Below are 244,659 nucleotides of genomic sequence, written 5' to 3' on the forward strand. Positions count from 1 at the left end.
AATTGGTTAATCTCAAGTGCATTCAAGTAACTTAGTTTGCATTGCTCCAGGTTTGCACTGTGACTATTTAAAGTAAAATCTGGCCCTTTGCTGGTGTTTAAAAAAGTCTAGAAGGTAAAACTGATAACCCAGCACAGAATGAGACTTTGGAAGTTTGCAGCAGACTGGAGCTATTTGAGAAAAAAAAAATTGTTTGCTGAGATACCCATATTCATCAGCATATTCTTCAGTGCTTCACATTGATTCAGCTAACTTAACCAAAAAGGAAAGAGCAGTAAGCGATCTGCCAATGTCTTCCAATTTTGGACTGCCCCATGCTGGAGTTCAGTGCTGTCACTGTTCAAAACAGGATTATTGCATTGGGCAGGGGCTTCCTATGGTGATGGGTAGCCACAAACCACCAACATGGATAGAAAGACTTGAATGTGATGTGAAATGATTAAACGTAGGCCAACTTTCTTAACTATGAAAACAAAGTTTTAAGATTACTGTTTGAATAGTGTGTTTTGCAAGGTATATTCAAAAAAATATTAATGCAAGGAATTATTATTTTAAAAGCAACAAAGTGCCAATGGACTGCCCGATTCTCTTTCCTGGAAAATATGATCTCGGATCTAAGTGTTTTTATACCAAAAGAAAATCTATGTGGAAATGTGGTCAGGTCTAGTATGGAAGTTAGTAAGTCTGGCACCACAGTGCATGTTTTCCCAAAAGCCATAAAATTTGCTGGAACCCATTTGTGTATACCCTCAGATATGAGAAATGAACCTTGCGTATGGCTCTGTTTGATGGATGCTGTTGGGGTACAGCTTGCATAATGCAAACAGGGATCCGGTGTAACAGGGTCTTTCCCTAAGATAAGCACCTCGTACTAGTTGAAGAGCAAAGAAGGGATACTCAAGTATTAAATCAATTCATGTTCACATCTCACCAAAAATAATTGTTTCAGCCTTTCCAAGTTAAATCCAGGCAAAGGCAGCATAAAAACTCAAAGCCATATCAGCTTAAGGAAATTGTATTGTAAATGAATGTCTCATGAGAGAGAGAATGTATGATTTAGTTTATCTGTGGTTAAATCACTATAGGAACAGATACAGGTGTAAGGTAAAACTTGGCTACTGCAGTTGATTCACTGGTGAAAGGTTGTAAACCATTGCAAATTTAAAAAAAAAAAAAAGTTTTTCAGGATTCATTTTAATGAATTTCATTGAAATATAATTAATTTAAATTATTTAATATTTAGAAATGAATAAAAAATAATGTTTCACACTTCAGTCCCATAAATAGTGGTAAATTAAGCACAATAAGGACAATGGGTATTCTGCCATACTCTTCAGTGAAGACTGAAGCTAGACTTTAATCTAAGAAATATTTATTTATGTATTTATCTATTTTGTCATCACATAGCATTTTTGAATGTGACTAAGAAAGACTTTTGGCTAACACATTTTCCTAGAATTTTCCATTCTTGTATTCTCACATGTTTCTCTGTATTGAGATGCAGTAAAACAAAATAAAAGGTAATTAATCCTTTCCATAAATCTAATTTAATCTATTAATAACATTTTAGCATCCAACCATTTTCTATTTTTTACTTGCTGGAGTTCATGTATTTACTTGAATTACTTAAATTATCATTTATTTTTCTAGTTGAGACACCCTTAGCATTTTTTCAATGTCTCTGACTTCTACTTATTATTGATGTTATGTTTGCCTACAATGGGATATCTGTTGAGAAGTTGCTCCCCTGTGTCTAAAGTGCATCTCTGTTGCCTTTTGCAGGGAGGAGTTTTTACTGCAGTCTCCCAGAGCAAGCATTGCATCACTAGCGTCACTCAACAGTCCATGAGATGATTGGCTGACAAATATAGTAACTTTTATAGCATATGATTTGTTGGTCACCTTTATTTGGGCTTCTTCAACCAAGCCAAGAGATCCAAAAGCAGTATTACGTGCACACCTTACAAATATGCAATCTTAATTCTTTGTACAGAATGTACATAGTAAATGGCTGGGGCTAACATGCTCCTTGTCGTGATGGGCTCACCAGCCTGTGAGCAGGCAGCTGACTCTCTGCTGGTCAGACTGTTGGAAGAGAGCAGGAAAGAGCCAGCTCTCATGTCGTTCATTGCCATGGGCTGAGCATTTCTGGTCTGCCACCTTGCTCTTGTTTTTGTATCTTCCCAGATCATGTTTTTCCTTCTTGAGTCTATGATGATTTTATACAGTCTGTTTGATATTAGCTCTGACTTGAACCACTCTCAGCTCTTTATTCCTGTGGACATTTCATCTCTACTTTTCTATCCTGCCTGGGCCAACAAACCATGTTACCTGCCTCTCAAGGGCTGATAGCAACTGGTGAAGTTCAGCATGACCTTCCCTTGGTAAAAACTGGGGCAACAGCATGTATAGGTCCTCTTTTCATGTGTACCCTCATTTTCAGCCCTTAGGAGCCCATTGATCTGATATCATTTGGAGACAGAGGCCAAGTGGTCTTTCACAGAATATCTGATATTACCATTGCTCTGCAGGTGGGCTTTAAAAATGCATGGAAAAATGGGAGACCCCCAAGTACCAGCAGTCCTGTTGGTGAGAAACACGGCTGCAAAACAGGTTTGGAAGGGAACTGTGGGGAAAGATGGTTGCAACCAGCCCCCTGTAGTCTGCCCCATGCTGGGTCCAAGGGCAGTGCAGGAAGGGTGCCAGGGAGGGCATAGAGAGCAGAGTGCACCTTCCCTCTCCTTACCTCTGCTTTCTCCCCTTTCTCCATCCCTCTTTTCAGCATGCCTTTCTTTTCTTTCAGCTTTCTTTTCTTTCTCTTCCCCTTTGGTTCCACACGATCCTGTTCCTTCCCATCTCCCCCTCATTCCCTTTTGTTTTCTCACCCCAGTTTTACTTCCTGACCCTGTTTCCCTGCCATGGCACGACAATCACTCTCCCTTGAGTCATCCTTACTTACCCACAACGTCCCCTAGCACTCTGACGTCTTTCCCCCTTCCTCCCCCCAGCTCTGACGGACACGGTCCTCTCACCCCACTCAACCCTCCTCCTTTATAAAGACATTTTCCTCTTTTTAATCCACGAGCCCCCCGCCGCAGCCTCAGCTCTCGGTGCACCGCCGGCACCTCCGGGGGCGGGGTGGGGAGGGAAGGGAAGGAAAGAGACGCTCCCACCTTTACTCCTTCGCCCCCCCGCGGCTAAAACCCGGGCCGGGGGCACAGCCACCCGAGCCTCACCCCCTCCGCCACCTCGCGGGGATGGGCGGCTGTGCCCGAGGGGCTGCGGGGCAGCGCGGAGCCAGAGCTCAGGTGGGGCGGGCGGCCGGGGGGCTCCGCTCCCCGACGGCGCGGTGGGAAGGGGCGGACGGGCGGGGGGTGCGCGGCCGAGCAGGGCGATGCGGAGCCCCGCGGAGCCCCCCGGCAGGTAGGGCTGGCTCCGCACGGAGCCGTCGGGGTGCGGGAGGGTCTCGGAGGCGCCGCGGGGTGGCAGCGGGAGAGGAGCGGAGAGGGGAAGGGGGCTCCGGGAAAGGGCTCTCCGGGGAGAGGGGAGCCCCGGGGTTCGCCCCCGCCGCGGTTCGCCCTCCTCGCCTTTTTCTGCTGTTCGACAGCTTGCACGCTTTCCACTTGAAAGTGCGAGCGCGAATTGATTAATACTTTTTCCCCGCTGGAAAATCACCAAAGAGAAAGCGGAGATTTTTAAACGTGGGAGATGTCAGGAGGAGGAAAAGACTCGGCATCCCAACACATAGACTCCAAAGACGTCTTTTGCTGTTGTGTTTATTACTTCTCTACAGTTCTTATATCACTCGAAACAGCTCAGTGGCTTGTCTTCTAACTGGAGGCTTCTGTAATAGCCCTCATGGCCACGATCTTCTATCCTATTCCATGTACCATTTATTGACTGAAGAGTTCCCTGGCACTGGGAACTTGGTGACTAAAAGAATTCTGAGTTCTCTAACTGATTTCTAAGACCAGCGTAGCTTTTAGCCACATCATTCATTTTCCATCGTAATCACTGGTTACAATTGTTGGTTGTTGCTCCACAGGCGTTTTAATTGGTACGTAAACTTAATTTCAATTACATCTGAAAGACCCATTTCATAAATTCACCAGAACAGCCTCTTTAATAACCAACTGAGTTTTCTTTGTGTATTGATTCTAAAAAGCATCTTAGCAGATTTGTTAAATGCAGATGTATTATTCCATTTTCTCCAGAGGTCTTAATGAAATAGCGATCAAGGAAACAGTCAGGACTTCAACATGCCTTTCCATGTGGAAGGGCTGGTGGCCATAGTTGTATTTTACCTGGCTATCCTGGCAGTTGGGATATGGGCTGCTTGGAAAACCAAGAACACCGGCAGCGAAGGAGATCGCAGCGAAGCTATTATAGTCGGTGGAAGAGATATTGGCTTGCTAGTTGGCGGATTTACAATGACTGGTATGTAAAAATTATTTTTCTCTTTTTTTCCAACCAGTGTGTAGCTTGTCAGTTTTCCATCTGAGTGAAAGAGAACTATAATTTGTATGTTAAATCATACAAAATGTAGAAAATATCTATACTTTCTTTTCCAGTTGCTGCTGATATTGTTTAGTGAACAGCCAAGTAATATCTAGATAAAAACAACAAATTGTTTAAAATAGTACAGGAAGAATATGTTATATTTCATATTCATTGTTTTTATATTCATCTGTAGAACAGATATGTTTGTGACAGAAATACAGGAGTTCTATGGATTAATAAGAAATCCAGTTTTAAGATCATTGTTATTGTTGTTGAAGCCATCCAAATTCATGAGTTATTTTTGCTTAATCTGAGTAAGGCAAAGTTTATATGGAAAAAGGTTGGAGGGAGGGGGTGTCAGCATCAATTTAGAATAAGATTCTAAAAGGAAATTGGCATAAATCTAAATTCATATGTCCACTGACTCACAAGCAAACTTACTTTGTGAATTCTTTTAGATTTTTTTTTTAACAGTTTGACAAAATAAGACATCGTTGTGAATAGTAGTATCAGTAGGAAAAGCCTTGGTGAAGAATGAGTTCACTAATTTTGTAAGCAGTGCAGTCTGACTCCCAGAGCCAATTGAACCAGATAACGTATGTGGGTAAACAAGTGTTTCACAATGTGATCCAAAATCTCAAGTTTTGCAGCTAACAGGTGGTATCAGAACAAAACTACATTATAAGAAGAATGAATTGGCCCACCCTTTCTATTTAAGCAATTTAATTTTATTTAAGCATGCTTCATTGTTTTGATATTCTAAATTCTATTCTGGCAAAGCCCTTTCAATCCTCAAATTTGATTTATTAGGTTATGGGAGTTTTCATTCTGCCCTGTAGTGGTTTCACATTTACTTAATAAGGAAGAGTTGCATAAAAACTTGAACCAAACTTCTGTGTTTTTTAATCAGGAGTAATCCCCATCTTCTCATAGAGCCATTTTCCTCACTGAAAGATTAAATATTTGGATAAAGAGTAAAGGATGTTTGTAAAAGTTGTTAAAGTTTGAAGCCAGGCAGTTGTTCTACTGTTATCACTTCGTTATAATGCCCTGGAGTACATCTGATGCTTCAGTAGTCATATATCCATCAGCTACTGAGGCATTAGATATGACAAGGTTCTACTTACAGCAAAAGCTGGTTTGACTGTTTTCTGCCACATTAAATGTTTTCAAGAGCACCAAAACCAGAATATTTTGTAGAGATATTGCTTGCCACAAAACCATAATCATTAAATTGGCAGAGTAGAGATGAAACAAGACATTCCCTGCAGAGGTGGCTGTAACTAAGAGCCTTGCCAGTGGAAGAAAACACAAATTCTGGTCTCCTTAATCCAACCTTACAGGAATAGTTTTTGTAACAGCTGAAGCAGAGATGAGACTTGATATTAGTCTTGCTGTATAAGAGGCAACTTTTATAACTACCACAATTCACACGCACACATGCTCATTCTATTTCATGCAACCTCCTGAGATGATGTAGTATATCATCTCTGCGGTAGAATATCAGAGTATCCTAAAGTCCTTGCTCAGGTAAAACACTCTGGTTTAAACATCAGGGTTTACATACTTTCTCACCTCCATCTTCCATAAACATGGCAATTAAAGCTTGAGATGCCAACTAAATTCCACTTTCACTTTTGGGGAACCACAACTTGCACGTAGAGCCAGGTGTGGACACAAGCCTATGGAATCAGAGGCTAGTTAAAGTTTTGTCTCAGTGAGAGTGATTGGGATATATACTTCGTAAAGCTATAACAAAATCACTGTGATATTTTACAGCTTTAGTTGTCTAAGAATTAAAAAGCAATGCCTACCTATAAAAGAAAAACTAGATTTTTTTTAAAAGAGAAGAAGGATAGAAAGGATATTATTTATATATGTGTGAAACACTTCAGATTACGATTAATTCCGTCTTTCTTGCTGGAGACAAACTCTACCATGTTCTATACTTAGAAGGGAGGATGACAGGACTTAGTCTATACATTTAAAACATTCAGAGCATAAGGAACATGACTTCATAGGATGGACTAGAGACTCCTGAGTATTTAGTTCATTTTCTAAATGGCATTTAAAAGCCTTAAAGCAAGTGTACTCCCTATGAATAATGGCTATGGACATACATGGATTCAGACTATGATCCTGAAGAATCAGCTATACCAGCTACCCACTAAGATGCTTGAACATGGAGGTTGATTGGCACTCGACTGAAAGTGGAGTGTATCTGCAGCTATCAAAACAGGAGGGAAAATCTTGAATTCTGGATGGATCACAACAGCTCATATTAAAATGATCTAACATAGTTTTGCAATAGGCATGATTTTAATTTGTGTATCATTTTTACATGAGGATAATTTTACATAAATATAATTAAAAGGTTGGACTAAATATTAGCATTCCTTAATTTGTATGGGTGAATTTCTTTAAAGATGCCTGTAGCAAATCTGAGTCTATCCTGATTTTGGTGATTGAGATTAAACCCCAAAGGAAATATTTGAAATGACATAATTAAAATCCTTACAAGTGCCACTAAAAATGTCATAATCTATTAATGTAATTATCATTTTACTTGGATGGAGCTTTGTATTCTTCCACAAGAATAAAAGAAATAATATTAATATTATCAATATTCTGGGGCTTTTTAATCACTTGATCAGGAATTTCATCTTATAGAACTTGACAATTGATTCAATAATTTGAACGGTTAGACAAGCAATCATTTACAAAGAAGTGCCAGAAAATCTGACCTGCTAATATATATCAATATATTTAAAGAACTCTGAGATTCTTTTCTTTGTTCTTCAAATGAACTAAGTGCAGAATTACACTGCATATCCTCAGTATTTGCCTGATTGTTTTTGAGGGTGTTTATTTTAAATGGTATTTGCAGTGGTTTGGGGTCCTTCAGATGTCAGGCAAAGAGAGGATTAAAATGGATTACCACATGAGTGTTTCTATAGATTATTAAATTTTATATTCCTTTTGTCTGATTTAGAAAAATAAAAAATAAAAGAAAATGAAAAAAAAAAAAAAAAAGAATTTCACCAAAAAAGGTATTAAACTAACTTTAAAATGTGGCTTAGCAAACTGAGGATCAGAACATTAATATCTTGGGATGAAATCCCCTCCTATCATATCCCATTATTTTCTTTCTAATATATTTACTGATAAAAGTATACCCTTTAACCCCCTGACAAAAAGCTGTGTAACACCTTTCTGAAGCTCTGAGGTCCTTGGCAAGTGTTCCAGAGGAGCAAAGTGCACACAAAAATTGATCAGCAGCTAATTTTTAAACTCCCAATCAAGAAATGAAGTCAATCAATTAGCTAAATCAATGAAAGCTAAATCCTCTGTGCCAGCCTACCTACCTACCCGTCCATAGGGTGGCATTCCTGTCCCCAGGCATGGAAGGGCAATGACCCCTGCAAAATCCTACAGAACTGAAATGTCTTCGTCCCCTCCAGGCCAAAGCTAGGAAGCTGGGTACAGCATTCCAAGATCTCCTTGGAGAGCAAACACCCTTTCAGTGGCAGCCCCAGGCAAATCAATGCTGGATGCTGAAGACTTCTTGCACCACAGCTGCAGATCTGCTAAACATTTTTCCTTGGCTATGGAGTACCTTTTCCTATCTGGAAGTGGGTATCATTCATGTAGTATTCATGCTCATACTTTTTCCAGGGAGGGAGACAAATACAAATATTTTTCTAATTATTTATTCAGTAAGTTGCTACAGCATGCAGGTGCTTAAAACATATTCTCAAAGTATATTCTGCTTGAGACTCAATAGGCAACACACATCCCAGGTGTATATTGACTTCAGTAACCCATATTCCCACCTACTTCAGTAGATTCGCATTTTTAAGAGGCACAAAATCCCAAATGCCTCATGATTTTCTATATAGATTCTGTACCCCTGTATCTTCCTGTCAAGGATCAGTGGTCACCCATCTTCTCCATGCGATTCCACATGGGCATCACTCACTTGTCTCTGTAAGGTGCAGCAGGTCTCAATACTGAAACATCTACCAATGCATGGGGTCACTCCTTTTGTTACAGATTTTCTCTGCATACACATTTTTTGTACAAGTCCCTTACAGTTCCAACAACATTCCAACAACAGTTCTGTCTATTCCTATGTTTCAAAATGCAGGAGGGGAGACAGTTGCAATGCTGCAGCTTCCAGAGATCTTTGATTCTAAAGCCATGGTGCAATTTAGCATCAAGTAGTAATAGAGAGGTACAACAGTTAAGTGGAAAAGAGTGGTCAGCTAGATTGCCATTAAAGCTCTTTAGGAATTCTAATTAATTCTTCATCATTTGTGTTCAACTCCATTTCTTTATCTGAGACACAAAATTCTGAAAATTACTTCACTACAGAATTAATTATGAATGATTTTTGCAAGTACAATCATGATAAATTTCTGTGTTTGAGAATTTCTTACAGACCAGAAATTCAGCCAGAATTTTGTAGATCCAAAATTCTCAAATGTAGAAACTTGTCTTGAAGGCAGAGGATCAATTCATTAAGGGTCTGAGGTCAGTATTCTAAAATAATGTTGTTTCTTAGACAAATGTTCACAAATACTACAGATAGTACAATTCACTTCTGGAATATATCTTCAGGGAACACAAAAATAAATGAGAAAACTTTCAGAACTTAAATAGCAGTACAAAACCATCACAGCCCTATATAAGGATTTCTCTACTCAGGGAAATCAGAATTTAATAAATATGCTTCATGTAGCCACAACTTAAAATTCAGTAAGATTTTAAAGGCACTTTTTTCATAAAAGCCCTGTTAAAAGATGGATGAATTAAACTCTTGTCTAGTTTAAATGCTCTGAGTTTTCTCAACTGGGGTGACTTTGTCATTTTTTTGTTTATTGTTTTTCCTCTGCTCTCCCTCCTTCATTTGGACTAACACAAAGAAAATGGTAATGATTAATGAGTTGATATGCTTCATTCATTGTAAAAAAAGTAGTGAGGGACTCGGGCCTCACATTTTCACTGACTGTGCAGGGTCCATCTGGTTTCTCTTTCATATGTTTTAAGTTGTAAAATTTTGGATTAGGACTACATTCTATAGAAGGTTGTCGTGTCTGGGACTTGTACAGTACACACAATAAAAAATCGCAATATTATAAGTGATGATGATTTCATTCTACAACATGGGAGGTTTTCCTTCTTTGTGGGCATTAAATATTTTTTCTTCTTTTTCAGCCACATGGGTTGGAGGAGGTTACATCAACGGGACAGCAGAAGCTGTATATGTCCCAGGCTATGGTCTAGCTTGGGCTCAGGCACCTATTGGTTATTCCCTTAGTCTGGTTTTAGGTAAGCAAGCAACTGAAGCTAACAGCCTCTGGTTTTAAACAGTTCTGATGACAAGACCATCATCTGAAATGACACCACTAGGGTCTGATAAAAGGACACTGAAGTAAACTAGATCCCTTTTGCTGATAGGCTTAGGCTATTAAAAGGAAAAGTGGGAAATCACTTTGAGTAGTTTGATATCTCCAGTACCCTGAATGTCTCATCAAGACCTAGATGGTTATGACCACCATAGTGATCTATGGGGTTCAAAATAAGAAAGGGATTTTGTTTGTTGTTTGTTTGTTTGGGCGTGTGCTAATTATATGTGCTTGGTTTTATATATTCATGTTTTCTTTAAGAATCTATATGATCTGGAACATAATATCAGATTACTGATTTTCAGACTATCAGATAATATTCTAAATCTTGGACTTCAAGAGTGGCAAATATACTTGCATATTACAGAACTACTTACGTCTTTAAATCTTCAGTGAGTATAAATAACTTACTTAATTTTAGGCAGGTAGCCTGGAGCACAACCAGCTTGTTGCCTTAAAATTTGTTAAATGTCCTTTTAACTATAGTAAAAAACTCCAAATCATGTGCCAAAATGTAAATACTGAATCCTGTAGTGTGTACGGTTGGTGTATAAGATACAAGCAGCATTGTAATTTTAATGCTGTGTTCTGTAACTCCCCAAATTTAGTCTTAGACCTTCCTTACTTTCCTTAATATCAATAAAAAATCTCTAATCATGTCTCAACTGCATGGAGCAGCTCACAACAGAAATGTTGCCTTGTAAGCCATGATGAATGCTCCACAAAGCTGTCAAGTGTATCCTCTGTTTGTGAACAGATCATGTCCCTAATGGAAGTGCTGGTGCAACAGCTTCGAAAGAATATGTTTGCCAAAATGATCCTTCGTTTTTCATCTTTTATTAATACTACTGGTATATTAGACTTTTAACAATACTTAGCCTCTCAGTCTAGTTCAAGCCTTTTCTCATGGTCCTCCCAGCTAGTCTGTCCCTGTGTTCCCTTTGGTTGTTTTTCCAGCTCTTCTTGCCCCTATCATTTCTTCCTGTACAACTCATTTTCCCCTTGGAAGTGCTTTCCTATGGCCTGTCTTGGTTCTCCTCTCTTCCCATGCAGAAACCTTCCACATGATGCATGTTCCTCCCTGGTGTATGCAGGCCAGCTCTAGTTCCAACAGTAGTTCCCATCCCTGGCAGCAGCGTTATTTCCTGTAAGGCAAACAGTAATGGTAGATGTCTGCTTGAAGAACAGTTGATGTCACTTTGAGGTCATGAGGGTCATGATCGATCTGTGTCATTAAGTGATCATTAAGATCATAGCCATGAGCATTTTCCAGGCTCATAACCTCTGTAGAATTGGCAAAATTAATAATAGGGGGTGAGTTAGACGCTCCCTTTTTGCATTTCCAGCTGTTTTTTGTTGTTATTTTTTTAATGAAATCCATATTTTTTTCCCTGAACTGATAAGTGTAGGCCACTGCAGAGAAAAAAAATAAATGTCTGCATCATGTGACCACACATCCCTTCGCAGAGCACAGCAAAGAAAGCATATCTGTAGGTATGATCTGTACGTGAAGATTTAGGGGCAGGAGGAAGAGTTGTTTACACTTTAAAAAATGATAAATACAAGAATAGAACCATAGAAGAAATATTGTTTCAGACTGAAGGATTTAAGATTAAATCAATCTCCCTGGTAATTCAATGCTCTGCTGTATACTATTTTTTCTAATTTTTCAACCAATTCAATTCTAAAGGTTAACATATCTCCTATTACCTTTGACAGATGTTTGAATGGCCTAATAGATTATATTACCAGTGATTTTTTTTCCTGTTTTAGCTGTATTTTGTAGTGATGACATAACAAGTAGAATAGGAATGGGATTCATGAACAATGCAAAAATAGTAGAAAAAAAGAAAAAAACAACTGGAGATTTTCTGCCTGCAAATTACCTGTCTAAAAAGAGTGTAACACAAGGGGTATAAATATATTATGATTGGTAAGCAAGTACCTTCAGTTCAGGGAACTTAATGAAATGAAGAAATATCAATGGTATAAGGTATGACAGAGAAATTCAGAAAATCTTCTGGACAATACAATGGATAGATCACATATATTGTGATGAAGAACGTAATTAAAGGTCTCCAAATACTGGACAGTTGATCTTTTTAGGATCTCCCTCATCTTATAGTTTTTTAAATGTAGTTTATATATCGTATTTCAGCAGTTTTACTGTGAGAGAAGTCTACTTAGCTGTAGACGTGCAAGTATTAACAAGACAGGTTAATGGCTGTTTCAGCTTTTCAGAGATGTATCCTTTTTTTTTCTTTTTTTTTTTTTTCCTCCCAACCAGAAGGAATTTGTAGATTGTATATTAGAAACATGTTAGAAATATGAGGACTTTATACATTTATGTACATATACAGCACATATGCAAGCCAGGCAGAGAAGAACTGTGATATATCAACATTTCTGAGCATGCACAGAAATAAGTGAATGATGAATGTTCAGGGAGCCTGACACCTGCAGAGCCCAGAAGGCATTTGACCTACCCTCCAGGTGGAGTAGGGTTGATTTAAGCATACATTATAAATCTGAATTGTCCTGGAAGAATCACACTTGCTGTGTGCATACTATACCATGTGTGAACTCATATTTCTGATCCAGGAATCCCAGACAGTTTTATTTTTAGAGTAGCCTCATGTAAAGAAATCAGACCCATAGTCATGCTGGGTTCAGCTCTGAGTATGAACAGAATTAGGTAGAAAAAAACATTTTCTTAGGCTGATAAAAAATTACACAAAACCCTGACAGTATCCATAGTGGAAGATGGAGTAAACTGAACTAGGCAAATTAAAACACTAATTGTTCATTATCACACTATAGACATGAATAGTGTGAGTTTGTTTATGTAACTCTGTAGATAGATGTAAAGTTAGAGTTCCCAGCAGATATTTTAATTGTACCTATTTCTTAAATACATATATGTGTGTATATATATATTTGTACCTTTAATTCAAATTCTATGTTTTACCCTTTAATAGCAACACATTTCTCCACTGCAGCCTTCTGCTACTTTTCTTTTGTAGGTGGTCTGTTTTTTGCAAAACCCATGCGATCCAAAGGTTATGTGACAATGCTAGACCCTTTTCAACAGATTTATGGAAAAAGGATGGGAGGTCTCCTGTTTATTCCAGCTTTAATGGGAGAAATGTTCTGGGCTGCTGCCATCTTCTCAGCCTTAGGTAAGGAATTAGCATTATAAAAAATAACTTATAATGGTTGTAAATGATTAAGAAAAACAGAAATATATAAAAAGCCTGGTTTCAAATACTAACTATCCTAACTAAATGATGAAGAGTGTGGAAGTTGTCTTGGTCCTATGGTAATCAGTAGTCAAAACTAATAACGGCACTCCATCGATTATTTTGGTAATGGAAAGATATGCAAGATATCTATTCATTTTCAGGTATCCTTAAGAGGTCCCTTCTCAAAGCAGCATGGAAAAATTTAGACACAAATTTCCCTTAGCAGTGAGGGTGACATGAGTCATTGCAAGTATGCCTTTTATGTCAAAGCTGATTGAGCTTCTCTTTTATACCATTGAGACCACAAGAGAAAGCTAAAATTTCCCTGAAAAATGTGGAACACCATTGACAATGCATCTAAACAAAATAATCTTTTACATTAAAAAAAAAAAAAAAAAAGACAACTTTCCATACCACAAATAATAGAAGTAAATCAAGATGCAGGTAAATAAATTTAAATATTATTCTATCTGCTGACATGGCTTTCTACTAGACAAAATGAAGAAAATATTTATGATTCAAGAAAGTATACAGAGAATTAGTGGAACTATGACTCAATAGAAAATCATGTAACTTCTCATCCAGTCCTGAAAAATAAATCAGTTTCCAGGGTTTTTAATTATATTTCAGGTTTGAATTTAGCAATCCCTTCAAGAAGTGAGAAAGCCCTTGAGCTGAAGCACCAGCAGTTGACTTTTACCAGCTAATCATACTCATAGTGCACATGCATGTGGCAATGCTTTCTAGCACAAGCTATTTTAAACAGAAAATAAATTTTGAAGGTACTCTCCAACTGTGCTCTGATGAACTGCAAAGCAATGGGGAGCTTGTTTACCACAATTTCATCACAAAACCCTTAAAGGACTAAGAACAAACTACATGCTGAGGTGATAGGAGTTGAATAGCTTGAAGAACTCTCTGAGTATTTGGAATATACTTTCTTTTTGATTGAGGACAAGCTAATCTGTGATATTTCAAAGCAAGTGATGTGAATACCTTTCTAGTTGTTTTATATTAACGGCTGACAGCTAAAGACTATCAGTGACAATAAAGGTCTTTGAAAATTGTAACTATCTGTGAATAGACGTATTTATATTATATCTCCTGATTTGCACATCTGTCCTCACTGATGAATGTTTAATCCCAGTACTCTTCACTTGTTGATTCTCATGATTCCTTGCTTGGCAGGGTTATAGAAGGGAAAGACAGGACTTTCAGATTGTGAAAGAAGTTCAAGTCTGTAATTCTACAACACATGAATCTTGAAGACTCAACGTAGAACAAAAAGCCTGTTGGCTCTCTGCAACTCTCATATACCATACATCATGCTGTGTTGTACTGCCAGAACTTTTACACCTATGTGGTCAAGAATATTCACCTGCCGTATCTGCAAGAATTTAAAGTTATTGCTAAGCATTTAATATAAAGTACCCTAATTAGAAAGAGAGGGAATTTTAAACATAGTGTTAAAAGACTTCAATCACTTGAAATAGCTAATACATCTAAGGCAAGTGTATAAACACCTTGATAGCAGCTAGAAGGATGCTGCTGGAGGGCACAAAAAAAATCAGGAGCTTTCTGGAATACACTGACAATTTCCTGGAAAAAATAACCACGGAATTGATGAATGGCATTGCTCTGCTGAACCTGATATTTGCAAACAAGGAAGAAATAGTTGGGGATGTGAAGGCTGCAGGTAGTCTTACCTGCAGTATTCAGGAGATGGTGGAGTTCAGGGTCCTGAGAGGAAGGAACAAAGCAAAAAGCAGGATTACAGCAACAGATTTCAGGAAAGTAGATTTTGGTATCTTCAGGGTTCTTCTTGGAGAAATCCCATGGGAGATGACACCTGGGAGAACAGGGGTTCAGGAGAACCAGTTGATATTCATGGATCACCTCCTCCATGCACGGTCCACCCTGATGATCAGTAAAACACGCAAAGGTGTCTGGAGACCTGCATGGATGAAAAAGGAGCTCCTGGCTAGAATCAGACATAAAAAGGAAGTATTCAAATGCAGAAGCAAGGAGAGGTTACCTGGAAGGAATACTGAAATGTTACCTGAGCATGTTAGGTTTAGAAACGCCAGTCCATACACATTTGAATCTGACAATAGAGGGCAATAAGAATGGTTCCTAAATGTACATAAACTAGGTAACATGTAGGCCTGCTGTTGAATGGGACAGAAGACCTGAGGTCAAAGGATATGGGAAGGCTGAGGTACTTAGTGCCTCGTTCTTTGCTGTTCAGACCAACCTTCAGGAACATCCAGACCCTGAAAACCCTAGGAAAGTTCAGGGCTAGGAAGACTTGCTGGAAAAGGATCAGGTTAGGAAACATTTAAATAGACTGAACAGACACAAGTTTGTGGGACTTCACAAAATGCATTGCTGAGTGAGCTGGTTGATGGCATTGCCAGGACACAATCAGTAATATTCTAAAGATTGTGGTGATCAGGAATGTTCTTGAAGATTGGAAGAAATACAAATAAAAAATGCCACTCCCACCGCCAAGAAGGTCAAGATGGAGGGCACAGAGAACCAAAGGCTGGTCAGCCTTATCTTGATCCCTGAGAAGGTGATGAAGCAAATAAACTTGGAAAATGCTTCCAAACAAATGAGGGGTAACAGGAGGATTGGGAGGAGTCAGCATGGATTTATGAAGGGGAAAAATGCCTAACTTGATTCCTTCCCTGATGAGCTGACTGGCCTGATCCAAAAAGGGAGAGCAGTGCATCTTGAAGATTCCAGCAAGACCTTTTGACACTGTCTCCCATAATATAAATAAACTGATGAAGTACATAGTAAGGAAGTGGACAGTGAGGAGGACTGAAAAGTAGCTGAGCTACCAGTCTCAGAAGTCTGTGACTTCTGAGAATCCAGCTGAGATGGCCACTCACCCAGTGGAGTTCCTCCAGGCTTAATAGTGAGTCCTGTGCTCTGTAATAATTGCATTAATGATCTGGATGATTGGCCCTAGTGCATCCTCAGTTAGTTTGAAGAAAATAAAACTCTGAGGAGTTGCTGACAGATCAGAGGATCGTGCTGCCATGTAGAGGGACCTCAACAGACTGCAGAAATGGCCAAGAAGCTCATGAAGGTTAGCAAAGGGAAATGCCAAGTCCTGGAAAAGAACAACCTGATGCCCCAGTACAGGCTGGGCACTGACCAGCTGGAAAGCAACTTTTAAGAGAAGGACCAGAAAGTCCTAGAGGGCAATGAAGTTGATTCTACAAGCTGTTTTGTGAAGACTGACTGGCAAGCTCAACATTGTGGTCTGTTTTCTACAACTGAAATCTTGTTTGATGGTGCTTGCAGGAAAGCTTGTTTTCCAGGTCAACAACGGTTGTTGTATTCTCCAGTTTGCAAAGAAACCCAACTTTCTCCCATGTAAATAGTTCAAAGACACTTTAGAAAAGTCAATGAATGATTCTTCCCTGGTCAAAAGGGGACAGCTCAGAGCACAAGAGAGATACAAAACAGTATCTTTACTGCATTTATACACTTGTTCCTATGCAACTGTAACTCATCCAGGGAGGCTTCCAGTGTCTATATGTGGTTTTTCCACATGCAGAAAATTGTAGTCTTTGCAGAACTTGAGCAGTTCTGTAAGGAAAAGCTGTTGGGATCCTTCTCCATTTGGTAAGAACCTGCAAAGTGATAGATCTTAAATTTAGACCAACAGGAGTCTTCCTTTTCTCACTCCTATCAAAGGTGCAGAGGGATGTTCAGAAGATAGAGGGGGTTATGTCTTCATGTTTTTTGCAGTGTCAGACTGGATAGCAGACCAGTACGTGTATACACAACCTGACAGAGGTGAACCTTCTCATCATTCTGTGACATACACTAATGCAGTGTTTTGTTTTGTTTTGTTTTGTTTTCCCCACAGGTGCCACCATAAGTGTGATCATTGACATTAATATCAATATTTCAGTCATTGTTTCTGCCCTGATTGCAACTATGTACACTCTTGTGGGTGGGCTTTATTCTGTGGCCTACACCGATGTTGTTCAGCTATTCTGCATCTTCCTGGGGCTGGTAAGCTTGGCTTTTTTTCCCCTTTGTTGAAGATTTTTCCTTGAGAATTATGACAAATACTGAGACCTGTTGCCCAGCAGAGATTTTGGAACTGTGTCTTCACTGAGAGTGCAGAGAAAAAATATCTCCACTCACAGAGCATGACTTTAGAATCTGTATTTACACCAAAGTACAGCCCATACTCTGACAATACTGTTGGCAAGAGGTAATTTTCCTGCTGAGCATCTAACTCAGAGTAGTAATGGTTCTGATTCCTTCCCTATCTGCCTATAAGACCATATCTCCTTCCAGTGCCTGTGATATGGTCTTGCTGTTCAAATATGATGGTATGATTTGTCCATCAGTTATCAATGATATGTTTTTGGGCAGCCTTTTCCTGTTTTACTACTGTTCTTTGACTCTACTCTGAAAAATAGCAACGCAACCAGGGGTCAGACCATAAGGCTGCAATCAAAGAAACTGCTGTCTTTGCTTGCCAGTGCCAGTAATAGATTGTCACAGTTGTGTAGAGAACTGTGACAGGCTGAAATAAAAGGGTGGCTCAAGGTGAAGGAGCTGAATTTTGCCTTGGGGGACCCAGGGTTGTTTCTCTGCTTTCACTGGAGTTCCTGGGCAGCCCTAGGGAAATTGCTTCAGCCACTGCTTGCACAGGTGGCCACTAGCCAACCCTGTGTGAGTCCTCACTCTGTGGTGTCTTATCATGAGGCCTGTGGCCTTATTTGCAGAAGTGCTAAGCACTCCCAGTTGTAACTGATTGCATGGGAATGGTGCTAAATACTCTGAAAAAGCAAATCCAAGTTCCAGCTGGCCACCTCTGATGAGAAGTTATTCCAGAGCTTCTTCGCTCACACTTCTTTTCTTCACCTGTACAGTGGGGAAAATACTGACTCCTTCCCTAACATGCATGTTAATATCTGCAAACCATTCAGGTTCCACAGATGGTGTACATTACATAAATTCCCATACATTACATAAATTCCCAAAATAAAGTAAATCACTCATGCACTAATAAAGACCCTCATCCTGTGGGAATAACATGAGATCCTGTAATTAAAGGCAGCATGAACCTTACAGGGAAGGGAAGACAAACAAAGGCTGTGTAGCAGCCTTCTATATGGTTGGTTCTGTAGCTTTAATAGTGCTCTTTTAATCCAGGTTGGGCACTATATGTAATTTCCCATTTAAAATATGAAATAATAACATCATGTAGAAGAAATCACATGCATTACCGTAGGAGTCATGAGAAGCTGGAAGCTTCAGATAGCACCTAAATGGTCATGCTGTAGGTTTTAGATGAGATGGGACACTTTCACAGCAAGTGTCACAGTAGATATTACAGGCTCAATGTCCCAGGTTCCTCTACAGACTCTGGAGCAGTTTGTATTCCCGCTGGCATAGAGCTTTACTGTTTATTCCTCTAATGTCTGTTCCTTAACAGAGAGGCGATGCTTGTTATTAATCACTTCTGTTAGCTACACTGTCTCCTCATTTCAGGCACAGCCTCTTCCTTATGCCGCTGTAAACAGTGGCCCATCCCAGGCACCCCATGTACTTCCCTGGTTTTCTCCATACAACCCCATGTATTTTCTCTCCTTCCCTTCACACTCTCCTGTACCCACAACTGCAATTCTCTGCTCCAGTCAGTGTCTTTACCTTGTCTAGTCAGTCATTCCCTGATTCTGTGCTGTACCCACATTATTTACTGCCTCTTCATCTCACCTATATTATTAATTCTCCATTCTAAACTCCTAGCTGTCATGTAGAAGTCCATTTTTTCCTGTGTTTTCAGTCCCACAAGTTCCAAGTCCTTAGCTACCTTCTACCCCTGAGCTCCTAGTCACAACATAAAGTCCCAATTTCTACTTCACTTCCACAAGCTGTTGTTTTATTTCTGCTCCATTCAAAAAAGTGATTTTCCTACTCTCATTAGAAAGAGCTCAAAGAATAAATTGGGCAAGAGAAGAGAATTTAGGATTATGTCTGTGTTAGCAAGCTAAACAGTGCCTAGGTAAAAATACAAGGTCATCTATACTATTTAATTGTTGACTGTTCTGGTACTGTTTTGACCCATGCCAACTAGTGCTTCCCCAGACAATTCCCAGGAGCAGTTCAGGGCTGTCTTTTTCAGCAGGGAAAGGAAACCTAGATGTACAGATGTGAGCTGCGACATGACAGTGAACTGCAGGGCCAGATAAAGTGTCTTGACTTGTTCTATTTTCTAATATAGAAGTAGTCCTTGAGATCACCAAGAGCTAGGTTGCTGTCAGGATCCAGAATGGATTACAAAAGCTCATAATGTGTTTGCAATACAGTCCCTATTAAATCCTAGGCTGTGGCATGGAGGCTGCATATGGACCTTCAGAAATTTACCTCATGAAAATCTCATCTGAGTATGTGCAAACTACATCTCTTCAGAAGATCATCACTTTGACATGTATGAGACTTAAGATTCAAAAAGAACAATAAATCCATTTGACATCCTTATTTGCTGTAAATTTCTAAAAAAAAAAAAAAAAAAAAAAAAAAAAAAAAAAGCATAAAGCATCCTTTCATTTTGGCAGTATATTTATTTTATATTTATTTTTTCCTCCAAATATCTTGGTTGAAACATTTTGGTGATATTTCCCAGAAAAGCCTAAGCAGACATTGAGAAAGGATGGATTTTGAATTTTCCAACTGGCAAAGTTTAATATGTAACTGAGAAACTGTACTTGATAAACATCCCAATTAATAGGCAGAGCTGCAAAACATAGCAATAATTCATGCCTTCATCACAAGTGGTTGCAATTAGTGAGCAACAAAGAGGAGGATGTTTGATTTCCCATCTCCTTGCACCTCCATACACTTAAATCTAATCATTAGGACTGCGGTAATCTGCTTGTATTTGGGTACCTTTGAAGGCTTAAGGATGCTGTGCTTGCAATGGTCTGCTCCAGAGAGCATAAAGACTGGTTTTCATTTCAGTTAAGAACTACCATGTTCTTAACGCAAGTTACTGAGATACCACTGAAAAATGAGTTGGAAAAGGTTGAGTTGCACAAAAAGTCTGTTGGTGAAGGAAACCTGTCTTCTGGCAGGAACTGTTTCTGGGAAGAGTTTCACAACTGATTTTTTAGTTCAGATCAAAAACAGAGAAACTGAAAATAGTGAATAACCCAGAGTGAAATTGTTCTTGAGGTACAAAAGTGCTGTAACACATCTTGCACTGAGTATTATATGTTATATGTGTATGTGTTTTATATGTGTGTGTGTGTGTATTTATACCAACTGATATCATCTACCTGGACTTCGGTAAGGATTTTGATACAGTCTCATATGACACCCCCAATCTCCAAACTTGATTTGAAGGGTGCATAAGGAATTGGCTTGAAGGCCGTACCCAGAGAGTGGTAGTGAATGATTCTATGTACAAGTGGAGGCCGGTGATAAGTGGTGTCCCTCAGGGATCTATCTTGAGACCCTTGCTGTTTAATATCTTTATCAATGACATAGACAATGAGATCAAGTGCACCCTCAGCAAGTTTGCAGATGACACCAAGCTGAGTGGTACAGTTATACCAAAGAAGGAAGAGACGCCATCCAAAGGGACCTGGACAAGCTATCAAAATGGGGTCCATGTGAACTTACTGAGGTTCAACAAGTCCAAGTGGAAGGTACTGCACCTGGGTCAGAGCAATCCTGGACATGAGTACAGACAGGGAGAAGAACTCATTACGACCAGCTCTGCAGAGAAGCACTTGGGAGTTCTGATAGACAAAAAGGTCGACACGCAGTGCAAGCTTGCAACACAGAATGTCAACTGTATCAACAGAAGAGTGGCCAGCATGTCAAGGGAGGTCATTGTCCCCCTCCACTCTATCACTTGGAGTGTTATATCCAGGTCTGGGGCTCCCAACATAAAAAGGATGTTGATCTGTTAGAGAGGGTCCAGAGGAGGACCATGAAGATGATCAGAGGGCTGGAGGATCTCTCTTATGAAGAAAGGCTGGAAGAGCTGGGGATGTTCAGCCCGAAGAAGAGAAGGCTTTGAAGAGACCTCATTGCAGCTTTTTAGTACTTATTGGGGGTTGTAAAAAAGATAGAGAGAAACTTTTTGCTCAGACAGATAATGACAAGATGAGGGAGAATGGTTTTAAACTTAAAGAGGGAAGATTTAGATTAGGTGTTAGGAGGAAATTCTTCACTCAATGGGTGGTGAGGCACTGGAACAGGCTGCCCAGAGAAGTTGTGGATGCCCCATTCCTGAAGGTATTCACAGCCAGGCTGGACAAGGCTCTGGGCAACCTGATCTGGTGGGTGGCAACCTGCCCATGGCAGGGGGGTTGAAACTAGATGATTTTGAGGTCCCTTCCAACCCAAGCAGGAGATCTGGGGATTCACCAAAAGCACCCCTCTCTTGTTATGATACAGCTTTTGTTGAATTAGAAACAAATTTCCAATTCTTCAGTTGTGTTTGTGATGTCTTGTCCCCCTATACTGAGAAATCCTGATGCTTTTGTATGCTTTTATATGTAGATATTGCTCTATAGTGTGGTCCAGGAAAGGGTGTGAAGACTATATGCGGAGTTTAGGGAAAACATAATGAACATATATAAATGTGTCTTTCCTGCTGGTGGTATGATTTACACTGATTAATCCTCTACTTACACTCATACTGTCCAGGACAAAGGTAAGCCATCTCTTATCAAACTCTACACATTTTGGAGATTTTCCTCTGGCACATAGTCTGACTGTTCTGCAAGTCAACTTGTAACTTGATTAGCAGCATGCAAGAAGAAGAGAAACAAACCAAAGTTAATATAATTTCATAGGTTTATCTTGCCTACATTAGAATTGAACAAAGTATTTCTCTTTGGTTACAGTGGATCAGTGTACCCTTTGCGATGTCCCATCCTGCAGTAACAGACATTGGGTTCACAGCTGTGCACCAGGTGCACCAAGCACCTTGGCTAGGATCTATCAACTCACTTGACATTTACACATGGCTGGACAATTTTCTTTTACTGGTAAGTGATGGCTTGTGTGAAGGAATGAGCCATCTAAGTGCTCACATTGTGTTACTGTTACAGCTGAAAAAAAAAAAAAAAAAAATTATCTGTTTCCAGAAACCTGAAAACTCTTAACCTCTTGACTCCTGTTAAATATTTCTGCACATTTGAATGAGTTCAGTGAAATATCAGTACAATATTGTAGCATGGCTGTCAAAGTCAGCAGTGCCAGGAATGCAATTTAAATATCATCAGGCTGCAAGACTTGACTTATACTAAAATTAATTAAAAGTGTGTGGCTAATACTTAACTGATGTCATTCTTGGCAAAAGAATTTATATATTGCAGAAGGCAATAAATACATTACACAAATGATTAAATATTCCTTAAGGTGTAGGTGATGTAGAAGAAGGTTTACAGAGATGGATGGATGAATTCATACACACACATGCCAGAATGAACTGAGGGTTTTCATTATTTAACACCCCTATATTACACATGGGATTGGTGGTTATTAAGTGCTTTCCATTAGAAAACATTTTCCATTCTCAGTGTCCCTGAGCAACTCTACAGCAAGTTATCATACTCTAGTTTGCGATTTCTTTGTTTGTATTTTTTTAAACAATCTCAGCCAAAAATCTTCAGAGTTTTCTAACAATAGAGTTTGTAAAATGCATCATTTTATCCAGTTTAGTTTTTTTTTAGACATTCTCAGAGAGCAGGTGTATGACATTAGCACAAATAGCTGAATTCTGTGTTGAAAGTTTGAAGGTTTTATCTCTGCTGATGAACAAAGGAAAGCTCTGATGTTGCAAGATTGTGACACATTTCCTTTTCATCTTGTTTGTTTTATTAGAGCTCAGGAAATTTACACATACTTTGAAAGCTTTGTTAGGGGAATGTTATTAATACAGCAAAGGAAAGCACTCAAAAATAGTATGTCAAAATCTGAGTTGCCTGTGAAACATTCATTTGATGGCTGTGTGTGCATGAAGCATATATGAAACACCTGGATACACACTATTAGATCCAAATGCCTCCTGCCTCATTCAGTGTGTAGAACTGGACTGTTCATGTTTAGTGAGCAATTTGCTTTATTTTCTTTCCATACCGTTTAGTCATAGGCACTTATTTACTTAGTGGACGCTATTCAAATGTTGTTCTGAGGACAGAATTATAGCACTCACTTTTCAGCCTTTGATAAGACTCCTTTATATCATATTTTGCAGGCATAACTTTTCCTTTATATCATATTTTGCAGGTATAACTTTAAGTCTAAATAGGATTTTCATTTATATATACCCAAAACAAGAGAAGTTACCACCATAAAATAAAATATTCTTTTACTGTTTTGCCCATAATTTATAGTGGTATCATATTTGATCAAGACAGTGGAAAAATTATTTTCAGATTCTCAGGCTGAATGTACACATATCTTGTTGCCTTGTTTAGATGGTCACGTATTCATAGTGGAAGATAAAATTTTGCTTTCAAATCCTATCAGCAACTAATCTAATTTTGAGGAGAGAAGGGTGTTGGAAGCCAAGTTCTCCAAATATGAGATATACCAATACTATTTTATAATTTTTTGTAAGGCTTTATCAAATATTTATGCAGCTCACAGTACCTTGAAATTGCAGAACTACACAAATGTGAAGTCTTGTTGCTAATTGTACAAAGGAAAACTTGCCTAAAAGAGTGGGATTTTAGTAGTCTTACAAAGGTTTAACATTACTTGCAAGAATGCAAGTTACGGCTATTACTAACTGACTGGTATTCAATAAATAAATGAAAGAGCATCGTCATAGCTTTCAGTATTCAAGAGATGTTTCTCTTTGCTCTCTATGTGATGATAGCAAAGAAATCCAGTGTCAGCCCTCAATAACAGGATGTTGTTCATTGTTTTTGCAGACATTAGGAGGAATCCCATGGCAAGCATATTTCCAGCGGGTTCTTTCTTCATCATCTGCCACATATGCTCAAGTTTTGTCATTTCTGGCTGCTTTTGGCTGTCTTGTGATGGCTCTTCCTGCAGTACTCATTGGTGCAATTGGAGCATCCACAGGTAAAGAATTAAAAATGTGTAGTATAATAAATGTGTGAAAACCCCACTACATTTTTAAGTTTTTCCCATTTTTTTTTCCATTAAGGAAAAAAAAATCTCATGGTTGGAGATAAGGACAGGGAGGTCACTCAACAGTTACCATCATGGGCAGAACAGACTCAGGACAGGGAGTTTAATATAATTTGTTGCCCATCACTAGCAGACTAGCAGTGAGAAACCAAAAGCAAACTAAAAATACCTTCCCCCCATCCATCCTCTTCTACATCTTCCCCCAGGAAGTACTACAGTAGGGGCTCTCCATGGGCTGCAGTCTCCTCCTGGCCACATCCACCTGCTCCACCGGGAGCTCCTCCATGGGCTGCAGCGTGGAGATCTACTCCATGTGGGACCCATGGACTGCAGGGGGACAGCCTGCTCCACCAGGGGCCTTTCCACAGGCTGCAGGGGAACTGCTGCTGCCTGCCTGGAGCACCTCCTGCCCTCCTGCTGCACTGACCTTGGGATCTGCAGGGCTGCTTCTCTCACATTTTCTTGAGATTCTAGTATTTTTATTTCATCATAAAAGTAATAAGTGTAAAGTGACTGTGGTTTTATTCTAGTTGTTTTAGGGAAGTCATTTATCAGGAATTTATTGTCTTGATCAAAACACCCTTGTCACTTTTGTTGTCTTAGTGAGAGTTGTCCCTATTGCGGTGACCATGTAGCTCAGCTGTTAGAAATGCTCTATTAAAAATGTTTAATATCAGGCTTTGATCTTTGAGCCAGTAATAATTCAAGAGAGAAGTTAAACACATCACAAATGAACTTGGATCTCAGGTTGGTTTTACTGAGGAAAACAGTGTTTATGAGTCATGTAGATTTAATATTACACATTCTAAAGCATTACCACAGGATGTGGTCAAACTTAGCTTAGAGGTAAGGAAAAATGCTGAGCAGAAGAATTAAATCTGCCTAACAGAAATCAGTGAGACTGTGCCTCTCTTGAATGCTTAGGTCCAGCCCTAGCAAATTCAGTCACTGAATACGAATGAAAATGTGGCAGTATGAATATTTCACTGTATATGAAGTTGAGCTGTACTGTAGCTGATGACTACTAGCATTACTCACAACACACTGTTCTCCATGTTGCAGCCTGGAATCAGACTGAGTATGGTGTCCCTGACCCCATGACTAAAAAAGAAGCGGATATGATTTTACCTATTGTGCTCCAGTACCTTTGTCCAGTCTATATCTCGTTCTTTGGCCTTGGTGCGGTATCTGCTGCTGTCATGTCATCGGCTGACTCTTCGATATTATCAGCAAGTTCTATGTTTGCTCGGAACATTTACCAGCTCTCATTTCGGCAAAACGTGAGATTACATTTCCATTTTTTAATTTTAGAGAAAAATCTGGGTCAGACTTTTACTAGGTGAAGCACAGAGTGTCATTTCTTAATGAAACACCTCCTCCACATTCCTACCTATGACTAGAAAAAGTATAACATTTTTTTCCTAACAGTATATTGAGTGCACTGAAAGTCACGAAATATTTGTGGTTGTAACTGATGAGACAGTTGAAAAAGATCAGGGTAGGCAGCTTTCAAGTGTTTTCATGGCATAGGAGTTTATTCTAAACAGCTCTTAATTAGTGTTGTAACCATAAGTTTTACCTAAATACTTAATGAAATGAGACATCTTTCTGAATTACTGATTTCTTAGGAAATCCTTTGACACAGAGGAAAGGCACAAAATGGGCTAGACAGTCAGAGGTTTTCTTAGGAAATGGAGAATATATTCTTACATGGAGTTGTTTGTTGGTGTTTTTTTTTCTTGTTGATCCATATTGTGGTTATTTTTAAAAGTTATTCTACAGCTCAGTTGTTAATTTTTCTTTGACACAATATCAAATTTGCCAAATTTTTCCAAACACACAAGGATTAATAGCTTGACAACCACACCCCTTTTTTTGTTGTTGTTGTTGTTGTTTTCTGTGCTTAAGACATACAGAGAGAAATGGAAATAAATGAAAGCATATGTATATTACCATAAAAAAACACCTAACACTGCAATTTCTTTGCAGGCCTCAGACAGGGAAATCGTGTGGGTCATGAGAATCACTGTTTTTCTGTTTGGAGCATCAGCAACAGCGATGGCACTGCTGGCTTCGTCTGTTTACGGCCTGTGGTACCTCAGCTCTGACCTTGTTTATATCATCATATTCCCTCAGCTCCTTTGTGTGCTATTTATTAAAGGAACCAACACCTATGGTGCCATTGCAGGATATTTATTTGGCCTTGTTCTCAGAATAACTGGAGGAGAACCGTACCTTTACCTTCAGCCCTTGATCTACTATCCTGGCTGCTATCCAGATGAAAACAATATCTATATCCAGCGATTCCCATTTAAAACACTTGCAATGCTTACCTCCTTCTTTACTAACATTATAGTCTCCTACATAGCCAAATACTTATTTGAGAGTGGGACTTTACCACCAAAGCTGGACTTCCTTGATGCTGTGGTTGCGAGGTACAGCAGAGAACACATGGACAAAGCAACTCTTGTAAAAAGTGACAATATTGTATTAAACGAACTTGCACCTGTAAATCCACGACACAGTCTGACTTTGACTTCAACATTCACAAACAAGGAAGCCTTTAATTATGTTGATTCAAGTCCAGAGCTGTCCAACACAGAAGATAATTAAAAAGTCCTATACCCACAGACAAAGCAATTCAAAGCAGGGTATTCTACAAAGAATAGTCAGAGGCATTTTATCAGAAGAAAACCAAAACTTTGGAATAAAATACCACTGCACAATTCTTTAAGTTGGTTCTATGAGCCATGGGAGGAACTCTTATCTGGTGTTATCTGACATGTTGGATAAGATCATAGTCTGTTTACTGAAAGATACACTCAGATCCCTTTGTTTCCACACAGAACTATACACTATGTAATTAAAAAAAATATTTACAATTGAAAATATAAGTAGCAGAAAAGTGCAACAGTTATTTAGCTAAGACATCATATAAAGAAATTATAATACAGTCACTTTGAAATACTATCAGTCAACATTTTATTGAAATTGTATGAAAAGATATTGTCACAGCTATAAGTGATTTATTACTAAAGAGCTAGTTGCCTGAGTAGACAGATAAGTAAATTCCCTGGGTTTTTGGTCTGGTATTCTTTTCCTCATAAAATGTTTCAAAGAATACAAATATAATATTTTATTATTTGTATAAGACAGCAAAATGTGCAAATATTAATAAATTCCTTATGGGAGTGCTAAACATTATATATTCATTTAAAAAAAAAAATCAAATTAAATCAAAAGTTTAAAGTGATGTTATACCTAATGCAAGATGACCTTAATCAAAGTATGTAATTATAGGTGTTCTTTTTCCTGTGTTTAGTGGCTGTCACCAATGGAGGATAACAACCATTTTAAAGCAATAATTGGAGTTGAAACTCAACTTGTGAAAAATGACAGAATTTTTATAAACTGAATAGAACTTTGCAATGTTGTAGAAAGAAGCCTTATCTTGATTTATCGTCAAAATGAACACTAAGCAAATCAGTCTGACACCAAGCAACCACAACAATGGAGCAAATATTGAAAAGTAAAGAGAATAAGGAGGTTGCTTGAAAAAAAAATAAGATTAAAGGGCTTTCCATGGGGAAAATGCCCGTTCTTCACTTACTAAAAGAGAAAATATATATATATATATATATATTCTCAAATACAACAAAAAGTCTTTTAGGTTTGACTTGCTGGGATTACTCTGAAAAGAGGAAATTTTCCATGGAAAATCACCTTTTCTCCAAAAAAAAATGATTTCCTATGGGAAAAGAAGCTTGGTGGAGAGCTTTCCATATCTGTAAGTGTCCACCTCTAGAAGCAGCAGCAGCTTGGAGGTGATCTGAAAGGAAAGCTGAACCCACAAGCACAGCAAAACACACAGCATTGTCTTTATAGACTGGACTTCTTTATAACAGCTATCCTCCTGGGCCAGCTTGGTGCCTCTGTGGAGCACCAGCAGTGGTCAGGCACAGGTGAGACTTCGCTCATAAATTGTAAAGCTGGCTAGGAACATCAAAGTAGGGAGATTAAGCCTCTTCTGACTTTGGTCTGGCCAGCAGGGAACGTGCAATTTTGTTTCCGTTTGCCCATAGCTGAGATGATTGTGTCTGTCCTCATTGGTACCGTGCCTTTCACAGTGGGAGATCTCATAGCTAGTACAATTAAGAGTTATGTTCCAGTAATTCTTCTTAATATCTACGCATGATACTAAACATTCAAGTGAAATCCAGATATCCTCCTCTTGCTAGTCACTGGTGAAAATTTCTTAACATCTACAGCAGGAGGAAATATGCTGGAGGATAGAAAGTGTAAGAATAGGTTTTGCTGCTAAAGGAAGAAGCCATCAACTTGTATATTCAGTGTTGACATCAACTTTCTCAAGGTTGAATCCTTAGATATGTTTTTGCTCCTTTTGTGGAGTTTTAATGGCATATATATATTTTATATGTAGATAAAATTAATTTTAGAGATATTTTTTCCTGCACACACTGCATTAGGAATACTACTACATTTGAGTTCTGGGTATGCATTGTGAACTGCAGTATTACTGTGTTAACAAGTTTAGGGTGTGTTCTGGGTGGAGGAAAACAAAATCAAGATCTACACCAAACCCTAGAAGAGTCAAAATAGCAAAGAAAAGAGAAGTTCCTGTGGGGTGAGTGAACAAGGTACTGATGAACTTCAGGGTGCTGCAGATCTCACAAATCAGACACGAGCCCAGACTGTTCATTGCCTATTGAACAATGGAAAAGAGAAGCAGAAAGGAATCTAATGGAAGAATAGGAGGGAAGAACAGAGCCACTGCTGAATTATTATCCATTTCTGTCCCAAATCCACTAGCCTGAATCCCTCTTTATGAGGAAATACCAAGTGAGTTTTACCTGTTTCCATAACTAATGTTTTACGTTGGGGTTTCAAATTAAGTTAGGGGATCCTGATTTACAGCTACTTATACATTTTCCTGAAATTTTTATCTTACATTTCTTTTGTCTAGGAATTGGTAAAATTTCACTATGAGAAGCTGCATATTGGTCAGCAGCATTTCTGTATTATGTATTTCAAAATTCTCAAGAGTGGGAGGAGAGGGAAATGGGCAAGGGGATTTAGCTGGACTCTTTTAAGGTATTTTAATTCTCTTGTATTCCCTCATAGCTATAAAAACATAAAGGCTTTTAAAATACTTACTATGAAATGTCAAATGAAAAATTAAAATGTGTTGGTCCAAAAATTTCAACCCAGATGCTTTCAACATTATCAGAATATTTTATTCTGTTTATCCTATTGAATATTCTTGTGAGATCACTGTGATTTTGCAAAGTTTTCTTGTTTAGATGGAACTACACTTTCTGGGAGAAAATGGTTCTGACAAGGTTTTCCAGTCCTCTCTGAGGAAACTGAAAGGTTATTGCACTGTTACAAGCCATGGAAGGTTTATCATGCAAAAGGTAGAAGCAACACAGAAGTCTATTCATAGTTTGACCTCAGCTCTACTTTCTACATGACAAGTCTTCGTGGGTGTCTTTGCATGAGTCCAACAATGGCTGCAGTGGCTGCACTGGTGGGCTGCACTGTGGACTGGATGATTTCACAATCCAAACTAAAACAACCCATGCAAAGTCTGTTTACAAGTTTTCTTGCCTTAGTTCAGCTATCCTACTATTAGATTTATACAAAGCTGATCATATAACCAAAGGCCATATCTATGATAGCTGCAGGAAAAAAAAAAAAAAAAAAAAGGGAAAAAAAAAAAAAAAGAGAGAGAGAGAGAGAGAACAGAATACAACCAAGTTGTTTCTACAAGCAAAATGCCAATAGGATGTGATTCTTCAAGTAGACTTTATTTTCATATGAATCATCATATGTTCCTTCTCCACTTTTGCTATTTGTAGACAGTAGTAGTGTGTGCAGTAAATTGGATCTACAATTAGTGAAGTAAACAGCTTGTTTTCAGACACAGAGGTTATTGTTTCTGAGCCTAAGATTTCTAGATAAAATATTCATATCAAGATCATACATTTCACTTTGAGATTCTTATCATCTGTGAATAACAATTATTTGACAGGTTTTTTTACCTCTTTTGCATGAAATGTGTTCATAAAATCAAAGTTAATACGTAGCTGAGATGTCAAAAAAAAAGTTATAATTTCATCTATATTTGTCCATATGGGATAGTATATGTATTATAAATAAAACATGCTTTTGTGAACCTGAACTGAATGTAAACATTAAGTGATCAAATAAAGTAAAAGTCAGACTTAGTCTTTTATTTTCTTATAGTGCAATAATTTAGGATTTCAAATATGTCTCGTAGGAAAAAAAAATGTTACTAATTTTTCCTTCTGCCCTTCAAGCATATTTGATCAAGTACCATGTGCAGTTAAACAGTAAGTTATTGTAAGTCTGCTATTAATCAGGGCAGTATTTGTGGCTGTTGTTAAAAATAAAAAAGTATATTTTTGTCTGTGTCAGAGATGTTATATAAAGACTATAACTAACAAAACAGATAAGAAGCATAATATAGATATATATGTTTTAACATCATTTGTATTGTATTCAATAGTGCCCATGAAATTCAGGAAAATAATGTCTAGTTTGGGGTCTGTTTTGTCCATCTATTAAAAATAAAGGCATTTATTTTATTATCACTCAGTGTCACCAGAGGTTTTATGTCATGGGTGCAACCCAGTAGAAGTGAGATGAACTTGGCCAAGAGGAATCTGGCCCTGGCCTGGGGGTTCAGTGGGGCTGCAGTTGAGCCTCCCTACAGCCCTGTTCCAAAACCTGTTTCAGTCATCTCCTCCTCTGTCACAACCACGAAGAGCAGAGACCCCTGAGCCCCATGAAATACAGAAATGGGGCTGAAGCCCAACAGGACTCCCTCCAACAGACACACTGGGAGGGATCTTTCTCTTGGAAGTGTTGTACTAGACTACATGAGGATTGACAGGATTAGCAGGGTTGACAAGGAGCACAAATGTGCTATGGGAGCAGGAATACACATGCCTAGAAGTTGCAGGTTTAGTTCCACCTTTCATGAGAGTGGACTGGAGAAAGGGTTTGACAATTCTTCACATAGAGGAAGAGCCCTTTGTAGAGGGGCATAAAGTCATCATAGGCATTGAATGTGTTATGAATGCAATTATGTAGAAATCAAAATTTTAGCTGACTAAAAATGAAAGCTCTGCTTTTATCCTCCTACTAAAATCTTGATTTAATGTCCAAAGACACAAATATCTACTGTACACAAAGACACAATAGCTATTGTAATGTTACTTTAATGATATGCCAAATATATGGTGTATTTTATCTCCCAGCTGCTTTACAAAAATATGTGGGCAATACCATCCACCCATGGATGGAAGAAATAAGGAGCACTGGCATGCTTTCAAGGGCAGAGGCACCCACTCATGGAGCAAAGCAGAGCCTATAAATTTCAAACAGTGTAGCACAGCTCAGATATTTCTTTGATGCTGCAGGGCTCTGGTCTCCCTCGCAGTTCTGGAGCTGAATTCCCACGGGTACCTTTGAAAAAATAAAGCACATGTTAAGGCAAAAGCCCTGATATCTTGTAACTTACATCTCAGAATGAAAGCAATTCCATAATTCTGCTGGGTCAAAAACACAAGAAAAAAAAATAAGATGTAGTGACGATTGCTTTGGAAGCATTAATGAACTACTTCGGCACATGACATTGCAGGTAAAATGTCATATGCAGACCAGCTGTGGCCAGAACCACAGCGAAAATTATTACATATTTTCCTATCAAATTCACAAAAGGGAGAGTCGGCATAAAAACAAACAGTGGAGAAGTAAATGGGTAGAGAAAGAAATTAAGCTCTTTAATATAAGCATTTTTATCAAGGAATATTGAACCATTCACTTTCCACCACAGCCACGCAACGACTGATGACAATTGAATATCGAGCAATTATATGAAATGTACCCTCTCTTTAGAGTATATTTAGCTACCAAGCAGTTTAATATCCACAAAAGGAACTGAAAAGACCACAAATACTGAGTAGTTTTCCACTTGCAAAGAGTGAATCTGGGTACATCAAAACACCATTAATTCTTCCTGGCTGGGACAGTATTTCCCACTGGAAAGGTTGAAGAAGAATTACATTAGACTTGGGACAGAGTTATAAGAGGTTTAAAGAAGACATTGTTACAATGTGAAATGATATCCAGAATTGTTGCCGGGCCATTAAGGTTTGTCTCCAGACTCAAGTCAAAATGTCTCAAGTCAAACATCTCTCTCCCATACAGCCCCCAGGCATGACTAAGGGACTAAACTGCTCCAAGGGCTCAAAAGAGCCTTTCCCAATGGACTCTTCACAAGCAGTCATCCTTCTGCAAGAGCTTGTTGGCATAGCCTCAAGCCAGTTGTGTTCAGTGTCCAGGAACATGCCTGAACACCTTCAGTTTTGTGGTGTAGATACAGCCTCAGGGAGAAACAACGCAATTCTCTTCTCCTGATCTGGGCCTCCTTTGGGGTCAAAGGAGAGAAGCTGACACATAAAACATGACTAATCTCACCTAAATACACACATTGCCATGAAATGGATCACAACCTACAAATACCCATACAGATGTCTAAACAATGGTGATGTGGCCCACTCCTTGCTCCTTGAGGAAGAAGTTGAAGCCATGAATATGATCACACCAAACAGATGTCTCAGGAATTGGTGTGAGGGAGAGGACTTTGAGATGTCAGGACTTTGAGATGTCTTTAGGAACCACTCAGAGAAAGAGCATAGTTGTCAGGGCAGTTTACACTTGACTGCCTGGAGCACTGGCTTTCTGCAACAAAGATTACAAAAATAGTTGAAGGAAAGCATTCATCTAGGAGGCAAGAGTTTTGTTATGGCTGGGAGAGATTTATGCTGTCTCCACTGTCGGTGTTAAAAAACAACAGGTGAAAAACAATGTAAACAACAAGGTTGTGGTCTGGAATATACTAAAGAATATACTAAAGAATAAGATAAAGAACAGCAGGGAAGAACAAAAGAATGAAAGAATGAATGAAAGAAGGAACAAAAGAAGGAATGAAAGAACAAACAAAAGAAATTGAATGAACAAACTTCTGTGGGTGAGAGAATTGATCAGGTCGGCTATTGAACTGAAAGCTGAAATAGATTGAATCATCTTTATATACAAAGAGCAATAAAAGAAGATATTTAAGCTGAAAAAATTATGCATTAATTCTAATACAAATGAATATACAGTAGTAAAGAATAAATCTTGAATGGGAATTAGGAACAAATTCCTCACCAAATGATTGAACTTCTGAAATAGTCTTCTAGTTGGAATATTGTAGATAAAAAACTGAAGTAGTGCCATTGGTAGCCATCCTTCATACGTTCATCCTACATACCTTCATCCTACATAGCCATATAAAATGTCAGAAGTCAATCAATTCTTAGCCACTTGTTAGTTCTTTCAAGTATGAGTTTTCTGTGGTTATGACTTGAAACACTAAAATTCGCTTACTTATTTGGAAATGGATGAGGCATATTTTGCCAAAATACCAATAAATTTTACTGCAAGCAAAAGAATTGAATATATCCTGCCAATTTACTAATGGAAGGTAATTATTATCTGCACATTAATAACTGAGATTAGAGTGCTGCACTGCACTTTGTATTACTCTATTACTCAGCAGTTCACATCCATCAAAATGTTGGACACAATTTTCAGGAGGACTTAAAGGAAAAGATGCCCTCAAAAATGTTAAGGCTTCTTTTTTCTTTTTTTTCTTTTTTTTTTTCTCTCCTATATACTAGCACTTTTGAAAGTTACCAGAGTGTCTTAATTTGCCTTCTTTCACAATAAAGTTTTCATTCCAGTACTGATCAACCACTACTGTTTTCATCCCATGAAGGGCAAGCCTAGTTGCTCAGCATATGAGATGAATGCAAGTATAAGCAATGAGAAAGATTTCTAGACTATAGTTTGCATTCTTACACACAAAGCTAATGTGACAGAAATATGACAGATACGTAAACTGATTACCAGCAGTAATATAATTGGCCTGTGCTGGTATACCAGAGAGCTATGTAAAGTTTAGTATTCTGTGTGACTGTAAAAAAAATGTTACAGCAAATAAAGAAACTAATAAGTTCTTCTGCTTCATTCCTGTATCCTGTCTATGAGGAAACCAATATTTGAAGAGATGATGTCCTTTTATACCTGTTGTCTGTTGTGCAGGATATTGGTTAATGTAAAATTATACTTTCAAAACAAAATAGTAACTGCAGATCATTGATAAACTTCAGTAACTAGATGCAAGACACAACCTCAACAGGACAACTGCCATTTCATAAGTTTTAAGTACATTATTAAAATGAATTATTCAATGTGTATCACAGAACCATTACGGTTGGAAAAGACCTCCAAGATCATCTGGTCCAGCTATCCCCCTACCGCCAATATCACCCACTAAACCATGTCTCTAAGCACAATGCATAAAGCTGAACAGAACAGTAGGTTCTGGCTTATTACTCCATGATAAAAGGAAAAAAATATATATATGAATCCTAGTCTAATGGGAGATTATTTTACTCCAAACTTTGTCAAGACAACTGCCAATAAAAGTGTAAATGTCTGGAAAGTCATCTCATGGTGCCTCCAGATTGTAGGCACAAGATCAGGAATTCTTTCTAGCATCACACAAACATGAAACATGCTGTCCAGCAGGGTTAGCTGCACATGTGGAGGCAGAATTTTTAGAAACACTTACTGTGGGAGAAAATGAAAGTAAGATTCAGACCAAAAATTAAAACTCTAGTCATCCAGTGATCCAGACATCCAGTCATGTTTACTGCCAAGGGTTGATTGGTATTCCTCTACTGCATAAATTAGTATGATATTTGCACACTGCCTGACATTTGTTCATACACTCACTATAGCAGCTATCCATGTAATGACTCCATGTTGAAGGGAAAACAGTCATCCAATTTCAGATTTGAAAAACAACTTTATATTTTCCATCAGCCTAATTTCTGTTTTTCTACTTCTAGTGAAGTATCCTCAAGGATTTCACTTATCAAAATTGCTTATAACATCATGGAAATTTAGCAGTATAACATAACATTTGAATAAGAAAATAAATAAGACAGCTTTTCATAAGAAGCTTATTTTGATGCTAAAAGGGAAAGATGGAAACTTCATTCCTGAGCAGGACCTCTGACAGGATTTCAGTGCTGATATTTTAAGGGTTCATTTTCAGAAAGCTCATTTTACAGAAAATGTTGAATGTTAGCTCCTGGAATATTAAATCTGTTTACGCTACTTCAAAGTAGATATACAAACTTAAAATCTGGAGCTTTTCAAACAGTTCAGTCTTATGCCCAGTGAACTGAGTACAATGTATGCTTAACTCATCTTGCATGAATGCTTGCATTAAAACCTGGGATACTTGGCAATGCCTTTTTAAAACTAATTTTCATTCATAAGAAGTTTCTATTCAGATACACTATGAGAAAAGTATATGCAACATTGGCAAGGCACAAACAAAAATGAGATAAGTCTTGTAGCCTATATGTTCGAAAAGAAAGGCTTTGTTTGAGGGATTTCTCATGTCATTCACTTTCACCTAATCTAGTAAAGCATTTTAAGTTGCACCCCTCACCCGTTTTCCTCTCAACGTTAACTTATGTAGATTTATGTTGCACTACGACAACCTAAGGAATACTGAAAAGGTTTTCAATGGGAGTAGAGAAACTATCAGTAGACAGATATATTTCACAATATTGTCATTTAAAAATGAACACACCAAAAAATGCGGAAGTCTCATAGCAATTACAGTATCCACAGTTGTGAGCAGAAATGTCAGGGAAAATAGGCATTTGGCAGTATGACACTGAATGGCATTATCAGGATAATGAGTGTTTCCATTATTCAGTTTTGTAATGAAAGCTAATGGTCCTGCCTCTGCTGTCACTGTATGCCAGAGTAGTCTTAAAAACAAATAGTGGGTATTCAATTAAAGGGGTACAAACTGCAATTGAATATTCAAAAATAAAAGTCACATTAGTGAGATTCTTCTTAATCACACAATGATCCATTGTGAGAAATATTAACAGTGTAGAGCATCTGATTTTCCACCCCATTTGAAATGCATAGGCTGGAATTTTAATTAATCATGCAGAACACTAAGGGTAATAATTTGCTGTACCAAGACCACTATTAAAAAAAAAAATGTTGTGCCTTGTTTGCAGTATATGTCTGCTGACCTTAAGCAAAGTGGGAATAATAAGTGGGAATAATGATAGGCACTATCAGTGAATAACCTTGATTCCTAAATCGCGGCATTTCCAAAAACAGAAGAGGGACTGGATACATTAGATGTGTTTTTCCTGCACCCCTCTATGGCATGGCTATGTCATAGCCAGTAGTTACCTGTGGCTGCCCAGGGAGGTGGTGGAGTCACGATCACTGGAAGTCTTCAAAAGACGTTTAGATGTAGAGCTTAGGGATATGGTTTAGTAGGGACTGTTAGCGTTAGGTCAGAGGTTGGACTCGATGATCTTGAGGTCTCTTCCAACCTAGAAATTCTGTGATTCTGTATATAAATATTTTGCATGAATAGACTCAACTTCTGGATAGGTAATAGAGTCTTGCAACAGTCATTAAGACATCAAGTGCACTAAGGACAGAAGATAACAGAAAGGTCGGATCACATATTTATTCTAACAAATATGTGAATAATGAATAATTTATGAAAATAATGAATATTTGCATCAAACTATTGTACTAGTGTCTTTGTCTAATTTCTATAGCTTATACAATTTCTTCCTCTTGACTTTTACAATTATTGTAAACATCAAATATCTGCTGCTTCACTGGTATGAAGAACAATATGAAATGTAGGGAAAATTATTCACATACACCTAAGGAAAAGTATATATGCAAAAATATGAAGGATAACATGACAGGACAAGGGCAAGCTAGCTAAGCACAAAACTTCTGAGCTTCAGCTTATATTTTTGCTTATAAAAATAAAATAATAATAAAGTCCAGTTTAGGCTATGTGCTTCTCAAGCATCCTGTCTTATATACCTAACAGAAGCCTTGGAACCAGAAGGGTAATGGCATTGTCAGAAGTACAAGAGACTGATGGATAGCAGATCCATCCAGAACTGTCTTCCTGGGTATCTTGGTCATTGGCACTTTTGCAAAGCAGGTCTTTGATGCCACTGTTCTAGATCAGACCAGCTGGGCAGCTAGAATGTCTGGCCTAAACTGTTCTTGGGGAAGGGCAAGAGGAATGGACCCAACCCATCTACCTGTCACTCACTTGTTGCCTGGCCAGAAGGAAGTCTGTACATATCTTCTTTTTTTCCTCTGCTTTTTCTTGTCTCACCTATCTTGTTTTGATTTAAGCTCTCAAAGGCAACATCCCTTTCTATCTGTCTGTAGTGTGCCTAAGGAGGCCTAAATTTGTCTGGAATACCTGCATACTCTTGTAATATAAATAATAATGGGAGCAATACATACATCCCTAGACCTCTGCTTTGACAGACATTTCCCCTGTACAATATTATTAGCAATACCAACTTGAAAGCTGTGTGTTCTTTGGCTCTCATTTGTTCTGAGTAATGTCTGGCAGCTTTTATATAACCTTGTGAATGCAACGTAGTGTTAACAATTAGACATGCAGAAGAATTTCCTGTAGTAGAGATTTTATAAAGCTGTCACATTGCCATGCAAAGATACCCCCTTCCAGTCAAATACTGTATCTGGCACTCAATTAGCATTTGCTAATTTGGTATGATAATGTTTTTGTTCAAAGAAGCATTTCATTTCACATAAACTGCCTATCCTTTTCCAAAATTCATGTATTTGATAGGGAAATTAGGAACATCTTAGAGGCTTATAAGCTCAGTGTTCTGCGTCTATGCCTGAAATGATCCTCCCTCAAAAGAAATGTGAATCCTGTAGGATTACAGGTAATAAACTTTGTAGTTGTTCATTTCTCCAACCTGTTTTTAAGGTCTGGGTTATTTCTTTTATAATTTATCTGTGCTTTCATTATCTACAACTCAAGGTTTTACTGTCTCATAGATATTTGAGTTCCATTGCTGGCTCTTTCAGAACTGTTCTTTTTTTTTTTTCAAATAATAAAATGTATTACGAAGCCAATTACTAAAGAAACCCTAAAGTAACAGCATGTCTTTGACAGCCTGTCAAACATATGCTGCCAATATCATACATTAATACTAATCCTGTGTTAAAAAACAACCATTCTCTGTATTTGACAGTGCATAACTTTAATGTTAATTGGATTTTTCATATGCATGTAAGTAATTTTCTGAAGGGCTTTAAGTTGCAAACTCTTTAAGCCAGGATTTATGTTTATACTTGTCTCCTGTTCTGGGCCAAGTATTATTACAAAAAAATAATTGAACACAATAGCATTTTTCACATGGTTCCCAGATTAGTTACCCAATTGGTTAAAATTTAATGTTCTTGTAAACCTTAAGTTTTGTGCATAACTGACAATGTAATCTCAAGAATTTTAATAGTATTGCAAATAGAGCAGTAAATTAATTGTATGCATACATATAACCTTGTAAACACATAAACTGAGAGAACTTTATTAGAACTCATACATTTTAAGTCATTTTAGGACGAGTTGAAATGTATAATCTTTGAAATATGTTGACTTATAATAAGAGAACAAAAATGTTTCATTCATAGCCTCAATCTATAGTTCAGTGTCTTCAGCTAGTAGATTTTTTCGATTATCTAAACAACAATATGTATAAGTGAAAAGTCAAAGGCATTTTCAAAATAACTGTCAGGAATTCCACAGTAAATATACTGTGAGTAAAAATATACACAATTAAAACATATTATTTTATAGTTGCAGTATCCTATTCTTCCAAAACGATACACAGATATTCTTCTTGGAACAAAATCTCCATGATTATTCATCTTCACTCTTCTAGACCCAACTGAAGAAGAACTACTTTGCAAGTCAATCATTTTGAGTGGACATCAAAGTGAAATCAAGAGCGAGAGTGAAATATAAATCACCACCATCAATTCTGATCCTGTTGCAGTTAAAATCTCAAATGCAAGGTCAGTGCAGGTGGAAATGAGAAGATTCAGATGCTGAAGGCCTTGCTTTCAATAAATAAAATTCTTGGATGCATGTTGGTCTCTTCCCACTATACCTTGAACAGACTGGCATATTACATTGCTGCCATCAACAGTTCATGAAAGGTTTTGGGGATGGTTAGTTTAATTTTGAAAGTGATTTTTTCGGACCTACTAACATTAATGAGCTCTGCCAAACCCTAACACCTCAGGCAGGCCTAAGATAAGCTTCTTTCTACAAAACAATTACAAAATAATCCTAAGCAAATCAGTGTCACTTGAAATAGACCAGAATGAAATTAAAACACTTCAGCAATCTTATGTTTAATGAAGATATGAATGTCTACTTGATTAAAGCACTGAATAAAAGTAAACCTATGTTACTGCTCTGTAGCTGCCCTGCAGTGAACAGGCAAAGAGGCTTGAAAACTTTTAGCAGCACTAACCTATTCCCTTACAGGTCTGTATGCTAAAGACTACTCTACTGTCAGTATTTATATAGGACAGCAAGACATATAAGTGCATATCACGTTCAAATAACAAAGTAGAGAAATGAGGGAAAGTGGAGTCATGAGGGAAAAAAAAAAAAAAAAAAATAGCTGCCACAGCCACTTGAGCTCTTCCCAGCCTAAATCTTCAAATTCTTTGCATTAGATCATGAGAAAAATCATTCAGTAGTGCTGTGGGTTTGTTTGTTTGCCTGTTTGCTTTTTTTGTTGTTTTTTTTTTTTCTTTCCAATTTCCAGGCTGGTTAATCCAAGATAGTCTAAACTATGAGAACTTCTCAGCAGACACCTGATTGTTAGCTGAAATTGGAATGATATTTAACATTTGATTTCTTTAAGGAACCAAGAAGACCCTCAGAGTTGCTTAGACAATGCCCAGATACCAGTATAAGTATATGCCACTAATCTCACACTGAGATACATCACTGATCAAAACAAACAAACAAAAAAACTTCAGAAAGAGTCACTAAAATTAGAGAGCAATATGAGAAAGCCCTGTTTCAAAGACTTACTAGTTAAGCAAAATAAGAAGGACTGAATCCATCAGCTCACCATAGACAGAGAGGCAAAAGCAAGTTGTTACAATTCAAAGAGATGTTTGGATGCACATCTGAAAAACTACAGAACACAGTATTCAGAATGCTTGGTGTTGGGCACTCATTTCTAAGATGTGTGTTACATCTTAGTAAGTTACATGTTAGTAAGTGTTAAAGGACACTTACTAGTGTCCAGTGTTTGCCTGTTTCAGTTCACTGAGACAGTCTCAGAAATTTGGAAGTACTTATAGTTCAACCTTTGCCTGTTTAAGAGCCCTGCCAAGGACTTATACTATCATGAGTATTCTTCACCAAAGGGTGAAGACACAGCGCTTACCAGGAAGGCATCCTTGTCTTGGTGGAGGAGAAGAGGACACAGGCTCTCCTTAGATTCCAATTTCTTCTTTCCCCACCAAGCTCTTCTTTTCCTCTCCCTCTAACTTCATCTTCTTCCCTTTTTTTCTCCTTCTTCTTCTCTTATCTATTTACACCAACTCCTAACACTCTTTTACATCCAAACCTTATCTATTCCCTCCCTGGGGTGATGTTTAGCATGATTTGGGTGAGGAGTTGAATACTATATACATGTATGTAGTCAAATACGTTTAGTATGTACTTCTTTAAGCTCCTTATCATATTCAAGAGTTTGAACTTTAATATTCATTTGACACATAATGAAGAAAAAAGTTTCACTCAGGCACTGTGGTGCTCAAGATTCTCTTCTGCCATCAAAACAGGGCTGTCCCACCAACCTCAGCCTTCCTCCTTCAGCAACCTCTCATACCAAGCTTGGAGACAATATTTGTATAAAAGATAAATGAGAACAAGCCATTCAATTTTCAGTTCTTCTTTGCCCAAGGCTGGTGCTTATCAGAACAAGTCTGACTGTTCTCCACAGTTTCTTTGTTGGATTAAAAAAATAAATAAATAAATAAATAAATAAATAAATAAATAAATAAATAATATTGTTTGTGGTACATGCATGAGGTCTTTGTTTTCTGCGCTGACAACTCCTGCAGCTTACATTTCCTCATCAACAGACGTCATGAGAGTTACCTTCCTACAGGCCAGTCCTGTAAACACAGCACAGGCAAGCAGTCTAAAACTTTGAGACAGACATTTTAAAGCTAGCTAAAAGTTTCATTCACATCAAGGGAAAACTTGTATTCTCATAACCTTTTTTATTACAGGTCCTGTGTCTGCCTCTACTGGCACTCTACAGGACTGTGCTTATTGTTCATTTTAAACAGCTGTCTTGTTCTAAGACTGCAGTGTGATGCTATATACAGTAGGGTTTACCAGTTTCTAAAGTGCTTTCAAATTCTTTAACATAAAAATTCCTGGACACATGCTATATTATTAATAATAGGAAGACAGAATGTTCCTTGCATAAATTGTTTTTGTTATCTTCTTGTTGTTGTTTTTAAATTAGCTTTCTCTTTATGTTTCTTAGGAAAATTAATATTCTTCAGCTGGATTATCATCTAGTATGGGAGACTGCACTAATCAGGCAGTTTAAATATCAAAATGTAATATGGTGAGACAGATATAATAGGCATTTGTACATCTTGTGCACTAGTTTAAACTGATTGCAGAATTATGTCCAGAATTCCTATTGTAGCCAAATGCAATTTGGTTTTCTCCTAAAAATAGATTCTTGCTGAAGACTTGTGTTGCAGATATTTTCCAACATGGTTTCTGCTTTCAGTTATTGTATTCTTGGGGTTGGAACTAGATGATCTTCAAGGTCCCTTCCAACCCAAGCCAGTCTATGATTCTCATGGGCTCATTTTTCTAAGCCTCTCCCCACCACTCATTACACCTGCAATTGGTGGGTGATCCACTATTTCAAACAGCGGACTCAGCACACCCTTAGTTTGCAAGGAAACTTCCCAAACACACAATTAAAAGAGTAATTTTGTTAAAGCAGAAAGTGTTTATGTGTCATGAATAAAAGATTCCTCATGATTATTTCTGTTTGATTTCCAAAGCTGATTCATTAACCATCCATAGGAAGATGTGTGTTTTTGGAATCTTAGCTACTGATTCTACACGGATAGCTGAATGGAGACGTTGCAACAATTTCTGGAGTAGGAGACTTTAAATACAGAATGACAAACAGACAAATGTGTCCCTGAGGTGCTTTTAAGAAGCAGAAATCTCAATGAGCTCATCACTTATAAAACCTGAATATCTGCCTCAGGACAAACAATGTGAATGGTAGAGGAGTCACATGGTTATGTATCTCTTTAGGCTTAACATCCAGCAAAACTTATCTGGTGATTGCTGCTACACAGTACATCACACACCAAAGCAAGACTAGGCAAGACAAAGGTTACATTAACTCAGAGTGACATTTTCTTTCCTAGTCATTCCTGTAAAGGATGAGAATGCAAACTCTTCAAAGAAAGTAGGTTTTACAGATTATTATTCTGTTCAATCTTTAAACACAAACACGGCTTTCAGAAATCTTCAATGTTTCTGCAGGACCTAAGCAAGTGCACAGTGTTTTGTCTGTAAAATGTAATCATTCCCAGACAGAAATACAACCACTAAACCACTGACTTCTATCAGCTCTCAAACCTTATAAACGCATTATATTACCATTCTGGAGTTTGTGTCTGACATGACTTCTCCAGTAGGAAGAACCAGATGTTTTTTTCTTATTGTTTTCTAGCCTTATTTATAAACCCTTAAACAAACAAAGCTAAAAATATGCATGTGAGTCTCTTTTAAACAACTCACCAACAAGCTGTGACAATGACTGTTTTCGGAGCTGCACTCAATGATAGAAGTTGGACTCAATGATCTTTGCAGGTCCCTTCTGACTCAGGATAGTCTATCATTCTGTGATTCTTTGCTTTAATCTGGAACATTCCAAGTGTCCTCAAGTTTTCCTTGCAAATTGGGTTATCTTCATAAATGGGCTGTATTTTAAAGGCTCGTTTTGTAAGCATCCTTCTGAACATCTTTCAAAGACCTGGAGAGAGCTTCCTCCAAGGGCCAGTTTAGCCTCAATGACGTAAATTGGTTTTGTTTTCTTTTCTTTTTAATTTCTGCTCAGCAGCACAGGGATTCTATGAGTCACTTACTCCATGAGATGTGCAGGATAGTGCAGGAAGCCTCAGTAATTGTTAAATTGAGATATGGAGGAAGGAATCTTTTTTCTTAATAACTGGACTTTAGGAAGAGAAGATTGTTTTCTACAGAAAGCAGGCAGTGGTCTTGGTCTTCAACACATAACCCCAGTTGCACATAGCCTGTAGGCAAGAGTAAAGAAGGAAGTTTTCACTTGCCCAACCTGCTATGCATTAAGGAAATAAATGTGATTGCGCAGAACATATCTTTGACAACTCCTTTTCTGGTGATTGGCATGGTAAAATTTCAGCCTAACTGTACAACTGGCTTTTTGCCCTCTGCAACATCACTTATCTGTGGATAACATAGCAAAGCTCAGGATTCAGAGATCAGAAACCTTTCTCCCTCCTTTTTGTGTGTATAAGTGTGCTATACATTCTTCAGAAACCTACTAGCCTCCTGTGACAGTAAAGGTCCAGTTAGTCATCTTTCCACTGCTCAGCCTCACTGTGTGATACCTACCTTCCTTGGGGCTGACATCAGCCAAAAAAAGGAGGTGTCTTATTACCTTGATAAATTACCATACAGGCAGCATCCCTTATGCACTGCATATTCCTAGAAGCAAGCAGCCGGTCATCAGCTCCCCAGGGATCAGATCAGCCTGCATTCATGCTAGGTAATATGGGAGCTCTGTATAGATACATACACGTATAGGCTATAGGCTGTAGTTCTGATTAAGAGCCCTGAAAACAGCTAAAACATACTGTGTTTTTCACAATATTGCTGTATCTCGCATGGTATTATTTCAAACTAGGCTCTGTCTACAAGGAGAATCAAGTCAGATTATTAAGGAAAAAAAAAAAAAAACAGGAAAGGGAACAATCTACATCAAGTTGGCACATGAATACAATTGCATATACATGCATTTCAGGGAAAAAAAAAATATATATATATTTACTTTTTTTATCATAGTGTTTTTGTCTTTTTTCCACAAGCTGATTTCTTTATAACGGCTTGGATTTCCAGCAAGGTTGCACGTAGGTGCATATATTTTTTTTAAAACCCACCTTTACTACTCTCTTATTTTCCCTACATTTCAACTATATACTCCAGCTGGAGGCCTGAGCTATCAGTGCCTAACAACTGCAGGAGCTGATTTTACATAAACTAGGCAAAAGTCCAGCAAGCAACTCAGAAACAGTTGTCTGGCCAGATTTCATGATCTGGAGGTGCTCACTGTGGCTCTGCTACTTGTATCTCTAGCTCTTGCAGGGCTGAAGGCTAGACTGTAGTACAGGACAGATCAGCTGCAGCTTGTCTCCCTTCATCCTACTTATAGCTAAATGGAATAAACCAGCACAGCAGGAGTAAATGAGCCTTAGCAAAATTGATCTTAACCTCCACCCCCCTAATCTGGCAGCCAGGCACTAGGGCAGGAGACAAGATAATTCCCATCAGCTTCAGTGGGTTTTGTAATGCAATTTGACAAATCAAATAGATAGCTCTTATTAACGTAACTAAATGAATTATTGCAAATGGGAGAGGTGGACATCGATCTGTCTTCATGTATGCATTCTTTGGAGGAGGGGAGACTGGCTTTAAATTCAAGCTACTGCTGCCTGAGGTAGGAAATCACTGTAATGAATCAGTTCCACAGTTCTGATACCCCCAAACTGCCCATTTAACACCAATATCAATAAAGATAAAAGAGAAATATGGAAGAGCACTATGGATACAGAGCTACCGATATTCATACCTGGACATTCAAGCAACTGTTCAGGGCCAGACTTTCATAAATATGAATGCCTGCTTTGTTTTTTGCTGTTGATGGAATGAGACTTACAAAAACACATACATGTCATTTATTTTGTTGAATACTAATAAAAGACAAGAATATCCTGACAACATTCATCAGGAATAGCACTTCCTATGTAAAATGCTTAAATAATTCTTCACAGTACATACGGTGCAAATAAGTAGACAGCTTCAACAATGAAAGCTTGTAAGTCCAGCTATCTAAAAACAGGTATATAAATTCAGAGCCAAAAGATATATGAGTATTTATATCATGCTATCACGGCTGTGACACTAGAACATCCAGGTGTCAAACTTGGATACGTGGTTTGAAAACATATTTTCTTATGTCTTCGTATTCTCACTAGTTAAGTCTGAGAAAGCCAAAGGGTAACTTCTGTTCTCCATCTCGTTATTTGTCTGTATTCAAAGATAAAAGTTCTCTCTGTGCAGGTACTAAGCATACCTATGTTGGCTGAAACATAACGCAGAAGACACTCCAATAATGGAAACATTAAACAAAATAGTATAAGCAAAATAAAGACTGATTTAGCTAGCATGCTGGAGGGGAGAGAAAAAAAAAAAAAAAAAAAAAGCCTTCTTGGAACCTTGTAAAGTGGTGGACTTCTGGGAAGAGAGATTTAACAACTCTTGGTTTCATATACCTATCACTTTCAAGATAAGACTAACAACATATCTTGCCAAGTCATTATGCAGAACACCTGAGATTCTCTCTCAAGTGGATCAGCTAGAATGGCTCAGCTTTCTTCATTCTGCAAATTGATTACGTATTGTCTTCAGTCTCCACCCAATAAAATATTTTCCCTGTTCAAATGTGCAAAAAGGTTTAGATTTTTTATTGTTATTCTTGCCAGAACAGAGAGATTTAGTTTTGCATTTGTAAGTGTTTCTTTTGATTTGGTTAATTTGGTACCTGGGTACTTCTGGCAATATTTATAGAATTTATTCAGGATTTTTAAATTATAGTTTTAACATCACAGTGGAATAGTGTTGGTACAGACTTAAAGTATGCTGTGTACAAATGAAATACTAACCTCATAACTATTAGGGAAAAAGTATTTCTGGGAATACAGTATTAGCTTAGATTTCTTCTACTAAAAGTATTTGACTTGTACATCTCATGCATCAATTCCCCATTGTAAGGAAGGCTGTCCTTCCACTAGAACAGAAACCAATGTTCTCATCAGTTTTGATAATTCTCAACAATTAGAGTGCAACTGAAGATATTCCCCAGCTTTTTACCAAAGTGCCCCCTTAAAGGCAGAAGTACCAGCTGCAGGGACAGGGCACATTACAGCTGTCATGAAAGCATGGCCTCTGTGCAAAGAGCCCTCCATTGCTTCTGGCAGACCCCATCAGTCTGCAGTTTCAGGTATTTTCAGCAGGAATTTGTGTGAAGCATAAGCATCAAATAACTCTGAGAAGAAAACATTTCCCTCTCTCTTCTTGTGCCTTTCTGTATAAGGATATTACAATGACTATTAAATAAAAAACATTGCATCACAATAGGGGGAGAGAAATACCAGCTTCTCAAAGTGGGCCCACGAAATGACCTAATTCCTTCCTATTTTGCATTTCTGTTACAGGAGTAACAGTTTTGTTAACTAGAGAAAGGTATACAACCTTCTCTTTTTTTTTTTTTTTAACAGAAAAACGTGACAGTTACTTTTGAAACCCCAGCCATCATTTCCAGAATGAGTGATTGATATCTGTTTGTTGATCCAATATATCATGTTATAATGCACTGGGGACTTGAGATTAGTTCTGATTTCATCCCTGCTTTATGTTCTTTAAAAATGCTCATTCCCTCAACAACTAGTATTAACAGACCTTCCTAAAATATTGCTGGACAAATTACATGGCCTCCTGAATTTAATTAACTGTTCAAGTCAACATATCTAAAATTAGTTTCTAAAATGGACCTGGGGCAAATACTGAAGCAGATGAATGACAGTTTTTTAATGCTGTAAGTTATTGGTGTGCATAGCTAAAATAATCCTTGCTCAGGCTGATGCTTAGGTAGAAGTTCACTAATCCCAGAAGGTAATGGAGAGAAAATAAGGAAATAAAAGAAGCCTGAATGTAGCCTCTGTTTCAGAAAGTGTACATAGGCAACATCAGGAGAAGGTTCAATATGCAACACCTCTTCTGTCTCAATATGGATCATAGTCTGCTGCTCAACACTGTCAGAAACAGATCTGCCTTTTAAGTGCTCTGCATGTGTGTCTGCATGTCTATGCATGTACGTATATGTATCGGTATGTATTTTAGTCTGGAAGAAAAGAGCTTAGTGGGTCACATTCAGGTGAAGAAATACTGTTGATAGAACAAATCTATAATGCAAGGAGCCATAGGGAGCTTTGAATGAGACCTGAAGGCGAAATTCTCCTTCTTCTTAGGGAGATCAAATAAATTGGTAGAGCAGTCCTCACACTGGCACTGGAGGAGGTTAAAATAACAATGATTCTCTCTTCTCATAAAGTAAATCCCAATATACCAGATAGGCTCAAGTCTCTTGATCCACATAGTTTCCTTGTGTGTTCTTCCTTTCCTTGGGCTACAGGTAAAGTTAGCTTTTCCAAGCATTCCATCTTTCAGATTTAATTAAATAGAAATATATATTTCCTACCTTTTTCTCAACTTCTTGTAATCCCACAATTTCATATCACCTGGGAGACTGAGATCCTGTCATGATAACTGTAAAACAGTAAGAAGACAGACACATACAAGCCCTTCTCTTTCTACCCATTGGTTTCTGTTCCTCCCTGAGCAATATGTTATGATGTAGAAGTCACACACGGTAGACTTTCACTTCAGGCAAGATTAGACAACTAAACATAGTGCCCCTGCCTTCTTGGCAGCATCTCAGGATGACATAGTAGGATATCTCCTGGGACTGGCATGTTGGAATGGAGGGATGCAGGCTCCTTAGGAAGGAAAGTCAGGGGTGATGAAGACAGACCATCACCCTCTATGTCAATAAATAGCTGGAGTGCATGGATCTCCACCTGGGGATAGGTAAGGATCCAACCAAGACAGATCACCATTAAAGGGAGGGCAGGGACAGGAGACTTTATGAGGGTCTGCTGAAGACTACCTGATCAGGAAGACCAAAAGGATGAGGCCCCCTAGACAAGCAGGAGCAGCCTCATGTTGATAAGCCCTGGTCCTCATGGGGGACTTCAGCCATCCCTATATCTGTTAGAGGGAAAACACAGCAGGGCATAAGCAATCCAGGAGGTTCCTGGAATGCACTGATGATAACTTCCTTCTCCAAGTGATAAAGGACCCAACAAGGAGAGGTGCTATGCTGGACCTCATTCTCACCAACAAATAGAGGCTGGTGAGGAATGTGAAGCTCAAGGGCAGCTTTGGCTGCAGTGACCATGAAATGGTGTAGTTCAGGATTCTGAGGACAGCAAGGAGGAAGAAGCAAGCCTAGACCTGAGGAGAACAGATTTTGAACTGTTCAGGGATCTACTTGGTAAATTACCATGGAACAAAGCCCTGAAGGGAAGAGGGGCCCAAGAAAGCTGGTTAATATTCAAGGATTGTCTCATCCAAGCTCAGGAGCAATGTATCCCAGCAAAGAAGAAGTCAGGCAAAAACACCATGAGGCATGCGTGAATGAAAAAAACAGCTTCTGGCCAAACTCAGGCAGAAAGAGAAGGCCTACAGAAGGTGTAAGCAAGGACAGATAGACCGGGAGGAATACAGAGAAATTGTCCAAGCAGCCAGGGATGAGGTTAGGAAAGCTAAAGCCCTGATAGAGTGAAATCTGGATGGGGATATCAATGGCAAAAAGAAACACTCTTATAGGTCTGTCAGTAGTAAAAAGGAGTCTAGGGAAATTGTGGGCCCTCTCCAGAAGGAAACAGAAAACCTGATGACCCAAGATTCAGAGAAGGCTGAGGTACTCGAATAGACCTTTTTTTGTCCTGGTCTTCACTGCAAGTACTCTGGCCACACCACCCAAGTTACAGAAGGCGAAGGCAGGGGTTGGAAGAATGAATAACCATCTCTGTAGGAGAAGATCAGGTTCAAGATCATCTAAGGAACCTGAAATTGCACATGTCCATGAGACCTGATGAGATGAATGCACAGGTCTGCATCTTCATCTGAAGAAACTGGCAGATGAAGTTGCTAAGCCAGTGCCCATCATATATGAGAGGCTGTGGCAGTCTGGTGAAGTTCCCACTGACTGGAAGAGGGGAAACAAAGCCTTCATTTTTAAAAAGGGAAAAACGAAGACCTAAGAAACTACTACAGTCTCACCTCTGTGCCCGTCAAGATCATGAAGCAGATCCTCCTGGAAACTGTATTAAGGCACATGGAAGATAAGGAGGTGATTGACAACAGCCAACATGGCTTCAGTAAGTTCAGATTGTACCTGACAAATCTGGTGGCCTTCTGCAATGGGGTTACAGCATTGATGGATATGGGGAAGAGCAACTGACATCATCTACGTGGACTTGTGCAAACTGTTTGACACTGTACTGCATGAAATACTTATCTCTAAAATGGAGATACATGGATTTGATTGATCACAGAATCACAGAATCATCTAGCTTGGAAGAGACCTCCAAGATCACCGAGTCCAACCAACCTCTGATGTAACACTAACCAGTCCTCCACTAAACCATATCCCAAAGCTCTAAATCTAAAAGTCTTTTAAAGACCTCCAGGGATGGTGACTCAATGACTTTCCTGGGCAGCCTATTCCAATGCCTAATAACCCCTTCAGTCAATAAGTTTTTCCTAATATCCAACCTTAACCTCCCCTGGTGCAACTTTAGCCCGTTCCCCCTCGTCCTGTCACAAGGCACAGGGGAGAACAGACCAATCCTCACCTCACTACAGCCTCCTTTAAGGTACCTATAGAGAGTGATAAGGTCACCCCTGAGCTTCCTCTTCTCCAGACTGAACAACCCCAGCTCCCTCAGCTGCTCCTCGTAGGACTTGTTCTCCAGACCCCTCACCAGCTTTGTTGCCCTTCTCTGGACTCTCTCAACCACCTCTATGTCCTTCTTGTAGCCAGGGGCCCAAAACTGAACACAGTACTCGAGGTGCAGCCTCACCAGAGTCGAGTACAGGGGGACAATCTCTTCCCTAGCCCTGCTGGTCACACTGTTTCTTATGCAAGCCAGGATGCTGTTGGCATTCTTGGCCACTTGAGCACACTGCTGGCTCATATTCAGCTGACTATCAAGCAATACTCCCAGGTCCTTCTCTGCCAGGCAGCTTTCCAGACAATCCTCTCCCAGCCTGTAGCTGGTTGTTGTGCCCCAGGTGCAGGACCCAGGACTTGGCATTGTTGAACTTCATGCGGTTGGTCTCAGCCTATCAGTCCAGCCTATCCAGATCCTCCTGCAGAGCCTTCCTACTCTCAAGCAGATCAACACATGCACCTAACTTGGTGTCGTCTGCAAACTTACTGAGGGTGCACTCGATCCCCTCATCCAGATCATCGATAAAGGTATTAAAGAGAACTGGCCCTACTACTGAGCCCTGGGGGAGTCCACTAGTGATCGGCCTCCAACTGGATTTAACTACATTCACCATGACTCTTTGGGCCTGGCTACCCAGCCAGTTTCTAACCCAACAAAGCATACGGACCACTCTTCATCTCTTTTCTGAAGTTGTAAACCAAGACAATTAAGGTAGGGTATGAGTAGTTTTCAATGATTGGTTAGTCCTAAATGTCTTGGTCTCCTATTCACTCTACTATATTCTTCAGCTGGAATCCACTCTCGCTTTGACCGTCCATTGTTTCCTTTTGCTACATGGAATCACATGTGATAGAGTTGGCCAGAGCTGGCTTTGAGTCAGGACACAAATAGTATAGAGATGATTCACTGTTCTTCAGTACTGGAAGATCAAGCAAAAAGTCTGTGTCTGAAGTGATGATCATGTCCAGCTACGAAGAATTAGATGCCTTCAAGCTTTGGCTAATACCAGAGTATGAAAGAGGGAAGGCAGAGATAAACTGAATCTGCAAGACTTCATATACCTCTCTGACAGCAGAAAAAGAATGTACCATTCTATCTGTGGAGACAGAAGATCACTTCCTGACACTGTTACAGTGTTTTCTTGCAGTGAATCTCTTGAGTTCTTCACCATTTTACTGAACTAAGTAAAGGAGCTTTGATATAATGCTGCATGGTCTGATTTTGTTTTTTCCCCTGACAGCAAAAATATTATTTCAGCAGTAAATTGTATGGGAAGACAGTAGTTTTGATGACTTGTTTACTGGGAATAAAAATGAAAAAGCCATCACCCAAAATGTTACTGCCTTTCAATGCCAAGATCAGAGTGGAAGAGACATAGGAACAATACTGGCTTTATTAGCAATCCTTATTGCTCTAAGCACTAAAAATTAGTGCTTAGAAGCAATAATCTGTATTTCCATTGGTTTGGAGGACCCTGTGGGATGAAAATGTGCATGTGCATTTTGAATAAAAATCCAACAACGAGCTCACTGCTGTGCTGAGGGAGACAGGATCTGGATAGTGTTATTGCATTGTGTTCATATTTTTTACTTTTTTTTTCTGTAAATAGTATTCACCATAAAAAGTTGTATCTTTCATTTGTCTGTTCATTTTATGTTTTGCTATGTATAACTAATAGTTTAATAAGCCATTAAAGCATATTATTGTTATTATCTAAGTTTCTGGTTCCATTGGCTATCTCTCAGCCAATGTGCTTGGGAATGCTTCCAAGCATCTGTGCTCTGCTATCTATGCCATTATTGAGTACTGCCTAACTGTAAGAGCAAGATTCAGGCACGCAGCCTTCTTCCCCTCCAGCATGCATAGGTTTCCACAGGGAGAAAAGCAAGTTGCTTGTGGTAGGCAGAAACCGTGGTGTGCTCTTTTCAGAGTCCCATTCCAGTCAGCTGACCCTATGCCCTGGGATGTACTTCAATGTATAGCCATCACTCAGCCACAGGAGAAAAGGGATGTACCAGTTGATTTTGGTCCAAATAATACATCCTCAAACACCGTGTCCTTTAAAGGCTGGAGGAATTGCTTTTACAGTCACACAATTTTTTTGGAGAGCCAGCTTGTGATCTGCCAGTCCTTCCACCTTCTTTAAATCATTTTATCTTAGTGAAGCTGAAAATGCCAAGTATCTCCAGTAACACTTAGTCTCTTAGGTTTTAGCAAAACCTCTCTCGGCAAACTAGAGGATAAATGAACATTACATATGTTTATCTTGTTCTTCTGCCAGGCATGGTTCCTTAACTACCTTAGCCATGAGCTTTGCTGCATACCAGAACTATCCCTTAGCTTTCCAACTCTCCAGGCAGTGTTGTGAGCAGCCAAGCATGGCACATTGCTGTATAAACTATTCAGTGGGATACAGCTGCCCAGCAGCTGGTATCCAAATTTAACCTTACAAAGTCTTATTTCTATACACACACACGTCTAATACAGCCCATTGCATGTTCGCTAATTAGTTACACAGTTTATCTGTTTATTTCACATGGAAATGTATGAAAGCTCATGGTATACACAAATGCTTTTCCTGATATATGGAACTGTGTCCATTTGCAAGCATTTTCCTGGAAATTCTCAGATGTGGTTTGGACCTGGTTATGCTGTAGGGTTTCTGTTAGGCATGTTAAGCCTGACAGGGCCAGTGTTTTACCACACTACAGGACCTGTCAGCAGATGCTGACAATTTCTCTGCCAGTTTCCATGTACAATTTTTGTGATTAAATAAGCACAAGGTTGTTTTAGAAGTATAGAGAGCTCTTCAAAGGACATGGGTCTGTTGTCCACATTGCCAATCCCACTGAAGAGAGAAGATAGCTAAGGAGAAACCAGTGGTTGGTGGTTTGGATGTCTGTGGTACAGAGCCCCATATATGTTCTATATACATGAAAAGCACAGCTTAGAAAAAGCTGTTATTTTCCATTGTGAAGGGGAAACTTAAAGAAGCAAGCCAGAGGCTTTTTCAGTGTGAGAGAAGCCAGCACAGCTTCTGTATCACTACGATCCAAATGCTGCCCTGGGAGTGTAAGGGTGAGCATGAGATCATGCAGAAGCAGAAGTAGAGCCAGCAGACAAGCATCCCAATAATTCATCCAAGACAAGCAGAAAAGGTGATGGATGCTATCCTGACCACAAAAAGTTCCTGAAGAACAATAGCATTTTTATAGCAGGTACATGTTTTGCCTCAGCTCCCAAGGAATAACACAATCAGTTCTGAGGAAAGCAGGAACCCCTCGGTGCAAATGCATTAGTTGAGACATCTGAGAATAATGAAGCACAGAAGTGTTGCTCTCTTTTACTTGCATTTCTATGACTGGATTTATGCCTGTCAGGTATTTACAAGCTAAGAAAACCCTAAAACTTTTTTATTTCTCTCTCAAATAAGCAAACAGAATTATGTTGTCAGGCAAAATTTTTCCATTCATCTACCTTCCAAACTGCTGGCATCACTCCCAAGGGGAAGTCTAAGCAATAGCTCATTGTTCATATGGTATTGTTGGGAACATGAGATCATCTTCATACATTCAGAGCTCTAAGACAGCTTCACCAACAACTATTGCTTTGAATAAGCTTACTTTGGACAATACAATGTTATGTAGAGATACTTCAGATAGCCTAAACAAATGGGTGTGGTAACAAAAACAACTTAGATATACATGGAGAGCACACTGCCAAACCTAATGTAGCCTGTTGCTAGCATAAGGTTGTTTTCAGCAGCCATTTTACCTGTTAAATTAATTCTCCCTCTGTTAAACCCATAGCTAAAGCAAGGTCTGATAACCAAAAATACAAATCTGTGGCTAGGTAGGGGGGCAAAGACCCATGGAAGAAAGAGTGAGATGGAGCCAGAGACCTTGCACATGTCCAGATAGCAAAACTTATCACATGGGACTCCAAGTGTCTCTCTGACATATTGGGGTATAAGATGTAGGCATAGTAGCCAGATACCTCAGGTCTCTTTCACATCCAGTTGAGGTAGAGTTTGTTTCTATAAGGTAAGGGTTAACTTGAACTCAGAAAAACTCACTTCTCCAAAGGCTGGAACTCTGAGTGTTTCACATAATGTTATTCTCTCTCTGATTCATTCTGTTGGACACAATATATTACTCATTACATAGACATAGCGCAACCTTCTCTGGATCATCAGTTGAAAGAAAAGCCCCTAGAGGATGGAAAAGTTAAAGTGAAAAAAAAAAAAAAGAAAAAAAAAAAAAGTCAGAAAAAAAACAGTCCCCAACAGTCCTTACAAAGAGAAGATTATGGTAAAACTTAGTGTTTAAAGTATAGCAAACATATTTCAGAAAACAGAAAGGTACAACTATAACCAATCAGTCTGTGAGAATACTTATATTGGATGAAGTGCACTTATACTGGTTCAAAAAACTAAGGCCACTACCACTCTTACATGTGGTATTTGCAGTTCATCGGACTAAATTTATTTACAGACCCAACAGACAATGCCACTGCTGTAGACACACACCACTGACTGAAAAGAAAATAGGTCTGAGAGGGTCCAAGGAGTGTTTTAAGCAGATACTGTTCTTCAACACATTAAATAGGGCTTTGGAAGAGTCAGAGTAATCTTTGATTTGTTGCTTCTTGGACTGATTTCCTTTTGCTGAGGCCGCTCTTATATGTGTATGAAAAGATGAAGGAGAGGAAAGGGAGTTAGTTTATAAACACCGCTTGTTAGCAATTCTTTTCCTAAATACAATGAGGTGGAAACTGCCAGGCTTTTACATTATCTTGTTACCCACAAGTCTTAAATTCAGGTAAAGCTCCTGAAGCATTAAGTAGTCTGCTTTTACCATTCACTTCAAAACAAGGGCATATTTCTCAACTCCTTTTGGCATGTATGCTTCTCAGAATACTAGTATTAACTTCACTGTCAACTTTCAGAAGTCAAAAGCCCATCATATGAGATACCTTTACTGAAAGGGGGTTTATATGCATCCTGTAGCTCTGCTAGATAGAGCAGAAGATATTGGATACACTGATTAGATAGTATACATCCAGACAATATAATAATGTCATTTATCATGGTGTAATAGAAAGCTCCCCAAATACTTCAGAATAGTTACATCTTGTAAGTAAAAAATGCATTAGTCTTTTCCCTTTATCTTGTGAAATTTGGTTTCCATCTGCTTTATACTATGGTTTATGCCCTCTTTTCTAGAGAACCATGTACAACATGCCTTTGTAATGAATAGTCTAATCCAGCACAAAACATCAACATAAAACATGACCATAATGTGGAAAATCAAACATTTCTCAAGTTTGTCATGGTAAAATTCAGGTTGCTATGCAGTCATAATGGTGGAATTATCTCATCAGCAACTGCATGTATCCCAAATATGTGTTTTTTCCTATTCATTAATATCAAACACATCGATAAGATCCAGCTCAGAGGTCTCCTTGAAAATACAGACGTCTAAGATTTTTTGCATTCACCTTACAGGGGTATGCTTCATATCCAGACATGTCGTACTAACTGTTTGTCTCTCACGTAAGCTTATCTGAAGGCCAAAAAATAAAAATTAAACTAATCTTTCATCCTGATGATATTTAAATATTTGTAGACAATTATCATATTTCTCCAGGTCCCAGTTTAGTTTTCAAGCTACAGACATTTAACTCTCTACTTTTCCCTCAAACTCAGTACTTCTTGCTCCCAATGAGAAACCTAATTTCCTTCAAAATATTACTGTATGCATTCCACTTCAAAAAGTCACAACAGAGGTTAATATTATCACTACTTATAGAGATAAAGAATTTCTTCATATACCATTCACACACACACACACACACACACACACACAAAAGAGATTTATATTATATTATATTCTTATTTGTCATGAAATGGTGGAGCCTCACCATTTCATACCCAACAAGGACTCATATTGTTGTCTGATTCTCCTACTAAAAGAGATGTAGAAATCTTTCCATATTCTAGATTGGAAAAGTACAGTCCAGTTCTGTTTTCTGTGCCTAGTACTATTAACATGAATGAATCTGATCAGATGAGTCAGACCTTCTGTAGAAAGTAAATAATTAGAGTTCATTTCTTACCAGAAAAAAAAAAAAAAAAAAGTTACATTGTTTCATTTATGTATATTACATATGCACACACATAGACATTTACATACACATATAAGTGCAGTAGTGATCCTAATCCTGTGATTTTTTTCTATGTGAATAATTCACTCAACAGTGATCAGTGGGCTTTTGTGCTCCAGTAACAGCTCATGTCATTAAGATTTAGGGTGCCTGGGATACTAGTAATGGAATTATAAAATCTACTTCTAAAAGAATGATTGATGCAATTAATTACCATCTTTCAGTATAAAATAAAAACTTTCCGAACCCTAGATAAAAAAGTCATGAGGCAAATAGAACTCATAATAAATCTCCTGTATAAATGTTAACAAAATGGACTCAAGATGTGAAATTCACTCTGCATTGCCGTGTTGAATACTCTATAAATAAAACATATTTTCTTTTTCACTAAGTAACAATTCAATGAGTTAAAATAATTCAATGTAGTTGAAAATGCTTAAAAGCTGTCTGTAGCAGAGTGCACAGTAAAGGTCCTTATTGACTGATTAGCAATTTGTTTCTACAAACACTGCACAGCAGTTGCCCTACTTTGAAGCAGGCTATTAGAGCCTAATGAAAAATCTGCATTTTCATTAGAGCTAATGGTCTTGAACAGAAGCCCTATGCTTCTAGAAGACCTTCTTCTGTACTTAAATTCTGGATTCTTGTCTTTGATTATAGCTGTTGTCCACTGGTTGTATAATATACATTTATTGCAGTTTCACATCACAGTGTGACCCCAGTGAACATGAGGAACAAAGTCCATATGAAGGCACTCTCCTGTGAGACAAGGCAGCTATTCTCTTGGTCAGCAGATAGGCTGAGGCCTGAATGACAAGAACCAGAAACATTTTTTCCTTTAGCTGGGTGTTTTCTGCTGTTGACATTTGGGGCTTTCACTGAATTTTATAAACTTCAGCACAGGGAGTGATAGTGAACAGTATGAGGTGGCATGATGAGAAATCACACAGTAGACAAAGTCCAGGATTAATTAAAGAGCACCATGTGGGGTGGGGATTCAGTTATATACGACAGCACAGAGCTGTGCAAGATGCATGCACCAAGGAGTACAGAGCAGGGCAGTGCTGCAGTGCAACATCTCTCTGCCAGGCATGGGGCACTGGATGCCAGCACAACTTACAGTTCACAGATCCACAGTAACAAAAAAGTAAAGATAATCTAAATAGGAAAGTAAAATAAAAGTGGGACTATTAAACTATTTAACAGGTGATAATAGAGGAAGAGAGACCACAACTAAGCAGTCTTCCCAAGCCTCACCTGAGCCGGGGGCAGAATGGAGATCCCTTGAGTGCTAGCACTGGTTTTCAGTCCCACAGCTGTATGTGATACTTTCCTCTCCTATTCTAATAATGCTAGCCTACTTTGATACCATCCTCATTTTGAAATACTAGTGAGCGTTTTCTGCATACTATGACAATTTAAAGCTTGCAAATCAGCTGATTATTTTCCCAGTACAGTCACATTTGCACTGCAACTTTCCTCACAGTCTTTGTTTTCTGCATTTTTTGGACCATTCATTGACCACTTTCAGGTGTACCTTAATAAGCATACATTGGTCTGATTGTCAAGTGGAACTGCATATTTTCCCTCAATTATTATTTTATGCCAAATCTGGGAGTGAGTATATCCACACTAAGCAAGTAAATCTTTATATCTACATGAGTATATGCATACATATATATGTATGTATACACATACAGGTGTAAGTGTTATATGTTACATGGCTTGTGTATAGGGCTAGATGTTTAAACTTATTTGGCTTCATGTGCATTGAAGCCAGTTTTCACAGGCATCTTTTGTCTACATACACATAAATGTGGAGGAGTTGGACTAGATGATATTCAGAGGTCCCTTCCAAGCTCGGCCATTCTGTGATTCTGTGATAAGTTAGATCTGCCTGGGTGACATATATATATATATGCCTGACTATAAGACTTGTCTTAATTTTTCTTCAGTTTTTCTTACATCCCTGAGAAGCACAATGCCTGGTCCTTATCCACTTCTTGTTCACAGTAACAGTGGAATTTCCCAGAATCTGTTGTCCTAAATAAAAAGTAAACTGTCCACTTCCCTCCATTTCTCCCTCCCCATTCTTAAGAGATGGTTTCTGGGGTGTTCTTTGTTTTCCTGTCTTCTGTTTATTCTTCATTTTGCTTTTCACTTCTTCAGCTGAAACACGGCTTGTGATGATAATGACAATAACAACAGCGGTGATTTTTTGTGCTCTTAAGATTTTGCTTCCTGTAAAAAAAAAATTGTTATTGATTGTTCATCAAGGTATCTGCAGCAACCCATGATTTATATCCACTCCAGTTTAGACTTCTGTGAGGGAATTACATGCCCGATGAAGTAAACAATTGTTCTGTATCTGTAATGTTACTTTTTTTTCGATTGCTAAGCTTTGTATAAGAAACTCTTTTAGTAACTTCTTAGTTCTTGTGTTGTTGTTTGTTTGTCTGTTTTTGCTAAGAATAAAAAAATAAAATCTGAAGCTAGTCTTAATGGAATAAACATCTGCTTTCTGAAAATAAAATAGATAGATTAGATAGATAGATAGATAGATAGATAGATAGATAGATAGATAGATAGATAGATAGATAGAATGTAGGGCACATTCACATCCTGTCTGAATGAACTGAGGACTGAGTAAGTTATCTAGTTTTGAGACTAGCATCAGGTAGCTACAGCCTAGAAATGCAGTTCCCGTGTTCTAAGTTTGCAAGTTACAGAGCAGATATCTACACCTGTTGGTTATACATCTCTTTTAGCCTATGTGTGTGGAAAAATCCAAGACATCAATTTCACCTAAAATTTTCTCAAGCCTCCCACTGGAAGTGATGGATTAAGGAGGTTAAACTGTGCTCAGAAGAAGAGTGGTAGTTCAAGGACTACCAATAAGGTATATTGTGCTGTGTAATGCACCAACTTGTCAGTTCTCTGTCAGTGTGCCACAAGTGTTTCAGAGGATTTATAATGACCTGCTGGCCTGGAAACTGATGTCTCAGGGTGTGCAGCCACATTCATACTGAACACAAAAATACTTGGACCAAACCACTGCACACTGAAAATACAAGATTTTTGAACTCTCTATGGGCAATGTTTACTCAAATATTTTAATAATCTTTGCAAAATAATCAACATGTATTATATCTTGCTCTGAAGCTAGAATTCTCAAATGTTTCAAAACTCCTGTCTTCTCATCCTGTCACTCAGTGTGTTCCCACTGCTTCAATTTCCACTCAACTGGCTGGGCATCATTTTACAGCAAGAACCTATGCAAATAATGTGTCTTAGAAACACACCACAGGTATTTCACAGGCAATCACTTTAACTGAGAATACAAATTACATTGAGAGAACTGATTTACTCATTCTGATTGTCAAAGTATCACCTAACACAGTGCTTCTCAATCTCTTTTAATTAGAAAGACAACTTAATTTTATGAAAATTGCACAGACTAGCTTATACAGTGTTGTCTCCATAGCTTTTATTTACAACCAAGGAGAAATCCTATTTAATTTTGAAAGCTTATACATTACTTCCATTGCTAGCTTACTTGCATGTACATTTTCACATATTGGAAACATGTAGAGCTTTGTATTGTTCAGTCATGTATCACAATGACTGGCATTTTCTTTCATGGTTTAATAAATGTTAACTTGTGGCTTTTGATGATACGAATAAAGAATTAGTCACTGGATCACATTATCTGTGATACAAGCACAGGCACAGTGGTCCAATACATACCAACAGGACTAAAAGAAAGAGCATATGGTTGTAAGCTAAGGCATGTTTATAGGCAGGACATGAGTCAACTTCATTATCCGGGGTAGTCAGGAATTAGGAGGTGGCTAAGTCATGTCAGTTCTCCTCACTTTTTAGGAAGAAGTGAGGAGGTTCCTGATTAAATGTACAGAATTTCTGTCCATTCCTACCTCATCAGGTTGAGCCTATCCTCACCTCTGCAAAAAAATGCTCCTTTGTGTTGGTTTGGGAAGTGTTTGGTTTGGTTTTGCTCTACTGATAATAAGAAAATTCTGATGCTTTTACATATTCCCCTCTGTGGTAAAGTGAATGTGTATCTTCCACTTCCAGGTAATGCTATGCAGTGTTAAAAAATGTATCTAACATCTTAAAGGGACATTGGGGATAGTCATCCATCTTCACTAGCTCTCTCTTTAATGTCTCTTCAGAGTTACTTATAAAGCTAAGTTTGCCATAGCCACCAGGTTTATCCCTCAGGGACTTCTGCACTTCAGTAACATAAAAAATAATACTAAAGGCATTTTTCTTCTTCTGCCTAATAATTCCCTCAAGATAACTTGTACATTTGAAAACACAGCTTTACATTATCTTGAACTGAAAGTGGGTTTTATGCTTCTTTGAGGAGAAGCTCCTCAGCTCTACAATACCTGTTATTCCAGGGACACATTATCCTCCACACTGACAGCACATGAAATTTATTGGAAGCTGCACATCTTTAAGAAAACTGACATGATAAATGTGATTGTGCTGCTCCCTCTCTGAAACTGTAGATGCTTTCTTTGCTTATAAGCTCTATTATTTTATAAAAAGTGAGAAGAAAAGGCTGTTACTAAATTTTAACCCACTACATTTCTGGAAACAGATGCCTGGTTTCATGCTTTCCTGAAAGAATGGGACTCAAAGAGTAATCTTCCCGATGGCTAATAGCTGGGCTTGGCTTCTGCAGCGAACTCAACTGACCTTCGAAGAAGAAGAAAATTACATTATGTCAGACAGAGTCCAGATGCCTTGCCTTTTTCCATAATAGCTCTTGCTTATATAGGAGCTTAAGTATATGAGGCTATTAAAGGAAATCCTAGGGAGATTACATGAGATATGATCCTATGTAAAACCTTAAAATACAGAGGAGGAATGAACCCACTGTGATTTTTTGTTTTGTTTTGTTTACAAGCATATCTGCTGCTTGATTGATGTTGCTATAATCCATCTTAAATTACTACCATTAATTTAGCACATTAGTCATTAATTATTTAGAGCTAGACACAGGAGCATTTGTCATAAACATTAGAAGAAGAGGAGAAAAATGGCTCTTACTAGCATGACTGTGTATTTAATTTTGTCATATAATACAACCTAAGCCATTAGTCACTGATACATTTATTTCTGGAAAGGGCAAGAAATCAGTTATATAGTTGCCCAACAAAATTATAAAATATACTTATTTTATGTTGCTTAACACAAGCTGACAGTCATAATCAAAGAGGCTTTCTCCCACTCTGCATCTGTAATTTTTATAAGACCAGAAAACCCTACTTCCTCTACTGTGGTCTTTTTCTCTCTCCCCTGCCTCCCAAAGAGCATGTATCAACAACGTGCAAAGAGGTGTATGTTAAAGGAACTGTCATGCTGGCCAGGAGGAGCCAGCTGCTGTATTGTGTCAAATTCATGATAATGCAGCTGCTGAGGGTGGAAAGCACCTCTAGAGATTGTGTAATACAAGCCCCAGCTCAAGCAGAGTCAGACGGAGCAGGTTGCATAAGACTACGTCCAACTGGGATTTGTATATCTTCAAGGATGGAGACTCCACCACCTCTGTGGGCAACCTGGTCCAGTGTTTGACCTCCCCCATTTTAACCAATTTTTTCTGAAATTTAAAAGAGGTTTCCTATATTTCAGTTTGTGCTCAATGCCTCTTGTCCCATCATTGGGTAGCACTGAGAGGAGCCTGGCTTTATCTTTTTTACCCCACTTGCCCCACTACCAGATCAGGTATTTATGTATTTGGTAAGACCTGCCTGAGACTTCTCTTCTCCAGGCTGAACCATCTCATCTCTCTCAGCCTCTTTTTGTACACCAGATACTGCTGTCCTTAATCACCGTTGTAGCTCTTCACCAGACCCACTCCACTGGGTCCATGCCTCTCTTGTAGTGAGGAGCACGGCACTGGATCCAACATTTCAGATATGTCTCACCAGTGCTGAGCAGAGAGGAAAGATCTTCTCCTTCAACCTGCTGGCAACGTTCTTCCAAATACAGTCTAGGATGTCAGTAATTTTCTTTGCCACAAGAGCAAGCAGTCAACACAGGTGGCTCACAGTTGACTTCATTGCCCTCTAGGTCTCCCAGATCCTTCTTTGAAAAGCTGCTTTCATGCTATTGCAGCTTTGTGGTGGTATGTGACTATCTACTGCATACCTTATTCCTCTACATGTCAATGGAAATCAACACGGAAATTAGAGAATTCCCAGTGAAATATAAGATGCTCATAGTATTCACAAATCTGGTGAGTACTTTATGTCACATACAGTTTCTATTCCCTTCACAGTGAAAATAAAAAAATAAATAAATAAAAATAAATAAAATAAATTTGGCAAGTAAATATTCTCTTGAACATTTTTTACTGGGACCCAAGCTCTGCACCAGCACTCCTCTCTTCTGTCTGTGGTAGAGCTGGCTGGGGATCTTTCAGCTTTCAGTAGGCAAGCTATGATGAGATAGGAACGGTAATTTGCTATCTTAAATAAATAAATAGGGGAGTGACAACTGTGGGAACAGGGTATGCAAGTTCTGGTTTACCTGGAGGGATTTTATTTCTCCACCGAACATTCTCACTCACTGTCTGAGCTTTATAGCCAGCTGATTAATCTTCCTGAACACCCGGCCACTTGAAATAAGTTCTGGAAGTTCCTAACTGCTAATTAGTGAATCCACAGAACATCTGACATGTGTGGTTCTTTAATGATCTTGATTTATTAAGTATGTTTCTTAATGCCTTGTGCAGTCAGATATGCAGAAATATTACGGGTAATGGATGCACCTAGGATGAACAATTCATCTTGTAAATAAGCCAACAGAGAGTGGGATATAAATCAAGGCATCTGCTACATGTCTTGTCAGGCTAAAGTACATTTTTCTTGTATTTGTTTGAATGCCTTGTGGTCCTTAGTAAATCCCATCATCAAGTCTGCAGTATTGTCCAAATGCAGTATGGTATGAAGAGAATTAATTGACTGACCCTCATGCATTTGATAAAGTAAAAGTTGTGGTGATCGGATGGCTTATTTTTACTGACACATATAATCAAAAATAGTATTTTCTACAATAAACTTTTGCTTAAGTGCATGATAGATGTTTTATCTGTGGTGTCTAGTATGTGGACATTGATGGACTGGATTTACCCATGCTTCTTCTGCAAAGGACTACACAAGAATGTACCTATGCTAGAAGACATTAGCATAATGATCCTGAATGCAAAAAACATGGGCACAAACAACAGCGTGGCTTGATGCCACAGACAATTAAAATATTGTAAACAGATTAGGCAGATGAAAAGAATAAGTGAAGTGCCCAGAATTTGAAAGACACAACCTTGAGTGTTTTGCTGATTATACTAATAGAATTCAAGCAGGAACCAAGCATGGACTTTGGGATTCTTCCTGTATAAGTTTATTCTTACTAGTAAAGCTAAAGAGAAAATAGTTTCCTTATCCCACTACTCAGACACTGGTGGTGTGACTCCAGAATGAGGAAGAAAGAACTGTACAGGAAAAGTGGAACTTCCGTGAACATTGCACTGATGAATCTTAAATTAGGTGCTGGTCAAGTTCAAAGTCACGCTCCGAGTCTGCTAGAAGATGGGAACTGTTCGTAGGAACCTAGGTTTAATTTATAGGTAATTAAAGCTTAACAACATCATTATTAGCTGGAGTTATTTAGTGACTTTTTTTTTTAATTGTTTCTTCACTCAATACAGCTGGTGACTACTAGGAGCTAGAAACAGTGTAAGAATACACATTGAGATTGTTACTCTGTTTTCTCTTCAAGATGTTTGTGCTATTTTTTTTTAAATTACATGGTGACTTGTTGAAGAAATATTTCAAAGTCAGTAGCACCAGTCCTCTGAAATTGTTTAGCGGTGCAAAACAGCTTTCAGGGTTATATAAATATTTATACAAAAATCTCTTCAGGGGCCTCTTCAAATAGTGAAACATGGTGGTAGCAGCCCCTGCTCCATCAGAAAGGGCCGTTTGAGGCTTGTACACAACAAGCATGAAGTTAGAAAAAATGTAACTTATTCTGGCATATAGTTCAGCACACAAAAGCCACAGGCCCAGGCAGTACAAAGAATTCCCTCTCACTGCTAAAGCTAATACTCCAGGATAAAGACTGGAATAAAGACTACGGAGTCAGCCCAAAAGGATCTACCTCTTGCTTTTCTTTTGTTTTCCCAGTTAGAAAGATCCAGCCATCTTCTGCTGGCTAGTTAATGCCAGGAAGGAACCTGTTTCTTCAGTGTATGACATCATCAGTGTATGACAGCTGCAATATTAAATTAATAACAAAATACACCACACAATAAAATATATTTAATATATTAAATAAATAACAAAATTTTTTTAAAAAGCTAGATAATGGTGAGGATTGACAAATATTCGTTGCCTCTCAGTGCTACCACGAGTTTGGCTTTAAACTGCAAGGAGCATTTACTGTCTACTGAACCCTGAGGACACAGCCTTCACCAAGGAGGCTGTCAGTGCCACCCCTGTCCCTCACAAAGTGATAACGTGGCCCCACCAGATCTGTAAAATGAGAGTTGTTTACTCTGACTGTCTAAAACTAGCAAGATTTTCTGGTGCCCTGTAGGGGCAGAGAGTCAGAAGACCGCATGCCGCTCTGCGCTTCTTGTCACAGCAGCATAACTCATGCTGATGTCTTAAGCAGTTCACATCATCAGCTTAAGTGCTTTATTATTTTTGGCACAGAGACAGAAGAAAAGGAAAATCTGCAGGACAAAAACAGAAATATTAGCTTTGCAAGACGCTGGATCCCTGCCACTCTTCTGATAAAAATGAGGAACATAAGCCCTCTCTACCCCCAGTCAGATCCATTAGGAACAAATTGCACTAACCTCTACACTGGTATTAAGTGGGGATGTGAATAATCTGAAAGTAACTAGAATTTCAAGTATGATTTATGTATTGCTTACTGGGAACTTTCCATTCACTCTTACCTATCTGCTGGACCTCAAATAATTCATTGTTTTCTTTCAATACACCCAGCTGAAACAGATGTAATGTATTCTTATATAATTTTATTTAGAAAACAATTGTTTATTATTACCATCATGACCTTCACTAAAAGCATTAAGTAGCATCTATGTTTTTTTATTTAATGTTGAAACAATACACCACAGATAAAAAGTAATCTAAAAATATTAGAATAAGTATAAATTAAGAATTAATATTCCAAGGACTACTCTACGCAGGCTTTAGAAGAAAGCAGGGATTTGTCAATCCAACTCAGCAGATGATTTCTAGAGTTTTCCAGTGGCAGGACATAAGCTATCCTTCAAAGCCTGGGCCACATCTTAGTGAAATCAGATGACTAAATATTTCCAGTCAGTCTTCTTGAAGCACATTATGGATACTATCCGCTACATTTTCCATTTGCAATTAAAGAACATGTATGGCTCCTGCTGTGAAGAGCATCTCTAGATCCTGCTAGACCCAGCTCCAACACAGCATGCTGTCACATAGCAGATTTCTGCTCCTACCACTCACTGGAGTCTTCCAGTAGATACAATGGGGTTCAAGGAAGCTTGGTGTTCCAGGTTCCTCTCAGCAGAGGCTGATGTTACAGAAGGCTGGGAGGCAGTAGAGACCTTGTCCCAGTAAAGAGCATTTAGTGATAAGTTTCCAGGACTCTCTTCTCTTTGGGATGGTGGGTTACAGGATGTCTCCAGACTTGACTTTGCTCTCTCTTATGTCAATATTTCATCTGCGCTGTTCAGCTACTGTGCATGTATTCAATGTAATGCTAATCTGAACAAGAATTTCTTGGGGGGGGAGGACATAGCACACAAGCTTCATGGTGGGGCTTTCCTTGAATTCACCAGCACTGACGTTTGCTTTAAAAAAGTTGCCTTTCTACTTTTCTAATATTTCCAATATTACAGGATGGAGGCAATATCCACAGTATAAGTCTGAGCACTTCTAACTTATACAATTCAACTCAGAAGGACAAGGTATCCTGACATCCTGGCATCCTACATAATTAAAGGAGAGAATTAGGCACAGTTACAAAAGGCAATCCAAAAATATCCCATGTACTGCACAGAAAGCCAAGAAATTACAGATAATTAAAATTCTCAACTCCTCCATATATTTTAGATGTGGTCTATTTGCAAGATAAAGTGAGGTGCTGTTTCCTAGTGGTAAGCACCTCGAGATGTTTTCTTTAGGCCCTGAACCATGTCAAAAATACCTTTTTCAGAGAAGCAGGTCCTCACCATATATCTATATGTTACTCTGAGCAAGAGAAACATCCATGAAGCCTCTGCAGCTCAGCAGGCAATAAAATAAGAGTTTTCAAGGCTGAGAGGAGAAATGTGAATACCTTACCATGTAACCTACTGACTGTGACATTAACCTGGAGGATGGAAGGCCTGGTTTCTGGTTTACAGGGTGAACAAATGCCAGTGGTCCTGCCAAGTTATCTCAGGGTGTTGGGACTACAGTAATCCTTTAGGGCAGGGAAAATTAAAAAGAAATATTCTGGATATGTTCGTAGCAGTGGTAGGGAAGGTTTTGCACATCTGATCCTGTGAAAATACTTTCAGTGAACTTGGTAGTTACAATGCATATGCTGTGGTGGGCTACTAAGGCAAAATAAAAATATTATCATCTCCTAGATCTCCTTTCCAAAGCAGTATTATGATAGTCTTTACAAACTGGAATACTTGCTTGAATTATGATAGAAAAATAAAATATCTGTATTAGTCTTCTCAATCCTAGATGTATCATGAGAAAGATAGATATTTGGACAAGATCTGTTTATTTCACTGCCAGTAAGAAAATGTAAAATTAGAAAGTAATAACTGATTCTCATGCCAGCTCCAAAATTAGATTAAATATGTCTGTTGCATTCTTTAAGTAAACAGTAACAGAGCAATTCAACAGCCCAGGATCTTTATTCTTAAAAAATAAAATAAAATAAAATAAAATAAAATAAAATAAAATAAAATAAAATAAAATAAAATAAAATAAAATAAAATAAAATAATAAAAACAATAAAAAATACAAATAAAAATAAAAGGAAATCCTCATTTACAAGCATAGAGCCAAAGCATTTAAAAACAAACAAAAAAAAAACAACTTCTGAGAGCTGATGTTCTTTTCTTTGTAAGAGCAGTGAATAACTAGTTCATGGGTCAGCTGCTGAACATGTTTTAAATTATTCCTACAGAAGTTAGTAAAATAACATTTTCAAAATAAATTTGAATTAAGAATTCAGAGTTTCTGTAAATTCAAACCCACAAAAATGCTGGTGTTTTTTATATACCTTTTCTCCACACCCATCACTGATTTTTGATCTGTTTATTAGGCATATGTAGAGCAGTATGATTCAGGAGACATTTCATTTTTTCTGTCTGGCTTTGCAAAAGCATCTGCACTCTTAAAATATCCTCTTCATTCCAGCCACACTCTTCTCTAAGGCAAGAAAGCGGCCTATAAAATGTTTTGAAAGTTAATTTTGAACTAGTACCAGAATGGCTCTTAAAAGCAAGCCTGTACTATAAAATCCTGCTTCCAGCTACAATTTGTTGATGTCTAATGGCTATCTGACAATCAGACAGTCTGTACCCACATATGAAAGAAAATGGGTATACAAAGAACTTTCAACATTTCCATATCCCAGCTAGCAATAACTCCAAGTCAAAATGTAGCTCTCCAAGCATATGTCAAAGAATGGAAAGGACGGGTCAGAGGGGCAGTTGTTTGCGTCACTGTAGGTTTAGCTAGACAGAATGCATTAAGAATATTTATGAGTTGGAGGAGCAGAGTCGTCCGTAATGCAATTGCAGCTCATTTAATTGAGAAAAGGGAATGAAAAACGCTTACCTCAACATGTCTGCTTCAGCCATCTTCTGATTTACTCCATTTGTATCAATACAGGAAGTCAAAGAGGCAAATTGAATTTATGGGTCAGTAGAAGATAAACCAATTTTCTCTGGAGAAACCCAAGTAACATAGCTCATACCTAAGCTGCCTCTTCTATTTGCACATCAGTCAGTGTACAGAGCATTTCACAAAGCAGTAAACCAATTTAAATGATCCATACGTGTCAGCTGTCATACTGCTCAAGCACCATCCTCATGGTGGAACTTTGCTCTTTATGTGACCACTGCAAAATTCACCATCCTAACCCCTGCCTGAGTGAGGGTCCCAGGATAGGGCCACCCACCCATCTTGGTGCCTTCAGTAAGGACCTGCCAAGATGCTGGGCTGCTCCCCTGTTTTCCTGCCAGACCACAGATCTTACAATGTGGCAGCCAGCTATCAGGACTAACAAGTGCTCCTGGCCATCTCCTAGGACCAATTCAATGACAGCACTGTAAAAAGTCTCCACAATCACCACAAGACTTTCTCTGATGGTTAACATAAACATGTGCCTTTCAGGGTTGCTTGTTCTAAGTGGCTTTTCCGATTATCTCAATTAATTCCAAATGAAAAGCAACAGTGAGTAAGATAAAAAGCTTTAACATAAATAGACACATAGTGAAAAATACAGCTGATAAAGCAGAAGTTTTTCTAGACTTTGCATTTTTCTGACAGAAAAGACCAGACTTATCAGAGCTGAAATATTCTAGTAATGTGTTGACAAAATGCCCAAAATATCTGAGGGTGATTTCCATGGAAACATGGTTTGTTGCTGACCATTTGCTCCCTGAATGTCTCCCGATGACCAACACGGCAGAGAGGCGGGAATTAAGCAGTAAGCAACTCCAGAGCCAGGGGATTTTATTCCCAGGGAGCCCATGAAGTGTGTTTTGTTTTTGAAACAGTGTTTGAAAAACTATTCTCTGTAGTTGGCCAAGATGGGAATCTTACCCAGGACCTTCACACCCACATCACAGTTTTCTCATTTTTGAGCTTAGCACAGAGCATATTGGGCAGCGTCATTTACCTGGTCTATATAGGCCAATATATATGGCAAACAGCAGCCAATCTTGACTAGTGCAGAAAATCCTAATCCCCTCAATGACTAGTAAACTATGAACACACATGAGAAACTGAGCTTAAGTAGTGGACAAAATTTACCTTTAACCAGACTACCAAAAAATGTCACACTGTATAACACAAGAAGGTGTGTCCTGATAAGACCAACTACTTGGGGAATTATTATTTTTTAAATATTAGGTCAGATCTTCAGTTGGTATAAATCACGCCTTAAGACAACAGAGCTATGCTGATTTATGCTAGCTAAAGATCTAAGTGTGTCTGCCAATACACATTCTGGTTTATTTTTCAATTAAGTTTCAATGCGAATGTATTTGACAGATATTTTTATTGTGTAGCTACACTTTATTCTGGATATATCTGCTTTTATCCAAATCAGAAATATAGTCTTGTACTGTAACTGGTGACTATCATCTGAATTTCTATTATCAAACACGGGATAGCCATTATTCAATCAATGCAAGATCTGACTTTGCTTTTTTAATCAATGGTAAATGTTCTAAGATGGCTCCATTTTTGTAGCTGCTTGACTGATGCCTTATTGCTGTCATTAGTGGCATCCTTAATGCATATCAATGGCATGGTTGTGATTTGTGCCTCATGTCAATTAAGAAGAGCTGCAATTAGTTTGGGATTTAAAAGAAGGTTTTATTTGAAAGACAGTCAAATAGATAGCATCAGTAGATAGTATATGCAGGACATTGTCATAATATCTTCCATAGTTTAGAAAGTACCCTTAAAGACAGGAGTAGTAAATAACATGTCCTCTGCTATAGCAGAATAATGCATTGCTTATTAGCAGTAGTATATCATAAGAACATAAGAGTCCTATTATAAGTTATATTTCCTAGAGTTTTTATTGAAAAACACAGATGTTCTGTTCCCTTTCTCTCCTTCCCGTTGACTCTTTCCTTTCACTATATGGCTTCACAACAGTTTGAACTCATCATCTGAGCCACAGGAGGTCTTGCAATATTCAGTGAGCAAGAAGATATTTAGCATAAGAAAGCAGTCATAGCCCACTAAGAGAAATGGTAAATAAACTTAGCCTTGATGTCAAGCTAATGTGGATGTGCAGTGTCTGGCTGGGGCAGTATGTATCAGAGCTTACTCTCGTCTGGTTGAGAAAAACCACATAAAAACACCACATAGCATATATGCTCTCAGTTCCCCTCACAAAAGGGTAAAATCATTTCCACAATAATATAAATAAATAAATAAATAAATAAATAAATAAATAAATAAATAAAAGGCTCTACACATATCAAAGTACAGACCACTGGGGAATCTGTCTGTGATCTGTAAAACATAGGAATTAAAACCTCTTTGTTTGGACTATTTCCTAGCCGTCAAGTGTGTTTAGATGCCCAGCTTTTATTATTTTTGTGGAACTCATGGCCTTCTCCGCTGCATCTTCACCCACACTTTAGTATAAAATGTGTCAGAGTAAACTCTTGGCTGAAATCCTGCACTGTTTGGAAGTAATCAACCCAGAAAACCTACTGCCTCCTATGGAAGTAAATACTTTGCTGGCAGGGAAGGTCATCTTGATGACAAAGTCATCTAACATGCATGTGTTATAACCAAAACAAAAGCACCCATGAAGTCACTTCAGAGACTAGAAAACTTTTATAAGGTGCATGGCTCTTTCCCCTTGTTTTGTTTTTTTCTTTTTCTTTCTCTTTTCCTTTTTTTCCCACAAAAATAAAATAAAATAAAATAAAATAAAATAAAATAAAATAAAATAAAATAAAATAAAATAAAATAAAATAAAATAAAATAAAATAAAATAAAATAAAATAAAATAAAATAAAATAAAATAAAGGAAATGAAGCAGGAATAATGAGCAGAGAAGTGGACTGGAGCTCAGATGTTAGTGGGAGGTCTGCAGAGCTGGGCCAGACACTTGTGGTTCTGCTCTTAGGAGGGGATGTTAAACCAGAGGAAAGGCCAGCCAAGTTCCCTGAGAGCTGCCTGCTAAGTTAATAATGTCTGTTTCGCCAAAGTCACCACTAAGCAGACTGACCACAGCTGCTTTGCAGATGTGGTGTAGACCTCCTAGGTGGGATCCAGCTGACCTTTGGATGCCAGATGACATCCTTATTTTAGGATGCAGATTCTCGTGCAGTGTAAATTTGAAATTAGGCAGGGTGGATCTCCCCCATAGCACTGAGCACTTCAGTATGTATTTGCAAACACATAAAACTCTTTTTTCCATATGAACACAGGGTTATCCTTCGTATACCCTAGAAAAATTGCACAAGAAATCATTATATAAGGAGGCTTACATGCAGTTCTCACTTTGCTCATTCTTAATTTTATCTATACTTTCCCATAGTCAAGTTAAGACATGCAGAGTGATTCTTTCACCATTGAAAAGAGTGTATTCCGGCCTTTGTGGAGGACAGTTACATGCCGTCTCCTTGCACCGATGAAATTGAGTTTATCTCCTGCCTTGAGCAGCACAAGTCTGATCAACAATGGCTACAGATTAGCAAATGCATATTTGTATACTAGATTCTGGTCTTTTTTTGTAAAGAAAAACAAATTACAAAGAATACACAATTATTTTTAGTGCTCAAGCCTTAGTTACAGGATAAGAAATTACTAAAACACTGAATTTACCACCACTGAAACATAACTTTTCTAATGGCAAAAAAGCGCTAATGCACATAGCTTTTCTGAGTCCATGATTAATGTCAAAATTGAAAGGCTGCAGGCTGATTTAAATTGGCCCTCATCTGGAGAGACGTTAACAAAGAAGGGGTTGTGCTTTTTTTACCTTTTTGTTTTTTGATGAAGTTGTGGGTCGTATAGTTAAATAAAGCTTTAATTCAATAGGTAGAACTGCCAAACTCAGCGGGGGAAATAAGACATGATGTGTAGAAGTTACAGAAGAAGGATGCAAAAACCATTAAGGCTTTAGCAGTGGCATTTATAAGGACAACGTAGCCTGAAGGAAGACTGTGTATGTTTCAGGAAGGGGAATCCAGAAGCAAGACTCACATAGAATTAATAAACAAGCAAGTATAATCAACTGTTTGTGACAGGTAACAAACTGACAGGCTCTACAATGGAGTTATTTATTCCTGGACTGTGAACAGCATGGAAAACACCACCAACAAAGAACCATTAGCCATTCAACACAGAGTTGCCCACAACCTTAATGTGAAAGGATCTCACTGAAAAAAAAAAAAAAAAAAGAAAAAAAAAGAGCACCATGATCATGCCTCTGTGTTTATTCCTTACTAACTGGATAATCATCAACAGATAATTAACCATACTTAAACAAAAATTATAATCTCTCCAGTCATTCTCCATTGCCACAAATCTGGACATTTCAGTAGCCTTAGCTTCTTTTCCTTAAAGTTCTCCAATAAATGTTTGGATTTACAATTTGGGATATTCAAAATCAGGGACAGATACTAATAAAACTTCTGTGTCATTCACAGGAATAACAAGCATTGATGCATACATTCATCCTCCTTTTAAGACACAGTCATTTTCTTGTTGCAGACCATGTAGCTGTCCCACCTTTGAGGTCTTTGCTGAGATGCCTTTGCGGTAGACCTGGCAACCATTTGTCCTTCCCACATCTTTTTTGGTACCTCTCATGCAACTAGTATATTGAGGTTTCTTTTAATGCATTGTAACTTATCTGCTATTTAGCAGTTCCATGTACACCTTTTCACATATTTCTCTGCAAGAAGTCCTGGCCTTGTCCAACTAATAGCTGGAAGGCTCTATACTGGGATAAAGAGTGCCCAAGAGTAGGTATGTAAAGACATATTATGTTCCATAATATGAGCACCCTGAGAAAGAAAAATAAGTTGATGTTCCTCTATCCCCACCCCAGTGCCTCCCAAACATGCAAAAATAAGACATGTCTGGCTCCATTCTGCAAAGCTATCAAGGTAGGGCCCCTGTACCTCTGAGAGGACATTGCTGTAGAGTACAAATACAAAGAAACTTCCAGATTCTGAACTGTCTTAAACTGATGTCTTTAACTTCTGAGTTTCTTTTGGACCTCCTTCAAAGTAGCTTCAGTTGTTACAGAAGACTTTTGTCACATGAACTTATACATGATGAATTAAATTAATATCCCACCACCTTTGGCAAATGCCACCCTTATCTTGCTGCCATCATAGTTTTCCCACTGCTAACAAGCTTTCATTTGTTAATAGCCTTTGGATTTTATTCATTTTGTGCTCATACTTACAAACAGTCTTAACATTTCTGAACTGCCAGTCCAAAGTTTTGTTTTCCTTTCTGTTTTGGTTGTATAAGAGGACCTTATGTGTTTGGCTCATTAACTTTATGCTGTCTGGGAAGTGAAGGCAGAAGCTCTGTTTCTAGACACAATTTGCATGTAGCTGACAGCAGCAATTCATCAGGTTCTTGGATCTTAAAATATAAAAATCTTTGTCTCCATTTAATTTCTAAATCAAGTGATTTTCCAAAGCTATGATCAGGCAACATTAAAAAATAATAAATAATAATAATAATAATAAACTTATTACTTAAGACATTTTCATTGTTACGGTAAGATTGCACTATGTAGGCTTTAAGCAGGTAGGCCTATAGGCATCTAAAAATTTTGAAAGAACCATTGCTATAAGGTAACTCAAGACAGAAAAACATGTGTGGTCACATAAATACATATACACCCTTCTATATGAGGACTCAAAATTACCTGAAGGGAAATCTGGGATTTCTCATTTGTATGATGTTTTTAGGAAGACAATTAAAAAATAATTTACATTGTGAACATTTAAAATATATCAATCTTATTATACTATTTTGTATTTTAAATAAGAAATCTGTGCATACAAACAAGTTTGAAACCACCTCAAAGAGAATTCAACCTTCCAGGCAGAACAATAATCATAGAACAAAAATTAAAAAAATAAATCTGAATTTCTCTTTTAGGTGAAGATAGTGAAAGGGATTACCATTAATTTTGATTCTGATACATTCTAACTGTGCAGATCAACTTTTGTAGTCCTTTTTAAGCTGAAAGTCTCACTTTTATTTTTTTTCTGAAGAAAAGTTGTTTACTTCAAATGCAATGCATTTGACTACCTTTTAATTTCTTTTAGGGGCTAAAGTGTTAAAACACTGGCAGGTTCAGGTTTTCTGGAGGTCAGTGGTGGTGAGGACATGCTTTCTTCAGGACTGGTCCTGGTTTCTTGAACAAACAAAACCCTTTTTATTATTCGATTTTATGCACTTTAGTTCCTTTTTACCCAATTGTGTGTCATATACTTGGGTGAAGACCACAAACTGGGAGTAATACAGACTCCTCCATCTTGGCAAAGGTCTACAGGCGCTGTCTGGACTGTGCAGAAGATATCTGACTGAAAACTAAGATTTGAGTTGAGGTTCAGGTTTGTGATCTGAGCTGCAAGGTGCATGTGGCAAGGTCCAGATTGATTAGGTGGTGTTTTAACAACTCTGTAATTATTTTCAAGTGTCACTACTAATCACATGTTACCTTAAAAAAACATCAGAGCAGGAAACCTTAATGCTTTGATCAATACTCATTGACAATACTGTATTTTATTCATGGTTTTCTTACTGACAGAAGCAAAAAGAAAAATGATGCTCTCTATATGTTACTTCATTCTTCAGATATGTTTTTTTCCTCTCTGGGGACATAAACATATAATTTGGAAATTCTCAGTAACAAAAATCATTGTTTAAATCAGTAATGCTTTCATTCTTCAACTGTTATGCTATTTTATTTAAAGAAAAAATACGATAAACAAATATGTTACTAATCAACTCAAATTTGAAAGGAGTAGGAACTAATGTAAGTAGGGTGTTTATTTATGTTTTGTAAAGCCTTTGTAGTAAACAATTTGAAAACTCAAAGATGCTGATTTTGAGATCTTTTTAATCTGCCATCTATTTAGAAAAAATTTGCATCAATTTCTTACTTCATTTATTTATTTTATGAAAACTTGAATAGGAATTTATCTGATCTAACAGTTTATTCTTTACTTGAGGTTATAAACTAGAATTAGAGTCATTTGTCTTTGTAAGTTTACTTAAAAGGAAACAAACTGAATTTTCAGGAAATCATATAACAGTTTTTTGTGAAGACAAAAGTAAAAAGAATGTATTTTGGAGATGCAGCTGAAGGCACTGCAATTAGCTACTGGAATAGAATTAATGGCTTGTCACTAAAAAAAAAAAAATTCTCTGGCTAAAACATCTGGCTGGGATATAGCAATTGGCTGCTACAGATATTATGCTGATGTCACATTATGCTATAAGAAATAGGACAATATAAGATCACAGAGAGATGAAGATCTGGTCTTATGGTCCTGTTCCTACCAACCAAAAATATGGGGAAAACAAAGGACACAATATGTCTATTGTCCAGGTTATAATTGTTCTATGCTCTATAGCATCTGTACTTCCTCCGTGTTTTTATGAGAAAATTTAAGCTCCTAAAACAAAAATAAATCTATAATGCAATCATTGCATTTTTGTTTCCCATTACACTTACCTAGGCGCTTGCAATAGCATAAGCACAATTCAAGATGTACTTGCTGCTCAAATGAGTTGTTTTCAGTGCTTTCAAGTCCACAGTCTTGACTTGAAATAAAATTGTAAAATGCAAGAACTGTTTTATTCAGTGTATGTTGTTGCCACACATTTCAGCCGTCTTTCTGGTTTTCCCAAACCACAGTATGTATTGCTATCTTGTACGCTGTGATAATTACAAGAAATAAAACTACTGTCAGTGCAGAAACTGAATTTGTTTAATAAATGAATGACATATTATTTTCCATATCCCACTCTGTGTTTTATTTTGCTTTATGGGTGATAATCCTCCAAATTAATTTTTTTCCTATTCTAGTTCATACATTAACCTTTCAGAAAACAATGGGAAAAAATAAAGAAAAATAAAGGGAAAAAAAAAAAAAAGAAAAAAACCCTGGTGGAATAAAGCTGTTAATCACAGAAATGCACATTTTTCCTTTCTGTTTTACTGAGTCAAATCAGTCCTTAAAGCTATCCAGATGCTGCAGTTTCGGAGGAGCATTGAAGTAGAATACACAAAATTACTCTAATTGTCCCAAAGTGATTAAATTTAAAAGAGGCAGCGTATACATCAGCTCAGGGTTTTTTTTGTGTTTGTTTTCTTTTTTTCTTTTAGAGTAACAGATCAAACTCTCAAGCATATGAAGCCATGTTTTTGTATTCTTGTTTTTCCTTAAGTAGCAGCAACACAGTTAGAAATTCAATCTTAGTTTTGCTGTCTGCTCGTTAGCATGCCAAAAGATCTCTTCTTAATCCATCCTGCAACATTGCTGTTTCCTTTTGTTCTGCCTCAGTAACTTCTGAACTCCTTGTCGTCTAGGTATACACACAACAGCAGGTGCATTAAAACTGCACCCTTTACAGAAAAAACTTGTCTCCAAGGTAAAAATAGAACAGATTGATGGGGTCAGCATTAAAGTGGCTCCCTATAATGAGTTAAAGACTCCCATCTGTTCCATATACTAATGTAGCTGAAGCCTGCAAGGAGAAAAGAAAAAGATCAATACAAATTTATGGGCTCTTCATAAGCATTAAATTAACAGCAAGAGAAATGCAGGGTTGTGTGGAAGGGAGGCTCATGATCCTCCTCTGAGGCTTATAAAGCTAACTGAGCACAAAATGGTATAATTATGGTGTTAAATAAGACTCCTAGGGTAACATTCCTAGATGGGAAAAAAAAATAAATAAATAAAAGAAGAGGATGCTTACTACAGCCTACAGCCTTGATAATTTAATAAGCTTTTCCAAAAGGAAGACTGCAACATCAGCCCAACCTTTTGGGGTCAGCTACCCCCAACTCACTCTCCCTTTCTGTCTATTTTTCCAATTTATCATATTAATACTTAGCATTTCCAGTTCCTCCATCTAATTGCTTTCTCCTGTACATCTCCCATGATCTATATTTCAGCAAGATTCAGTGCTCCAGCTGAAAGCTATTCACTGGAGTTGGCCTCCATCCAGCACTGCCTCTTCTCTAAATTCAGTGTGGCTAAACTCCTCCTCTTGGCCATCCCTTCACCATCAGCTATTTGTTCCCACAGGATTTCCCATAAATTGCCAGAACTAGCTCACATTGTTTCCTCTGCCCTTTTTTTTTTTTTTTTTTACCTACTTACAGTAATACTGTCATGCCTTGTTAGCCTACATTCACATTTTTTTTCCTTCTCTTTCCCTGTTCGGCCTTAACCTATCAAACCCAGAAGACATTTCTAGCACCTGCTTGTACATCAAAACTTTTTGTAGAAATCCTAGTCCCCTGATGCAGATTAATTTCTGATATCTTCAAGGCTAAATGAATCTGTGCCACCAGCTTTGCTGAAGCTGGACCAACACTTTCAGTGGTACAGTTCTGTACTTTTGGACTGATCCTCAGGTCCTTCCCTTTTCTTCATGCCATTTCCCTCTCTGTATAGATAAGATCCCTAATTTCTGCCATATGATCTCCAATGAGCTCACATCTCTTTCACCCCTTAATGTTGTCTCCGATTTCTTGGTCATCTCTGGTTCCCTCTAACTACAGCATGAATATATGTTCGCCTTTTCCACCATAAGCCTACCTCTCCATTAAGTTACTGGTTAGGCCTTTTCTCATTCTCTTTCCCTCTTTCCCTTTCATCATTACACTCAGCTGAAGCACAGCCTGTAATAAACCTCTTGGTGTTCCTCTCTTCTCTTTAGTCTGACTCCTTCTAGTGGCTTTCCACCAAGCTCACAACTACCAGTGCCTGTGGACATTCCTCTTCTGGCTCAGGATTTGTCTCCATCTTACCTCACCTCTTCAGACACCTGCAGTATGCTCTGTCAAGTGTTTTCTTATCTTGTTTGCCCTGTTCTCCCTTCCCTCTCTTCCTTCCCTTAGAATTATCTTTCAGCATGTTCTTTGGAAGATGTTCGTCCTCTTGCTACAGTTACCTATGAGAATCTTGTAACCTTTGTCAACATACTTTTCCTCCCTCTCCAACTTTTTGCTCAGTAACTTCATCCTCAAACACAAGGTGCACTGCTGATTCTGTGCAGATGACCATTGATGCACAAAAGCTTTCTCTGTGCTACCCCAGTTCTAAAATTTCTATGCAGGTTGTCACTTAACTGCTTACTGAAACAACTCTTTTATTTGGTGAAGACCAATGCACTGTTCAGGTCTGTACAACCCTCTGCAGACTTCCTCTTTTGGTCAAATAAAATAATAATGGCAGCAGTTTTTTAAAGCTTGTTGAGGTTGGTATCACCCAGGCTTCAATCAAATACATTGTTTTAGAGAATGAGTAACCTCAACAAAACAATTCAAGTATTGCTTTGCCAGTTGGCCTCAGTACAGAGAACAGCCTTAAGAACATCTCATTTATTAGTACAGACAGAACCTAAGCTGGAGGCCTAAACTTTCCTCTACACACCTCAAATCATTAGTTGATTGAATATCTGTTCTTTTTTGTGACTATTTTTCTCATCACTAGTCAAAAGACTTCTGTTAATCCTAACTAAGCCTTTGCTCAGATGTTGGCAGCAGTGATTATTGGTTATGAGGTCCTCCCATTTCTTGGAAAATGGTCCAGTCACTGGCAAATTAATAAAAAGCATCATCTTACCTACTTTTTATATATTAAAAAATATAAGTAAATGGTAGTCATGGCTGAATTTTACAAAGACCCTGTGGGAATACTCTATGAGTTATATACAAAGGCTCATCAGATCAAGCCCTTTGGAGAAACTAAAGTAGAAGAAGGACTCGTTTCCATCTCCCAGCTGGCCTCCTCTGAAATCACAGTCCTGTTGAGCCTGGGCAGTCCTGGAGATGTGCAGAAGAATTCCCAAGCAGTACAGCAGCCATGGCAGCTCAAAATAGCCCCACATTAGGTAGCTGAGCAAGATTTTCAGGATCTAAATGCCTTCTCAGTCTCAACCCACTCAACAAACAATTATGCTGCACTGCAACAGTCTCCCTTAGCAATGAGTCAGAAGGACTTTTATGGATATAGCTTCAAGTATTGCTCCTAGCCATCAAGGGGATAAATATAATTTTGAATGTTAATACATATAATTAGAATGTTTTCAGGAGTCAGTATTTTCCTTGTCTTTACAGAAATTTACCTACATACTTCTCAGCTCAGAGGACTACATTTCACATGTAGTCACACCACGAAAATCATGGAAATCATTGCTTTTTGGAGGCTAAGTAAGTTTAGAGAGGGAAGTTATTTTCTGTTTTGTAGTAAGTTGTTGGTAAATAATGTCAGTCTTGACTTGATGCTGAAAAGCAACACGTAGATTAAAATCAGCTCTTTGAAAATGAGTGTCTTCTGATTTGAAAAAGTGAGACTAGTGAAATTGTTACATAAATTAAAATAATATAAATTATAATAATGAAATATAAATTACATTACTGTAATGCAATTATGGGAATTCATTCTGTTACTGAAAAGATATGTATTTATATTCTAAGCATAGATAACTGTATCTCAACTTTACCTTGAAAACTGGCAACAAAAGTGAGATAAGTCATTGTTTTAACCTTGTTTCTGCAAGCTTGGAAGTGAAGGAAGTAAGCTTCTCTAAATTTGGAACAAAGCTGTGATTAATTTTCCATTTTTTACAATTTCATCCAATTTTAAGCTGTTTCTCCTTCAGAGGTAGTATAATGGAATCATACTGTGTTGAATTCAAAGGAGAAATTCACAGAAAAGATGGAATAACTTGCACAAGAACTATAAGGACATCAGGAAGAAAAAATGATACGCCTCAGTATTCAGAAGTCTTACGTCCTTTCATATGATCCACATGTACAAGGTTCAGCCTGGCTAAATATCACTATCACTTATATGAGAAGAAACTTTTTCAACATTTCCCTGGTGCATGCAAATGCGCTAAGGTTATAAGAAGTCTAATGGCTTTCTGCTGCTAAAATATAATGAGTGAATGAGTCCTGGTGACCAGGGGCAGAGGGAAAAGTGAAAAGCCTTGTACTGCTTTCAATATGTTGTTATGAGCCATTATATGTGTCAGTATTTCCACTACAAATGACTCAGAGCCAAGGGAGATAACTGCAAAACATAACATCAAAATCAAATTACAGGGTGTACATAATTTGTTTCTGGATATGGGCATAATTGCTATGTTCTGCTTTACTGGGAAGCTATTTGAATAAAGACATCCAGACTCTATATTGAAATATATCTGTATCCTCGAGTGAGTTTTGATGTTCACAGATCTTTGACTAAGTTCAGAAAAGCTTGTCCATGTGTTTATTGGACACTATGAAACTTAGAGAAGAATGTTTACAGCTTGCACAGTGACCAATTTTTTGAGCACCACATCCAAGAAAGTTCTTCCTGAAAACATCACAACCCTTTTAAATTTGAATGAAAAGCCTTCCTCCTTCCAGGGAGACTGCTTTATATGCATGCACACCCACCCACATGTCTTATTAGGTTTAAGGAATCTTCCAACTGCTTTTGTTGGGCCTTGTCACCCTCATGATTAAAGAATAATACCAAAGGTACAACGTGTTGAATAAGCTGTTTTACACACTAGTTTCAGGCATGCTGTACACACTAGCCCGGCCCTTGCCTGCCTTGTCTCCTGGTGCTTCCACCTGTGACACCTCCCTATTCCTTGTCAGAACTGGATTAAGCTCTCTGCACCATCTTTTCACTACAGTTTACTCCTTTATCCCTTCCTTGCCTCATGTGGCAGGAATCTGCCTTCTCCCCAGCAAGCCATCAGAGCAGAGCTGGTGAACAGACAGGATCATATGGGGAGTGTATTGGCAGGTGAAGGGGACAGATGTATTGATGCAGCATGCCCCATGCCTTAGGCCACTGATGGAGATGGACAGGGTCCTGCTGTCATCCTGCTCCACCATGGGGTGAAGTTCCCATCAGGAAGTTCCTATGGAGATGGACAGGGTCCTGCTGTCATCCTGCTCCACCATGGGGTGAAGTTCCCATCAGGAAGTTCCTATGGCTCTGAACTTTGAATCCAAGTCAAGTATTCCAGAAACATATCCAGTCAGGTTTCTTAATCTTAGAATCACAGAATTACAGAATTGTTGAGGTTGGAAAGGACCTCTGGATGTCATTTACATTTAGTCCAACCTTCCTGCTCAAGTACGGTCCCCTACAGCACATTACCCAGGATTGTGACCAGACAGCTTTTGAGTATCTCCAGGGAAGGAGACTCCACAAACCTCTCTGGGCAACTTGTTCCAGTGCGCAGTAACCCTCATATTAAAAAAGCTTTTCTTCATGTTCAGTCAGAACTTCCTGTGTTCCAGGTATCCACTGAGTGCCCACTGCCTCTCATCCTATTGCTGGACACCTACTGAGAAGAATCTGGTCTGATCCTTTTCACACCTTTCCTTCAGCAACTTATACACATTGATCAGATCCCCCCCTGAACCTTCTCTTCTCTAGGCTTAACAGGCCCAACTCCTTCAGGCTTTCTTCACATGAGAGATTCTACAGTCCCTTAACCATTTTAATAGCCCTTTACTGGACTTTCTCTAGTAGCTCCATGTCTTTCTTGTACAGGAGAGCCCAGAAGTTGGACACAGTACTCTAGATGAGGCCTCACCAGTGTTGAGGAGTGAAGAAGGATTACCTCCCTCAGCCTTCTGGTAATGGGAATACACCTCATTGACTTTGAATTGCTCCAGGAGATCAGCCATAATCACCAGTTAATATGCTTGCACCTTGTTTAAAATCTAGATTAGCCTAGAAAAGATTCCAGTCTTGAAGTCTTGTTATATTTTCTGATGGTGTGTTAAAGAGCTGTGGATTTTCTGAAACTTTTCCTGGGTGTATGTATCAGCAGGCAATGAAGATATTTACAACTTGAATAATTTAAGATTATGGTGTTCAGTTTTGTCCTTGTTTTCCAGACTATAGCTCTGTCTCTTCTAAAATCTTTTCATTTTTTCTTCAGCAGAATTATGAAAATTGGGACACCAGAGCTGAAGTGTTCCAGTGATAGTCTTGCTAGTGTTTACACAGAAAGTCCTGCCTCTCTTCTTAGCTCTGACTTTCCTTATACTGCCACAGGTCACATTAGCTCTTCAATGGATAGGATAGCTATCTCAATGAAATGCCTATCCTGCTGATTATGTACTGTTCTCCTAAGATCTTTTCAATGTCACAACGTTACAGTGTCCTATCTGATAAGTGGTACCTGCATTCTTTGTTTGAAAATCTACAACCTTACATTCAGTAGTCTTCAAAGGTCTATGACTCAAATCAACCCACTTTACAAAATAGTCCACCTCACTCTGCATGACTAACCTGTTCCTGTCTCTACTTACTTAACCAGTAGCTTGTGGTCATCCACTCATTTTGAAAGTAATGATTTTCTATTTTCTCACAGCTGATACATACAGTTATTGAACAACACTGGAATTTGTCTGGAACAAATCTCTGCTTTAAATAAGCATTGAATATTTAAATAAGCATTGAATGTGTACATAGATTTTTTTTCTCTTGTGATTTTCATATAGGAACCTCCTGAAAACTAAGAATGGCAGGTGAATTAGCCTCCAGAATTATTCTTTCTCATAGAACAGGATACATTGTGGTTATACATTCAGAGTATTGATTAAGAATGCCTTTAACTTACACAGAATGTATATACAGTCTCCTGTAAATAATGATGTTGGAACTTAGTCAAAGGAGAAACATAGCAATAACTCTAATGGAGCTTTCTCTTTCATTATTCAGTGTCTTTTCAAGTTATTCTTGCCAGACATCTTATCTTATCCCAAACTGCAACAGGTATCATATGCAAAACCTGGTGCTTTTTGGGGAGCAGTCTGGGGAATAAAATGGATTAGCAATGTTGTTCACATTGTCTAATGAACAACTTGTTAGTCAGAGCATTTTGCTGTCACTGCTGAGTTTTCATTTGTTAAGACAATGGACATTTACAGAGATAATTTGTAGAGAGACTGAAATCCACCAACCATAATCCGTGGTTGGATTATCCCAACCCTTGGCATGATGTAAGAGAGAGCACCAACAGGGGAGAAAAGAGACTTGCTTTTACTTTGCACAGACCACCACATTCAGACACTTTTGACAACAGAACTCCTTGAATTCCTAGTCCCTTCACCTCATACATAACTACTCTACAACAGTCCCTGTTTCAGAAATAGTCTGTTATCTTCACAATCTGTAATATTTCTTCTTTCTTGACTAAAGGAAAGAATGCCAATTTCAAGGGTGAAGCTCAATTCCATCTTCTTTAAAAACAATGGAAATCCTCTAGACAGTCCAACGGATACAAGATGAGGTCCCTGAAATCTCTTACTTTTTATTGTATTCTTCCAAAAGCATGTTTATAAAGCATTAACTTAATTTCAAAATTGTTTGTTCAAGCAGTACACTTTTAATATCTCTGGTCCTAGGCAGAGGTCCTGATGAGACTTTCGTGAGTCTGAAGCAAGAAATGTTCAGGCAAATTCAAGGTTAGCTAATTTGTCATTTTTGTTGTTGTACTTTGCTTTGTTGTGCTCTTACTGTTCACGGGGATCTTGAAAATTGAATAGGCCCAACTCCCTCATCCTTGTTGAATAGACTAAACAGTTCAGCTCAAGACAAGCGATTACCACCTTTCAGTCCAGATTCACACAGTTAACCATGATGCCCAGCAAAGTCTCACAGAAGTGATCATCTCTTGAAAATCTGCTCTTTCATTCTATACCTTGCATGTCTGTCCATGGAGCAAGACAGCTTCTGTACTGTGCTGGGTTATCTTGGAAGTAACAGGATAACCTGCAGAAAACATCATAGTGATGACATGCTGATGCAGAAACACATTTCTCTCCTGAAGGGAGAAAACGGATTCCAAGTTTGTAAAGCAAGCAATCTGCTTCTCTCATGGGCTTTTAAACAGAGAGATGTGGGAAGGGGAGAGGGACAAAAGAAAGCTCAGCAGATGTTCAGTGCCACTAAGGGATAAATCATAACTTACTTTTTGCTATGAGAAAAATATACTCTGTATCCTACAGAAGAATTGTAGTACCAGCCTGTAGTATCAGCCAGTCCATAAAAAAAGCAGCATGGATCTCCACTTTATTCCCTTTCCCTGAGCTGAAAGTATTCAAAACATTTTCTTCCCCTCTGCTCAAGTTTTGCAGAGATGTTCACAAATGGCTTTAGGAAAAACAAGGAAAGATATAGAAATATTTCAAGTAAATAAAATATAAAATAATCCTTGCATTAAGTGGCAAGGAGGCTAGAATGAAGATGGAATGCAGAAACTATTAGAACACTGAGAAACTGAAACTATTAGAACACTGAGAAATTGAAGGATATAATTATGAATAAACAAACAAAAAAAAAAAACCTCCAGTAGCATACATAGTAATAAAACCGTGTATAGAGTATTAAGAAAACACTCCTTGGCCTTAATTTTAAACTACCATTTGGAGGAGGCAAAATTGGAATCTTTGCCACAACACCTTAAGGGGCCAGAGTTCAATCTCTTTTCTAGTTAAATGAGGAGTCAAATTATCACATTCTTGAAATAAGCTGCTGTGAAATCAGGAAAAGCATAGCATACTTCAGCTTTCAAGAAAAAGAGTGTGTTCACTAGCTGAAAACTTGAAAGCATTTCTTGAAAATGCATGGTTGACAGTTCTGTATTTTGAAATCCTATATTTAAAATAAATCATTAGTATACATTGTCTTGTATTTATGTCATTCAGACATTTATTATAGTTTACATTTGGCATAGAAAGGGGGGATGCATATTTTTATGATTTTTTTGTCATTTTGCAGTCTGTCTCTCTGCTACATGATAGCTCTGGTCTTGAGTAGTCTTACATTGCTGTTACACCTCTATCCAGGCAGTGGTAGAAAACAGATAAGATGTGAGAAAAAGGGATAAAGCTACCCCTCATCCTACAGAGAGGGAGATAAAATTTGTCATCTGGAGAACAGGATGTTCTAGAGGTAAAGACCATAGTCTTGCCCTTGGTACATGTCCTTCCTTTTCTTCTAGAGTTCATTTTTTACAAATCAGTGTGAACTGTGGGAACCCTATTTATACATCAAGCAAAGTACTCAGCCAGCCAACTTCATCTTCCTTCCTTAAGTAAAACCACCAGTGATTCAGAGCACCTAGCCTCATTTTTGCACAGAAATATGGGAACAGCTTTTTATGATCTCCCTCTGAAATGGCTCAGGTTATAGCATGAGCTTCTTTCTCAGAGGTGCCACAGTAATTGTGTTGATTTGAAATGACATTGAAAAAAAAAATCATTAATTAGAATTTCCATTCATTAATGATAGATGAGAATACCAGTAACTAACTCTCTGAATACTATAAAACTAAAACCATCTTCTGTCAACTACTTTACTATAAAATGGTTTAAAGCAAAATAAAGAAAGAAATGCATGCTGACAAATCATTGCTACAATCTAAGACTGGAAAACAAAACAAAATGCCAGATAAGTCACTGTTCATCTGTAAGGACCATATATTATGCCATTTGCTTTTCCTTAGTATGATTTCTTCAGGGCAATGGGGAGTTCCTTGTAAAAAAATCAATAGTTCAATCTGGCCCTATAAACACCAAGTAACGCAGCCATCTACAGTATTGTGGCAGATTCAGGACAAGATGGATGAGGTTCTTTCCTTGAAATTCATTCTCTGAAAGTAGAAAAATAACTGAGAGGTGGCATGCTAGCAAGAGAACAGACTTAAAAAAAAAAAAAAAAAGGAAGGAAGGGAGGAAGGGAGGAAGGAAGAGAGGAAGGCAGGAAGGCAGGAAGGCAGGAAAGAAGGAAGGAAGGAAGAAAGGAAGGAAGGGAGGGAGGGAGGGAGGAAAAGAATGTAGGATAATTAGAAAAGTCAAGTAAATTGTTTACTTTCCATAGTGCACTACCACTTTCCAAGTTGTTTCCTCATAACCATTCTCAAGGGTACTTTGTATCACCCAAACCCAAAGTATCACCAAATAAAACAGCAACCGTGATGAACATAGCTGTTGTGCTGCCTCGTAATAACACATCGCTAAGGTAGCTCTGGCTTCCATGTCTGGGGACAAAACAGCGGCTATTTTTAAGAAGTTGTGGCAGACCAACATATGTGCAGGTAGACAAGAGAGATGACTGCACTGATGAATGTTTAAGCACAGACTATCACTCCTCCCTTACAAAAAGGTGGAAACCCCTGAAGAAGTCACCAATTGCTCAGGGGCACTATGGTAGCTCTGGACATTACATTTTCTCATGAGTTCCCTATAGGACAGCATTCAGTGCAGTAAATTTCACTATACTATTAAAGAGGTGCAGGAAGTGTTCAGTCTTAGTCAAACTCACATTTAGGTGAAAAATAAGATGATGACCCCATTTTTTTTCTTAGCCAAACAGAGAACAAAATGGACACTACCATGATTGTCTTACCAAACCTTCCCAGAGAGAAGTGCTCATTAAACTGTGATCTTTCCTAATTACATCCTCATGGTCTGAGATGTTCTGTACAAACACTTCAGAACTGCTTACAAATAGATGATGGATTACAACTCTGTGGCCACTTTCCTCCTTCTCTTCCTATTTAATGCTTAAGCATTAAATACAGTACTGATTGTTTTCTTTTGTTTTGTTTTTGAGAGAAAGAAAAAGTTGCCCTTCAAACTGTATAGCATATTACTGCATATTTTATGTGCTCACAGAAAACTGCAGATACTTTTATGAATGGCTCTTAAACACAATTTCTGATAATATAAAACTTCAGGATATGACTCACAACAGGGCCGTGCCTGGTAGACATAAGAGAAATGCTTAAATGACTTCTTGTGTGCTCAGAATCCTGCTACAGTCACAGTGCTCATCGTACCTGCAATGTCAGATGGTCTGCAGACAACCAGGAGTGCTGTAGAGTGTCTGAAAGAGCAGCTATAGTTACTTTTCTTTCTGGGTTGCAGAAGCAGAGTCTTGTAAAATAGTATTGTTGTCTAGGCTGTAATATGTAGAGGCCAATACAAAATGCATAAACATAGGTCCACTGTATCCTTTAATTTGGCCTTGGTCATTCACTTGAATACTCCATGAACATACTCCCCAAAATCTGTTCTGAATGAAAACCATATCTGGTTTAGATGTCCGTAGGAATTTTGTGTAGGGGAAGAATGAGCAAGAAAAGCAAGATTTGATTCTTTATGGGATAATGTAGAGTAACAAAGAAGAATCAGCCTGTGGGGAAATGATACAACACTGCATTCAAAGTCACCCTAATGAAGTAGCAGTGTACAGTTGAAGAGCAATTGGAAGGCTACTCTAATGTTCATTTGGCACAAACGCTGTCTTATCAAAATAATCAAGCTTTGAGAGCACTAAATGGACGTCTCACATTTCTGCCCAGCTCCAGTTTAATCCTTTAAATTGCTCATGCTTGCCCTGTAATGGCAAATGCAATCAAATAAATTAATCTTATTTTCTAATGTAATTTACCATAAACCAAGTTCCCTTATAGCTTCCGTGCTACAACAGTATCCACATACATAGAATACCCTTCTGAACCTGCATGTGACTTTGAGCTAGTGTCTTGATGTTACAAATGGAAAAAGTAAATTTATACTGACCTGTAATTCAATGAGAAATGGCACAAAATGTCTCCTGAAGGTCTATCAAATTGTGTGTGTGAGTGTATGTATATGTGTGTATATATATTTGTATATATATATGTGTATATATATGTATTTGTTGTATATATGTGTACATATGTTTGTTGTTGTGGAAGCCTTTTAATTAGCAATATTAATACACATGTGGGCGTATAGAGGCAGACAATGCACGGGTATTTGGGAATTTTTAATGAAGTGGCAATTCAGTGCTAAATTAAGTAAATTCAACCTCCTAATATTCCAGATTATTCATGGTGCAAAAATAAGAATTGCCATACCACATACAACCAGTGGCCCATTTAGCACACAGTTTTCAGATTCGGGTTAAGTTATTTAGATGCATTTTCCTACCACTTGCTAATACATTGTATACTATTCACAGCATTGTCTGCATTATAGACAACACTTACCATCAGTTGAACATACTGCTTATGGTTCTAGTACAGTCTAAACAAGTCACAATGAGTTTTCAAGTTATCTGAAGATAGCATTATAGGTAGAGATCCACTTGCACAAGACCTTGACATGATAAAAATGAAATGCTGTCTACAGCAATAGCATAAGAAAATGTTCTGCCTTTCTACTCTGCTCCTCAATCCACTACATTAATGGATCAACAGTTACAAAGCTTTCCAGATTAAAGGAACTGTTGTAGCTACAATGGAGGGAAGCAAAGACCGGGCTGAGGAGACAAGGTTCTTCTAATCAGTGTATGTATGGAGCATGAATATTTACGTCTTACCTCTTCTCCTTTCAGTCAATGGAAAAAAAAAAAAAAAAAAAAAAAAAAAAAAAACATAAGCTTCAAAGTAAGGACCAATCTCAGAGACATCTCGTGCTTTTCTCAGAGCTGCACAGTGCCCAGTAGGAGGCTGGACTAGCTGACTTCCAGAAGTCCTTTACAACTCAACGTTTTCTTTGATTCCTTCTAATAGTAAAGTTTCTCATCATCGAGCATTTTCCCCCAGAAATGCATAGTGCAAGTCCACATCCAGCACTAATGGACGATGAGACATTCTGATAAGAAAATGCAACAAAACCTTTCCCTTTCTAGTAGGAGCCAATATAACACAAGGTATTAAGTCTCTCACAGTGGTCAAGAACTGAATTGTTCCATCTACGCTGTGACATCACACATGTGACATGTGACACCATGTGACAGCACATGGTTCTGCAGAAGGCTACAAATGTTGCAGCAATACACAGTCTTGTAGACTGGACTTTAAATAGGGAATCAAGGAGAAGAGATGAACATTAAAGTTAAAAAGTTTTGCTAAGCAGTCAGTAGGGAACTTCCTTTGGAAGTGACTGACTGCTCTTCCAGTAGAGGTGCTGTAATAACTAAGCTTACTGATTTAGAGGAGGAGAGCAGTATAACATAGATATTTGCCTGATGTAAACTTCTGATGTCCAAGAGACATGATTTATCTCTCCTAAAACTTAGTTATCTAAGTCTAAGTGAGTCATCTTCCAATCCTTATACTTTGAGTAAAGAGAAGGAGGCACCAGGAAATGGTGGCTTATCACACATACTTCCATTACCTTATATGAAAATAAGTTTTCTCTGAAGATGTTTGTTTCTTTTTATTTACAGTACTTGCAGAAGCCTCAGATAGTGAAGAGGTTAAATAAATGCTATGCATCTAAAATTCAGCTGTTGAGTCTGAAGGTGGTCTGCATACACAAACCAACCTAGCAAATGTGGTGATTATGAAACTGTATACCTTCGTCTAAAAAAAGACAAATTCCCACTTATGCCAATGCAAATTTAATAAAGTTTGATTTCTGTTTTAGTTACCAGTTCTGCATCTGGATATGCATAGAATAAGATTGCTTTTATTAAAAAAAAAAAAAAAAAAAAGGCAACATAATTTTTACTAGAAACTAAGTATCTGCATGTTTATGCCTCAAATTAGCATTGCTTATCAGGTCATTCTACAGAACTTGTTTATATAAATAAATAGATGTATTTATTTTGTTGCAATAATGTTGCTTTGACTTTACATGTTACATTTTATTCCAGCAAAATGACAATTCATTTTTACTGATGTTTGTTTAGAAAGATGGCAATGAAAGAAATAAACAACAATTTGGTTTTGGACTTGAGTCACAAATGTGCTTTATGTCTTAAATGCAAATGCATTTTAACCCCATGACTACCTTGGCTGAAGAAGAGAAATCTGGGGGGAAATCTAACAGCAACCTTCCACTAGCTAAGAGAAGATAACTGGAAAGGTAGAGCCAGGCTCTTTACTGAGATAAATAAGAGGAGAGTAATAAACAATAGCCACAAATAGAAATGGGAGAGGATCCAAGTGGATATAAGAGAGGGAAAAAAGTGTTTTATTATGAGGAAAATTTAGCATTGAAACAGGTTGCCCAGTGAATTTGTGGAGTTACTGGTTTTGTTGGCCTCTGAGACCCAACCTTTGTAAAAGTTCTTAGCAACCCTATCTGAACTTAGCATTGATCCTGTTTTGAGCAAGGAGGATGACCTAGAGACCTCTCGAGGTCTCCTCTAACCAGGATCATTCTATGACTTCACAGTCACAGACCTTACATCATGTTTCAAAAAAATCTCCTGATTTAAATGAACCCCTCAGCAATTATGATGACATTTCTGGCTTTCTGTTTCCACAGGGTAGAATATATGGATGCCTTGATGAAAAATACCTCTTGAAGTTCCCATAAAGGGAGAGGTGTTTTCTGGCTGACCAATAACTGGAAAACACACTTTCTCTTATTCACTTTCTCTTTTAGCAGAATTGCTCTTATAAAGAATCCAAAATAAATCATAAGGATTTACTGTTAAGTTTGTAAACATGTTAAAGGGAAGAAGAAAACTATTGCTTCCACTATGACAATGTTCTTCCTTGAAAGGGAAAACCCAGTATAAAACAAAGCCTGGTCTGGAACCTGGCTAACTTGATGGTCAAAATTCCTTCAGTCCATAAGTAAATGGCTAAAGGACAGCAGCAGACTTTCTGTGGCTTTTATTGATTTTTTTTGCTGTGCACAATCTAGCTTGCACACAGAGGCAGCTTTTCACTTTATCTTTCCTCTGTGCTAATGTAGTGGAAGCCGTTGTACAAATTACAGCTGAGCTCCTTAAGATCAAGATTCATAGTTATGGGCTTTGTCAGTGTCTTTAATTTAATAAAGTAGGAATGGTGTAGCTGTCAGATTGAATGGACAGTGTTCAGATAAGGAAAGTTCAGCTTTTAAAGAAGCATCATGCCACTTATCTAGCAAAGAACACACGTTGCATATAAGAAAAAAGGTAAGATTCATAAATGTTTCAGGAGGTCAGAATTAGAGAATAGATGTAGGAGGGGGATACTGTGAGGAAACTTTATTTTGTACTCTTTTCTTTTCTTTCCTTTTTTTTTTCTTTTCCTTTCTTTTCTGGAATCAGTATTGGTAATTTGGTAATTGAAGGATATATTTTCTTTCCTTTACTTTTTTTTTTTCTTCTGTTCTATTTCTTCCACTTACCTGTGAGCATACAATTTATTTATTTTTTTACTGCTTATTGGCAGCCAGGTGGGAAGGAGGATAGATGGTGCAGCTACAGTAGCATCTAGCATAGTCCATGGGAAGATCTGCTACACCAAGGCTGGCCCAAGGATAGAGCTGGAGGTCCAGTATTCATCATGCTCCCCTCCTGCATCAGGGAGAGTTGTCTCAACAGAGAAGAAAAGTCTTCATCACACTGATACCCTAAGTCTGGTAGTACCACTGAGAAATGAAAAACGGCCCATAAATGTTTATATATGTATTTGTGTAGATAAATAAAAGTATGTGCATATGTATATTTATGTATTAGTACACACAAAAATATATATGCATATTTGAAGAGAAGGTTGATTTTTTTCTACGTTTTAATATTAATGTTATTTATATTAATGCCTTTTTATGCAACTGTAAAGGCTGGGGCATTGCATCAAGAATGCAGCACTTTGGAGGGTCTTCAAGCATTACAATACATATTCAACATATTCACTTGGCCTCCTACAAGTCTTCCCTTTCCTCCTCCTATAATGATTTGTTGAGAGACGGTAACAGGATTTTGACCTTTCACACTTTCCATACCTTTGTTGAGGTAAAATGCAGAAAGTTTCATCAAAAGTCTGTGGAAAGGTTCCTGCTCCAATACACAGTTGCCTCCTGGTTAATCAAGATTCTGGTCTCATGATATCAACAACATTCATACAGAAAACTAAACAGTCTTAAAAATGTCCATATTAATGCTGTTATTATGGGCCTTGCAAGGAAAGCACTTAAGTCAAAATAGGGGTTGTAAACAAATTAGTTTTGTTTCAAGGATAGCCTGAAGGCAAAAGCATTGTGAGTGTATTAGTAATCTTTTAAACTACTCACTCGTCACAATCTTTCAGTGGGTTCAAGTGACTGCAGCATTTAAAGTAATCAAATACTTTGACTGTTTAGGTTGCTTATACACAGTTATCTAAAGTATTTTGTAGGTTGATGAAGGAAAAACAAATGACACAGTGTTGAACAACTGAATCCTTGTATTTCTGATGTCAGGTGGCTAAATTAAGTAAAGCCCTCAAAAAACAGCTTTTCTATAAGGTTTTGCTAAGTATTTAATTTTTTTTTCTAAGCTATGACACTATTTCAGCACCAATGCATGGCAAAACTCTTTTGGCAATTAAAAGGGTCTTGCATAATCACTGAATAGGTATTGGTATACTTTTTTTAATCCACTGAACTTCTGTAAATTTCTGTGTCATGTCACACAACTTTATTTTGGACAAATGAAAGTTCATTGTTCCAATTTTAACAATGTACGACATTTAGTGATTTCTCATAAATAAAGATGAGTTCTCCTCTGTCAAGCTCGAACAAACGTAAAGTATGGCACTGCTCAACATTCATTGCCATAAGAAATTTTACACTTGATAGAAACAATTTTGAAAAAAATTAATTGTGCTAATTTAATTATTAATGATTCCCTCTTCCTTTTACAGGGAGGAAATATCATCTCTCTGGAAATCAGCAGATAAATAACAAATTGTGACAATAACTCTAACAGGAAAAACACAGTCAAACTCTTGGTCGGCATTTCTAAGCCTGGATATCTACGTCTGAACAGAGTCATGTTAGACACCTACAAGAAGAACCTGCATTTCCTCTTTACTCCATTGGCTTTTAATGTCAACTCAGCAAGCTTGAAAATTAGATTTTTTTAATATTTTTTTTTAAGCATCATCTCAGGATAGATAGAAATTACCTGGTTTGGGAATATAGTCATAACAAACATTACCATGTTTATTTTCTCCTTTCACCGGAAGACAAGCTTCCCTTTGGACAATTCCATGGTTTCTGAAGCAGCTATAGGTTAGAAATGCAGGTCTTCAGAGTCCTGAATGACATGTTAGCTGTTCACCCTTTAGAGATCAGCTATATGTATTATGATGCTTCAGATGGATTTCTGAGGAGAAAGAGGGGCAGAACAACCAAAACATCACAAAAAAGTAAAAATAAAAATAAAAATAAAAATAAAAATAAATAAATAAATAAATAAAAAGGAAAGGAAAACCTAAGAGCAAAAATATTTTGGAAATAAAATTAAAATAAAATAAATTGGAAAATATTTTCCAATTTTTTCAACAAAGGAACTATGAAGTACTCATTAAATGTTCAGACAGGATGTTCCAAAACAAGAAAATGGTTGCTTTCTGACACAGCATAAGTGTATTTTGAATGTCATATAAGTTTAAGTGGAATCAGGAACACTTGAATCAATTCAGGGAAAATAATCCACTGGGACTTTAAATATAAACAACATTCAAGCCAAGACAACCCACTACTACCTATGCTCAGAATATGGAAAACCATACTACAAGAAAGGTTGTTGTTTCCCATCACATTTCCCTAACTACTAGCTACTGAATGTAATGGTAGAGATAGAATAATGAATATTTAGCTTGACCCAATTCTTTTACTCAATCCCGAGATTGAGAGAGGATAAATGGACAAATGGGAGAATGACTAAACCAAGGAAACTGCCAGTAGTCTCCACTCCCAGCGCTCAGGGACCTTCTCACAGCCCTGAACTTTGTTCTGCTTTGTATGCACTATTTCTTCACCTGAAATTGTGCAAAGGTTTCAGAATTAAATGCAATTACTTTAAAAGGATCAATAATATTGTAAGACATCTCAAAGTACAGAGTGCGCCTAAAATAAATTTTTAACTTCTTTTTTTTTTTGGAGGGGAAGATGTTTGGAATAAGATTGCGCATATGTTCAAAAAATAGTAAAGATGTGCCTGAATCAGATTAAGTGCTAGCTCTTATTAGGACCCTAGCTCTCTGGGTCCTAATATCATGGCATGTTGCCAGATAGCAATCTTCGTGATTGAGTCATTTTGTACAGGGAGACTTTCTTCAGATAATGCCCAAGTGAGTCATGAGATCTAATCCAGTTAAAAAGAGTCATGAGGCCCACAATCTTAATTACATTTATGCTACTAAGCAGAGGAATGCTTAATGGAAAAGGACAAGAATAACTCGTTTTGAGCCCCTTCCAATGGAGACAGAATAGAAATGGCATTGCCCATGCCTGAAAGCTTGAATTAGTCTCTTGTAAAGTGTTTCAGTTATGAGGTCCACAAGCATTGGAATTGTCACAATACCATTAGTGAAATTAGAAATGTGGGGTGAGGGTTGTGGAAGATGCTAGAACTGATTGTCTTCCCACAGAGTGTGACCTCTGCTGATCTCACTCTGACTTATATTCTTTTAGATGAGTTCAACTGACAAGATAAAACAATTTCATGACTGCTAAATCCAGATAAACGTAGACTCAAGCATCACTTTTCGTTATGCATACAGGCACAAGCCGCATTTTCCTGTGCTAATGAAAGAGTGGGTTTGTTTTCTCTGTCAGCTGGACAGAACAGAGATGGAGTCTTGCTCACACTGTGTAAACAAGGAAAGGTCTTTATGTTGCTTCTTGTTAGAATGCATTTATTTATACAAGCTGCCTCATATTTTCATGGTTTCTTGAAATCTTTGTCTAAACAGGTATTCACAGATTGGTATTTTTTGAAGTAAAAATAAAAATACCACACAGTCTTTCCAAAGACACTTATTAACTTATCTGCTATAGCCTACAAAGGAGGTTAATTAATCTTCTTCTTAAATAATCACATCTATATTCTAAGGTTCTTGAGCTTCATATATGAGAGGCAAATTTCATTCTACACTCTTTCCCTGTTGTTTTATTTGCAAGGAAGCCATAACAAATGCTGAGGAGCAGTACAAGCCATGTGTAAGTAAAACCTCAGCAGCCCATCTCTGTGCTGGGATGAGACACAGAGAGCAGCAAGTCAGACTGCCTGCACATACTGCCATACGGGCATGGCTCTGCATCAGCAAGCAGCACGGCACAGCACCAGAGTTATAAACAGGGTATTGAGGAGCCTGTGCCCACACCTTGTGTAGGTCAGGGGGTACCTTAGGGCTGCTCCAGCTCCACGTCCCAAATTTCCATGAACAGCCAGAGTTCATCAAGTGTGCTTTTGGAACACAGCTTTTGGTGACACTTATTAGTCATGATGTGAATATTTTCATCTTTAAACTCTTCAACTACAATGTTTAACATAATTTCTTTACTGCTCATTTCTGCAGCTAATTAAAAACTGGTGATATTTAAAATTGGATAAAAGTTTTCTAATTTACTACTTCACACCTTGTCTTGACTGAAAAGGAGCTTTAATGCCTTGACATAACTAAATTGGTTGTAAGTTCCAGACTGCTGAAGCAAGTCTTCTATAACAAGATGATCTGTCTTCAAGCCATTTTTGTCTTGACAGTTGCAGACAATGATTTCATCAAGTCTAGCATAAAAATGCCCTATTTTCTTCCCAAATGAATCCTAATCCTGTAATCCGGTGGGGGGGGGGGGTTAATACACTTGAAAATGTAACACTTCAATCTATGAGTTTAAAAAGGCTTCAACGTACAGCACCTAATTTACTTTGAAGCAATTAAATAGTTTGTAAGAAAACACCACAGATAATGAAATAGAGGTCATTAAAGATCACCTTTAAAGACTAACTATTTAACAAAAGATTCATTGATCCAGATTTAAATTTTACACTGTGAAAAGTATGTACAGATCCACATATTATTTTCATTGTGCCTTCTGATATTGAGAAAACAATCTTACTAAGCCACAGGCATCCAGAACTGAGACTAATAGAAACAGGAGGAATGACAGTCATCAACCTGTTTGCTGTCCTGTGTGCCTAAAAGACATATCTTGCAAGAGTTTTGCAGGACGACTTGGCCTCCTTGCCAAAGAGACCCTGCAACAGAGCCAGGAATGGAGCCTATTTCTCTCAGTCTTTATGGAGAGAAGTACAGCCATTCACATGAGAAAAAGTAACAAGGATGCAAAAGGCTTAAAGATTAATAACAATAAAAAATGAGTTAAAAAGCTTGTAAGAGAAATCTCTCTAAGCAAGCTTCATTTTGGTCTGCTCCAGCAATTTTTTTTAAACTAGCTATTAAAATATAAAATGCCTTGTGAAATATTTTCATTGTCTCCTCACAGCCCCTTTCTGAATTTGTGCCAGCAAAGCTATTAGCAGTGATTGAAGGTGAGACAGCCAAGATGAAATTCTCCAGAGAACAAGACGAGAGATACCTTTCTGCCCTCAGCCTATCAACTATAATGAATGATAGGCACAGTGCATGACAGGGACTGAAATAGGAGACTGTGACAAAGACGGGCTCGGGAGTACTTCAGAATAATTCATTCAGTTGCATTTGGCAGCAGCAGGTCATAATATTTTTGTGTAGCTACGCTGTCAGAGCAAAAAATAAAATACAGAATGGCATTTGCATGCTGATCCTGTTTCCATCAAAAAGAAAGGAATACTGAGTTAAACAGATGCTTAAGTTAAATTCTCCCTTCTGCTTTTCTCTGTCCGTAAGCACAAAGGGCAGTGTGAGACAGCTGCGTGAAGCCGAGGAAGGAGCAAGGCCTAACTAGCAATGTATTGATTACAACTGTTTCTTTTCCTTTCTCCTTCACATGATAGGCCACACTACAAAAACTCAAGACTCTACTCATTGGCTAAGGTTGGAGTCTTTAACTGTCTTTCTGTTGAAAAAAGAGTTGGAAACACAGCACCACCCTTAGAGAGTAAAGGGAACAGAGGAGAACTCAGAGATCAAATCCCGAAGTGAAAATCAGACTCCTAGAAGCAAACTTGCCATGCCATCTATGATCCCACAGCTGTCACCGCACCTTACAGACAGCGATTCTCCATCCACACTTCACCTGCTGAAATCATAGCTCCCAGGAACCCAATGCCTCCATGCCCACATAGGCTCACAGGTGCAGTGACTTGTCACAGCTGGGCAAGGCACTGCTGAAGCAGATGCATAACTCCAGCCTGAATTTGGGAAACCCACATAACATGGTTGGTAGTGGATTTCTGCAAGGTGCTGCTAAAAGGGGTAGTGGAAGCAAACAGTATCAGCAGATCCCAAATAATTGAGATAAATTCATGGACAATGGGTCCGGAAATGAACCCTAAAAGCAGGGTTACCTTCTAACATCCCTACCACAGCCATTCTGGATGGCCAGGAGTCTGAACAGTGGGGACTGGGGGAGATCAGGCTCCTAGCTTGAGCTCTGGGATATCTCTGATAGATTTGGGTTAACAAAAACACATTAAAATGCCTATTTTGTGATGCATAGTGCAGATGTTATACAAATTCCTTCCAGCTTAATCCCAGAAATGAGAACATTCATCTAGGATATGGAAAACAGAAATTATTTTATTCAGTGACATTACCAGGTTCAAGCTTTCATTCCCTACTCCCCTTGCTCATCACAACCCTAGAAGCCATTCCAGAAGACAGATGACTTTATCTGCTGGTCCTTTAAAAACATAAGAGTGAAATGAAACAAACACTAGAGTTAAACAGAGCACTTGCCCTACTCTGAGTCTTGTTTGGGTACATCTTGATATTATAATTAAGAGTTTTTATATGAGAGGAATAAAATGGTTTTGCAGTAGGACTGGCACACCCTCTATTTAGTGAGTGCTTTCCTTATAGATGGAAGATGTGGCATTGAATTCCCACCAGAGAGGAGAGGATATTGAACTTCTGTCCATCACGTCACAAATGACTGTACCGGACACTGAGCTTACCACCAGGGAGGAGGAAAGACACTTCCTCTGGTGGCATCATAAAGCCATGACCCCTTGCTCTCTTTAGAATAAAAATGAACACAGGCACTTACTTTCAGCAGTTTTGTCCAAGGAGTCCCCAGAGAAGAAGGGCACTTTTCTCAGGCAGAGGACAGGCTGTCTCAGCAGGTTTTTGTCAGTCTCTTCTGCATTGCTCCCCTTTCTCTGTACAGAGGTCATCACCATTCAGACTGAGTTCTGGTGGCCATTTTAGGAACTCAGCATCTAATGTTCTCCGGTAACGTGGCCTTCAGTCCAACCTCTTGATAGCAACAGTTAACAGCAAATCCCGCCTTCATTCCAGTAATACACTGACTAGGAAGATTTGCAGCTTCCTTGCTTTGTTCTAGGCAAAAGGATAAATGATGGTGAACTGCCCTGCAGAGAAGTGCTTGGGGATACTGGTGGATGAAAAGCTCTACATGAAACAGCAACGTGCACTTGTAGCCCAGAAAGCCAACCGTATCCTTGGCTGCATCAAAAGCAGCATGGCCAGCAGGTCAAGAGAGGTGATTCTCCCTCTCTGCTCTGCTCTCTTGAGACCCCAGACAGTTAGCTTGGAAAATGTACAGCTGACAGCCTTTCTACAGTGATGCAGGGATGTTATGAAGGGTTTGACTCATGGTTTTGACATGGGTGGTTAAAGTTCAGTATGTGTTTTCCCCATACTAAAAAGAATGAATGAGAAAAAATGACTGGTCACCAGGTATTATGTGATGAGTATTTGAACTTTTCAAGGCTTCTGCAAACCACAAACTCTTTGGGTTCATTCATTAGCAACACAGAAAATAGGCATTAGGCTTGTGAGTTACCAGAAATTTGACACTTTAGACAAATTTGAAAAGGGATTTTGGAGCCTTAAGCTTCAAACTAAACATTGTGTAGGATACACAACTAGGCCAGCCTTCTTTAAAATGATTTAAAGACAACGTAATCCAAAAACGTAATATTGTGAAACTGTGATGAGCAAAACCATATGTTTGGGTTTGGATCGATGCATTATTCATCCCATGTACTTGTTGGGTCTATATCTGTGCTCTGTTCTGATAACTGTGAAGAGCTGCAACAAGATAATTAGCGAAGTGGCAAATATTCAGAGTTAATCTAACAATTTTCTGTTTTTAAAGGGATTGATTAGGAGCCAATGCCAAAGTGGATAGATGTCTGAGGGTAAACAAATATTGCTCTATAGAATAGGAAACATATCACTGTACTAACAGTTCCCCCTGATGATTCATAGTCATTCATACTAACCAAGTAGTTTGGTCATAAAAGCTGACATCTTGTATCATCCTATAAAAAGGGGAAAAGACCTTGCCCCACTGGAGACAGCAGCAAAATTTGTGTTGCCTCTATATGGCTTTCCAGTAAAAGAGTTTAGATGTAGAGCTTAGGGATATGGTTTAGTGGGGACTGTTAGTGTTAGGTTAGAGGTTGGACTCGATGATCTTGAGGTCTCATCCAACCTAGAAATTCTGTGATTCTGTGATAATAAGATATCAAAATAAGTGGGGTACAAATGCTCCTAATGTAAAACTGGTTAGGTGAGTGCAGTGAAGATGGATTACATAGCCTGATTTCAAAATATGTGGGAGTCATTGTGTGGCAATAATAATAAGTTTGTTTGTTTGTTTATTTATTTATTTATTTATTACCTAGCATTTCTCACACATGACAGAAGCCCGGTTAAATCTGAATAGTGCTAGCATGTAACAATTAGAAATTTGCCCAGAGTATGTACTGTGTAGAAGTGGTAGACTCAATTTAATCCCTCTGGCTGAGGCAGGGCTTGGCATCATGTGCAGCTGTGTGCAAGAGGAAGCATACAAACCATCCCAGACTGAAAGAAACTTCCAGGGATGCTGCAATTCATAAGTCATAGAAACAAAACAACCACCATTTTTTATCTCAGAGACAAATATTTACTTTCCAAAAGACAGTTATTTATATCTTATAAGGAATTACTAATTCAGCTCTTCTGTGATTCCAACTAGAGCAGAGGATTTAGGTGACTCCCTGCCTACCACCTTTCAGAAGTAGATAAACTTCTGACTCCTTACATGTCTGGAAGTGAATATAAGGCTCTCCTGGGATGTGCTAGCTTCCATGCAGTCTGAAACCCAGCCTGGTTCGGTGGAAAGTAAAAGCAGAAAACAACAGTACTGCCCAGAAGGTTAGGCTTTTTTATATTTTTAATGAAATTGTGAATATAGAAAATAGCAGAAATAAAATGGCCACAATCTCATAAAGAAAAAGAAAGTTTAATAGCTCCACATTATTTCATACCTGATTACTATTATCATACAGTAAACAAATAGGGTATACAAAATACCACAGCTGCATGTTATGAAGTTGGAATCTAATGCCTTTCAAATTAAGTTTGCCTTTGAATCAAATCATATGTTTTAAGCAAACCTACTAATTTTACATGATTCTGCTTTCAAACTCGAGTTCAGCACAGATTCCCTCACAACAGGGATATGTGCTTTACTTGAAAAGGTCACTCTGAACCTTCTTATCAACCTTGTTTGAACACATGCTCAAAACCAGAAAAGTCTCTGCCATGACTGGGAGCAGGTGGCACAGGCTGCCTAGGTGATCATGGCTCCAGTTTGAGCAGCATATGTGGGTAGGACAGGGATATGTGGAAATGCTTGGTAAATACATCTGTAACCACTACTGCTTTTTTAACCTAGCTTAATTCCTTCACACAGACAATATTTCCCTTGAAAAAATGAAGAACCCTTTCTGAAACTGGAAGAGTTCCCCATTCCTTTTCCTACAAGAAGTTATATCGATTCCAGAAGGGAGTGTTTGCACAGCAGGGAACTACTTAATGCAAGGAAGAAACGCAAATCTTATCCTGAACAAAATCAAAACAGATGCTTCCAAGCACATGTGTGCATCACTGAGTGTAGTGAGATAGGTCAGTCTCTATGACTGGCTACATAAAGTGCCCAGCCTAGTTCACCTGGAGCCAGGCTGCAGGTACAGCTCAGTTTAAGGTGCAGCCACTTCAGTGTAGGCCTTTGCATATAAATTTATTTATATAAGCTAGGATTTGAAGCTGCTATTTGCATCAGTGGAGACCTGGGTCTTGATTCAGTGGCCCAAGCACCACATCCCATTTCTTTTGCAAAGCCTTGCCATTGAGATCTACCTGCAGACTGGTAAATACAGCAGGCACAGGACTGGCCAGAGACCCACTCCCCTCCGGGGTAGCAGCTGGAGGCCAGGTGGATAACTAGGGCATCACACCTATGCTTAGGCACCTGAGCCATGCCCCTGGCTCAAAGGTAAATAATTACAGGTCTGTATCTAATTTGGGGTGTTTTACTCCAGAGCTGATTAAGACTAACTAAAACCTACCTGGGATATTTCTGCACTGGAGGTACACTCCATCTCTTCCTCCTACTGTGTTCATATGAGATACAGAAAATTAAAAGCAAAACTATTTCTGTGTCCACAGGTACTGACTTCTGTGTGTATCATGTGACACATCTCCAAGTGACTCTGTTCTAGCCTTCAAAGGTATACTGACTTTGGGCAGAGGAAAAAAACAGCCTTAATTCAAGAAACCTAAAAATAAAGATGGGCTCTTCTACGTATACATCACATTTTTTTCTCCAGAAGATACATTAGCAAGGTACCCACAACTTGTACATAAGCTACTCATCTTCTGGTAAGAGCACCCTTTTATTTTTCAATGTCTGGCATTTAAAAATATTTGATCAGTCTAACAGTTTTCCCATAGAATACAAAGCCTTTCAATATACAAAACCAAAATAACTATCTCATTTTGCGTATTGATTCCTTTCAGAAAGCTTTGAGGCCTGCAGGGAGCTTGCATAAGAAATTCTGATTAATGTATTTTGTCACTCTCCTCTCAGAGGCAAAACAGCATAAATAAAATAAATAGCAAAGTAGTCTCTCTCCAGTGCATGATACAGAGGCAAAAATAGTATAAATCATCTTTAAGATGTCCATGGGGAAAGTGCTTTCAGAGCTGTGTTTGCTTATCAGTTTACAAATGAAAGTGTAATCTTTGCGTGTCAAAGGTAACAAGCAGGACGTTGGAATGGTTTATTAAAAGCCATGATTAGCTTGCCTCAGTGCTGAACACTAACCTGTTTCTTGCAAATCTGTTGAACGAAGGCTCAGCTGTCTCATTTCAAGCCAAAACAAACTGTACCTGAACACAGCATTATTAACTCCTCCATTTACACTCAATACGTTTCTGGTTTGTTGTGAGAGTCAGAGGGGCAGAGTCAACATCCCTTATCTTAGCTTGCCCAGATGCCTTTTGCACATAAACTGAACTCTGAATTTTCTCAGTGTCTAATACTTGGGTTAGAGACAATTACATTATATGAAGTCTTCTTTCCTAAATTACTCCTGTTCAGTCTCAACCTTAGCTGCGTGCTGATATGATTTGTATCCTGTAAACTGTCAGAGGGCTGATGTTTTATTGTGGATGTGATGACTGCAACTAGTGTGTGACTCATTACCACATCTTTTATTGATGGGGCTGGGCGTTACACTGCAGGACATCAGCAGAGGAAGAAAGATGATTTGCAAATTAAACTCTGTGCAAAGAATAGCATCTTGCGGGAGGCTAGGGCCATGAATTAGTTGCCTCTCTAGGGGGTTGTTTTTCTACAATCATGTTCTCAATGCTTTAGCATTTTGCAGTCTCCAGTCTGATTTTCTTTCTTAGTCACAGTCAATTCTCTTTCTCTTTGCCCAGCCATGTTCTCATTGCTGCATGCCAAAACGAACCTGCTTAAATACAAAACACACAGTGGTAGGCTGTTCGCTGTTCATCTGTCCTAGAGAACCCTCTCACATGCAGTCAGTGCAGACGCAAATCATGACTCGAGTTCCTCTTCTCCAAACACCTTGCTATTCTCATCTTGTTACCTCTTTTGTTTTTCTTCCCCAGCTTTCTAAACTGAAGCAACATCCAGACACTAACTCTGGCCAAACTCTCCTCTAACATGTGTTACTTTCACTCTCTTTATAAATAAACAAACCCACAGTTTGATGAAGACCAAGGACTTGACAGACTTCATATATTTTTTGTGAAGTAACAAGATTTTTCCCAGGTCCCAGTAAAGCTGTTCACCCTTAATTTTCCACACAGCAAACGAGCAATGAATGAACAGGGCCATTTAGTTAACATTGGCAACCAACAATTACTTCAGGTGAGGCTTCATGCCAAATCCCTAAGGGAATAAAGGGCTGCAGGTAGTTTTGAACTATTAATGTTCCCTGACAGTCCTGAGTAGATGCAGGGACTGTGGGATACCTGGAGTCATTCAGAGGAGTTGCAGTTCTGGGGGTTGGCTAAAAAGAGCTATTCTGGAGAGTTTTTGTCTCGAGTTGTTTCAGCAGTGTGAGAGAGACAGAAAGTGAATTGGAGGGGACTGAGGGTGGAACAGAAAAACTACTGGCTGCATTTCTAAAAAATAAAAAAAGTATGTTTATTGAGCTGGGGCAGGGGGAAGGGAGGGGGACAGGAGTAATTGGAAGTTATTACGAGTTTCCCCCCAGAAAGAAGGGTGAAGAAAGGGAGTTAACCAGGACAGCAGGGAAGGCAGCTTTCTAACAGACATGATAACATCATATGCAACAATCTTATCATCATCTACAGCTATAACAGAACAAATGATCTTATCCAGGTGCCAGGAAGACCCAAAGGAATGTACCACTGCAGACCACTGCAGTTTCCCTTAGTTTTGCTTTTTCTATTACATCCTATTTAGTTTCCTCTTTTATTGACATACTAAAGATCCAAATCAGGCTTAAGTTAGCAAAGTTTGCAAGTCTTTCACGAAGTGATGGATAGGTATTTAGGGTAGGTAACCTCCTGGGGACAGTGGAGGAGATATGACAATAAAGACATCACACTGAAAATATTTTATTCCTCCGTTAACTGTTCCTTTCATCCTGACAAGTTTTGCAGTCAATGACTTCCACTTGCTCTTTACCATAATAAGCATGTTCTTGCTTTCTCTCTTCCAACCTAGGATTAAGAAATATAAGCTAAAATATTAGTTTTGTTATTATATGTTAAATAGGTAGATTTGCACATCTCCATATTTTGAATCCAACAAGGAACTATCAAATATTTAACATGTGGCTCTGGCACAAGTAATTTATCACTTCAGAAGTTATTAATCTGTTACAGAAATAAAAGTATTTTTGCTCACAGTCACTGTAGCTATAATTCTTTCTTAAAAAAATACAAATAAAAGCAAGGCTTGTGCTGGATTCAACTACATTTGTTCTAAACAACCATTGACAATACTTAAGGGAAAGGTAATACAGGACTTGTGGCAAACTACCCTGGACTGAAACTGAAAGATAATATGAAGCTACTTAATGCTTGTGACCATTTAAATTAGAACGAAAACATTACATTTCAGTATGATGGGTATTCTGAGACCAGACAAAGATTTGGAGATCTAATATGCAAAAGAGCTCCTGTAGGGCAAAAGTTAATTGTCAGAACTCTTTGGTGTCACGTTATACACTACTGCTTTGGAAAGATCAGACAAAACTAGACATTATGTAAGAAGAATCTTCTTTCAGTTACAGAAAATAATCCATCAGGTACCGTCTTTCTGTCACTTTAATTTGAATAAATTATATGAGTTTAAACCAAACGCACTGCCCTTAGTTTCACCCAGTGCTCGCAAAGCAATAAGCAATCTGTCTGGCTCCATCCCTTTCCTCCTCACAACTGTGATAAAGCTCTTTAAAAATGGAAATATTGATTTATTTTTTTTTTTGTATATTTCTTCACTGTTTGATTATTTAATCCTTTGGTTATTGATACACCACAAATTCTTATTAACATACTTTTTAAAGGTTTTGAGCAACATTACATAACTGATCATTAATTGTGTAAATGTAGCATAGATTAATTCATAAGCACTTTGCCAGTATATATTAACATCCAGAAAATATCACAAACTGCTTTAACTAAATAATAAACAGACTGAATACCTCCAGTAACTGAGTTGCTCATAGCATGCAGAGAACTCCAAATGTTACATGTAAACAGCAGTATGAGCAATTTTTATGCAGAGGCACTAAATAAATAAATAAATAAATAATATTATATATATATATATATATATATATATATATATATATATATATAAAAGGAAGAATGAGAAAAAGACATTATTTAACACCATCATTTTGGCTATGGTTGAATGAGCTTGATTAGCTAACCACGTAGGTCCATTGCTAGTTTCAAGCATGTACTAGTATCACCATTAAGTCTTGTTCAATGAGTTGCTACAATTGGCTTGGTTTTGGAACGATTTGCAGGGTACCTTTAGTAGCTATGGCTGAGTTAATAGCTCTTTGGAGTGCTGGCACAACAAGGCCTCACTTTCAGGAAAATGACTTATGACTATCTGTGACTTATGTCGAATTAAGAAAAGAAGGGGAAAATGTGGTTCTGCAGAATCTCTAAAACACTTCTTGCTGAAGCAGCTGTTCTACTAAAGACAATCTTCCTATCAGCTGAGGACATCTGGCAAATTAAACATCTGGTTCAGAAACACACTGGGAGACCACTGAAACCTGACCATTCTATAAATGACATGCAACCTTCTATTTTTTTCTGATGCTGCCAATGTACCTCTTCACAAAGCATTTTAAAGAACTATTATTTTAACCTACTGTGTGTTTTTACTGCTGTTAGCTTCCACAAACACTGCACAAAGAAATAATGAAGCCATTACACTCACTTTCCCAGCCTTTGTCTTTTGATGAGCTTGGGGAGGAAAATGAGAAAAAAGATTTATCTCCCACAGGCAGCAAGCATACCTAGAGTGTGCTTGTATTCCTCCAACAAGAACAATGCATTCTCGATTTTAATGATAGTACTTCTTATGTTCCCTGTTATTTTCACAATTATAATAGATTTCAATACTTAGAGCAATGTAGCTATGAATCCTTACCAGTGTACAAAACCCATGTGTGAGAAAATTTTAATTATTCCACAGCTTCTATTGCTGAGTGGCATCACATTGAGCCATGTTTTATGCATCAACCACAAGCCTGACAAATAAAATAAAATAAAATAAAATAAAATAAAATAAAATAAAATAAAATAGCCTGTATGTCAGTCATTTGCTCTATAAACAGTAGCTCTGGGGCGGACTTTGGCCTGGAACAAAACAAGAGCATCTTTATGGAAGTCAATGCGAACTGTGTAGCAGAAAGCTGCTGTAAACCTGTATTCAGAAACAAGCACTTTCTGCCACAGAAAATACAACTTTTCTTGCCAGACGAGAAATGTTTTATGGAATAAATGCTGTGATTGTTACAGTTAGTAATCTTTATACCTACATTCATTTCACCTTGTACCCTACATTCTCATATGGCTACAGACACTTGGGTTTCTTCCTCCTGTGAATGGGCCTAAGGACTTTTCACAGAATCACAGAATCACAGAATTTCTAGGTTGGAAGAGACCTCAAGATCATCGAGTCCAACCTCTGAAAGGTTTCATTCCAAAAAAAAAAACTCCCTTTTGGTATTATCATCACAAGTTATTTTATTAAACCCACTACAACTGGTCAAACGACAAATATGGACTTATTATATTTTGTGATGAAACACTGAGAAATGCAGCAGAGAGAGAATACACCTTCTCTAACATTATGGGTGAGGATGGATCACTGATCTGAGGGTGCAGCAAAGTAAAGAGGTGCATTGCTCTGAAGCACAGAAGACATGTGTCCTCAGCAAAGCTCCATCCTGCTTGTCTCCCAAAACTTCCTAACAGCATAATTTTATTTAGATTTCTACTCTCCTATGTGTGCAAAACCCCCACACCTTTGTAATCACCCCTGCCATTCTTATGCAGTTGTACAGGCAAAAACTGAGGAAGACAGACATGATATGTGCTTTTGATGCCTCTTCATACCAAATAACTGCATCAAAGGAGTAAGACAACAGGGCAGGCAGGATGTGGGAAAGAGTTACTTTGATCCTGTGCTGTAGCTGTGTGCATATACTGTACAAGCCGCAATCTATTGATTAGAAACTACAGGAAGAATTGACATTTAAGTATGAAAACAAATGATTTTATGTGAGTTTTCGTATTCACCATTCAGGATATACCTAGGACAAAAAAAAAAAAAAATCATGTCTAATTACTAACTGCAAAGGTATGTTTGTGCATCTTATCTAAGTTAATAGCAGCCACATCTGGACATTTAAGAATAAAATTTAGTCCACAGTAAGGATGAGAACTTGTGGAGAAGTTATGTTTACCATATCACAGGTTATACAACAGGGTTAAAAACAGCAAACCTCATCAATAATTCAGCCTCCAAGCAGATTCGATTCTTCATCAGAAAGCTTCAGCAGAAAAAATCAAATCCATACTCTTTATTCTGGCATTCAACAGTATATACTGCCTTATTAGAAATGGCAACAGGAAAGTGTTTCTCCTCTTTCATCTTACTCTCATGAATGTGTTTTTCATAAGGAATAAACTGGAAAAGTCACCAGCTGGTAACAAATTTCTGGGCATTAGTACTGACAAGGGCTGGATTTAAACCACAAATTTCCCTAATCCCTTCAGTTCCAACATCATTTGCAACAATCCCCACACCATATCCAAGAGTATGGAGCACTCTTGGTTCTAACTGTTGGAGAGTGTCCAGAGGAGGGCTACGAAGATGGTGAAAGGCCTGGAGGGGAAGACGTACGAGGAACGGCTGAGGGCACTGGGCCTGTTCAGCCTGGAGAAGAGGAGGCTGAGGGGAAACCTCATCACAGTCTACAAGTTCCTCGTAAGGGGGTGTCAAGAGGCAGGAGACCTTTTCTCCATTAACACCAGTGACAGGACCCACGGGAACGGGGTTAAGCTGAGGCAGGGGAAGTTTAGGCTTGACATCAGGAGGGGGTTCTTCACAGAGAGGGTGGTTGCACACTGGAACAGGCTCCCCAGGGAAGTGGTCACTGCACCGAGCCTGACTGAATTTAAGAAGAGATTGGACTGTGCACTTAGTCACATGGTCTGAACTTCTGGGTAGACCTGTGCGGTGTCAAGAGTTGGACTTGATGATCCTTAAGGGTCCCTTCCAACTCAGGATATTCTATGATTCTATGATTCTAATATTTAGCTTGCATATTTTCTGGAGATGCTCTTCTATTGGTACCATGAATGGTCTGACCCAGCAGGTTCTGGTAACAAAGTTGTGAAGCCCTTCAGCCTGCTGATGAAAAAAAACTCCCTTCCCAGCACTTTTTAGAGGATATCAGTCAAGTAACTGGTAAATTGCTAAAAGAGATAGTAGTCATATAGCCATTAGCTGTTGGTTTATCCAGTGTGGCGATACGCGGTGCTGGGCATGGTAGTGTTCATGCAGATCCTATGAGCCTGGGGAGCTTGGCTGTGGAAGCCCTGGCAGGCACCATGCTGTAGCACTGCACAAAGCTGGCATGGGTCTGGGGAGGGCAAAAAAGAGATATAGCGTTAGCTGCACCACAACAACATTTCGTTCACGTTCCAGCTCTTGTGTTTGACCTTCTTTCCTTTCCCTGTAAGCTGTAACCTCTCCTGGCCTCTGGAATGCCAAACCAAGGTTTTGTAAGTGATTCCAGTGAGAAGTCAGTGAAGGAGTTAGCCATCATTGTTATAACTCTTTATTTACAATGACGCCCAAAAGGAAGGAAAAGTTTTGTTTAGGTTTCTGCTTTTACTTTTCCTCCCTTACATAATTCATACATAATTCTACATACATACATATATAATTATTACATATTACATACACATATCATTATTACATAATTCATACAGAGTTGACTATATCACACTCTAAATACTCTTCCCATATAAATAACACCACTACTTGCATACTACTTTTTTTAACTTTTCCATTTCCAGGTCCAAAGCAGATGTTATACAATGTCTCCATTCTGTAGGATGCAAGAACTAAGAAAATAGCAACTAATTCAACTTCTTTCTTCACCCGAGGATTGCCTGCCAGCAGTGCCTGATTCAAGGTCCTTTTTCTTGCAAAAGCCAAGTCGAGGGAACGATTTCCATCATACCTGATGAGAGGCCCTCTTGGCTACTCAAAATTATTCACCGGTGCATAATGCTTGATGGTCAGGCTGCTCATCAGTGGCTGTGGAGGAGCAGGCCACCACCAAGCAGTTTCCTTAATGATGATCAGTGCTGATTAGACATCTCCCTGGGCTTCAGCAGTTCATGCTGGTTCAGCCCCAGGATGGGGTCTCTCACTCCCTCTCTCCATCCCTGCACTTCAGGATGCTGTTACCAGGGCAACTTCTACTGAGGCTTTAGGTTCAAATTCCAGTATCTACTTGTTCAGTGTTCATAACTCCTTGTTATTTTCCCTCTCTTTACTACTTCTTCCACAGGATTGTTTCAACAAAACCATCTGGTAGATATTTACCAAACACAAAAGTGAAAAGAGACATGAGCATGGGTGAGAAAACTGCTTTTGTAAAGCAGGGGAGAGCTGAAGAAAATAAGTTCAGTTGGCCACAATGCTTCAGCCAAATTTATCTCACATCTACTGCCCAGCACCTTTGAACTCCATCATTCCCTCCCTTACAGCTGGCCCCAAACATGCCAGGTTATTTTGTGCTCTTCGGGCCAATGAGACAGACTAGATGCACACTGGACATTAATACAAGCACTTGCATTATGCATGTGAAAAGCTCGGTTACAGAAAATTATATAGGCTGTGGACAAACAGTCCAAGGCCTCTGGGATCCTGCTGAACAGATGTGATGTTCTTCATGCAGAACTCAGTGATTGAATCAGGGATCTGTGTGGTATTTTTTTTTATATACTCACGGTGATATACAACATCCTGTGTTCCTGAAAGTCAGGTGAACTGAACACTGAAGGGAGTTTTCCCACTTTTTCAATCCAGTACCTCAACACTGTCATGACCACACACAGATGCTATTCAATACGTGTTGTGATTTTTTCCTTTATCGGTTACTGTTCTCTCATTCACATAACCCAGTCTTGTCCAAATAACACATACACCTAGCTTCTCCACATGCCTCACTTACATTTCCAAGCTTCCTCCTGCTGCCTCCGTTTGGGGCAGAGATATATGCCCATTGCTTTTAAAAACTATCTTAAATGACAGACCTACTCATTTCAAAAAAATGTAATGCAACCTATAATGAGATAACTTACCCCATCAAGCGATTAACATATTTTAAATGGTCAAACTGCATCTGAAACCTGATTATTCTAAAGGAGGCTGGTTCCTGACCTTAACTAAATAATTCACACTTGCTAACACAACTATAATTACAGCCCAGTAACCCTGAAAGTGCTCATTCCAGAATGGATGTCGGAGGCTTATTCTCAAGCCTGGGGACACATTTGCTGTCTTTTGCAATTGGCAATCACAGGCACGAGAACCAAAATCTGTTTGACCTCAAAAACAAAACACAAAAAAACAAAAAGGGAAAAAAAAAAAAAAAAAACTTTTCAGTTTGACCTGTTTGTCTCGAAGATATTTTTTTTTAAAGGGGGAGGAAGACAAATGGCAAAAGTGAGAGATCTGTGTTGGGCATGTTGGGCATGTGGCTTGGGAGCCACAGCGAAGATGTTCTCTGTTCAAAATATATCATGCAGTTCATTTAAGGAGTGGAAGAAAAGAAAGTGCCCATTGGCTTTAAAATGTGGCATTCTTGTACAGAAAGAAAGGTAGGAACAGGATGTCCAGAAAGGTCTGTGTTTTCACTTTTAGGCAAAATTGCAGCAGACCTTACAAATTTAGACAACTCGATATTTAATTAAATTGCTGATCAAAGCTCCTTCCAAATGCTGAAAAAGCTGGAAGATGTTTTTTTTTCTGTTGTTTTTTTGTTTTTGTTTTTTGTCTTGTCCCCTTATGACACATAAATTTCAGCCCTGCATTAAATACATTTTAGAAAGAGCATTGCATTGTGAACCTGGTCAATTAAGGCTATACATTTTTATGGATAGAGTACTGTATTCCCCAGTGGCACTGGCTGCCTTTTTACATTGAATTTCTAAGCCGTCTTTTATAGCAGCATACATCCGTGAAAGCATTCACTGGCGTACACAGTAACAAAGCATAAACAAAGGGTGTTTGTATTTTAAGCCACACATTGTAAATACAGAAAAGTTGACCTTAAGTCACTTATCACAGTAGGAAACAGCAATAAATTGTATTCAGGTTTGCTCGTTTGAAATTCTGTGTTTACAGAATTGATCGCCTGCAGAAAGAGGTGCAGGAGAATCCAGTGTTTCCTGGTCATTGGCTACCTTTAGTTTGGGGTGTTTGAAGGGTGACACACAGCACAGCAAGCATTTGTATGCATTTGGGAAACATCAAACAGAATTCCCATCAAAAGGTCTGAAAATAGAAAAACTGTGGGAGTTAAGACTGTTCAGAGAAGGCTGTTTTTCTGGAGCCTATAAAATGCACAAAGGTAAAAGTGCCTATCCTTTTCCTCTGTTAAAACCCAAAGTATACCCAGTTTAGGCCATGTAGTTGCCCTGAGCACAGCTGGTTAAGTGAAGGCAACCCCTGCTCAGGGCCAGCCAGGACCATCAAGATGGAGCATAATTCGCAAATTGTTATCAGGGTTATATCAAAGAAACAAGAGACACAGCTACCAGTTTTTTTCCCCATAACAGATATAATCCCCAGGACCTCAGATTCATTCCTTCCTTCATTCAGAAGGAATATTTTTCCTTTGGGTTTCTATAAAAGAGGAGTTATTTCACTCCACTTTAGTTTCCTTAGCACCCAAACTGCTCAGGAGAAGAAATGCTGTTTCCTTTCAGAGTCTGTCCCATGTATACAGCAAATCGCTGGTGAGTTACCACTGGGGTTCACTGACAGAAGACAAAATGAGGGAAAAAAGAGGAAACAGAGATATCCGAAGACAGATGTTCTTTCTTTGTCTTTCACCCAGAACAAAACTGGAACAGTGGTGAGAAGAAGGGGAAAAAATAGGAGGCAAAATCACTGCGTGGGGGAAAAGGACGCAATGAAAACTGTGACCTGCAGAAGGAATGAGCACAGGGCTAAAAACACGAGTGCAAAACCTGCCTGAGCTGCACAACAGGAACTCAAAGGAGAAAGGCAGGGCTGAAGTCTCATCTGTTGCCAGCAGCTTTGCTCTCTCCTGGAAGAAGGCCTGGCCCCTGAGGGAGGGGGCTCCTTCAGCCTCCAAACCTTGCTCTTTCCACTTGCTGGGAGCACTGAATCCAGTTCCACAGTTGTCTGGGGAGATTTCTTCCTGCCCCTCCAAGCACACAAGGGAAATTGAAACAGGGCTGTATGGTTGTGATCCTCCCAGCCTACTTGTCCCACTTGGTATAATTTGTCTTAATAGGTGTTAGCCTGAGTGTTGGAGAGAATAATCTGTGCCACAGGCCAGTGATTGCACCATTACCTGGCTCCAGTGTCTTGTCTTTATACCCTGCTGAGGGAACTCATCCCAGATGGCTGTGGCAATATGCAGAGATGAGTATCAGGTGCTTCCACCTGAGGAACCAGAAGGTTTGTGTTTTGTTATCCCCAGTATCACAAGAAGAGGGAGAGGACTTGTTTTCAGACTTCTCATCTGCTTCATAACAAGCATAAACTAAAAGTCACATCCTCCAAATCTCAAAATCTTAGGAAGGAAGCCAAGTTCTCCCTTCAATATATCATATCAAAGCTGGCCCCTTGCTCATGTATACTCTCTTCCCTACAGCTCAGATGTATTGGGGCACCCATGTTTCTTCTCACAGGAATCAGAGTACGGCCAGGATAATATGCAAAGCCAGCAGGACAAAAAATGTTGTCAGATCCAAAATGCCTGAATTAAGTATCTAAATTCAGAAGAGGACTGACAAATAAACAGAGCAAACAAAAACTGAGAAGGATCTTTGTTTACCCCAAATATGAACACCAACTTGCTGTTTGACACCAGTCTCTTCCTGTTCAAGGAAACTCAAGCTCCTAAATCAGGACATAAAATTTCACTAGGCACCTGAAAGTGAAGTTTTCCAGCCCTTGGCTCCCTTTGTAGATCTAGTATTTATGTCCCTGTGTCTCTCTGTGGAAGCAAATCAGCAAATGCAGAAACATAGTGGGGTGAATTCACCCCCTGGCAGACACATGGTGCTCTCCAAAGCACCTCACAAGATGCTGGGGAGGTGGGGAGGGGTGCTTCTTATCACCAACATCACCGGTAGATTTTTCTGTGAAGCTATAAAACAAATGTTGAATTTGCTGAAAACCATAAGGGAGGAAGTTATTTTGAAGTGAAGCCACAGGTATATGCAGCAGATGGAAAATCACAATTACAATTACACAGCGGGGTACCAATTATTTTCCCTCGCTAGCAATAAACTCTTGGATTATTAAAAAGAAAGAAAAAAAAAAATGTCAAGCCTCCATCAGTTTTAAAGTGGGAGAATGCAAACCCTTCCTTCTTGCCAGGGTCAGGAAGGCTGAGGGCATGCCATGAGGGGGATTTTCTATGCTGCTCAGGGCCAGCTCTCAGGAGGTAGGAGCAGTGACAGACCGAGAAGGGTTAGCTGGCCTGCAGGAATTTCCAGCCGTTGCTCAAATTATTCATAACAGTGCCATCTGCTGGGACCAGCTCCCCGGATAAAGCCTGGGAGCCAGTGCCTCTCGGAAAAGTCTGTTAGTTGGTTTATGTTTGTAATTAAATCAGGTGTTTTGATAGATGAGGCAATGGCTGATGAATACTAAAGATTTTAGAGGTACTCTTTGCATTTCATTAAAATGCATTACAAAACGCTTTGGTAAAGGTCAAGCCACTCTTTACAGTGCTCAGTTTCTTTAGATTCTTTTAAATCAAGAGGGAGACAAGGGATTTTTTGTTTTAATTGATAACTCTCCAGTGTGATAAAAGCTTAATCAGTAAAGCACTTAAGCTAATGTTTACTGTTAAGCAACTAAGTGGCTTCTCTAAAGGTGGTGGTAATAGCTGCATTTCCTTTAAGTCCTGCAGGACATGACCTGAGATCAGAAGGAAAAAAAGAATAGAAAAAAAAAGAAAGAAAAAAAAATGCTTATAAATGTACACGTAGCTCTCTTATTTACCAGGGAATCATGCACACAGTGTCTAGATTCAGAATGAGAAGTGTATGTGAAGAAAAAATTTAGTTCATAGGTAAAGAAAACACACACTGCAAAAATCACACCAGTGCTTGTATTAGAACGGAAAATAAATCATTTAAAGTCATTGGCAAGCCAATATTCAGCAACTAAAAAATTCTTATCTTTTGAAATTAATTCTACACTTTACAAAACTAGTGTTTATAACTTCAAACTCTTCATGGATTTTTTTTAATATGCTAAAAATATTTCTCTACTCTAAAAGCATCAAAAACAATACTAATATAATTTTACAACCTTTATACCAGCTCTAGCTTTACATTTGAGAAACTCTGATAACAAACATGTAAAAAGCTAGAATTTAAGCTGTGCTTATCACTCGTAGGTGACAAACCTGAGCTAGCTGTGGAGTCTGTCTCAAATATTAAAGACGCTTGTTTTATCACTTTACGTACTGTGCAAAAAAGCTGAAGAGGGAATAAGTTTCAAAAGAAAAATTAAAGATGTCCAGTGGAATTATCATGTTGAGCTTTTTGTAAAAATAAATACATTTTTAGAACAACTTGTAATTACATTTTCAAATTAATATTTTCTTATGTTATAGATATCAGAAGTATTTAAAAAAAATCCAAAAGATTATCTAAATTTATGGATGGTAACTCCATCAGAGAGGTACAATGCTAAATTCTTGGTTTTGAGAAGTACGTTTTTATAGTCTTATGCATATTCAAAGCCCATTTGCAATCAGTTCTGAGTGCACAGTACTACCACAAATCTATCCCCAGGTCCTTCATGCTGCTCTCCAGGCAATGTGACACACATCATTAGTGACCAACTGTGATCATTGTGTCTTGCAGCCTACTGCCACATCAACAGAAAGCTTTTAGCACCCATGTGCAGTGTGATTGCCTCCATAGGCACCTGGGGAGTCTCAGAAGACCCAGTCAGCTCCTTCAGAGCAGTGGGAGTCACTTAAATCCCTGGTATCCCATTTTTTGCCAGGACATTTGCCTCAACCCCAGTAAGATGGGATTTCCTCAGATGCTGGTGATCCCTCAAACATCTTGCTCCACAGAAAGTATCAGAGCACACCCCTCAGAGAAGTTTTGTGCTTCACAGGGAAACTATAGGTTGGGAAGAAAAAAAAATAAGAATAATCTGAAACTAATCAGACTTGGGTTGGTTGATTCAGGACCTAACAAATGGCTACAGCTGTCATGGGAAATTGTACAAAGTGAAAGAGATAAGGAACATCTAATATCTGTCCCGGCTGTGAGCAGGCCCTCAAACACCTACTTCAGTGACACAGTAAGAGCCACAGGCCAGTTCTCAATATCTGTATCATATTCAGCAGGTCCTGGTGCAGCATCGCCATTTGTGGTATTGGGAGATTTAATTTCATAATCTAGCTCTTACATCAGTTCTTCCAGCCTCCTACATCAGTGATTTAAGAGCTCATTAAGAAATAAAACAGTAGAGACATAAGCACAGAAGGCTAAATGCCATGAACTAATAATAGGGCATTGAAAGCAGCTCCAAGGCTGTTATCTGCACCATTCCTCTAAGAGCCAAACAGAGTGCAGGCATGACAAGATACTGGCATCAAAGCAGGTAGAGATAGAGAAGCTTTGGAGACCAGCCAGTCTTCCTTATTAGAAAAAAAAAAAAAAAAAAATCTCATTTTAGCCATAGAGAACCTGATCACTCCTATGATTTGCTGCCAGTGTTGTGTGACAATGAGAGCAGGAGTGACTGGCTGATGGGGGAGGTAATATTGAAATTAGGTTTTACGATTAGAGTAAAAGAACATGCAGTGAGTTTGCTAAGTGAAGATCACTGACTGCTCACAGGACACTGCTCAGAGGACCCTTTGGATGATAGTTTCTCAAGCAGTTTCACAGATTAGAGCCCTTTACTCGCTGAAGCATGGTGTTTTTCCCTAGAAAGGAAAAACGGAGTCCTTCTGAGATAGTAGCAAGAAGTAAGCTGTATTTAGACCAAAAAAGGGGATTACAATTTATTTTATTTTATTTTATTTTATTTTATTTTATTTTATTTTATTTTATTTTATTTTATTTTATTTTATTTTATTTTGTTTTGTTTTGTTTTGTTTTATTTTATATTTTATGGGGTGAAGTACACGTAAACTAAAGCATGGAAGTGACAGTAATACCTTTTTCTGGAAAGTAAGCATGATGGGAAGTCCTGAGGCATGTCTCAGTCTTACACAGCTTACTCACATACATGTACATGTATATATTTATATTTTATGTTCAGTAAGTATATTTGACAATAGCTCTTGGCATTAATGGGCTGTGTCTGGAGCAGAGGGAAAAGATTTTGTTTGTGGGATTAGCTCTTGCAATGTGCAGCACAGCAGCAACTGACCTTTTAACATGAGAAAAATCACACTAGTGTCCAGCTACAGTTGGCCTGCTAAATTTAATCCCACGCTTTTTTACGCCTGTCACAAACATACAGGATTATTACCAGGAGTCTACCACAAGTGGAAATGAAATGCATTATTATCTTTTTAAACATGAATGGGTCTGTCACTGATGTCCTAAAGCTTTTTGCAGAACACAGTGCTTAGTTATCTCCCTACTGCCCCTCAGCTTCTCCACTCCTATGGCAGAGCACTGCAGTGCTAAAGTTAATTGTTAGGTTCACGAGCTCAAGAGAGTGCTAAATAATCTCCAGTCAGGTGCTGTGGGTCAGTCAGGCTGGAAAGATTTGGGGAGACCAGCCAAGGAGCAAGCACAAACCTGAGGCACTCGCTGGGCCAGCACCATGTGTGTTCTACAAGGGGGTTATTTTAAAACAGCTCTAGTGATCCACTCCGTGCTGTTGTCTTCTGCACCACAAACCACACTCTCAGCTACAAAGACTGCTTATGGATTTAGCATCACATATCCACTGCCATATAGACCAGATTCCTGGTCTTTCCAGCAGCCCACAGGTGGGTCTGTGTCTTGCAGATACCAGGGAGAAGAGGAGGGAGGTATTGGGTGTCCTGGTCACTGCAACAGTGTCAGGCAAGACCTGGAGCCTCTGATTTGATATATCCAGAAGGCTCCCTCCTCAGATAAGGACAGTCCTTCTCAGGGTGCTCCAACCCACAGCCAAATGCTTGCTAATGCATGGTCAATGCTTAGAGACATACCTGCAGTCTTCGAAAGTCAGTGCTGGTTGTCTTTACATGCTCAAAAATGAGACAAGTAGTACATAGCATGTAATCCTGCTGAACAAGAACCAAATTTAAGTATTTCTCCCTATAAAAATACTGGTGGAAGACCTGCCAATACCAACACTCACTTAAATAAAGTAGAACATTTGTTTCAAATTCTGAAGGTGTGTTAACAGACAAAAATCTTCATTTCTGGCCTACTGCTGCACTCGCTGTTTCACAGAGTGCTCACACTTCTGACAAGTGTGAGAAGGCTCCTCACATGAGTGTTTCCTGACCTTACTTTCTGAATTAGATCTGCCAAGTGTTTGCTGCCAGCTGATAAATGAGAAGTAAGAATACTCACCAGTTCCTGAATACATGGTTCTGAGACAGTAGCTTCAGCTACTAAGTCTTGAGATCTACTCTCTACAGTTCTTGAAGATGATGGAGAGTATCTAAAATGTTTTATATCCATCACAATATCCAAGGTGATTACACTCCTATGCTTACACAACAAAATAGGTTATGTCAATAACATCTATGCCATGCTGGCCCAAGGATAACACATCCATGCACCCCATGAATCGCTGGGTGTTGTACAGCCCCTCCAGTGCTTCATCTCCACCACAAAATTCCCTGGAAGCAGCAGAAGGTACCACCTTTGAACAGCCATGCCAGCACTAGCAAGCCACAGGAAATCCATGTAAGCTAGTCACAGAATTTTCTGGTTCATTACAAGGCTTACAGCAGCACCAGGATTAGGAGAGCACAATAAGCATGGCTGAAAAGTCATTCAAGTGATTTGTGGCTTAAAAATATGAATACTTCTGAATAACAGAAAAATGATTGATCATGTTGAGCAGACTACTTACAATGAAAGCTTAATTAAAACTCTCAGGTAGGCTATGCATGAAAGGAGAAAGTGAACAGCTTTCTCAGAGGGAAAAAAAAAAAAAAAAAAAAAGAATTTTGTACTCAACTTTTCAGCTCCAAAACAATGAAGCACTTTCACAAAGGCCTGACTTCAATCATACGCTGAAGTTCCCAAAATCAGTGAAAACAAAAATCATGGGATTTCAGAATGTTTTGAATCAGCCACATACTTAATTTCCTTGCTGAATCCTAAACGAAATTTTAATTCCTATTTCAATTATCTTGGCTCATATAAATTGAAGATTATTGAGTGCATTTTTTAACTTCATTTAGTATTTTTGAACAAACTTCTGGAATCAGCTGTCTTATAAAAGACAGATTCACAGAATCCTATAAACTGGGTGATCAGTAAAAGTCCCCCACTTTATGACACAATAAAACAACAATTCAGGATGTTAGCAAACTCTAGGTCTCATTTTTGGAGTAGAGCAGTATTAACTGCACTGCTTAGGTCAGAGTTTTTAAATGGTTTACGTGAGCCGAGATTGTGTTTTCCTTTGAATACTTCAGAAAATCTATGTAGCTAACTGTATGGGATGGGTACAAAAGACAGTCTTATGTAAAATCTGGAAATGAGCATAGAGATATGCAAATAGTAAGAAGATTATATCACTATTTTAAGTTGCCAACTTTTAAGTCTGGCATATGTGTCAGTACTCATCTTGTAACTACCACCTAGTGACAGTAGAAAGAAAAAAAGAATAATTTTGAATCTGAAGAAAATCACAGAGTGTGATTGCTTTAGAGTGCCACCAAAACCCAGAAAGGGTCATGGCTCATTGGTTAAATGCCATGTCATTAAGGTACAGCTCAAGGATGTTTAGAGACATTCTTTCTTACATGTGAAGCCCCATGGCTGAAGAAACAGTGCTGTCAGACAGGTCACCTACCAGTTAAATGTTCAGATGTGGACAGGAATTCAAACCTCAGAGCTCCACTATCACATTATAAAAATGATTGATATTCCACAAGTTGCACTGTGAACATCATGTGCAAAGATAACCTCAGGAATTCAAAGATTAGACAAGAGTCATCTTGTGTTGATTGATGGCCCTGTGCCACTCTGGGTTATGGGTTATGACCACTGGAGACTTCAAAATGAACTAAGCCAAACATAGCAGCATCCTTTGCTCAGTGAAGCAAAGATGCAGGTCTGAGAAACCAAACTGTTCTGTCAAAAAATAAAATACTTAGCTCAGAAAAATCTGTCAGACTTTCAACTCTTTTGACAGCTTCCATATTCAATGCATGCAAAAGTGAGTCTGATGAATGCAGGCAACACATTCAGAATGCTTCTTTGACATTAAAAATCTCTAATCTGGTATTTTATCCTTAAATAATTCACACATCTCTTTTATGTAGGTCTCTCTTGGATGTTCTATAGAGGAAACATCTTCATTAAAGCAAACAAAACTAAACCACTAGCATTAGAAGCTGTTCTCACATATGGTACAAAAGCATGCTAATAGTTTAATGACACTGATGAATAGCATATATATTAACTGAAGAATAGCTGTCTTTTAAGTACTAAAAATATCATCCTGTATTAGGGCTGTCATTTATCATGAGAGGAGGAATTTTATCAACAAGTAAAATGAAATGCATTCTATTAATGGTCTTAGTTGCCAGACCTTCAAAATTCCACTGTAGTTTTTATGAGGACAACACTTTGTAAAATATTTGCTTTTAATTTGGAAGCTTCTGTTCTTTAATTTCATTAGGATCTTTAATTGTCATATCATTCTTATTTAAAGAAAAAGAAAAAGAAAAATAACAAAAAATTGGATTATTAATATTTTGGTGAACTTTTCCCCATTTGTAAAGATTTGGTCAGTGTAGAGTTTGTGAATTCCCACAAAATTCAACAGAATTTTAGATCAGCCATGGGGAACTTAAGGAAAATTATCTATCCAAAATGATAAAAGAATAAGTGAACATAATTTTCTTAATTTTGCGCTGAAGGTACACACAAAAAAAAAGTTAACTTGGATTTAATGTTCACTAGTGAATTTCTAACAGACCTTTTCCAAGAGAACTATAATAGTAAAGAATGAGCTTTTTCAAAGGTAAGATATTTCTAACATCTCAGATATCATGCTGTCAAACTTTTGTCATTCATATAGTTTGGGTCAAAGAACAAATACCTGACTTGTCAATTTTTATTCCTACAGCTTTCTCACTTCATATCTGTTTTAATTTTAAATTCTAATTTTCTTGTTGGGAAAACCTGACAGCAAGATCTTGTCCTTCTGTCTTGCAGGTGACATGCACAATTGTGTACCTCAGCATCCCAAGAAACAAGTCTGGATGAAGAGGAACAGAAAGTGTGGCACAAAGTACACAAAAAAAAAAATGCTTCCTTTACAATCTCTAGACAAGAGGATTCTCCTCTAATAGATATTCTTTTAATGATAGTACAACAGTATCTGCGCAGTGCAGATTTTTCAGATGCTTGTAAGACTTTTTAAAGCCTGACACATTACCAGTTTTGAATATTCCACCACCACAACCTAGTTCTTCTCCCATTAAATTAATAGATACATTGCCCTACATTTTTGTGGAAGCAGGATTAGTCACACATTTTAGAAATGAGGCTATTAGTGCAGTTTTTCTTTCATACCTTCTACATTTGGTTAGAGAACAAAGGGTAGACTAAGGAATTTTCTCTGTTTCTCTATATATATATGTTTCTTTATAAATAGATCACTCCTCCTTATATATGGATGTGTAACTGAGAGCACTTAAGAAGCACAGTTCTGAACCCATTTTATTGCTAGGCATATTAGAGTCTAGATCTAGCTTGCCCAGCTCCAGGAACATGAAAAAGAGCCTATGTTAGGAGTTTAGCTGCTTTATCTGCCCTAGCTGTCAATGAAGAGAGGTAGAAGTCCACCAAGGCAATTCAGCTGCACTTGAGACTTCTGATATCGTGCATTTGTAGCTTTACAAGCACAAAGGGAGACAACATCCAGCAAACAGCTGCCACTAAAATATGCAGAAAATCCAACACAACATCTTGATCTTTTAATACAACTTTAATTGTGTGATAATTATACAAAATGTCTCACTGAAGTATCTAATATTACATAAGTTGAATCTTATTTTCCTAACAGTGTCAGCTCTTTTAATGTGAATATTAACACAAATAAGAATCTTACCAAGCAGAATGATTTGTTTGATGAAATTTTATCACTGATCTTAATTTTTTTGTGCTTTGCATCTGGTATGGAGATGAATGACTTCATATATAGCATTTAGCTGGAGTACCCTCATGTGAGAAGAGAACCTGCCAGTCTTGACAGATACAAATTAGCTGCTCAGAAAAGGGTTTTACTCTTTCCACTGCCCAAGAGTGACACAAGAACAGAAGAAATGCACCCACAGGCTGGTGATGTGAGCACTCCGGAGGCCTTTCTGGCTGCCACCATATAAATACAGCCTTCAACATCTCCAGATGTTGTTGTTGCTGTTGTTGTAGCTTAAGAAAAAAAGTAATACACATTTTAAGCCTCAAAGCTACTTCTTAAAGCATGAGAACTTCTTCCTTTTTTTTTTTTTTTTTCAGTCAGGCTTCTTCTGCCATGTGACACTGAAACACAGGTCATTCATTTCAGAAGAGTGTCAATTCTTCACAAAATGTGACCACTGCTATCTGTTTTTCTATCAGCTGCCTGAAGAAAACAGGTTAACTGATTTGTCAGCCTATGGGAAGAAAAATATATGACAACATCAGCAGACCGAATCCTAGACCAACTTCTCTCCTCCTAGTCCCTGAAAGAGTGCCCAACTGAGAGGAGAAACATATCCATTACACTCTGAGTAGATTTAATCAATGAGAAAGCTTAAATGAATATTTTAAAAGGGAGAGAACAGATTTTTCACATAATATTCCCATCTCTGTAAGGACATAAAGGCACCTGTACTCCATCTTCCACTAACACCAGGGAACCTCGTCCTGGTATCTGGTTATTAAACTGCTCTTTGGTTTACGGGGTGGGGAGAGGTGCAGATTTCAGTTTCAGCTGAAGCTCAGGGAATATTCAGCTGCTCAAAATATCTTTGTGATTTAAAATGTGAACAGACATTTGAAAATAAATACATAAAATCCCATCATGGATTTAGGAATAATGATCCATTGTTCTAAGTTCAGGCTGGCTTTATGCATCAAAAAACATAGGCAAGTAGTGCTTCTTTACTTATGAAGAGTATCAGATTTTATGCTGTTAATGAATGTTCCTGACAAAATGTTGGTGGCAATAATTTAATTTTTATGCTCACAAGAGAACCTAATAAGCATTTTTACTGCTTTGCTTTCCATCACTGCACTGTGTTTAACCAAGTAAGGTCTTTTTACAACCATGCATAAAGACAGCCACTGCCAAGAGAACTATTTTTATAACCTTTATTAGTAAGATTTTCTTAATGTTCAGGTATTTCACACACAATGTTCTTTCTGCTACCTAACAAGAATTGTGACACACAGGTCTATCGTACTGAAGAAATAATAGCATCTGTATTCAATTTTTGTTTGTTTGTAGCATCTTGATTCCTTTCTCCAGTTTATGAAATAGTCATACAAGGATTTTCCAGATCCAAGCAGCACTAGAGTGAATAAGTGAATCACTGGGCTTGCAGAATTTTGGAGAGGAATTTGGCTAGTAATCACAAGATCAACACTGCATGAAAATTTCTGAAGCTGTTTTCTGATGCCTCACATCCAGAGAGATTTCACTGTCTCCAAACAGATGTCTGTAAAAAGAAAAGTGGAATTATAATTTGGTTGGATAAGCAAATGTCTTCTGAACTGGGAACAGCAGTCTTCATGCAACAAAGTCCCAGCTTGAATAGCAGATGCGACACTTAAGCAAAACTCCATTTAATTGTTCCAGATGAAAGGTCAAGATGTTTTAGTGCCTAAAGGACTGCAGGATAGCACTTGAGCATCCTGCTATACCACAAGCAGATCCAACAATAACATTTTCAATCTCCAGTCTTCAGCTGTAATGAAAGATGTGCGTATTTCTTCTCAGCAAATAATTGCAAAAATGACCACCTTTGAACAAATCTGATTTTGTTTTGCTCTGACCTAGTTTTCTAGTTTCACACAGTCTCTGGGGAGGCTGTAGTTGCCAGTAGCCCCAAGGGACCTGTATGACAGTAGTGAACCCAAAGTAGTGAAGCCATTCTGTCTCAATCACAACCTGAATAAAGGTGTGCAGAAGATATATAGGTATTTACAGATATTTGAGAGCAAATGCATTTTCCCTGGCTCACAGGCTGTTTGTTCTGATGCTGTGGTACACTCAATAAATGGTCAAACTGAAGCCTTAGAAGTTCCAGTTGAAAGAGAAGAGATATGAAATTATGTCAGTTCAAAATGTGCCCTTTGCAAAGAGTTTGCTTATATCCATAAAGAAGGCTTAATAAAGTGATCATGCAAATAGTCTGTTCAAAAAATTCACCAAATGCAAGTAGAGATGTTCACAAGTAGCTGTGCCACAAAGTAGATGTTTGGCTTGAATAGAAATATTTTCATACCAGTTCATGAAGCTGCTTGCTAAAAGAACCCCCTACTATTACCATGGCACGAAGCTTCTATTAGATCCATGGATGCAATATGTGACACCTTATTCCATTTAGGAGAATTAGAATCCAGATTTAAAAATGAGATTAATTTGTTGGTACAAATAAATCAAGAATAATTTAAAATATTCACTCTAAAAAATAATGTAAAATGCATTTCTCTCCAGCTGTAATTTGCCAGTTGCAGGACAGGTTGACAGGAAAGCCTAGAGAAAATAAATGACTTGTCCATTTAGCGCTGCTCTGAGGAAAAGGACCGTAACTGCTCAGTTAGCACTTGCTCGTCAAGCCATGTATGCCTGCAGCCTGGAAACTTGGATACATCCCCTTCACCAGCTTCATAGGCTCATTGGTTACATTTGTTCTTAGGCTCCATCTCTTCACTTCAGGTTGCTCATCACAGCAGGAACTGGGGTGTTGGCACACCAGTCTCCCACAGGATCTGGCACAAATTCTGGGGCTTCATTTGAGAAGAGACGAGGACACAGCTGTGTCATGCACCTAAAACCGAAGCAGTGTTCCCATGTTATCTAACATAGACTTTTGCTTGAAGAAACAGCCAGGCTGCCATTCAAGACTTAGATGCATGAACAGCTTCTATCCTATTTATATCAAGCAATGCTGCCTGCATTAATATCAACAACACTGAGCTTGCTAGCAATGTGGAGCCTGTAGACAGCTGAGAATCATGCATTAACATGTTAAGTAATGTTTGTAAGTAAATTCCACCATTTCATATATATAAAGGACACCAAACTCTGTAAGTGTTTATTACAAGTTTCTGTTTTCCCCCTGTGGCTCTAAAGCAAATCTAATTTACAAGCGCAAATGTGTTATCCTACATAGTGAATACCTGACCTTTTATTTCTACAAAGTAATTTCCAGAAACAAAGCCAAAAGCATGTACTGCTTCTGACAGGGTGACAGTGCAGCATTTCATATGCATATTTTCTTGGAAAAAGTATTTGGAAAAAGCTGTTGGAGACCAATTAAACTTTATCACCTGACTATGCATGCTCACAATAACAAGGTTGTTTATTAATATGACTGCAACCCCAACACAGGCAGAGCTTGGCCAGAGTTATACAAACCATGGGTTTCAACACCTCTTTTAACAGGAAATTCTGCTGGAGAGAGGATTCTTAAATCAAAGAAATTTGTGCAGTGTGTTGGTAATGGAACATAAGTGCTTTATTGGTAGGGACTGCACTTACGTATGGGATTAAACATTTTGTTGAATCAAAGCCTTTTGACATTTCATTCCATGTTTACACTTTACATTTCCCTTAGTATTTGCTTTGCTATTACATAAGTATATCTCTGATAACTATATCGACCTTATATAGCTGCTCCCCAGACAGTCTTTAACTAACCATCACAAGATCCATAGTACTGTTCCTGTTTTACAGATAACTGCAGGATTGTTCTTGATAACATATGGGTTGTGACAACCAGGTGTCTGTGACACAAAATCACAGGATGGCTGAGGCTGTCAGGGCCCTGTGGAGGCCACCAGGCCCCAGCCCTGCCCCAGCAGGGCCACCCAGCGCAGGCTGCCCAGGCCCATCTCCAGGCGGCTTTGGAAGGCCTCCAAGGAGGAGACCCCACAGCCTCTCTGGGCAGCCTGTGCCAGGGCTCCTCACCCGCACTGCACAGAGCTCCTGGGGCTCAGGGTGAGCCTCCTGGGGGCTAGGTTGTGCCCAGGGCCTCTGGTCCTGGCACTGGGCACCTCTGACAAGAGCCTGGCTCCGTCCTCTCTGCAGCCTCCCCTCAGACATGGATGAGATCCCCCTGAGACTCCCCTTCTCCAGGCTGGGAAGTCCCAGCTCTCAGCCTCTCCTCCCAGGAGAGCTGCTCCAGGCCCTCCATCATCTTGGTGGCCTCTCTTAGACTATCTTCAGTAGGCCCAGGTCTCTCTTGTACTGGGGGGCTCAGAACTGGACCCAGTGCTCCAGGCATAGCCTCATCAATTCAGAGCAGAGGGGAAGGGTCACCTCCCTCAGCCTGCTGGCGATGCTTTGCCCAATGCAACCTAGTATACCATTAGACTTCTTCATGGCAAGGACACATTGTTATCTCATGTTCATCTCCGTGTCCAGCAGGACTCCAGGTTATTTCTTGCTGAGTTGTTTCCAGCTGGGTTGGCCTCAGCATGTGCTGGTGCCTGGGGTTGTTCCTCCCCAGGTGCAGGACTCTGCCCTTCTCCTTGGTGGACTTCATGAGATTCTTGTCAGCCTACTTCCCCAGCCTGTCCAGGTCCCTCTGTACAGCAGTACAGTCCTCTGGGGAATCAGCCACTCCACCTGTTTCATGTCATCTCATCATATTTGTGATTAACTCTAGCTGTGCCCCACAATACCAAAAGCTTTCTTTGCCTCAAGTTTCTCACTGACTGACTGTCAGGTCAGTTTTCTTCAGTCACTGAGAGATGAAGGCAAGCAATCTGCTTTAAAATTCAAAAAAACTGAAAGTGAAACCTGGGCTTGTCCAGCATGTTCTTCCTATTTTTTTTCCAGAATATGCTTATTTCTGGATGACTAGTAGATGTGAGTGAGTATCTAAGGACTTCAGTAGCTTTCAAATGTAGTGCTAAGTTAAAATGATTTTAACATCTTTTGGAATAAAGACTGTGTTTGTCCAGCAGAGGGAGACTAGAGTTTTATATAAACATAATAAAAACTCTAAGCATAACAAAAATTTTTAAAAAAAAAAAAAAGCCTCAAACGTATCAGCTACAGATTTTAATACAGATTTTTTTTCTAACACATAGCTCCCTAGATCATATAGAAAGCTAAATATATGAAAAACCTGATGAACATCATACTTAAAGCCATATTACAGTTCTGGATACTAATGAAGGATTCACAGCCTTCATTCCAGTTCAAGTGTGATTCTGTATAAATAACAACAGAAAACATTTTTTCTAACATGATTTCAAAGTCCTATTGTGATTCTTGATTAAATTTAAAATGCACTCTTTCACGTGCTCTTTCTTAATACACATATGGTCCCTGAAACATTCACTGCAAGGAAAGTAGGGTAAAAAGCAATAATATAGAAATGTTAGGGCTTTCCATTAGCTAATGAAAAACTGTCTTCAGTAAGAAATGTTCTACTAATACTTAAAAAAAAAAAAAAAAATAATTTCATATACTAATTGGAAATATGTTTATTTCTTAGATAATCATTTTTCCATCTTTTTTTCAAGCTAGAAAACCTAAAGCAAAACTGCCATATTTAATAGGAGTAAAAGAAGATATTTTAAAGGAGATCTCACTTAAATAACAGAAGAAAAGTATATATATAATTCCAACCCCTGGAGTGCGAAAAGGAAGTGTGTGTCTATTCATCTAATTACTTCTGGTTTTGACTCCACTGTAGTGCTGTCTATCCATGCTTAACTGCTTTCAGATGCTCTAGTCATTAATATATGAATGCCTCTGCTCATCTTAATAATGATACTAATGTCATGAGCAGCACAATATAGGCATAGAAAGCCATGATGCACGGCAGCAGCATGTACTAATGGGGTCTTGAATGAGCCAAATAGCTATGGGCCTGCAGGCCATACACTTCTGCTTTTCAGTTCACACCAAGCAAAAATTAGAAGAAACAGTAATTACTCTATGCCACTAAATAAAAGTATGTAAGAAAATGGTGCAAATGTGCCATTATCCCTGAAACAACTCTGGTTACAGTGTGCCAAAGGGAAAATGAATCCTCAGACCGAGGAGAAGTGGAGGCAGTCCAGTAAGTACTGTGAGCAGCCACAGGAGGACTTTGGTGATCCCGTGCAATTGTGTTCCTGAGTCTCTCTGTGATTAATTGTTTTGTGTGCTGAAAAGAGAATTTTGCCCAGAACTAAGTGTGAGACTCATACACAATTAATGATAAACAATGATAAAAGAATGATAAATGAGAATTTGTCAGCTTACCACGTGTAGATCAAAGGAAGATGAGGACAAAACTAAGATAAAAGTACATCTCTTCTTCCTTTGTACTCCCTTTAAAGGCTGATTAGATACAGATTTCTGGGCTTCCTGAAACCCCAGTGACTATGAAACCTAGTGCCAACTAACCCAGCCTCACTGCCCATGCCATACAGCAGAAATGCTCCCAAGGACAGCCCAACATACCCCTCATTCACAGTCACTTGTCAGCCACACTGCAGTCTCCTCCTGTTACTATTTCTGATGAACTGCCTGTAGCTCTCCATTCCTAGATCTAAGGATTTTCAGCCCAGCTAAAATAAAATAAATCCAGTGTGCACTACAGGTGAAAACACCTGCCAGCAGTTTGTACTCAGGAGGAGGTCAATGAAAACCTGGAAGAAGCTTTTCACAGACAGTGCCTGGTGTCTTTAGAGTAGCCTAGTATAAACACGATCCTGATATAGAAACTCAGTCTCTGGGCTGGCTTTTCCCCTCTCACCTCCCTATTTCACCATAGGAGAAATCCATCACCCATTGCCTACTTTGTAAGCAGTTTTAAAGCTGTTGGTAGAGTTTTTGACCCAATTAGAGATTATCTGGCACAGAGCACTGTTCACAGGCTACTCAGATTCACAGCTGCAATAAAGGAGAACCCCTTGATAAAGAGTACTTGGGTTTTTCTTTGTTCAGAGAGGAAATTCAGGTGACTTACTTCGGGGATTACTGCATGATCAGGATAGTTGCATAACCAGAAGGATCATAAACACCATTTTGAATTAACAAATGAACCCTCACGTGTAGGTAGGAGAAAGATTAGCAAAATCAACACGGGCTTCTGTAGTGGGGAAAAGGGCAAGGCCTCTGATTACAGAACTTGAGAATAACAGCCACATAAAAATGATGTGCAAAACAGAAAAAGAAATATTAGGCCTTAAAGTATATTCTATGCTTGTTCTGTGTTATTTTTTAGATCTGGTGTTGTCAACCTTCAGAACAAAACCACCATGTCAGAGCCAAAAAAAAAAACAATGAAGTAGTTGGCTTGAAATAAATCAAGAAGTCTTTTCAGTTTCTTTGCTTGTTTCCTGATTCTTTGGAAACTTTTCCTGAAATTGCATAGGGAATGCTGCCAATTGTGTGTGTGTGTCCAGCTCCTAGGGAATCCACTAACTCTTTGCTATGACTTACATGGGAAAAGTCATCACCCTGTCTCTCTTTCCTCTTCTCTCTCACAGTTGCACATCTTCCCTACCTGTCATTCTGTTTGCAGTATCCTGCACTCACCTTCTCTATTCCTGTCCTCATTCTTTTATCTGCATAGCTTTACTATGTACTCCTCTGTACTGGAAGCCTACATATATTATTATATTTGAAGAACCAGCAATCCTGAACAGTCCATGTCAGCTCTGCTGGGCTTTGTACAAAAGCCCACTTCACTAATGTAACCTGCAATTTATAAAATCTCCGGAAAGGGTAAACTGCATGTGGACTGAGGGGGTGGATTGCTGATTAGCCCACCATACAAGGGTCAGATTTGTGCAAGGATGGCCACATCCTCCTTTGACTGGGATGTATGAATTATCTTTTAAAAAATGAGATAACAGAAAGATTTTTTAGATAAAAATGTTGCCTGGCCACCCAAAGGATGAGCAAACAGGAGCTTGAGGCCTCACAGTGCTCGCATGCCTTCAGTGGAACACAGAAGCGATGCCTGATAACAACGCTGTCTCAAAACAGTTTTCCATTCAAACTTGCTCGAGTTCAGTTGGAGTGACCTCCCTTTTGCCTCAGAAAAAGAACAGCTTTTCCCAATGCATTCAAACATCTCAGGACGTCTGCAACAGCAAGAAACTAGATATTAAAGTGACATTGACAGTCTTTTGGCAGCCAGTGTTACTATACTGTTTATGGCTGATCTGGGGCATGCCATTTCTCTCCCAGAACCTCATATACAGATAGGCAGGGACTTAAATTTTATAAAGAAACATTACCTCACGTGCAGTGATCCTAAATCCCCTAGTCATGCTAGTTGAAAAATAACCCTGTCTAGAAAACTCTCTATATCAAAAACAACTTGCCCCAGCAATGAAACTGACCCCTGGATATCTATTAAACGAGCATTGTACAGTATATGGTGAAAAATGAACCAAGTTTCTTTCAATTCACTCAGTCCTGTTGATCTTAGGTGTTTGCGAATAATAAACTATTCTAGGTAGCAACTTAGATTAAACATTAGGAAAAACATAAATTATTCCGTAACTATGGACAACAACACAGACAAGTTAAAATAATCTTTCTGGAGGTACTAGCCAACATCGAATGTTGTTGCCAGCATACTTTACATAAGAAACTAGGCCAGAAAAAAAAAAAAATGTTCAGGGGTTGTTTGGTGCTGTATTTCTTCATTCACTCTCCTCACACTCATAGGAGGAACAGAAACTCCACCCAAGTTTTAATCCTACTTCCATCTGAAGATCCAAGCAGGTACACAGTCATCAGTACAGCCCAGGACTGAAGACATTCAAGCATGAGAAATTCTCTGCCAAGTTTCTTTCTCCTTTTTCTTTTTTTTTTTTTTTAATTTCTTGGGTAAGTGCCCAGACACCAACCCAACCTCTTGCTCTGCTCAACAGAATCTATGTGAAAACAGGTGTGAGTAAATAAGAAAATTAAGGGAAATATCTTGGCAATGTTTGCTGTTGAGATTGAAATCTGGCTTTTATCTCTTCTGACTGATATTCGTAATTGAGATTATTTGTGTAGCCTCCTCTTAAGCAGAATGTTCCTCTGACCAGATTCTGGAGCTCTGAAGTTTAGGGCTAAAATATTCCTCAAGAGAAATCCTGAAAACAGTAACTAGATCCTGGAAAACTGCAAGATCAGCACTAGACTTTACTAGATCAATTTGAATAAGTAATGTATAACAACTTTTAGTTAATCATCTATCTGTTTCAGGTTATTGATCTGCAGCAAATTCAAATCTTCAGCAAAGAATCCTAAGAGTGAACAGCTCCAGGAACAAAACACGGAAAAGCCCTGCAAATATTTTTTGTGAGTATGAGACCCAAAAGATACAATCAGAAGTTTCTGTTCTTCTTTAAGAAAGAAGGGTTGGGTCCTATGTGCTGACTACAGTGGGAGCTTTTAGTCTCTGTTCTCTTTTGAATCGCATCCCTGATTACTTTTTCTTGCCTTTCAAAGGCCACCAACTTACAGTCAACATTTTACACAAATATGTTTGCTAAAATATTTAAAGCTAGAAAGAATGTATTTTTTTTCTCTTTCTGTATCTGAGTATATGGAGTGTTTTTTAAAGATGCTGACAGCAATATGCCAAGCACTTCTTAAAGATAGATCCAGATTTAAGGAGCCTAAATATGGACCCAGATAGGTCAAATCACAGGCAAAGAAATCAAAAGATATGGAATTCATTCAGTAAAAGAGAACCTGAGAATGGGTGAGTAAATTTGGGTATTTTTTTTCAGAGCAAACATTAATTTCCAAGCCTTTCATTCCTCATGCAGCACACAATGGCCCTGGATAAAATGGAAAAATTGAATCTGGAAGATAAAATGATTCGAACTGAGCTGTGTGAAGTGGAAGGTATTCCCTTAGCAGAACCAATATGCAGCATATGGAATCAAGTGTGGAACTTCAAAGCCAGACCTGACGATCTTCTCATTGCAACCTATGCAAAAGCAGGTTTGTGTGTAGAGGAAATCGAATAGAAAAGTTTGGGATAGTTCTTACTATTGGAATGGAAAACTATATTTTTCTATTGTGACTGATAATTTTTAATCCCAAAATAGACTTATATTTCAGAGATGTGAAGCTCTGCCAGATGTGGTAAGCTACTTTTGACTTCTTTGGCAGAAATAATATCAGTGTATTACTATTGAGGTTCACACTATCAAAGTCTAATTACATATTTCCTTTGATTTAGATTATATACATACATATTAATGTACTATAGAACTTTTACAAGATTTAAGGAAGCTGGGTACAAATCATCATTTACTAAGAAATAATAGAAACCATTCAAGTATGAATTGTATTATGAATATGGCAAATGACTTGGTGTAAACCAGTACTGATACCTGGAAATGGCTTACTTATTTTAAAGAAATAACCAAATTCACTTAATAATTTCAGCCATTAAAATGCCCACCATTAATCTTAGCTATCTGGTATTTGTATTTTTATTTATATTTATAAATTGGACACAACTCATTAATATTTCTCTTCTTCATTAGGCTATTTATATTTATATAAAGGAAAACAATGAGTAAGAAGCATCCAATATTAATCTTGGGTGAGCAAAAACATGTACAGTTTATAGGATTCAAGAACAGACTGTGTAACATTTGATGATCACAAAAAATTAATGACTTGAATTAGCAAGAATTTTTAAGTGTTGTTTCCAGCAGAGGAAAAAAAAAATAAAATCATTATTACTGAAAATTAATTACTTTTGAAGGTAGGAAAAAACAGATTTTGCAGAAAGCTTTTAACTTATTTTGGGTATATTGATAGCAAAGACATGCTATTTTAATCAGTCGGGATTAAAGTATCTCAGCCATTGAACTGAGAAAAAATAAAGTTAGGAGTCCATTTGACATTACTTTCTATATGCCAGAGCTGCACCCTTCAAGCATCTTATTAAGAATTGAGTTTCCTGCCCACATTGCTTTCTAGGACATCCCTTAGTCTGTTCCCTAGATGACCTGACACAGTACCTGAGATGAGATGTAGTTAATCCAGTGACCACAGCTATAGGGGAAAAAAGGCACCCAAGGGACACAATTTGGTATTTCTTACAAGGTGTTGCATTAGCTCAGGCAGATGAAGTAAAACGTGCTGAATTTCATTAAAGCATTTCGAACAGGAATACTGAAAATACTGCAACATTTTCATATGACTTTATTTCATACAGTCAAACTGTATGAAATTTTTACTTAAAGTTCAGGTATTTAATTTTTTCCATTCAAATTTTGAAAAGAAGAAGCTGTATTAGCTGTTTTTGTTTTGTTTTGTTTTTGAGGGATGAAAATTGGGATATGTGAATTTCACTCTTCTTTTCAAATACTACAGTCTCCAAATTGTATTATGTGAGTTTATCTCAGAGCTTTCCTCATTACTGTAGTAGTAGGGGAGGGTTTTTCTGTTGGCAAGAATAAACCTGTCCAAAACAGAATATCAGAAACATGTCTTCATAAATGACCTTTGCATTCCTAGTTATGCATTTTTTTCTCCATGATTGTCTCTTTACATTTTGTCAATCATGTGCTGTGCTGTTCCTTCATTCCTTGAAATGCTGTCCATCCTTCTGGCTTTCAGTTCTCTAGCAGAAGAGACTCTCATCTCTCCCTGGGAGAAATATCTAAACATTGATATTTTCAGGTACCACATGGACACAGGAGATAGTGGATATGATTCAACAAAATGGAGACATTGAGAAGTGTAAACGTGCCAGTACTTACAGACGCCATCCTTTCCTTGAATGGTATATGCCAGGTCCTTCGCCAAATGGTTACTCAGGTGAGTATCAAAGAGAATAGGTTTGTATTTCAAACAAAATGAAGCAAAGCAAACATCCAGAACTGATGCCACATTTTTTCTGGGGAAGGTCCCGCTTTCCCTGCCCCTGCACTAAGTGCTATGTCAGGCATCAGGGCACAGTTCAGCTGGCTTAACACAAACATCGAGCACTACTCAAGCCAGTGCACGGCTGACAGATAGGGCACAGGCCCTGCTGAAGACCATGCTGGTCCAGAACATCTTCTGAAAGCTGCGTATGATAGATACTCACAGCACCTAACACAGCAGCAGATGGGCATCACGTGGCAACATGGGTGCAAACTGATCCCCATCCTGTGACTAGGGGCAATATGGAATGGAAACCTATGTCTTGGATATATTCCCAAAATGTGGATGATGTGGTTTTTGTAGATTTGTTTTAATTTGCTATTGTTTTAAGTAACTGCTGTTAAATTCAAGGGTCTAGTCATCACAACAAGCTACTGGGCATTCAGGGAACTGGCAGGCCTGACTCTGCAAAGACAACTCCCTTCAATACCCTTCCCCCAGCAAGGGACTCCCATCCCACACAAATCATTAAGGCAGACTCTCTTCACGTTTGAAGCCAAAAAGCTTGACTGACTGCAGCGGAAGTGCTACTTTTTGTCTTCTAATCCAGACTGTGTTGACATATAGAGAGAAACAAAAAAATGATAGAAGTTGACAGAGGATGCTAGCAAATAATTGAGAGAGGTCATGACAGACATTTAAAGTTGACGGAAAAATAACATATCTCCATATATCCCCAGATATTCTCATGGATTCCCATATATCCAGAACTACTCACAATCTACTCTGCATGCAATTTGAACTTCATCCATCATTCCCCCAGCTTCTCCTTGCGTGCTATCCAGAAAGTCTAGTCAGCAGAGTTATTCTCATTTCCTAGGAAAAACAAACAAACAAAAACAAAACAAAAAGCAAGCAAACAAAATAAATACCTCTTATTTGCAAAGAAAAGGGAGATCATTAAATATTGTGAAGGAAAAATATTGGGTGGGTAAACATAAATTAGTACTCATTATTATCCCTTGGGATGCATCGCTTAGACATGGGTCCAAGAAAGCAAAGTGAAGATATGAATTAATGTTCTCCCTTTTCTTCTTGAAAACATAGGTACAAAATCCTCCAGAAGCACTGAAGGTGCTTATGCAATGTTGTCTATGTTACGCTGCTACCTAGTTGCTTTCAAGAAGTCAGTCAAAATCCCACCTATGACAGTAGCAAAGTGCTAGCAGAATTTAAAGAACAGGTCAGTTCTCATAAAATGTTATTCCACAGGCCTGGAGTTAGCTGAAGCTATGCCTTCTCCACGAACAATGAAAACTCATCTTCCTGTGCAGATGGTGCCCCCCTCCTTCTGGGAACAAAACTGTAAGGTAAGGTTGAAGAGGTAGGACTTTGCCTACTTCAACTGGAAAGAAAGTGATATAAAATGGGACTCAATATGGTTTCCAGAGTCTTCGTGAAAACTAAACGTCTCCTCGCCTATCTTCCCTTTATTGTGCAATGTCTGTGGGAAAGTAAAGAAGTTATGACTGAATTACCTACATTGAATTTCAGAGAATGGCAGTTTCAAAGCAAAATCTCTTAAGCCTGTCACTCAGGCTCCAAGAGAAAACTCTCTTGCAGTTTTCTCTCAGGAGAGGCTCAATATCTATGTCACAGCCATGTGTAAGCTCATATTTCTCTCTCTCTTTCTCCCTCTCTCTCATTTTCATACTCCATAAAGATAATCTATGTGGCAAGAAATGCAAAAGACAACCTGGTGTCATACTACCATTTCCACAGAATGAATAAAGCGCTTCCTGACCCAGGAACCATGGAAGAGTTCATGGAGAAATTCATGGCTGGAAAAGGTGATGAATTGCAATCAGTTTTATAAGAGATTTTGTTCATTTTTAAAAATGCATGGCATTGATTTATCTATTTCAGCTACAGATTGAAATCCAGTGCTGACACTCTGTGGAAGAATATCCACTAGAGGTGTTGTAGTAGTAGCTTCATTCAGAGGGTTTTATAGTACCGAAAAGGTTAATCCTATCTTTAAACTCACATTTTAAAAAACAATTGCTGCTTTTTATTCCACGATCATTAAAAAACATATATGATGATTTTAAGGTAGTCTCTTCTCTCTATAAGGTTAAAAGAAACCTGCTTGGAAGACAGCTGGGAAGGAACAGCAGCTCAATGGCTGTATTCTAATGTGACACACAAGAATGTAAAATTTAATTTTGTATAGATTGTGAGATAGATATAGATTTGTATGAATAGTAAATATAGATTTGTATGAATTTGAGCTAAGAGAGTTTTTTTACCTCAATTCACCTGTCTAAAAATCAGGCATCTGAACAAAGATGGTCACCTAGCTAAGCACAGGCAACCCCAGAAACTGATTCTTCCTCTTCTAAAAGAGATGCTGATATCCAAAAACTAAAACGTGGTCATTTCAGTTTGGGTCAGTAAAACTTCCATAGGTCCTTTTTTTTTTTTTTTTTTTTTTTTTTTTTTCCCACCATGTAGGCCTAGAAACACCACTGTTGGGACCAGCATGGGAGTCTCATTTCTAAATGAGAACTTGAGTCTTGTGTTTGATGGGCTGAGCTTGTGAGCCCTCTGTCCCAGTGCAGACTTTTATAATATAGGAACCTCTGTCCAAGCTAGTCATCTCGGTACTTGCTGGAGAGAAACAGGCACTTCTGATAGCACACTAAATAGTTAAACCAGTTAGGAGCATAGAATAATGCAGGTGGGAAGGGGCCTTTGGTGTCTGTCTGGTCCAACTCCCTCCTGAAAGCAGGCCAAATTAAAAGCAGTTTTGTCCAGTCAAAAACATGAGCCACATTCTGGAAATGTCTCTTTCTCTCCATCAAAAGGGCAGCCTAGATTTTTCACTCAGATGTAAGCATCTGCAGTTAGACATCAATCCTGCTCTGAGCATCCATATGCCTGACGGATTAATAGCATGAATGCTGCGTTCAGTACAGAGCACAGCAGTCATGGCCACAGTGATTCAAAACCAGCTAGGAAACACCCAGACACTGGTTATGGAGGAAATGTGAAGGCCATGGGTACCTAAAGACAGATTGGGCATTTACAGAGGCTGCTGCTCTTCTCTTTCAGTGCTCTGGGGCTCCTGGTATGACCACGTGAAAGGCTGGTGGAAGGCAAAAGACAAGCACCGTATTCTCTACCTCTTCTATGAAGATATGAAGGAGGTAAAGACTGAATGTGTGTTTATGGAGCTTTGCTTGAAACCTGAAAGTTCAGAAGATATAATCTACACTCAATAGTTGTCTATTATAACATTAGCTGTATCAGACTTCCCCCCCTGGCAACAACCACAGTGTTAACACTGTGATTTCCTTCCTTTTCTTGGCTCAGCATCTTACCCCATTTTCTTCTCCCTGCAGAATCCAAAGAGAGAAATTCAGAAGATTATGAAGTTTATGGGGAAGGACTTGGAACAGGAGGTTCTTAACAAGATAATCCATAACACCTCATTTGAGATCATGAAGGAAAATCCCATGGCAAACTACACTAAGGATTTTGTGGGATTAATGGATCACTCAGTTTCCCCATTCATGAGAAAAGGTACTGAGGTTTATTACTGGTATCAACTCACTCTTCCTGGTTGTAATTCTGCCTTGAAATAATCCTTCCCTTCAACTACAATCCTCTAGTAAGTCATGGCTAACGGGCTTCAAGAAATACTGGTAATTTTTATTTTTATTTTTTCCATAGGAGTTGTCGGGGACTGGAAGAATTATTTCACTGTGGCACAAAATAAGAAATTTGATGAGGATTATAACAAGAAAATGGCTAATACATCTCTTGTTTTTCGTGCGGAATTGTGATTATTAGTAATGGGAGTTATTCTTTATGATCTATCGGCCTTTCCATTTTATGTATTTTGCTTTGCCTTGTGCCCTTAATATTTCAATATATTTCTTTCACATACCACTGATTTTTCATTATGATGAGAGTGCCCAAATTATGAGGAAGTCTTGACTGGTCTATCTGAAGAAAATAATCCTTCTCTGGATACTTGTCATTCAACCCTCCCACAGTAACTTTAGCATTAACTAAAATATTTCAGACACGTTCTGAGTTTGTGTCTTTATTAAACTGCAGCTGGCATTTTCAAATCAACCTGGCAATTTCAAATGAGAAATTAGGAACAACAACAAAAAAAAGGTGTTAAAAGAGTGCACAAGGTATGGGCATTATATGTCATTCCCATAGTGTGCAAACAGAGCAACAGAATTGCAGAAAGTAGAATAATTTTTTTTTTCCGTGCTTTAAACTGGACATCATAAATATCATTGAGATGAAAGCAACATTTCCAAAACCACCAAATACCCATTAATTCCACTGACAAAACTTGCTAAGGAGCTATATAGAGGTGTTTATCTGTATTCCATCTGTGGAGGTAGTCGTTCTTACTGCATCAAGTCAAGAAGCTCTTGCCATTGCTGCCTTTTGAAACGGATATCATCAACTTCTGTAAACATCTGGAAAATCCTGAAAGTTGCTATGAAGCAGGACAAGAGTCACTGCAGCATACACTTGCCTCTTCTCCACCTTTGCAAACACGCAAATCAAATGTATAATTACCACCTCCTCCTCCTCTTTTGCTCTTCCCTTGACCAAATATGCAAACAGCCTAATGAGGACTTTTAATTGCCATAGGGCCTGGTCAATATTATCATATAATGCCTTAGCATTAGCACCAGCACTGTAGCCATACTTTGGTAGGAAATTAATTTAAACAATTTATAGCCCTTTCTTATCATAAACAACTGTTACCAATCCACTTCTGAAGAGTTCCTGTTTAACTGCATTTACACTCTGAATGTCAGGGAGAAAACTACATAGACTGCCACAGCTGGAGGAAAATTCTGTTTTAATCTCTATAACTAAACACAAAATGTTTGCTGGGGGTATTTTCTCTTTGGTCTGTAGAAGGTTCCTGGGATTTAATAATAGCAGCCACTGCCAGCACACACAGACCATTTCAGGGCAGCGATTTAATCTAAATATCTAAATTGAATGCAGTTCTCTAAAGGGCATCAATATCAAGTTTAGAGACAAATAAAAGGCTTCCCATTAAATGTGGAAGTTACATTGTAAGCTCCCAGTCCAATGAGTTTCCCTTAAAAAATGCAGGAAACACTGGACCTAGAAGCAGGCATTTGCTATACAAGTGCAAATGTAGGTATTGGGAGGGCTTTAGGTCAATGGAGATTCCTGCCTCCATAAAAAAGATGTTTCTGTAAACCAACTACCTGAGAAAAAATCACCTGCCAGAGGTGCTGCTGTTTGCAGCAAAACTAAATATGAGCCTGGGAAGCTTCCTGTGGCTTCTCTAGTTTTGGTTCATTATTAACTTGCTGTCACCAGAACGAGGAAAAGGTGTTGCCTGTTCTACGGCATTTTTTCATTCTCTTGGGTCCATGAAATGACATGAGTCAGCTGTTTGTCAATCTAATCCTCGTTCAGGGTCACAGGAGCCATCAGTAAACGGAAAAAATGCTTAACTTAGTAGTTGGGTGACATTTTAGCAGCTGAGCTGCACAAAAGGTCACATACATAGATGACCTATTTGTTCCTCCTTTGAAATCTCTCCATCTATTAGAAGGACAAAAATGCTGAAGGTGACTGTGGCAGAGTAAGGGTGATAGAGGCTTGAGTTATATTGGCTAAGTCACCTTTGCTCTCTCTTCCTTAGGTAAACCTTCACCCAACTGGAATTCAGCTGCTCTGAAAAAACAGATAAAAAGTAACACAGGTCAGAGAATGCAATAAAGGGAAAAAAAAAAAAAATAACAGAAAGAAGAGAAGCAACTACTGGATATGTGGGTAAATAAAAACTAGCTTTTCTTATCCTGTTGACATTATCCTTATATTATATATATATAAATTCAAAGACAGAAATATTAACCTTTATGTCAAAATATAGCTGGCCTGGGAATAGAAAAGTGGGGTGTTTCTGCTTTTTATGTGCTGTTAAACCAGCACAGCTGACACAGATCAACCTGTGGATTCAGTCATAATTTGTAATATGCTATTAATTGAATATTAATTCTCTGTAAGGGAACAATGAATTGTTGTAAGTGATAGTAAGTGGATCTGTAGTTATTGGGAAAGTTCGGAAAAGGGGTTCCAAAAGTTTGGAAAAGGGTTTGAAAAATAGGTTGCATGAAACCCCCAGTCAGCCTGAAAACCAGTGTTTTGTTGTCTGTTATTACAGTATCACAACAGAGATGTGTGCGTGCTTCTGGGCAGATAACTGGAGGGTGCCTATATCTAGAGTGCCTTTAACTTCCATATCTTTATGTTTGTCAGTTGTTATGCACAGAAGAGCCTTAAATGATGTATTATACAGAGACTGTTCGCTACCAGTGGCTTCAGGGGGTAAAAAGCTTAATTTATTTTGATACTGTAAATCGATGAGCATCAGCAGAAGGAGATTTTGTACATATTTAACTAAATTATTTCATGTCAATCTGAACTACTGTCAAGCTTCTGGTGTGAACAAGTAACTCTCTATTTACTGTGGTGATAGAACTCTGTACAGAGCTCCAGTCAGATATATGCCCTGAGCATACACTGGTGCTTTATTTTTGTCCAGTTACCCAGAAGTATGGTTTTACTGACTTTCTTACAGAGGTGCAACTTCTATGTCAGCTTAAATAGGACTTGTGTCAGGTTAGCTGAATGCAACCCCACAGCAACTTCTTCAGTGCCGCTTGTGTATTCTAAGAAAGTGTACCTGCAGAGTTTTAATAGCCAAGGAACTTTGTTATTAATCTCTAACAAACGTCTGAAAATCAGTGTTCATTAATCCATGCTATCTGTTTGCATGTGCCTTTTTTGTAGCTCTGCACTAACAACTACCAGAACAAATCCCCCTGCTGGAATTAATGAAGGTTCCTGCTTTGATAGAGAGTTTTTGCCAGGAATTGCTATATGAATTCCAGGATAGTTGTGATCTCACTGTACCTTGACTGTCTTTAGGAACTAGGCCAGCCATTTTACTTTCGGGTGGAAGGCATCCATTTACAAAGCAGAATGGGAGAAGCACCAAGCTTAAAAATAAATAAGCAAACAAACAAACACATAAATTAGAGGCAGAGAAGCAAGCTGTTCTATCTTAGCTAGCATTCAAAGATGGAAGAACACTGCTTTACATTCCACTAATTGTACTGCAGATGATTTGCTTCCTGCTTGGATTGAAAGTTATTGTTTATCCAGTAGGAAACCAACCATACACAGAGACTAGCTTTTATACCACTAGTCCTGGCTTTACAGGATAAGAATATATTAGCCTATAATGTACAAAATATAAAATTTTTTATAATGATCTATGTCAACATGCTCAGAAGGAACCTTATCTTTCCAACAAGGTTAATGATTAATTCTGGAATTTTCCAGAGTTTTGATAACGTTGTATTTCAAACCTGGATTGAAGCTTCCACTCCCCTGCTGTCTTTGATGATTTATGCAAGCCCTGGCTCAGTGTAGGCTATAGGTGAGGGAGGCTAGAAGCACAATGAGAGAGAAAGTCTAGCCCTCCATACTCGTAGGATGCAACCAAACCAAGCCTCCAGGCCTGAAGCCATGGGCTTACGCTGGATAACCTGTCTCTGCCTGCCCTCCAGACCAAGCACAGACTTAGGCACTGTGTAGGTGGACCAGGAATGTTGTCATGCAGCAGTGTCCCATGGTTAATATTGAAGAGGCAAATCAGTCATGGATCATTTTACAGAAGGGCCTCAGCACAAGCTGCTGCAAGGGCAGGTGGTATTTATAAGCAGTGTGAGCACAGACTGCATGAAGGCTCACAGTTGAATTATGCACATCTAACCCGTTCGTGGAGACACAGGGATCATGTCAAAAGCAGGCCACTCAGGGTCCTTCTCTGGCAGGGGCAATACAGGTAGCAATAAAGGGGCAATATAGGTAGGGTCTTAGGCTGGACATCTAAAAATAAGGAAGCTATTTAAAAAAAAAAAAAAGTTTAAATTGGGCCTCTTGATTCACAATAACCTGTTACTGTGCCAATAACCCACAGTAATCTGTATTTGCTGCTATTCCTGTTTGCAGTTCGAAGAGCTTTCACGTTCAGTCAACAATGGAACAGTCTTCTACAGCCAGACCCAACCCCAGGTGCTCAAACAAAATGTTAGTTTCCTTGTTCAATGATAACCTTTAAACAGGTTTGGTGGGCTTTGCAATTTAGTAATAGAACACCAGACTGTACCTCTCATCTCTGCAATTTCAGAGCAGAATTAAGAGCTAAATAAACTTTTTTTTTTCTTTTTTTTTTTAATACCTAAGGAAACCCTTCACACATAAAGTAGTATAGAGATAAATATATCAGGGTCAGTACTGCCCCTGCATCCTGCAAGCATTCAGAATAGCCTCCCCCTTCACACCCTCTTTAATTCACTATACCTGTACAATTCCACTACAGTGGGAACCTGCTAAACCCAAACCCACGTCAGTATGGCCAAAGAATTGATGGTTCATTTGCACAGGGCAGGGAGAATACTTTCAGTTGCCACACAGGGGTGAATAGTTAACACGCTGTAAATTCATACCCTGCCTTCATTTATACTAATTTTGCATGTACAGAACCCACAGAAGTAACTCAAAGCAAGAAAGTTAGCTTGCCTGGAGTGGTTCACAAAGGAAAGTTTGTCATCCACAGAACTGGCAGGAAAGGCAGATTCTACAGAGCCAGTATTTAAAGCATTAGCTCTGCAAGCTGGAAACATTCCTCAGGTGCAAAATTACAGTAATTTTCTCATTTTGTTCTCTTCAGAACATTCCTGCAGGTCTAATAATTCCAATGCTACTGAACAAACATCTACACACTGCTTTAGTGGAATAACCAACCACAGTCCTGTGGAACTTGGCCTTTCAATGAAAGCAAGATTTAAAGTTTGTTATCCTCTGCCTCCACACATCTCATAAGCCTCCTGGCAATCTTGTTTTACATAAACAATGCTATTTAAAAAATTAGAACTAATTATCTTTACAAAGATAATAAAATTACAGAATACACAGAACACATAAATTATTCTTGTTTTTCTCACTTATCTGGTCCCAAATTAGCTGCATAGATGCAATTTTACTGGCTCCTTCTGGATAGATAAGATAAGATTCACAATCTGTTTAAGAAAATTATGTAAGACTATTGCAGGTATGAATCAGCATTTTCCCCCAAAAATATGAAGCAACTTTACTGTAAGAAATACTTGGTTTTAACAAATTGAAACAGTCAGCAGTCAAAATCTTCAATGCTTATTGTTTTATTTATTTTAGGAGGAACTACTACTTCCTATACAGGATGCTTTGCAATTTCTGTTGCAATTTAGGACCCAGAGGAAAGACCATCAAGACTATTTTATTTGCCAAATGTAGCTAAGACCTCTTGCACAAAATGAAGGGGGATGGCAGAGTGAGAACTGGCCTGACAAACATTAACCCCACAGGAGTAGGGAGCTCTGTCAAGGGGTGAGTGCCTCCAGCTAGAAACAGGTGGTGTCGGCCTGTGATGAGTGAGCAGGTAGTTCAGTCTCTTCAGTACAAAGAGATCAGAAAAACCTTTGTGCATCTGCCTTGGCCAATCTCCAAAATCATTTTCTGCCTAGTCAGGTGATGACCCAAGAGTTGGATCATAAGACATATTTTCAGAGGACAGAAGGCAGGAATGCATTTGAAGAAACATTGCTTTCTCTGGGGTTTTCCAAAAAAAAGCAGCTAGGCTTTTCTATAATGTTCTCTCCAGACATCCAGCTTCAGTCAGAGATGGACCTGGAAGGACCGAGCTGTGCAGTATGGCACAGTTTAGGACCAAATGCTATGGCCACAAGATGGTTTGGCAAGGACTCTCTACAGAAAGGCTCTTCTTGAAGTTGCATGAAACCTCCACCCTGGGCCGTGGCACCACAGGCTTGGGTACCCAGTTCAGAGCATCCCAAAGTGGATGAGGAAAGAGTGGGACTTATGAGGAGTTTAAGGATGGAAGTTGTGGAAAAGCAGCTTCAAGTGGTTTGGTTATGGAGATCTGTTCTTGGCCAGCAACCTCTGTGAGAATAAGATGTAGTGCTTAGTGATATGGTTTAGTGGAGGACTTGACTTATTAGTGTTAGGTCAGAGGTTGGACTTGGTAATCTTGGAAGTCTCTTCCAACCTAAGTGATTCTGTGATTCTGTAACAAGGAACTGTCTGCTCCTGCCACAATTGCTTGCCTGCTTATGTTACAATATGCAATAAACATACATTATGCATCAGGGAAAAAGAAATAAGGAAATGCTATTGGAGGTATACGTAACTTTTGTGCCTTTAGTCATCATTAGTCATTTGGATTTTAAAAGAAGAATGACAATAGGAAGATCTGGACAAATACAAATTATTCTTGCGAGAGCAGCATTTTGCCTAACGTGACTCTTTTTTTACAAAAACAATAGACATTCCCTCATGGCACCACAATTAATTCAGTGCCATCCAATATCTACCCGGTGAATTGCAAATGGAACAAAGTGCCTAAACCCTTTTCTCCCAGGAAACTTCTCATTAAAAATCAACCACTTTTCGGGAGAAACATCTCAAGCATTACCAAAGGTGCTTGCACGACTGCGGTAAGAAAGGTGTGCAGTCTGAAAACATCGGTGGGCTAACATCGCTCCCCTCAACCAACTATGGAGGAAATGGGTTCCTAATTTAAACTAATGAACTTCAAGCCTTAAAAACTGGCTTCTGTTATTTGCCGTGGTGCGTATACGTGTATATACGGACGTATATATGTGTGTAGATGTGTGTATATGTGTACAAATGTAGGAACGCCCCTCCCAGGGGGACACCACACCCGACTCCCCTCAGGGCAGCCCGCCTCTGCCACAGCCCCGCCCCCCTCAGCCTCCCGCGGCTTAGGGGGCGGGGCCACGGCGCCCGAGGGGGGCGGGGCCCAACCCCCCAAGGGGGCGGAGCTCCCGTGCCGGGCCTATAAAATGAGGGGAGGGGGCGCGCGCACCGCCTCACGTGGCCTGCGGGGAGGGGGGATGACGAAGGCGGAAGCGGCGGCGGGGAGGATGTAGCGGCGGCCCTCGCGCCCAGCCGGCTCCGACATGGAGGTAACGGGGGGGGGGGGAGCGCGCGCCGCTTCCCGCGCCTGGCGCGCGGCCGTTGTGGGAATGGCGGTTGGCGGCCGTTATCCCTGAGGGGAGGGGAAGGAGGGGGGGTCGCCATTTCGTGATGATGGGGGTGAGAGGGTCGTGAGGGGTTGTGTGCCTCACAGCCGCCCCTGTGCGTACGGGGGCGGGGAGGTGAAGCGCCACGGGTGGGGTCGGTTAGTGGATAAGCAATGGGTTGTGTTTTCTTGCGTGAGGCGTAGTGCTGGGTCTGTGTCTGTAAACAAGAAGGGCATCGAGGGCCTGGAGCACAAGTCCTGTGAGGAGCGGCTGAGGGAGCTGGGGGTGTTTCTCCTGTAGAAGAAGAGGCTGAGGGGAGGCCTCATTGCTCTCTGCAGCTGCCTGAGAGGAAGGTGTGGGGAGCTGGGGTCGGCCTCTTCTCACAGGTAACCAGTGATAGGACCAGAGGGAATGGCCTCAGGTTGCACCAGGGGAGGTTCAGGCTGGCAATGAGGAGCCATTTCTGCTCAGAAAGAGCAGTCAGGCACTGGGACGGGTTGCCCAGGGAGGTGGTGGAGTCACCGTCCCTGGGGGTGTGCAAGGAGAGGTTGGGCCTGGTGCTTGGGGACATGGTTTGGTGGTGGCATTGGTGGTAGGGAGGTGGTTGGACCAGGTGATCTTGGGGGGCTTTCCAACCTGAGTGATTCTGTGATAAAAAGAACAAGATCATCTGATCCTGCAATAGTATGGAGAGAGGTGTGCTGTCATTTTTCTTAAGCAGTACATTCATTGCGTTATCCATAATTATACTGTGCAAGTATACTGCTTGTACTTGCAGAGGTTAACTAATAGGAATGCTGAAATATTAAGAATGTCAATGTTGACATAGCTCCGTGTACCGTGAAATCTGAAATACAAAAAAGTTTGCTTTTGCTTCCGCAAAAAGCTCTAGACCATGTGAGAGTCCAGGCTCTCCAGAGAGAGATAACTAAACTGTCTTTGTCCTTGGTCCGTACTTGAACTCCTATTTCTAATTAGTCTTTCGTGTTATCTCTCTCAGCTATTTTCTCAAAAATTGTTAGTCAGTCATTATCTGTTTCCAGTTTATTCTTTCCCTGGTTGCCATTACAAGGGTTTCTTCATAAGAATAAAGAGTAGCAAAATAAAAGTGAAGGATGTGGGTGTGTGTATGCACACCCTCCCCCTCTCTGCATCACACACAAATGCATGCCCACACACACAGCCTTTTCAAATATCTTGTCAGGCCAAAGCTTCTAGTGTTAAGTATATTATGTTTAAAGAATGTATGTTTAAAGAAAACAAGAACATAGTTGAAGAGTACAATTTGTTCAGAAGTCGTCAAAGTTCGATTTAACTGCTGCTTCTCTACAAGCTTTTTTGGTTTGTACATTTTTAGTAACAAGATAGCGAGGTACACTATTTTAACTGCCAGTAAATTAAATGATTTTTCACTAGAGTGACAGCTCTAGATGTCATATAAGTATCTAAGCCATAAGATCATACTGATTTAGTTTTCAATTCTGCTGTTCTATTGCATTAATCACAATAGAGCTCTCAATTTTTCCTCCATTATCCTACTGATCCTACAAATACTGTCTGTTTTATTGAGTTCTCACTATACCAAGTTACTCTCCATGTTTGTAGACTTTCAGTTGATTCCTTTGGTAGTGTACACTTTAAAAAAAAGTTCAGTTCTCCCATCTTACCTCTATTTTGTTGTAGGTACAAGATGGTGGGCAAGAGATGGTGGCTTCCGCTGTCACACCGGGGTCGGGCAAATCAAAGGTAATCAGACCTCACAAATCTGGTGTATTTGGCTAGCAGTGATTGAGAGGGTAGCAGCTTAGCATGCTAGCTGTAAATAATAGGAAGATATAAAGGTATTTTTAAACAACTTCATGTCTTCTAGGTGTTTAAAAAATTGATGTGTAAATGCTAAGCTAAGGCATTTTAGAATGCATGAAACAAAAATTATGTTACTGGTATGTTTACTTTCTGTCATAATAACCAATAAAATATTAAATAGCATCTAGCTCTAATAGCAGTCTGTTTCATAATGTATGTAGGCTTCTTTGCATATGTTAGAAGTAAATTAAACAATGTTGATGTTAGGTACGTGTGCTGTGGTTAAAACACTGTTCAATTTGTTACTCCAAACACTTAAGCCAGTCTACTGAAATATAACCCTTCCTAGCAGAGTTCTCCTTTCTAGCTGATGCTGCACCTGAAATGATAGAACTGGATAAAACAGCTTCTGTAATTTGGCCTGTTATTGTCCTTAATGAGTGTGCTAAGGCTTTCTCATCCTAAAATTTCACTCCTTAAAAGTTGGATGCTAAGATGCCCTGTTTTCTGTTTACTTCTGGGCTAGAGGAGTCAGTTTCTGTAATAAGTACTTTTTTCTTTTTTTTTTTTTTACAGCTGGACACATTGCCCAAAGAAGATCTCATCAAGTTTGCCAAAAAGCAAATGATGCTTCTGCAGAAAGTGAAGTCAAGATGTACAGGTACTTGACTGGAGAGAGAATAATTTCTACCTTAATGCTTGGTACTATCTGACTTTTCCTAATTTCACTTTATATTTTCGAGGTAGATTTAAATTCTAGGCTTTTCCTTTTTTTCTCCTTCCTGTGATTTCCTTATTTTTGTTGGATATAAGGGCTCAAGTCCCTAGAGTGGAGGTATGGAAGAAAAAGCAGCACTGCTTTTGTCAAATATTAAATTAACTTAATCGTGTGTGTAACATGATGGAACAGTGTAGAAGTGGGGTTTGCCATTATCTGTTCCACATACCTGTAGCAGGATAGCCTTTAAGAAAGCAGAGGGGGGGACATCTCTTTTAGCTTTTCCATAATTAGTCCTGTTGAGGAGTGCAGTGGCTTCTTTAGAAATGTTAGCTATTCTGTATTTGATCATTTGCTTCTTTGGACAAGAAATCATAAAATACAGAAAATGAAATTTTGTGTTAATACCTAAAAGTATCCTGAGTATGTCTGTGCTCCCATGTGTTCTCCCCCTCCTCTCTGTTGTCCCTTTTCCTATAGTGGCTCCCTGCTTGGACTAGTGTCACCTCCCCTTCTTTGGGGTTACAGTCATGCTGGCTGCTGGTAACTGCCCAGCAAAACAGTAAGGATGGGGATGAGCTATACTGGGTGTTTCTTCAGTGGGGTTATTTGAGATCTTTTTCTCCAACCTGCTGCCTATTTTTAGAGGGCTAGTAGGAAATGAACGTCTTGTCTCTGTCTTAAATTGGCCATGAAATAGAAGGTAAGACAATTGTCATGGTTTTGTTTGTTGTCTCTCCACCCAAACAAGGAAGCTTTGTTTCCTCAGGAAATCAGGCTAAACATTAGCACCAGAGAAATAGCACTGAATGCTTGTTCTTTCTGTTAGCCCTTTGTATCACTTGGCAACAAAAATTGATGGGGTAAGACTTCTCTGACTTAGAGTGATGTTACGTTTTGGATTTATTAGAAATTAGATACTGTGATAAAGCATCAATTCCTGCTTTATATGAAAGTGCTGTATTGCTTTTTACTGTTTTGTTTAGAACTAGAGAAAGAAATTGAAGAACTCAAATCTAAAGCAGCTTCTGGAGGAGCTGATGACATTATTCAGGTAAGAATCCATAATGGGTTTCTGATGTATTGCATAATATTAGCTGAAATAGATCTACAGAAATGACTTGTGATATGTAGTGAACAGCTGTAGAATTGTTACTCAAATCTGTGATTAATTTTCAGGAATTCAGGATGCTTCCTAAAATCTTTTTTCCTCCTTACTATGTATCTCTACTTTGCTTTTCAGGAAACAGTTTTTTGAGGAAAAAAAAATATATAGAATAATAATTTCCCCAGTAAGACTTTGTCCTTGTGTAATAGGTTAGGAAGGCTTTTGTTTATCTCAGAATGACTGCTGTAGAAAGACTTCTAAATGGCTGAAGTCTTTTGAGACAGTCATTTCATAAGATCAGAAATGCAGAATTAAAGTTGCATGTCACAAGAAATACTTTAGGGAAAATGTAACGAATTATTTTAGTGCCAAGAACATCTGTCTCAAAGTAAGGGTTATAGGCAGCACATCCAAGTGAAAATTGGCAGTGAGGAGGACTTCATCAACTGGGGAAATATTTTTAATAATTTGGATTGAGATTTCCCTTCTACAGAAGGGAAGCTTTTTTCCTCCTCTTCCTACATGGTAGTAAAAATAAATCAGCTCAGCACAACTAAGATTTTGAACAAAACCTATCAAGCGACATCATTGTTCTAGTCTTCCTGTTCTGTATCTGTTCCATTTGGGAAAAAAAAAAAACTTTTAAGATCAGGCTGGTCTACTTAATTGACAACAGCAAAAAAAAAAAAATCCTGACCAATATGCAACTTCTTACTGCTTTGCAAAAATCATTCAGGCTTCTGTTGTTAAGGAACCCTTTTTCCAATAATTTCTTTCTTTTTAAATTAGGCTCTCACAGAAAGACTGGATGTTGTGCTTCTGGAAAAAGCTGAAAGTCAGCAGCAGTGTGTAGCTCTGAAAAAAGAAAATATTCAAAGAAAACAAGAAGCAGAGGTACTGAAATGAATAAAGCATTACTAAAATGTTTCAGAATGATTTTTTTCTTGCTTTTGTTCGTGTGCTTCATTTCTATTTTAATTTTTCTTCGCTGACCTGTGTTCTGTTACACCTTAAAAGATCTAAAGGTGGCTTATGTAATTTAGAGGCTACAGAGAACAGATACTTCAGTGTTTTCATTGGACTGACAATAAATGTAAAATCTCTGTATGTACTGGTTAGACCCACAACTGTTCAAAAGTAATTCAGTCTGTGCTTCAGTAGCCTAGATATGCAATGCCTCCAAATCAACTGTCTTCTTAGGGTAAATAGGAGATTTTAAATTCTGATATTCTTAGGAAGCAGCCTGTCACCTAAATCATGTCAATAATCTCAGTTAATAATAAAGTGAAAACTCAGTCACATGGAATTGATGAATGGTTTTATATTCTAGCTTCTTCAATATGATGTTATAGAGGTAATTTGATCTTTAATACATGATCACAGTAGCTGCTTTCCAAGGAGGCAAACATGATCTAAGACTTAATTCTCGTTTTTCGTTCTGTAAACAATTTTGTATTCTCTGCGGAGTCTTCTGAATTGAGTTGTTCTAACATAGCTGGTTGTTCAGAAACCATAGCAATTTTTAAAACTAAGGACTCCTAAATCTTCTAGTTTGTTATTATAAACAGTTTATTTAGAATTTATGTGCTAAATTATCAGCATTTGATGACTTGTCTGTTTGTTTAGGCTGCAGTGGCCAAGACAGAAGAACTGCAGAAGCAACTGGAGCAATCAAATACAGACTCTCTGGAAGAAATAAAAGCTCTGAAGAATGAATTAGTAAATGCACAATCCAAATACGACGATGATGTAACAAAGCTGAAAATAGAATTAGAAGAACAAGTGAAAAAACAAACGGAGTTGGTGGAACAGCTTGAATGTCACAATGATAATCAAGAAGAAGTTAAAAGATTACAAGACAATGTCCAAGAAATTAAATCTACTTATGAGGAGCAAATTTTGTGCTTGACCAAGCAGTTGGAAACTGTGAATGATGACAAAACCAAAGAAATTGCAAGTCTGCAAGAAACTATTAAAAGCAATTCTCAATGTTACCATAATGAAATCTTCAGTCTGAATGAAGAGCTTAAAAAATTAAAAATTGCCCATCAAGAAGAGGTATCAGAGTTGATGCATCGCATTGAAATATCTTCTAAAGAAAATGAAGAAAAGCAAAATCACATAAATCAGTTACAGCACAGTTTGGTAGAGAAGGACTTAAAAACAGAGAAAAATGTGAAAGATGAAGCGTATGCTTCCACTGACCAGCAAGAACATGACTTGGAGCAGCTAAAAGCAGTAAATAAAAATAGTGAGAACAAGACAAATCTTGCAGATATGCAAGAAGAACCTTGCATAGAAGCCAAAATGGAAGAAAAGATTAGACGCTTGGAGCATAGTTTAGAAGATCTCCAATCTCAACATGCCATTTTAAAAGATGAGCTAACTTATATGAGCAATGTTAAACTAAAACTGGAAGAGGAAATCCGCCGCATAAAGGATGAGTATTTTCATGAGAGAGAAGACTTGGAATTTAAGATAAATGAACTGCAGCTTACTAAGGAAGATTATTGTTGTGTAATTGAAAAGCTAAAATTGGAGCTTCAAACAGCAAGACACCAATGTGAAGCCACAGCAGAAGAGCATAAATTAGAAATTAAGACTTTGAAGGAGCAACATGAGAGAGAAATTTCTGAAGTAAATAAAACTTTATTATCTAGTTCTGAAAAAGAAAAAATGGAATTAGTTTTTGAAATGCAGGAACTTAAAGAACAGCTTGAAAGGCTAACTCAAGAAAAGGAAGAAGCATTGTTCAATTATGATACCCTGAGAGAAACACTGGAAACACTACAGACTGAACTAGGAGAATCTGCTGGAAAGATCAGCAAGGAATTTGAATCAATGAGACAACAGCAAGCTTCTGATGTCAGTGAACTACAGCAGAAACTCCGGGCTGCTTTCAATGAGAAGGATGTTCTTCTTGAAACTGTGAATCGTCTCAAGGCAGAAATAGAAAAAATGTCATCTGATCAACTAGAGATAGAGGAACTTAAACATAAAGTTGTTAGTCTTCAGGAGGAGAATGGCACAATAGCAAGTTGCGTCCACCAAAAAGAGGTTGCTATCAAAGAACTGGAAGAAAAGATCGTATCCCTTTCTGATCAAAACAAGGATATTTTAAATGAAGTCAAGTGTTTGGGTGAAGAGAGAGAAACCCTTCAGGAGAGGTGCAAGCAAGAAGAAGGAAAAATTCAGGAACTTCAGCAAGAAATAAATGTTGTTAACAAGGACAATAGTGACCTGAAGAAAAAGCTGGAGGAATTAACAGAGAAACTGAATGAAACTTTAACTGCAAAGAATGAAAATGCTGAACTGCTAATGCAACTGGAAAAGCAGGTTGACTCACTGGTGGGTGAAAGAGAGAACCTTTCATCTGAAATGTATACTCTTCGTAAGGAAAATGAGAAAATCGTTCAGGAAAAAGGTGACTTAAGTAAAAAGCTGGAAGAGATTACATCTGAGAAAGATGGTTGGTTGAAAGAACAGTCTGAAAACTTTGAAAAGAAACTACAGATGATGACTGCAGAGAAAGACCATATTTCATCATTACTCGAAAGTGAACGAGCACACAGCTCCCTTGTAAGAGCTCAGATACACCACATCCTTGAGCAAGTGGGGTCCAGCATTTCAGATTCTGATGAGGACTGTGATTTTCTCAGCTTACTACAAATAGCAAATGAATGCTTGGCAAAAATGAAGGAAGAGCAGTGCCTTGCTCTACAGAATGAGGAGAAAGCTCTTCATCTGCAGAGGGAAGTTGAGAGACTACAGGAAGAAAATGCAGCTCAGTATACAGAACATAGATCCTTGATTGAGGACTTTGAAAAAGAAAAAGGTCTTTGGAGAGAAGAATTAGAAGGAATGTTGTCTGAAAAAGAAGCCCTTCAACATGATATCCAGGAGCTGAAGAATGCTGGTGAAAAAACAACAATTGAAAATCAAGAGCTTTTAGCGAAGATTGAAGAAATATCTGGAAAACTTGCTTTTTATGAAAGTCAAATGCAAGAACAGCAAAAAGAATCCAAAAACGAAGATGACTTAAAGTTCGTTCTGGAACAAAAGGAAACTGAACTTAGAAATGTGAAAGACGAACTGAGTTCTCTAAAGGTTATATTTTGTTATTGAAGTATACAGACTAAACCTCTAAAGTCTTCAGAATTAAGGTTCAAAAAATACTTTCATTCTCTTTGTTTTTTTAACTTGGCCTCAAAGTGAGTTTGCCTTCTAGGAAGCGTGTGTTTCTGAGTTGCCTAGCACCTCAGATTCCCTTCCCTCCCCTCAATTTAAAAAAAAAAAGTCAAACAGCAACAAAAATCCTAATGCTGTTTTGATGAAATGTGCTTGTATTTGAAAATGTTTTCCTATTGGTTTTGCCAAAAGTGATCATTTAACTAGATGGACTAACTGGCCTAATTTTTCACCTTTTTCTGTGGCTCCATCTCAAACAAAACTACTTGATCTGCATTACCTACTCCTACTTCAGGTCGTGGGTATTGATGGTTATGTAAAACTGACAGCTGGTCAGTCAGCATTAATGGTACTCCATTTTTTGTCCTCGAATAGGATGAAAAACAGCTGTTAAAATGTTGGAATGTTTTTCTTTCAACATAATTTTGCTTTTCAGTTAACAGGCTAGTTACCAAGCTAATATGAAATTGCACATGCAGACTTTCTTGATAATAAGAATGCAGATGCAGTCCAGCTTGTAGCTGGAACTGCTAGTGGCTTGTTGAAAAACAGATATCACAGAGAAACTTCTTGTAATACTTCTCATATCTTTGTTTATAATACAGAATGTAATGGAGACATTGACAGAGAAAAATGATCAACAGTCTTCAGTAGCAGAGCTTCAGGAAAAAATCGGTATCTTGCTTGCTGTTGTCTTCTATGTAAACAGTTTTGTGTTTTTTTTTTTTGTATTCTTAAACTTGGAGTTTTTCTTTCTCTGCATAGTTGTCCTTTATTTCCTCTACACCAAGGAAGATGGGGAAGTAGATACCAATGCTAATTCCTACAGCATTCCTCTTGTTGGGCATTCAAAGTAACATTAGCAATTTTGTCTGTTTTCATTTGATATTTCTTTTTTCTTCCTAAGTACATTTAACTGTAAACAGTGTACTAGATTTCATCTTTAATACAGATAATACTTGTCAATAGGAATCCCTAAGGCTACCAAGAAAAGAGGAAAGCAACACTTTGCTGAAGCTACTGTTGCCTTGTTGCAGTCATCCCAACACAATAGAAAAAAAATTATTCTAAGTTGTTACAATTATATGTAGAAGTACAAAGAAACATGGCTTTTACTGTAAACTGTAATGGAAGCCTTTGAAACAGGGAAGGCTTACCTGTGAGGCTGGATGTTCTAGCTTCAGAGTGAAATGAAGGGCTTAGCAGAATGAAATCTTTGAATACCTGCAACATGTTAGGTTTTGTTTTGTTTCAAACTAGTATTTGTGTTCTAATTGAATTTTGTTTCTTGGGGGGAGGAGAAGCAAGTTTATTTACTTTCTTGTTTATTTTAGGAAGGCTGGAAAAAGAATCTGCAGAAAAAGGAGAGAAGCTAAATAAAATCAAGATGGTTGCTGTGAAAGCAAAGAAAGAATTGGATGCCAGCAGAAAAGAGGTACTCTGACCACTTCTTAGTACAAAAAGCATTCTGCTTGTAGGGTTCTGTTTTAATGACATATGCTTCTTTGTAATAAGATGCAATTGCTGAGGGAAGAATTGGAGTCGGTTCAATCAGAAAAAGATCAGCTGTCTGCTTCAATGAAAGATGTCATTCAAGGAGCTGAAAGCTATAAGGTAGGAAGAACACTGTATCTACAAAAGATGGTTAATTGTCAGAAAAATACTTTGCTTTTGAGTCCTAGCCTGGATATATGTTATTTACTTGCACAAGTATGTTTGGTAAAAGAAATTATGCCAGTGCAGTTAAGTACCCCAATCAAGAAATGTAAGGTTCTAGTAAAAGAACCATGTATCTACTGTCAGAAGAAAACAAGGCAATTCTTTTCTCCTGGGTAGTATTCTTAAATTGACCTTTAAATCTGGCATTGTGTGTCAAACACTGTTGCTGAGGCAAATCTGTTCTTATGAATTTAAGTATATAAAATAGGGGATAACGTAGAAATCCTTAAGTAATAAAGTTAACAACTCCCTGGGAGCAAGTCCTTCTGGAGCACATCTCTGGGTACCTGAAAGAGAAGCAGGTGGCTGGGGATGGTAAGCATGGATTTATCGAGAGTAAATCATGTCTGACTAATCCAAGCCAGATTGCTTGCAGTGATAGAGCACCTGGAGTTGTGGATGAGAGGAGAGTAGTGAATGTCACTTAGCTTGACGTTAGGAAGGCCTTTAACACTATCTCGCTCAATACTCCTGTACAAGTTAAGATGTTATGGTCTAGAAGGACAGAATTTTTTTTAAAAAAAGCAGGTGCTTTTTTAAAAAAAAAAAAAAAAAAAAAACAAGGCTATACAGTGAATGTTTTTGCCTTGAAGACAGTCGAGCTTTGGAACAGGTTGTGCAGGGATGAAAAGCCTGACTGGACAAAGCTCTGAATAACTTGGTTTCAGTTCACTGCTGACCCTGCTTTACACCGGAGGTTGAACATAGACCTCCTGAGGTCTCTTCCAACCTGAATTATTCTAGTTTCATGAACTGAAATTCATGAACTGAAAATGACTTCTCCCGATTTCTCTTGTAATGAAACTACAGCTGTAGTTTCATTTTGATGCTTTTGATGTGGCAGTAAAGCACCTCCAATGCTGAAATATTGGAAGGATAAGTGTCTAGGGTTTAGCATGCGCTAAAGACAAGCGATGTATATTGTAGAAATTGAAGTTTGTGTGTGTTTGTGTTAAGAATCTTTTGATGGAATATGATAAGCAAGGAGAAGAGCTGGATTCTGAAAAAGCCAGAGCGATTAATCTTGAACGTCAGCTAGATGACCTCACACGACAGCTACAGGTGTCATCCCAGCAGGTCAGTTCTGTGTTTGTGTCTGAGCTATTGGGCTTAGTTTTGTTTGTGTGACTTGTTATGAAATTATGTATTATTACTAAAGTGTGTTATGGATAGTTAATTGAAGTTCATTTTTTCCTCAGCATCTGGTGCTTATCTGGACTGTGAGAAAGTTAAGGATGTCCAGAGTGACTGGCCTTTTTAATAGGAAGGTCAGCTCACAAAAAAGAGCAGGTGTCCAGCCCTACTTCAGTTAGAGACACAACTCTGTCGCATGTACCAAATGCAAAAACAAGTATTGGACTTGGGCTATTTTTGATTCCACACCTACACTTCTCATGAAGTACAGTAACCTTAGTGTTAAATTTTTTTTCAGTTCCTTAGACAAAATATGCCTGTTGCTTAACCAATTGAATGTTTAAACATATGGAATTAACTGTGGTGAGGTATTTTTGGATCTTCTACAGAATTAGACTTTAGGATGCATTGTGGAGTACTGTAGTGACATTCAAAAGTCTAAGATGGGATTAAACATCTGTGAGACATTCTGCAATGCTAACTGAAATGGGCTTGGGATTTAGGATTTAAACTCTCAGGCCACATAACTACACTGAAGATTGACCTAGGCCACTCTTCTTATAAACAGAAGCTAGCAGTGAATAGCATAAGAAAAAAAAATCACAAATAGCATATACTCCGATTATAATAAATTGAAAAATAACTTCTGCATAAAGTATTTTGTAAATAAAAACACTGTTCAGGCAATTGTCAGCTTCTTTCACCTATACTTCATTCATACTGCATTCTTAATTTGCATGATAGAGACTGAGATAAAAATATTGAAGATGTCAAAAATACTGCTGCTAACCATTGCAGCAGTAGTCCAGACACAGGAAGAGTTCTTTCTATGTGCTGATGTGATCTCATTGAAGGGTTGGTGGTGCTGAAGCTAAATGTTTTAGGGGGGATTAATGGGATGGTGATTCAATTATAAATACAACTGCACTTGCTGTGGGGTGATTGAGTATTTGAATCTTGCGTATTACTGTAGGAAACAATTCTTGCAGAGAGCCAAAAGGTGTTTTTCAAATTTGTTACAACTGTCATACAGAAAGCTGGGCACAGGGACTCTGAATAACATAACCAAGTTGTGCTGGTGACTTTAATTTAGCCTGTTTCTTAATCTGGTTTAAAGCAATTAAGGTGGATGAGACTTCCTACTATCATTGGTAGGAGTGCTGATTGTATGACAAATGGATGAAAATCAGTGTGCCTGGTCTGTTTTTAAGTATGGATAGTATCTTATTAATCAGTCACATGCCGATTCAGCTTATCTTCCTGCTACCATCATTGTAGCATGATCAGTTACATTCTGCTAATGAAGATCTACTGGCTCGTGTCGAAACATTGCAATGTAATACTAAGCTGCTGGAAGCTCAGATACTGGAGCTACAAAAAGTCAAGGCAAAAGCTGAAAAAGAACTGGAAGGAGAAAGGCTTCTAAAAGAACAGAAAATAAAGGTAATACTATGTGCAGATGGGGAATGGATTTACATTTTGCAATTTGCATTACTGTCAGTGAATGTGACTTCTGGAAGAGTTTTTATAAATTGTGCTTATTTTAGAACAAGTTCCATGCTTTCTCTTGTTACTTCACTTGGTCTTCTTTTGAAGGCTTAGTGTGTTCATTAAAAGAACTTTGCAGTACTATCACTTAGAGTTAATTGGAGATGCTAACGAAATGTGAACAACATCTTATAGCCTTACCAAGTTTTCTTTGGTTCCCAGTGACTTCCTGAATAATCTTATCTTTGTGTAACTGTAGAGAGTGTGTCTGGTTGTAAACTTGTGTACTCATCAGACATCTATTTTGAAATTGGACTGCATAATCGAAAAGTATTTAAATTTCAGGAACATAGTGGCGCTCTCCGAGAATTGGAGGAGCTTCAGACGCAACTACAGAAGGAAAAGAAGCATCTGCAGAAGACTATTCAAGAATTAGAGCTGGCCAAAAAGGTACAGTTATTACTGTTGTTTGTGTTAGTACTTGACAGACTACCAACGATTTTGGTCCTTCTTGCTGTGTTTAACGTCTCCCGTTTTGTTCTGAGGACTTTAATCCTAAGGTATGCAAAAGGAAAAACATCAGGATTTTTACCCATTTTTCTTTGCAGAGCTGATGTGTGTACTTTTTGAGGAGGTATTTGGCAGGGGAGAGCGAGGGTTGTTCTTAGCCTGGGTAAGCATTTTATCATGACTAGAAAGGAATAGAATTCAGGTGTTTGGAGTACTTGTATAGTGCACTATTCAGAAGTCACCCTTGCAAGGAGCGAAGATGGTATACACCGATAGCTGCAAAATACATACTGCTTAAAACTGTTGAAATTGTCAACAGATTCTTTAAAGCTTTTGGTTCTTATTCAAAAACAAATTATTTGCTGAGGATATGGAAACCTGATGGGTGGGTATTGTTTGTGGGTATCGATAGTTATAAAGACTTTTTGTTAAAAGATCAAACAACTATATTTCTCATTTATTTTGGAGTGGGTAAGGAAGGAATTCTTGGCAGCTGAGGCAGATTTTTAAGTTTGTATCTTCTTTGTATGTAACTTGCAGGATGCTCAGAAGAGTACACTGATGGATATGGAAATAGCTGATTATGAAAGGCTAGTAAAAGAGCTTAATCAGAAGATTGCCGATAAAGACAGTAGAATAGAAGATCTTGAGCAGGAGACAAGGATTCAGAAACAGAAACAAGAGACCTTACAGGAAGAAATAAGTGAGTAAAATATAAACAGTAGGTATGGCACAATTAGTAGTAATGGTTAAAAAAAAAATTCGGATATGTCCTACGTTGATGAGTGTGAGTAAGATTTTGAGGGAACACTAAGCAGTTACATAGTTGAAAATACTTTCTAGAAAGTAAACTTTACTAGGTCTTCAGTTGCTTGATCTAGTATTCAGCAAATGAAAAACTAAATAGCATGACTGACAAATGGTTTCTTACCTAATTAACGAAATCATTACTTCTGAAAGTGATTGGCAGTGATTTTCAGGCTGACATACCACAATTACAAAGCTTTACTAGTTAACGTGTGGTTAAAAACTTTGGTTTCTTCCTATCCTTAAGTGGAACTCTCGAAACAGTTTCATTTGTAAGAAGGTCTTGATACAGAAATGATACAATAAACAAGTAACTTAACAGTTCTTCCAAAATCTGTCAGAACTTGCTTAAATATTTTCCAATAGTTTTAAGGAAATATAGGAGGAAATATAGTATGCTATACTCTTAGCATGTAACTGCTGTTTTCTGCACTAGAGTCACTTCAGTCAAGTATGCAACAAGATGAGGAAAGAAATGCCAAGATAAAACAACTCCTGGTGAAAACCAAAAAAGAACTGGCTGATTCAAAACAAGCTGTAAGTCCAGCAGTTAATGACTGCATACTTCCATTTTTAAACTGGCTTTTAAATAATGGTCTTGTTGCTGAATTACAAAGTGGTTTGTTGTTTTAATTAACCAGATACTTCTATCATGCAGGAAAATGATCATCTAATGTTGCAGGCATCATTGAAAGGGGAACTGGAAGCCAGTCAGCAACAAGTGGAATCCTTTAAGGCAAGACATTTCGATTCTTTGTTAGTGTAATAAAGTTATGTTAGTATTTCTTATATAAGCAATACAGATGTGATTTGTTGTGGGCAGATGGAATATAAGCTGAAGAAGGAAAGTGTTTTTTATTACCTAGTTACTGGTTCTGTTTCTTGAATGATTTTGTTTGCTGCTTTTCCCAAATATTTTCCCTGTGATGTTGTCTAAACAGGTTTACCCCTTCTTGCTCCTCTTTTCTCTTTTCCCCGGAACAGAGAACCGAATAACTTTGAAGCTTTTAACTGGGATAAATCTTAAAATAACTGAGTATGGGAGCTGCTCAGTATAAAAAACAAAAATGTGACAGCAGAAACTTGTGTTTTTCATCTGTGTAAATTCTCTTAGAATATCATGAATAGTAGCATGGAAGTTTCTCATTCTTACATGCTGTCACCACACCTGCCACTGTAGTTTTCAGTTTTCTCTTTAAAAAATGCCATATTTTAAGTATATCATAACTTATGTCTATTTGTCCTATTTTTATTGGATTTTAATTTTTATATTCACCAATTCTGGGCAGGGTTTACTGTAATACAATACGATGTGCTCTGTGGCACACCCTCTTGAAAAGGGAAGAAAAATGTCATACTAGAGACTGAGTTTTCAACTTGCCTTTTCAGATTCAAGTGTCTGTATTAACATCGGAAAAGCATAAAGTCCAGGAACAGTTACGAACTTCTGCAGAGCAACACCAGCGTACACTGAGTGCTTACCAGCAAAAAATTGCAACTTTGCAAGAAGAATGCAGAGCAGCCCAGGTACTGTCATAGAAGTTATGTCATAGACTTTAGAAAGGAGACTGAATTTGCTTCTCTAAAAATACTTGCAGGTCTTTGGTCTGTCAAGAATTGGAAAATTCTTTGGGAAAATCTCAGTGCTTTTTGTATTTGAGCGATGGTAGTGGATAAGCCAGTCTGTCCTGGTTGTCCTGCACCATTTGTGGTGGAATGTCTGGACTGCAGTCTTGTTTCCAGTAGGAAAAACCTTATAGCAGTGGTATGTCAGAATTCATTTAAGATGGGCAGAAAGTATACACATTGGGGAGAAAAGAGAAGTAATCACCTCTTTCTTTAAAGAAAAGGGGGGGGAAGAGTATCATTTGCTTATAAAAACAGTAACATAGCTACCACTTTAAAAGAAAAATCAATGAAGTGTATTCACAAGCACCTTTTAATATGCTGCTGTATGAGCAGCTTCGTAATTGGCAGCTAAGTTACGTGTGGAGTTGACAGTAATGCTGAGGTTTTATTTCTATTTTTTGGCTGTATGATACAGTGTTAGATGTGCCTGGAATTTACTTCTGTTTTTTGCATTAGAAACAGGCAGGCTCAGTAGCAGTGTTATGTTCCAGCTGTACTTACACAGACTAGTGTGCTGATCCACAGCTTGTTTTGTATGATAGATGCCAGTCCTACAGATAAGTAACATGAGTGCCTTCCAAAAAACATCTCGATTTTAGAAGGTGAACTGAAATGGACTAACTATGTCGTTAGTCCTACAAGAGGCCTGCCTGAATTCCACTGGTAGATGTGGATCACTGTGGAAATTAGAAAACTTTATTCATCGCAGGGATGACTGGACATGTAAGCGTCCTTAAAAGCCAAGAATGAAAACCTACAACTGTATTTTCGTAGAAAATAGCACGAGTACTTGTTCACATGGGAATAACTCTTGCCTGTATACTATACAATGAAGGATGAAGCATTATGTTGTGATGCAATTTTCTGTCCAGTGTCTCAGCTGTGTATCAGCTCAGTTCAGAAGAGCAGACAAACTAATTACCCTTACAAGCAACTATATCATATCTTACACTATATATTATCCCTTCAAGGCTGACCTAACTTCTCAATTATGTCTAGTTTCCAAGCTTATTAGACATTTGACACTTAGCATAGAAAGGAAAACTAGACCCTCTTTTTTTCTTCCTTTCATCTTTGCTTTGTTTTCCTTTAAATCTGTTTGATAGACCCTTTAACACATGAATATCTCCTGAATGTAATTCTTGGGTTTTGTAAATATTCTTCCCTTTCTTGAAGACTCAGATTTTGAATAATTTTAATATCAGAATATATATAAATATGTAATACATAAATATATTAATAGTATATAAATATTGAATCAGAATATAAATAAATAATTTTGAATATCAGTAGCTTCTTGTTCTTAAGTTTCAAGATTGATAATATCATTCAATTAAGATCTAAAGAAAAACACAATCTGTTGCAATACACCTGTTTTAATTATCCATTCAGAAGAAAATGCTGCTGGTGGTTCATTTTACTTTTTTTTCAGCACAAGATGCATTTCATTTTAGAGCACATAGGTGAGCGTAGGCAATCGCATGACTTACTAAGAACTTATCTTCTGTCATAGGCTGAACAGGAATCTGTTACATCTGAATTTGAGAGCTACAAAGTTCGTGTTCACAATGTTCTAAAACAGCAAAAGAATAAATCTGCTTCTCAGACAGAAACTGAGGGAGCCAAACAAGAAAGGTAAAACCAAAACTTTTGTGTACAGAAGAATACTGGTACTTGAATTATTGTGCTAATGACTGACCAAAAAGTGGGGAAAAAAGTGTGTATAGAAATAGAGCTATTTAACTCTTAACTTTTTTAACTTTGACTTTCTAACTGGCTCTCCCTATCTGAACAGAAAAAAGATCATCAATTTTTGAACCATGTCTCAGCTCTCAGTAGTACTATGCTAGTTTCTAATCCCTTGATTCATCTGTAATATATTTATTCTCCAGGTTACCTGCTTTTTCAGTTGGGAGGAAATATATAGTACTAAAAAGATTTTCATGGTTCTCATAAGCAGAAATTGACCAGTGTCACTTCTGTAAATTTGAAATGTTTTCTCTGATGTAAAGCATTGAAGCAATGCACCAACTAAGAAGTTAACACCAGATTGATACTGCTCATCTGAGCTGACTTTGATCCTTTTTCAGGAAGGAATGGTTTACTGTAGGTGAAGCTCTGGCTGCCAATGCAGTCATCAATTCCAGCAGATTTAGGCTGTTGTCTTATCAGCTATTATATATGGAAAGACTTGAAAAAAATTACACTGCATAAAGTTCCCTGGAGATCATTTAAATATAGTTGTGAGCCATGTAAATTCAGGTTCACTTCAGAATGTGTATGAATCTCATTGAAAATAGATCTGTTTCTGTAAGTTATTTTTAGATCCTGTTGATGTGTGACCTTGGAGACAGACTGGGTGTTTTTGTATAAGATGTTGTAAGTTGTTTCTGACATGGATCTTAAAACAGCACATAAAATTGCTGCTGACAATCCACCAGAGGGAGACTTGTGTTTTGTTAGAGGACTTGGTCTTTTTTGGTTGTATGGTGTGTTTGTTTAATGCATCTACTTCTTTGAAGCAAGAAAACTGCAAGAGTTGCATTTCTGTCTCCTGTTCAAGAAGCTCATGAAGGAGAGTCACTTATTGAAGTGGACAAGTAATAATAAACAGACAATTTTCAAAGGAATGATTTACAAGTATTAACTCCAAGGGTTAATGGGATATGCAATTCATGAAATAATGGAAGTAACAATATGTAAATATGTAAAAAGACTTACTCCTACTGGTATATCTGATTCTGATAAATTCTCTTGGTCAGAAATATATCTTATTTGGATTGATGCTGCTTTCTACTCCTTTGCCAGTCTCCTAGGAAGTGGTTGGAGATTACTGTCCACTTTATTCAGTCTCACTGAATTGATATGCATTTACTAAGCAAACAGCCCTCTTCTACTTTTAAGTAGAAGTTCTTTCTTGTGTCTGCATGCCACATATTATTCTTCTCTCTTGTTCCTTCAAACTGGATTGAAGCAGAAAGTGGTAGCAGTCACACCTTCCTACCCCAGAAGGTACATTCCCAGCAGTTCAGATGGGATGTGATAAACCAGTTTGCACCTATATTAAAACATGATCAGAACTTTCCTAATCACTTCTGCTGTAGTCACATTCTAAGATGATTATGGTCAGAGTGCTGTAGTGATTTCAAATATGGAATAAACTAATTCAGATCAGCTACGTTAAATGCTGTGCATATAATATAGGTTCTGAGATAATATAACTTTCTAAACATACCTTTTCTTTTTTTCCCCCTTGCAGAGAACAGTTGGAAATGGTGATAGATCAACTTAAAGTTAAGCTACAAGATGTTCAGCATAATTTACAGCTAAATACAGCTGATTTCCAGGCGTTGCAGTCTGAACATGACACCCTGCTGGAAAGACACAATAAGATGCTTCAAGAGACAGTTGCAAAAGAGGCAGAACTCCGTGAAAAGTAGGGTCTGCTGATGACTAGATACACTTTGTGCAAACCTAAAGGACTGGGCAGGCAGCTGGCTTCAAACAATACTTCTGAAAGAAAGGGTGTAGCTGTAGAGAAGGTTAAAGGAATTTTCAAAAGGATAGTTTGCTACTTTTTGTCAGCATTAGAGGTTTCAGCAGTGAAAATGAAGCAGTAGCTGACGAGAATGAGATCTTTGCAAGCTTTCTACTCATTAAATGCCAGATTTTAAAAATTAACATTTTTTTAAGCATGTTGAATTTGCTGACTATTTGCTGAGTCCAAAGCTCAACACTACATTTCTGTTTGACTGCTCAGCTACATTTTATGCATTTGTTTCTTATTGGAAAAATACTGTGGTTAAATGCCAACTATTTCCATAGGAATTTCCATGATAAAATATCCACCACGAAGTGCCTTCCTTACGGAAAGTACTTCTTCCAAGTCCCTATTTACCACAATCGTTCTTCCAAAATGTAAGGAGTCTGTTTAATGTGCATTGCTTCTTGAGAAATGACATGAGGACCTACTTGAGCTCTCAAATGTCTTTCTGTGCCTTCTCTTTATTTTTAGGGTTCAAAAAACTCACATGAGATACTCATTAGAAGTTACAGCTTAGGCTTAGGAATTCTTGACTTTGTCTTTATCTTTGTACTGTTTTGTGTTCCTGATAGCCATGTGATGATTCATTGTAATCAGCTGAATTATATCGTTTTGCATTTCTCTGGAAACCAGCTATACCACAGTAGGTTTCTTTTGTACCCAGAAAGACTAGCTCTTCGCTTCTCTGGCTGAATTTAAGTTTGTATGCTTATAAGGGCAAGTCCTATGCTTAGTCATTCCATACATGCACTCGTTTAATTGCTTGTGACAATTTTGTCTTGCTTGTGGAGTGCTGCCAAATTGAGTACAATTGATGCAAAAAATGCTGACATTTCTTTCCAAGAATGGTTATTCTACCCACTTTTTCACTGAGTTCTGAAGTTTAAAAAAAACTTATCATAGAAATGTATGTTTTCAGAAGTTCTGTATGAGTGTTTGGTAAATGTTAAAAGAAATACAAAGTAAATGACATGCCTTGCATGAGGATATAAATAGTTGTGTTGCAATTTTAGAGTTGAATTTAAGCTTAAAAAAAACTTTACATGTAAAAAACAAGTATTTTGGTGTTTGTTCCTCACATTTTGTGTGTATGCTGTTCTCAGGCTCTGCACGATACAATCTGAGAACATGGTCATGAAAACAGAGCATACCCAGGCTTTGAGTCAGCTGACAGCCCAGAATGAAGCTCTCCGGAACAATTTCAGAGATCAAGTCAGGAATCTGCAAGAAGAGCACAGGAAGACAGTAGAGACACTTCAGCAGCAACTCTCCAGGGTAGAAGCTCAGCTCTTCCAGCTCAAGAGTGAACCAAGCACTAGAGGTAACTTCTGGTCATAAAACCAGGTTTTCCTGGGTTACACACTTCTGGGGCATTACTTATATTTTCTGTACTTGAGTGTGTACCTGTAACAAAGCTATAGTGTGTGGTTCTACAATGCAGCAGAAACTTACTATGGAAAACTTGCAGTGAGCCATATCAGTTCACTGATTCTGAGTAAAGAACAAGTTATTACTCTACCTTCAAAATAAATATCACTTGTTTTATGCAGCTTGTATATTGAGACAGATGGAGGGAAATCACTTTGTAAATATTTGGTGCTCTCCCTATCAGTTTGTCTCAGGTTTTAGAGAGGTTAGTGGACTTCTGCCTCCAGAATGAGGGGTATAGCTGCAGAAAAGCATATTGAAAGGTGTTTTAACAATATTTATTTGTATACTTGCTTTTTGACCCCATTTCTAATTTAAAACTTTACTCTGTTCAAGCTCAAGCACTATTTTTTATCTGTGCAGTTACTAATTCGGATGTAGTCAGGTATTTGTCAGGAAGCAGTAACAACTTAAGAAGTTGGTCTTTCCATATGTGATTTACCTGTAGTGCAGTAACTGATTGTACTGAAGCAGCACAATAGCACACAAAGTATTAAAACTAATTTACACCACCCACAGGACTACTTGAAAGAAAAGCTAATACTGTTTTGCATTAAAAACATTTGGCATTCTTGTCATAGCTACAACATATTCAAGGATGTTGCATTAAGGTTTCATAGTCACTGAAGTGAACACTGCTAATCAAGTTTGGATTTAGAAACTGGCTTTGACTGAAATGGTCATTTTGAGGTGAAAGGCTGTATTTTCTGTTTAAAATGTCATGCTTGTATCTGGCTTTTAAGGCTGTACTTTATGTACTGCTTTCTAATCCAAGACTGGTGCACTTGTGAAATAACCCAACCAATTTCATTTTGATGACAATCATCAGTAAGTATCTTTCAGGTCCAGCTGTTTCAAATCCAGCAACAAAGAACTCAAGAGAACGGCGAAACATTGACCTCCCTGTTCTTGATGTGCATGCTGTAGCCAGGGAAGAGGGAGAGGGTATGGAAACTACAGACACAGAGTCTGTGTCTTCTGCTGGCACTTACATTCCATCCTTGGAACAGCTTCTGAACTCCCCAGAAACAAAGCCTGGTAGGTTGAACGCATGGTTTTTGGAAGCATTTGCCTGTGTAAGCTGCAGAAATTTGCACCCTCAAAATACACAAAAATACTTTGTTCTCAGGCTCATAGGTGCAATACACAAATCTAATTAGTTCCACTCAGTATACCCTGTCCTGAAGTTCTGTATGAGTCTTTTCCTTCAGTAAAGATTAACAACAAAAACTTGTGACAGTATTTAGCAATTTAAAGACTGTATCTGTAACTTTCTAAAGGGAAAAAAGATGGTTGAATAAATCAGAATAGTTCAGCACTGTGTTCTGGACTAGTATTTGCTTGAGACAATTAAGTGAAATAACTCTCCTTAATGAAAAGATAAACTGTGTGTTCATCTTTATCAGAACAGGAATTCATATCATTTTCAGGAAAATGAAAGCCAGTGTGAAGAACAGTAGAAAATAAAAGAGTAGAAAAGGTAGAAGAATAAATGGTAGCATCTAGTTGTGTTTTGAGAAGTCTACTGAATACCGTATGGAGAAATGTTGAAAAATCTCCATATATGGGTGGGAAACAAGGGCTAAATTAAAACCATATATCTTGATGTACTTAGAGCTGATTTGTTGGTCCTCTTCTAAGAAATTTATGTATACAAAAATAGCTTGCAAAATGAGCATGCACCAGCAGAAGTGATGGCTATTAATTTGGCAGCTTGAATTTGCATGGATTTCATTTCCTGTGTTAATGAAGTCCTAATGTTAAGTTAGCCTAAAGTAGGCGCAAATGCCTTTTCCTTCTTTCTCAGTTTTCTTTTCCAATTCATTGCAGAACCATCTCAGTGGCAAACAGAGCTCAGCAAGGATGAACTGATTCAAAAATTAAACACAACAACGAAGAGTGCTGATCACTTGAATGAATTACTTCGTGAATCAGAAGCAACCAATGCGATCCTAATGGAACAAATAAAGGTTAGCAGATGTGCAGTGAATGTGGGGACAGCTCTAATTTCTATGGTCTATTTTGTAGACCAAATGTTTAACACCAAACATCTTTCAGAAAATCCCAGTCTATGGAAATTCAGTGATGCAAAACTTAATTTTGGGAAGGGCTTTATTCCACAAAAGAAGTTAGTGCTTCTAAAGTGAACTTTTTTATTTTCCAGTTTCTCTTATTTGGGATGGAGGGGAAGTTTAAAAAAAAAAAAGTCAGATTTTAGAAGTTTAGTGTCTAGTAAAGTGCCTTTACTTTTTTTTTTTTTAGCTAAAAACACTAAATTCTGAGGAAAACATTCGTTTTTCTTCCTGTAATCCCTTTCCAACTGTCCTAAGTTAAAACAAGATATATGCATCTCTCTAAACATACTAATAGAGCCTGGTTTGATTTGATTGTACCTCCTGGAATTTTTCTAAAAACATTTTTAAAGTTAATGTAAATGTAACTTTTCTTAACTAAATGTAACACTTCTTTTATAAATGATTTTTGTAACACAATTTTGTTAACCCTCTGATCCAGGTTTTCTAACTTTTCAACTCTTTACCACTGAAATTGAATAGTATCTCATAATTATTGAATATATTTTACTAGAATAATTACTTCTGATCAATAAAAACTTATTTCTGGACAAAATTATCACCTGTTCAAGCTTCATTGGGTTGTTGTCCAGAACGTTGCTATGCACACATCATCCTTTCTGAAGCAAGCTGAATAATTTGCATTTTAGCTCTTCAAAATACTATTGTTCAATTGTTTTTCTGTGACGCAAACAATATTGTGTGGTCTTTTTCCTCATGTGCAGCTTCTTAAGAGTGAAATAAGAAGACTGGAACGAAATCAGGAGAGAGAAAAGTCTGTAGCTAATCTGGAATATCTGAAGAACGTTCTGTTGCAGTTTATATTTCTAAAATCGGGAAGTGAGAGAGAGAGGCTGCTGCCAGTAATAGACACCATGTTGCAGCTCAGTCCTGAAGAGAAAGGAAAGCTGGTTGCAATTGCCCAAGGTAAGTGAGATTCAAAACATTGTCACCAAAAAAAAAAAAAAAAATGGAACTGAAGGCAACTGGAATTCTGTTCTGTCTTTTATGTAGACCTTTGGGGAAAAACAAAGTTTAGCAGCAAGTTTAGTAGCATAATGCCTGTGAGCTAAAATAAAGTCATGCTAGTCTTCTGGGAATCTACTATTCAGTTTTCATAAAATTGATAAATACCTGAAAACATAGTTACATGTATACTTAAATTTTAATTACTTCTGACACACTTTAGAAAGATGATAGTAAGCTATAAAAATGTAATGTGTTCAATATTTTGAGTAGGATTAAAGATTTGTCAAAGTGACCTTAAAAATAGAGGTTCCCATAGGTTAATAGTTTTCTTGGCAGATGTTTTAAAAAGATAATTAAAGTGGTTCTCTAAAGGCAGTACTGCAGACCTAATATTCGCTTCAATAAATCAGCTTTAATTTAAAAAACATCTTCAACTAAGTGTGCCTCTTGTTTAAGAACTGTTGGAACTAGGGAAGGAAGGCAGAAGAATTAAGCCTTTAAAGAAATTAACCCAAGAGCTGTAATGATATATAACAGAGTATTTGACAAGTAGCCAGAACATTATCTGGTTTGTCCCCTTAAAAATCCTTTTTAAGGTATTGTTTGTATCTTCTCAAAATCAACATGTAGCTTTAGCACATCATTAGCAACTGACATATACTTACTCTATTATTTTAAAATAATTTGTAAATACCGTGTGTATATATGAACACTTAAAACTATTGAACAAAAACACTGAACATGAAAAGTGACATTATAATGCATTCCATGATAATCTCCACATTTGGAAATGTATGACTTCAGTTAAGCCTATAGCATTTCAGTGTTCTGGCACTATGAGCCGGATTTTTCTGAAGATGATAAAGTGGTTATTTTAAGTGCACTTGGTGATTAAATTCCTTGAACACGTTTTTGGCAACATGAAAATAAGTAAATGTTACCTCTTCAGCAAGTTTACAAGGATAGCATTTGAAAACTGACAGAGGGGAGGAGGGTGTCAAGATCAGTTTTCCAAATGATGTAATGTCTAGCACACTAAATTTAGTTCACAGTATGTTTTTCTTCTCCTTCAGGTGAGGAAGAGAGTACCTCAAGGCCCTCTGGCTGGGCTTCATACCTTCACAGCTGGTCAGGACTTCGATGAGACAGTGGAAATACTGAAGCTTTAAACACATTCCACCATTGCAAAACAAAAAAACACAGTTCAGTGCTACAACACCAATGGGTTGTTCTACTTTAAGATTTCTCTGTTTTCAGCTTTTTAGCTTTTTCTAAGGAAGAAGCCTTGGTAGCTCTGAAAGGCTGTTCTGTGCTGTTTGACAGCAGTGTACCTCTTGTTAGAGCTGATGATCAGAAGTGACAAAATTAACTGTAAATTGCTTGCAACAGAATTTGGCAAATCCGTGCCAGGTATTCTGATGTTGATTTAAAACTTGATCTAATAGTAACTGGAATAACTAGATTTCAGATTTAAAGCATTTTGAAGTGTTTACAGTTTTTCACGTTTTTGTCAGCTCACTAATCTATACGGTTCGTGCTATTCTCTGCATGTAGAAATTAAAGTAGTTATTTCCTTTCTGGTGATGCTTACAAGGTGTAAGATCACTTGGAAACAGAAGTGGGATTTTCTGTTTTGACTAAATTTTTAGTCTTGGTTATATTTTTCTTACGCAGTAGCTGGAGTGAAGATATGAAGGCAGTGGTCCACAAAATTTAGAAGGTGCCTAAAGCTATATAAAGTGTAATGTCTGGCACATCTGGGGCATGGTACTGTAATGGAGATTAATGGCATCTGTGGAAGTGTTAGGATAGTATTCCAACATCAGCAGTCATAAGTGAGCTGAAGCTTTAGGAGAAAAGGCTTAAGCTATGACTTTGTAACCTGAGGTTCTGTTCAAGACCAGGAAGAAATCTTGTGTTACTGCAGTGATGCCTGTACTTAAAAGGCTACTCATAGTTTTATTGAAGATACTAAAGGAAGAATTATGAGTTCATGTATCAGATTCCTAGTGGTGACTTTGGAGGGAAAAGGACAGATTTCATCAATAGATGCATCTTTTAAATGTCCTGATGATCAAAGATGTTACCTTCTGTCACTTCTGTGTTTGCACACATAGTTTGCACAAATCTTTTGGACAGGTACTTTAATTTCTGTTCCAGGCTCTTCAACAGAATGGCTTTTTTGTTCGTTTCCAAGAAAAATAAATCTCTGAAACAGAAGTATTTCTTCTATTACTAGCACAGCACCTTTTTTTAAGCTTGTGTCTTTTTTCCCCTTGCTAGTCCATACTGCCTTTCACTATCTTAATTTATTTGTACATTACTGAAGTGCTTACAAGTGCTTTTGTACCCTGCTTACCTTACAACCAGAGTCCTTTAATGTTTTTTTCCACTCGTATGCTCTCTGTGCAGTTTTACAGTGAATCATTCCCTGCTACACATACCAATGCTAAATAGTATTCTTTTCTTTCTGTCCATCTTAATTGAGGCCCTGAGGAAATGATGCTTATTCCTTTTAATATTGCTTTGTTCAGGGCTGAAATGTATTTGCATATAAGAACAGAAAGTCAGCATGTACTGTGAATAAACTGTTCGGTAACTGAGCTTTTAGATTTTTTTTACTTGTATATATTTCAGTGCACAACTGACATATCCAGCATACTTCATTTAGGTATTTTAATTTCTTTCCATACTCTTGAGTACCATTTTTTATTTTTTCTTCTATTATATGCTCTAACTGGAATCTTTATGGTTTGTGCTACCAGTGAAAACATCCTGTTTCAGGTCACAAAACTGAAAACTGACAGCATAGGGCATCTGCGGTTTGTAAATGTGGATTGCAAGCACGAAGCCATATTTGCTGTTTTTTGAAATGATAACCATACCCTCAACATCTGTGATTTGCTCCAGATCTCGTTTAATTCTAACTCCCATTTGCAGCTGAACTTGGTTAATGTCACTCAAAAGAATGCTAGAACAGAGCGAGGGGAGGTTTCAAATATGCATAAAAATATGTGCAAGTCATTCTCCTGCTGTGACTTGAACAATGGAAGCACATGAGCAAAGGGGTACAAATTCTTTTCATTTGGTTCAAACTTTGCAGCTGATCTGGTTTAGTCTTTTCTTCATGATGCCTGCTCAACTGTCTGTGGAAAGCTGTGACAAGTTCCTTTTTAAATGCCTATGTCAGAACTGAAGATTATTTATCGTTGTAAACTGTGAATAAATGTATGCAAGTAACATATCACTGGCTGTACTAAGTACCAGTTGCTTATTGACTTTTCAGGTCTGAGTTGCATGCTCACTGATTTTAGTAAAATTCAAGTATTATACTGATGAATGTAGTGGACACCTCTTGCATTGCTATATATATTTTTTGTACAATGGAAGATTAAAGTCTTAATATAAAACTATTTTAATAACTACTAAACTGTGTTTGAATGCTAAGACTGCTAGAATTTAACCTTTGTGGCAATAAACTCTGCAAACAAACATATCAAGATTTAATATGCGCTTCTATTAAGTGGCATAGAAGACTGTGGACTAGAAGCAGAATTATTTTGCATAATGAAGTTTTTCTGTCATGTATTTGTAATGTACAGCATTGCTTTTTGAAAGCAAATCACAGCTATGCTTGAAAGTTGTAACTACTGCTGCTGCTTGACGTGCTGTGGTGCTCTTTGTTGGAAGAGCGCTGTGCTGGCTTTGCTTTCTGGTTCTATTTTTTTCCTTTCTTCACAGTGTCATAGTTGTTATGGTATTTTCCAGAAAGTGTAATCCCTACCCAAAGACTTTAAGCTTCAGACCAGATTTTACTCTTATCTCCCTGCTTTCAGCCCTAGCTTCCCAACAGCAGGGCACAGCTTAATAAAAGAGACCCTACTGTCACTATGCAGAGTGATTCTGAGTTCAGACATTGTAGGCCCTGTGGCCCTATTTTAACTATTTATGTGGGCTTTGACTTAAAAGTGGGTTATATATGTGCCTTGTGTTCCACTTTCTACAGAACAGAGGCCCATCAATGCAAGCAAAACATCTTCCAGTTGGAAGACCAGAAGCTGAAAGACTTAAGTGTAGATAATGACCAGTTGGGTTTGGGGTTCAATAAGGGCCAGAGGGAACCCACATTAGAAGTGGTTCAGGGGAGAGTGGAGTTGTGTCTTCCTTTCCTGACCCACCTCTGCCTTCCCCAGTGCATGACAGAAGAATTTAAATCCTCCTTGCTGCATCTCCCTGCATCCTTCTGCTTTGGAAACACATATCCTGAAATTGTTGGGGGGGAAAATACTTTAAAACTGTCATGAGTGGCTTCACCTGGTGCACCACTTCTTCCTGAACTGATTGTTCTGCTACTGTGAAAATGTCTCTCAAAAGAGCCTTCCAAATAGCAGTTAACACCCCCAAGCTGAAACCAAATGTATAAAGAGATAAAAAGGTGGTGTAGTAATTTCAGAATTACTAGGGCTGTGATGCCCTTTTCATGTGGCCATCACTTCAATAAAATTCACCTTTACGCAACAGCATGCCTTTCTTTTTCCCTGAATGCCGCCTACTACCTGAGGAAATGCTGCTCCAATGCAAGGTAGAAAAGGGGCATGTTTCCTGTGGTCTTAAAGAAAAGAGTATGTGGATGTGGTGTAGTAGCTGTGTGCTCCTTTCTGTAGAACACGGTAATAGTGACGGCAACTTGGATGGATGGAAGAGGGAAAAATGAAATTGTTTTTGGGGAAAAAAGTGTGAAAAGTAAACCTAAGAGCAAACAGATCAACAGTCAAAAAAGAAAGTCTGAAGTCCAAAGTCAACTTTTAATCCGAACACACGTGTTTGGGGAAGGGAAGGAATTATCCATCTACCTCTCAGATTCAGCGATCTAAAATATCTAATATTGCTCTAATATTGCCTTGCAAGGATGAGGTATTAGGGTCAGGAGCTTCCTTCCTGCCCTGATCAAGGCCGGACTGAATAATGAGGATAGAGGGTAGTAAAGCAAAGTTGAAAAATGCTCATCAGTTACTGCTCAGCAATTAAACCTTCTGGTATTAGCAAATCACTTATTCTCTTTGCTGACAGCTGAATGTCTGTGAGCATCTTAAGGCATCTTAAGAATCCAAGGTAATCAGTGTAAAAACCAGCGTGCTATTTTGGGCACAGGCACAGTCCCAGACCTCATATAATGGCCTCTGAAAGTGTTTGAAATTGATAGACATTGGATAGCAGCTGCATGTGAGCGCAGGATTTAAGGGTTTCATTGTCTCATCTGAAAGCTTAATTGCTTGAAAATCGAAGCTTGTTCTGAGAACACTCAGCCCTTTTCCTGAGTGGATGCACGTATTAGTTCTTGGGTCTCTTGCCATTCGTAGCGCACAAAACATCTGAAAAGTTAAATCCATGGAAAATGTTGCACAACTGTAGGAAAAGGCTTTTACCTAAGTACTGCTTAACTCTCCTTATTCCTCCTTGTGGAGTTAGGCTGCTGATGCTCAGCAGTGCTTTTGGCAAGGGAGGAGGCCAGTCACAGCATTTTGGCTTTTGGTAGCTAAATATTTATACAGACTAGTTAATGTTCCTCTCACGAGTAGTCAACAGGAATTACTCAAACCTGCAGCCACAGCAATCCAAGTGAAGCTGTTGTTGATGGGGTGGCCCTCACGTTCTCTAGCAGCCTTTCTCTTGAGAACCACTCAAACCAGTTGTTTGCAGAGAGCTAGGGGATAGTGGATATATCACATTCTTCTTGCAGGACAAGGATTTTCAGAAAATGCAGAAAAGCTAATGATAGATTTTGTGAGAAGTTGCCTGGAAGAAAAGCTTAAAATAGAAAAATTACATACTTCAATTACTTTGTGTTGTAACCTGTTTGTTTCCCCTCTAGTTACCCCAAGGTATTTGGGTGACTTATGTGCTTCTTGACTCTTGAGCTACATTTTCTTTCTCTGGAGGCCCTCAGAGCAGTGGCATTAGCAAAAACATCCACATAGCCACGCAAGATGATAGATGTTCTAAATGCACCAGGAGAAAGACTTAGGAGTCCCAGCTGCAGGCAGATTATCACTGAGGGGAATGTTGAAGTGCTGATATGCATCTGTAATTCTAATTGGTTGCATCAAATAAATAGAATTGAGCAATTATTTTTTTCCCCAATGGTGATACCACTGATCCTGCAACAGTGAGGGATGATGTTTCTGCTAAAATACAGTCCATGTGTGACAAAGAAAAAGGAGGGTGTCAGCAGGACAAGGAGATCATTGGATCCTTGCCATCAGATCTGTTCCCTACCTTCTGTGGTAGAACAGCGAAGACTTGGAAAAAGTATCTCTGATAACGGGTGGGTAAGGAATTTGGGGTGGGTCAGGTAGTGGCTTATTTCTTGTGACGGGTCGAGTACAATAATGGCCTGATGAGCAGAAAGGATGACTGTGGCTTTAACTCTTCTCTTGGCTTCCTTTATCAGTGTAGGCTAAGGTTTCAGTTTGGAACAGATTCCCTGAACTTTTTTTAAAGCATCACCAACAGTAAACATTGCTGTGGACAAATACTCCTCTGTTATACACAAGTAACATAAAAGCATAAATAAAACTGTAAGCATAATACCATGAGCACTAAAAGTCATTAAATTACTTTGTAAAGTACCTGTTTCGTGGTGCTGCCAGAAGCTTTTTCTTCAGCCATTAGTGCATCCATCCAATTACTGACCTTGTCATGAAGCATAAATTTATGCTGCTAAGCACAGAATTTTAATGATCAGTTTTGCAGGTTTTTGAGGTTGATCTATAAGAGTTATGTCCTTGTTCCTGCACTATCCCTTTCCAGCTTCCAAGAAAAGGTGAAGCCAAATATACTAAAATGCATGAAGCAGAAATTTGCCTTTGCTTTTGTAGGGATGTCAGAATGATCACTAGAATGATGCTGCAGCTATTCTGAATAAACTATACACTATGTAAAAAGATACCAGAGATTTCTGTGGAGCTCAAACAGTGGTCAATAGTTGTTTCTACAACTGAGTTGCAAAAACATTATTAATGCTGAGCAAGAATTTGAAATTTAATTCATAATTTGTGAATCCATTAAGGGTTTTGCTAGGAATGTTACCTGGACATCCTGTGTTCAAAAGTTATTCATACTTAAATGATCAGAAGACACTCAAAGATGCCTTTGCTGTTGCTTTAGCCTCATAGTTTTGAAAGTATGATAAGAAGAATGCAGTACCTGCAGTTTCATGAAGTTCAGTGAGAACGCAAAAGCTAGGACAAATACCCTTGAGGTTGAGACCCCCAAGTGTAAGCATTGACAAGACTCTGTGTTGCCGAGCCTAAATTAGAACCTTTTTGCTTGATAACATCTGTTTCTCTAGGCATAAGTATTTATGTAAGGAAAACCTACCAAAAAAGCCTTATTGCTTAAGCTGTGAAGATCATAAAATCATGAAATATCCCAAGTTGGAAGGGACCCACAAGGACCATTGAGTCTAATTCCTGGCTTCACACAGGACCACCCAAAAATCAGACAATGTGTCTGAAAGAATTGTCCAAACACTCCTTGAACTCTGGCAGGCTCAGTGCTGTGACCACTACTCTGGGAAAGGAGCCTGTGAAGACAATGAAGAAGACAAAGCGATAAGTAATTTTTTAAGTACCTGGGCTCTTATTTACTCAAATTTCTTTATATCATGTCAAAATTGTAAAACATTTTTTCTGGAAATGGAAAGAACTCGGTGTAAAGATGATAGCATTCATCATCACAGATCATAAAAATCATAAAGGTTGGAAAAGACCTCCAAGATCATCTGGTCCAACTGTCCCCCTACCACCAATATCACTCAATAAACCATGTTCCTAAGTACCACATGCAACCTTTTCTTAAACACATGGGGCTGTTCCTCCAACAAGATTTCCTTCTTCACTTTCCCAGGCCTACAACAATTGGTCTTGTTTCTCTGGCATCAGCAACACTGATAATTTTGGTTCTGAATAGGTAAAGAGTAGGTAAAGATTCTGCACTGTCATTTCTACCACTGCCAGCCCTGGTATTACACGTTGGTATTTCAACAATGATGGAAGGCTTAATGTTTCCCAGAAACGGAACATCAAAAGCATATATTCAAATAAAACTGATTTTTAGTTTGCTCTAGCATGGAGACATAATTAAAAAATAAATAAATGTTAATATTGTGATTAAGACACTGGTCTGGAGACATGGAGTCATAAATCCCTGCTCTGCCACATGCTTCCTTTGTGAACTTAATTTCAACTGCTCTGTCTCCACCTCCTCACTTGCCTTCTGGGGATACTTGCACTTACCCTCCTGATACTAACCATGTTAGTGGTAGAATGGCCAAGCTAATGATGGCTTCACAGGCAGATTACCATTGGGAAAAAAAAAAAAAAAAAAACTGCATAGGAAGAAAGTGGTCGTAGTCTTTCATTATACAGGATTGGAAAAAATGACATTTTTTCTTTTGAGTTTTGCAGTATGCATTTGTGAATCCTATTAAACTATTAACGTAAGTACTCTGGACTGAATTTTACAAGTTAATTAGGATGCCAGAATGCTCTAATACTATGTAATGGAGATCATTAAGAATTGTTATTTCTGATGTACAGGAAGTCAAAGCAAAAATTTAAGACAGATCCCAAAGCCAAGGCACAAACTTGCTGTAAAGTGCACAGAGTCTGGGGAGGCAAGCTTCAAAACTGAATGCCTAGATCTTCTTGTTAGTGTGCTTCCGAAAGCTGTTAGCACTTACCATTTGGCTTACTGCTTGGTGGAGGCTCTCCCACTCCTTGCAAGTGCCTTTGTTGCTTTGAGATGAGATTGCTAGCAGAGCGTGCTCCAGGGCTGTCATCTTTAAAGGCACCGGAAAACTGCACAGGGTGCAATTCACTCGCTATTAAAGCTATTAATGCATTTACTAAAGGAAGGACCACAACAGCTGTGCTCATTGCCGTGCCTGGGCTGTTAATTATTTCCAGAGGTGGCCGTTTTGGAGTTTGCTGCCCTGGCAGGGGCAGGCATGGTGCAGTACCGATGGCACAGGTCCTGTTCCAGGCCACGCTGGTCGGAGGTGCCGCTTGTGATCTGAGAGGCTCCTTGCAGCCAAACTGGGGTTAATTAAAGACTTTTGAGAAGCTGCCTACAAGTAACGTGGCAGGCTGCCCAAAGTTGATTAGAAAGAAAAACAACCGGGGTAGTGTTACCTTCAACAGGCACAGAGTGAGCACTTACCTATTGAGATGATATACGGAAGTCCTGCTGCCAGATGGTGCGTGGAGGGTTTTGTTTGGTTGTTGGTTTTTTGTTTGGTTGTTGTTTCGCTGTTTTTTTTTGTTTGTTTGTTTGTTTGTTTTTTAAGCAGAATCACACGAAGTGGCTGAGGCTGTCAGGGCCCTGTGGAGGCCACCATGCCCCAGCCCTGCCCCAGCAGGGCCACCCAGCGCAGGCTGCCCAGGCCCATCTCCAGGCGGCTTTGGAAGGCCTCCAAGGAGGAGACCCCACAGCCTCTCCGGGCAGCCTGTGCCAGGGCTCCTCACCCGCACAGCACAGAGCTCCTGGGGCTCAGGGGGAGCCTCCTGGGGGCTGGTTGTGCCCAGGGCCTCTGGTCCTGGCACTGGGCACCTCTGACAAGAGCCTGGCTCCGTCCCCTCTGCACCCTCCCCTCAGACATGGATGAGATCCCCCTGAGCCTCCTCTTCCCCAGGCTGGGCAGTCCCAGCTCTCAGCCTCTCCTCCCAGGAGAGCTGCTCCAGGCCCTCCATCACCTTGCTGACCCTGCTTGGACTCTATGCAGTATGTCCAGGGCTCCCATGTACTGGGGGCTCAGAAGCGGACTCAGTGCTCCAGGTGTGGGGAGCACTTCCCCTCCCAAAGGGAAGGCTCCCTTCCCTTTTCCATGTAATTTATTTACGTCTGCGTACAGAAACACACTCCCGATTTTGCTACCCTTGTACCCCTAACCGTGGCAAGCAACACCGAACCACGCCAAGAAGGCAGCAAGGCAGCAAACAAAAGCCCGGTGGTGTTCCTGCGCTTCCACACTTGCAGCTCTGCCCTGAGGCAGGCTGGGGGGGGGACCTGTGGCACCCCAACACGCAGCACCGAGGACCACCGACCCTTTTTTCCCCCAGCCCCCGGGCTGAGGCGAGCTCTGCCTGCGGGGGGCCGGGAGCGGGGCCGGGGGCGGTGCGGGCCACGGGCGCCCCCCGGCGGCGGCAACGGCGGCGGCGCGGGGCTGCGGGGGGGCGGCGGGCGCCCAGCGCCATTACAGCGGGATGCTGGGGGTGGCGGCGGCGGGGATGACCAACAGGTAGGAGGAGATGGCGGCCGGGGGCTGCGAGGGCTTGGAGACGGGAGATTCCGCCCCGGGAGGCGATGCCGGGGAGCCCGTGGGTGTTTGGTGTGGGTTGGTGCCTGCCCCGCGCTTACCGGGCGGCGGGGAGGGACGGGGGGGGGGGACGGACGTGGAGGGAAAGCTTGGAGAGTCCTTGGGGAGCGTTACCTGCAGGGAAAAAGGTTACTGGGAATGGGGTAGGGGAAGCAAAGTCTGCTCTGTTAATTGCCCGGCGCTTCGGAGCCTCGCCCATTGTAAACGTTTCTCGGGAAGAGCCAGCCCGAATCACAGCCCTCGGCGAGGGCTGCACGGGCACGGGGCAGGCTGGGGCCGGGGGAGGGGGAAGCAGGAGCCGCTCCGGGACGACCTGCGCCTGCCTCGTCCTTTTTTGAGCCCCTTCCCGAGCCCTCTTGCTCCTCGGGGACCACCAGCAGCAGCAGCAGCGAGCCCCGGGGTGCAGCCGTGGCACCCCACGTCCCCGCCACGTGGCGTGGGGCTGGGGGCGAGCCCCCAGGTCTGAGCCTCGCTGCCCTGCACGCTTGTTAAAGGTAAGGTGGCTCCGTGCTTACAGGGCTCACTGCTTGTATTTCACACGCTTAGCTTTCTTATTGGGGTGCCGGAGCTGCCCATCTGGGCTTCTTTATGCTCTCTGTGTTATTCCCCTGTTGCTGGGAGCAGCCCAGGTGACAGCAGTGGTGCTGCGGGCATCCAGCCCCACACAGGTGCTTCGCCTCTCCAGGTGAGCGCAGCCATCGCCTGCTTCACTGAAGCTGTCGGTGTCGGGCCGGTGGCACTGCTGCTACACGCTCCCCAGGGCGTGAGCTCAGCTACACCCCTGGCACCGCCAAAAATTTTGGGACAACGTCAGGCCGGGGCCTCCGCGTGCAGAAACTTGCCGCGGTGAAGCAGGCAGAGCGTGCCGGCGGGGAGCCCACCTCCCTCCTGGCTGCACGGGGAGGAAGTTTCTGCAGCACAAAACAAGCGTGGTTCCTCCTGCGCCTCTCTTCTCCTTGTATTATTTTGGTCATGTTGTCATTGGAAGGAGGTGAAGACTCTGGGTGGTAGCAGGGCTGTGCCAGGGCAGAAGGTGCTGGTCATCGGGGGCGTGAGGCTGCGGAGCTGCCTTCGGGTCACGCAGCTGTGCTAGGTTCAGTGTAAAACTAACGCCAAGGTCCACGTGAAATGTATTGTGAGTTCTGAGGGGAGGGGATTCAAAATCAGTGCATTTGAATTCCTGTTTGAATCAGCGGAAGAGAACCAAAAAGGGAAAGAATGACTTGAGGTTTCCCTCCAGACCTGTGTACGGAGGTGGAGCAGACATCTGGTCAGTATGTTCTCTGAAATTCTGTTCTTTCTAACTTAATATATCTTTTCCGCTTTATGGATGCTTTTTGAGCTCCAGTTGCTGCCACTGCTTTTGTTTTTGCAATGCGAGGAGCCTGCAGGCTGTAACCTGAATGCATGTAACCCCAGGGCACTGCTGTGGGAGCTCAGTGTCAAACAGAGGAAGAAGGTCTTCCACGGGGGAGAGGGGTTTTTTGGGTGGTGTGGGATGTGCCATTGGGATGATGCTGGGCAGCAGTTTGTCGCTGGATTGCTGAGTGTGCTGAGTTTGTCCGGATTGCTGAGTGTGCATCCTGGTGCTGAGAGATACTTGCTATAACGCACGCTTGCTTCATAGTTGTTATAAATGTTATAGATTCAATCAAAAATGCACTCAGCATCCAACATATGAATGTAAGATGTAAGAAGTGTGATGCTTGGATCGAGAGTGCATGAGTTGTAGGGCTTTTTTTTTTGGCGGGGGCACAGGAGGGGGACCACAGGCTGAGTTTTGTGGGCAGCTTTTCCAGCTGGTTGTGTTGAATTCATCTTGATGTGTTATTGTTGGAATAAGTTTCTTACGGGATTCAGAGAAAAATATTAGCTTGCAGCTCAGAGCTTTTATTATCTTAAACATTTGTAGTTTCCTAATGCAAACTAAGTTTTTCTTTGGGGTAATAAATCCAGGCCAGTGTGCAGTCAGATACTGAACAAAGCAAGCTCCTCTTTATTTACAGAATACTTGTGTTTGAGAAATTAGTGTAGACTCATTGGATTTACAGCTCTTGCTCGTGTGAAGCTGAAAACTGTGGGCACTTCCTAGTGCTACTGGCTTTGGAAGGCATTGATAAGACAAACAAGAAGCTGTAGGTGATCCTGGAGTTAAATCACAGCAGTCTTTTTCTTAGAACTGGCTCTGGATGGCTTCTGCAGGGGAACCATTTAATGGCCCATAATGCACGGAGCATCATCACTTGCATAGTTAACAAATTCTTTTTCAAGTTACAATAAAATATTTATTATCAAAGCACTTAAGGCAGGCTATTCCGCTCTTGCAATTGTGGTTTTGTACTGTGTTGGGCTAGACATCCCGATTCATCTGTATTTTGTTCGTCCCAAATCCAAGTTGAAAGGTTTTTTGCTGTGTCGTTTGATGCAGTCTCTTACTGCGTTCCGGGGTGGGGACGCTTTAACTATTATCTGTGCTCAAAGCAGCCTGACAGTTGGTGGGAAAATCACTTACGTAAGGTCTTTCCATGATGGCAGGTGCTGATGATGAGGAAAATCGAAATGACAGTTGTGTTTTGACAGCTGAAGTTGTACGTTGTCTAAGCCATCCACAGCGTGAATCGGGCACATGTATGTGCTCTGTTGTTTTTGTCATTGTGGAGATGTGCTACAGAGCACATCCCCGATACAGCTTGTGCACAGGCGCTGGTGTTGAGGCGGAAACGTGCTTTAAAAGAGTGAAAGAAGGATGGGAATGTCCTAATTCAGCTTGACAATTGGAGAAAGCAGAACAGAAGACTGTGCCCTGGGGGAAATACTTTTCTGCAAATTAGGACACTCCTTTGCAATTACTTCAGCGCTTCCCATTCCCAAAGTGTCAAAATATTTATGGAAATGCTTACTTAAGTTCTTGTGAGCAGATAAAAGAAAGTCAAGATAATGTAATTTACATGGCTGGTTATATGTGCCTCGACAACCCCTTATGTGGGACAGTTTAATGGATTTGTCTCAATGCATAGAGACTGTTGGTGAATTCTCTGGGACAGAAGCTGGTGGTCTGTCTAGGGGCAAGCTGTCTACGAGCCACATGGACCTCGTCTCTACCTGAAACCACGTTCCTCCTGCACTGAGAAGTGTGTAAATGGTCTGGAGCACTTCTCTAGGATGCATGAAGAACAGTGTCATCACCCAGTTTTATGCTCTGCGTTTGTCGTGTTTCTCAATCCCTGCTTGCATTAAATAGTTTGAAGACCTAAGCGTGCACCGGTGGATGGGCTTCTGATGGATCAAAAGCTAAAGTGATGGGAGCGTTGAGTTAAAATCTTGGGGAGTATTACTCAGGTCATGGGTGGGGCTAACTGGGTAAACTAAGACCGTGTAATGACTTGATGCATGGCCTGGCCAGTCAGGGGAAGCGGCTGAGCTTAGAATTAAAAGGGTTTTCTATGTTAATGTGGTGTTTTACTGTGGTGGGGGGCATCAGGAAGGACCACAGTGAAGCAGCAGGGTAATGCTGGCAAGTATTTGTGAGGCAGCGACATGGCAGGGTGGCTCCGGTCCAGACGTAGTGCTGGCACGCAGCAGCAGTGGGGTTGGTGTGGGGGGATAAGACTGCACACACAGATGGGTTCGGAGATGGCTCTGAGGAGAAAAGGGGGCTCTGTGAGGGTGCTGAGGAATGGGTGGGCAGGGAGCCTTCCCCTCCTGTCCTTTCTCTCCCATCCCTGGCACGCTCAGCTGCAGGCTTGGGAGGCAGAAGCGTGGCTTGGCAGAGCCTGGATGCGGCCCCGGCAGGCTGAGGGCTGAATCAGCAAAGCAGCCTGCGCTCACAAAACCCTCCAGCATCGGGAAGTGCTCCGTCGTGAGGAAACGCTCACGAACTGGAGCGTATTTCGGTTCCCAGATGAAAACCATGCGCTTCCGAACTGCGTCGGTAGCAGGGCAGGCCCGCCTTTTGCCAGCGGGGAGGCTGACATGTGTGCTAGATTAAGTCCCTTATTTTCGCCAGGCCCCACTGGAGAGCGGGGTGAGGCTCTCCCTGTGGCAATGGCTTCCCAGCCCCGGGCCTGGCTGGCTCCCAAAAGCAGGGGGCACCGTCCAGGGCTAGGCCGGGGCCCTGCTCCCTCAGAGGGGGATTTTAATCGAGCCTGGGGAACTGACCCAGCTGGAAACTGGTGGGCAGATGTATGGGTTGGAAACCAGGTTTGGCTCGATCTGGGTTGATTCCTCACAATCTTGTGAACAGTGGTGATGATTGGGGTGGAAGGGAGATAGGTGCTTTGTCTGGACCGCGTAGCCACAGCCCTCAAGAGCAATGCTGAAGGTGGGGCTCCTGTGGGGAGCAGCTGGGGACCTGCAAAAGGACCGAGCACTGCTTGTTGGTGCCTGGACCTGTGGTGGATGCAAAGCAGGAAAGGGGGCACTTCCACACCCTGTTGGACTAACCAGGGTCGTTCAAGGAGGCCTGCCCAAGGGAAACCACTCCTGTGGTTGTACCTATGGTATGGAGAACAGTGGTGCCTCAACACCAGTTTAAATCTATGTAAAATTTGTCAGCGTGGCTGACTTCAGCACAATCTGGTTTGAATTCAGGTTTGAATGTGCCAGGGGGGTCTCTTCACCCACTGCTTTCAGGCCCTGGAGGAACCATTGAAATAAATGGAGCAGCAGTCTCTGAAGGGGGCCATGCCTGCAGCATTGTTACACACCCCAGAAAACAATGGTGTTTTCTTCTCTCCTGTGTATGCAGTTGCAAGAGAGAGGCAATACTCCGGTTATATTAAGAAGGAATCGAAGTGGATAATTTTAAAACTGCTGTTACCAAGAAAAAGCTGACTTCCGAAATCTTTGTTCCTTCATTCACATTTTTTCCTTTTTGTTAGCCAGCCTCAGGAAATGAGAACATTCTTTTGGCTTTCCATGCCTGAGTCACATCTTATATATATCTCCATATATATATAAAAGAATATGTTAAAACATCTGGAGATGTTTGTTGCAAAGAGGTATTTGTTTTGTATTAGGGTCTCTGAGCTTTAAGTGTTTGCACAAAGTTGGATGTTCCCAGAGTTTCCCATACTTATTTGGTTACAAGGATATGGATACTGCTGTCAGAAAAGCGCAGGGAAATATGCTGGTGACTCAGGGAACATACAAACAAGTAAAACCTTAAAAGAAAGTGAGAATTCGCTATTTTTTCTCAAAAATGTTAACTGTCAGAGAGGTTGTTTAATATCACTTGCATCCAAATCTGTATCTGTTTGATGTCTGCCAAGTGTACTTCAAAAAAAAAAAAGGTGTGAGGAGGAATATTCCAGTAGCTATTCTCCTGTTTGTAAAAATAAATAATCTTTTAATTACTTCCTTCCTTTTTTTTTCTGCTTTTAAAAAAAGCCACTACACCCATCTCTGCCACTGCTGACCCTTGCTTGGCCCCTGCAGCTCTGCGAGTGGGCGGCAGGGTCTCGCCGCCTTGCACCATGCTCTCAGCTCCTGCCTCCCACCGGGGTCAAATGGAGATCGTGAGACTTGGTTTAAAAAAAAAAAAAAAAAAAGAAAAATCTGTTTAGTCAAAGCCAAGGCCAAATGTTTAACTCTGGAGGGGGGTGGATAAGAAGAATAAAGAACATTTCCACCCGTAGATGTTTAATGTCACTGCACTGAGCATGGGAGAGCGGTGATGGAGGATGCCGCTGGTGACCCATGTGGCAAGCACTGGCGGAGGGGTAAAACAGGACAAACCACAGCACGACCAAATTCATGGTTCAGATAAGGAACTTCTCACCGATTAAGTATTTTGATTATACCCTGTGTTTTCCTGTAGGTTTCTTTCATCTTTTATTGTCAATGGATTATAGTGGACTTAAAAAGGACTTGCTTGTTGAAATGGTTGTATAAATACGATCCTTGGGGTATGTGTTATTTAGAAAAGTACTTATCTTCCTGAAAAAAGAACTACCTCCTTTTGCCCCTTCAATGAGCTTGTTTGCCATTGTGTATCAAAGCAGTGAGATTTCTGTAACTGTATCAAAGAATAGTGGCTTATTGTTAATTGTTTAAAATAATCTCAGAGCCTGTGGGGCTTGTTCTTTTGGCTGATTTCCTGTTCGTTGAGAGACTGAAGAACTGTTTCAGGTTCTCATTTAAAAAAGAAAAAGGAGGGAAAAAAATAAAAAAGAAGGGAAAAAAACAAGGAAAAGAAAATTATAAAAGAAATCCTGGAACCAAGACAGTCCCTGGGGTAATCTCACAGATTTGCAGCCCTGTAATGAATCCCCCTCTGTTGTCATCTCTAACCAGCTATGGTTTCTCTTTTTCAAAGAGAAAAGCCCCTTTCTTTTCCCCCTGGCATCCACCTCCGGCGGCATCATCCCCCATTAAATTGTGTCACCTAACACCATCCACCATGCTGTGCTGGGAACTCGATGTCTTGGGATGCTGGTGCCGAGCTGCTGGTTTGCCAGGCTGAGACGAGCTGCAGGACATCTGGCAGGACAGCTTTGCCGTCAGGGGAAGCAACAGGGGAATGATAAAATATTCCCGGTGGCTCTCTTTCCCAGCAGGAAGCCCGGGCTGCATTAAATCTATTGACATTCAAGAAGTTTAAGGTTGCTAATGATGTCTTTTTATAGAAGTTTTAGCGCAAATGTATTCTCAAGGTAGGACAGAACAGTGAAATAAGCACTTTGTGTCATCTGAGGGAAAGTTCACCTAGTTATTTTTACCTGACAGACTTTGATAACGTAGCTGTGCAGGGGTTTGACTTGCAGAAATGGACTTGCTGCTAAGCCCACGAGCTCACAGGTAAAAAGATGCAGCACTGTGCTTTCTACACATGTACAGAAATAAACACTGGACTCTGCAGAAGCAAAATAATGGGGAAAATGCTGGGTTGTAAGCCACAGCGTTCCCAGCAGAGCTGCTGCTGCCATCATAAATGATCATTTGGGTGGTGGCCGTACAGTGCTGGGAAATCATAGAATCATCTAGGTTGAAAAAAGCCTTCAAGATCACCAAGTCCAACCATCAACTTGACCTGCTAAGTCCCACCACTAAGCCATGTCCCTTGGTGCCGCATCCACACGTCTCTAAAATGCCTCCAGGGATGGGGACTCCATCTCCTCCCTGGGCAGCCGACTCCAATTCCTGAAAAAATACTGCCTAATATCCAACCTAAAGCTCCCCTGGTGCAACTTGAGATTGTTTCCTCATGTCCTATCGCTTGCTACCTGAGAAAAGAGTCTTGACACCAAAAATATGTTCTGTCCTCCAAGAAGGCCGCCCGCACCGATGAAAATTGTATTTTGGTGTCACCCGGGTAGGCTTGAAGGATGCTGATGGTGATGGTACTCAGGTCAAGCAGAGGATTTTTCTCTCTCATGTTGAGTAATGCCCCTTGTTTGGTGTTTGCGTTACGGATACTTACCAGTTCTTCCCACCATGGCAGGGGGAGAATAAAATGAAAAACTCCTGAATGCACATTTTCCAACACAGCGTGAATCCCTTTTAGCGTAAGTGTTTGTAAAATGATCAGGGCTGTAGTTCCAGACCACAAGATTTTCCAACAGACTTTGAAATACTACGTTGTACACCCTGTGCACATGCTTTAAATAATGATGTTCTTGTAGTTGGCCTTGAGGGTAGAGGAGAGACAGAGTCTACCTGAATTAGCTGGAAGGGGATTCATAGTTTGACATGCTAAAAATATATTCTGCATACCACGGAAATATCTAAAGTTCATCTGAAGTTCGTGCTGGATCTAAAGTGCAACAAACCAAAAGTATTTGTGCCATTGGTGTCTCACAGTTCAGACTGTAATGCTGAATGTTTCCTAAGTGCTTGAGTGGAAATGTTGCAAGGATGTTAACATAATTGCATCGACTGAAGATTGTTTCATTTGCCTTTTTCCTTATAATATTAGTAGAAAACAGGGAAAGCAAGTAGCTCATAATACTCATCTCAAATATTCTTATCTTAAAGCAAACAAAAAAATTACAAAAAGGACATATTTTGGTTTTGGAAATTCATAAACAGTAGAGTGTATCTAAGTAAAAATAATTGGGTTAATTTATTTAGTCTGAACACTGTATAGTCCCAGTCATGCAGAGCACTTGAGTTAAATTCCCGAGTTCGCTCAGGTCAAGTTGTGAGTTTAAATTTTCATTTCCTTGGAGTCCAGAGTTCAAGTGTATGGGGCTGGCACGTCATGCCGCCTGAGGGACAGCGCCTACAGCCACTCCTGGTGTCCCTGACTCCAAGAGGAGTGTGTTAGCTTTCCTATGAGATATATAGATTATTAGTACACAAAGCATTTAAACCAACCAAACAGGTAAAAAGTTGCAGGAAGAAAATGTCGATTTTTGATTGATGCTCTAAATTATTGAATAATCTTTAAAATATATATATTGAGTTATTGAATAATTTTAAATAACTTTGCTTGCTGTATACAAGCAGCTGTTGCAATAGGATATTGTCTCCAAAATACTTCTAGTAATGGCCCAGTCAGGTATATAAATAAAGACGGGTTGCCTCTACTGAAGCCTTTCTTCTGAAGCAGAAATGTGTCAAAACGAATGACTTGCATTTTAAAAACTCGGTAGATGGTGGTACTGCATCAAAAGCGCTCTGGTAAGTGGTACTTTGTTCCTGCCTCTTGCCTGCACAGGTCATCACTGCTGGCATTTTCCCTTTTTTTTTTATGTTGGAGCCTTGCAGCTGCCCTTTGGTGGGGCAATTTGCGTGGACCATAGCAGAAGCCCGTGGCATTGCTCCTCTGAGCTGGGTTTCTTAGTACATGACAGCAATTTCAGCCCTGATCTCCAGAACCTCCCACCAGCCGTATCCCGATGGGCTCGGCACGCTGCGATGCACCATTCCCTCCGTATAAATGACAGAGGGGCAGCGAGAAGTAGTGACAGCTTCTGGGGACGTCCACATGCCAGGCAGCAGTCGGGAGGCTGACAAGGTGACATGGATATGGATGCCGCCCTGGGAAACCTGCCGGGTGGTGGTACCATGTTTGCTGTCTCTTCTCATTAGCACTGCTTTTTGCTTTTCCTTATATATCACATTATCTAATATTACCTTATCATGGCACGCTAGGATGTTCAATTTTCTAATGGCTCGGGCGTCTCCAGTTGCTTTGCTTCTGTAAATACGCATTTTCTGGTGCTAACAAGTGTGTGTTTTTACAGGGGACATCTTCAATACTTAATCAGTCTGAACCACAACAGCGGCTTGTTCTTGCTCTCCAGCTTACGGCCACGCTATTAACCAATTGCACTGATCGATATATGTGGGGGGAGAGGAGAGGAAACTGCAGCTGAGGTCAGAAATTGTTAGCTTATTCATTAGCTTTTAAAAAAACAAGCTGAGGTCATCTCTAGCTAACTGGCCAGCATGCTACTGCTTGCAGAGTTGCTTTCTGCATCGTCCCTCTGGCTGTATCTTTTGGAAGGTGAGGCCAGGAACCCAGTGACAGTAAAGACTAAATTGACCCACGTTTTTTCCAGGAATATAGGGATGTTTTCTAAGAACACAGAACTGATTTCTGCAAGGGAGGAAATGCGTCCACCTTTGAAAATAAAAATTGGAGTATTGTGGCTCAGAAGGGTTTGTCTGCACTTCCATGTGAAGAGAGAAATGAGCTGGACCACCAGCTGCATCTAGCATCTTTTTAAATAGAGCAGCTTTTGCGGAGGGATTTTAAAATGTGGGGGTTCCTTCTCTTTTGCTGCGTGACAGTGATACGAAAATACCCGAGGAACAAGTTTTAAGAATATTCTCCTTCTGCACTGCCCCCCCTTTTTTTTTTGCCCTTTTTTATCTTTAAGAATGTCAGTTTTGTCCTCTCTGCCTCCTGTATCTGGAAGATTTGGGCTATGCTTGTTGGGAATGGATATAGATTTGTCCACCCGAAGCTTTTACTGTGTCATCCCTTTTGCTATTGCTGTTGCCATGTTCACAGCCTTTAAGTAAAGGGAAAGGATTTTTTTTAGCCCATCGATCTGAATTTCTAGTTGTGAAAATACCCCCCCTCCCCAAAAAAAAGAAAGTTTTTCCAAAAATGATTGTTTTGATACATCTTTTTGCCAACTTCTATGATAAGAGTTGAAATGATTACCATCAGCAATACAGGTGATTTTTCTCTTCCTCAGAATGAAGTTCCTTTAAAATCCTTGATAATGGGGTGTGTTGCTTTCTTCAGAGAAAATAGATTAGTGGAGCTTTGTGGCAATTCCTCAGGACTGCATGCGTACAAGTGGAGAAGCCTGCACCAGTTTAAGGTAATACTTGATTATCTTCTGCGTGTGGTTAGGAGCGCAGAAATACCTCAAGCCATATGTTTGAACACTTGTTGCTTAACATTTCTGATAACACGTGCAAGTGCTGGAGCGGTTAACTGGTTCTGTGCTGGTGGATGGCAGCAAGCCTTCCCCATTCCCATGGAAGGCAATTGAAATTTTGCTCCAGTCACTGGCACTTGTTTAGACGTAGGGGTCCATAAATGGCCAAATGAGACAAAAATACATACTAATACGTGGAAAATAATTGTCAGTTTTGAAACTGTGCTTCTGTGTGTCAAGTATAGATAGGAAACTATCCATTTTTTGAGAGAGTTTTGTCAGGGTGGTACAGTAAGGTTGGTCTTGTAACAGTTACAGCTCAAGAAGGTAGTTTCCTAATCCGTTCTTTTATTTGAAGAAGAGCAGCTGCGTGTTAGATAAGTGGGTGCAGCATGTTTGCTCATTTCTGTGCCCATAGATAAATGCCTTCAGTTGAGGATGTGTAGGTTGTCGTTTTTGCCCGGCAAAGTGCATCTACTCTAATTTTTGCCTCTATAATTAGTGGAGCTGTTTCAGCTTTTTTCATGCAAACATCTAGATTTTAATTAAAAAAAGGATTGTTGCATTATATGACCCCTGTAGCGTCACTCATGCCATTTTTCAACAGATCCTGGCAACACCCTCTTGCCGTAATACCGTAAATGAGTTTGCATAGCTTGGCAAACCGTCATGCAGATTTACGGGTGAGGAAGGAGGTGAAACCCTGGATCCGCAGGCAGTGAAAAGCGAGCCCGTGCAGGTCGGCTCGCTCAGGAGCCCGCCACCTGGGTGGCAGCCGGGTTTCAGGCTCGCCCGGCGGGGCGTGAAAAAGCTGGGGAGGAATTAAGGCAGCATAGCGCTGTTAGCACGCGTGGCGAAAGGCACCGAGGGCTGGCAGAGCCGTGGCTTCTGCTCGCACCCACGTGCAGGGCTCTGCAGCATCTGTGGCAGGACGCTTTGGTACAGAGAAGAAAGGAAGATAAGACTCAGAGTTTTAATGTCTGTCACTGTGGTTTCTAAGGTGCCTGGCTTATTTGGGCTGCTTGCTCAACGTCTCCTGTGTTACTTTGCATTATAACAGTACTTTTCCAATGGCATTAAGAGCAGCACATTAGGATTTAATGGTACAAACATGATTCAGTATCTTCTCCCAGTCCTTCATTAGGCTGATTTGATTCTGTACGACTGTAATGATTTATCCATTAGTCTGCGCAGGTTGTGTTCTGTTTGTGTTCCTAATTCATTTACATAAGGCTGCTGATTCCTGCTGAGCGCTGAGCACCGCCACGTCAGGTTACTGCGAGCTACCTGTTGCCTTCTCCTCTGTGACTACCCCTGTGACAGCCAGCTGCTGGAGGGAGAGACAGTGTGAGAACACAAGGGCCTTGGTCAGTCCTGGGCTGTGCTCTCACCTGGGTCCTGCTGCATCAAACAGCAGCAGGGAGAGAGGTTCTTCCAAAATACGTCCTGAGCAGCTTCAATTCTGTGCATTACTCCTGGTTTCACTTGCATCGCTGGTCAGATGTTGGGTGGAAATCCAGGATTTAGCCATTTTCTAAATCATTTTCTGAGGGAGGGTTATAAAAATGATGAACTCCAAAGGGTCATGCAGCTGGGGATCCAGACTTTTACATTTCTAGAGTATGATGCACGTGGCCTTGAAATTTCAAGTGTTTCCTTAAGAGTACAGGCGGGCATAAGTATCAGCAGATTTCATTTACGTAATTCCTATCCTAGTTTCTAAAAGAAAAAAAAAAATGCAGGAGATGCTTGGGGACACACGTTACGTGTAAGGTACATGCAGGTTAGGGCTGGGTTTACACCCGTGTATGATGCTACTTGGTGGAACAAACACCATCAGGCACAGAGCTAGTGACTGCCCTGTAGAACTGGGCAGAGCCTACAGGGTTGTGTTTTTTTTTCTGGAGTTTATGCCAGGTGTGGGAAGATGGATGATAACTTCATATTAGTAGAGTCTATCCAGGACAGGTCACTGATTTTTTAAAAAAGTGGTCTGGGTAGGAGAGTTTGTACTGAACTTGTATTCAGCATCACACTGCTGCAGCAATTTTGGTCCATCTGGAGAAGTTGTGAAATGGGTTATGCATAAACTGTGCCTCTAAACCACAATTTCAAGGATAATGTAGCTTACTGAAGGTCAGAGAACAGGGCCAGGAATGGTATACAGATTTTTTATTTTTTTATTTATTTTTTTTTCTGTTGGGAAAGAGAGCTTAAAAGCAAACAAACGCAAGCAGCAAACAAAGGAAGCCTTTGCTTTGCCAAATGTCTTGCTTATAAGAACAAGAGCAATGAGATGTTCTTGAACTGGCATCCGTCTCCTGCCTGAGGGGGAAAAGAAGAGTCTCAGTTGTTCCTTAGTGGTGTCTCTTTTCAAACCCTTTGGGTTTTTATATCCTCAGTTATAGGGTTGCTTGGACTGACGGTTCTGTATTTGGGCAGGTGCCTTTGAGTACTCAAAGCATGTATTAGTGTTGGCCGGATTATAAAGCATCCTCTTCCCCTTAAGTAGAGGATGTTGCTCTGGATAAAGAAGTGCAGTGCGTTCCTCTGGCTTTCTGTTCAGAGGGCAAAGGCAGCCTCACGCAGTCCCAGCGGTGATATTCACACCTCCCTTTGGGTAGGTATGTGCTTTTTGGCATGGCTGGCCTGTACGCGTTCCCTAAGATTTTATTTAAAATATGCATTTCTATTGTACTTTATCCAAGTACAAATAATGTATTAATGAAGGTCTCTGTAACTGAAAGGAATTCAGCTGGAAAGCCTGTGGCTTATCTGACCACAAGGAAAGTTTTATTTTCATTTCTTTTTCTTCCCTTTTGCCTCTTGCTTCCAGTATTTAATTGCTGCTCCATTGCTCCTGGCATTGACGGTTAAAACTGAAGACTGCTTTCTGTTTATTTTTATTCTTCTTATTACTACTGACATCTTCTTGCATACATAGGCTGAAAGTTGGGACATGCAGAGACCAGAATTTAAAGAAACTTTGGGCCACTTTGAGTTCATTCTTTGTAGAAATTATATGTAATTTCAAGTTTTAGGCACAGGATAGTTTAAGACAATTTAAACCTGGATTAAAAAACTTAAATAGTGATCCCAGGAATATAAAGCATGGAGTCCCATCTCTGAACATTGTGCATGTGAAGCTGTTCTCCTTCATCCCAGCAGCAGTTCCCCAGCTGGCCAGTATTTCCCCAACTGGCTTTTTGTAGTTGTTCCCATTAGTCTTGCTTCCATTTCATGTAGTGTATTTCACATGACATTGGTGTATATCACCTCCTCTGGCTGTATCTGTCTTAAATCCATTTACTGGGAATCCTGTGCTTTCTTTCCAAGCATTCACTGCTAACCACTAATAAATCTGGAACATATTGGGACTTGGTGGGATGTTGTGTTTTCAAGGATTCATTGTTCCCCTTTATTAGCTGTGGCTGGCTATTGCCTTCCCCTCCCTACCTCGCACCCTCAGCTGTTTCAACTCCTTTCTTGCTGTACCAGCTTTTTCTACCAGAGCTGTCCCTGTTCATTATTGTCTTTGTCTCCCCCCTCACGCAAATCCCATTTGAACCATTTTGTCTGCAGTGACAGCAAGAAGTTTAAGTAATTTGAAATGGCTCAGAAGAGCAGCCAGAGGCCTGGCATGAAGGATGAGATCTGAAATAAATTAGGAGAGATGCGCGACATCCCATCTTCTGCTTAATTCTTTTTCACCATTCTTTTTGTTTTGAGCATTGAGGATGGGGAAGATTGTTGTGTTTCTGTCACTGCCCAGTGTATTTTGAATCTCTTACATAAAGAAAAACTAATCTGAAATGTCTCTTGAATCCCTGGTTGTAGCAAAAACAGGCGCTGTGGCATTAAGTAGCGGGTTTCGTTGCAGCAGGCTGGCCTCCACTAGCACTCCAAGCTATTGCAGGGCACTTTTCCTTCCCCATTTCTAAGTTCACAGTCAGGTGAGAATAAAAAGTGACAAAGTGCCTCCACCTTTCTCTGGGTTATCGCTGCCTGCAGGTTATGAACTGCAGCATGGGGGATCTCCTGTGGAGCCACCAAGCCAGGCACGACCACTGCTGCTGCCCCTGTGCACATAGGACCAAGACTGGGGCCCGCAGATCCCACGAGGGATCCCACAGCTGAGCTTCCTCTGCCCAGTGCTGCATTGGGATTTTTTGTGCTTTAAAAAAAAAAAAACTTCCTCTGAGCTTTTTTCCCCCCTAACATTGAGGCAAGCCAAATTATTTTTCCATGTGTGGTTTCAGATGAAAATACTTTTCTTCCTCTTTTTCTTTCTGTCAAAAGAACTAGTGGAAAAATTGTGGAGTATTATTCAAAAACTTTATTTTTCTTCCTAGGCTTGCTCTTTACTTTGGACTGATGCCTCGTTTTTCAGTAGCAGATGATAGCTACTAAAATAGGCATCCACAAGAGAAGCAAAGTAACTTTTTAAAAATTAATTTAGTACTCTTTTTATACCTTACCAAAAGGGAAACACCTTATGCATAAATATGGGTTCAGTGGTTGCATGTTATTGACATTGTCATGATCTAGAAATGTTAATGAAATAGAGATACTGTGAGCTGGTGCTTTTTTGCTGTCCCAGTGGAATTTTGTTATGCAGTGTGTTCAAAATAACTTGGCATCCTTGCAGCTCTGTATTACTTAGAAAGCAGGAAAATAAATTTTGGAACTCCTTTCTTTCATTGGAATACCCCAGGCACAAAACTAGTGTTTCCTTTTTGTCCCACACAACATCTGGGGATTCTGATGTCTTTTGTTCGGATTTGGTTTCTGTTTTGAAAGGAGTACATCAGGGATCTTTTGGATCTGTACGGTTGTGGTATTTTCAAATTAATTCATTGTAAGTTTTGAGTATTTATGGAAGTCCCAGGTAAAGCACATTTCTTTCTAGAAAAATGCTTACACATTTCTCATTTATTCCTGTCATTATTATAAGCACGTAACTTGAATTAAAGGAAAAATAAGCATATTATTCTAGGATGAGTTCTAGTGCTACTTTTCTCCATTTTCACAAATTTTCCCACAAATAAAATTGGGCAAATGACCTCACACCATAGCTTAAGTTGTGGGAAAAGTTAGTATGTATGTGCTGTTCTGAGCTCCTGATATGCAGCTGAACTTCATGACTGTCTCTTTTTATGGCAGTGAAAGTAAATGGAAGTAGAAGCTGGAATGTCTGTTGTCAGAGGAAGCACAAATGATGTACCTAAAACCAACTGTGGATTAGCCCTGAATTTAGACCTTGGTTTCTAACTGCTTGTTAAGGATACACCATGACAGTAATTCTTTATCTTAACATGATCATCTATATACATTACACACTTCATAGGGGATTTATTATTAAAGCCATATTTAGATTGGTTTTAAGGTCCCTGTGAATGCTACTTTCTCACATTCTTTCATGCAGGGTGTGTGTCTGGAGAGGCACTTAAAAGTACTTTTAATGGAAAAAAATATGAGAAATACCACACCCTGTTTGTTAGTCCAAAGAGGTCTTGTGCTGTCTTTCTTTTGCTTGTATTTCTTTTTATTCTTTTTTTGTTTCCTGAGATACATGTTATCTGAAAGTTGCACTGGAATATTTTATGGTAGTAGTGGCATTAGAACCTGTAATGGTGGGCCAGAGACGGGTACCAGAGAGCAGATAACGACTGATGTATCCATATTCCTTAAATTAGTGTTGAGTTGTGCATGGGATCATCTTTAAACCCAAAAAATCATCTCCCTTCAATCTAAACAATGATAGCTGTCAGAGTTTATGCAAGTCAATTTGAAATGGCTCATAAACCACCTCAGTCTTCATGTGTGAACAAATGCACTTCCTCTGTTCATCTGGTTGTTCATCTACCCATAATTTTTGTCATTAACTTTCCCCCAGCAGAGCCCACAAGCAACCTTTTTGTGCTTGTGGTGGTGCCCTGAGGACGTAGAACTGCAGAAAGGTGAAACTTGAGGCGATCCTTATTTTAGTCCCTACCAAGGAAAACAGGCTGTGGAGGAGCTGCCTGGGGGCAGTGGAAGTGGATTTGGGGAAAGACTAGAAGAAAGAGAAGGGGGGGAATAAGGGGCACGTAAATATATGACCTTCCATTCCCCCACTCTAGTTTTCATTTCCTGTCTCTTGTGTAATTTGTCTGTAAATCATGTCTGCTGGCCTCAGATTGAAGCGATTGGGTTTCAGCAGTCGTCTGCTCATTGTCTGTAGGCGTCCTGCTTCTGTCACACAGCAGCCACTGTCCTCATGTTATATCTAGCACAGAGGTCTCCAAAGCTGGATACATGACAGTGCATTGAGGTATGGGAATATTAAACCTGCAGTAGGATATGTACATGATTTATAAATAAATAAACATAAATTGGGGGCGTGTGCTTAGTGTTTTTATTGATAGGGGGTATGTGATCAAAATAGTTTGGAGACCACTGCTGTAGCCAGGTGGTAAGTTTTTTGTTTTTTTTTTTTTTCTTTTTTTTTTACTTCCCTTTATTTGCCACTTCATGATGTCTCTGCTAAATTCAGCCTTCTGCAAATACAGCCTTGCCCCAGCTTGCAGACGCTATGTAACAAAACTAATCCCACAAGTAATTCCTCTGAATACCACCCCTTCTCCAGCGGAAGACGTGTCCTAAGTGCACGGGCCGGGCTAAACGCAAAAACGTGTTGGGAGCAGTTAAATTTCAGTGCATTCACGTGAGTGTGGTCTGTTTATTTATTAATTTATCTTGAAGGGAGGCTGGTGGTGACGGGGTGCCGCGCCGGGCCCAGGGGCGCTGCTGGAAGGGATGGAGGCGGAGGGGCTGCGGCCCAGCACCGCGGAAAGGACGCGGAGCCCCCGGGGCGGGCGGGCGGCGGCCGCAGCGCGGGCTCCTGGAGCGCGGGCCCGGCGGGCGGGCTCGGGCGGGACCCGTCAGCCCCTCCCGGCCCGGCCGCGCCTCCGGGCCCGGATTCCTCCGGCTGCTCCTTCGCTCTTTGAAAAACACTTCCCCGCCCCTCTCAAAGACAAAAATAAAAAAAAATAGCTTGCAGTGGTGTAAGAAATGAGTGTGCTGCCGGATGTCCCCTGCCCAGTTGTGTCTCCACCCGATGCTTTGAGAGAGGGTTTTTGAATGCTAGCCCTGCTGGCAGCTGAGGTTGGAGCTTACCACTAATGAATGCTTTGCGCAGGAGTTCAAGCCCTGAAACCCTTCCCTCTTGCTGGAGTTAAACTGTTGTGATATTTTTTTTTTCCCTTTTTAACTCCTGCTGGAGTATGCTTCCAGGCTCCAGGTGGCCTGAAGTGAGTATGCAAGCTCAGAGCCCTGCCCTGCACCCTCTCCTTTTTGACCCAATGTAAGTGATGCTGCCCCTGCCCTAAATTCCCAGGCTACAAGCTGAGCTGCATAGCAGTTCCTAAGTTTGCAGGAGTGCTTGAGGGAAAATAATTTAGGGACCATGAGATGCTCAAACACAAGAGTCAGGTCTGTACATAGCACAGGGAAGCAGGCAGCGGAGGACTGTGGTATGTAAAGACATCAGTCATCTGGAGAATGTGTCTGCCTTGACACCCCCCTTCCTACCTAAAATAAGAAAAAAAATACTGCCAGAGGAATACAATTCTAGGGTTACAGTGCATTTAAAATTCCACAGGTTAAAAAAAAAAGGCAATGTTCTTTGTTACAGCCAGCAGGATGGAGTAGTACCTCAGCTCATCCTGTAACTATGACTGCCCTGCTTTGCAGTAAGGTGTCCCCATCTTTCAGGGGAAAAAAGAATCAGATGATAGCAGCAGCTTAGAAAGTTTGTGCATAGCTGTTGTCACATAAAGCAGAATTAATTGTCAGAGCTTTAAAATAAGACTTTAACTGTGAATGATTATGGATTTTTTTTTGTTTGTTTTTGTCTTCTGAAGAATACCTTTTTGCTTCTTACCAGCTTAAACATTCAACACACAATCCTGCCTCTTTGTTATGGTATGTAACCCTGCACCTTCCAACTGTACTGCTATAAAAGCACTGATCCAGAAAATAAGTCCTTGGATAAGCTTCTAGGTGAGGGGAGGAGGATTCTGGGCAGGGACTGCAAATCTTGGGTAATGAAGCTGGCCAAGGTTCTGGTATGATTTCTGCAGATGTAGGACCCTAATGCTGCTGGCCTGAAGGGGTGGAGGAGTTCCTGAGCATTAAAGCCCTAACATACAACATAGACATGTGGATTGGAATGGGCCAGCCTGTGAAAAGACAATTTTCAGTCTGCTGTGACAGAAAGCATGTTGTGTGCATTTCCAGTCGATTAGAAAGTCTGGAGAAGATATATCTTTACACATCTTTGCACTCTTCAGTTTCTCATCTCCCTCAATAGGATGGGAAAAGGGCAAGAGAGGAAAGCAGCGTGGTGGGTAAGGCAGAAGGATGAGCACAGAAATCTTTTGTTACACACATAGTAATGATTTCTGTTGCTAGTATGCAAATATTCTAAACAGCAGGTAATAAAAAGCTTCAAGGAAGTTTGATGTTGACACATTTATTCAAAAATCAAAACCCGGGTAATAATGTGAATGATGTTCAACAGTCAAAAAAGTTATTTGTAGGTAGGTCATCTGAATCAGAGAGCCTACAGTCCCTTTCTGAATCTTTAAAGTAATTTACAGTCTTGTCAGAGGTTGTGTTGGGAACGCTTGAAATTTTAAAGGGTGACTCACTGTATTTTCCCCTCCAAACAATTAAGCTGAGTTCATCTTCACTGGTCTGATTTGTAATAACTTGTTTTTCCCATTTCTGCTGCCTAAATTTATTCTTCTAGTCTTGTTAAACGTAAACCTTTTTAATGATTTTTTATGGCGCAGTCAATCAGTAACTGAGAAGTTCACATCTGCAAGTAGGATTGCCACAGATATCTGAATTATGCCATAATTCTGTGCAGTTTCTTAATCCAGGCATCGAGCAAATCCTTCTTGAACGAAATCCAGGCTTTGCAGTCAGTAAGTTTTCTGGCTTGTTGCTGTTTTGCCAGGCAGGCATTCATGCTCTAGCTCTCTTTTCTGTTCTGTAGCGCAGCCCAGGATGCGTAGTCAGGTCCAGAGAGATGTTGTCTTGGCTGATGCTTCAGCAAGAAACCTGTTAGATGCAGTGAGATTCACATAAATAATAAATGTCACCTGGTATTGTCCATGCTCTGCCTTTACCAGCCAAGCTGCTGTCCTTTTTGCAAAAGCATAATGGGACAGCTCTTGCAGTGCCATGTGAGAAACTTCCAAGCTCTGGGGCCAGAGAGCTTGGGAGGAAAGTGGTTAAGGATAGTGTTAAGCAGAGTATTACTGCTGGATGTTCTGCAAGAGCCATGGATTCAGCACTATCTCATTTCCTCTTCCAAGTCTCGATGGGGACAGGGGAGCCCATAAATGACATTCTCCATCATGGGCTTCAGTTTCACAGCATGATGCTGGTTGTGCAGCCTGCTTCCAGCTTCACACAGCTGGCAGTGAGTGCAGCTAGGAGCAGTATGAAATGTGTAAATAAGTTCCTAAAGGGGATTTATCTTCTGCTCTCTCCATACCATTCCACAGACATAGCCTTTCCTTTTGCACTGAATTTTGTTTATTTTCCCCTGGCTGTCACTGTTACCATTTAATCCTTAAAGATAATAGCAATGTGCAGCAGTAATGGTCAGGAAGAATGCTTTTCTCAACATTAATGTCAGTGTGATACAATTTCTGTAATATTTTGGCTTAATCATGTGCCTGTGGTGCCAGCAGTAGTACAGAGACCACAGTAATGCTTGTTAGTGATGCTTTTTGAGAGCCTATATAAAAGGCCCCTGAGGGCTAGCAGAAGAGTGAATGCACGATTTATATCTGAAAAAGGTGGCAAAAACAGACTGCTGGAGGATTTAAGACCAGTAAGCCTAACTTTGATCCCTAGCAATGTATGGCTATGGCAGTGCATGGCTATGGCTATAGTTCCATAGCCAAAATATTTCCCACTGGCATTCAATAACTCGATCAGTGACCCGGACACAGCTTGTGAAGTCTACAGGTGCCCTTGACCTAGGAGGGGTTGCAACAGCCTCGGCGGGCACAGGAGAGGCATTCAGAGTGGTCGTGGCAGGCTGGAGAGAGCTCCACAAGGAAGAGGCTGAAGTGTCACAAAGAGAAGTGGTAAGAGAAGCACTTGTGAAGGAGAATTCAAATGGCCGTGGCATGCTAAAAAGGGGATCTGGAGGGTGTATTGAAAGGACCTAGCATTATGATGTGCTTGCACTGAAAAGCAGATCGTCTTTTGGAAATGTTGTATGTAAAAAACAAAGGGTGGCCGACCTAGATTTGTTTGAAAGGGCTGCGTATTCATGACTGAGACAGCCTGAGAGCAGGCCTGCCAGAGGAGGACAACAGAGAGGCCTTGTTAAAGCCTAAAAAGCACTTGGAAAAGACCAGAGAGAGCACAGCATCCACTAGTTGGTGCACTCTGCTTTCCTGAAACATGGGAATGGGATTGCTTCCACGAATGGCAGATCTATTTTGGTTGCGAGTTAATGTGTCTGCAGTCTCCGTGAGCGAATTAGGAGAAACGTGATAGCCCTATCCGGGAGCTAGAGTCCCTCTTCTCACCGAACAGCATCGCCTCCTCCTGTGTGCTTGTCCTCCAGAAAGGAGATGGTGTGGCCAGGCAGGGAGGTGCAGTCAGAGGAGAAGTGGGACCCTGCCCTGACGGCCGTGCTGCCTGCACGCGTGTGCCTCCCCGAGTGTCAGGATCTGGCCACGAGGAGCGATCCAGCCATGCTGGGCAGCTGTAGCCCCGCTGTTTGGTTTCCCCCATCACATACCGAGAAGGAGGCAGGAGGTACAAATGACGGTGAGGATCTCTTCCCTTTCTGGCCACGAGGATCCTGGCTCTTCAGGGTCTGGTTGACGCAGTCCTGGGCGTTATAAGGGAATTGTAACAGTAAGCAGGACCACGGGCAGATTCAAAGTAGGCAGCTAGGTGAACATAAATGCCTTCAGGGATTCAAAACTGCATTAGCTTTGGGGCAAATTCTGTGGTTTCACTGCCGGGCTCAATGGGGGAAATGCAGCTTTCACATCTTCCAGGAGCTGGTGGAAAGGTCAAGCTTCTCTCCTGTTATTCCTATCCATGTTAGAGAAGAGGAAGCTTTTGACAGCTCCTGACACGAAATACTTGCTCGGCATCATGATGTGATGGGGGAGCAGCAAGCAGGGCAGGGCTGAGGAGGAGGAGAAGGAGGAGGAGGAAGAGGAGTGCAGCCCGCAGCGGTGCGCAGCTCTCCAGCTCCATCTGCGGGGAGCTCTGCAGGGTGCAGGGATGGGGTCACCCCTCCACCTCAGGGGAGATGCCCCCATAAAAAGGTCATCTTCTGGTGGGTTGCATCAGCTCGGGGAGAGCAAGAGATGGCCCGAAGGAGGGCACTGCTCCCTGCAGCTGGGGCTGGAGGTGAGGAAGGAGCGTGGTGGTTGCGGGAGGAAGAGCAGGGGAACCTAAGAAAAGGAACCAGACTTTGCCTTTTCAGTGGTGGTGAGCTCCTAGACCAGCCCAGTCATCTCATGTCTGACTGCAACAGCTGAGACATGAGTAAGTGCTTCCTTCTGCTTTGCTCTGTGAGCGGTGACCCCTCGGGGTGGCAGGGCTGGCAGCTGCAGGGTGCGTCTGCCTGCCTTCTCCACCAGCCCCTGGCAATGCCAGCACCTCTGAGAGCTTAGCGGGGAGCTGCTGTGAGGACCTGCTGCTGCTCTGCTTCAAAGAGCAAAGGGAAATCCTATGGGAAATGTGGGACTGAAGCAGTTCCCTCCCATCAGCAACCTTTGCTTTACAACACCAGCCTAATTCCAGGCCTAGCCCATGCTCAGCCCCACTCCCCTCCCTTGGGGGCTGCCACCCCCTCTTCTGCTCGTGCTGGAAGCTCAGTGCCACAACCTCGTGAGGTCGTCTGGGGTGGTTGCAGTGGCTCCGTGCTGCACTTCCCCATTATATGCCTGGTCTGTGCAAGCAGAGACCGCAGAGACAGGGCAGTGCACGTTAGCAAGGGCTGGCCTCATCCTGCTCCCTGCTGTAAAGTCGTTTGCAAGTTTTCCTTTAGCACAACGTTTTGGCTTGGTTATACAATAGGACCACCTACCCTGAAGTAAACAAAGCTGAAAAATCGTGTTTACCCAGGCCAAATTCCTTAATAAGTGACTCAGGCTTGTTTCTTTTTTAAAAAAGTGTTAATTTAAAAGTTAACGCGCGTTTTCCTAGTTCCCTTTTAACAGATGCTTATTGGCATTTTCCATGCAGTCATGCAGCTTTTACAGTCACAGTCACCATGAATCAACCAACTGTCCTTGGTTTCCTTTGCAAGTGGGCCTGCTGGCGTACGAGCAATATATGAAATAACACGCACTGGAATAGCAAGTGGCCTCTCTTCCATTCCGCGCTGCAACTGCTTTATTGTGATATTTTTTTTTTTTTTTTTGTATCCTCAGGAACAAACTGCACTTACCTTGACATTTGCCATGCTGCTTTTGAGAGACAAAGCTGCGGTGCATTCTTTCTCCTAGTCTGGTAAACTGTCTGGTGATAAATTTAATACGACTTCGCCGCTGTTTCTGTGCTGGCGGGACTTCACAGGAAGAGATAAGGAGTTCAAATGAGGAAGCACTATGCGGTGTTATAGGAAACAGCAGCTTGGAAAGATAACTTACATTGTTAATTTGTCCAGAGAAAAGGGTTACTGATAAAGTTAAGTGGCCTAAAGACAGAAATATCAAGAAGGAGAGTGTAGAGAAACATAGTGGAGAAGAAAAAGCAAATTTAGTATCTGTTGTTATAGAATAGTATTTTTTGGTGCATGGAAACAAAATATTCAGGAAAGGTTAATGAGATAAATGCATTTTCTGACAAAAATCTTGCAAGAAGGCCCTAAAAGGCAAGGCATTGTGCAACAGACTTCAGAAATTCATTGAATATTGCAGATAAATACACAACAGTATACTAAGTACAGTTTTAAATACCCAAATAGACCTATTTATTTAGGGCCACTGTCAAATCCCAGCACAAATGTTGTGTCTCAAAGCAGCACATCAGTTTCTCCATTAAATGCTGCTGTAAATCAAAGACTGGCCCTGCTCAGTTTCACTGCTTTGGAGAATCAAAGTCATGTTTTCCCATTCTGTACTTACTTTTAACTTCTGTTTTGTAAAACAAGCACTGATCTGAAAAGGACAGGAATGTTAGCAGTCTTGTCCATAAACGCACAAATTGATAAATACCCTTCTGAGCGATCAAGAAAAGAACAGCAATTTTCTTCAATTCCTTTATAAGCTAAACAAGAATATTTTGCAACCCCTATTGTCAGTATGTGGTTGAATAGTGTGAGGAGGGTTAGATACTTGTGGTTAGAAAATATGAAACCTTTAGAAACTGTTTGACTTGCTCTGTCCAACCCACTATTAAATGGAAGAAAGCATATGAAAATGTATTCTTCACGGTTTGTTCTCTGTAAGCAGGCCACAAGTCACTCCATTAAGAGCATGCAGTGGACTTTGCTGCTTGTTAGATCTCCTCTGACATGTGTCCTGGAGCCATACTGCTGTGTGAGTCGAGCTCAGGGGAAGCTCTGCCCAGATGCATGTCCCCTGTGGAGGCTGTGGCCTCATGAACCTTCCCCATACGCAGTTTTTGTCATCCTGCTTCTGCATCCCCATCACTGGCAGGTGCTCTTGGGTGTACAGCAGGTGGCAGGGAAATGTTGTGTGTCGTGGGGGGACTGCTGCTTGGACCTGTAAAGGATTGCCTGGGGTCTTTGAAATGGTTTCAACAGATTCAGAGTGCTTTAGGAAAACTGCACTTGGGCAGTGTCAGCACAACAGAGCTGCAACTCAGCTCCTGCTCAGCCATGTAGGTTGTGAGCTGCTTTAGGAGGCAGTGGTTGTTTTCCATTCCCAGTTAGTCCTTGCCCAGTGCTGAGGCTAGCAGAGAAGGAGGTGGTCTTCCAAGAGATGGAGTGAAGCTGTCTGCCTTCACCTCAGAAAAGAAGAAAGTCAAAGGGTTTTCCTCATTTTGAAGTGGGTGGGAGAGTGGGGAGAGAAGTTCTCTCCTTCCCTTTGACGTTGGCAGAGGTGTTTGTGGTGTAGGGTGCCACTGCGCTGCTGCTCAGTGCTCACCCGTGACCTTAGGTGTTGCTACTCCCAGCTGTGACTCATATCTCTTAAGATTTCTGGATTTATGCATGGTGTTGTTGCCTGTTCCTTTGCTTTTTAACTCCTAAATGAGGAAACCCTTGGAGACAACCATGCAGCAGACACATGGTCCCCTTCTGAAACCCTGTGCTGGAATCAGCCACAGTTTGCCCTCTAAGCATGAGCTGATCAACCCGAGGACTGCTGTGAGAGCACAGAAAGCCACAAGTTAAGGTAAACCACAGAAGGGACAGAAGTCACCACATTCATGTTCAGTCCCTGGAGCATCAGGAAACATGTAAGATGAGAATACTTGAATGATCCCAAGAAGTGGACCTACAGCTGTTGGCTGTTCCCTCTCCAGGCTTTAGTACTTTTGTCATTTTAAAAATGCAGGTGATAAAATTAACCTATACTATTCCTTTTGGGGGAAGGATTTGCTTGATTCTCTCTCCTTGGTTGTTTTCAGGTGGACAATTTGTGCGATGGATTTTGTGGAGCCTAAACTGTGAGCTTTGATGTATTTGTTGTCTTCTTCGCTGCATCACTTTTTTTTTTTACAGCGTGAAAAAAGGAAGTGGTTTGCTAAGTCACTTTTTTTTTTCTTCTTTATCACAACTACCAGTAATAACCACGGGGAAAACGTGCAAACAGTGGGTATTCATTGTAAAGCTATATATGGGAAGGGCTGCTTATTGTGAACCTGCCGCCGGCGAGGATACACCCTGTCAGTAAGTGCCCACCCGTATCTTCTTGGGTCTGTCTCTGCTTTTTACTGGAATGCAAGCCACACTGTTTTTAGAGCCAAAAGTTTGGCTACACGTTATACGGTCTCTCAGTTGTTTGCAGGGAAATTGCTTTGAGCAGGAGCCATGTATGGGAACAGTGATAAATGAAATTAGGAGGAGGATAAGTAATAGTTCAGCTTGCTGGGTTGACTTTCTACTAGAAGCGAGTGGCACTGTTCATAGAGGTTTGAACAGAGTCCTTCGTCGTTCTCAAAATATACAGAGGTGCCGTGGTGTTCCCAGTACGCTTTTTGCTGTTGCTCATCTGGAAGGATTTTAGGGAAACTGTTTTGTCCTCATGCAGGCTCGCAGAAAGAGGATTCAGGGTTGGTTTGCAGATCTATGCCATCTCTGACCGTACTGAGCAGTGGGGTGTTGGTTGTGCCGATCAGGGTGGTGAAGAGGACGTGTTTTGGAAAGACCACCACAGACGAGCTGAATCTGAAAGTGTAATTTCAGTGGAAGGAATGGATTTGTCCGCCCTGGTGCCAAAATTGTGTCTCTTCTGGTGCAATTTGAGGGAGTTCTTTATGTTCAAAAGTCAGTCACTTTGCCAGTGAAGTAAACCTTCTCAGGTGGGGCATTGATGCTTTTTGGATGTAAGACATTTCCTGTAATATAGAAGTCTTAAGAATGCTTTTCATGTGCTTTAAAATGTTTTGAAAAATCTGTATGAGGTTATATTTTTATTTTCTCTGCTGAATCTAAAAGTGATGTTTGCAGTGTTAAAGGGTGAGTGTTTCCATTTTCCATTATTCATAATTTTCAGGACAAATTAGTTTTGTTTCTTTCACACTGTGAATTTATTTTCCTGTATGGATTTTTTTTTTCATGGATAACAATTACAAGTTCAAATAACCTTGAAACCCAAATGTGTATGCTTAAAACTTAAGATTTTCTTGAGTGACTGAACATTGCACCCTGCCTGTCTATGTGGTAGTGTTTATGGTGGTGGTGCCTATGTGGTGGTGGTGGTGGTGTCTTCAAGCATGTCCGTGTTGTGAGGGCCACCAGGAGCTCTTCTGTCCTTCTCAAAGGGAGCACGCAATCTTCCGCCTTTGCCAGTTTCTGTTCATTTCAGTGTAAAAGTTATGAAATCTCGATGAGAACTTTGTCTTTCTCTGCTTGCAGTGCAGCATTAGTCATTAGAAAATTATTTGTTAGACAGAAATCAAAGGGCCGAGGAGAATTCATTACTGGGCAATCAAAAGAGGAACCAGTTTTTAGGCAGCTGTTTTTTTTTTTTTTTGTTCCTGTTTATTTAACTTCGATTGGTGGCATTTTGGAGAAAAATGAAGAAATCCTTAATGCTCCCATTCTTTCAGCAAAGGGGAAAAGTCAGCCAGGGCCTGTTTTGAGATCTCTCCCTCGCTGTCCTGCAAAACCAGGTCTTGTTAGATGCCCTCCTGGACTGGATCATCCATCCTTTCTGTGGCTCTCGAGGGGCTCGCTGGCTTTTGGGGCATAAAACCAGCCATCAAAGTGCTGAAACACGGAGTGCTTCCTTCACTTGCCACCCATTTTATGGTTCTACTTCTGTTGTCTTTTTTTGTTGTTGTTGTTGAGGTTTTCTTGGCCTTTTGTAGGGTGTACCTGAGGAACCAGCTGGCTCCAGGGGCTTTTAACCCCGTTTTCAGTGGTGTTTTATCTCATGACAATAGAAGAGAGATTCTGGATAGATCTATGGTAGCAGGGTGCTGGTGGAAGTCTTAAAAATAAGACTTCTCAGGTTGTCCTCCTGAGAAAGTTTGAAAATAAAATCTCTTTTGGGAAGAGGCTTTTAATACTGAGACAGTAAAATGCTCCCGAAGGGAAGGTTCTCTTTCTAGAAATGCAGATTCGGAATTGCATCCGTGCCTTACCTGTGTTTTTCCACGTATCCCAGCCTATTAAAATGGATTAAAATCCTGAACTTGCTGGCTTTGTTACCCTCACCTCCCTATCTTTTCGTTTTTTTGCCCTTTTTTTAAGATGTTTATGCTGTGAGGTCAGGGTCCGTATGACTATTTATGTCCATCTGAACCCTCCAACTGCTTTCCAGTTTGTTTATCACTTTTTTTTTTTTAGAGGCTTATTTACAAACAGCAGGGAAGACTGATTCATGCCATGTCACATGTTTTCCTTGCACTCTTACTCATGCATTGATCATCAACTGATTAACAGCATACATGTCTGGTTGTAATAATAACCTGCTTCTTCAGCTGCTGGTCTGTCATGCCCTTCTGTCCTCAGCTTGGCCCCAGTGTGAATTACTAAAGTGAATTTGGGATAATACTCCGATCCCTCCAGCTGGAGAGAGAAATGCTGGAACTGAGCAAGAAGGCAGCGTTTTCCCAGCAGAGGGAGTTATTGTTAAGCACATCCTCGAGCAGCTTTCCACTTGCTGGAGAAAATTATGTGTTCTGCCCTGAATTATGCATCCTTTGGGCAGAAGGTCAGGGGGTGCAGAGCTCGCAGGAGGCAGCCGAAATAACTTGATTCGAGTCCAGATGGAGAGAAGGTTTTTCCCACGCTTGCACATCACCACGTAGTTTTTTATGGTATTCAGAATTAGAAGAGGTTAAGGTAAACCAGCAGCTGCTGGCAAATGATGGCAGTAGCACTTGATCACTGGACATAAATCCATAGCAGTGCTTTGCAGCATACGTGGATAAAGCACCTCAGCTCTTAGTGCCATCCTCAGATTAAATATGCACATTTTGGGATTGGTTGATTGCAAAGTGGAGCAGGGCACGAGACATCAAAACAGATGTGGGAGTCCCATTAGGCACAAGGAAGGAAACATGTAATTAGTTAATTATTTAGCTCCTTGAATCAACCATTTAGGCTCCTGTGAAGCTTTGAAATTTCCTTTTCAAGGTTCACGTGCGTAGATCTGTGGCTTGATTTCTCTCCGCTCCTTTCCTTTTATCTTCATCTGCTTCATCAGCGACCCAAGGCATTCGTTGTCACCCAGGGCTCGCCACCACAGTGTCATTCAGCACCTCGCTTGCTGCTGGCGCATCACAAAATTTGCTGGCTCCTACAAACCTGCCAGAAGAGTTGTCAACATCTTCCTTTGCTTGCCGCAGGGATGCTTCATGCTGGCCTGATGCTGGCTTTGCTGCTGGCACCGTTCTCTCCATGGGCAGAGGAACACCAGGCAGCAAACCGTGAGCTGCCACCTTTAACTGTGGGTGCAGGCATCTGCTTGCTCTTCTCGTGATGCTCTCTGGATTTATTTTTTTGACCTTTTGTTCTGCCCTGTAAACAGCTTTTTCTATCACTTCGAAAATCTTCAAACTAAACTTAATTGAAGTTGGGTCGTCTGTTCAAAGTTAAAAAAAAGTACAAGACTGTGCCACTGAAGCGGAAAAAGAAGATCAATAACATTGATAAAGGCTTCTCTGTGTGGAATAAGAACACTAAAGCCTTGTCTTTCCTAATCTCTGTAGTTAACGTGTACTCTGCAAATGAGAACTCACGAGGAAATGCACTGAATTAAAAGTACTTTTAAAAAATGGTTATTATTCCTAAATTCACAACATGGGGTCATCATAGATTGTCCCTTTGAACATAGTGAAAAGTAACAAGTCACAGCCTGTCTCAAATGATTTTTCAATTCCAAAGTCCTGCTGAATACCCACAGTCCCCAAAGCAAGGGCACTTGCTCGGAATTTTGAGCGACGTTTCAAAACACTTGCAAGCACAAACACTTGCAAAACACTTCGCTGGCATGAGATATCAGTGAAATTCAGGCTTGACATATCAAGATAAATGCCTTGTAGGACTGAAGTGAAAACTCAAGGGTGACCCTTGTAACACGTAACAAAAAGACATTTATAGCTTGGGGTGGATGAAGGACTTGTGCATAGTTTCACTTTAGGTTCTGTCTTTTGGTACTTAGACACAGATGAATATTTTCCTCTAACAAAACATCGACAGCATTGTGCTTATCAACTAGATTGCAGCAGCGATGTAGGCAGAACTTTTTCTTTTGGGGGAGGGAGGAAGGCCGGTTGCGTGAGTGAAGAGGCACACACTCAGAAATGAAGGATGAATCTTCAAAGTGCAGAAGATGAAAGGAGGCTGTGTGTTGCTGGTAACAAGAGGAGCTGTGGCAACTTGGCTGGTCCTCAAAAATTCTCCTGGAATGTGCAAGATCCAAGTAGCCCCATCCTATGCAGGAGGAATGTAAGAATGTAATCTCTTAAAACTGAATTATAAACAGGAGATAGAGGCTGGAAGGTAAGAGAAGGTGGGGGGAGCAGGAGGCACTCGCTTGGGAAATTCTTCCTGCTGAGCTAGCTCCATCTGAACTGCTTTTGGGAAACCTTACAGCAAGTTAGTGGAGAAAAGTCATTTGCATTCTCCAGCACCTCGCTGACAACCACCCTTACAATGTGTGTTTGATATTCGGAACTTAACAGTTGAGTAATTTAAGATCTGAAGCCTTGTCTGTGAGAATTGGTGTAGGATCCCACGGGGCAGAAAAGGAATTCCGCTTGGATTTCTTCTTGCAGACAGCTTGTAGCTTATCTTCAAGTCCTCCAAGAAGAAAGTCTTTTCTAAAGCAGCCTAGACTCCTATCAAGGCTTGCTGAAGAAGCCGGTTAAAAATGCATGCTGTGGAGTTGCCTACCACATCTGTTTTAAAAAATAACCATCTTGCCCTCCTTTGGATTGAGGCCATTTGATCTCAAGCAGCTCTGTAACAAACAATTCATTTTTGTGCCTGGACTTCTTGTATTCCTTTCATTTATGTGTTCTCTCTGCTGATACAGATTTTAAATTTCGATAATACCAGTTTGGTGCAAGTGAGGTTTCAAAGCACATTTTGTAAAAGCTGATGTCCTGTAGGCCATGCAGCTTCAGCGGCTGTCCACGCAGATAAAGCTGGATTTTAATGCTGCTTCACACTAATGCAACTTGCAGCAAAGCCAGGGAAGATTTTTCTGTTATTTTTTGATGGACTCGTATCATGATTAATACAAAAGTACACTGAAGAGACTGCTACTGTAGTCAATAAAATGTTATGAAGAAATTTAGGTAATAGTTGAATTTTATTAGTTTATAAAGAGCTTCTCCATAGCAAAAACCTACTCTGTCTTCACTTTTTAGATTGCTATTACCTGAAATTGTTTGGACAAAGATCTGTCTTTGCTACACTGGTATTTAAAGCACAGTAAAAACTGTTGATAACGTGTAAATGTTGCTGTGCCACGGGCATCTGTCATCCTCCGTCCTGAACATCCGCCTGTAACAGCATTAACTTTTCACTGAGTCACTGGCTGACTGCAGGGAGCTGTCGTTTAATTATGTTTAAGCTCATCCTATTGTGTGCACTGTGAAGTAATTTTAAGTACTTTGTTCGAAACTGGAATGCAGCGTGTTTAGGCAAATATTGTGACCGATCCTTCTCATTTTCTGCGGACAAAGAGTATGGATATATAGTTCTTGTTGACACTTCAACGCGGGCAGCCTTCTAACATCATATAAATCACTTGGGATCTCTCTAACTATCATCCATTTGGCATGTTATATGATGCCAGAGTAATTTCTATTATTTTTCCGTTGTGTGGTGTTTTATATTATATTTTGATGACATTCCAGACTGACATTGAAAATATTATCTAAAATTCCTGGGCTGGCGTTCTGTCTGGTAATCTTGACAAAACTGATAGCGAGTGACATGCTCATTAGTACACTCTGCACTTCTCTCTTACAAGAATTACAGTAATGCTCTCTTGTGTGTATTCCACTACAAAATAAGCACTTTAACAATAAACCGTGAGATTGACGCCATGTAGATCTTGTTTCCTGTCCTGGTCTCAACACTCATTGCAAATTATTAGGTTTCTCTGCTTTTATTAAATGGGAGTTGATTTGAAAAAACCCAACCCGTCTCCTCCCCCACACTCATCGCAGAAGTGAACATGGTGAATTCAGGACTCCTATGTGCCAAGAATCAAAGAAGCTTCGAATTAATTGTTTTTTTTGAAATAGGAGTAAGGTTCTTTGAAACCTTCCCAGTCAAATGAAGACTTTTTTATTACTAACCGAGATGAGGCACGCAGCTTGCAAATCTCTGCTAGCCGCCTTCCTGTCTCACAGGAAACCTTCAACATTTTCATTCCTGCTTTGCAAGCGACACAGGACGCTCCATCACTGCAAAATGTGACAAAGAGCTGTCGGCTACCTTCTGGTAGCCAGGAGCAGGGGAGAAAAAGAAAAAAAAAAAAAAAGGTGATTGTCTGACAAGCACAGTGTTGCTGTGTTTCCAAAAGAGTGTTTTAGTGCTGATTTCTGAAGTTTCCTTGCCGCACAATTTTTTTTGCTGGATTAATCTCCGTGCTGGAGTTTGCTGGCATGCTTGAGTAGCTCCGCACTTTTATAGCACTAATGAGCTCCTTTGTGTGGTAAATTACAGTGGGGAAGACTTTCTAGCTCATTACAGCCCAGTGGATTTTCTTTTTTGGCTACTTCCAGACAGCTCTGGAAGGGCTGCGGTGTTCTCACGGTGCATGCCGGAGTTGCTCCTGTCCGGGTGGGAGCACAGCAGAGCCCCTTGGGGCACCCGGTGAGCTTGTGGCGGCCATCCCCGAGGTGTGATAAAGTGATCAAGGAAACGTGGTGCCCTGCAGGAGGGTGTGTACCTATGAGGAACAGGAAGCCGAGCGGCTGCCTGCCTGCCTGCCTGCCTGCCTGCCTGCGGAGGTTTCACGGCTCCGGCGGGTGCAGGTGTGCAGGCGCCGAGCCGCTTCTCTCCGGGCATCTTGGCAGCCACATCTGGAAGGGGGCGCGAAATCCAAGCCGAAGCCAACCCCCCAACCCTTACCAAAAGGAAAAAAAAAAAAGCAACAAGCTTCCAGGTAGAGGAATATGACGGCCTTGCAGCTGAAAGAGCTGTCACAGTCGGGTCTGTACAGGAGGAGACGGGATCGTCCAGATAGCGTGGGGCAGCCTGGCTGGCAGGAGGAGAAGCTGAGGTGAGTGCAGGGCCATGGGCAGGGCCGGCTGGCGACAGCGTCGGGGCTTGCAGAGAGCAAAATGCCAGCGCTGCTCCACACGTGTGTGGAGAAACAGCCCCGAAGCACTCGGGGGAAAGGCACAGGAGGGACGAGAGGGGACACGCGGGGTCCCGGTGGTGGTGTGCCTCCTCTCCGGGCAGCAGCGGTGTGGCGTCGGCTGGCGGGAGGGAGCCAGAGGTTGTCACCTCAGGACCTGGCCTGGTGTGGTGTGAAACCCATTTTGGCACCACGCCGGGGAGGGCAGAGGGGTTGGGCAGCTCCCCAGGGCTTTTGGGGATGTCGGGCACCTTGGTTGTGGAGGTGAAGAAGGCCTGACCTCGGGGCAGGAAGGGCACCCGAAAATCGGAAAGCCGCTCGCTCGGTCGGTGGCTGGGCTTATCTCACGGGGCTGCCCGCCTCGCGAGCCGGCGCGGGGAATTTTCACAAAGCCTCTGCTCGGAGCAGAAAGGGTGAGGGGTTGTGAACAACATGAGCAAGTGAAAATGCGAGGTTGAATTTCTTTTTAATTCCCCCCAACCCCTGCAAAAGCCGTCGGCTTCCACTTCAGGCTCCCCGGAAAAGGATTGTTGTGTAAATGCTAACAAAAGCATCGTCGCAGAGGAAGCGCTTCCTATCCCCTAGTGCCTTTTCTTGGGGTTTATTTATAGATTATTTTTCATTGTTGACACTCATGCATCACATTGGAGGGGTTTGTAACTTACATGGGTTTTGGCACTGCACTCTCATTACCCTGATTAGCAGTTCCAGAAGGACAGGAGGTCAGATTTGGGGGATTTGCTGAGCACCTCCCTTTAAAAATATTGTGGCAAAATATATTATGGTAGCCTATTGAGGTTATTTGCCACAATATACCTGAAATATTGAGTCACTTCTAGGAATGTGGCACCTTGTGGCTCTGATATGTGTCCTTGGCATCTATATAGAGTATTAATTCTGAGTTGATTGCTTAGATGGACTTTCACTAGCATTAATAGTATCATACTCATATGATTATAGACTGAAGACTACTCACACTTGCTAGAGAAAGATGCGCAGAGACTCTTGACTATTTGTGCTTAGTTTCCTTTATGCAAAACTAGATGTAAGGAAGACTCTAGTTACGGAAGCGAAAGCTGCTTTTTAAAGCTTACATATGAAAATAAGCCCTGGTGTTTCTCTTGCCTCCAGCCGCCTGCTGTGTGCGTGGCCAAGGTGGGAATGGAGCCCTTTGTGGACAGGGGGAGGTTGCCTTGCACCGGTGGCGTAAATTTGGGTGTTTTGATCCTTTCCTGAGCTTCTTCCTGTTCAAGACAAATACGAGACAAGGATCAGTCTTACGAAATAAAATGCAAGCAGAGGAAATGCCAAATCAAGGCCTTTACAACCCAGATCTGGTGCGTGAGGTGCAGGAGGCGAGCAGAGCGTGGCTGAGAGGATGCTGCCAGCACGGTGCCGCGGAGGAGAGGGCTCCTCTGGTACTGCTGGCAGCTCAGCGGGTACGTGGTCGAACTGGACCTTGCTTCTTCCTAACCCGTTTTGTTATATTTCAGCCTGTGTTGCCAGGCAGCCTGGTTTTATGGTTTCTGCTGCATTCTCCACGACAAAAGGATGAGGCACTGTAAATACAAAACAATGACAGAACAACAGGGCAAGGAGCAAAAGGAGTGAAGAGGAAAAATCCTTTAATTTTCTAAAACTGGAAACATCTGGCTTTTTTCATGTCCACCCCCAGCCCAGTGACACTTAGATGCCTGTCCTTAGCACATACTTTCGGAGTATCTAGAGTCCACAAGAAAGACAGGAGGTTTCTTTCATCTCTGCTGAATACAGCTTGCCATCCTCCCTGGCTTTGCCTGCCCTCCTGTAGTTTTTCTCCCCAGCTCTTTGTTTAGCTTCTTTTTTTTACTTCCTGGAAGGTGCACATGAATCCAAACGTGCTAGGTAACATCAGCCCCCTGAGGAGCAGTTTACCCTAAGCTTCTTTCCTGGTTTAACTATCCTAAACTATCCTATTTTTCTGATCTTGGGTCAAAATGTGCTTGAGTTGCTCATCTTCTTAGGGCATCCTCTGAGAATTTCTGTATTAAAAAAATAATAGTTAAAATCACCGTCTGCTGAAGCCATACATGACGTCTGCAGCCTCTCCGTGCTGCAAATACGGCTGTAATTGCAGCTCTGGATCCTTTGAGGTGTAAAACTAATGTCTTATGTTGACATAACTTCGTGATAGGTCGCGTGCTGTGGGAGTCTGAGCTCCATAACGGGAAGCCAATCTTCAGCTTCTGCATCTGTGGCCATTGGTGTTGCTTCAGCCAAAGGTTTGACCCCCGTTGCTGTCTTTCAGGTCTGCTACTCGGTTTATGATGAGTCAGTCTCTAAGCATGTTTCCCTCGGTGTTTTCCAGGAAGGAGCACAGCAATACAGTTTGGCTCTTGCTGTTAGGTTTCCTAGTTTGTCAGATTGCAGCGTAGAGTAAGAGCTGATAAATGCATTTTTACACCTCACAGAGTCTCTCCAGCAGAGTCCTGCTTTAGCAAGTAGGTGCCAGGTCATCTTGAGAGGAACTCATCTCACACAGCTCTGGCAACATACAGGGCCTAATTCACAAGCAGCAGAGCTTGATTTAATGCATGGTTTCGCTCGTTCCCACTTAGTCAGCTGCTTTGGCAGCGTAGTGACCCAGCAGCTGAGCTGTCCCACCAGCAGCGGTGAGGACACGAGGGGGCTGGGGAGCACCAGCACATCCGATGGAGGAAACTGAGGCCACCCACAGCCATAAATAGCAAGCCCCACACTCATCACCCTCGTAGAAAGCTTGTATGGAAGGAATTGCCTTCTGAGGGCACGTCCCCTCCTCCTGGTGGCTTTAATGGCTTTATAGGGAACTGGAGCCTGGCCACCTCATGTCGAAGCTGGTCTGACAGCTCACCCTTTCCTTGAATGTACACAGTGAAAGAAGGTGCTTGGTTTATGCCTCTGCTGGGGCAGGGATGCTCTCTTCCCTGCCTGATGGAGGCTTGAACTGAGGTTGTCCAGGATGCTCCCTGGGCACAGAGCTGGAAGCGCCCTGAGCACCATCACTGCCCTGCCTGGAGCACAGGTGGCCCTCATCGATCTGCATGCCAGCTGAGAAATCATCTGCTTCATTACTGCTGTTATTATTATTATTATTGTGTTTTCAGCACAGAGGAAAAGACTTGTTCTTTTCCAGCTATATTGATCTGGTGCAAACATCGCTGATAAATCTTGTCTCTCCCTGTCTTTAGAAATGGGGTTTTGAAAAAAAAAAAAACTAGCTCTGTGCTGAGCTACTCTTTCTCACTTTTCTCAGCAAACAGGATGCAAAGGAAATTGTAGGCATACATTTCTGATCAATCATTAGGAGTCACTTAGCAGTGGCAGCATGCTCGCTGGTTTTGCACGTTTCCCATCTTTTCTCATGCACTTCATAAGAAATATGGTGATTCCTCTGAAAAATTGATAATATCGATTTCCAAGCTAAAACAAGGCATTGGGAAAAGCAGGGGCAATTATATTTCTAATAACTACACTTAAAATTACTTTGATCAATGGGCAAGGTTCATGCGGTGGCTGTCAGTCACCCGGGCAGCTCACTGCTCCATTCTCCTGTGCAGAAAGCACCGTGGATGGTTTCTATGTTGGCAGAAACCCTTTTGGCCCCTTTGGGCTGTGCTGCCGAAGCTGACGGGTACGTCTGCGTGGGTAGGTGCAGGCAGCCTTCTGCCGGGTCCATTCAGGCTCCCGCCTGCCTGTGCACACCGGCTCCCGGCTGGAAGGCATGTGGATGTGCCCCAAAATCTCAGGCACAAAGACTCCCTCGCAGATGAAAACAGGAGACATAAGCACATTCCTACGGCCCACTGAGCCTTGGGGGGATAGGCTCCGCGCAGCAAAGCTCGTAGGTGAGTATAAGAAGAAATACATGAAAAAAAAAAAACAAACAAAAACAACAAAACAACGGCAGTGCGGTAAGGCTGAGCGCCTGCCTCAGCTTTTGAGCTGCCACATTTTGGGAGTTGTGCGAGGCCACGGGTCTCCTCCAGTTTTGGGAACTAGAGACCCTGTTGGGCTTTCAGCCCCCTCAGGGCACTGGGAAAGGCAGAAAGAAAAGCTCTGTAACTGGAAGCCACCGCAGATTTGATTTCCACTGGCAGCATTTCTTAATAGCATCGCAAACAATAACATTTACTTAACCTCTGTCTGTAGGGAGATGTTCTGCTTCCTTGTGGTGCCAGTATCAGCAACTCCAGCAGGAATTATTCAATATATTGGTTAAAAAAAAAAAAAAAAAAAAAAAAGATAGACCAATGTATTAAATCAGCAAGAGCTTGAAAATAAATGTTCAGCCACAAGAAAAGTACGGTTCGTCATTGTTGTGGTTAGAAGCTCTGCTGGAATAATAAAGAGTTGGGACCTCGAAATATTTGTTTGGATCAGACGCTTTGTAACTCCCAATTAAAAAAACACTTTGGCTCATCTGCTAGGTGCTCTAATTGAAGAGAGGATTTGTCCATGTAAATGTAGCATTGCGTTATTAACGTTATTAATTATAGCAACTCCCAGCCAGCAAAAATACGCCTCATGCTTACATTTTAATACTCCGATACTTGGAATTTGTGTTGCACCCTAGTTGGAGATATCCAAATGACTGGAGGCCTGGCTTTTCAATTGTGCCGCACTTTTCATTGCTTTAGGGGTTAAAATAGCTCACAATGAACACACCCTTTTTTTTTTTTTCATGCCTCCTCGCTCACCCCTTGTCTTCGAGATTGCGTAATAGCTGCAGAGCAATTCGGTTTGACTTGCTCACTCTGATTATCACCTCCCGTGACTCTGAATTACCGGAGGTAGCTGCCTGCATGACGGAAAACTGAGCAGTTACTGGTGTTCCTCTTACGCTTGCTTCCTTGCCATAATCTGTGATTTCAATGAATTGGTTCGGCTTCGATGATTAGAGCAATTAGTATTTTGGTTGCTCTGGCAGCATCGGTTGGGTAAACAGAAGTTGTGGATTTAGTTTTGCTTTTGACTTCACGTGTTTTGATAACATCTTATCAAAGGTGTTCTTTACAGAAAATGTAATGTGATCGCTCGTTATTCCTCCTTCTAATTAGGTTCTCCTTTGAGTGCAGTCTGTCGCGCTGGACTGAGTTTACTCGTGGAAATACTTCTGCAGGGGAGAGAAAGCTAAATCCCACGTGAGTGCCACCACTCGCTAAAAATTGCCAACGTGCAGGCATCAGGGAGAAAAGTTCACAGGGTGCAGGAGCGGGTTGCCCTTCCGTTTCTCTCCTCCTGTGGTCTCACAGCTGCTCCACAAAATGCAGCGCTGGCAGGCACGGTGACCTCCGGAGACCCGCATGCCTCTTGCCTCTTGCTCTCTGGGCTCAGGAGCAGCTCCAGCTTGCCAAGCACCTTGCCTCTGATGGGGCCAGACAGAGCAAGTGGGCCTTTTAGATGATTTTAGGTTGTTCTTGGTGGCATTTTGAAGTGATGGTTTCATATACAACGCCCCGTGCACAGTGCTGCTGGGTGGCAGGTGTGCCAGAAGACTGTAAGGCATCCTAGGATGCACCTTTATATATCAACAGGATGAAGCTTCGTGATTTATCTGAGTGGAGCTTTTTTCCCAACAAGAGGGATTTGTTCTGTGACTTTCGTGGCATTTCCCTGTAGCTTTTCTGCTTTTTCTGTCCGCTCTACTGGCCAGGATAGAGCTCAAGGAAAATTAAGTGAAAGCTATTAGCCATCAGCCTCACCAAAATAAAAAGTAGGTAACATGTTGGCACAAAGCCAGTGATACCTGTCAGCATTTGCTAGCTGTGCCTTTTTACATAAAAGATCCAAAAGATTCAAGCTCTTCCAGCAGGGAATGAATGGATGAAGGTGAAAATGTTGTCTTTTCCAGCATGTTGGATCCATGCATGCCACCATGCATATCCATAGGTCATAAAGCTCTTCATTCCAGGTTCGGTATACCTCTTGAACTCTGTTCCTATGCAGCTATTAGAAAAATGTTACCCACTCAGAGTTATGACTCAAAACTGCCCTGGCTGGTCTAGTTCTTGTTCCGTATGGAAAGTTTGCATTGCAAGCTCTTTGTCTGGCTTGATATTTGGCTTTTCGTTAATGTTGTTTTGTACATTCCTCCTCACTGATTTCAAAGACTGAAGCGCACACTGTATTTCTGTTACAGTTTAGAAGCTGTTCCTTACATATTTTCTTCTTTTCCAGAAGTGCATGCCAGCACTGCAGCCTTGGGATAGCTCCAAGAGCGACCAGGCTGTGGGTAGTGAATTTTGCCTGAAGTGTACAAGCAGTTGCTTACTTCTAAGCTGCATTCCTTTCTTTAGCTAATCCTCACATCATACCCACACACTCAGTGTCATGTAACAAAAGGAGAGAGGTTTGGCAGGGCTCGAGCCCGTCTGGTCCAAAGCAGAAAGCTCTGCCTTCGCTCACCCTTCCCTTCACTTCCAAATAACCTGGGTGATCCCCAGCTCCGCTCCCTCAGATAATCCCAGAAATATTCTGCTGTGAGCGTGAATTTTTTCCATCTTTCCTCACAATCTTGCTCATGGCATCACATGCACGTGTTGGATTCATTCACTCTTGCTTTACTCACTTAGGATTGGACAACTGCTGGGGTGAAAACTTTAAAAGAAAAAAAAGCTTACCATAGGCTTTGGTTTGGGAAATGCTTGCCAAGTAATTCTTTTCAGTAACTGGTACTGAAATTCTTTTATTCTTCCTTCCCTGAAATGGCTGCTACAAGGTGAAGATCCTCCCTTAGTATTACCCAAAATTTTATGACCATAATAATGGAGCCTAAAGGTGCAGTTATTCTGCATTAGCTTTATTTGTCAATATATGAGTCATGCTCGACTCATAGGAGTGCAAATCACTTCTGGTTATTCTCCTTCAGCTGTTGAATATTAGTGCTGGTGTTTAATTTTTGCTGTAATGACTGCAGATGGCTCAGCTGCCTTCCCTTCTGCTGTTTTTAAAGCCAGGTGATGCTGCAGTGAGCATGTGAAGAGAAAAAATGGGAAACCAAACCCCAGAATGACTCACGATTATGGTTTAATTTGTATATGAGAAAATTAAAAGAGCAGCAACTGAAAAGATGTTTCCTTTACCACATGCTGCCTTCTACCCCAAACAAATTGTTTAATTCGGGCTGTGAAAAACGTCATCGCTGTAAGCCCGAGACCAGAAAAACAAACTTAATGAAGGTGAAAAATGTCCAGAGAGGCTACGCTGCTGAAGGTGCAGGTTGGCAGCAGCATTGAAGAGGACTCGGGAGAGAGGTGAGGGCTGCCCCTTGGCAGCTTGGCTGAAGGTCAGTCCTCGGCACGGTGTCTCCAGTGGAGACGCTGCTATAATAAGAACGTTGTCTAGAGCCAGAAAGCCTGCTGCTGACAGTTATCTCAGCCCTATAAGGAGCTTCGTGGACGTTCTGGACGTCTTTCCTGGTAGCCTGGGCGTTATGTTTAGTCAAGGTATTAATTATAGCTCCCGGGTGAACTGTTCAGGTCAGAGGGCTCGGCTTGTAACATAACATCAGTTCCAGCTAGGGGAGGCTGACACTTACCTTCACATTCAGGAAAGCATTTCTGGTGAATTTCAGGGAGAGATGACATGAACTGAATACTGGAGGCAGCAAACGGGTATTCTGGAGAGAAGCACGGCAGTGCAGCATCTTCCTAGGATTTCAAATGTCAGAAGATGCAAAAATCAACGTCATACACTTTTATGTGTTTGGGTTTTAGATTTGTTCCTAAGGCAATGGATGAGGAGCACACATAAACGTAGCTGTAATTTGCTTGCAATTGCCTGACCACAATCTATTCTCTTCATTGTGAAGTTCACTGTGCTATACCCAAACAGAAAGAGGCCTTTGAGCTTGGTGGGCCTGATTTTCACAGAATCACAGAATCACAGAATTTCTAGGTTGGAAGAGACCTCAAGATCATTGAGTCCAACCTCTAACCTAACACTAACAGTCCCCACTAAACCATATCCCTAAGCTCTACATCTAAACGTCTTTTGAAGACTTCCAAGGATGGTGACTCCACCGCCTCCCTGGGCAGCCTGTTCCAGTGCCTAACAACCCTTTCAGTAAATAAGTTCTTCCTAACATCTAACCTAAAACTCCCCTGGCGCAACTTTAGCCCATTCCCCCTCGTCCTGTCACTAGGCACGTGGGAGAACAGGCCAACCCCCACCTCACTACAGCCTCCTTTAAGGTATCTGTAGAGAGCGAATTTTGTCTCATTACTCATTATTCTCGAAAAGATGTGTTTCCTAGAGGGAGTCTCTTCGAGACGTTAGATGTGCAGTCCCTAGCACTGAGTAGCTGACCTTTTTTATTGGTCTTAAATTAGCCACGGGGATAGAAATGATGTTAAATGAAATGCATTAGTGTAATTACATCTTTAAAGGCTTTAAAATGGATTGAGTTGGAAGAGTCTGAGCACAGCACATTTAGCATGGGGAAGTACACATACGGCTAACAGCACAGGGAGAGGTTTTTAAAGAACAACTGATAGGATGCCGTATCTCACGTAATGCAGGTTTGCTAGAGCACTGGTGAGCTTCTCCTGCGTGACATTTCTGTTTTGATTTTCATGTCTGTAGAGGCTGCAAAAATAGTAGTGGGGGAGGAAGAGATGGCCGTTTTAAAGAGGATCAAGTATCTGTACACACAAGAAGTCATCCCTTGTTTGACGCAAAACATGGCTTCATTTGGTAACGTTTGCAATTAGCAGGAAGAAAATACAACATATTTTTTTCAATATTGCAGACAACAGAGAAGTCCCAGAGCTAACTATCATTACCTTTCTGTGAATCCTGCTAGAGACTGCTTTTTCACTGTGCTCCCATGACCAATGAAAGCTGTTGTGTGGGAAGGTGCTGCGTACCTGTTTATTGCAGTCGTATTCATTTCCTTATGAAGTGATGGAATGTGAACCCTCTCTGCTTGCAGAGACCAAAGCATTTTTTGGACATGTTTATACTAGAATACGTTTCTATTGAAGTATCTGAAACAGCCAGAGTTGTCTTTTTGTTTGCCCTGCTTAAACTCCCACCGCAGAAGCTTAATCATATTTCTTGTGGCTAAAGGTAAAGGATGAAACTTTTAGGAGCACTCGGAATTCACCTGGTTTTTATTGCAGTGGTTTCGAGATGGTTTTCCATCCTTTTCAGCAGAATCAGGGTAGTGCTGAGCACACATGAAAATCCCACCTACAGCATACATCTTTATTACGGAAGAGATTTACATGCATACCTTCTTTCCAGTTGCCTTAAGAGACCCGTTTAACACAGAAAGAATTTTATTGCTTAAGAGACGAGCGATCGAGCGATGGCAGGAACCAGAACCCAAGAGTGTTTTCAATTCCAGTGGAAAAAAAAAAAAAAGACACGAAAAAACAGTTAGCACTTCAAAAGGTTGGTGCAGAACTTGGCGCAAGGCGCTCCGGGTTCACGCCTATTTCGCAGCAAAGCTCCCACTCTGCTTGTTCTGCATTTCGCGTGTGAGGATCGCTGCGTGCCATCCGTGTTCAATAGGGGGAACATGAAATCATCCCTACCTCTGCAGGAAGGGGAGGGCTGCACCGTGACTGTTCATGAATCCCCCGCACGTCCCGATGGGGTGCGTGGCCTCCGAAAGTGGCGGTGATGCAGCAGGTTTGCACGGGGCGGGCAGCGTTATTTCGGGGGCACGGGGGCAGGCTGCCAAGCGGCAGCTGCCTTTGCCAAGCACCTTGTTTGGAGCCCTGACCGCTTGGCGCATCTATTTGGGGAACGAAGCAAGGCTCACCAGTCACTGAGCCGTCTCGGTAAGAGTCCCCGTGGGCTGCCACCAGTGTGGGCTTTCCTGGAGGGAGACAGGAGGCAGTTTTCCCTCCAAGACAATAAAGCAGCACATTTCACATTTGTTTTGCTGCTGTTTTTCACAACAGCAGCGGGACACTTCCCCTCCTCTCCCTGCTGCTTCCTTTGTCACCTCACCTTTGGCTGCGGAGCAGATCCCCGTGTGCCAGGAGGAGCCGCTCTGTCGTCTTCCTTCCTGCCTACCTTTTCTCCCCTGCTGCACCGTGGGGAAACTTATGAGCTCCTGGTGAAATACAGAGCGTTTTTAACAGCCCAGTTCAGATCTTGGCAGCAAGTCTCCAGTAAAATGACAAAAAGGAGAGAAAGATGGCCAGCTGCTCTGCATTTGTGGATTGCCAGACCATCCCCGTAGAAGTTGTGTTTTGTTTCAGTAGCAGGAAGGCCCTTTTTAAACTCCTGGCACGCTCCTTTCTTCCCTAATGGGAAACGAGTCGGGAATAACTCTGCTGGCAGCAGTGGCCAGAGGCCTAGAGAACAAGGCTGCTTCTGCTTACTGCATGTATGGAGTCGCCGTGCCTCACAGGGCTGCCCCTTGGACAAAACTGGGGCGATGAAATCAGACTTTTTGGATGGACATCTTCTTGCTCCACCTGGAGCAGACAAAAACAGGGCTTGAGCTCAGGGCCACGCCGCCTCAGCCCCACCGGCCGCCGTGTCCTGTGGCACGTGGCGGGCTACCAAGAGGAGTGAAGCAGAAGACACCTGACCAAACCCATTCCCAAAATCTGGCCTGTTTGCTTTTCAGCAGCAGAGTTGTGGTGTTGTGGTGGCCAGGTGATGGGAAGACAGTGAGGTGTGAGCCCTGAGGGGTCTCGGCCTTGTCCTCTGCTGGGTGCTAGCTCGGCCACCTCAGCCAGTGCTGAGAGGTGTGGTGCAATGTAGTCATGACATAAACCCTCTGCTAGAGGCTCGAGGATGATTTTTATTTAGGTGCTGAAGGCATATGAACACGTAGTAGCCTTGACTGGGATTTCTGTCATGTCCTTTGTCATCTGTTTCTCATTTCTCTGCGTGTTCCCTCTAGTCTTCTTCCTGCCCTCCTCCGCTTTCCCTGCTCCCTCTCAGGCCGGCAATTCCTTGCCTGCCAAGACGCCGTGTGTCACCAGCACAAAGTGCATGTGGCTTTGCTGCCTCACCGATTGCTAACGAGGCTGAGTCAGTTCCACGCAAGAGACCGCTTTCCAAAACCCCTTTTCGTTTTGGCTTGGCGTTACACATTCCTGGAAGCTGCCTGCCCCAAGCATTTCGGGAGTGCAGGCCCGTGGCTGCCGGTGCCTCCCCTAGTAAGCAGCACACCATAGGTTTGTGAAGAGAGTGCAGCCATAAAATAATTGCCACATCAGCAGGGCATTCTGTGGTTAAGGAATGATGAATTTTCATGATTTCTCCTTTTTTCCCAGTCTTGCTCTCTCCGTTCCCTAATACCCACTATAAAGCACTTTTGGTGTTCAACCCTATGGAGCGTTCTTGCACTGGGTGATTGCTCTGAACACAGCACTGAAAACCAAGCTCCATTTTAACTCCTTCATCAGCTGCCCATTATAACATAGTTGGCAGTTCAGCTAATGGCCTGCGAGGCAAAACAGAAAACAAACTGTCCCCCTGTATCTACGCCTTCTCCGAAGTGCTGACAAGAAGGGAGATACCTAGAGATATATTCGGCACATACGACTTAGAAGATGGAAGAGTAGCATTAAAGGCCATTTTTACAGTGTAATTACTGTGCCGTGGTGTTAAAACAATGTTTACCTAACGACAGCAGTCTCCTCCTGGTGCTTTACCTTGCTGTTTTGCCCATGATAAAGTGTTGTTGGAATCCACCCCTCAGCAGCCAGGAGCTGCGGACACCGGGGAACATGTTTGCTCACATAGGTTGCTCGTAAAACAGCTCTCCCGGGCCCGAAAAGATTTCTTCTATCATCAGGCAGCGGCGAAGCCCCTTTCCAGCATCCGGGCTGCATGACAGCCTGGCGCTGGAATGCGCTTCTCCGCAGCCCAGCTTTTAACTTGAAGCTCTGGCAGGGCTCTGGGTAGGTCTGGCTCAGAGACACAGAGCTGTGAAAGTCAATCGCTTCGTCTGGGAACAAGGGGAAGCCCAGCATATTCTTTAGCCGCCTTTGCCTCCAGTTCCTTTGCAGTCTAAGCACAGAATATACACGCCTGTGACAACAATTAGAGAGACATGGACTTCCAGCGCAGAGCTTACCCCTACGCGATCCCGGAGGACGAGGAGATCGCCCACGAGGTCGCTCGCGATGGCCACAACCCTGCGGGAAACGAAGGCGAGAAACCAGTGTCAAAACTGCAGCGTAGGCACAGTGACATAAAGCTCTACAAAGAGTTTTGTGACTTTTATGCAAGATTGTAAGTTGGCTCTGTCCGCCTGTGGGGTGTGACTGCGGTGATGCCGTTGGCGTAGGGTACCCAGGGCTTTTACCCTCTGAGCTCTGGGCAGGCTGCAGGAGCCGTTCTCTGCCGCTGCTCTGTGTTTGGTACGGTGCCAGTTGTAATCACCAGCGAAAATTTGAGCTGTTGCTGTGAACTTAATCTGTAATTGCGTCAGAAATTTTTATCAGCAGTTGAAACGGGGTTGGCGTTTGCCAAGTAGTCTCAGATTTTTAGGCTGTTGCTTATATGGGGCAAACGTATAGCCCATCTATCTCACTAGTGCCGAACTGTCGCGTGCATTGCTGATTTCTCACATGTGTTTCAAATCAAAGCATACGAGTGCTTTTGCATATCAAGGAGGCAAACTTTGTGCTTTCATTAGCCTTCAAAGTTTGTTTCATGTTTTTGCTTGCGTTTTGTCTCTGACAGCACTTAACATCAAGTAACTTTGCAGCATAACATCCTTGGTACTCAGGAACTGTTGAGGCGATGATGAAGGGTCACAGTTTTTATTATGATTACCGCTCATTTAAATTAATAAAGAGTATGGATGAAGTGATTTTCTTCCTCCCCACTCAATTTAGTGTGGCTAACTTTATACTTATGCGCATTTTATAGTGTAATCACTGCACTTTTTCAGTGTGCTTGTCTCTTACACATGAAATAGACCATTCCCCAGTGTGACCTCCTCTGTGAAATCTGCCCAGTCATTGTTTCACTGCGAGGACAGTGAATATTTTGATAGCAGTCACTGTTGGCCTCTTCTGCAGAGAGCTCCAGAGAGCGAGGAAAAAAAAAAAGCCAGCTAATAATAACTGGTCAGATGTGACCTTGTGTAGGGTTCCTCTGTGGCACAGAGTAAGAAATAGATAAAGCACGTTCCTTTTTGAACCATGTGATAGGTGTACATGGTGCTGTGCAAGGAATGGGTTTGATTCCTGTTGAAGCTGGTGGGAGCCAAGAGGTGTTAACCCCTTGGGGGGGAAAGCTTGGCGTCTTGCACAGGACCGTGTGCCCTGCACTTACAGATGCAACAGATTTCTGTATCAAAACGTGTGCCTGTGTGCACATACATGTAAAATAACATCTTAACAAGCTTCCACATAGATGTTCGAGGCAGTCTTTTCATCAGCTGTGTTATCATTGCGTGAAACTAAACCATCACCCTGTATTTGCTCTGCTATCATCTGCTATCATCTGCTATCTGCTATCAGATGATATCAGGGCAGAGAGGTGATCCTGAAAGGCATAGCTTTGGGAGTCCAGGAATAAGTAAGAAAATACTTACAAAGGAAAAATTGAATGAGCCTTTTTCTAGTACTAGAGCCTTAATTAATTGTACCACAGTTGGGCTGACTGTTGCAGATACGGACACGATCCCAGTGAAGCTGCTAATTCCTCTGCTATTTTGCAGCTAGCACACTGTCATTTTATGCTCTTTGAGAAGTCGCCAAGGTTGCTATTTGGGTATTTTTTCCCTGGTGTTGACCTATGCCTGGGTCACGATGGAGCATCCCAGCACTGCAGCCAAGAGCATTTCCACCTTCCACCTTGTCCCTGGCCTGATGCTGGGGTGCTGTGAGCTGCTCTAACTCAGATGAGCCATAACAAAACAACCCAAAAACCCTTGACTTTAAACCAAATGTATAAAATGACTTCAAGAGATGTAAAGATGATGTAAGGAAAAGCTGTCTGCTCTGGTTTTCAGTAATCTGCCAGACTGAACACCTTCTAATCTTCCATATTGCTTGCTTAGGGCTTTTGAATCAGTGTTTTACGTATTTTAGAACTGTGAATTATTATAGAATTGTCATTTATATTTTCCAATGTGATGCCAGTCCTCAATTGTTCTTAACATTTGCCCATGGTTTCTGTTATTCTAATGTATTTTATCATTTTTTATAATAATTCTTTGAATTACCTGCCTTTTCATGTTGTAAAAAGCCACTAAATGTATCTGTAACACTGCTTCTGTGTTTGTTTGTGTTTTTTGTTTTTTTTTTAATTAATTATTATTAGAATGTATTGTAAGGTTTTTGTTTTTAAAGAGTTTAGGGACAGGTGGAAGTTCCACTGCTAAGGGAACACCACAAGACATTAAGTCCATGGAAAATCTTACTTTGAGTCACAGTCAGTGGTGTTGCCTTTTGGGGCTAATTTTCTTTCTGTTCCCTTTGTTTTTTATTTTTTTTTATGGCAGCAACATGGCGAATGCGCTCGCGAATGCCATCTGTGAGCGCTGTAGAGGCGGCTTTGCACCAGCAGAGAAAATCGTCAACAGCAATGGTGAGCTGTACCACGAGCAGTGCTTCGTGTGCGCCCAGTGCTTCCAGCAGTTCCCCGAAGGGCTCTTCTACGAGGTAAGCTGGGAGGAGTAACTCCAGGCAGATCAGTAACTTAGGAAGTGCTGTGAAAGAAATTGGGAGAGAGGAGAAAAAGTAGAGGGAGAAAAAAGGAGAAATGTTTTTGTGCTCATTTGGAGGACATCAGTGTGGATATCCTTATTTAAACGTGTAGCCTAACAGTGTCACAGTTGAGAAAAGAACTACTGGAGATTTCCCTCCCACTACATTTTTTTTTTCTTGAAACCTGTAAGCACTATATATTGTATCAGAAACGGAGGGAAAGCATTCTTCTTAGAGGAGAGCACTCATATAGAGGGAAATGCCAGCATCCTGCAGTCCTCAGGAGGTTTATTGTGGAGTGAGTGAGGCCTGCACAGCATCTAATATTGCTGGTAGGGATGACCTGTAAGCCAACATGCTGAGGTCAAGGTGTGTTGACAGCCCAAACCAGATGGGGCCTAAGTCAGGTCAACCCTAGAATCAGGTAAACCTGGAGTTTAACGTGCCTTTGAGGGAACAAAAACACTCCCATTCAGTTTTCTTAGCCCCATCTGGATTGCCCTTAAGCTCAAGGTGTGTTTTGGTATCAGAATTTTCTTCTGTCTTCCCCTTCCATGGGGATTCAGAGATGGCTCAGCTATTTCAAGTGCAAAATAGTTTTAGTGAAAGCTTTAGACTAGTTCATAAAATGTGAAGCGATCGGTGTGAGGAAGGGTAAATCATGGGAGACAGGGAATTATTACCTCAAGTTTGTGAATGGGGAGCAGAAGCTGACGCAGATAAAGGCAGAGTTCTCAAAAGTATCAGATTTCTTCAGTTGCATCTGAAAATCCTATTCTAATCCACTTTCACACAGAGCGTGTTGCCAGTGTGTCAAGAGCACAACAGTTCATGTTCCACAGTAGTATTTTTATTTCTACAGAGCTGTGCTATACAGTGAGGAGGAGGCTGAGGGAGGAGTGTTGATTGGAAAAGAGAATGGCAAAAGGGATTCCTGCCTTTGCTTTCTCTCACCTTGCTTGAGGATCAAAAGATTTTTCAGTGAGGTAGGGATAGTGTTGCACAATTTGTGGCAGATGAGCCACTAGTGGTCCACAAAACATCAAAAGGTGAGCTGCAAAACGGTTGCAATTAAGAAAAGGCAACACAAACAAAACACCCCCTAGATACTTACACATTGCATTATAATTGTTAATATACACTGAGTTACTGCCTGCCCTGAGTGTTGAGACCTGAGGCAAATGTAAAGTGATAGAAATATTTTAGAACTAAAACGTTTGTTAATAAAATTGTCTTAAAGGAATAAAATGTATTTTGTCTAAATAACGAGGGCTTTATTCATGAAACCTCTTTCAGAAAATAGGATGGTCCTGTTTGAGGTAACAGTTTGAGAAATACTGCTCCAGGCAGCCTGTATCTCCTAGAGGATGGAGGAGGACTGCAGTGGAAAGGAAGTCCTATGTTTGCACCTAGTCCAGGAATATTACACCTCCCTGTTGCTCACATGTTGCCATACCTGAACCTCCTTGGCCGGGGAAAGCATCCTGCTGGTGTTTAAATATATTGGATGTGTGCCTTTTGCCTCCTACTGCCACGTTGTTCTTGAGAAACGTTACAGAGAAAGTGGAAAGTCTCAGTTAAGAAAAGCTACCATTTGCCACAGCTACTGTAGAGATAAAATGATGATTGGGATTAAGGGAATATCCAAAGATTTGTGTGTGGCTTGAGCTTCAGGCCACCCTTCTGCCTCTGGTCCTCCCAGTGTCTACCACAAGATGTTGCAGTTTCTCTCCATACCAGCAAGCCTGCCTGCCGCTGTTGAAGAGATGACGGTTCAGATGATGGCTCAGAAATCTCACCCAGGCTTCCTCCCCCGTCTATATTGGCCTGTACTTGGCACCTTCTACAGAAAGCAAAGGTCCATATTGTGCCAGCCCTTGTGCCTTTGGGGCTGTTTCAACTTGGAAATCTTTGGCAGGGCCCGCTCCTCTGTCTCTGCACCCTTTAGGGTGTCCACATGTGTCCCGTGCTGCCTAGCACTTCAGTGGTCAGTGAGATGATGGCAGTGGAAGCCCTGGCACAGTTCCTGGTGGTGCTCCTTAGGGAGAAGGAGGGACAAGGGCAGAGCTTGCTCTTCTTTCGTGTGAGTTGGTTTAGCAAGTCGGGAGTGCAATGGGTGACAGCATTTTGGGGGAGAGGGAGGAACAGGAACAGCCCTGTGCAGGTAGAGGGTGGTCTTAGGTTTGCCAGTGCTCTGAGATGATCTGTATCACTCCGGGGAAACAGTGACAGGGCAGAAAGGTTATCTTCTTCCGACTGGTTTAATGCACCCTTTAACGAGTTGCATGTGGAGGTGTGGCCAGGCAACGTGTTTTTCAGAGCAGGTTCCCTGTGGGTAAACGCAGGCATTGTTGGTAGACCTGCATCACTTCGTGTTTGTTCTGTGCCCCATTCAGCTAAGCTAGTGTTCCTTGGAAATGATTTCGGGAAGTCAAATATTCTCCCCCTGCCTATCACGAGCGATGCAGAGTTCCCCCAGTTAGTCATTAAGCCGCTTATCACGTTTGCACTCAAACGCTGCCGTGTGATAAGCTGCCACGCTGCGTGCTCCACCGTGGTGGGGTGGAACTGGTCGGGCTGTGCTGGAAGAAATGCAGGGGTGGGTAGGTCTGCTGCACCACAGTTTGGTAACCCAGCAGAGCGTGCAGTCCTGTACTTACAGCAGAACAGCCTGCTTGCATGGGCAGCTTTGGTGGCACCGTGCCCAGAGGGACAGGTTGTCCCTCTTCCCCTTGTAAGTACTCGGTGGCTTTTCCTCAAGACCGTGTTATTCCTGGGTTCAGCAATTCTCCTTCCCTAGAGGTCTGTCCCACTGTGGACCATGAGCACTTCACCTTCAGACAACAGAAAACAGGAGAGATGAAGCCTACCTGGAGTGCAGGTGTTTCTTTAAAGCCCTTTGGGGCCCTTAAGAGCCCTTTGAGGGCAGTAAGAGCCTCTTTCTGTGCCCTTTCAGAAAAAGGCCAGCCTGCTCCATGCTGAGGGGTGGGGAGATGAAAGAGTTTAGAGAGGTGCATCCCATAGGAAAAGAAAGAAAGAAAGCAAAATCCTTACGAAAGACTCCCAAGAGTACTCCTGTAATTGGGGAATCTGTATGGCTTTGTTATTATAATTATCACTGAAATAGAAAGACGCATGACTTTTGCTTTATGAGGCCTAAATGAGAGGAGAGTTCCGTTCAGTTTTTGTTTATTTTTGAAGTTGTTTCGAACAACCTATAGTGAGATAAAAGGAAAGTGCAGCTGCAGTGAGCTTCTCAGATTTATTTCTATTCCATTTGCACCTGGAGTGTTTTCTTAAATTGGGCTTTACCAAAAGCTCCCTTAGAGGAAATGTCTTTAAAGAAGCAGGTTTTGGGCATGTCTTCCCGTGACCTGAGTTAGTAAAGATGCGGAGATCAGATGGAGATAATGTTGTGGTGAGATGTTCTGAAATGAAGCACAGAACCATGCAGCTAACCCATGGACCTCCACCAGGCAATAGTTCAATGACCTTGCCTTTCCAACACATGCTGTGGGATCTGTTACAGAAGCTTAAGGCTTTCTTTAAGAGGGGGAGCTGCTGGGTCATCCACAAATGCAGCACAAATGAGTCAGGCAGGTTGAATACACAAACAACACGGAATAGTAACCAACCTGCCTGACACAAACCTGTTTGGTCTGCCCAGGTCAACATGTGGTAGCTCTGAAATCCAAGCAGGCCTGTGCATCTTCCATTTTACCAACTGTTTGCACAAAGCTGGAAGCTTTCTGCTTTTCTTCAGTTTAAAAAGGATTATATTTGGCAGGAAGCAAGCACCCTTCTCAACGAACCAATAATTTTCATTAATTTTCATTAGTCAGTCCTCTGTCTCTCAATTTAAAAACAACAACAACAACAAAAAACTCCAATTAAAAGTTCATCTGTTTTAGAGTATTACACTGAAAAAAAACACGACCTTGATAAATCGCTAGGATCGGCTTCTGGAAGAGTCTGTGTGTATCTCATGTGTCTCTCTGATCCTTGTAGGTGCAGTTCAGGTTGAGCACAGGAATTAAGTTTCTGCTCTCAAGTTTCCAGTGACTTCTAGACTATTTCATTAAATCACCACCCTGCCGATGGCTCTGTATATTGCACAAGTAATTACTAGGTTGCATTTGCTTCTTGAAATTTCATAGTGTAAAGGGATATTGCTGTATTCTCTATCCATGCACCAAAACTTAATTTGTGGGTAGTATTTTATGCTATTTGCTTCGTTTTGTGTTAGACTCAGTACAAAGAAGGAATTGGGGTTTTCCTGCTATCCCTTTTCCAGTGTACTAAACAGAGACATTCAAATCCAAACATACCTGATATTGTCTGTCTGGTTTTAACATGCTAGTTGGCATTTGTGTCTACTAATGATGTGCCTGGAGGTATCTAAACATTTCCCTTCACTTCAGGACATACTCGCCTACATGTTTTTACATATTCCTTGGTTAGGTTGCTAATGCAGTGCTGTTGAACTTTTTTTTTTTCCATAGTTTTTTTCTCTATGAGCTTGAACTACAGCTGAACTTCTCTAAGCTTTGAAAAAATTCAGCTCCAAATCCCTTTAGATCATGTCCCAATTTCACCTAGTCAATTTAGAGAATTTTGTTCCTTAAAATTTCCTCAAACCACCATGGTGAAGGAAAAGCATGATTTCTCTGTATGTTTGGCTGCACTGCTCCATAAATTGTGAGGATTTCAGTCCCTGGGGGTTCTTCCTCCCCCCAGACTTACTTCCTCCAGTGTGCTGGGCCATTCTTACAGGAAATGCAGAGTGGGGAAGGGATCAAATGGGTTCAGAGAAAATGCTTCCCCCCAGGAAAGGTTTTCGAAAGCTAATTTCCTGCCCAGAATCCTATCGGTTGCATCAGATTGTCATCAGTCTGTCAAAATTCAGGCATCCGCTGTGAGGTAAAGGGGTGACAGAAAAATGCCACATGCTCTAAACAGTATTAAAGGAATAGTACTCTCTTAATGCCGTGTGCTGACTTAAGGTGGGTGAATTTAGTGCCTGTTTTTCTAGCAGATGGTCAGGTTTGTTTTTCGTACAACTCCTCATCATCTACTACCCAGTTGCATCTGGAAACAGCCTGGTATGTGACAGTATTTATATCAAGGACATGCTCCTCATCCCTCTTAACTCTTGGCTTGTTTTCCATTTGCAGTTTGAAGGGAGGAAGTACTGTGAACACGATTTCCAAATGCTTTTCGCCCCATGCTGCCATCAGTGTGGTAAGTTTTCCGCTGAGGCAAAGTGCTTCATGCTGATCACAAATGGGAAGTGCACATATTGCTGGGGGAAGATGTGCAACCCTTCTGTATGTACTCGGGGAGGTGGCCTCGGGAAGGAGGCTTCAGAGAACTTGGGGAGCTACTTTCCCTAAAGGTCATCAAACAGTAGGTTTTTTTTTTTAAAAAAGGTTTGCATTATTTGAGTGAAAAATTAAGCTGTTGGTCCAGTGACCCAATGAACAGACCATTCGTGGTTATCTGCATCTACATGCATGTGCTTATATTCAACCCTTCTCATGCAGCTGAAACCTTCCAGCGAGTCTGTCACCTCTTTTGACAATTGCAACCCATCCATGTTGTCCTCCTCCATGGACGGTCTTTATCATCTCCTCTTACCACCAACTGATAAGTCAGCTGGTCCCCTTTCATCCTTCTGAAACAAATTCCTTCAGCATCTGATGTCTAACCTGTGTAACGCCGAGGGCTGCCTTTTGTCAATTTGTCCGATGATGTAAATGTTTGCGTGTCTGCTATGCTGCAATCAATTGCAAGTTGTTTTTTTTTTCCTCTGTGTTCTCTGTGTGTGACACATTTGCTTGGGCAGGGCTGCCCAAGTCATTACTGTACCACTGCTTGAGCTGGTTTGGAAGCTCTTGTTTTTCTGTGGTGCCTTGGCAAGCCGCTACAACTTTTGCTTATCTTAGTAAGGCCTTTCCCTTGTGCGGAGGGAGGGGCTGGGTGCTGGGAAAGGGGGAAGCAGATGTTCTGGAGCTTTGAATTTAAAGCTGCAGATTTCAGCAAGCAGGGGAAGGGGAAGAGGAAGACAGGGCTTGCTGATGATATCTGAGCTAAACCTGAAGTATGTGACAAACCAGAAAGTGTCTCACTTCATTCCTTCTACAGGCAGGCCAGTCACTTCCTAAGCATGAGGAATTGTTGTATTCCTCCTGTCACTCTGCAGTCCCCTTCCTTTGTCCCCTTCCTGCTCCTCTGTGCCAGGGCTTCCCCTTCTGCATCCCTGCTTCTGGCCTGCAAAGGATTTTTGCAAGCCCTCCTCTCTAACCTGTTTAAACAGAAAGTGCTGCTCTTCCTGCACACCAGCATTGTCCACACACGGCTGAGCTCTGCTCCTCTCTGTTAGCACTGTTACTTGCCTTTGGTGGGCTGGGCAGAGGAGCCCTTACCTCTTCAGCATCCAGAAGCTGTTCTGGTCCCAGGCAGAGGGCTGTGGAGGAGCTACACCATGTGTCTCCAGGGTTTCTCCTGCCCAGCTGGCACAGCTCCTCATCTAGAACAGCTTCAGCTGCTCCTACCCTGGCTCCTCATAGCACCAGCTCTGTTAAAACTTCATCAGTTTTGCGGACTGACTAGTTCTGACAGATGGGTTGAAAGTAAGTGACTTTGCTGGAGGGTGTGACTGGCTGGCTGGGCGGCCTCCCAGGTCACTCTGCTCTTTTACCTACAGCACCTCATGGGTCCTAACTGGAACCGGGCTTTTCCAGCGTTTGGATTTACTAAGGGTGGCCAAAATCAACAGGGCTGTTGTCAGCAGTGATGCCTCAAGCTTTCCTGACATTTTTAGAGTCCGTTGGGTTTTATTCTTGAAAAGCGATGACTTCATGGGAATGCCACAGAGTTGCATGCTAGACTTCCTTTCATTCACATCTGTTATCTGACTGATCGCTTCTCTTTGACAGCTGTTTGATTTGCAGGCTCTTTGCAGCCAGGATTCAGCCTTCCTCAGCACCAGGAAGCTGAGCTCCCAGCACGTTTTAGGCAGAGTGCTCTGGGGCACTGCTCAGGGGCCTTGGCTGCAACGTCCACGTAGAGAACAACTAAACACGTGTCCCCTGTGTGGTGGACATGGCTCTACTGCCTGTGCAGTGGAGTCACACAGTGCATGCACAACAGTAATTTTAACACTTTTTCAATGCCTTGCAGGACAGGACTCCTTGTGGTAGGTTAGGAGTTGTTGTGTGTGTCGGATTTACTGTTTAGTAAGTGCATTCTCCCATTGCATCTTTGCGCTTTGACGTCATGTTTTTGTTTTTCTTTTTCTTTTCTGTTTTTTTTTTTTTTTTCAATAGGTCCAAGGCCACCCAAGCTCAGTTCAGTAGTGCTTTGAGTATAGAGCCCTTTCAAGGCTTGATTACAGGCCTAGTGGTGTAAAAGTCACTACTGTGTAAATGACAAATTAAAATTGCCCTCTTCTAAAAGAGGAGAAAGACAAAGATGATAAGGAGACAAGACTGACATATTATAAAAAGAACTCTGTATATTTTGCAAGAGTTTGAGATCAGATAAGAAAAAACAGATAGGACTGGAAAGGGATAATTGCAGAGAGAAGGTGGAGAAAGGCTTATATATAAAGAACAGAAGGTTGTCCATCAGCAAGGACATCTGCTTCTGACCCACAGCAAAAAACAAACAAACAAACAAAAACAACCCAAATTCCAGAGTTTAGAACCAGAACTGCAATACTGAAAATAATATATCCTACCAGATTTGGGGGGAGGTGGGCAGTGTATGAGGAGAGGATGTTGATGTAATTGTAGTGATTCGGTTGTGGGTTTCTTTTAACTTTGTCTAGCACGGTATTGTAAATCCTGGTATTGTCTTTCTTACAGGTGAGTTCATTATTGGTCGTGTTATTAAGGCTATGAACAACAGTTGGCATCCAGAATGCTTCTGCTGTGACATCTGCCAACAAGTATTGGCAGATATTGGATTTGTCAAGAATGCTGGGAGGTAGGTCTTCATCCTTCTGTTACTGCTCATGAATAAAATGAAATGAGAGGTGGGACTTAGCAGTTATGGCCCTTAAAACTTTCCAGTTGAGGCGGAATAACTGAAGTGGCTTTTATGAGAAAAAGGTCTGAGGGTGCATCACAAAATTAAAAATGGATATCTTAGAATATGCACATAAAATCTTAACCATTTATCTACCTCAACACCAGATTACTTGTCAACACCAGGTCTTGTCTGTACTCGGTGACATTTCAGGATTGGTAGGGTACATTCTGATAAGAGAGACAACATTCAGATGCAGAAGTATTGTATTTTTTTTAAATCAATTCTTGTTTTTCCAACATGGGTTTCCAATTTGAGTCCAGTTCAGCACCTTATTCATCAATAAATGTTTTCAGTTCATTGGGAGCCTTCCCTTTTTTACCAGCTGTGATCACAGGGATGTTTTGCAGGTGGATTATATGGCCATTGACTTCATAAGTTTAATATGGCATACGGAGTTGTTTTTATAGAATTAGGACCTGTGTGGCGATCCAGCTTCCAAGCTAAATTTTTAAGAGTTTGAGAATAAAATATTCAGCAGTGAGAATCTGTAGTGAACATTGTTTTCTGTGTTTTTGACACAGCTTAAACTCAAACAAGTTGAAGAAATTATAGTCCTGAAATGATAGGAAATATGATAGCCCTCCTTCTGCTCAAAAAGGCTGATTGAAATGAAGTTCTAATAGATGTTTGATGTATATTTTTCACTGTACTAACTGGTGCTGGTACTTACCTATGTTTTTTATGTTGTTTCAGGCATCTCTGCCGTCCTTGCCATAACAGGGAAAAGGCCAGAGGCTTGGGAAAGTACATTTGCCAGAAGTGCCACGCCATTATTGACGAACAGCCTCTCATATTCAAAAATGATCCTTACCACCCTGATCACTTCAACTGTGCAAACTGCGGGTAACTTGAGTTCTGCAAAGGAAGACAAGAAAATGCTGTTTTTCTTTGCTTCATCCATGTACATTTAAAAGTGAAATCCAGTCCTGTTACACAGGCAAGAGGGACAGGTTTGGGGTGCCTTATAGCCAGATGTGTGTCTGGTTATCGCTTTTGGGATGGTGGAGTTAGACCTTTAGCTCAGACAACAGCCGATATGTTGGGGAGTAATGAAAGATTGTAATTTTCAGCATTTCCTTAAGAAATATGAAGTCTGGGCACAGATAGATGTTTCTGTAGCAGCAAAATGACTGATAGCTTCTTCCGCAACAAAGGGTAGAAAAGTGATCCTCCTTAGCTGCTTATTATCTTGCCCATGTTATTTCTAGCTGAGTTAAATGAAAACTTTGTTCATTCCTTTTAAAGACATTTTCTTAGAAGCTTTCCCTTACCTCATGTTATCAGCTTCTGCAACTGTAGTCTACATAGATTCGTGTTTCTACATCCCCAGATGCACAGATCAGGGGACGTTGTAGGATACAGAACACATTATTAGTTGCTTATATTTGGTATAAAGGAAGCTATCATTTCAGTGCCATAACAAAGGCTGATTTGAAAAGCCACATGTACTATTGCGTCAGTGCCAGTGTCAGCTCATATTTTTCTTTCTCTGATGTTTTATGCCATAGGGAAAAAGTAAAGAATTGCATTTTCCTTTCAGTTACATTTATGTAAATCTAAAATAAACAGGTGATAAGAGGACCAGAATAGAAGCCAAGCATGACTACAGCTTTCAAACACGTTTGAAAACAGCTCAGTAGCTATTTTCAGAGAGACTTAATGCATTGTACTTAGCAGGGTTTTCTCAGTTTACTATGGAATCAGCCTTGTTTCAAAAAAAAAAAAAAAAAAAATTGCCATATTTGATGCTGCTAGATCCATTATTGTAGTATAAATCCAATCTCTAAAACAAATGCTAAAAATTAGGTTATCTCCAGAAACTCTCAAGAGTTGAAATCATTCGGTTCCTTTATTCATGCTCTCAATTAATTAACTTTTGAACAGGAAGGAGCTTACTGCTGATGCTCGTGAGTTGAAGGGAGAATTATATTGTTTACCCTGTCATGACAAAATGGGTGTCCCCATCTGTGGAGCATGTAGAAGACCAATTGAAGGGCGCGTGGTGAATGCTATGGGCAAACAGTGGCATGTGGAGGTAAACAGTAGCTGATACATTGTCTTTCACAAGTGTAAATATTAACATAGCTGGAATATTGCTGATCAGTCTACATGAAAGGATTAGAAAAGGATGCAGGAATAATTAGTATATGCATTCTCCTAATTCCATTTTCAACTTTCTTATGTCTGGTCTTTCACTGTGAAATGAGAGCTATTTCCAACCTTGCAGAGACCTTTGACTGTGAAGCTAAAATCATTAATCAGAGGAAGCACTGCCAGCTCCTTACAGAAGAAAATTTCACAAAGTGAAGAGGAGGATATATGGAAAGGCAGTAAAGTTCTGTGACAACTGTAGTACTACTGGGCACCATAATATTCTTAAGTCTTTCACAGTTACCTGCCACAGTTAAAGCACTTCATGGGAAGGTTTCATATTTCAAGGGCACGTACAAGACTTAGTTCCATATCTTCCTTTTGAATTAGGAAGATAAGCAGCCTATTCCTTTTGTTTTGAAAATCTCCTCCAGCAAGAGCTTTCTTCACAAGAGTGTAATGATGGTGCTTATTATTTAATCTCCATTCATTCTATTAATTGATATCACATCACTTTGCTTGCTTTTTTTGTAACTTTTGGATTGAAATGTTGAAGACAAGTTTTAATTCTCCTTTGCAAGATGGCACAGCTAGCTCAGTAGACGTGATGTTTAATCGTTTAATTTGCTTTATCACATCATTTAATTTGCTTTCCAAAAAACTACAATTGCTTCCAAGTAATCAAAAAATGTATATAATTTTCTTCATAGCATTTTGTGTGTGCGAAATGTGAGAAGCCATTCCTGGGTCATCGTCATTATGAGAGAAAAGGCTTGGCATATTGTGAAACCCACTACAATCAGGTAAGGTTGCATATTTTTCAAAATTGTGTTGTTAAACTCATGAATCAATTTTATTAAAGGAGGTGGAAGACCATAGGCATTATTCTGTTTTCTCATAATCACCTGTGGGCATAAAGCTAATTAGCAGATGCTCTGTTGCAGTTAATTTTTATCGTTTTCTCTAATTATAAATCTGGCATTGAAAAAGAAAACTTCAGGGATTTCACAAAGACTAGATGGGCTAATCAGTATCGAGTTGCTCTTCAAGCTTAGTGGCGCTTATGTAGAGCTGTTTGAAGCTTTTGCTTGTCTGTGAGATGAGAGCAGCTAATGACACCCAATCTTTCCCAAGAAGTTAAAGAAGATTTGCGATTCAGGAGCTGTGGTTTAACACGAAGCCTTAGTGAGTAGCGTGTTTTTTTCTGCTACTCTAAGATGATCTGTGTTAGGATACACAGCATCACCCAGCTCATTCATTCAGCTGCCTAAGACTACAAAGACTTAATTTGTCAGAGGACACCACCTAGTGACCGCTTGCATTTAAATAAGAGCTACATACAGTTCCCTGCAGACTCCCTTAATTGTGCATTCCAGCACTGCAAGGTGTAAACCATTTTTATTTGGAAGCCAACCACAAGGTGTCACGTACACACCTTTGCTTGGCTAAGTAAAGAGGACGAATTATCTCTGGGAGTTGTAAGGCATCTTCTAATTACAGTTGGATTCTTAATTGGTCAGCGATGAAGAGCAGATGATTGAAATGTTGCTGGCACACTTGTAGGCAATAAATGCCATGGAATGAAGGATTTCTGGCCTTTTATTTATTGATCAATTGATTTTAAGAAAAATAAATAAACATAGCATTTCCTTACAGCTTTTGCCAGAAAAAGTGGTATGCTCTTGTAAGTCCAAACGTTAAATTGGATGATTGCTAAAGATCTGTATGTGACTTTGCTGTATTTTAAATGTTCAGGGTTAGAGAAATAGCAAAACAAAACAACACAACATTTTTAGAGGGTCATGCAGATGCAAACAGATGTTTTCACCTTCAGCATTACAGAGACTTTTTCTGATAAGATGAATGCGAAACTTAATTGGAAAACAAAAGCAGACCTGCTGATTTTCTCTTTTTTTTTTTTTTTTTACTGAAATAAACAGTAAAGCTACTGTGCCCTTAAGCCAAAATAGAATGTTTTGTTATTTTGAGAAGCTACCTTTGATAAAATCATTCCATTAAAAATTCATTATTTCTCCTTCCTCTTCAGCTGTTCGGTGATGTTTGTTTCCATTGCAATCGTGTAATTGAAGGAGATGGTAAGCACTTTACTGACTGTTTTCTTAACGTTACATTTTGATGGAAGTTCTCTCTAACAGTGGAAGTAAGGCCCTTGTTGAATCTCTGACTATTCTCATTAAACCAAAATAAGCCATTATCTTGATGAGAAATTAGGATAGATCTGATTAGTTAGAGGCCACATAGTAAGAAGACCTTGTAGCGAATGTTTTATGACAGTGTGTAAAGAGAACTGTGGTCAGCTGGAAAACCTTTAGTAACAAGCAAAGTTCAGGGGTGCTGGGAGATGCACTGGTGGCTTCCTGCCCCACCTACCTTAAAAATGAACACATGCAACTGTGCGAATGACTACATGGGCATCTTCTCAAATGAATTTAGGGATCATGATCCAGATTTGGAAAATAATTTAGATATTGAAATATTTAGGTGAGCTTTCTAACAGATTTTTTAAAGTGCCTAACTTTCATTTCAATCCACTTCCTGGAGATATTTGCCTATCTATCTCAGGCACCTGTCTTTTGAAAATCTAGGCTGATGGTAATTTCACAAAACCAGGAAGGAATCGTAAAGATCTGTCCTGTGAAGGCATAAGTGGAAACAAGTGGTTTAATTTTGGGGGGCAGGACTATTTTGGACACTTTTTGGCATTTTATCATAGCTGGTTGTCCAAAGGCAAATCATTCTACCTGCAATAATGCCACATTACTTTGTTCCTGGTTACACCTGCCTGAAGTAAACACTGTAATACCAATGTTAGCCTCGCCTAAACCAAAGCTATTAGCAAAGTGTGCAGAAGCCTCTAGCTTTTAGAAGGAGCCATAAAGTAGTTCATAGTCATGTAAATACAGGGTGAGACCCAAATTCCCAGGATGTGCTTTCCCTGCATTTTTGGGACTGGACTGTACCTGCAGAACAACAATCCAGAAGGCTTTGGAGGAAGCCGTATCTTCATCTTTGCTGAAATCCTGAATGAAGGAACTGGGGCTTGAAGCAAATGAATAATGCAGCCTTGTCTGATCACCACATCTCTTTGTATTTTTTACGTTACACCGTGTAATCTGACTCCCATATTGTATGTGTCAGCCACTGATCTGAACAGATTGCAATGTCGTCATTTCTTTATTTTCATTGCCTGTCTTCAATTGTTCTACATTTCTTCTTTCACTTCTGCACAGAAATTTGACACTGCTGTCACAAGTGATGAGTATCCTTTTTTTTTTCCTCTCTCTGCTGAAACAGACATCTGTGACAGCAGTTTTTCAAGAGAGTGTCTATGACTGTATTGGAGAGGTTACTTATAAGCGAAGACTTTCATCTGCTTAGTATTATTTTGGCAAGCAGGTGAATAACTGTATGCTATTCTTCTGTGGATGTGCTTGGCCCAATAGAGTAGGAAAAAAAAAGTTTTGCATGACAATGTTGTGTTTCTGTTTGCTGCTGACAAAATGTTGCATTTTAGGAGAAAAGCATTGCATTGCCTTGGATCCTCTACATTTGGTTAAAAAGAGAAGCAAGTTTTGGCAAGGAAAGTTGGGAAGGTGTACTGTGAAAGAGAGGAGGAACAGAAAAGTGAGATACAGAACAAAGAGAAAATGCTTTCTCTCCAAAACAAAGAATAAAAATATATTCATGTTTATCGTGATAAAGTGATTTATCTCGTTAGTCCGTAACTTTTTTTTCCACTTTGATAGCCCTGATTTACCTGATTTACCCTGATTCCTGGGTCATGTTACTTTCTTTGACCAGGCAAGTGCTACAGTTGATGGCACTGCAGTCTGAGCAGGATCTGGGGAATGAAACAGAATGAAAACATTTAACACCCTTTTGCTGGATTGCTTTTCAGCTGAAAAAGTCTCCTGGTCATGTTTGAAACATGGCCTCACAAAACAGTTGCCTGAGGTCAGCATGCTATGAGATGAGGTAGAAGCAAGCAACGAGAGTCAAAAATTTGTTAAACTGGTCTTGCTGGTGACCATAGTGCTGTGTGTGCCATCAGAGACAGCTTTATCAACACTTCATGGTCCCACTGCACAGCATTCACATGTGCCTTCCTAGTCTTGCCATGTTATTGTTACAGGCCTCAATTCTGGATATATGAATCAAATGCTTGTTCTTCATGTCTCGTGAACATTACAGCTTATTTTTTAAAATATTTTTTTTGTAATGCTAATGTTTTCCTTTCTTTTTTCCCTTGCTCTAGTTGTGTCAGCTCTGAATAAGGCATGGTGTGTGAATTGTTTCGCTTGTTCAACTTGCAACACTAAGTTAACACTCAAGTAAGTTTATTGATAGGTGTGATGCCTTCAAAACGTATCGGTGGTTATCTTTACAGTGTGGATGTTGCTGTAGTTTAACTGTTATGGTACAAAAAACATATGATCAGCATTGAGAAAATTGTGCCTTTCTTCCTCTAGCTCCATTTACTAATTCACATCTTCTTCAGCTGTCTGTTCAGTTCTTCCTTCAGTTATATCTTCTTAACTCTCCTCCGTTTCTGTCCCTTTATTTTTTCTGTTTAACTCCAAAGGGATAAGTTTGTTGAAATTGATCTAAAACCTGTCTGCAAACATTGTTATGAGAAAATGCCAGATGAATTTAAGCGACGCCTTGCCAAACGGGAACGTGAGGCGAAGGATAAAGAGAAGCAGAAAAAGAAAAAGCCAATCTGTCTGTAAACTTTTTTTCCTTCTCACCACCACCTCTGCTCCTTTCTTCTTTGGTTAGTGCTAAGGATGCTTTTATTTAAAATTTTTGCATGCATTCATGGCAATCAAAACCAAAATATTTTTAACACAACTGCAACTCAAAATAATGTTATTTCATTATCTTATGTTTAGTCTGCAATGAGATTTGAAAGGCCTTGTAAGTGACACAGCTAATAAATATGGACACTTGGGAAAAGGCTACATAACTCGCATGCAGTACTGTAATTACTGTCTACAATGTATATAACCTTGTGGCAGTAACTTCATAGATATGTATAAATTGGAGTTCTAATTTTTTGTCTGTGTACGTGTGCCATGATACTTATTTTTTTTACAATATCCTTGCCATTAAAATGTCTTTTTTTCTTTTTTTTTTTTTTACCTTGTCATTTTAGGAATAAATTCGTTGAATTTGATATGAAGCCTGTCTGCAAAAAGTGCTATGAGAAGTTTCCTCTAGAGCTGAAGAAAAGACTGAAGAAACTAGCTGAAACTTTGGGAAGGAAGTGAAGACTTTTCTGCTCTCCCTGTTCTTTATGGAAATGTTATACATCTTACTCGTGGGGAGGGACTTTGAGGCTGCAATGAGATAATAGATTATGATGCATGCCTTTCAATCAGACTGAGATATTTTGAAATTTTCCATTCTCTGTACATGTACATGTATACTTTTTTGTTGATAAATAGACCACACTTATAGACTAAATTAAATATCAACTCACCTGAAAGGTTTCAGACCCTGATAATGCAGTAGAATTGGTACAAGTGCGCCACTGTGCACAGTAATCTCTGTGGAATTTTAGATGAAGAATATGCTTGTGAATACCTGCAAAGACACACTTTGCAAATATGTCCAATGTTAAGGACACATAGTGTCATTTATATTAATGAAAGTATTGATGTGCAGATTAAGCATGAATATAAAACTTCGAGTGTCTAGGGCAAGAAACCAAACATACCTCACCTCATGGAAAAACAAAACAAAACAAAGATGCCCAGATTTCAGGTCAAATAGTCTCATTAAGGAGCCTGGTTTCAGATGGTTTGAAAAGTATCTTATTTCTAGATACAGTCACTGTACAAATGACCTGCTTCTGATCGTTTGTGCTTACATGATGAATCTGTACATCGGACTTAGCATGAAATATCTGTATGAAGTCTATATTCCTACTGCAAGAAATGAGCATACTCAGAACTACTTGAATTTTGCTATATTCCATTCAGAGTAACACATTAACTTTTATATATGCTTTTGCATTGTATTTACTTTTTGTGCCTTGTTCTGCTGGACCATACATAACAGTGTTCCATTAAATATATATATATAGTTTTATTTTTATTTCATATTTTTATGCAAAAACTATATACAAGGTATTTTCAAAAGATAACATACTTTGCCTTAATTATTCAGGATGCAAGAGGAATTTTGTTACAAATGTGAACACCTGAGGTTTAAATTTAGCTTCTTAGCTTCTTTAACGTCTAGAACAGTAATGGAAATGCATATTTCAATTAACTGGCAATATTACTTTTACACTGTGAGTGTAAATATATGTGGCTTGATCCTGCTAGGATCTATTTCTTTAGTCATCCTCAAGAACTGAGTTCACAAGTCATCAGAATTCCTTATAACATACACCTGATTGTTTTATACCGTCAACTTCTGTTCATGCACACCTGTTTTATTTTTCCCTTTTCTATTGAAAATGCAGTTGCTCAGGAATTCCTGATGGTACTGTGTTACCAACTACACGTGTTTGTTTTTTCTTTTTCATACTAGTGACTTACACAGATTTTATGTAATTACATCATAGCAAGCAAAATTTCCTTTCCTGTTTATGGAAAACTGGTTGCTTCAAAACATCTTTCCAGTGTCATCAATAAAGGCTATGTTATTAAGACTTGTATCAGCTCTCTTCAATGAGTGTTTGAGATGGATGGAAAAGCAGCAAGGCAGCCTTTCTTCCCTATGCTTCTACGTGTGACTATGTAAATACTTCCTTATCCTGATTTAAAGGAGACATACACCTAACCTATGTATGCACTTTAGTTATTAGGTTTAAGAAAGAAACTGCAGTTTGCTTCGTAATGAACAACTTGGTTCTTCTGGCTGTTTTCTGAATCGGCACAGTCAGGAGGTTTTCCTAAAGAAAATACCTTGTCTGAGTTTAAAATGCATACCTTCCTACCACATCTTTCTCTCTTGTTTTCAATGTAATGCGGCTTTCACCTCAAGCCTATAGTTTAGTGCTAGGTAAGGTCTTTTTGATTGTTATTATTTGTTATTATTGTATGTAGTTATTCAGTGCAGTAACAGTTCAGTAGCTGAATGCAGTCCTTACTGTGTTCATGACGAGAAGCCCTCTTCCCCCCAAAAAAAAAGTTTATATAACTAGCCTGTTAACACCGTTGGGATTTCGGACTGTGCCATGGGTTCGGGAGACCACTCTCAGCAATACTTCCTTTAAATTGTAATTCAGTTCTTCTAGTTTTTTCATGCTCCACTGACTGTATGCGCAGCCCTACTGTGGGTGGAAACAGCCCCTGACCCCAAGGGGTATGGCCTGCCTTGTGTGGTTATATCCCAGAACGTGGCAGCTTCGTTTGCACCTCCTCCAGGCTCTGCAGTAACCCTGTGGCCCAAATTCAATGTTTTTTGCTGTGTTTCCACATTCTTGATCATGAAGACTGCGCTATCGTGCAATAGCACCAAGGTGGTGGTCTCTGTGACATTAACAGGAGTGTATGTGTTTCAGACCCCACTACGTAGCACTAAGAGCATCCAAGGGTTCCGGGGTTCAAAGCCTGCTCCGTCACAGAAATATTTCAGAAGGATGGGGCTGCTACAGGCCAGGTAGTCCAAACATTTGCTCAAGGCAGGTCTACCTTCAAAGAATCATAGAATCATAGAATATCCTGAGTTGGAAGGAACCCTTAAGGATCATCAAGTCCAACTCTTGACACCGCACAGGTCTACCCAAAAGTTCAGACCATGTGACTAAGTGCACAGTCCAATCTCTTCTTAAATTCAGTCAGGCTCGGTGCAGTGACCACTTCCCTGGGGAGCCTGTTCCAGTGTGCAACCACTCTCTCTGTGAAGAACCTCCTCCTGATGTCAAGCCTAAATTTCCCCTGCCTCAGCTTAACCCCGTTCCCGCGGATCCTGTCACTGGTGTTAATGGAGAAAAGGTCTCCTGCCTCTCGACACCCCCTTACGAGGAAGTTGTAGACTGCGATGAGGTCTCCCCTCAGCCTCCTCTTCTCCAGGCTGAACAGGACCTGTGCCCTCAGCCGTTCCTCGTACGTCTTCCCCTCCAGGCCTTTCACCATCTTCGTAGCCCTCCTCTGGACACTCTCCAACAGTTTCATGTCCTTTTTATACTGTGGTGCCCAGAACTGCACACAGTACTCGAGGTGAGGCCTCACCAGCGCAGAGTAGAGCGGGACAATCACCTCCCTTGACCTACTAGCGATGCCGTGCTTGATGCACCCCAGGACACGGTTGGCCCTCCTGGCTGCCAGGGCACACTGCTGGCTCATATTCAACTTGCTGTCTACCACGACCCCCAGATCCCTCTCTTCTAGGCTGCTCTCCAGCGTCTCATCGCCCAGTCTGTACGTGCAGCCAGGGTTTCCCCGTCCCAGGTGCAGGACCCAGCACTTGCTCTTATTGAACTTCATGCGGTTGGCAATCGCCCAGCTCTCCAGCCTATCCAGATCCCTCTGCAAGGCCTTTCCACCCTCATTCGAGTCCACAACTCCTCCAAGTTTGGTGTCATCAGCAAACTTGCTCAAAATACCTTCTATTCCTACATCCAGATCGTTTATAAAAATATTGAAAAGTACCGGCCCTAAAATGGAGCCTTGAGGGACCCCACTAGTGACCGCCCGCCAGCCTGACGCAGCCCCATTTACCATAACCCTTTGGGCCCTGCCCGTTAGCCAATTGCTCACCCATCGTATGATGTTTTTATTTAGCTGTATGGTGGACATTTTGTCCAGTAGGATCCTATGGGAAACCGTGTCAAAAGCCTTGCTGAAGTCCAAAAAAATCACATCAGCTGGTTTCCCTTGGTCCACCATACGGGTGATCTTATCATAAAAGGAAATCAGGTTAGTTAGGCAGGACCTACCCTTCACAAACCCATGCTGGCTGGGAACAATGACTGCTTTGTCCCCCAGGTGCGCCTCAATACGTTCGAGAACCATCTTCTCCATGATTTTACCAGGCACTGACGTGAGACTGACAGGCCTGTAATTGCTAGGGTCTTCTTTCTGACCCTTCTTGAAAATCGGCACAACATTTGCCAGCTTC

At 40.1% G+C, this 244,659-nt stretch overlaps 4 protein-coding genes and 3 long non-coding RNA genes across 26 annotated transcripts; 4 read left to right on the forward strand and 3 right to left on the reverse strand.

Annotated features, from left to right (window-relative positions):
* The first annotated feature begins 3,027 nt into the window (after positions 1 to 3,027).
* SLC5A7 (solute carrier family 5 member 7) lies at positions 3,028 to 30,555 on the forward strand. 2 transcript variants are annotated; one of them, XM_038173271.2, is made up of 9 exons: positions 3,028 to 3,308; positions 4,215 to 4,437; positions 9,718 to 9,831; positions 12,932 to 13,087; positions 17,037 to 17,185; positions 22,048 to 22,191; positions 24,085 to 24,238; positions 25,370 to 25,587; positions 26,297 to 30,555. In XM_038173271.2, exons 2-9 carry the CDS (start codon positions 4,260 to 4,262, stop codon positions 26,918 to 26,920), a joined length of 1,737 nt encoding a protein of 578 aa, XP_038029199.1. In that variant the 5' UTR covers positions 3,028 to 3,308; positions 4,215 to 4,259; the 3' UTR covers positions 26,921 to 30,555. The 2 variants fall into 2 exon arrangements, with proteins under 2 accessions (XP_038029199.1, XP_071887551.1); XM_072031450.1 differs by lacking the exons at positions 3,028 to 3,308; positions 4,215 to 4,437 and adding an exon at positions 8,522 to 9,033.
* A 100,002-nt stretch (positions 30,556 to 130,557) lies between these two features.
* Positions 130,558 to 137,789, forward strand: SULT1C4 (sulfotransferase family 1C member 4). The gene is made up of 9 exons (XM_027445132.3): positions 130,558 to 130,699; positions 131,066 to 131,161; positions 131,635 to 131,812; positions 133,511 to 133,648; positions 134,969 to 135,066; positions 135,420 to 135,546; positions 136,811 to 136,905; positions 137,101 to 137,281; positions 137,432 to 137,789. Exons 3-9 carry the CDS (start codon positions 131,641 to 131,643, stop codon positions 137,542 to 137,544), a joined length of 924 nt encoding a protein of 307 aa, XP_027300933.1. The 5' UTR covers positions 130,558 to 130,699; positions 131,066 to 131,161; positions 131,635 to 131,640; the 3' UTR covers positions 137,545 to 137,789.
* Positions 137,790 to 137,935: 146 nt separating this feature from the next.
* On the forward strand, positions 137,936 to 171,504 carry GCC2 (GRIP and coiled-coil domain containing 2). 2 transcript variants are annotated; one of them, XM_072031458.1, is made up of 23 exons: positions 137,936 to 139,549; positions 146,572 to 146,634; positions 147,271 to 147,355; positions 148,399 to 148,466; positions 149,310 to 149,414; positions 150,147 to 152,627; positions 153,314 to 153,383; positions 154,043 to 154,143; positions 154,224 to 154,322; positions 155,385 to 155,504; positions 156,840 to 157,004; positions 157,395 to 157,499; positions 158,100 to 158,262; positions 158,803 to 158,903; positions 159,025 to 159,102; positions 159,756 to 159,893; positions 161,509 to 161,630; positions 163,255 to 163,431; positions 164,643 to 164,860; positions 165,811 to 166,005; positions 166,798 to 166,937; positions 167,765 to 167,966; positions 169,082 to 171,504. In XM_072031458.1, the coding sequence occupies exons 1-23, from the start codon at positions 139,544 to 139,546 to the stop codon at positions 169,150 to 169,152; spliced, it is 5,073 nt and encodes a 1,690-aa protein (XP_071887559.1). In that variant the 5' UTR covers positions 137,936 to 139,543; the 3' UTR covers positions 169,153 to 171,504. The 2 variants fall into 2 exon arrangements, with proteins under 2 accessions (XP_071887559.1, XP_038029200.2); XM_038173272.2 differs by lacking the exon at positions 137,936 to 139,549 and adding an exon at positions 144,723 to 144,831.
* A 1,756-nt stretch (positions 171,505 to 173,260) lies between these two features.
* Positions 173,261 to 178,055, reverse strand: LOC140000771 (uncharacterized). The gene is made up of 4 exons (XR_011805971.1): positions 176,752 to 178,055; positions 175,389 to 175,593; positions 174,639 to 174,728; positions 173,261 to 173,816 (listed from the first exon to the last, which is right to left on the reverse strand). It is a non-coding gene; the product is annotated as an uncharacterized lncRNA (long non-coding RNA).
* Positions 178,056 to 178,194: 139 nt separating this feature from the next.
* On the forward strand, positions 178,195 to 242,251 carry LIMS1 (LIM zinc finger domain containing 1). Of its 18 annotated transcripts, none has more exons than XM_072031492.1 (12): positions 178,248 to 178,308; positions 201,194 to 201,272; positions 225,174 to 225,333; positions 230,553 to 230,619; positions 233,247 to 233,367; positions 234,166 to 234,315; positions 235,357 to 235,507; positions 236,274 to 236,366; positions 237,611 to 237,659; positions 239,840 to 239,915; positions 240,167 to 240,358; positions 240,740 to 242,251. In XM_072031492.1, the coding sequence occupies exons 3-11, from the start codon at positions 225,178 to 225,180 to the stop codon at positions 240,312 to 240,314; spliced, it is 1,011 nt and encodes a 336-aa protein (XP_071887593.1). In that variant the 5' UTR covers positions 178,248 to 178,308; positions 201,194 to 201,272; positions 225,174 to 225,177; the 3' UTR covers positions 240,315 to 240,358; positions 240,740 to 242,251. The 18 variants fall into 18 exon arrangements, with proteins under 18 accessions (XP_027300854.1, XP_071887587.1, XP_071887593.1 ...); XM_072031485.1 differs by lacking the exons at positions 178,248 to 178,308; positions 201,194 to 201,272 and adding exons at positions 187,328 to 187,345; positions 188,538 to 188,666; XM_027445059.3 differs by lacking the exons at positions 178,248 to 178,308; positions 201,194 to 201,272 and adding exons at positions 187,575 to 187,707; positions 188,538 to 188,666.
* Positions 197,192 to 201,337, reverse strand: LOC119715592 (uncharacterized). Its single transcript, XR_005262830.2, has 3 exons — positions 201,211 to 201,337; positions 199,540 to 199,632; positions 197,192 to 197,834 (listed from the first exon to the last, which is right to left on the reverse strand). It is a non-coding gene; the product is annotated as an uncharacterized lncRNA (long non-coding RNA).
* On the reverse strand, positions 211,442 to 220,408 carry LOC119715591 (uncharacterized). The gene is made up of 3 exons (XR_011805968.1): positions 220,282 to 220,408; positions 218,280 to 218,391; positions 211,442 to 211,965 (listed from the first exon to the last, which is right to left on the reverse strand). It is a non-coding gene; the product is annotated as an uncharacterized lncRNA (long non-coding RNA).
* Positions 242,252 to 244,659: the final 2,408 nt, after the last annotated feature.

This window comes from Anas platyrhynchos, chromosome 1, assembly GCF_047663525.1.
Source record: "Anas platyrhynchos isolate ZD024472 breed Pekin duck chromosome 1, IASCAAS_PekinDuck_T2T, whole genome shotgun sequence".
Taxonomy (NCBI): domain Eukaryota; kingdom Metazoa; phylum Chordata; class Aves; order Anseriformes; family Anatidae; genus Anas; species Anas platyrhynchos.

What these genes read in the sequence shown, in the direction of transcription:
- SLC5A7 (XM_038173271.2), top strand. Translation starts at nt 4,260, where the DNA reads ATGCCTTTCCATGTGGAAGGGCTGGTGGCCATAGTTGTATTTTACCTG. An exon ending in TGCCATCTTCTCAGCCTTAG is followed by an intron (nt 13,088 to 17,036) that starts GTAAGGAATTAG and finishes TTTTCCCCACAG; the next exon opens with GTGCCACCATAAGTGTGATC. An exon ending in TGGACAATTTTCTTTTACTG is followed by an intron (nt 22,192 to 24,084) that starts GTAAGTGATGGC and finishes TTGTTTTTGCAG; the next exon opens with ACATTAGGAGGAATCCCATG.
- GCC2 (XM_072031458.1), top strand. An exon ending in AGAGCTTCAGGAAAAAATCG is followed by an intron (nt 153,384 to 154,042) that starts GTATCTTGCTTG and finishes TGTTTATTTTAG; the next exon opens with GAAGGCTGGAAAAAGAATCT. An exon ending in GAGGCAGAACTCCGTGAAAA is followed by an intron (nt 163,432 to 164,642) that starts GTAGGGTCTGCT and finishes TGCTGTTCTCAG; the next exon opens with GCTCTGCACGATACAATCTG.
- SULT1C4 (XM_027445132.3), top strand. Translation starts at nt 131,641, where the DNA reads ATGGCCCTGGATAAAATGGAAAAATTGAATCTGGAAGATAAAATGATT. An exon ending in TTCGCCAAATGGTTACTCAG is followed by an intron (nt 133,649 to 134,968) that starts GTGAGTATCAAA and finishes GTTATTCCACAG; the next exon opens with GCCTGGAGTTAGCTGAAGCT. An exon ending in GAAATTCATGGCTGGAAAAG is followed by an intron (nt 135,547 to 136,810) that starts GTGATGAATTGC and finishes CTTCTCTTTCAG; the next exon opens with TGCTCTGGGGCTCCTGGTAT.
- LIMS1 (XM_027445017.3), top strand. Translation starts at nt 222,768, where the DNA reads ATGGACTTCCAGCGCAGAGCTTACCCCTACGCGATCCCGGAGGACGAG. An exon ending in CCCATGCTGCCATCAGTGTG is followed by an intron (nt 230,620 to 233,246) that starts GTAAGTTTTCCG and finishes TCTTTCTTACAG; the next exon opens with GTGAGTTCATTATTGGTCGT. An exon ending in TTCAACTGTGCAAACTGCGG is followed by an intron (nt 234,316 to 235,356) that starts GTAACTTGAGTT and finishes ACTTTTGAACAG; the next exon opens with GAAGGAGCTTACTGCTGATG.